General features: G+C 41.0%; 7 protein-coding genes across 18 annotated transcripts in view; 6 read left to right on the top strand and 1 right to left on the bottom strand.

Annotated features, from left to right (window-relative positions):
* KCNIP2 (potassium voltage-gated channel interacting protein 2) overlaps positions 1-11,170 on the top strand; it is a 42,630-nt gene extending 31,460 nt beyond the window's left edge. For 3 of the 6 annotated variants that reach the window (XM_031955733.1, XM_031955732.1, XM_031955736.1), the window contains exons 2-8: positions 6,019-6,143; positions 6,449-6,518; positions 6,812-6,882; positions 6,996-7,103; positions 7,318-7,422; positions 7,644-7,706; positions 8,015-9,533. In XM_031955733.1, the coding sequence (XP_031811593.1) occupies positions 6,019-6,143; positions 6,449-6,518; positions 6,812-6,882; positions 6,996-7,103; positions 7,318-7,422; positions 7,644-7,706; positions 8,015-8,062 (590 nt within the window). In that variant the 3' untranslated portion in view covers positions 8,063-9,533. Of the gene's footprint in view, positions 1-2,873; positions 2,970-5,985; positions 6,144-6,448; positions 6,519-6,811; positions 6,883-6,995; positions 7,104-7,317; positions 7,423-7,643; positions 7,707-8,014; positions 9,534-10,811 lie in introns of those variants that run through there. The other 3 variants (XR_004232466.1, XM_031955735.1, XM_031955734.1) reach the window with 3 other exon arrangements.
* Positions 11,171-23,884: 12,714 nt separating this feature from the next.
* OGA (O-GlcNAcase) lies at positions 23,885-54,334 on the top strand. Its single transcript, XM_003755444.4, has 16 exons — positions 23,885-24,374; positions 28,029-28,080; positions 28,380-28,477; positions 31,221-31,351; positions 36,306-36,477; positions 37,719-37,817; positions 38,531-38,815; positions 41,028-41,186; positions 41,864-42,474; positions 42,854-43,028; positions 46,624-46,709; positions 47,712-47,816; positions 48,577-48,662; positions 49,088-49,280; positions 50,407-50,566; positions 52,091-54,334. Exons 1-16 carry the CDS (start codon positions 24,161-24,163, stop codon positions 52,225-52,227), a joined length of 2,763 nt encoding a protein of 920 aa, XP_003755492.2. The 5' UTR covers positions 23,885-24,160; the 3' UTR covers positions 52,228-54,334.
* Positions 54,335-57,999: 3,665 nt separating this feature from the next.
* NPM3 (nucleophosmin/nucleoplasmin 3) lies at positions 58,000-60,272 on the top strand. The gene is made up of 6 exons (XM_012541805.3): positions 58,000-58,227; positions 58,553-58,638; positions 58,789-58,908; positions 59,107-59,200; positions 59,573-59,678; positions 59,812-60,272. The coding sequence occupies exons 1-5, from the start codon at positions 58,104-58,106 to the stop codon at positions 59,668-59,670; spliced, it is 522 nt and encodes a 173-aa protein (XP_012397259.1). The 5' UTR covers positions 58,000-58,103; the 3' UTR covers positions 59,671-59,678; positions 59,812-60,272.
* Positions 60,273-67,100: 6,828 nt separating this feature from the next.
* Positions 67,101-73,729, top strand: FGF8 (fibroblast growth factor 8). Of its 3 annotated transcripts, XM_023496578.2 has the most exons (6): positions 67,122-67,153; positions 67,325-67,506; positions 67,880-67,887; positions 69,382-69,562; positions 72,112-72,218; positions 73,409-73,729. In XM_023496578.2, exons 1-6 carry the CDS (start codon positions 67,122-67,124, stop codon positions 73,694-73,696), a joined length of 798 nt encoding a protein of 265 aa, XP_023352346.1. In that variant the 3' UTR covers positions 73,697-73,729. The 3 variants fall into 3 exon arrangements, with proteins under 3 accessions (XP_012397244.2, XP_023352346.1, XP_003755495.1); XM_012541790.3 differs by lacking the exon at positions 67,880-67,887 and having other exon boundaries at positions 67,101-67,153; positions 67,325-67,361; XM_003755447.2 differs by lacking the exon at positions 67,880-67,887 and having other exon boundaries at positions 67,325-67,361; positions 69,415-69,562.
* A 58,364-nt stretch (positions 73,730-132,093) lies between these two features.
* FBXW4 (F-box and WD repeat domain containing 4) lies at positions 132,094-253,237 on the top strand. 4 transcript variants are annotated; one of them, XM_031955724.1, is made up of 9 exons: positions 132,094-132,633; positions 144,693-144,788; positions 151,045-151,230; positions 151,720-151,852; positions 162,040-162,110; positions 235,677-235,742; positions 250,626-250,766; positions 252,075-252,216; positions 252,434-253,237. In XM_031955724.1, exons 1-9 carry the CDS (start codon positions 132,293-132,295, stop codon positions 252,548-252,550), a joined length of 1,293 nt encoding a protein of 430 aa, XP_031811584.1. In that variant the 5' UTR covers positions 132,094-132,292; the 3' UTR covers positions 252,551-253,237. The 4 variants fall into 4 exon arrangements, with proteins under 4 accessions (XP_031811584.1, XP_031811585.1, XP_031811583.1 ...); XM_031955723.1 differs by having other exon boundaries at positions 132,096-132,633; positions 162,016-162,110; XM_012541917.3 differs by lacking the exon at positions 132,094-132,633 and adding an exon at positions 132,647-133,127 and having other exon boundaries at positions 162,016-162,110.
* A 736-nt stretch (positions 253,238-253,973) lies between these two features.
* On the bottom strand, positions 253,974-277,119 carry DPCD (deleted in primary ciliary dyskinesia homolog (mouse)). Of its 2 annotated transcripts, none has more exons than XM_031955726.1 (6): positions 276,986-277,118; positions 271,852-271,932; positions 265,928-266,052; positions 265,551-265,684; positions 254,742-254,844; positions 253,974-254,506 (listed from the first exon to the last, which is right to left on the bottom strand). In XM_031955726.1, exons 1-6 carry the CDS (start codon positions 277,047-277,049, stop codon positions 254,402-254,404), a joined length of 612 nt encoding a protein of 203 aa, XP_031811586.1. In that variant the 5' UTR covers positions 277,050-277,118; the 3' UTR covers positions 253,974-254,401. The 2 variants fall into 2 exon arrangements, 1 of the variants encoding a protein (XP_031811586.1); XR_004232465.1 differs by lacking the exon at positions 253,974-254,506 and adding an exon at positions 255,381-255,550 and having other exon boundaries at positions 254,759-254,844; positions 276,986-277,119.
* A 140-nt stretch (positions 277,120-277,259) lies between these two features.
* On the top strand, positions 277,260-287,299 carry POLL (DNA polymerase lambda). Its single transcript, XM_031955722.1, has 9 exons — positions 277,260-277,443; positions 278,582-278,720; positions 279,339-279,633; positions 280,062-280,200; positions 280,675-280,989; positions 281,789-281,962; positions 282,389-282,517; positions 285,710-285,878; positions 286,209-287,299. The coding sequence occupies exons 1-9, from the start codon at positions 277,396-277,398 to the stop codon at positions 286,571-286,573; spliced, it is 1,773 nt and encodes a 590-aa protein (XP_031811582.1). The 5' UTR covers positions 277,260-277,395; the 3' UTR covers positions 286,574-287,299.
* Positions 287,300-287,584: the final 285 nt, after the last annotated feature.

Raw genomic sequence — 287,584 nt, 5'->3', positions numbered from 1 at the left:
GGTATAAGAAGAGAAGCAGAAGCTCTGAGCTCTAGTTCGATTGGGGAGGAGAGGGAAAATGTTATCTTGGAGGATCTGGATTCAAATTCCACCTGTGACTCTTATTACCTGTATGATTTTATTCTTGGGCAAATCATTTAATTTCATTGGGTCTCGGTTTCCTTATCTGTAAAATGAAAGGAGGGGGTTGGATTGGATGACTCCTTTTATTCCTCCCAGCTCTAGATATATGCCTGTGATCTTTCCTAGTTTCCATGGGGGCAATTTATGGTGGAGTTACCCAGTTCCATCTTTCCCAACCCCGGGATGCTCATCCCCCTGAAAGACAGTGACCTTCAAGACTAAGACATGGGATGGCTGGGAAATCAATTCTCCAAAGACATCTATGGCTCTGGGGAGGAAAGGAGAAGTGATTGAGAGAGCCACAAATCCTCCCTCCCTTTTCATGAAAATCCTTGACCCTGTTCCATAATCAGAATCAGGTTCAACCCTATCCTACCTGCCTTTTTCCTGCAAATGGAATGGAAGCAGAAGGGTAAAAACTAGACACAAAGGAGAACTCACAGACTCAAGTTGAGGTTACTGGGGCAAAACACTGAAAGAAGGAAACTGGCCAATCTTCACCCCTAGAAATCGACATAAACCCCAGTCATTTAAGTTTGAATCAAGGACCTTACTATCTGGAAGCAGTGAATAAAGAAGGTTGGCTTCAGATATAATTCCTACCTCTTTTTTTATATTTCTATCAAATTTTATACCTCTCTAAGAACCCAAAGCACATTGATAAAGATAAAGAAAAAGGAAGAGGAAGGGAGAGGAATTGTTCAAATGAAATAGGCAGGGCTGGCTAAAGAGATAGACAATTCCAAGATGGGAAAACCTGTGTGTGGAATTAAGAATGAAAGCATTCTAAAGGCTAGAGATGGTCCCTCGCTCTTCCAAAATCTGTTAGTTCTGTCCCACCTAAACACCCACTCTCAGAGAGAAAGTAAGAAGAAACTGAGTCCATAAGTTAATGTGAAAGGATAAGAAAACAGAGTTTAGGGCTTGCTTCCTTCCTCCCCCATCCCCCACTTTACTCACCCCACTCCCGGAAGGCAGCAGGGAGACCACAGGCTCAATCTGGCCTTGGGGAAACCAGAGCCCCAGCTAATGGAGCCCTGGGCAGAAGGCCAGACCAGTCTATTGATCCTCTGCCCTTGGGAGGGGCAGAGGGGACAGTGACAGGAGCAGCCGAGGCAGTGATAGTATCAATATAGTATCAAACCTTGGTCTGATCCCTGAAGGATAAGAAAATATAGTAGGAGTCAGTGACTATTTTGTGATTTGCTATATGATTGTGTGTGGCTATGTTTATTAGTCTGTATTTCTGGTTTTGTGTGTGACTGACCTGGCACTTAAGTGTCTATGTATAACTGTGTATCTTCTACACTTGTGTGTTTGGGAGATGGTATGAAGAGGGCTTTATACTCATGTGGATGGGTATGGCTATTTGGGGCATGTTCAACCATATCTGTGACCTGGCCTATGGGACTGTGTGGTTGTAGGTGTATCGCCACATATTTCAGGCAATGAAGTTGTGCATCCTTGTGCAGCTGAATGATCAAGAAACATTCACTGAGTATCTCTTCCTTCCTCCTGTTCCTCCCTCTATGTCCCTCCCCCCTAGTCCTTGGGGAACCACAAGGAGAAGGAGAAGAAGAAGCTAAAGGCTCTACTCTGAAGGAATCCTGGTCTGGGTAGGGAGCCAGTGCTCATACAGGAAAGAAACAACAGATTTTGTAAAGCAGTGTATGAAGACCACCAAATGGGGGCTCATATGATCAGTGCCACAGGAGTGTGTCATTTTGGGTGTTTGGGTGTCCATGTGTATCTCTGTGTATCTTTCACTCTATGTGTGGGGTACTATATCACTGTAATTGTCTTTGTCGTTACATGTCATCGAGTTTCAGTGTTTGTGTGTGATTATGTGTGTCTATAACATTATGTGTCTATCACTGTGTATCAACCTACACTCACCTCCTTGAGAGCAGAGACCAGGTTTTAGCTATCTTTGTATATTCTTGGGCTTAGCGTGGTGCTTTGCTCATAGTTGCACATCTAATAAATGTTGTTGAATGAATGCATGACTTTCTGTGTTGGTGTGTCTGTGTATACCACATGTTCATAGCAAACAGCTCAGCTGTGTACTTCCACATGAGAAAAGTTGCCCCTGTGCCTACTGTGATCCCATCCTTTTTGGGAGGGCTGGGGAAATAATTAAAAGGGAGAAAGAATTTGGGAGGGGTATTTGCACTCCCTTCCACTGGGTATCCAGTGGGAGGGGTATTTGCACTCCCTTCCACTGGGTATCCAGGAAACTTTAGGGGCAGAGGCTATCTAAATTCTTCTCCACCACAGTGCATCCTCCATTATGTTCCCCTTTCCCCTTTCTCCTCACCCTCTTCCAAAATAGGTTGAATTAAGATGATCTCCAAGGTCCCTCCCAGTTTTGTGAAGTTTTGTCTTTGGACCCTTTATTTTTTTAAAATGCTTGAGCTGTTGACTTCAAATAACATATGCCAGTTTGCATGAGATTTGCATATAATTTGCATGCAATTCATTTAATGTTAGACTACAGTGAAATCTTCTGAATCCAGCCCTTCTTTCCTGAATGTCCCTCAAGTATCCCGCAGCCTCTTCATCTTCATCACAGTTCCTCTTTAGCCCTGAGTTCCCCCCAGACTGCTCCTTTCTATCCCAATGTTTTCCTCAATCCCTCCCTCTGCTTGTGAGTCTCTGAGTCTCTGTGTGAGGCAGGGAGGGGGGCTGGAGTATCTTGGTGTGTGCTGGGGGAGTTAACCTTCTTTCCTTGGGGTCTTTTTTTTTCCCAGGGAACCCACCCAGGCCCACTAAAAAAGCGCTGAAGCAGCGATTCCTCAAACTGCTGCCTTGCTGTGGCCCCCAGGCCCTGCCCTCAGTCAGCGAAAGCAAGTGCCCCACTCCTCTCCTTCTGTCCTGGGGAGTGAGGGAGGGATGGGGTGGGCAACTGGAGTATAATGGGATCAGTGATGGGAGTCTGGAGAAGAGGTGGGCAGTCCTTACCCTGACTTTCTCATTGCCTTCGTTACTGCCCTATACCACTTCTATTCACCCAGATCCCAGTATTGGGAGCAGTTGGTGGGGCTGAGGATGGGCAAAAAGAGAGAAGAAACAAAACAAAATGTGGGGGCAGGGTCTAGAGCTGCATGTCTCAGGCCTATGTCAGTGGTATTGAATGCAACCTTGTGATCCACCCCTTTGGCTGTATGCCCCGGTTTGTATGCCTGGGAAACTCTTAAGTCCCTTTTTCTGAATTTCAATTCCTTGTATTTCTGTGAGTATCAGTGTGGTGTGTGTGTGTGTGTGTGTGTGTGTGTTCATTCCTGTTTAGCTGAATCCTTGTATACATATATCTTTCTGGATATGTTGTATCAGTGTCTGACTGACTCCTTAAGGGAAGGGACAATGTTTCATTTATTTTTGTATTCCCCAATGCCAATCAGAATCACATGTGTGTGTATGTGTCCTCTATGTGTATCTGTTCCTCTCCATATATCCTCTTGTATATATATCTGTTCAATTCAACAAATATTAAGCATCTGCTGCTATCAAGAGCACTGAGCTCAACCCTGGAGGCCATTAGACAATATATATTATACCTTTCCTCCTTTACCTTATAACTTAGTGGGAAACTGTAACACAATTTGGCAACAACTTAACCCTTGCTCACTGATTTCACAGCAGAAAGAGGGTTAGACTGGAGTATACAACCCTATGGAGTGCTGAACACAATACTCCTCCCTTTCAGTCACTCTATGGCCACTCACATTGTACCATTTCATTTTCCCTTCTAGGACCGTCTTCTGCCATTTTTGTACATATACAGCGGCCTCTCCATCCCTGAAATAGACTTATTTGCCTCTCTCCTCCATTTATTGAAATCATTTTCCTTCTTGAAGGCCTGGCTCAGATGTCATCCACTATCTAATCTCCCCAACAAGAATCAATTCTTTTTTTTTTTTTTTTTTTTTTACTGACTCCCTCATACTACAACACTTATTCCAGATTCAACTCAAATCCAAATCCAACAAAAATTAATTGAGCAACTACTATGCATAAAGTATTGGATTAGGTGCCGAAACAAAACTTATTCTCTATTATCAAGGTGCTATAATCTAGTAGAAAGATATAGCATATACACAAATACAGTATAAAATAGTATGTGACATACATTGGAGAGGTTCTATGTAAGGTAATGGATAGAGGTAGGAGAAGGGCTTTAATTTCTGGGGAGTGAAGAAAGCTTCTTGAAGGAAAATTTGAATTCAACTTAAAAGACCTGTAGCTCCAAAAGGGTCCAGAATTAGAGATATAGATTTAGGGATCACCTGCATATTAGAGGTAGTCAGAGTTTTAGAAGTAAATGAGATTTCAGAATGGAGAATGTAGAGTAAAAAAGAGAATAGAGCCTATAACAAATCTTCAAGGAACAAGGGTCAGGAAAAAGAGCCAATGATGGAGACAAGGAATAGTTCCAAAAAGAGAAATAATGGGAAAATATCTTGTCTTTGGGGTTGAGGGAGAAAAAAACCCAGAAAGAAGGGATAATTAATAGTGTCAAATGCTACAGAAGGATGAAGACTAAGAAAAGACCATTGGTTGGGGAGGTAGTGAGGTAGAGTTGATAATCAATCAAACAAACCAACAAGCATTTTTTTTTTAAGCCAGGCACTGTGCTGGTTAACTGTGTGTTTTTATGGTTCCTGGTGTATTAATTAACAAGCTTTTGTAGGATGATGTGCCAAGCACTGTACCAGCACAGAAACATGAAGAGTTCAATGTGTTTTCCTGTCTCTCATGCAAAGGTGTGCATCCTATGATATGTTGAGTTTCTCAGTTTGGTGTTTATATTTAATGGAATGTCTATCAGGCTTGTTTGTGTGACATGTCTGTGTGCTGTGCTGTCAGAACATGTGTCCAGTCTTATGTGTAATGTGTATTTTTAACTATCATATGTTAGGTGTGTTTGATGCATTTTTCTTGTCTTCTTTCCTGAGAGTTTTCGGGACATACTTGATTTACTATCCTTGCTAGGGTTGGGGGTGGGCAGTTGAAAGGAAGGCTGAAAAAAAAAAAGGGACTTAGAGAAAAGTCCTAGAGGTAGAGATACATTCTTTGAGGCTCAGGACCCATATACAAGGGAATAGAAGCTTGAATCTGAAGTTGGAATATGTTATGGAGGGCCTGGAAGGGAGAGTGAGCTCTGGTTTTTAAAGTTGTTGGTTCAAGTTAGGGTGAAGAGCCTAACTGGTGGAAATGGATCCAGGGATAGAGGTGGTGGAGATAGAATGGAGAATAGAGAATTCCTACAGGACAAGACTTGACAAACTATTGGACATAGGAGGAGAGGGAGAGTGAAGAATCTGGAATTCCTCTGGGTTTGGACACTAGAAGGATGGTGGTGCCCTTAAAAGAAATTGGAAAAAAGTAGGGAAAGGCTTAAAGAGGTGGGAGGTGAGAACAATTATTTTTGTACATGTTAAACTTGAGGTGAATATAGTGGGAAGGGAAGAGGTGAATAGAGACAATGAGGATGAGGAAAGCCAGGGATGATGTATTAGAGGGAGATGCTGATGATACAGAAGATGAATATGGAATTGGGATATAAGGAAGAGGGAGAAGGAAAAAAAGGGGAAGCAGGGAGGGGGATGAAGATGCGATAGGAGATGAGAAGTTGATATAGGTGGGGGAAGCGAGGTGGGGGAACTGTAGCTCCTCCTCTCTAAGCCTTTGTTTCCTATGGGGGAGGGTGTTTTTGTGGAGCGTGGAGAAAGCCCTTTCCCTGGGCCTTGGGCACTTCCCAGAGAGAGAAGGGAAGATTCGTCGTGGTAAGGAAGGGGGAAGATTTAGGGAGAGGGGAGCTTCGCAGGGTACTGGGCGGATGCGTTGGAACCCGGATCTGAGGTGGCGCTGTCCCCCTCCCCCCAACCTCTGCAGATAGCGTAGAGGATGAGTTTGAATTGTCCACTGTGTGTCACCGGCCCGAGGGGCTGGACCAGCTGCAGGAACAGACCAAGTTCACCAGAAAGGAGTTGCAGGTCCTGTACAGGGGCTTCAAGAACGTGAGTGGGGGGGAGAGGGGGTCCGGGGGCGGGGTCTGGTGGGCTGAAGGCGGGGCTCCAAGAAATGGCATGTTTACTGCTGGGGCCGAGGGGGTCGGGCTTGAGAGCGAGGGTGGGCGGAGCTGAGCCTCGAGAATTTGAGCTCTTAAAGGGATGACAAAGGCCAGAAGGTTCTGGGAGGAGGCTGCGGGTCCTTCTCTCCTGCCTGGAGTGGGAAGGGCCTTTGGACGTCCTTGGTGAGGGACTGAAGGTGGAGTCCTAATCGCCCCCTCCCAGACTGCTCTCAATCTTTGCTCTTGTCCCAGGAGTGCCCCAGCGGCATCGTTAATGAGGAGAACTTCAAGCAGATTTACTCCCAGTTCTTCCCTCAGGGAGGTGAGAACAAGAATACCAAGAAACCTCCCTTCCTTCCCTCTGGGTATCGCTGGGGGGTAGGTGGGTGGCTTTCTCTCCATTTTTCCATTCTCTTCATCTTCAAAGACCCTCACAGGTGGCACTCTGGACAGGTGGGTATCTGGAGGGAGCTGGGGAGTCTGGAGAGGTCTGATGCTGTCATGGAAGCACATGGAGGGGATTGGAGCTCTTAAGGGAGAGAACTTGAAGGAGAATGTGGAGGAAGCCACTGTCAGAGATGTGTGCTCACGATTCTTTATTTACCACTCCCCCAGATTCCAGCACTTATGCCACCTTTCTCTTCAATGCCTTTGACACCAATCACGATGGTTCTGTCAGCTTCGAGGTAAGGTGGGGCGAGGGTAATATTCTGGGGTTCCAAATTCAAGAGCTCACCGCAGAATCAGGGTTGGGGAGATAAAGGATCTCTTGGACTTTTTCTGCCCACTCCCATCCCAGGATTTTGTGGCTGGTCTGTCAGTGATTCTTCGAGGAACCATAGATGATAGGCTCAATTGGGCCTTTAACCTGTATGACCTCAACAAGGATGGCTTTATCACCAAAGAGGTAAGAAGACCAGGAGAGAGATCACTAGGAAGTTAGGGATTAATATGAAAGACAAAAGAGAAATGTGGAAGCATCAAAAAGTTGAGGAGAGCAGAAGGGGAACTTATAATGGAGAAAGGAACAAAGGGCTAGAAAAGAGGACACTGTCCCACATTATCAAAGGGGGTGAGAGGAAAGACCAGAGAATGAACCTTCCATTTCTCATTTCCTCCAGGAAATGCTGGACATCATGAAGTCCATCTATGACATGATGGGCAAGTATACATATCCTGCCCTTCGGGAGGAGGCACCAAGGGAACATGTGGAGAGCTTCTTCCAGGTGAAAGGGTTAGGTGACAGGCATGGGAGGGGATTGAATGCATTGAGTTGAATGTGGTATCATGGGTCAGTGTAAAAGAACCCAGATGTAGAGGGATGAGGGAGGACCAAGTCTAGATTGTAGAGAGTTGACATGACATTCTATACCCATATCATTGTCTATCCCCCCCACCATCCTCATGTCTCTACCTTGTCACTGACCCTGCTTACGTATCCTTACAGAAGATGGACAGAAACAAGGATGGTGTGGTGACCATTGAAGAGTTCATTGAGTCCTGCCAGAAGGTACAGTCCTAATCCCCCTCTCCTAACTCTTGTCTCCCTGGGATGGTGTAATTCCACTATCTCCAGATGAGATCCTGAAGGGGAGGTACAGGGTTGGTCTAGATAGAAGCAAAAGAGGGAAGAGTGTGAGACAAGGACACAAGCTTCTTCACCCTCCCAACTCCTCACCAGTTTCTGTCTCTCCCTATCTGGATCTGATTGCTGGCTCCATTTCTCCTATCTGGTTCTCTTTCTATGTCTTTGTCCCATCATGTATCCATGGTAATCTTGTTTTCTCAATATATTTCTGTTTCCTTCTCTCCCACTAGGATGAAAACATCATGCGTTCCATGCAGCTCTTTGACAACGTCATCTAACTCGATGTAGAGAAGGCTTGTCGTATGCTAGGGGAAGCTCCTGAGCCTCCCTGCTCAGATGGATCTCTCTCTTTTCCCAGGTCTATCTCCACACTTCCCCCCTCTCCCATCCTGTGTTTGCAGGAGCCCAGGCAATCCACAGTGATTGCTAGGACACTATGACCTCTTTGAGGTATCTGGGTTCTGAGGTTAAAAAAAAAGGGGGTGGGGGTGGGGGTGGAGCTGGGAAACAAGGCAGAATCTTCAAGTAGTGTTGGAGAGTGTCCAACACTCCCATGTAGTCAGCCTAGAACTCCTATCTGCTCCATATGATAAGAACCCACTGCCCCTACCCTGGAGTTTGATATAGAAATAAAGCTGCTCCCATTCCCATTCCACCTATACAGTAGAAACCAAGAATGCCCCTGCTATGGTGCTTCCCCAAACCAACCAATCTCACAGAGACCTCCCCACTGAGCACTCTCAGAGGAATTTCTAAGAAATCCTACTAGCAAGGAGGACCTTAGACCATAGGCCAGAATCAAAACTAGTCCGAGGTCCTCTGTAGTAGATGTTAAAAATGAGTCCAGAGAAACCTCTTAGCTTCCAGCTTCTGAATCTGAACATGAGTAGGAATACTCTGGCTCTTAAAGGAGCTCTGCATGAGAAGATGAGCCTCCTTAGACAGGAGATTCCATATATCTGTGTTGTCTGCCTTGATTTTGTCCTGGGAACCCTCATATATTTTCTCTTCTCTCTGTTTCCTTGTATATGATGGTGGTGGGTGTAAGGGTGAGGAAGCTAGAGATGGCAAAAGGCCTAGGAATGAATAGCCCCCAAGCCAGAGTTCATTGAGGTCCTTTCACCTCTTACATATCCTCTCCTATCAGCTTTGCACATTTTAGCAGGACCAACTAGTGGGACCATTCCCTAAGTTCTAGGGGGAATTGCCAGAGACTGGGGAAGAGAGTGAAGGCCCTTCAGAATCTGAGATCCCAGAATGAACACCATCAGTCACAGGATTAAGGATGCCCAAATGCTGTGTGTGTGGGGGATATTTCTGGAGCACTATCAGATGGGGCCCTCACTACTACTGCCTGTTTAAGCCCTCTTCAGCACAGCTCAGCTCTTCTTCCCCCAGCTCTGCACCTCTCCTTTTCTCTTTGAGAAGCTAGGGAAGCCCTGATGTTCTCAGCAGAGAACTCTTATTGCCCCATCCCACAACTCCTCCCCCTTATGATGGGGGGTGGGAAGGGCTCTGCAAGCCCAATCCCAGTAAGGTTTCTACCCTCTGGGCCTCTGCTCCACTCCTAGTGTCTCAACTAGTCCTGGGTAGCTCTGCCTTCTCAGAGATCTGAAGGGATGGGGGTTAATAGCCTCCTACCTCCTCTGTCTAGGGCTTGGTTGTGACTGCTTTGCATTTTCAACTCTTGTGTATATTTTGTAAAATAAGGAACCCAGAGAATCCAATAAAACACAATGGCTATGCATAGCCCATTGTCTCCTTTTCTCTGTGTCCCTCCCTATAACACTACTGCCCTCTTTGGTGTATCCTCCTGGAGATACTTGGGTGGGCACACATATACACCAATACTAGCTCGCTGGATTATTATTTTTTTAAGATAACTGTGCCTTTCTTTATGTACAACCATCTGAATGGGGGAGTAGAGCAGGTACAGAAAGGGAGAAGCAGAGGACTCTGCTGGGAGGGAGTTGGGCAAAGAAAGGTGGTACACAGAGAAGTGAATATATGTAGTAGCCAGGGTGAGCTCCTGGAGAAGGCTACAATAAGGTCTTGTTTATACCATCTCCCCAGGCCTTCTTTTGTCATTCCATTCCTCAGCTTCCCTTTTGTAAAGACAGGAAAACTTTGTCTTCACATGAAGAGTCTTGTAGGGAAGCCCAGGAATCCTGGTAGACAGGACACATTCCGGGGTTCAATAGCTGAAGGTTCAAGTTTATTCCATCTTCACTAGAAGAAAGTGGGGTGGGGATGTAGAATAACAATGGAAAATTGAAAAGAAGCTGACTACAGGTTAAGGAAAAGTGTGTGTATGTGTGTGTGTGTGATGTGTATTATATACATGAATGGGTGTTCTCTCACATGTATCTATGTCTCCATTGTAAGGGTAACGTGGTATGTATCTGAATTCACTTCAACCATTAATTAAATAGAACTATGTTCAAAGCTCTGCTATGCTCTGAAGGAAATGAAAACACAAATAGTACATGCTTCCTACTTTCATGGGGTTTATAGTCCAATGAGGTAGATACATTATACATAGCTATGATCCAATACAGAGCTCATGATAAGTGTTTATGAACTGTACAAAGTATTTCCTCTTCCATTTTCTTGAGGGATGAGGTTGGGGCAGAGATGAAGAGCAGTAATAGATAAACTAAGGAGGTAATATTTGACCTGGGCTTTATGAGATAGGTTAGAATGTAAAAGGGGAGATTGGAGAGGAGAACCTGGGGAAGCATAGGGAGACAATATACTTCTATCTCCCATACAGCAGCAGAATAATTAAGGCATGTACAGATAATTAGGCCAATTTTCATTTAATGGTACTGATTAGTGAACAAGGAAATGATCACCAAGAGCCATGCATGCCTCCATCAAGGAGAGACTTAACTTCATCATGCCTGACTCACTTTGTTTTTATTAAGTTTACTAAACTGGTAGATGGGGGAATGTTTGTTAGAGATAAGAGATTACTTTGATTTTAAAACAGCATTTGATGATAGAGATTTTCTGCTATTGATTTAGATATGATGAGATGGATGCAGTCCAATGAGATGGATGCAGAACTGACTGAACCAATCAACAAACATTTATCCAGCATCTCTTCTGAGTCTGACATTTGTATGTACAGGCATTGGGACAATAGATAAAAAGTAAATAGTCCTCTACCTCAAGGAGCTCATATTGTATGATATATACATATGTACATAGATACAAAATATATTGACTAAAATTTACCTTCACACAAAAAACAAATTTAGTTGGGAGGTGGGGTTCCAATAGTTAGGGGGATTAGGAAAGGCTGAAAATAAAAGGTTGTACTTGAGAAAATGAATTCTGAAGGAAGGTTAGAGATTCTGAGAGGCAGGGATGGGGAGGGAGTACATTCCAAGTATTGGGGCACAGCCTGGGCAAAAGCATGGAGACTATATTTCTTAAAATGAAATATTATATGAGGGGAACTGAAAAACCAGAACTGATTTACAAATGGAGAATTTGTGAAGGGGAGTAAAGTTTAATAAGCTCAGGAAGGTAAGTCAAATCTAAACCGAAAATCTTTAAATGCTCAAACCAAAGAATTTTTATTTGATCTTAGAGATAATAGAGAACCTTCTAGATCTTCTTGAAAAGGGGAATGACATCATTCTATGTTTTAGAAATCCTGGTTGGGCAACCATATGGAGAAGAATGATGAGGTTGAAAGGTAAGATTATAAGGGACTGAGAAGTAAGAGGAAGCAGAGACAGAATAATCCAATCATCTAATGTTGCCTGGGAAGCGGTCTCCAGTGGAGAACCCCAGGGATCCGTACTTAGCCCTATTTTGTTTTATTTTTACCATTGTTATTTATAACTTAAAGATAAAAATGGTATATTTGTCACATTGGCAGATGACCCAAAGCCAAGAGGAATAACTAACACTTTGGATGACTGATAGAGTCAGAATTCAAAAAGATCTTGACAAGTCTAGAACAATGAACTAGATATTAATACAATTAAATTGACACTTGCATTCAAATCAATTTCACCAGTACAAGATGGGTAAGGAACAGCTAGACAGCAGTTTGTCTGAAAAATATCTGGGGATTTGAGTGGACTATAAACCCTGCTGACTCATGTCAGCAATCTGGCATGACAATCAAGAATACTGATACAATTTTTGGATGCTATGAGAGACAGAGCATCCAGGACTGGGTAGATTAGAATACCATTGTACTTCAACCTTTTCAGACCATATCTGCAGTGTTGGTTCTCGATACCAATCAAACATAAACTGGATATGATAAACTGGAGCCCATTCAGAGGAGGGCAACTAGAATGAAGAAAGACCTCAATGTCAAATGAGAACCATATGCTGGGATTTAGCCTGGAAAAGAAAAGACTTAGGGCAGAATATAATAGCCATTTTCAAATATTTTAGGAAATATGTAGAATCATAATAATTAGTATTTATGTAGTTTTAAGTTTGCAAAGGGCTTTTATATTTAAATCCCAAGACCATCCTGCATAGTTACAATAGTCTGCAAAATTTCTTACGTTGAAAAGAAAATTTAGACCTGCACCTCTTAGTCCCAAAGGACAGAACCAGGTGCAAGACAAGAACATTAAAAAGAGACAAATATAGGCTTAATGTAAGGAAAACCTTTGATCAATAAGAGCTGGGAAGTGATGGGTTTCTCCCCAACTCCACTGGGACTTTTTGTAGCACTCATCAGGGATGTTTAAAAGGGTATTTACATTTAGGTGTTATTAGGATTCAATGACCACTAAAGTTACTTCTGACTCTGAGTTTCCGTGACTGCATCTGGATAGAATGTAGAGTATGTAAAAGACTCTTAAGAGATTAAGTTGTAAAACTAAGAGACAGATGTGGAAGGATCTGTGAAAGAATGCCCACATTAATATATATATATATATATATATATATATATACATGCATATTCATACATTCATATATGCACAAATATATATGCAAAGTAAATACAAAGTAATTGGGGGGAGGAAAACTACCAACTGGAAAGATTAGAAAAGGCCTTAGCCCTTTTTGTAGTGGCTAGAAACTGGAAACTGAATGGATGTCCATCAGTTGGAGAATGGCTGAATAAATTGTGGTATATGAAAATTATGGAATATTACTGTTCTGTAAGAAATGACCAACAGGATGATTTCAGAAAGGCCTGGAGAGACTTACACGAACTGATGCTGAGTGAAATGAGCAGGACCAGGAGATCATTATATACTTCAACAACAATACTAGATGATGACCAGTTCTGATGGATCAGGCCATCCTCAGCAACGAGATCAACCAAATCATTTCTAATGGAGCAGTAATGAACTGAACTAGCTATGCCCAGAAAAAGAACTCTGGGAGATGACTAAAAACCATTACATTGAATTCCCAATCCCTATATTTATGCACACATGCATTTTTGATTTCCTTCACAAGCTAATTGTACAATAATTCAGAGTCTGATTCTTTTTGTACAGCAAAATAATGTTTTGGTCATGTATACTTATTGTGTATCTAAGTTATATTTTAATATATTTAACATCTACTGGTCATCCTGCCATCTAGGGGAGGGGGTGGGGGGGGGTAAGAGGTGAAAAATTGGAACAAGAGGTTTGGCAATTGTTAATGCTGTAAAGTTACCCATGTATAAATCCTGTAAATAAAAGGCTATTAAAAAAAAAAAAAAAAGATTAGAAAAGGCCTTGTTTGAGCAAAACTTTAAAGAAAACTAAAGATAGAGGTAAGGGAGTACTCTATTACATCAGTTTGAGGGCACCTGAGATGGACATAATAGAACTCAAAGGAACATACGAGTTATCAGCAGAACTGAAAGGAACAGACTTCCTTTCCTAGAGGAAGAGGAAAGTTTAAAACTTTCAAAAATGAGAATTGAGAAGCTAACTGAGTGGACTAAGTGAGGTCTTTAGCAGCTCAACTGAGGAAAAAAAGGATGCTCCTCCAGGGAATAAAGTATTAGGGAAAGACTGCTGTTGCTGAACTATGACTAGATCTCATGAATCATAGTTCAGAATGTTGACCCCCACTGGTTGAGAACACAGATAATCATACTTTTACTTCTTAGATGCTTGCTTACATTGGCTCTAGGTTAAACTCATATTCCTAATCTTCCTTTTCTTAAGCATGTTTACTTTCTATATTAGGCATTCTTTTTTTTTTTTTTAATAATTTTTTATTGCCAGAACCCATGCCAGGGTAATTTTTTTATAACATTATCCCTTGCACTCACTTCTGTTCCGATTTTTCCCCTCCCTCCCTCCCTCCCCTCACCCAGATGGCAAGCAGTCCTATACATGTTAAATATGTTACAGTATATCCTAGATACAATATGTGTGAGCAGAACCCTTGTTGCACAGGGAGAATTGGATTAGAAGGTAGAAATAACCCGGGAAGAAAAACAAAAATGCAAACAGTTTATATTCATTTCCCAGTGTTCTTTGGGTGTAGCTGCTTCTGTCCATCATTGATCAATTGAAAATGAGTTAGATCTCTTTGTCGAAGAAATCCACTTCCATCAGAATACATCCTCATACAGTATCGTTGTTGAAGTATATAATGATGTCTTGGTTCTGCTTATTTCACTTAGCATCAGTTCATGTAAGTCTCTCCAAGCCTCTCTGTATTCATCCTGCTGGTCATTTCTTACAGAACAATAATATTCCATAACATTCATATACCACAATTTACCCAACCATTCTCCAATTGATGGGCATTCATTCATTTTCCAGTTTCTAGCCACTACAAACAGGGCTGCCACAAACATTTTGGAACATACTGGTCCCTTTCCCTTCTTTAGTATCTCTTTGGGGTATAAGCCCAGTAGTATAGGCTTTCATTTTTTAAAAAGAAATTTGTTTCTCTAAAATGTCATTCATTGTCCATATGTATTTCACTGAGGGATTAAATTGGCCAGAGGGAGAGAGAGGAATAGGTTCTTTAATTTATGGAAATTGGTGCTGGGGACTCCTGTGGAACAAGAGATATTTTATTGATATGTATTATTATAAAGGAAAGTAAATTAAGCTGAACTGTCCTGGACATAAGGTGAACCAAGAGCTTTTTCATATGAGATTTAGTAAGAGAGCAGAAGACAGCCCCTCAGAAGCCATGGCTTCAAGCAACTTTTCTGCCCCCAGTCTTTCCCTTAGGGAGGTTTAAAGAACCCTCTCTTCCTCAAAAGGTATAGAACTGTGGGTGGTGACAAAGAGAAAGTTAAGCCTGAAAGGAGGAGTTACCCCTACACACACAGAGATAAGAAAGTGATTAGTTCTCTTATAAGCCTACAACCTCCCACCCCCAACCAGGCTAGACTTGTACAAGGGTAATTTAGAGGAGGAGGCACTGGCGGTTGGAAGGATTGTGAAATGATTCAAGTAGGAGGTGAGACTTAAACTGAGCTTTGAAAGATTTTTAAAACTCTTGAGAGGTAGATGGGAGAGTGTATATCCAGACATGAGGGATAATCTGTACCAAGGTATGAAGAGAAGAGATGATCACAAAATCTACTTGACTGGACTGAAGAGTAAGGGAAGCAATGGAAAAGTCAAGTTAGAGCCAGATTGTGAAAGACTTCCAATGGAGTTTGTATTTTATCCTAAATGTAATAGGGAAGCTTGTAATTTACTAAGCAAGCGAATAACATGGTCAGACCTACATGTTACCCACAGCTCAAGACACCCCAATTAAGGGGAAAAAATGACAATGGAAGTGACTGAGCAGAGAGGGGAGCATAAGGAAGAGATATTATGAAAATAATATCAACAAGACTCTATAACAGATAGGGGATCAGGCAAAAGAGAAAGAGACAGGCAGAAAAACAGAGAGAAAGAGACACACACAGAGTGATGACACTTGGGTGCTTAGCCTGCATAACTCAGAGGATAGAGAGATACTCTGAACAATAATAGGGAAATTAGGAAGAGGTGATGCCTTGAGGGGAAAGATAATGATTTCAGTTTTGGACATGTTGAGTTTAAGATGCCTATGGGAGAAAGTAAGTGGGAGTTGGGAGACAGTCTTAGCACATGCATGTTTGCACAGGTATGAACCAAATTGAATTCATGATGGGTGATGTTGAAAAGGGCAAAGAGATTTTTGTTCAGAAATATGTAGAGTGCCACAGAGTGAAAAGGGAGTGGATTTTTTGGCCAAAAGACTGGTTGGTATGATTCCAGGATTCATTCTGTTTTATAGATGGCAACAAAATCAAAGACATCATGAAGAGGATATACTGATGGTATACTTGCAAAACCCCAAGAAGTATATATCTCTCAAACAAAAATTATGTTCCTCAGCATTAAGAAGCCAAGAAGGGCAGGAAAGACAGCATAATTTTTAAAATCACTGATGAATAATAGTTGTCCACTGCCTTATTATAAAATAATGTCTCTTTATGAATTTTTTTTATTTTACAAACACAAGAACTCCATGGAACTAAATTGGTTTCACCAACCAGACAACTTTGATCATGATTGACTGTTTAAAAATTGTGTTTATCAATCCTATTAAAGGAACTATGTAGATTAGGTAGGCTCGTGTATTATTATATTTTCTGTATTTAGTCACAATCCTATCCACAATCAAGTTACCATATTTTTCTATTTCTTTAAAAAGATTTGATTAGGCTTAACATTCAATTGAATTGGTTAAGTCCAACAAAGGCAATCCTCTACACTCCTATCACCTGGAAGATTGTTGTTTTTTTTTTTTTTTTAATTTATTCTAGCATCATTTATTAAATAATGGGGAAAGCTTATTTAATCGTTTCATGTAACTTTTACCTATGGAATACTGAGGAGAGAAAATATTGCCCTCACTGTCACATTCCATTAACAAACGTGCTGCAACATGTTCAAAAGCAAAGGATTAAGCAAATGCAGGCATTTCCCACTTAAATTTACTAGTTTTCTGTGAAGTAAACTGCTTTGGTTTCATTAACAGCTACCTTTCAAATTCTTCTTGTTCAGTCCTGTTAAACTCTTCAGAATCCCATTTGGGGTTTTCTTGGCAAAAATACTGAAGTAATTTGCCATTTCCTTCTCCAGCTCATTTTACAGATGAGGAAACTAAGGCAAACAGTGTTAAGTGACTTGCTCAGGGTCATAGGGCTATTAAGTCAGAGGCTGGACTTGAACTCTGGAAAATGAGACTTCCTCCCACCAGATCTGGCACTCTATCCACTGCACCATCTAGCTGCCAGAGACATTTCATTGTGTTGTGTAATAATTCTGAGTAAAAAATGTTGCGTCACTAGAAAATTTTCTAGTGTGGGTGATCTTTGAATGTCAAGTGCACAGATATTCTTGGCTGAGGCTCACAAAGGAGTTCAGCTAGAGAAAGGACTTTTTTGTTGAATTGATAAATATGTTTTAAGCTAAATTGTACCTATGGATTGACTTTTAAAATCTACTGAATTTAAAATTTGCAGACACATCATTCAGTATTGAATGATATTACTATTGTTAACTCTTTTGAAGGGTTCAGCTATAATGATGTACAAGCTGAAAATGATATAATCATAAAGCAATATCATTCTTTTGAATATTTAAAAACTGTTGGTGCAGCTAGGTGGTGGAATGGATTGAGCACCAGCCCTGAATTCAGGAGAACCTGAGTTCAAATTTGATCTCAGACACTTAACACTTCTTAGCTGTGTGATCCTGGGCAAGTCACTTAATTCTAATTGCCTCAGAAAGAAAAAAAAATGTCTATGGGAAATCCAGTTTGAGGCAATAGGCAGGTGGAGATGCAAGACTGGAGGTCATCAGAGAAGTTAGGCCTGTATATTTTGGGGAATAATCAGCATAGTGATATTTTAATTCATAAGAGCTGATGAGGTCATCAAGTGAAATAATATAGAGAAATAAGAGAAGAGGGACCAGGACAGATCTTTGTGGGACATCTAGTTACCAAATGTGACATGAAGATCCAGCAAAGGAGACTGAAAAAGAGCAGTCAAATAGGTTGGAAGATAATTAAAATTTACCTCTGACCTGAACTGTCTAAAAAACCCACAAGAAACAGATCTCCTGTCCATCCAGGTATGGTTTTTTTTAGTCTTTCAGCCCCAGGATTCTCCTGGCAACGATGCTGTTCTCTGAATAGTGTGTTCTTCTAGAAATTATTTCCCATAAGATCACAGGAGCTCAGTAATTCTTTAATTCACAATCTCTTAAGACCATTGGTCACTGACTCATATTAAAAGAAGGAAACAGAAAGCAGAAGCAACATCTAGGGTGGCATATATTCCTACTAACACAGGTTACTAGTTGTTATTGGTGGAAAAAAAGTGGACAAATCCCCTCTCTTCCCCACCAGAAACCTAAGACAGACAAAGTACAAGAAAAGAATCCCTAAAGAACAAGAAGCCTCAGAAGAAGAAATCTTTCTTTTTGTCATCTGAAAACCCCACAAGGATCTATGTTCCTGACTCCCAAAAGTTTATTACAATTATGGCTGATCTAACCAATATGAGCTTGGAATTCTCTGCCATAGTCGGATACAAATAGTCCCTGTGAACATTTGGGGTGGATGCTCTAATTTGGTGCATCTCATATTTCTTCTGAGCTAATTCAATTCTGCTTTGCTTGCAGAGCAGAGCATCTTCTCTGTTGAGGGCATACCATGATGAATGGTCTTGTGCCAGTGTCTTCCATGTCATAAAACTACTTCTAAAGTTCTTGAGAGATCTCAAGTGTCCTTAAATTGATTTTTCTGACCACTTTGTGAGCACTTGCCCTGTGTGAGTTTTTAGCAGCATACATCTGGCATTCCAATATTGTGCCCAGCCCAATGGAGATACTTTCTCTGTGGTAGAGTTTTTTTTTTTTTTAATTTAATAGCCTTTTATTTACAGGTTATATGCATGGGTAACTTTACAGCGTTAACAATTGCCAAACCTCTTGTTCCAATTTTTCACCTCTTACCCCCCCCCCTCCCCTAGATGGCAGGATGACCAGTAGATGTTAAATACATTAAAATATAAATTAGATACACAATAAGTATACATGTGTGGTAGAGTTTGAATGCTTGGCAGTTTAGTTTGAGAAAGGATCTCAATGTCTGGTATTTTATCCTACCATGTGATCTTCAGAATCTTCCTAAGACAATTCAAATGGAAGTGATTCAGTTTCTTGGCATGGTATACTGTCTAGATTTTACAGGCATCAAGAAGTCAGCACAATGGCTCTGTAGACCTTCAGTCTGATAGTTTAATATCTCTCCTCTCCCACACTTTCCCTTGGAATCTCTCAAACCAGACTAGCTCTGGCAATGCAGTGTCAATCTTATTATCAATGTGTACAAACCTGGAAAGTATGCTGCCAGGAACAAAACAGAGGTCTGTATACATTTGCAGATCTGACCAAGTTCTTTGATACTATCAGTCATGAGGGCTTATGGAAAATTATGTCAAAATGCCCAGAGAATATCTATTCTTTTTTTAAATAGCTTTTTATTTTTAAAATACATGCAAAGATAGTTTTCAACATCACCCTTGCAAAACCTTATGCTTCAAATTTTTCTCCCTCTTTTCCCTCATCTTCCTTCCATAGACAGCAAGTAATTCAATGTATGTTAAACATATGCAATTCTTCCATATATATTTCCAATTTATTACGCTGCACAAGAAAAATGATTAAAAAAAAGGAAAAAAGAAAAGAAAAAAAAAAGGTGAAAATACTATGTTGTGAACCATATTCAGTCCCCATAATCCTCTTTCTGAATGCAAATAGCTTTTTCCATCACAAGTCTATTGAATCACCTTATTGTAAAATAGCCACTTCCATCAGAATTGATCATTGTATAATCTTCTTGTTGCTGTGCTCTCTTGGTTCTACTCACCTCACTTAGCATCAGTTCATGTCAGTCTCTTCAGGCCTTTCTGAAATCATCCTGCTGATTGTTTCTTATAGAACAATAATATTACATAACATCCACATACCATAACTTATTCAGCCATTCCCAACTGATGGGCAGCCACTCAGTTTCCAGTTCCTTGCCACTACAGAATGGGATGCCACAATTTTTTCACATGTGGGTCCTTTCCCCTCCTTTAATGAGATACAGACCCAATAGAGACATTGCTGAATCAAAGGGTATGCATGTTTGATAGTCCTTTGAGCATAGTTCCAAATTGTTTTCTGGAATGGTTGGATCATTTCATAACTTCACCAACCATGTATTAGTGTCCCAATTTTTTCCACATCCCCTCCAATATTTATCATTATCTTTTCCTGTCATCTTAGCTGATTTGAGAAACGTATAGTGGCATAATAAGTCCATTTCACAATGGCATGCTTGTGCAGGTTCTGAACAAAGAACATTGCTCTCAAGCTTTCCCAGTCACAAAGGGGGTAAACTAAGGCTGTGTGTTTGTTCCTGTGCTTTTTTAAGCATCGTGATTTCAGCCATGTGGTTAAATACCTTCAATGAGAATAGATGTGACAAATATTGTGAAGATAAAGACAAGCCTTGATAATGGACTAGCTATAAGTAGTAATGGAAACTGAAGGGTTGAGGATGACTACAGAATTAGAATCCTAATTAGAATTAGGATTAGGAAACTAGAAAGAGTGTTGTCTACAAAAAAAAAAAAAAAATTGGAAAATTAGGAAGAGAGGTTTGTTTGACACAAAAGTTTTGGAGTTGCTGAGCTTGAAATGCTATGAACAATTGAAAAATTCCAATAGCTCATTAACAATGTGGGATTTGAACTCCGAAAAAGAGATTAAAGTTATATACTTGGACCTTGGAATCATCTGAATAGAAATAATCATTTAAACTATGGAAATTGAAAAGGTCACAGAGAAAAAGAAAGCGTTCATAATTTGGGTTATATTCACAGCTAACGAGTGCCATATGGAAAAATGATCTAGTCAGAATAAAGAGGACTGACTGGGCAGACAGGTGGGAGGAGAATTAAGAGAGTCTCCTAAAAACCCAGAGAAGAGAGAAAATCCAGGAGGAGAGGGTAATCAACTGTGCCAAATACTGCAAAGAGATCAAAAGGATGAGGATTAAGAAAATTTTTAAAATACTAAAACTTTTGAGAAAGAATTTGCATTTAAGTGGAGGCAGTTTGAAATCAGACTGCAAGAAACTGAGAAGTAAGAAGAAAGGAAGTAGAGGCAATAATAGGAGACAGGTTGTACTAATGATTTGAAAAAAAAAGATATAGAATGATAGCTTGAGGGGATGGTAACATAAGAGGAGAGAGGTCACCTTTTCATCATCATCTAGGATAAAAGAGAGATGATACTGAGCTTTTAAAACTATAGAATAGGGGAGAAAAGGGAGCTCACAGGAAATGGTTCTTTTCTCAGTAAAAATGAGGTGATGTCCTCTGCTTGAGAGTATAGGGAGGACAGTACAGGGAATTTGAGAGGTATGAAACACTTGATTTAAAAGTATACTTATCTAGTGTAGGGAGAAAAAGGAATTACCTTGTTGCAGTGAAGGCTCAGCCAAGATTTACAATTTTATTTTTTAAAGATTTCTCTCTCCTTTTCTCTCTAAGGCATCCATATAAAGTCCAATATCAACATGGTAAACTGGAGACCATCAGGTTGACTAAGGAGGGTCAACATAATGTAGTTTAGGTATAAACTAAACTCCCATGCAGACTAAAGCTCCCATGTTGATAGTGGTAGAATTGGGCCTTTGAATAACTTGAAGTTGGGAAAAGGGCCCCTAAAATAACCACTGTACTGATCATGGAAATGAAACATGTGAATGATAGTGAGATCAAGGGGTCCTTGTACCGGTCATGAGACTTGAGGGGACTAAGAATCTAGGAAGTTAAGCAGTTTGAGGGAATATCAACATGTATATTGAAGTTCTATTGTCTCTGGGTAGAAGTTGGAGTAGAGGGGAATGCCCTGAGATAGGTAGGTATTGAACTTTTTGAGGAGGGAGGACTGATAGATTAGTAGATAATGGATTCTGGATTTGATTGGATTTATCCCTCTGGATAGAATCAGTCTCAAGAGGAGAGGTTGCTGAGTGATGGTGGCAGAAGGTGGTTCCATAAGTGATAATGGGAGCAGAAAAATATGCAGACCCTCTATCCAGGCTTAACTTTTCTGGCCATACTAATTTAATTGAAGGCTCAATTCAATCCAACAACAATTTTAAATGCCCTGAGTTAGGCTTTGTCTTAAGATTCAAAGACTAAAAATGATGACAAATTGACAAGTCAGGAAACATATAGTACAGACAGGGTAATCTGGTGGCTACAAGGCTCTGCCCCTAATTTATACTAGGATGGAGACAGTGGCCAAGTAAATTAATTAATCCACTCCCAGTGTTTCCTAACAACTCTAAACCTATAATGGGGAAAGGAATTGCATCAGCGCAAGGAATTTATCCTGGGAAGTTCCATGTACTCATCGTATATACGGACTGTGGCCACCACCACCACCAAAAATGCAAGAGATTGTTGAGGTATGGAACCAAATGTTGAGGTCAGGAACCCAATGTTGAGGTGTAGACCACATGTTGAGGTCTACATTTGGGGTACCTAAATGAAATTAGGGTTTAGTTAAGGTCTAGTGGCAGGTTTGGGGTACAGGGAGTCAAACACAGTTCCCCTGCAACCCCCTTAGATTCGGCGTAAGGATACGGCGGTATATGAGGTCTAGTAGGGGTGCGGATTCCCAATAAAAGCATTTATTGGCCCAGAGAGCTAGATTAATAAAAGAGGTTTATTACTGAGTTTAGAAGTAGGAGATAGGTGAAGGTAGAGATAAGGAGGGCACTGGACAGAGGGTCCAGTGGACAGAGGGTCCTCACATGGCGACCATGTTTGGAATCTCTGCAAAGAGGGGTTCCCAGTGTGGTCCTTTTAAGTCGGAGACTTAGCTCGAGGGGCTTTGGGGCGTAGCCCCAGAGTTGGCTCAGATCCGGGTGGGGCTGGGACAGGTCCGGACCTTCTATTGGAATTCAAAGGGACCAGGATTTGTGAATCAAAGGGTAATTTACATTAGCTAGAAGGGTTGGGAATCAAAGATTGGAATCTTTCCCGCATCAAGATCACTTTCAGATGAAGGGAGAGGAGGAAGATGTGACACCCACCCAACTAACCGAGGGTGGCTTGACACGTTAAAAGAGCCCTGTAGTTCTAGGCCTAGCTCTTGATTATTCCCAAAGTGACTGCGAGTTGTTTTCTTACCTGTAAAAGGTGAAAGGACGGGAGCGTGAGAAAAGCGCCTAATTACCTTTAAAGAGCTATATACCCGATACCCGGAAGACTAAGGGCAGCAGTAAGTTTTACTAGCCTCAGGACTTTGGGGACGCCACAGTAAACAGCCCGCGGTTAATAACAATGATCTGCATACACGGAAATAGGCAAGTAAAAGGCCAAGCCCAGACAAGCCCCGCCATCCGTACTCTAGGCGGAAGGAGAGCGTGTGAAATGGAGTAGCGTGGAATAAGGCTGGAAAGTTAAATTACGGAGGCCAAGTTAACTAGAGGCCTAAACCCGGAGGGATTTAGTCAGAGAACTGCGGCAGCAAAAAAGTAGGTCAGAGCCGGAGAGAAGGTCCACCTGTTTCTTTAAGAAACAGATGCTGAGTTTTCGCGCCTGCGCGCTGGAGAAATAAACACCTCTCCCCCTCCCATTCTCCCCTTCTTCTAGTGATGTAATGGTCCGTCCCAGAGTGCTCGCTTGGTTCTATGGGGGAAACTCAAATGGTATGATCTGTTATTGCTCTATTTAGTTTCCATCCTCACAGCTTCTTAAATGCTTCCCTCCCCCGCTAACTGGGCTCAGTGGCTTGGCCCAGAGGCGGGGAGGGAGAGAAGGGTAGAAAGGACCGGTCTGAGCCGGTCTGGGGCGCAAGCGCAGTGCGGATAAACAGGAAGCGGGCGGTAGCGGCTGAGGCTAAGTAGGGGCTCCGGGGAGAAGCGGCGGAAGGAGGAAGGGTAGTAGAAGGGCGGCGGCGGCGGCGGCAGCGGCGGCAGCGGCAGCAACAGCAGCGGCAGCAACAGCAGCGGGTGACTGGGAGAGAAGAGAAGGGAAAGAAGTTGGCTCTCTATTTTCAGGGAACAAAAAGTTAGCTTGCCCCCCTATTCCGGCTCTGGTTGCCCGGATCCGGCTCAGGTGGCGGCTGACAAAGGGCTCGCGCCGGGCACCGCCGCCTTCTCATCCGGGCATTCGGGCCCCTGTGGAGAGGTGGCGAGGGAGGAAGAGGGGGAGGGGAAAGGAAGGCGTAGCGGGTGCGGCGCTCGCGCTCTCTGCTCCGTGGTCCAATCCGAACCTCTGGGCCGTCAGACCGACCAGGAGGACGGACGAAGGCCGGGAAGGGCCCGCAGTGACTGCGGCGGTGGCGGCGGCCGGGGCTAGGAGGATGGTGCAGAAGGAGAGCCAAGCGGCACTGGAGGAGCGGGAGAGCGAGCTCACCCCCAACCCCGCTACCGCCGCTGCCACCGCCGGGGGCCCGCTGGAGCCGGCTGCAGCCCCATCCCCCGGGGAGGGCAGCCAGGCTGGGGCAGGAGGCGGGACTGCAGCCTCCTCGGCGGCATCGGGCGGAGCGCGAAGGTTCCTCTGTGGTGTGGTGGAAGGTGAGGGCCCCTGCTAGAACTGGGTTAAAGGGGGAAACCCTGACCTTTATCTAAAGGATGGGAATTGGGAGAGGAGAAATAGCCCACGGCCCCGCCCTGTGGAGAAACTGGGTTTTGGAAAGGGGGAGGGAAGTAGCTGGGGAGCCTTGTCCCTCTTTTTCCTCTGCGGAATTGATGTTTTCTGCGCTGGCGGCCTGACCGCACCCGTTTTAGGCACCTTTCCAAGTACCTTAGCTGGCCCTTTGGCGAGGGCTGGGAGAGGGAAAGGGCGGGTTCTGATTCTGGAACCCTTGCTGCGCAATCTTGCAATTTCTTTGGTTTTTTTTTTTTTTTTCCTGCTGCCCCTTTCTCCCCCCTCCTCCAAATTCCGACTCCGACCCTCCAACACTTTTGTAATCTAGGCCGAAGGGGAAGCAGCTGCTATACCGCCTGTATTTAAAATCTGCTTTGTTGTTTTGCTCTGCTGCCTTCATTCCCAAATTCCTTTGAGGGCCATACTGCCGGTTTAGAAAACGTCTTGAAATTCTTCCCTAGTTCCTTTGCCCATGTGCCATATGAAAGGCCTAGTCTTATTCTTAAGGAATTGAAGGTCTTGCATCTACCTCGAAGAGTTGGGAAGATCAAGTGAGCTATCATAGTCTTTTAAATCCTTTATAAATGTTACCCACAGTTATTAGAAACTAGTTTTAATGAATTAAGGAGATTGAAAAACATGAACGAGTTAGTTAGAAATGCACCTATGGCTCCTTGACAGTAAGGGTTGTATGCTTTGCACTTTGTAAGGTTTAATAAATATTTGTTGATTACTGTAGTTTTAAAAAGCAACAACTTTACTAGTTAGGAGAGCAGACCAAAAAATGTTACTTCTGTGGATAATCTAAATCGATTTGAGAATCTTGCCCTTCCCTTCCAAGTCTAAGTGTTTGCTGCTATTCTCAGCTCCCCCCCTCCCACTCTATATGTCTTTGAAACATTTTAGCTACCTAGAGTTTAACAGATCTTTTGTCTTGTTAGCATTTGTCATTCCTTAAGTTATGTAACAACTATGTTTTTGTATGTCAGAAAAAAACACCCTGATAGTGACCTGCCAAATAAATAAAGGTGGAAAATGTTTTCCAACTTGGAAAAGGAATCCCTTGCCAGTATGGGACTTTGGAAATAGTTTTATTCCTAAGTGAAGATGAACATTTGTGAATTTGAAAGATGGGTAAAGGCCGTTTATTGTTTCTCTGAAATAGTCCATTAGTTAAAGCTTTATATTTTTGTGATACTAATGGTGTGAGGAGCAAATGCTTTTCTGAAGCAGTGGAGGAAAAGGAGGTCTTTTTATCAGTCACTGCAATACTTTTTGCTTGGCAATTACTAGGTGGCAACTGCATTTGGCAAATGCTTATGAAAATATAACTTATATGATTTAATAGCTGATGTATTTTATTAGCACATGTCTAGTTAAATGCAACTCGAAAGATTCCAGTAGGAGAATATGCATATCTTTATCTTAGAGGAGACATGTGTATAGATATAAATTGTGTGTATGTGTATGAAGGGAAGATCTCTGGGGTCCATCATTTTGTTTTTCAAAGCAGAATTGTGCAGTTCTCCTTTCTACCCCTAGAGGCCAGTTCTCTTATGTTCCCTTGTGACTGCACCTGAGTCAGCACTGATTCTTTGTTCTTCAGGATTGGCTCCATTCCTAAAATAAATTAGGATGGTCAGTTAGTGGAACTTTTAGTACTTAATTTCCTTTCCTCTACCTCTCATTTCCCCTTTCTCCCACCCCTCCTAAAAAAAAAAAGCCTTGCACAAAACACCACCTTGTGAGACATTACTGGTACATAACAACACGTGTCCTAAGTGTGAAATAGAATACTCTTGTGTGTCTGGTTCTAGTTAACCATAATAATTATTCTAATTGGTGTTACAGACTCTATTTTAGGATTCTTTAGGAAGTTAGCCTAAACCTAAAGAAATCTATTTATTTATTTTGGAATGACCTATCAAGGATGTTCAATGATAACATTTTTTCTACTTAATGCCAAGACTAATATATTAGGGAGCTGTTCTACAAAGGCTCCTTACAGTAATTTGGATATGTTGGGGGTTGAGGGGGAGAGATGGAGAAGGAGGGAAAGACAAGATTAGAGGTTATCTTGATTAGGATGTCACCAGCCCTTTTAAGTCTGTTTCATTATTAATAAAAATTGGAACGTAAAAAGTTTATATCTTTTTAACTTTAGAAATATACAGGATTTGCCTGGGGCTGTATTAGCAAGTACATAATTGAATACAAAGATTTAAAAACTTGTGTTATGAATACATTTTCTATTGAAACATGTTACCTTAGTAGAATGGAAAAAATAGCATTTAGAGAGCCTTTTTCATCTTAAGATCATAGGACCAGAGCTGAAAGAATTTATAGGTTAAAAGATGCTCTTTTATCAATTATAATATCCTTGAGTAATAGCTACTCTCTTTTAGAGATGAGCTTATAACTATGAAGGGAAAAATTGATGTAATAGCATTAGGATTGGAGAATACCCAATTGTAGTCCTATGTTCATACAGCTGTTTAGGTCATCTATTTGTCTAATGTTTAACTTTCTTCTTGTTGGTTGGGTGTGGCTTTTTTGTAGTACATGTTGCTAGTTCATTTGTCTTTTATTATTTTGGGGGCAGATCAGGTTCTTGGAGAATTTTGTATCTTTATTTACTCTAGCAATTGCTAGAGAATTTCCTATTCAGACCTGCTTTCTACTATTTAATTTGTTGTGAATGTGGCTTTGGCAATCTCCTCTTTGATTACAGACAGTTTGGGGCACTGAGTAGTTAAAGAAATTTAAAATTAAAAATAGAAATGATAATAATATTATCACAGGTTAGGCTAAGTTCCTGTCATTTTTACTATTCCATTAGATTTTTAGTTGTTCTTTGCCCCCACCCATCCACCTCACTATACTTTACTCCCTCAAAAAAAAAAAAAAAAAAAACAGTAAAAATTGGGGCAGCTAAGAGTTGCAGTGAATAGAGCATCAAAAATCAGGATGACCTGAGTTCAGATCTAGTCTCAGACATTTAAAACTTTTCCTGGCTGTGTGATCCTGGGCAAAACACTTAACCTCAATTGCCTCAGCAAAAAAAAAAAAAAAAAAAGTAAAAATTACTAGATCCAAACAAAGGATTAATATAAATAATTTAATGTGTGTATGTGACCAAGAGTAGTTGAACAGGTTATTTTAAAATATTTTTTGTAACTATTAGCATAAGTTTTTTGTTGGGTTTTCTTCATTGGATAATTCAGTAAATTTAAATGAAATTTATCTTGTCTACTATGGATATGAAAAACATGCTATTTCCCTTGGATGAAGTAGAATACTATTTAAAACTTCAAAGGGCCAGAAAGAATGGGGTAAATTGTAAATTTCCAGTTCCACACCAAATTGTCACAAGTATTTAAACATCCTTAGCATACCAATCTGGAATCTGACTTATTTATAGATGATTATAATATATAGAGATTTTTTGATACCTTAGGGCATGAATTTCCATTTATTTTCTCCCAACCCTAATTTAGAATGGAAGCTTTCTATACAAGTTGAAAGGAAGGTGAGTTAGTCCTGCATGGAAAAAAATAATTTGCATATTGCTTTCAATCTAGGATTTTATGGAAGACCTTGGGTTATGGAACAGAGAAAGGAACTCTTCAGAAGGTAAATCATTATTTTTCAAAGGAGAGAAATAAAGGTGCTACTCCTTGTAAATATAATATTTTCCTTTCATGTGGGATTGTTAACATCATTATATAGAACTACTTGTAGTGGATAATTTACTGTTCTAACATACTTTTATGTTTTGATTGTCCTGTTTGAATATTGGTACTTTTTGAAGGAGTATAGGGGGCTCCATGGCATGAAGAGTATATGAATGTTCAAACATGTTTAATTATAATGTTAATCTATACATATGCAAACAACTCTTTAAATATTTTATTCCCCCTTTTCCCTTAAAGGCTACAGAAGTGGGAATTAAATACATATTTGTATGCACCAAAAGATGACTACAAGCACAGGATGTTTTGGAGAGAGATGTATTCAGTGGAAGAAGCTGGTAATCTTTTTCCTTTTAAACATTGTTTTCTGAATATTTGTGTGTATGTGTTTGTGTGTGTATATACATACACCACTCTATATACACACACACATACACATACTCACACATTCTCATATATATGCATTTATATGGAAGAGGGAAATATGTATTTATCCAATCTTTTATCCATTTAGTCATGTGAGGATTTCAATAATAGATTTATTAGTATTTCCCAATTTTTTCTACTATTTCTTTGAACAGTTTAGTTTCATTGGGTAGAACTAACTACTAGAACTAACTAGTCAAACTTAATGGGTTTAATTCTAAGTGTCTGAAACATGATCCTCATGCAAAGGATATCAATAATTTTTTTTGTGTGTGTGTGTGTTTAGCATTTTAAGGTTTACATAGTGCTCCTTCACAAAAAACATCCCTCTGAGATAGGTAGAACAAATGTTTTTATTCAAAAACAGAGAACAAAACAAATCTAAGGGGTTTTGACTTCGTAAAGTTAAAGCTTAAGCTTGTAGAGTTTGGAGAGATTTAGGGTTAGAAGTTCAATTGAGAAAATTATAGCCCACCCAAGAGAATCTAATTTAGAATCACACATAAAATTGGAGACCAAGTCATCATTTTACAGTCAGAAGAACTGAGGTCCAGAGAGGTTACATTAGTTACCCAAAGTTGTCAGGGCAAAATTGTAATTCAAAACCAGGGCCACCTTCTGATTCCAAAATAGTGTTCTTTCTACTCTTCTGTTCTAAGAATGTGAATAACTCAATTCAAAATCTATCTCTGCTATATTGCCTTTCTGGTTTTGGCTCAACATCAAAACAAAATATAAGTTTTTTTAATCTTCATAAATTAGAACAATGAAATTCCTTTGCATAGGCTGTTGAGTCATTGAATAGAGGTAAAAGTCCTTTCACTTTGACTTAAATTATTTTCATAATTAAATATCTGGAATTTGAACACAATATAATCCAGAGGACAAAAAGTAGCCAAGGAGAAGAACTTGAGATCACTTTTATTTTTCAGATTGTCTAGTTAAAAATTGTTCATTCTTTACAGCTTCCATTGTGTACTGATGTAGTTAAACAATTTGTTATCAAAATTATTTTAAAAAACTAAACCTTGGTGGAATTATTTGGGGAAATATAGAAAAGTTATGGAGAATATTAAAAATTCCATTTAAATTTTTTAACTTTTATGTTGCTTGTAATGCTGTTTTCCTTAATGAAAGAACTTTCATTCATTCAAGGCTTTGAACACTTTAAAGCACTAAAAAAAACTACTTGTTTCCATTCATTTCTATTTCCCAAGTCATTTTTAATTATAGATTTTTTTTGTTTAGGATTTTGTGTTAAAACCGTTTATCTTCTAGCTGCTTAAAGGGGCACATTTAAAAAATCTGTATTTACATTATATATATATATATATATATATAAACTTGATGTTTTTGAAAAATAAGGGAATAGGAAGTTTGAAGTTTGCTTAGAGGTATGAAAGGGTAATTTTTTCTTAATAAAGTTCTTTTGGTTCTGCTCACTTCACTTAGCATCAGTTTGTGTTTTTTCAGGCTTATCTGAAATCATTTTCCTGATCACTTATAGAAAAATAATATTCCATTACATTCATATGCCCTAACTTGTACAGCCATTCCCCAATTGATAGATATCCACTCATTCTTCTGTTTCTTGCCACTACAAAAAGGGCTGCTACAAGCATTTTTTTACATTTTAGTCCTTTTTCCTTTTTTATGATCTCCTTGGAATATAATGAAACACTGCAGAGTCAAAGGGTATGCACCTTTGAGCATAATATTTTTTTTATAGCCTTTTATTTACAGGTTATATGTATGGGTAACTTTACAGCATTAACAATTGCCAAACCTCTTGTTCCAATTTTTCACTTCTTACCTCCCACCCCCTCCCCCAGATGGCAGGATGACCAGTAGATGTTAAATATATTAAAATATAAATTAGATACACAATAAGTATACATGACCAAACCGTTATTTTGCTGTACAAAAAGAATCAGACTCTGAAATATTGTAAATTAGTTTGTGAAGGAAATCAAAAATGCAAGTGGTCATAAATACAGGGATTTTAGTCATCTCCCAGAGTTCTTTCTCTGGGTGTAGCTGGTTCAGTTCATTACTGCTCCATTGGAGATGATTTGGTTGATCTCATTGCTGAGGATGGCCAGGTCTATCAGAACTGGTCATCATATAGTATTGTTGTTGAAGTATATAATATTCTCCTGGTCCTCTTTGAGCAGAATTTCAACAGAATGATTGGATCATTTCATAACTCCGCCAATAATGTATTAATGTCCCAGTTTTTTTACATCCCCTCCAACATATATCATTATCTTTTCTTGTCATCTTAGCCAATCTGAGAGGTATTGTCTTAATTTGCATTTTTTTTTAATAAATAGTGATTTAAAGCATTTTTTCATGGCTAGAAATGACTTTAATTTCTTCATCTCAAAATTGTTCATAAGGAATAATTTTTCAAGTAAAAGAGAGGACTCTTTCTATGCTATTTGTAAGTACTGTTGTCATCATTTTATATCATAACTTGTTTTTATTGTTTCCTTCTACTCCTAAATAAAATGTTACTTTGTATGGCTTGATATTTGATATGTTGCTCACTTTTAGCACAGTTGAAAAAGATTCTCTTCTTAAATTTATGGAAAATTTGAAAGCTTCATTTGCAAGATATGAAATTATCTGTAAATTTGTGTTTGTTTTTTTAAGAGCAACTTATGACACTTATTTCTGCTGCACAAGAATATGAGATAGAATTCATCTATGCCATCTCTCCTGGACTGGACATCACCTTTTCTAATCCTAAAGAAGTGTCCACATTAAAAAGGAAATTGGATCAGGTAGTTCTTTGTTCCATAAAGATTGGGTTAAAGATAACTGGGTATATCTATATCAAGTTTAATGAATTGCAATGTCACATCTGAAAGGAAATGAAATTCCTATGACTTCTAGGGCAATCACATTTTATGCTTTAGCTAACTGGTAGATAATTTTGTAAAATGAAGTTAAGAAAATTTCACCCCAAGAAACCATTTAGTTCAATTCAGACAGCATTTTAAAGTGCCTACAATGTGCCAATGTACTATAAAAATGAACTAGTCCTTGTCCTCAAGTAGTTTATATTTCACTGTTGGAGATGGCATGAGAGTGAGGCAGGGATTTACATGAAGTAAGTACAATATATGCATAGTAATTTCAGGAACAAGTTGGGGAGTTGGAATGCTAATAACTATTATAAACCAAAAAGATATAGTAAATGGCAGTTGAGCCAGGTGTTGAAGGGAATGGTAGTACTGAGTTTTCCAAAAGGGAAAACATGCTAGGCATGGTGAATAAGCCTATGTAAAGATGAGTACTCAGAGATGGAATGATATTAGCAAATATTGAGTTGATCAATTTGCTTGAAAAGTAGTATTTGAAAAGAAATGACTTGTAAGTAAGTTGGGAAAGGTGGACTAGAACCATATTGTAAGGAGCTTTAAATGTCAAATACAGGAGTTGTTTGATCCTAGAAATAAAAAGGGTGCCATTGAGCTTCTTGAGCAAGAGAGTGATAAAGGCTTGTCCTTTACTAATACAAATGTTATTTTTATTTTACTTTTAGTAATAGCTTTTTATTTTCAAAATACATGCAAAGATAGTTTTCAAAATTCACCCTTGCAAAACCTTGTGTTCCAAATTTTTCTCCCTCTCCCCCAGCCCTTTCTCCTAGACAACAAATAATCCAAAATAGGTTAAACATGTGTAATTCTAAACATTTTCACATTATTAATATAAATTTTAAGGCTGTGTTGAGGATGAATTAGAAAAGAAGGAAAAACAATTAGGCTCTTGCAGTCCAGGTAATAGGTGATATGAGTAGAGAAAAAAGATAGATGGGAGATACATTGCAGAGGTAGAGTAAGGAATATTTGTCAATCAATTAGCCATAGGGAGAGGTAAATGGGTTGAAATTAGGATTGTTTTCATAGTGATTGATCTGGCTTCGGAAGGTAGTGACCTTCACTGAATTAGAAAAGATAGGAGATCCTGATGGGTTGGGGCAGAGATGAAAGTTGGGGAAAACAAATTTTAAGTTTGAGAATCATGGAACATTAAGATTGAGAATACCTAACATCTCCATCATGTCTAGCATTTGGTGATACAGGACTAAAGTTTAAAGTAGAGACAAGAAGTGAAGATTAATTGATCAGTCAGAATTTATTATTATGTTCTAGGCATTGGGGAGACAAAGACAAACATGAAAATATCTGACCTTAGGTAACTTAGTGTGGAGGACATGCGTCTATAATTAATGAAAAGTAATTCTGGGAGTACTTCATCTAGACAGCGGGAGGAGGGGGGGGTCCTCCATTTAGAAACAGAAAAGATGGCAAGATGTCTGGGGTGCATGGATGTAAAGGATCGTCTAAAATTGTTAGATAAGTGTTTTTTTTTGTTTTGTTTTGTTTTGTTTTGTTTTTTGTTTTTTACCAGTTAGGAGAGTGGCTCAACCTCAGGCATTCTTAAAAAAAACCAGAGGAGACAATGTCTAAGAGGAGATGATTAAATGCATATGCACCTTGACATAGAGGCCAAGAAGGATGAAGACAAAAGAAGCTTTGAATCTGGTGTTTTAAGAAATAAGTGTATTTAACAAATAAGCTTTGGAAAGAGCAGTTTTAGTTGAATGAGATTGGAAGCCATATTGCAAAGGATTGAGAAGTGAATGAGAAGAACAAGTGAAGGCAGTGTGAGGCTATTTTTTTATGTTTGGCTAATAAATAGATTGAGTGACTGTGTGTGGGGAGGCATCTAGTGAAATTTTTTGTTTTTTAAGGGTAGAGGGGATTTGGGCATATTTGGCGAATAGGACTGAGTCAGTAGATAGGGAGAGTTTGAAGATGGGTCAAAAAATCCTCATTTTCCAATGTACCTTTTTTAAAATTATAGCTTTTTATTTACAAAACATGCATGGATAATTTGTCAACATTGACCCTTGCAAAATTTTCTGTTCCAAATTTTCCCCTCACCCCCTCCCCTAGATGGCAGGTAGTCTAATACATGTTAAAATATATGTTAAATCCAATATATGTATACATATTTATACAGTTACCTTACTGCACAAGAAAAATCAGATCTAGGGGGAAAAAAAACTGAGAAAGAAAACAAAAATGCAAGCAAACGATAACAGAGTGAAAATGTTATGTTGTGGTCCACACTCAGGTTCCATAATCCTCTCTCTGGATGTAGATGGCTCTCTTCTTTACTGAACAGTTGAAACTGGTTTGAATCATCTCAATGTACCTTTTCTTAAAGTTAGGTCAACACAAGTCTGTGGGTCCAGCATGAAACCCTTCATGGGCTCCACAAGATAAAAACTGTTTTCATGAGAATATTAAGATGTTATTTGCATATTAAAATGCTCCTCCTTTTTCCAGTTTCATATCTGTGTAAGGATTTTCTTCATCTGCATTTATTAAGCACCTACTATGTGCCAGGTACAATGCTAATTATAGATATTATCTTATTTGAGGATTACAACAACCCTGAGAAATAAATGCTATTATCATCCCCATTTTATGATTGAGGAATATTGACCATACCATCTAGATACGTTTGAACAATAATAAGCATTATATGTCACTTTTTAAATTTTACAAAGTAGTTTACAAGTGCTTTATTTTTTCTTCATAATCACCGTAAGAGATAGGTGTTAATATTACATTCATTTTACAGATAAAGAAATGTAGCAGAAGAATATTAAATGATTTGCCCAGGATCACATAGCTAATAAGTGGCTGAGATCAAGAAGGATTTCTATTTTTCTCAGTTAATTATAAGGCAAAATCCTAAAGTTGAGAGAAGGGAATGTATTATACTTTAAGGCTTAAAGGAGAGGCTAAAAGGTTTCAAACAGCATCTGTGAAATGTGATTTTTAATTAGTGTATAAGGATTGCTTTTGCAGCCTGAGCCCAAGTGAAATTAGATAACTTGTGGAATTAAAAATTTACATTATAATGGATTTATTACTATTAAATGAATAAACAAATGTTTAAAAGTTTTATCAGTTTTAATTTCTAATATAAATATCAGTAGATATAATATACATAAATTTAAAAATATTTTAAAAATGTAAAGGGATCTTGAGATCACCTATCTGGCCTACAGATTAAAATAAAATAAGGTCCCCTACAGTTGTTTCCTGATCAAGCTTTCTAGTTTTATTTTATATTATTTCCCATTTTCCAATTTGATATTCTAGCCAAATTAAATTATTAATTGTTTCTAGAACTCAATATTCTATCTAATGTGTCCATGCATTCTTACAAATCCCATACCTAGTGTATTTTTCTTCCACCTTTGTCTCAATTTTCTTGGAAGACAACTCATTTCTCATTGACATTTCTCAGTGAAACCTTCCTCTCCCTCTCCTCCAACTTAATAGTGTTCTTTTAGTTATTTATTTGGTTTGAAGTAAGTCCTGACCACAATTACCTCTCAGAAAGGAATTGCTCTTAAAATGAGGCACGATGGGCAAAGGGAAATACCTCAGCATTAAGAGACTAGTTGCTTTCCTGATGAAGGTAGTTATCCTGTATCCAGGGACTTTTACCTAGATGTTTGCCCTTTCTGATTTAAAGAGGTTGAACAGGAGGATCAGGATTGAAAGTATTATGGGCTACCACCCCAATGAAGAAAGTAGGGCACTTCAAGGTCTCTGGACCAGGCTTCTCTAAAAGGCTGGGGATGATTTCTCAGGCCGTAAAAGTTTTTGGTTCACACTGCTTCCCAGCACAATCTGCCATGGAAAGAAGACCAGTTGGACAGCATGTTTTGGATGAAGCAAGGCAGGGGAAGAAAATAATCCTAAGCTTTCTTGAGAATGCTTCTAGTTTTGGAATCTCTCCTCTAAGCAGCTTTGCCATCTCAAACTGGCCAGTATTTCTTGTGGAGTTGAAGCAGGTAAAGCGAATAAGTTTGTGTAAAGATGCACCTGGAAAGATAAATTCCCTCTATCTCTTCTGAGTTTTGTCCTGAGTCATAAAACAAGCAAAGGTTTCATTATGTTCTGTAGTGATTTTATTTACCCCCTTCCTGTCTCCCCAGTTACTCTTGAATTGAATATCTTTTGGAAATATTATGTACTTTAGTAAATTCAGGGGTCTTTTTCTGCTGATTTTATATGTGGAAGGCACATTTGTTAAATTGTGAGGTTAAGAAGAATGAGAATTGGGAAAAGCAATCAGATATGACAGTAAAGAGATCATTGGTGAGCAGAGAGCTGGAGATGGCAGATTTGAGTTCAGTAATGAATTTAGAAGTCAGATAGCAAAGGGTTGAAAAGTGGAAGCAGTGAGTAAAAGGAGTTTTTTCAAGGATTTTGGCCAAGAAGGGGAAGGAGGACAGCTGCGGAACAGGAGATTTGGGCATATTTAAAGGCATTAGAGACAGGAGAGAGATTGAAGATTGTCTGCTGCAGAAGAGGGTGTGTGATCAAATGCAAATGTAGAAAGGTTGACTTTGACAACTTTGTCAGAAAAAGAAGAAAGAGAGGATGGTGTCAAAGGGTATTGTAATGAACATAGAGGGACCTCACATTCAGTGACCTCAGTTTTGTACCTAGGTACTTAAAAATTGGTGAATTAGAATATTTTTATTGATATGAGAAATCAGTAAAATGAATTTAGCTAGAATTTAAAGGGCTACATTTTTCTTCAGGTTCTAAGAAGTAATGTCTTAATAGGAGTGCTATCATAGCCTAAGTATATGTTAGACTTTTTAGTCTTAAGAATCTTAATATTTTCTTCCAGGTTTCCCAGTTTGGTTGCAGATCTTTTGCCTTGCTTTTTGATGATATTGATCACAACATGTGTGCAGCAGACAAAGAAGTGTTCAGCTCCTTTGCTCATGCCCAGGTTTCTATAACAAATGAGATTTATCAATATTTAGGAGAGCCAGAAACCTTTCTTTTCTGCCCCACAGGTAAAAGCATCATTACCCCCTTTTAGTTTGTTACCTTCAGGGGGATGGGTATGTATGTACAACTGGCTGAAAAGGAAGAGTCATTTCCAAAGATAGTATCTAAAGGTTTTGATAAAAATGTTTTAAGTTGAGAAAATTACATTAAACGACAGCTAGGGATTTTAACTTTAAAAACACTAATATAATATTTGAAGAGATGGTTGAGGAAAATCACTGTTTCATATACAATTCTTTGTTATTTGTATATGGAAATGTTATGTTTGGATTATTATGCTTAGAATTTTAAAGGTATGTGTAATATGGTGATGGAAAAATCAAACAAGGAAATTTTTTGATTCCACTTTTCATTTCCATGTTTTCCCTTCTTTGCCCCCATTTATGTTTGTACTTTTTTTTCCCCTTGTACTTCTCCAAAATCAAATCCTGTGGCTTGAGGAAAACAAAATTTTTTTAAATTTTATTTTAATAGTATATTATTTCCCCCAATACATGATGGTTTTCAATATTCATTTTTGTTAGATTGAGTTCCAATTTTTTTTTCTCTACCTCCCTTAACTTCCCTCTACTCCCCCAACCCAAAACAAATAAACACTTTTTCCATTTTTTTTCAGTAAGTAAAAGGTTAATTCAATTGTCCCCCCCAAACTCAACAATAAGTCTCGTCTTTCCTTAGGAAGTAATTAAATTATAAAAACTGTTTGAACTGGAATAATTTCATTCAATTACCTTTCTTTCCTACAGCATACCACCAGATTTAATCTACATTGATGGTCAAAGGCAGCATGAATGTTCAATACTTTAATAAGATTGTATTAAGAATTACTTAAAACACATAAACTTAAATAACATTTAGAAGCATTAAACTTTGTTGGATAAAACCTGCATTGTCTGAGATAAAATTTAATTTTCATTGTCACCGAGACGGAAATTAAGCAATGTGGGCAATTCAAATCCAAGATTGATTGTTGTCGATTGTCTTACAATACTGACTGCTCTTAGAATACTAGGAGGACTTCTGGAATAGTATGAGGACAATTGTCAGAATTTGTTAGTTGATCTTTAAATCAGTGTCTTAGGAGATTTCAGTATTTTTAAGGACCAATCCATTGTATTCTGTAAATGATAGTCCTCAGACTTCTTTTAAAAAATGGTATATAGGGTTTTTTTCAGAACATGATTTTTTTAATTTAAAAATAAAAATTTTCCCCACTAATCAATGTGTTTGAACTTTCCTTACTCAGAATACTGTGGAACGTTTTGCTATCCAAATGTTTCTCAATCTCCTTATTTAAGGACTGTGGGTGAAAAGCTGTTACCTGGTATTGATGTGTTATGGACAGGTAAGTCTTTATCTTTTTAAAGTATATAAAATAAAGATTTTGATGAGATAAATTAGCAAAGGCACTTATCTGTTTAATTGAATTTTCTTGTTATCTTTAATCAAGAACTTTTTTACTTTTACTCCTGAAAAACTTTACGAAATGTGTTATTTTTTTTCTAATAGTACAATAAATTGAAGGTCATTTTATTGAAAATTAAATTCAGTACTACTTTTACTATTGTGAAAAGGTATGACAACTAGTGGCTCCAACAAGAATCCCTGTGATTCTAAGTTGGTCACATTGGCCAGCTACCTAACTACCTCTGAAGATTTCTCCCTGTTCCTTAATACCCATCCGTGGCAACCCTTTCCCACATTTCCTCCTCCTCCTGTTGCAAGCTGTTTATTATTTTTCCAGCATTGTATATATAGGTAATTAACTAAAATTGGAATAAATGTTTATTGACTTAAGTGCATGACATCAAGTCTTAAATAAAATAAATCTTTTGAGTTGTCTAATAATTTGCCTCTTTCTCCTTGGTCATATTCTTTGTACTTCTCTCTTTTCCCTCTAAAAATTGAGGTTTAGGTTAGTTTGTACTAATTTGTGGTAAACTAAATCAGTTTTATGAGCCATCTAGAAAGTTACTGTAATAGATTAAACTTATGTTATTATGTATACTTACATAGGTACAGATAAAATATTCTAATAGGCCTTACTTATGCTTCTAGGTCCAAAAGTTGTTTCTAAAGACATTCCAGTGGAATCCATTGAAGAGGTTTCCAAGATTATTAAAAGAGCTCCAGTTATTTGGGATAACATTCATGCTAATGATTATGACCAGAAGAGACTATTTCTTGGACCATACAAAGGGCGATCAACAGAGCTCATCCCACGATTAAAAGGAGTCCTGACTAATCCAAACTGTGAATTTGAAGCTAATTATGTTGCCATTCATACTCTGGCCACCTGGTACAAATCAAATATGAATGGAGTGAGGAAAGATGTAGTAATGAGTAAGTAAAATTTGTGGGAGAAAAGCTGGGAGCTATTCTCAAGTAGAATAAATATAACATCTGCTTGCTTTTTTTTGAGGTGATAAAGCTTAGGTACCTTGTTCATTTGAGCCAAGCAAGCACATCTTTTAGACGTGGGGGTTTGTCTTATTTTGTACAGTTAGACATTTGTCTTTGAACCTCATTTGGGGCCAGCACTGCTTTACCACACATCTTTTAGCCTAGATATCTCAATTCACTTGACTGAAAATAGTAAGTTTTATATGAAACCAAAATAAGACTGTTTGTAAAATAAGTTGTGTAATCTGTATTTAAACCAAAGTATTCCTATTTCTGCTCTACTACTACTTCCTTATTTCTCTTTATTATTGGAACAATCACCAATCTAATCAAGGTAGGTTAGAAATCTAAATCATCCATAACTCTTTTTTTCTTACATATCTAATTTGTTTCCCAAGGCTTACCTATTGTACCTCTGAAATCACTGTCATCTGCTCATCCCCCCCCCCCCTTTTTTTTTTCTTTCTTTATTTTTATTTGGTAGCACAACCTGTGTTTATTCAGGGGCATCATACCAAAAAAAAAAAAAATTATTGTTATACCAAAAAGGAAAACACAACAGAAATATTCTTTTAGTAAGAAAGTAGGAATGGTTTTTTCCATGTGCTTAAGTTGGAGTACTAACTGGGCTTATCAGTCCTTTGGAGTTTTTGTTGTTTTTTTTAAAGACTATTGGTACTCATCATTTCTTAAAGGCAGTGTCATTTGCAATTTTCTGTGGAAGGAAAAAAGAAGGGATAAGTATTAAGTTCCTTCTTTGTTTTAGGTACTATGCACTTTACAAACATTATCTCATTTGGACCATAAGCTTTTCCACTATTATGCCAGCAATTTCAAACCCAAATTTCTCTTCCATGGCTAATATAGCTTCTGTTGGGTCCAAATTATCCAAGTCCAGGTCTTTCATAAAGTAGTAATATATTCAGTTTTCTTAAAAGAGGTCTTATATAATCATATGATAGAGGAACACAGTCCTTAAAGTTCTTCAGAGTCTAAAAGGACAAGATTTTTTTACTCCCACTGTCTTGCTCAAAGAACTATTTTGCCTTCTTTACATAATTTCTATAGCTTTCTAATTGATGTCCTTTTCTCTATCAATCCGTTTTTACTATTTTCCTAAAGTAATGGTGACAGTCCCTGCTTAAAGTTCCCCATTGTCTACAGACTATAATCCAAACTGCTCAAGCTAGCATTACATGATTTGACCCTGCATTTCTAGTCTTACCTATATTACTTATATATACGTACCTATGCATGCTCCAATTTAGACTAGTCTACTGTTAGCCAAACATATTCTTTTTTTTTTTTTTTTTTTTCTTTCTTCATTAGTTTTACTCATGCTATTAGGTGCACCCAAAGTGGTGTCATACTATCCTACTAGGGGAATGTAATAAGCATTTAAATATAGCATCCATGTACCACGCCCTGTACTAAGTGCTTTACAAATACTACCTCATTTGATCCTCACAACAACTCTTAGATGCAGGTGCTATTATTATATTATTATGGTTGAGGAAAATTAGGCAAACAGGTTAGTGAAGTGACTTGCCCAGGGTCACACAAGGTCTATTTGAAGTCAAATTTAACTGCCTCCAGGCCCAGTGCACTAGACCCAGTGTCTCCTAGCTACCTCCAACTCTCTGCTCAAATGTCATCTTTTCCACATTGTTCTTTTCCTGATTTTTATCAGCTAGAAATGGGATCTGTGCTCATGTTCCTTTTGTTCGCACAACTCTAATGCCACTTGAAGTTTTTTCAACCTTTTGTTACTTCTATCCATGTTTTATGTCTAAATTGTCTAGATAGTGAGTTCCTTATGGATAGGGCTTTTGTGTCTTTTTTTTTTTTCCTACCTACCTTTCCTTCCCCTATAGCATCTAACATAGAACTTGGTATAAATGGAGGCTTTTTTAGTACATGTTCTACTGATAACAAAACATGCAGTAGTCTGCATGGGAGATATTGGATAAGTCTTTGGTGGGTTTGCTTGTTTTTTGTTATGCCCACAAATTGTGTTTAAAATATGTGTAAGAAAAATATCCTGTATTATGTCTATAGATAGTTCTAATTTCCTAGTTTGCTTTTGATCTTTTAATGCAGAGGCTAATATTTTGATAATCAAGATATTTCTATCATTTTGTTTTTGTTGCAGCTGATAGTGAAGACAGTACAGTATCTATTCAAATAAAATTGGAAAATGAAGGCAGTGATGAAGATATTGAAACAGATGTACTGTATAGTCCCCAGATGGCCTTAAAGTTGGCTTTAACAGAATGGCTGCAGGAATTTGGTGTACCTCATCAATATAGCAGTAAGTAAGGTGGTCAAGGTCAGGGAAGGGAGAGAAAAGTGATGGACAAGATACTTGAATCAAAAATACAGTCAAATAATTTTTAATGACAGTAGTTAGCATTTTACTTGGAGTGCAAGAGCTATATCAGTTATTAGAGAAGTGTAATTAGCTGAAAATTTGGAAGTAGAAAATATAAATCTGGGTGTAAGATTATGATGATGATTTTCCCCTTTATAACCAATTGCAGACTTTCCCTGGAGTGCTTATAAGTGCTTAAGAACCTGAAAATAAAACTATTCCATGAAACAAGCCAAAAAAAAAAAATCTAAACTAAAAACTAACTGAATCAGCAATCCATTTTGGTTTTAAAGTCTCATATGAGTGAAAATTAATCTTTTAAAGAGCTATCACATACATTCATGTAAGGGAAGGGACTTAAGATTCATTTGGGGAGAATTCTAAAGATTTTAAAATTTTATTCAATGAAATATCAAACTAATGAGTAGTCTTTTAGAGATCTTGGAAATGTTCAGTCTTTGGGGAAAGAACAAGGTAGATGAGAAATGGAGGTGTTTTGGTTTTAGATTTATTATTGTTTTACTTGTGTATTGCTGATATAAAGATGTATTTGGTGGGTTAAAATGAAATTCTCAATTTCCTGATGGCCTTTACAAGTTATATGTCTGACTTTTCAGGTAGACAAGTGGCACACAGTGGAGCAAAAGCAAGTGTAGTTGATGGGGCCCCCCTGGTGGCAACACCTTCTCTGAGTGCTGCCACAGTAGTGACAACTGTTTACCAGGAGCCCATCATGAGCCAGGGGACAACTCTGAACAATGAGCCTCCACCCCTCATCAAGGAAGAAGAAAAGAAACAACTTGATGAGGAACCCATGGATATGGTGGTAGAGAAACAAGAGGAAACAGACAAGAATGATAATCAGATACTAACTGAAATTGTTGAAGCTAAAATGTCAGAAGAGTTGAAACCAATGGATACTGATAAAGAAAGCATAGCTGAATCAAAGTCCCCAGAGATGTCAATGCAGGAAGATTGCATTAATGATGTTGCCCCAATGCAAACTGATGAGCAGACAAACAAGGAGCAGTTTGTACCAGGTCCAAATGAGAAACCTTTGTATACAGCAGAACCAGTAACTTTGGAAGATTTACAGTTACTTGCTGATCTTTTTTATCTTCCATATGAGCATGGTCCCAAAGGGGCACAGATGTTAAGAGAATTCCAATGGCTTCGAGCAAACAGCAGTGTTGTCAGTGTTAATTGCAAAGGAAAAGACTCAGAAAAGGTGAATATACCTTGTTTTCTTTTAACTCTTGCTAGCACCAAAACTGCCTGTGATGCCTCTAATATGGAAAAGGCCCCTAAAACTTCTTTTTAAGAAATACACTCTCCTAAAACTGACCTTCTGCTATACTTATCCACCTTGCTACTTGGGAATGAAAAGAACTTGGAAGTTGTTGTGTGATGAAGTTTGTCACTGGGTTGTTTTTATTGCTTATTAACTATGATCCCCTGTTGCTTAGACTCAGTTTTGGTTTCTGCTAATATTTAACTTTTTAAATATTAACATTTTAAATTTAATATTTAACTGTTTAATTTCTGATTTTAAAAAGTTACATTCAGAATAGTCTGAATTTTTCTCTTATATGATTGATGCTCAATAGATTGAAGAATGGAGATCTCGAGCAGCCAAGTTTGAAGAGATGTGCGCACTGGTGATGGGGATGTTCACACGGCTCTCCAATTGTGCCAACAGGACAATCCTTTATGACATGTACTCCTATGTTTGGGATATCAAGAGTATAATGTCTATGGTGAAGTCTTTTGTGCAATGGTTAGGTAGGTGTACCAGGAATAATCTTCTCCCATAGTATAATATATGTTTGAAAAAATGTGATTAGTCCACAGGGGAAAACTTCTAAAGAATTGAATGTCTTATTTTCTTTAAATTCTTTGCCTATGTTTATTCTAAATGTAGGCATAATTACAGACTTCAGTTGCAAGTCATGATTAATCACAATAAGCCGATTTTATTTTTCCCCTTGAGCTAATTCAGCATAAATATCTTTTTAATGAATTAGAAAGTACTACTTGTTCTGACTGAATGCATCCTGGACGGAATTCTGTGAACCTCTCAACAGCCTTCTGCTGATTGGGAATTGAGACACTATGAAATGTGACTCTCCATCAGCTCTCTGCTGCTTGCTGTGTCTTGATAACATAATTGCTGTGTTTTGATAGAATCATTGCTGAAATGACTGAAGGGCCTGGCTAAGAGGAAGCTGATCCTCCCAGCCCTGTGCGCATGCGAGCTTGAGGACAAGGCTATTCTGGTGCATCGTATCAGATTTTCTTCCTCCCTCCACTAAGTAGTTGGTTTTAGCAAGGGGTGGAAATAATTGTTCCCTGAGATGTTAATGAATGCTACATTAAAATGACGCTCAAAATTGTGCGTCTTTTTTTTTTCATTTTTTTTTTTTTTAATTAAATTTTCGAAAGCCTCAACTTGGTAGAAAGCACCAGCATGGCCCAGATTACTCTAGGGACATGACTTTATTTTTCCAGGTTTTAATCCAGTTCTAAGGAATATGTTGTATACTTGCTTATGACACACAGCAGGCAGCAAGGCTGGTGACTTATGTCATAGTTTTCATAGCTGTCACCAATATCTCAGTTGGGTCATAATTGTAAATAATAGAAATCATTAGTAAAAGTATTTTTGATTTTCTACCTAAATATGATTAGCCCTTAAGTAATTCTTTTTTTTTTAATTTTAAGAAAACTTCTTGTTAGTGCTAAAAAATTAGTATTTCTTAATCCTTAATCATTTCTTAAGATCCTTTTTGGATTACTGTGTGAAGTGTAGTTTAGGAAGACATTCAGGCCTTGTTCTTAAGAACAGTGCCAGGTTATCCTAGGGCAGGGGTGGGGAATGCCAACCCTCAGCCACATAAAACCCATGAAATCATTTGCTAAGAAAACTGCAAGTGATGATGAGCTGAAAGCCTAGGTATGACAACCTTTCACAGCTTGAGTTGTGTAAGTTGACAATTTTGTATGGCCTTCAAATGATGTCATAAATATCCAAATGGTCCTTCAAAGAAAAAAGGTTTCTTACCTCTCTTGTAGGGGAAAGGGCCTCATAACTTTACTTCTTGCTTTAGTGGCAAATATATCATTTTTCTTCCAAATTACTACCAAGGGAAGATAAATCCTTGTTGAAATGTACACTAGTTTCTCAGAACATCACAAGGATTATTAAATTTAAAGGTGGTGGTTTTTTACTTTTGGTTGTTTTTTGTTTTGGGTTTTTTTTTTATCAAGCATGTTTTCCATACCTCTCCCAAATGGGGGGAAAACTTTATAAGCAGTATGCACTTAGGACTTAATAAATCTCATGTTTGGATAGTGACCTTGAAAGTATTCATTTCACATATGATAAAATTTTAATGCAAGTGTAACTTTAAATTTTTGCTTCTTGACTCCTTGAAATATACAATATTGTGCCTCGGTGCTTCTACTTAAGCAGTGGGGTTTAATAGTATTTAGCTCTAGGTATAATAATTTGGCCAAGAAATGAGATAATTATTGTCTATTCCCCAATGACAAAGATGCTTTAGTTATTGGGGGGAGAGGAGGTGGTTACTGTTCCTGACCCAGAGCTCATGTTATGAGTCATTTTCAAAGCTAATTTGCTGAGTTTTCATAACAAAGTAAGATTTCAATTACATGTAGTATATATAGAATAGATACCTAGAGCAGTATTTATTCATGGGGATAGAGATTGGAGCCCTTTTTTCCTTTGCTTTTCTTTCCAGTCCAGCTGGCATTCAGTCCCTTAAAAGAATGTGGTTATCTAGTACTTTTGATTACTAATGACTTCTATTATCTTCTTCCCCATTGTGTACAGATGGGAGAATCCTCAGCACAAGTTTCTACTGCTCTTGGATGGACAGCGGCAGATGTTCATCACGCGTCATGATTAATTAGTTTAAATTGAAAGGTTTTGACTGTGAGGTAGTTCAGGTAGATTGCTATTCAGTAGACATGAACTGAAGTCACATTTGCGCAGCGACTAAGGCATTAACAATGGTTTTTATTTACACAGCTCTTCATTCATGCAGCTTTTTATTGTCATAGTTAAAGTGCTAGTTATGTTGTGGTCTCAAAGTGGGGGGTAGTGAAGAAAAATCATCCAAGTTATTGGCTAATCTGTACAAAGTGAGAGGGATAGCTTTTTGATAAGTGTAAATTATGTTGTTATGGACTGGGGCAGGTTCTAGTCAAAGCCTGAATTTCAAACCTTTTCCATTTTTCCAGATTTATTTTATGAACTATGTCCTGTGCTTAGGGGGAAAATACCCCAATCCCAAACCCCCAAAATGCTTCACACCAAAAAAACCCAACAACTTAGAAACCTGAACTTTTGATGGGCTTTTATCGTCAAAACTTGGTTTGCTTTGGGACTGTCTGACTAGCACACTGTATTTTATACTTATGAGATTGTTAACTTAAACAGGAGGTAGAATGCTGTCTTCAAAAGGAAAAGAACTTTTGCGCTGCTGATCTTGTCAGAAGACTAGGCAAATTGTTCCTAGTTTGTTCCTTAAACTTAACTGTCTTTTCCCTTTTAAATTGTCACGTTGTTAATCTCACAGCCTCTAAAATGGGTTAAATAATAACCAAGAAATGAGCTACTGTTGCACTTTTTTTGAAGAAAGAAGCATTTTGGGGCATTAAAAGCCCCATTGAATTAAATCTCAGGATGTGGCAAATGATCCATGTCTGAATTTTGGTCTGTCTTCCCTGAGAATTGAGGGAACCTTATGTTTTTACTGTTCTTGGCTGTGTTAACTTATTGAGTTATTCTTTTTATTTTTCTGTTGACCTTAGTTTTCTGACAAGAGTAACCCCTTTTTTCTTTCCCCTACCTTTCCCTTTCCCTCTCTCTAAAAATATAAAATGTGACTTCAGACAGGTACAATTCCTTCTTGGGGCTGTGATAATAGAATTTCTCTCTCCATCCATCTGGTAAAATTTGTGGTAGCAGGTCACTCCTTTTTGTAGTTCTATGATTTCAAGACAGGATGGATGGCATGATTTGTTAACAGCTGTTCTTAGAGAATATAAACTTTAACCTGACAAACTGAGACAGTTTGTTTTTCTTCCTATATATGTGGAAGAATTAGAATCTGACCACTTCAGAATTTATTCCTCATGCAGTTATTGTACATTTGAGGGGAATGGGCATCAATAATGGTACCTTGATAGGTTTAAAAAAAAAAAAAAAAAGTATTATCACAGCCCTGACCTTGATATCCTGGATTATTATTGTTAGAGAGGTTTTCCACAGAGAATGTATTTGTTGGACGTTTGAGACGCTCAGGAAATCCCCTTTCTCGTAACGTTCTCCGCTTGGATCTGATTTCAACAGGGTGTCGTAGTCAATCTTCAGCACAGTTCTTAATTGGAGACCAAGAACCCTGGGCCTTTAGAGGTGGTCTAGCAGGAGAGTTCCAGGTATCAATATGAATTCACAACTGAATTGACATTTTCTTTGTTTTATGAGAAACCTTTTGTTGCGCATCAGATGGCTGGAAGGATTGGTCTGCCGAAGGCTTTCTAGTCCAAAATTCAATTTAGTTCTAGAGCTGGTTTTAAATCAAATTTTCCTCCCCTTTTCACAGTAATTTCTCAAGGAGATGCTGCAAATTCCCCCCGCGCCTGCGAAGCGCAGCGGCTTTAGGTGTACATTTCACATTGTTTCTTTGCAGGTCGCACAGCATTTTAATCTGCGCCCGCAATGTACAATGCGCGCATGCTTGTCTGCCAGTGGAAATTCCATGAGCAAAAATATAAACAAAAACGAGCAAATAAATTCAATTTGGATCTACAGCAATTCTAGAAAAACAAAACGGAACAAAAAAAACAAAGGAAAGAAATAACTTGGGTTTGTAATAAAGCTTTCCATTGATGAAAGTATTAAGTACAGATGGAGCTTCTTATTTGGTGGTTGGATTTGTTCATGGATTTTTCAGGTGCTCTACTTTTTCCCCCCAACAGGTGCTCTGCTGCGCACAGCAAACTGAAGCGCATTGCTTTGGGGATAAAGCGTCTCCTCTGGACAGTTAACCCTCTTCAGACCAAACCTCTCCTCCTGACATTATCTGTTCTGCCATCTTTTAGTACAGAGATGGTATAGATAAGATTGGTAAAATATATATACATATATATATATATGTATGTAAAATTGGAATAGACTTTACCATCCTTTTAAGTCCATTAATGAGCCACTAAAGTTGTATATAATATTCAGATTGAATAATTTCTATTCAGATATATCTCACCCTTGCCCCAACCCCCTGCAAAGTGGTGTTTGCATTAGTAAAGCATATCAAACCCCTCTTCTTTAGGCCTGCCTGCAGTAGCCAGTTAATGTTAATTTGGTAATCTGCAGTGCACACCCATGAACTATTTTACTAATTCTCAGTAGTGATGATTCTCTTCCCTTTCTTTCCACAGCGATTGTTGCCAATTGATGGGGCAAATGACCTCTTTTTTCAACCACCTCCACTGACTCCTACCTCCAAAGTTTATACTATCAGGCCATACTTTCCTAAAGATGAGGTAATGGTTGTCTTCTGTATTGACCTCTGGTGCACATGTATATCTCTATTTTCTGCCCATATTTATATATTTTGGTTACCGTGTAAAGATTAAGAACTTTTGCAGAATCTTGCTTATGGGGCTTAGATAGGAGAAATATAAGACAATTGACTACTAGAGATTTAGATAGAATGTTCTAAAAAGTAGGAACTAGGAATTTTGGTATTTTGTAGGACCTAGGAGTTCTGATAGCTTTTATCTCTTGAAAAAGTCAAGAATGCAGAGCTGGGATTCCTAAACAACGATGAGTAATTCCTGAAGAGTTGATTTTCCTCCTCTGTATTAGTTATGAATATTCACTAAATTGTGAGATACCTGCTGTTAAAATACTACTTTCCATTTAGTATTGTTGTATTTGATAATTGAAAGTAGATAATTCTTGGGACAACTGATGAAATTAGTATTCAGACATAAAATAACTTTATTATAAGCAAATGGGTAATTGAGACTAAATTATTTTTAAAACTTCTTGAATTTTGCTAGAACTATTTAACTTATCCCACAAGTGAACGCTATCAATGTTCATAGAAACTTTGAAGTTTTTCATTAATTTCATACACCTCTGCCTCAGTTTTTGACCAACTCTAATGAGAGCTTATATTAGATGAAGCTAGTCTGGTTACTCCTTTCCCATTAGCAGCTCCAGTTTGACATTTTTCTAACTGATATTACTCTTTTGCCACCTTTCTTAACCCATCAGCATGCTGCATTGTGTTTTTAGGCATCTGTGTACAAGATTTGCAGAGAAATGTATGACGATGGAGTTGGTTTACCTTTTCAAAGTCAGCCAGACCTTATTGGAGACAAGTATGTACCCTCTAAAAACCTGGATATAGTCATTAAGAAACTGTTCTTGTTAGCAGTTGAGGAGAGGTGCTCAACAGAGCAGAGATACGGAAGGAAAGTTGAATTTGTGAAGTTAGCATTAATCATTGAAATTGATATTTTCTTCATTGCCAAGATACTACTCTTGAGGGTTGGGCTTTTGAATGATGCTCAAATTTCTCAATAGGTAAATTAAACTATTCTCTCTGCTGACATTTTGGTTCATATCAAATATATACACTAAAGAGTTTTTAAAATGTTGCTTTGTAAAAGTTTATTTCACTTAGTGTACTCTTAGCTGTTTTCATAAATTTTTCTATTCTAGTGAGGTTAGTGTAGGTGAGGAATAAAGTTTTAAACAATACTATGCCAGCAAACCTTGTATTGATATTCTTTCCTTAAAACAGGTTAGTGGGAGGCCTGCTTTCACTCAGTTTAGATTACTGTTTTGTGCTAGAAGATGAAGATGGCATTTGTGGCTATGCTCTGGGCACTGTGGATGTAACCCCATTCATTAAAAAATGTAAAATTTCCTGGATTCCTTTCATGCAAGAAAAGTACACTAAGCCAAATGGTGACAAAGAGCTTTCTGAGGCTGAGGTCAGTATTGCATATATTCAGAATGAAGTATAAATTGAGGAAGCTAGACACAATCACATTGCTAAATGGTCTTTACTTAGGGAAACTAATTCTTAGCACTTGTTTCTAACATTTCTCTCCTTCCTCACCTCTCCTCTTCCCTATTCTCCCCTCTTTCCTATCACCTTAAGACCATTTGATACTTTGGAAGGACTGATACTGACCTGTACTTAAGCTGAAATTTTCTACAGCCTAGCTTAAGATATTCTTCATTGAGAAGCACTAGAGTATAAAGTATACCAACGTAGAGATGTCACTGGACTTTCCCTAGTACTTGGCAGAGCGTTTTATATATATAAATAGATAGTTGTTAAAATCGGTTTCCTTTTTGAGACTATCTTAATACTTTTTTTTTTTGATAGGTGGTTAACTAGTGCTTGCTTAAATGAGTTAAAATTTGTCATATATCATTTTCCCTCTTTTTTTTTTTTTTTTTTTTTTTTTGCTAGAATCTTAACCTCCTTGAAAGTGGAGCTAATACTGCCAATAAACTTGGATCTCTCTATATTATAGGACTCAAAATTCTGCATAAAGGTGGAAACTTATTATTATTCGATTTAACTTTGGTTTTTGATCCCTATCTAATAGCAAAATCACTTCCACAATGCCTCATAGTCCTTTTATAGCTTTTTTTTTTTTTTTTTTTTTTTTGGTCACTGTTCGTTGCTCACTCAAAATGACATAGATCTGTAATAAAGAATTTTGGTTTTGAATATCTCTTATCTTCAAAGTCACAATGGCAGACAGTTTGTGCTTGAGCCAACTGCATTATGCTGGTCTACTATAGGCAACCAACCCTTCATATACAATTTTGACAATGAGATTGTTGCTTAATGTATTTTTTTTACAAAAATAACCAATTTTTCTGTTACTTTTTATGAAAATTATGGTTAAGTTAGAATTATAAGTAAAGACGTACTTTAGTGACTATATAAGGTGACTTAGAGTGGTGACTACAAAATCTACAAGGGCAAGAACTGGAAAACAGTTTTTTTCTTTTCTTTTCTTTTTTCTTAATCCTGTTCCTGCACTTTGGCTGCCAGCCATATAACAGGAAGCAATTCATTCCATATTCTCTCATTTCTAGAAAATAATGTTGAGTTTCCATGAAGAACAGGAAGTATTGCCAGAAACTTTCCTTGCCAACTTTCCATCTTTGATAAAGATGGACATTCATAAAAAAGTAACTGATCCAAGTGTGGCCAAAAGCATGATGGCATGCTTGCTGTCTTCTCTCAAAGCTAATGGTGAGTATTAGAAGTATAGAGAGAGATGTGAAATAAATATTGAACTAAAATAAGAGTATTGGAAACTAAATTGACCAAAAAAAAAAAAAAAAAACTAATTGTAAACTGTTATATTTATCATTAAGGCTACTTTTTTCTTTAAACTAATGTAACTCATTTTTATTTTTTCCAACTGCCTTTGGGAGGTAGTTAGACTTCAAATAAAGAAAAATCATAGCTCAAATCATTGTGACCCTGGGTAGATTAGTTGGACTTTAGTTTCTTTACCTTTAAAAGGGGGAGGGGGAGAGTTGACAATTTTAAAGATATCTTTTTCAATTAAGAGTCCTAGAATCTTAAAAATAATCTACCTCCACTTAAAAAGTTTCTGTAGATTGGAAAGCCAAAATGGATTTCAGGATTGGGAAAATAATGCTGAGTATCTAGTTTGTTAGTATCTGGTTTACTTATATATTCACAATGCAATGGAAAAACTACTTGATTTGGAATCAGAACATCTGGATCTACCAGAGGCAGATGGTGATGCAGTGGTAGATAGTGTGTTGGGCCTGGAGTAAGGAATTCCTACATTCATATACAACTTCAGACACTTAACTGTGTGATTCTGGACAAGTCACTTCATTCCCATTTGCCTCTGTTTCCTCGTCTGTGAAATGGGGGTAAATAAATAATGGCATACATCTAGCAAGGTTGTTGTGAAGTTAAATGAAATAATTTCTGTATAAGTACTTAGCACAGTACCTGGCATATGGTTAGATGCTTATATAAATGTTTATATCTTTTCCTTCCCCTCCCCTTTAAATTATACCTCTGCTGTACAACTTCTGTGTCTTTTGTGTCAAGTCTATTTATAGAGTCTATTTTTTATCTATAGAATGAATTATTAGATTAGATCATTTCTAAGGTTTCTTTTAATTCCAGATGAAAACTAACTGAATAGGTCCAAGGCTCTGTATTTAATGGATACCCTCAGGGAACTTGTTCCTTTTTGGAATGAGGCCCTTGTGTGAGTATTTCTCACTATTAGCTCCTTTCTGCTTTTGTCTCTAAAAGATTTTTGGAATAAGGGAGAAACTTACTATAGATAAATCAGACCCTTGATCCATCTGAATGATGGCATTTATTGTGCTTTAAAGTTTTACAAAGCTTGGGGCTGGGGGGGAGAAGGGGGTGGTATCAATCATTTAAATGAGAATACACATAACTTAACCCCATGAAGTAATTGGTATTACATATGGTTGTGTACATCTAACAAATGAGTATATTAACCAGTCTCTGGTGTTAAATGATTTGCTCATGGTCACAGAGCTAATAAATTCAGAGATGAGGATTGACCAAATCTCACATGACTAAATACAGCAATTCCTGTCAAACTATGTTTTGTTGCCAGATATTTTTTTTTAATGGGATTTGTATCAAGGATAAATAAATTTAATATTAACATTGTATCAGAGCTTGTGCATCTGTATTATAAGAGCTCTCCTCCTTTCCATTTTGAGTATTGTGTTTTTGTTTTATTTTCAGGCTCCCGTGGGGCTTTCTGTGAAGTAAGACCAGATGATAAGAGGATCCTGGAATTCTACAGCAAGTTAGGTTGTTTTGAAATAGCAAAAATGGAGGGATTTCCAAAGGATGTGGTTATCCTTGGCAGGAGCCTGTGACATTCATTGACATTGTGACCTGTCCTAATGTCTTGACAACTCCCAAGTGGGTGGGTGGTGGATGGGGTCTTCATATGGTCCAGCCTCAGGAGAGGAAGAAGTCAGTCAAAGGGATTGGAGGCAAGGAGGACTATGTGAAGCCTCACTCATCACGCATTCAGACTACTTGCTGTTCAGAAGAGAGTACTGCTGGAAATTCTGTTTAAATAAGAGTTGTGGTCCTCCCATTCAAGTCTTGTGTCAAGTGCCAAGACATCTTTGTTGCACCTTTAGGGAAGGAAATCCTGTCATTAATGAAGCCGGCAGTAGTCCCTATATCCATATGGTTGCATTTTTCACCCAGAATATCCAGCTGAAATCATCTCTTTCATCCTCATTAATTTGTTGAATGATGGGTCCCTTTCCTCTTTGGGTGACATGACAAAAGACAAACTGGTTTCCTTGGAATTCTGATGCTGCCGAATGGAGATAGTTGTCAATTAGCAACAGAAAATAAGTAGTGACACATCTGATTTGGGCAATCTTTTTTGCTTGTTCACAAACCATGGCCAATGTCAGTGGGATGACCATTGGTTCAGGTATATTGTGCTTTGTAGGGACAAATGTGCAGTTGTCTGTGACAAAAGTCACAAAATACAAACTTGTATATTTCTTTGTATATAAACTAGCTGTATGCTGATTAACCTCTTGTGTTTACTGTTTTTGTAATTTTTCTTTGAAATGGAACGGTATTGATCTAAGATGGTACTTTTTGAATAATGTAAAACCATATCAGAGGGATGGAGCTAACTTTTCTTTGTCCTTGACTTTCTTTTTTAAAATTATTTTTAAAGTGCCTCCCACCCAGGGCTAGAACATAACCATTTTGGGTACAAAGTCTTGACTTTTGTAAGTGAGGCTGATCTGTTGCAAGGTTAATGCTATCACTACTGTCCTAGAAATTAACCCCATAGGTTTAGCATGTTGATATAAGTGAGCCTTGACACCTGGTCAGGGAACAGGTAGGGCATAGGGAGATGATCAGGATTTGCCCTTAGTTCAGTTGTCCTTTTAATTTCAAAACCTGTTCATAACTGGTTTGATTAAATCAGAGTCTTTAATTCTTGCATGTTCTTGTTTTTTAAAAACACCAGGATGAGCACATGTTAACCAATGATTTCAATGGTTACCTACTTTTTGCTGTAACCACAGATTCTGAAAGTTTCCTATTTAATGTATTGCCTCTTTTTTTTAGGGGTCTGAGATTGATGCTAGCAAGTAAATTCTTTGCAAGATTATAGCTTTTCCATCACTGCAGGGAGAGTTCCAGACATAGAACTCACCTATAATCATTTTTGTACCTTATTCCAGCTTTGTGAAGGAGGAAAGAGGGAAAAGAATAAAATCTGAAGCCTGTTTTCTTTAAATGACTCCAGTCGCTGGAGTTTCGAGGAAGCCTCAAGTGTTAAAGCCCTACTGGGCTTTAAGTTAACTGGCACATTATGGAGTAAGGGCCCTTTATCCCTATTCAGGGATAACCCCTACTCAGTGGGAACGAGAGCCCTTTTCATTTTAAAAGTGGAAATCTTTCCTTGAACAGAAGAATCTACCTTGTTGAATATCTAGAAGCAAATTTGTGTTTTTCTTTTTTAAATGGGTCAGAGAAGGTCAACTACAGCTTCATGGAAAGCAGAGTTCAGGTTAGGGATGCTGGGTTTTGAGTGCATCTCATAGAATAACATATAGCCATTTTGTTTTCTCTGAAGGAATGATTATTTATGAGCGCCAGACCCAACTTTGAATTTAGTCAGGATTCCTAGTTTGCTTATAGCCTTATAGCCTGGCTTTATAAGTTGCTGTTATCTCTTTTCTCTATCCTTATTAATTAATGTATAGATGCTAACTGTTATAGAACAGATGTCCAGGCCAATACCATCACTCTAGGATTGTAAAATCATATGTTAACACATCTTTCATGGTAATGGACTTTCATTAAGGTTGGAATGCCACTTTCATTAATCTGTTTAGATCCATCTGAATTACCTGTAGAAAATGAATTATAAACTGTATTTGAAGAACATGCAAGAAGCAAAATAAAACTTGAAGTGATTGTTTGTTGTTTGCTTCACCTTGGGCAAAGCTGTTACTTTGGCCCCTAAGTCTTTGAGCCAGGTCTTTCACGAAACTTCCATACTTTTCTTTTATTAACATTGATTCTCCAATTTCTCTGTCTAGAATAGTAAATTAGGGAGGCATTTCTTCTTTTGACCCCAAGGCTTTCTTACTTACATGCCCTTCAGAACAAGATCTGGAAATTGGAGGGAAAGCTCCTTTGTACTCACAGCAAGCTTTTCCTTTTAGAGAACAAAGAACCACACTGAGTTTCTGAGGCCTTCTGAGGAGCATGCAACAGGGAACAAGATGTTAATCCAGAAGGCAAGACCTTGACAAACGGGCTTGGTAGCCACATTTTTCTATTACTGAATTTGGGAGTAGGAAGTTCCTTGAAGGGTAATCTACTTTTTCTTAAATCTATAAACACCGAATTAATAACTTGTAAATAAATAAGTAATTTGAGGAAAAAAGGAGCATGGCTAAAATAACTTAAGGGAGGAAGTGACGTGAGCCAAGCCTTAAAAGGAAAAAGATACTGGGTATTAAGGGAGGAGTAAATAACAGGGAATTGCTTCTGCAAATAAATGGATTGAAGTAGGAGAAGGTATATGTCCTTTTGTGGCATAGAATAATAGTCTGCTGCTCTCCAACTCTGTTCCTGGTAACTAGGATTCTTTTAACTGATGTTGGCTTAGAATCTGTTGACATTGTAACATTTTCATTTAATAGATGTTACCTCTTAGAATAGGTCTTCCTAAAGTCAATAAATGAGTGGCAGAATCACTACTTGGTATTTTGACTAAACCTAAAAGCCGCAGAAAGAACTCATTCAATAAGCATTTAGTACTTGCAGTCACTCTATTGTGAAAGTTCTCTGCATTTAAGGAGTTTACCTTTTCTGGGGGAAACAAATAATTTCTGCAGGAGAGCAACAGTAAAAGGGAAGCCTTGGGCAGAGCTGGACCTTCAAGGAAGATGGGGATTTCTAGGGGCTAAGGTGAGGAAAGAAATGTATTCCAAGCATTTTCATCAGCCCATGCAAAAGGTAGGAGACAAGGTAGAATGTCTTCTAAGGGAACCAACAGGTAGCCCATGTTAGCTAGAGAAAGGTAATAACCTGAAAAGGGAAGTTAGAGCTGTATTATAAAGAGATTTAGATGCTGAATAAGCTGTTCTGGAGCCTTTTGGGAGCCACTAGAACTTAAGCAGGGAGATGAGATGACTGTGTTTTAGAAATAACAATTTGGCAGTTGTGGAGAACTGATTGGATAGAAAACAGGTTATTGCAGTAGACCAGGTGAGAAGTTGGCAATAAGGGACAAGAGCCTAAACTAAATGGTACTTTCCAGTGTTAGATAACTTCCCTGTACTACTTACTATATGACCTTGAATGAATCACTGTCTTTTGGGGCTTTGATTTCTTCCTCTCTAAAATAATTGCAGTAGGTAGTTTCTAAGGTCCCTTAAATCCTATGATATTCTTTTCCCTTCGCTATGCTGAATTCAGGAAAATAAGTAGGATGCCAAGGATTTGACCTATGCCTTGAAGAGGTGTGGACCCAGAAGTTAAGATCTTCCCTATTTCTCATTAGACCTACTCTCTAATTTGTGTTGTGGCTCTTAAAGCCAGAAGACTTGAATATAAGTGTATTCTGAATTGTAATAATCTTAGCTATAGGGAGAGAACCTGCAGATGAAGCCAAGTCAATTTCAGGTGCTTCTGGCTCTCTCACATGTTCCTCAAAAAAAATAAATAAATATTATTAACTATGTGAACCTGAACAAGTCACTTAGTCCCATTTGCCCTCTCTCCCCCCCCCCCAAAAAAAAAAGGCAGTCTCCTCATAAGAACCATGTTGGGAACATCATGAGAAGACTTTTTAATAATACCTACCAAGTCAAAGTATAGGTAAATTGGAAGTTAGCTAAAGCTTTTGAATTCCAACTTCGTAGCCTACTCTCTCGGATAAATGTGAGCTGATTGGAAGCTGCCAGCTAGATCAGGAAGGCATGGGATCGGTAAGTTACACATGAATTAAGTCCAGGAAGAGCCACACAATTTAGAAATTGGGGCTTGGAAGAGATGTACAATTGGTCTTGGGCAAAGCTGAGGGCAGAGGCAGCAATCCGTAAGTCTAGTGTCTAGTATCATCATCTGTCCTGAGCACTACTAAGGAATCAAGCCTACAGTGGAATACATTTCTGGGTCCCATGACACTACAACTTGTACTTGATGGTGTAGTGGGAGAACAGAGCTAGATGTTCCTGCCTGGAAAGGGCCTCAATCTGTCATAAGTGGAGCTGGTAGGCCCAACTCTGCCTGGCCATGAAGCAGTACTGAGGCAGGTCTTAGTGGCACATGGAGTTTAGAGGGTCTTTTCTTTAATAAAAGCAGAAGGGTTATAAGACTTAGAGAAAGAATTGTTAAGGGGTACTGATGAATTTTGTCAAGTGGTTCCTCTGTCAAAAGTGAGGTGTGGACAGAAAGGGAGATTAGAAAGGAAAAAAAGTTTCTGAATCTTATCAAATAATGATGGTGAGGGACAAGAAGAGGCAAAAAGAAAAAGCAGGGAAATGTCACTTTCAGTTCCTCACTTTTCTGGGATCGTCAAGAAGCATTTATTGAGCACTTAGTAATTGTGAAAGCATTAAGTATCAGTCCCTAGGGATGGAGAATTCTGTAATCTCAACTCTCAAGGCACTTCAATCCAAGAGCTAATGCAGTTTTATGTTCTTGAGGTCTATCCTTTTGGTACCTTTCACAATAAGCAGCACTCGGAGGTGCACATGTACAGGTTAGGGAGGGGCCTTGCATTTCTTCCTCCACCACTCCCAATTCTTTTTTCTTTGCTGAGGCAATTGGGGTTAAGTGACTTGCCCAGAGTCACACATCTAGGAAGTGTTAAGTGTCAGAACAGATTAGAACTCAGGTCTTCCTAACTTCGGGGCTGATGCTCTACCCACTGCACCACCTAGCTGTCCCTGAGCCATTCCAATTCTTTGAGTAAGGTGCACTTTATCTCAGTATCACTTTTTCCATCCACGCTTAAGGAAATACTTATTAAACCAGGTAAGGCACTCTGCCCAGAACACAAGGCTCGTTTGGCAGGTAAAAGCCTAGGGTGCCGTCGTCAGCATACTGTCCGGCCAGCAAGGAAGAGGACTGGCATCTCATTGACTCGGGACTCTCAGACCAAGAGGAAAGCCAAGTAGCCGAGCCTAAGGGCATCCCTATGAGAAGGTACTGGCCCTGTTTTTAGGGCTGAAACTCTGGACTTTCTAATACAGAAAGACCGGGGGGGCGGGGGGGGGGGGGGGGGGGGGGGGGGGGGGGGGGGGGGGGGGACGGGACGAGTAGTCATTCTCACTCCTGCAGCCTGTGGGACAAAAACAAGGTCAGCTGACTGAGGGAGAGATGCGGGAGCTAAGGTCTGGGTCTGGGAACCACTCCCCTCCAGGGCGGGTGTGGCTGTGTGCATCTTTCGGTATTGGTAAGCAGTAGGAAGGGGAGAAAACGGAGAAAAAGATAGGGTCCTCTCCCCAGTTTGTGCTCTGGCCCTTGGTCTGAAGCGATAGAAGAGGGTCAGGACTCAGGCCCAAGAGAGGAGAGAGACTGAAGACGGCCCGGCTCCCGAAGCTCTTCTACTCACCTCCTTTGAAAGATGTTCTGAAAGTCCCCAAACTCGGACGAGGGCGGCCCCTTTAAGAAACGTGGCCGGAGCCGGCGACGGTCCCTCGCTTTGTGCGTGTTGGGGGTGGAGTTTGCAGACGGTCCCTGCAGCATGGCCGCCGCCTCGGCCTCCCTGGCGTTCCAGGCACAGGAAAGCCGGGCCCAGCCTGGGGGGCCCGTGGGAGCCTGGAGGCTTCGGGGCCTGGGCGCGGTCACCATGGACAGCTTCTTCTTCGGTACCCGACGGGCCGGGGGCAGGGGCAGAGAGGGCCGCAGCCGGGCGCTGTGAGCGGGATGGACGTGGGAGGGAAGACCGCTGGGGCCGGTGGCCCAGGGGTCCGAAGCGACCCCCACTCGCTGCCTCCCCGAACCGTGCGGGCCGCGGGGGGGAACGGGGATTCTCCCCGGGAGGCGGGAGGGGTTGGCCTGTTATGGGCAGCACGTGGAGAGGGCGGAGCCCGAGGGGGAGGGAGGGGGTGGCCTGAGCAGCCACGTGGGAGGCCGGGAGCTCTCCCGAGAGCGAGAGCGCCCCAACGCCCCCCATCTCCCCCGCCGTCCCAGGCTGCGAGCTGTCCGGGCAAGCCAGGTCCTACACCTTCCGGGTAGAGGAGGAGGACAACACGGAGCATGTGCTGGCACTGAGCATGGTGAGGGGTCCCCGAGTCCTGGTGGGCTGCCCTTCCCACCCCCACCCTGGCGGTCTCTGCCCCGCGCGCGAGGGGGTCCCTGGCCGTGTGGCCCCCGGGCCGGGCCGCTGAGGGCCGCTGGGGCCCCGGCCCCGTCTCCCCTCCCCACAGCTGTGCCTCACGGGAGACGCCAAGGAGGAGAGCAACGTCGTGGAGGTGGTGGCCCGCAACCACGAGGACGAGGAGATCGCCGTGCCCCTGGCCCACCTCAGGCTGTCCTGCCAGCCCACGGTGAGAGCAGCCCCTCGCCCTCGGGGCGGAGCGTCGGGGCTGGGGGGCCTTCGGTGCCAGCCTGAATGGGCCGGGGATTCCCGCTTCCGAAGCTCGGCTCCTTGGCCTGCCAGATGAGAGCGCCGCCGTCAGGGGCGTTTGAGGCCCCTTCTTGGTCGGGCTTATGGCCCTCTGACTAGGACTTCTCTCCTCCCCCAGCTCAGCCTGGGCGACTTCCCCATCCAGCCTCCGGTCACCTTCCACCTGAAGTCGGGCTCCGGTCCTGTGTATGTCACCGGGAGGCACCAGATCGGTGAGCGCGCCTTCCCCGGACCTGGGCTCTAGGGGCCGCCTCCGGGATCGCCCCCGCCGCCAGGCCTGGGCTTTGCCCCGTCCGGAGGCCCCTCCCTCACCCCCCGCACTCCCCCCGCGTGCCCCCCTCCCAGCCAGCTCGGGCCTCTCTCCCGAGAAGCGCCCCCTCAGCGGCCGGGCCGGCCTCCAGGGCCCGGGGTGCTCAGAAAGCAGCTCTCCCTGTCCTGGGCGCCGTTATCCCGGCCCGGGCCCAGCTCCCACTGCCGCTCCCTTCAGGGGCCAATCCTGAGTCTGGGCGGACAAGGGGGCTCAAGGGGCACGGAAGGGTGCCCCCCTCCCCCCCCAGGATGCTGATGGTCCGCCTGTCCCCCAGTGTCTGTGGAGGGCAGCGATCTCTCGGAAGAGGAGGAGAATGAAGACCCGGAGCCTCAGCCCATTCTGCCTGCCAAGAAGCGGCAGGGGAGGCTTTAGCTGCCAGGGTGAGTGCAGGGCTCCCCAGGGACTCCACTCTCCCCAGAGGGCACAGTGGCAAGGGAGGGAGGGAGGAGAGCCCGGGGATCCGATGGGACAGATGAGGGCTGAGCCTCTGACCTGCCCCCTCTGTCTTTTCAGGCCTGCAGTGTCTCGCCCTTCTCCTCACATGGCCCTGTTCTCCTGGATGATTCCGAGGTGGTTTCTCATGGTTTTCTTGACTTCTCTACAAGACAGTAGGGGACGAGCGGCTCTTCAGGACAAAGAGGAGGAACCTTGGTGCCCGTTCCCCAGCAGAACCCCATTCGGAGGCCCCAGTATCTAGAATGGGAAATTCTCTCAGCACAAACTGCTTCCTCCCCCCCTGACCTCTGCTCTAGGCTTTCCTCCTCCTCCTATTGGGAGAGAGGTGTGAGAGCAAGGGCTGGAGAGAGGCAAGGGAATGCAAGAACAAGAGAAAAAGAGACTTTTCCTGAGAGGGGCAGATGGACGGGGAAATAATTTTATTCAGAAGTATAATTAAGTATTTCTAGAAGTTTTGGAATAAATTGAAAATAAAGTGATTTTTTTTTTTTCCCTGCAAATTCATCTGTTTATCCTCCTGTGAAGATCTGGAAGTGTTCCTGGGGAAGTCCTTGGGGAGTAGAGTTCCTAGTGGGACCACCAGGTGGCAGTCAGGCCTCGTGGAGGGGAACTAGGGCAGAATCTGTGAAGGCTGGAGCTGCTGCCTCCAGGGGGAGTCCCCTTTCCCCCTTTCATCTATGACTTAGTGGGACACTATATATGGAGAAAACGTCTCTCACAGGAGACTGGGCTGCTGACTAGCTGACTCTAAAGTAGCCACTGCAAGTGGCAGGCACTCCCTGACACACCGACATCACCAAAGTTGCCCCCCACATCTATGCCCGCGCCCCATCCCCAAGCCAGAGGGTGCGACAGGGGAAGGGCCGGATGCGGGAAGTTGTCACAGCCAATGCCACCTCCTGTGGGAACTGAGTCTCAGGTGGCCCGCAGTGACGCCGGTGGGGGAGCACTGGGCCTGGGGTCTGCTCCATAAGAGGAGGAAAGAAGCCCTTCACAAAGGCTGAGTCAGCCTTTCAGCAATTCTGTCCGGCTCCCACCCCCAACCCCCCTTGTGGACATTGTCGGGCTTCCAAGGACCATCCTAAGAAACCTGATTCAGGGCCAGATGGAGAGGGAGGGGGTAGCATCCCAGATTGGGTGACTGAGTAACCAGAGTCCATCACCCCCCCCCCCACCTGGCATATGGGGGTAGGCTGCTACCAGCAGGGAGATTAGTTTACAGGTGCTCAGAAGGGACTCCCACCATGGCCAGCCTCTCAAGAGTCTTGCAGTGCTGGGGAGACCCAGCACAGAAGGATGCCCTTTTTATCTTTTGTATATATGGCCTAAACATGGTGTGATTCTCTTCTCCGCCCTTCCCTTGGTCTCTCTTTAGTCCAAAGGCCCAGGATGGTCAGCAGGCATATGTGCTACCAACTCCTGGGTGAGCAATTCAGGACAACCAGAAGGACAGAAAGGCTTGGGATTCTGGAAACAGGTTTTCTTTCAGGGAGCTTAGGAGTTTCCTTTAGAGTGATAAGATCTTCAGATTCTCCTTTTTCCAAGATTCCCCCTCCCCCCCCCAAACACACACACACACACACACACATACATCACAAACACCATTTTAGTATTTTCTGTCTGTAGTCCGGGTTGTCGCAGTGAATAGTTAGGCTTGAAGTTAGACCAAATCCAAATCTGGCTTCAAGCATTTGTCTATGAGACGCTGAGCAGATCACTTAATCTGCCTAGGTGTCCTCATCTGTAAAATCAGAACCATAATTGCAGTCATCTTTTAGAGTTACTGGGAAGATAGACTATTTGCGAAGCACTTTGCAAGTGTTAAAGGGCCATGTAAACATTAGCTATTATTATTGTATTAGATTCCCCCAAGAAGCCTGGCGGGTGGGACTGAGCTGAGATAAGAAGGGAGTATCCTAGGACTTTCTTTTGGTCTCTAAGGGAAGAGCCAACCAGAAAAATGATCATGATGCTCCTTGGGACACAATTTTATGGATCTCCAAAAAAAAGGGTAAGGGGTGTTGACTCTAGATTGGCCGTCCTCTCCCAAATAAAATCTTTAAAATAAATAACACATAAAATGCCCTACTGAGGAAAGTTATATCTTCTAAATTGATGAGGGTGAATGCATCCCCAAAGAACTGGGGACTAGGTAGTCTGGGGGATTAGAATCCCCAGTTTAAACCCTGCCCCAACCCAACTGCAAATGTCTCAGTATTCCTGCTGACCCTGTGAATCTGACATACTCCCACCCCCCAAACCTTTGTACAACTATTAAAGCCATCAACAAGTATATAATAATTTCTTATGTGTCGGGCACCTTGTTAGGCACTGGGGTATAAATAATAAAAAGAACAAAAACATAGTGCCTACCCTTAAGGAGTTCATATTCTAATGGGGAAGATAATGTACAAAAAATTTATATACATAAGATATAAAGAAAATCATCTCAAAAGGAAGGCAGTGGGTTGGAGAGGGGGCCAGAGAAAGATGTTCTGTAGAATGTGGTATTTGAGCGGGGAAATGAGGTTAAAAGGAAGAGCATTTCAGACACGGGGACAATTACAGATAATCAAGACTTGGGTTAGTGAACCTGGACGAGATATTTTCCAAAAACAAGTATAGCTACACCACCGCCTCCCCCGTGGCTGAGTTAGGGAAGGGTGAATATGGAGGGAAGTATGGCCAGAAAACATCTCTCACCAGCTTCAGAACTCCTGGGGACCGCTACCACCTGGTGGGCAAAGGCAGAATATTACCCAGCCAGAGGCGCTGACCCCCATTCAGACCTCTCACCACTCCTAGGCCACACCATCCTTCCACCGGCCTTGGTCTCCAGCAAGACTACCCACATTACTGAAGGAGTCAGCCCCAGGGCGGGACTGTAATGAACCCCCCACATTAGGTGTTAGTCACTGTAGCAGTGTCTCGCACACAAGCCTGGCCAGGGGACAAGTAGGGAACAAGACAGGGGATAGGAACAAGTACCAGCCTAGACCTTGCCCATCACTCCACAACACACGCCAGGCACTTAAATATTTATTATGAACGAACAAATGAATTAATCTGGAAGCATGAGGTATGCTTTGTGAACTTAGCACCTGTGGAATATCTTAGAACTTCATGCTTGGGGAAGAGGAGTCCCAAGGGGCCCATTACTGGGGAATATATATGGGGCTTCTGATGAGTCCTCCCATCGATTGTGTGATGGTCATTCCCTCCCTCCCTCACACACACACACACACACACACACACACACACACACATACACACACACACTCTCTCTCTCTCTCTCAACCCATCTGCATCCCCCCACCTGTGGATTATACCAAGTATCTGTGGGATCTCCAGGAGGCTGAGTGTTTATTGCAAGTCTGGTTTGAAATCTGCCTTATATTGGGAGCCTATTGTATTTATGTGACAACTGTGCGTGGAAGTGTCAGCCTGCATGTGTTAATAATGTTATTTAGCTCTTGTATTGTTATTTAACTTTCCGTGTGTGCCTTCTTTCCCAGGCAGACTGAGCTCCTGGAGGGCAGACACTGAGGCTTCACCTCTTCCTGTCTCCCCTACAGCTAGCCCAGGCAAGGGGTGGCCAGGGGGTGGGGGGAGAGAGACTGGAGGGAGACGGCTAGATTTCCGATGTGGGGAGAGGGGTTCCTGGAGTATTCCTATTGCAAAATGGATACCTCTTTGCAATGAATATGTTGATATTTGTAGAGAGGAGAGTGTGTTTTGAAGATTCATGACCTGAGTGTGTTTGTAAATATTTGGTAGCCAGAGACCTGCCTTATCTGTCTTCAGTCTCTCCCTCAGTGGTAAGCACAGTGTTGAGTACATAGAAGACTCAATAAATAGAGGCTGGCTTTTTGTTTTGTTTTGTTTTTGACTGTTTAAGGAGTTTGTAAAGTGTATGTCAAAAGGGTTTTAGTGTGTTTGTAGAATATTTGTCTGAAGGTGCATGTTTATAAAGTATCTAAAGGGGTGTATTTGTAGTATGTTTGCTGTTTGTGCCTAAATGTATGTTTAAAGTTGTGTGTCTCTAGAGGGGTGTGTGTGTGTGTGTGTGTGTGTGTGTGTGTGTGTGTTTTGGTAGAGAATGTGTGTGTTCTTAAAGTGTGTTTGTAAGGGGGAGGGAAGCCTCCAAGGGGCTGAGGCTGTCACTCAGGGATCAGGCTGACAGGAGTTCCTACTATCTGGAGCTGGGAGCTCGGATTGCTGATTCGAGGAAACAAAATAGCAATTGTAATTACGGGGCTTTGATAAGATAAAGGAGCGAGCAGGAGCTGGAGAGAGCCTGGAGGAATCCTTACAGGAAATTAGCATCTGTCAGTCATGGGAAGGGGGGAGGGAGACGGACCACAAGCTCAGGGGCAGGAACAGGTACCTATCTAGCTTCCTTCCCTCTTCCTTGGGTGACCCTACCTTTCTTCCATTGTCTGCACTATGGGTGCGGGGTCATGCTCATCCTCTGATCACCTGACTGGAAGCTACGGTTCTTTCTCAGGACTTGGGGGTGAGAGCAGCAAGGCAAGAAGGCAGAAGACTAGGCTGTCCTCAACCAGCCCTAGTGGGGTCTTCTTGGTCTAAAGTTGTACCTACTTGACTGGGTTGGAAGTAGGAATGGGATAATTAGGAAAATAAAATGATTGGGAAATTGCAAAGACCATAAAGCTGTTGAGGTAATGGGAGGGAAATACCTAAATATATGCAGATCTTGGGGATCAGATGAGGGTCTGAGAATGGCATCCATACTAGAATCTTAACAATCCAGTCAAGGTAATAGAGCCCCATTTGCCATAATAACTCCTCCCCACACTCCCAAGGTTCAGATGGGTTATAGCAAACGGGGACAAAGGAATGTACTGGACTACACTGGGTGCACTTTTAAGTTCTCTGGAGATTCTGTTTGGGGAGTAATTCCCCGCCACCATAAAGATTTGGGACCTGGTGGTGGGGCTGTTCCCCATTCCCTCAGAATGCCTTCCCCAAGCATTCTCATGCAGAAGAAACTAGGTTGGGAGTTAATATGTTAACAACTGGTCCAGTTTGTGGACCTGGCACCCTGTCTCCTTCAGACCTCACTTTTATCATATATAAAGTGGGTAGAGTCCAGAATTTTGTTGTAGGAAGGCAAAGGAGGGAGGAAGGGAGCTGATCTGAGCTGCCTTCTGGGGGGATTTAAATAAAGGAGAGAACACAGAAGCCCTTTGATGAGAGCCAGCTTGGGTGTTTAGGACAGTATCTCAATGTAACTTCTGCCTGAATTTCGGTGGGATGGCACCACTTGTGAAGAATAAATGGCTGACTAATCCATATCCATCCTTACAGCTATTCGTCTCCCAAGGCTCCCAAAGTGGGGTCCCAAAGTCGGTCATCTAGGGCAAGTGAGGATACAACTGGCGTGTTCTAGGCTGCCGGTGGTGGCTCCCCATCAAACCAAAGCCATTCATGGCTTTCCATCAGTCCTCTTTGCAATTCCCTCTGGTCTGGGGGGCCCTTGTCTTCTTTATGCCCAATGGCGTTCTCTTGCAGGACAAAACCCCTCAGACCCATACCTGGTGGAGGTAGAGTTCTAGTACGCCAAGATCCACCTGATGAGAGAGGGGTGCGGGACTAGGTTTCAAAGGAAAAAATGGTTGTGCTTTAGAGGTCTAGGGAAAGATCCCAGTTCTTTTCTGGGACAGAGACTGGGCACCATTTCTAGGGTTGATGGCAGTGGTACAGAGCAACCTTCCCACTTTTGCCTTCAGAGTATAGCTTCTCCTGGGGCGCAAAGGATCTGTCTAGATCTGACCCTGGAAGGGACATTTTTTGAAGGTAAAGCTTATGTAGTATTTGGCCCCCGTGGGGGGGATCTTCTCCAGAAAGAGACTGGGGTTATCCTGACCAGGACTCTGTCCTTTATCTGCTGTAGAGGGGGCGCTCTCTCCTACCCCAGGGACTGGGGCACAGGGAGCCCAACTTCTTAGTTTCTTGATAGCAGCAGAGTGTTGGGAGGAGGGAGTCGGGGAAAAAAAATTTCCCCCATTAACAAACACAGGTAGTACATTCATCCACAATCTTAAATCAGGGTGAGTAGACAAAGCACTGGACCAACTGAACTTGGTAAAGTTGCTTCACAGATGGACCTCAGTTTCCCCTCGAGTGTATGAGACAAGTTCTTTAAAGCTCGATACATATGCGAGGTCGCTTGCCCAAGGTCACATACAGTAGCGGTTAAGTGACAGACTAGGACCCAAGTCTCCTGATACCCAAGGCACCCTTTGCAACAATGTGATCTCTCTCTGATAAACAGAATTACAGACACCCAGGGCCTGTGACAGACACAGACACAGCAGGGCACTTAGTAGGCTTTTAAAATGTTTGTTGAACTCCAAGACGCATGGCTACAGCCTAGCAGGCGGCCTTAAGTTCCGGATAAGTGGGGAAACCGCGTCCAGAGACCATTAAGTTATCGCTGTCTGGATTCTAGAGACCACGGCTCGAGGGAGGGGTGAGAAAGCCCGGAAACCCCCTTCAGCTTTGGGGTCTCGGACACCGAAGGCCAAGCCGAATTTCCCTGGGCTCTTGAGACCCCCCTCCCTCTTCTCCCCCTCTCAAAGCAAGAACAGGGCAAAGGAGGGGGAAAGGGGGCTGGAGTAGCCGAAGCCTACCCCACTGTACCCGAGACCCCTCGCCCCGCCTCCCAAGTCTTCTCCCCCCAGACTCCAGACCCCAATCCCCATCACTCGCCCCGCCCCCTCCCCTCCCAGGGGCTCCTCACCAGCCCCGTTCCCAGCCCAGGCTGCGGGTTCCGACTGCTGTGCGCTGTGCGCTCTCCCCTCTTGGCGGGTGCGAGAGCCTGCGGGGGCCCCCCTCCCCTTTCCCCTCCCCCAGTCTTTCCCTCCTTCCCTCCCCTCCTCACCTACCCCCGTCCCCACCCCCCCACCCCCCGCCCCGGCTTCTCCTCTGGCTGAGGATCCTGTGCAGCCTCCTGCCACCCGCTCCACGCATCGCAGCGGGACCTGGCGGGGGCACCTCACCGAGCCGAGCCGAGCCGCGCCACGCCGCTCCGACCCTCGAGCCTCTCCGAGTTGCCTCTTGTCCTTGGCTGCCTCTCCTTGGCCTCCACTTCTCTCTTCTCTCCTGCTCTATCTCCCCTGTCCTCCACTGTCCTGTCCCTCTTCTCCCAGCTGGTCGGTCCGTCCCGGACGCGCCGCTGGTCCTCTCGGGCTCCTCTGGGCAGCACGCCCCGATCCCGCTACCGCGCCCCCGACGCCGCCCCAGCTCCATCCCAGGGGACTGTGTCTCTGAGCATCTGGGACTTTGCGGGCCCGGCCCGGCCCGGCCCCTCCGCCGCCTTCATGCTGCCGACCCTGCGCGTCATGGGCAGCCCCCGCTCGGTGCTGAGCTGTTTGTAAGTAAAGCCGCCGCCGCCGCTCACTTCCAGCAGTCCCCTGCGCCCGAATGCCCGCCCGCCCACTCGCCCCCGGAAAGCCAAATCACTTCCCTCTTTCCTTCCCCAGGCTGCCGCAGCCTCTGCTCACACCCCTCCCTCCCCCCTTCCTCCCGCTTTTGTCTCCTCCAGGCTGTTGCACTTGTTGGTCCTCTGCCTCCAAGCCCAGGTAAGGAGTCTTTGGCCGCCTGTCGGCTCTGCGCGCGTGGGGCCGGGCGGGGGTGGAAGGGAGGGAGGACGGGAGACTGGCTTGGGAACTGGAGCGGGCTGGAGACGGGACATGCTCCGGGCGGGCAGGCAACCGGCAGGGTTGAGTTGGGTGAAAGCAGAGCACGTCTGGGAACAGTGGATGGGAAAATAATTAGATGGAGCCAGTTGGAAAAGGTCAGGCAGCGAGCGCACTGGCTCAGCCTGAGTCGGAGAGGAAGCACTGAGGTGGGACAAGATGCTGAACGGGGGAGGGTGGGCACACTTAGTCCAGAAAAGGTAGTGCCCCCACTCCGGGGTCTGAGCCAGTGGGGACAAGCCCTCTCATTTTATGAATGGAGAAACTAAAGCTCGGGAAGGATAACTTCCCAAGGTCATAGAAATCCGTTAATGACAAAAACTAAAAGCAGAAACCAGGCCCCTTGCCTCCCAGTCCGGCGCTCTTTCCAGTTCCCCCGGGATGGGCCAGAGAGGGGCCAGCACAGGAGGTTAGCCAGGTGGTGGCAAAGGCAGTACGGAAAGGAGAACAGCGAGCATGGGGCAGATGTCATGAGGGAGCTAAAGGAGACATTCTGGGGAGGAAAGAGGAAAGACCAAAGCAAGCATTAAGGCCCCAGATGTTGTCGTTCTAAGCTGCCCTGGATCGCGCTCTCGTGCGCGCGCGCGCGCACACACACACACACACACACACACACACACACACACACACAAAGTAGGGATAAGATTGGGAAACCGGGAGCTGCCTTTATACATGTTAACAGGTGGGGGAAGTGGGGAGGGCATGCAGCAAACTTCTGGCTCCTGGAACAGTTTAGATCAGAATAAATTCCTGTGGGTGCTAGCAGAGCCCCAGGTTGTAGAGGCAGAGAAATAAGAAGTCGCCAAGCTAAACTGCCTGGAGCAGGAGAAAAACAAAGAATGCCACAGGGAAAAGAGAAGAGAATCTGGAGGGGAAAGAAACTGTAGAAGCTGGGATTCCGTTCAGATACTCGGCAAAGGGAAATAGGCATCTTGACAGTGAGTGGGACTTTTCACAGAACTCCTTACAAATCCCCTTCACTTTGCCTAACAAGAGCAATTCCCCACAACCCCAAAGGTATAAGGAGGGAGCATTCACACTAAGTAGGGGAGGTATCTGGGACTAGGTGATGTGAGAGACAGGACAGATAAAGATTATATGCTATCAAGAGAAGAAAATATATTTGTGAGTGCAGTTTAGGACCCCCCACACCATCTCTTGTGCCCCCTCCAAAACCGCAGGTCTTTTTTCCTTTTAGCTGTTTTTTAGCCTGAAGCGGGGCCAGGTCAGGCTAAGCCCTCTTTCTCCTCCTCAACATTTGTTCCAAATACATCTTTATAAATGTCATTGGGTGAGGTCCATATTTAACTCTGCCTGTCCTAAATGGGAAGAGAGAAAGCTGAGGGCTGAACCAACTCTGCTCTTGAAACCTCACCACCTCCTACTAAGAAGACCTGAGGGGAGTGTATAAAGACAGGGTAGATGAACACCTTCTCGGGGCACTTGTTCCTCTCCTTCCTCTCCTTCTAACCTGTTCTGAACCCCCCCCCCCCTCCCCATTCTTACTGTAAACATCCCTGTGCATAGGACAATGGGCTAGGGTACAGAGAATAGTTGCATAGTAGTTATGGTCCTGCTCTGAAATGTTCTTGATATATCTTAAGATTTGACTAAAGTATACAATGATCCCAAAGAAAGACTCCTCTAAACTCCCAAGGTGTGAGACAATGGGAAAAGTAGTATATCCCAGCAGGATTGGAATCCTGGTGGGGGGTGCCTGGGAGGAGATGGGTGGTGAATTCATATGTAGGAACAAAAACACAGCTCTGGGCAACTGTGGTGCCCCACCCCTCTGATTTAGTGTCTGGGGCAATTTCTCAGGTCCTGGGTGGAGAGGGTCACTCAGACCCTTGGGAGGAGTAGCATTATAATGGTGTGTTGTGTATTTTTCAATTTCCTAAAGGTAACTGTTCAGTCCCCACCTAATTTTACACAGCATGTGAGGGAGCAGAGCCTGGTGACGGATCAGCTCAGCCGGCGCCTCATTCGGACCTACCAGCTGTACAGCCGCACCAGTGGGAAGCACGTGCAAGTCCTGGCCAACAAACGAATCAATGCAATGGCAGAGGACGGAGACCCCTATGGTAAGGCTGGACCAAAGACCACCTACTAGCTGGGCATGGGGGCAATGGGCACAGGAACCGTGGAGACCAGATAGCAGAATCCCCACTGGCTCCAACCCTCAAAGGAGGGAAAGGAGTCAATAGTGATACCTTCTCCCACTGCTACTCTAGGTATAGGCATTAGATGGCCTGGGCTAAATGGTCTCTGGCTGTATACCTGGGGCAGCCACAGTCAAGAATTAAGGGGGTAAGTGGGAAAGTGACTTGTGGTTGCTGGGAAGGAAGTCCTCCTTGGAACATTCAGGTTTCCCGGGACAGAAAAGCTCTGAAGCACTGGGGAGCAAGGTAACTCCAAGGTTATAAGGCATCCTCCTTTCCCAGATGTAAATAAATTTTTATCCTTCCCCACATTTCCCCTATCGCTTGAAAAAAAGGAGTCAGGCATGGGATAGAAAAAACTCCACAATAAGGGAAATTCTTGAAAGGGGATACGTCCGACAGGGCCCACAAGAAATCGCCCTAGATTCTTTTGGAGTAAGGGTGGGAAGAAAATGCTGTGGATGGGGGTGGATGGGGGTGGTTGGAGGGCGGAGGAAATCCTGAGAAGTGTGAAAGTTTAAATACTTTGATCATAAGTGTCAATTACAGAATCACTTGGTCAAAAGGGCCACATTGGGCCTTTAAGGGAGGAGCTGGTAAAAGAAGGTCTCCTCAGAGTGAAGTGGGCAAACCCGAGGATAGAGGCTATAGTCCACCCCAGAGACCCGTGCCTTATTGATCTCTAAAACATTCAGTATTCCTGCCTTGAAGCTGGGGTCATTTGAGAGTTTCCAGCTATGTACCGAGGAGGGGGAGAAGGGGATCCCTTTGGGCCAGTGAGCCAGTGGGCGGGTGAGCATTGTTTCAGAGAACTATTATTCTGACTTTTTAAAAAACCCTTTAAATAATGACCAAGTTAAACCAGCTTGAGAGGAGAGAAGACTCTATTAAAATGTAATAAAAAGGTGGAGGATTTTCTGGGCTAAGAAGAAAAATGAGGACTGATAGAAAACAGAAAAAGGGCAAGCCGTTTTTCAGATGTAAAGTGTGAAAGGAATTGCAAGTCTGTAAATGTTAAAAAAAAAAAAAAAAAAAGACTTGAGATTGTTCTCCAGGAATCTCTGGAGAGAGCCCTCGTCTGGCAGAGCGATTAAAATCCTTCTGACTTTTGCCTTTTTGAATGTTTCCTGAATACTTTCTCCTCTTCTCAGGCTAGTTTGGGGATCGAGTATGTCTCGCTGCATTTTTTCTGCCTCTACGTAGTTGACTTTCCTTCAAAGCTCAAGCGGGAGACATCATTTTCCTGAGATAAATCTGTCACTTAGAGGGAAAAATAGGTTTGAATGCTCGGCTTTCTAAAAGCACAATTGCAAAATACTGCTGCTACTGTACCCGATTGGCCAGTGTTAGAAAAGGGAGCGAGACTCCCTCCAGCTTTGGGACCAGCCACCAGCATTAAAGAACTATACCTTTTGCTCCTCTCCCTTAGTTCTCTGATCAAACCATTTGTCCTGCGCATCGTTGATCTTCCAAGAAAGATGCAACTGGCATCTTCTCCTCAGCCTGCCTGCTTAAGAATGTTTGAGAGTGGGGGCAGGAGTCGGTGAGGGTATATGCAGGAAGAGGTTAGATGGATCAACTGATTGTTTTCAATGTAGGGACCGAGGTACCTCCTGCAGTTTCCCCTTGAAGAGCAGGGCCACAGTAGGGGGCTTTTTCATAAGAAGAAGGCATTGACTCCCCAGTCGGTTCTTCCTCAGTTTCCCCTCCCTGCTTTTCCTTTCCCTCTGAACTGGGATAGGATTCCTCATGGCTTCTGGCCCAGGGGCTCTAGTCAGGTAGTGCAAAAAGAGGGTAGACTGGTGGCATGTGAGCAGTGTTTGAAATGAAGTAACTATATAATGAAATGAGAGGGCTGGAGGAAGGACAGGGGAAAAGCTTCCCTCCTTATAAATGTGCTCCGGAGTTTCAGGAAAAGGCTTATGGAGGGAGCCCAGGACATCTTTAAGAACAGTCCTATTTCCAGCTAGTTTCACCTCCTTTAATCAGCTTCCCTACCCCCGCCCCCCCACAAACCCCAACCATCACTTACCTCTTTCCTCAGCCCTTCAGCCTCTAATCTTAACTTTCTAATGTTTCTCCAACGTTCTTCTCTCTGTGGAGCCCTTTAAAGACAGATCTATATAAGCAAAGATTTGAGGTTATTTAGTGAGGTCAGGCAATAAATGAGGAAGAAACTTATTGGGGAGAAAAGTAAGAACATCTGAATTTTCCTGGAGTGTTGAGTGCTGGGATCCAGGCTTGCAAATTGTCACTGGGGAAGAGGGGCACGACTGCTGCTGGAGTCTGGGCTCCAAGCCTGGAAAGATCCCTGAATTTTTTTTTTTTGGATGCGTATCACCAATTCTCCCTGGGTTTGGGAATGGCAGCTGCAGACACTGTCTTTGGTAAGGGCAGAGAAGGGCTGCCCGGGAGCAAGGAAGGTGAGATTGCTGTGGTGATTCTGATGAGCATTCTGTTCTTTTTGGCAGCCAAGCTCATAGTAGAGACGGACACCTTTGGAAGCCGAGTGCGAGTTCGGGGGGCCGAGACAGGCCTCTACATCTGCATGAACAAGAAGGGAAAGCTGATTGCCAAGGTAAGATCTTGAGAAGCTGAAGAGATTGGATCCTAAATTAGATGCCCCCCACCCACACACCTGGACCAAGGACATCCTGGCCATCTTTAGTTTCAGAGCAGATTGTCACCACTGGGGTCAGTCCCATGTTAATTGTGTTGGAGCGAAGGGGCAAATAGAAGAAAAGAAAAAATAAAGCTCCAAGAGGAAGAAGGAAGGCTAGTTAGTAAAGTTGGGGGTGGGGGGAGCTGCCGAATTCCATATATCTTCTTAACAAATCACCAAATTGCTTTGCTATTATGTCCAATTCCATGGTACAAGCATTTGCAATGTTCAGCAGCTCTGTGGAACCAGCCCCTCTGCAGAGCTCTGAAATACCCCCATTAGTCACGGCTACTCTGCCTCGCCTTGGGCCACCACTGCTTCCTGGACTGGGGGCTCAGTCCAGCTCCTCGCTGGTTATTCCCCACCCCCAACCTCACTTCACTCTTCCAGCCTTTCGGTTTTGAGTGAGTCCTGAGGAACAAAACTTCACTGTAGGCGGGCTTTTGGCTGGGGAATGAACGGGTGATCATTCCCTAACATTCACCACTAAGTCACAAGGAAGCTCCTGATGGGTCCTTCCCAGCCTCGGGATCAGCCAGCTTTCTCATCTTCCTAGAACGCCCCCTCCTCTCTACCCCCACCCCCCACCCCCGGCACTGATGCCTTTGGCAGACAGAGCTGGATAAGGTAGGGGGTGGGGGTGGAACCCCCAAACAGCCTCTACAGGTGAAGTCCCACCCACTCACTGGGAATTCTGGGACCCCGGCACAGCCGGAGCGCGGGGATGCAACGGGCAGGATGCCAGAGCTGGGTGTGTGTGTGGTGGGGAGGAGGGAGGTTTTAGGCAGTTCTCACCCCCTCCAGGCTCTGCCCCCTCTCTCTCCCTGCCTTGTCTGGGGGCACAGCCCCTCTGCTGTGCCATGTGTGGCTGCTGCCCAGGGGGGAGGAAGTTGCCAAGAGTGCTGCAGGCTGTGAAGGATTAGAGTCTGAAAATGGGGTGGGAGGGTGGGGCTGCTGCTCCTGCCCACCTCCCCATCTGCCAGGGTGCCCGCTGGCCAGGGCTGCCCGCCTGCCCTCTGCCTTCTGCGTTCGCTCCCTCCCCTTCCCCGGCTCCCCGAGCCTGACGCCACTTTGTCCCCACCACGGCGTCTCTCCCGTCCCCACAGGGCAACGGCAAAGGGAAGGACTGCGTCTTCACGGAGATCGTGCTGGAGAACAACTACACGGCTCTGCAGAACGCCAAGTATGAAGGCTGGTACATGGCCTTCACACGCAAGGGCCGGCCCCGGAAGGGCTCCAAGACCCGGCAACACCAGCGAGAGGTCCACTTCATGAAGCGGCTGCCCAAAGGTCATCACACCACAGAGCAGAGCCTTCGGTTTGAGTTTCTCAACTACCCCCCCTTCACCCGAAGCCTCCGGGGCCAAAGGACTTGGGCTTCTGAGCCCCGATAGGGCCCCCACCCCTCCCCAGGACTTTGAGTAGAGACTTTTCTCTTAAGAGGATAACAGAGCAGCTAAACAGAACAAACGACGTGGGGAGGGGGGGGAGGAGATTTCCTGGGTTCTAGATGTGGATAATTGTTTGCTGTTGGGTTGTTGTTTTTTTTTTAACAAAAAGAAAAAAAGAGGCTTTATTTTTGTATTCCACTCGACTGTAGTTGTCTTTTTAACTCTTCACCAAAGGTCTCGTTCCTAGGGCCAAACCCGTCGATGGTAGAGGGCTGTCTTCCTAGGACTCTTCCAGAATGACGGGCAGGACTTTTCCTAGTCCCAGTGGGGCTGACCTTCCCCTTCGACTCTCTCTCCCCCATCCAGGGTCCCAGTTCTGCCCTACTTGACCGGGGTCTGGAAGCTGGTTTCCCAGGAGTAGGCAGGGTGGGGGAGAAGAAAGCTGTAGCTTGAATTGGTGGTTTGGATGTATTTGGGAAGTGGGGGAATCATGTATTGGCTAATATTAAATGATTGAAATATTTATTTAACATGTCTATTAAAAGTTTGTGTTTGGGTGACGAGGCACCCCATTCTCTGAGGGGAACCAGCCTGTATAGAAAGTGAAAACTGAGAAACAGCAAATCCAGCCTTCCAATTGAAGTTTTCAGATATCCTGCCGGTGGCTCCTACTAGCTTGTTATCAGTCTTCTCTCCTGATCCCCAGATCCCTATAATACTTTTTGGTTTTAGCTTCTTTGCTCCCACAGTAGAGGGGATATTGGCCAGAGAAAGCACTTTTTAAGCTGTTCCAAGAAGCTCTCAGACTAGGATCTCCTAGCATTTAACAGCTATTAATTACTGACACCTCAAAATATCACCTCTGGGCCAATGAGGATCGGTAGCCTATTGCCTACTCTAAATCTCTACCAGGCTGGACCAATCCAAATGAAGGACCCTTCTGGCCAAAATCACTTGCATGCCCTGCCTTGGGATGGGCAGAAAAGTATGGAGTCTTAAACTCTCCCAATTTCCAACTCAAGAGGAAATGAAAGAAGAGTGGGGGCACAGGGAAGATGGGTGTAAGGATTAGGGCTACGTAAATGTGGGTGTTGACAGTCGAGAGAGGGACCAGGTGTTCACTTTGGGAGATAGGGTTAGCAAGTAGTGAACAGGAGGAGCTGAGCTGATAGTTATCTAGGAGGAAGGGGAGGATGGTATGATCAGGACTGGATGATGTCCAAGGTATTATTTCATCATGAGGAAACTCAGAGAAATGAAGCAACTTGTCCAAGATGAAATAGTCCATAACAGAATTGGGATTTGAATTCAGAACTTTAAACTCTAAAACCAATGCTCTTTTCAATGTGTTTCATCATATCACAGAGTCTCTAAGAATAAGTCATATAAAATGTCAAAAATATATAAATATCACATAAATGTCAAAAACTAATAAATACATTTTTAAAAAAAGAATCGGGGCAGGGATGGGTGGAACTGCTGTCTGTTAGCCTGGACCAATGTAAGAAACGGTCCTTTTCCTTATCTCATGTCTTGGGGCTCAAGGGTCACACTTATTATACAACCTACTCCCCCCAGTCCATCTTAAAAATCCATTGTAGGAGTGGATCTTAGCTGGATCCACACCAGACACTGGACTCTTCCTATTATGCTTTACTTCCCTGACGTCCTTCTGCCCTGGCCAGGCGTCTCCAGCTCCCAGGTTTTGCTTCCACAATGTTCAAGAGAATTCTTATAAAGGGAGGAAACCTTGGAAACAGGGTAAGAGCCAAACTGGCCAACTAGAGTAAGGGAGAAGTTCTAGCCATATTCCATCACTCTCTGTCCCTCTCTACTGGGGGGAGTGGGGGCTATCTCTAGAGACATGGATATTCCTTCTAGTAGGTTTTCTGGGATGGAGAGCAGGAAAGGATGAGGGAAGGGGGGGGGAACCTAAATAGTTTAAACATTTCTCTTTTAAGCTTCATCCCACCTCCCCATCCCATTCCTAAGCCCCTCCCCCGCTGTTCCCCTTCTCCCTTCTTCTCCCCCTCCCCCTTTAATTAATTCTGGGTGAGCAGCCTGGCTTTATTGTGCATGGAGCTGGGGGTCTCACTGTGGGAAAAGTCACACCTTCTGAGCAGCTTCTGATGCCATGTAAATGAAGGAAAAGTCCAGGAAATGCTTTCATCTGCCCTGCCCGCCGGCCCCGCCACAGGGCCAGCCCCCAGCCCATAATGACCCACATTCATCTGTTGGAGAGAGTAATTCCTGGGGGAGGCCTAAGGGTGGGGGCGGGGTTGAGGTGGGGGCAACAGCTTGTAGGGAAAAAGGAATGTGAGCTCGTAGGTCATGATCCTCTGGCTGGACCGTCCTCAGTACCTAAGGAACGATTAGTAGCAGGAACTAAAAGATCCAAGACCAGGTCAACCTAGCCTGTGGTCCTGGGGAAGAGGGACTCTTTACAGAAACTGCCACTTCCTCCACATTTAACATGTAGTAGTGCCAGGCAGAAGGAAGTCAGACCAAGCCAGAGCACCTCGCCAACTTCTCCCTCAAGCCAAGGGAAGCCGGGAGAGGGTCTCTGCCCATTCTGCTGTGGGTCTGTGGGATCAAGAAGTGTAAGTTAACAGGCTGACCCTCGAGGGCCTCTCCAGGGACCCTGAGCTCCCCTTCAGGCTCCAGCCTGAACTGGGCTGCCTTCTTCATGCAGCTTCTGTCCACAGATAGCACACTAGCTTCTTCCCGATGGGAAGAGTTGAGAAGAGTTCCCATTTACAAGGACCAGGCTTTCCCCAACCCGGCCAACATCTTGGGAATACATTGGGTGAAGGAAGAGGAAGAACAGAAGAGAAGCCTCTGCCTCAGCACCAGAAGGAGGGAGTTTGTCATGAGTTCCTAGGTCCCAATTCCTTCCTCTTTCTTTCCTGGTTCATTCTCTGCCACTGGGTAATCCACCTGAAGAGAGAGGGCCAGGGCCTCAGGTCCCTCCTCCCTTTCCTGGGGTTAATATCAGCTCCCTGTTTGGTTCACCAGAAATAAATGGGCTGAGCATATTGGGCCCAGCAATAACCCCTTGAAATCAGTTGTTATCACAGTTAACAACCAGTTTGGCTTCAGTTCAGGCTGTTAACTATCCAGCTGCTAAGTGCTGGTAATGATTGATTCCTCGACAGTTGCAGCTTGAGTGGCTGTAAAACCCCATTAGCCAAGACTCTGCAGCGGCAACAACTCAAAGATAAATAAGCCAGTTGGGTGCCCTGGTCCAAGCCACCAGGCCCACCCTACACCATCACCCCATCTTCTCTGTCTCCTCTCTGCCGCCTTCTCACAGTCCTCATCCTGGGCGGTATCTGAAACTCCTGGCTGTTCTCTTCTCCTGGATGCTCCTTTCTCTCTTAAGTCTACTCTCTCTGCTCTCCCTCTGTCTCTCTCCCCTTCTCCTCCTCTTACCTGTTGGATGACTCTTTCTCAGTCTCTTCTGCTGACTCATCATCTAGTTCACACCTCCTATTTGAAAGTATATCCCAAGACTCTTAATTTTCTTTATCTTCATTCATTTGATGACCTCAATCAGCTCCCATGATTCAATGATCAGATCTGCAAATGTTTAGCAGATCTATATACCCAGCTCTAGCCTTTCTCCTGAGTTCTGATGGACATTGCAAACTGGATGCTCAGATTCGTTTTGAGAAACAGAATTCATTCTTTCCCCCAAAACCTACATCTCTCCCGAACTCTCCTATTTCTGATTAGAAATGAGAAAGAATCTCTTTCCAGACACCCTTATTCGTGACACCAGCCTTCTCTTGGGCTCCTTACTGTTCTTCATCCAGCATAACCAATCACTGTTGCCGAGTCTTGGAGTCTTGTCATCTCTACATCCATATCCTTTGGATCCAGTCCCTTCTCTCTACTCAGAATCACAAGTTCCCCTATCATCTCTTAAATGGATTCTTAAGACAATCATCTCCTGATGGGTCTCCACCACTCAAATCTCTTCTCTCTCCAAGATATATATACTCCACACAGTTACTAACACAATTTTCCTAAAGTACCTTAAGCAATAATCTAGAATAGCTTCTATTGCCTTTATGGTCAAATTTAAACTCCTCTGAGTCTTCATACTACACCCAACTTATTTTATTTATTATTCTGCTTCATATATTTTAAGCTGGTTATAATTACAGTTAAAATTTACCTTGCTTAGGAATTGGAAACTGAGTGGCTGCCCATCAGTTAGAGAATGGCTGAATAAAGTTATGGTATATGAATATTACGGAATATTATTGTTCTATGAGAAACGATCAGCAGGATAATTTCAGAGAGGCCTGGAGAAATTTGCATGAACTGATGCTGAGTGAAATGAGCAGAACCAAATCACTTTACACGGCAACAAGATTATACAATGATGAAGAGAGCCATCTCTACCCAGACAGAGGATTGTGGGAACTGAGTGTGGGCCACAATATAACATTTTCACTCTTTTTGTTGTTGTTTGCTTGCATTTTATTTTCTCCCTCATTTTTTTCCTTTTTGATCTGATTTTTCTTGTACAGCATGAAAATTGTGGGAGAAAGGGAGGGAGAAAAAAATTTGGAACACAAGATTTTGCAAGGGTGAATGTTGAAAATTATCTAGGCATATATTTTGAAAATAAAAAGCTTTAAAAAAGATTTGCTTTGCTCTTCTTCACAAATGCTACTGCATCTTCCACATCTTTGATTTTTTCAATAGTTGTCTCTCATTCCTAGAACAAATTTCCTCCTCAACCAACTCTTAGAAACCCTCATTTCCTTCAAAACCAGCTCAAATGCTATCTTCTATATAAAGTCTTTCCCCAGATGCTACCCATTCCCCATTACCTTGAATTTATTACTCTTATTTAGTATGTATATGCACCATGAGAAACACTTTCCTGAACCATCAGGATGGATATGACAATATAGACAGGGAAGTAAGACTGACAGTTGCTGGAGATGCTCCTAAAACTGGCAAAGGGAGCCTTGTTTGGGGCTAGAGTGGAACCTGGAAAAGCTTGGCCTGATGCCAGAGTGTTCTTTTTGACCTGAGCATAATAAGTGTGTATGAAGGTTGGGGTAGGAAGAGATAGATACTGTATGAATTCCTTGCCCATCTTAAAATAGTCTTGGTATTCTGCCATGGGGGATAAACCAGATCTTTCCTCAAAGTTCTGGATATTTGCCTGTGAGGACAATAATAATCTCTAGAAGAAATTCTTTTTCTCCTCCAGATCATTGTTCCCTACTTCTTGATTTCTTCAGCTCTTCCAGAGATGGGCTAAAAACACCATGAATCTCTCCCATGTAGAGGGACTGAAACCAGATCCCCACATCCAAGTAGAATAGAAATTCTTTAGGCACAGAGAGTAGTGCCTTTTAAAATCTCCATGCCTAAATTCATTCAATTTCTTTGAACCCTAATGTGACAGCAGTCAGGTGAGCTACTTCTGATTCCCAGGGAGAAGAGCTATAGCTAGACACAACTCTAGCCCCTGTGGTACAGTGGAAAGAATACTCACTTTGGAAGTGAACAGAACCTAGGAAACATTATACACAGCAACAACAAGATTATGTGGTCATCAACTATGATCAACTTGGCTCTTCTCAGCAATGCAGTGATCCAAGACAAATCCGAAAGACTTGGGATGGAAAATGCCCTCTGTATCTAGAGAAAGAACTACGGAGACTAAATGCAGATTGAAGCATATATATATATATATATATATATATATATATATATATATATATATATGAATATACGAATATATATATGTATATGTGTATATATATACACATATACATATATATATTCGTATATTCACCTTTTTGTTTGTTTGTTTGTTTGCTTTTTCCTTCTCATAATTTCTTCCTCTTTTGGTCTGATTTTTCTTGCGCAATATAACAAATATGGAAACATGTTTAAAAGGATTATACATGATATCACATTGCTTAGAAGAGAAGGGAGGTAAGGAAGGGGGAGAGAAAAAATTTGGAACTCAAAATCTTACCAGAATGAATGTTAACAACTATCTTTATATGTATTTGGAAAAATAAAATACTATTGTGGGAATGGGGAAAGAATATTTGCTCTGCAGTCACAAAATCTGGGTTCAAATCCTGTCCCTGACACTACCTACATGACTATCTTGTGCTTCAGTTTCCTCAGCTACAAAATGAAGGGGTGGATTAGAGAACCCTTAAGATCTTTTCCAGATCTGCATCTATGATCCCTCCCTTCCCCAGCTCCTACTTTCTAGTCCCCAGCCCTCCTGTCCTATCCTTGAAGGTCAGGGATCTGTCATTCTCTGGAACAGATGTTTTCTATTCCAGACTCTTGTCTTTGGTCTCCCCTCTGCTGAGCTGCTAAGAGAATCTGTCTTCTCCCTCCTCCAGCTCTGCCAAGGATTCTTCCTGATTTAGTAGATCAGAGTCAGTGAGATAGGATATGTATGCAGGACTAAGACTGACCAAAGACAAGCTCTGGACTTGTCAGGGAGGTTATGGGAATTTAGACTGCAGAGAATTATTCAGGAACAGAGGGCAAAGGCACACCAAGTTGGGATATCCAGGCAGGGGAGTTCAAACCTGATGAAGAGTTGGGGTTGGGGATAGGGGGATCTTGATGAGTTGTTGTGTTTGCTGTGGGGGGGTTTCTTACCACACCCATGGTCCAGGGATAAGAGATATGTCTGCCTATCCCACTCCTTCCTTCCTTTCCCAAGCTGCAGGACAAATTAAATGCCTATTCTGATGATGGCTGAATGACTGGTGTGGACATCCAGAAACCTCCCAACTCTGCCCCCTTCCATGCCCCCAGGGTTTCCATAGCAACTAAAATACTTCAAAGGAGGGCAGCAACACAGGAGATTAAGAGTCCCAGAAAACAGACAAGAGAGAAGGAATGATTGGGTGTCAACCAGATTGGGGGCTCTAAGAGGGGAATGCTAGAGGAAATTTCCAACCTTCCCCCACTCTACTGCCTGTCCCTCTCCCCCCTTGGCTTCTCTCTCTCACCCCATGGAGTGAGCACTGAAATGGGGGCCCTTTCTAAGAGCCTGAAGACTCCCTCCCCCACCTACCTGTGAGTTGGAAACCTACTGAGCAGAAGCTGTGGTAGCTGAGGAGATAGGAGTAGCCCCTGGGCTCTTGGTTCTGCTCCCTTCTTCCTTCCTCCCCCAAGCCTCTATTGGCCCTGGAGCTGATATCAGTTCGATAAATTGGGTGAAAGAGGAGCTCTGCAGTTTCCCATGGGACATCCTCCCCCTCCTGCCCCCAAAGATTCTTACAGCTAAAGGGCAGAGTTATTCTTATTTTATATTGTTTATTATTATAATTATTATATAATAGTTATTTATTATATAGTCATATATTCTTATGGCAAATTCATAGATAGAGATGAGTTTCTGATTCTCCACTCAGCTTTACTAGTCTTGGGTTTGGGGATAGAATTAGAGAGCAATGCAAAAAGTTATCAAACTGTGCATACCCTTTGATCCAGCAGTGTTACTACTGGGATTATATCCCAAAGAGATTATAAAGAAGGGAAAGGGACCTGTATGTGCACGAATGTTTGTGGCAGCCCTTTTTGTAGTGGCTAGAAACTGGAAACTGAATGGATGTCCATCAGTTGGAGAATGGCTGAATAAATTGTGGTATATGAAAATTATGGAATATTACTGTTCTGTAAGAAATGACCAACAGGATGATTTCAGAAAGGCCTGGAGAGACTTACACGAACTGATGCTGAGTGAAATGAGCAGGACCAGGAGATCATTATATACTATCAACAATACTAGATGATGACCAGTTCTGATGGATCAGGCCATCCTCAGCAACGAGATCAACCAAATCATTTCTAATGGAGCAGTAATGAACTGAACTAGCTATGCCCAGAAAAAGAACTCTGGGAGATGACTAAAAACCATTACATTGAATTCCCAATCCCTATATTTATGCACACCTGCATTTTTGATTTCCTTCACAAGCTAATTGTACAATAATTCAGAGTCTGATTCTTTTTGTACAGCAAAATAATGTTTTGGTCATGTATACTTATTGTGTATCTAAGTTATATTTTAATATATTTAACATCTACTGGTCATCCTGCCATCTAGGGGAGGGGGTGGGGGGGTAAGAGGTGAAAAATTGGAACAAGAGGTTTGGCAATTGTTAATGCTGTAAAGTTACCCATGTATATATCCTGTAAATAAAAGGCTATTAAATAAAAAAAAAAATAAAAAAAATAAAAGAATTAGAGAGCAATGACTCTGTCCCAAATTAAGGATCCAAGCTGAGGATCTGAGGTGGGGAAATAAGTATTCTTTCTTTTTAAAAAGGTAGCTCTAAGCTCAGCACTCTATGAAACCAAAGATGATGCTCCCTTTTCCCTCCTTCTTTTTTCAGCCTGCCTGAAGCCATTATCTAAGGGAAGCAACCCCTATGGAGAAGGTGACTACTATCCTGACCATCACCAGTATCAACTAGCTGCTGCTGTGGGTGTAAGTCAACCTAAGAGCCCCAGGGACAGCAGAGCAACACACCCCGCCCCACTCTACCTTAGACTTTCAGCCCTACTTCCAGCCCAGGCCTGAAGTTACCATTCAAGGAAACAATTCTGGAGAAGGGAAGTGGGTATTGTCTCTGTAGCTCCTGTCTCCTGAGCATCCATAGCTAAAGTAAACCAGAAAAGAAAGTTCTCAATACCAATGTCCTTTGCACCATCAAATGGTTCATCATCAGAAATTAATATGATTTTGTTAATAAAACCAATATAAAAGAATATGCATCACCCCTGCCTTACTTCTGTACCCTAAGAACCACTGGACCTTTCCAATTGGCTTACAGCTGACTCACTTGTCTTGCCTCCTCCTATTAGAATTAAAATTAGAAGTCCTAGATTTGCTTTTCTATTTGTATACCCAGTGTTTAGCACTGGGAAAGAGGTAGTTTGGGGAAGTGCCTGGATGCCCATACTAGTCATCATCAGAATAGGCATTTAATTTGTCCTTCAGTTTGAGAAAGGAAGAAAAGAATAGGAGAGCCACATAGTAAACTCTTATTAAACACTCATTCATTCTTTATTCCTGAAAATATAGAAGAAATTACTGAGGTTGGGTATGATTGGCTAGGAAGCTATCAATTTTGTCAGTGTGTCTGGGATTGTTAAAGAGCTAATATTCCCTGATGGCAACTACTATGCTTTTTTTCATCTATATATCCCTAGGGCCTAGTTCAGTGCCTTTTTCCAGACTAAAAGTGATTAATAAAAGATTTTTGAATTGAGTTAATTCATATAATTGCACAGGCTTAGGATCCTTCTTTATTGTTGGTTTCAACTTTCATAGACATCAGTTCTGGGGCTTGGAGCCTATGCCATAAGAGGATCAGTTGAAGGAATTGTGCGTGTTTAGCATGAAAAAGAAAAGATTTCAGTTTCCTTTGCTGAATCTTCATCCAACTTGTGCCCTCTAACTGTGCATTTCCCCAAAACTCTGTTCTGGGAAGAACCTTCTCTTTTTCCTCTGTAAAAGAGGAATATATATATATTTCATATATATATGTGTATATATATATGAAATATAGAGGTGATCTCATCAATTCCCATGGATTCAAACAATGACTCTATGCAGATGATTCTCACATTATCATTTCCTAATATCTTTGCTGACCTTTAGTCTTGTATCTCCAACTGCCTTTTGACCATATTGAACTGAGCATCCCATCTTAAACTCAGTATATTCCATACTACACTCATTGCCTTATTTCTACTTCTAACCACTCCCCTCTTCTTAACTTCTTTATTACTCTAAAGGACATTCTCCCCATTGACATCCCAGGTATCATCCTTAATTTCTCACTCTCACAATTTATTACCAAGTTCTATTGTTTTTACCTTCATAAAATCTCTCACTTAAGCCTCCTTCTTTCCTCTGACACACTGCTACCACCCTTGAACACCTCCTTCATCACCTCATTCCTAAACTACAGGCTGATTTGCCTTATCTTTTTGTACTCCAGTCCATTCTCTATTCATCTGTCAAACTGATCTTTCCAAAGCAAAGATCTGACCTTCCCCATCCCATTCAGTAAATTCCAATGGTTCCCTGTTACTCCCTCCTATCTTTCTGGGCTTTTTATACTTTATTCCTTTCCACCTATTCTGAAATCCAGTGATACTGGTGTCCTTGATATTCCTTGCAAAAACACTGGATCTCTTGATGAATTTGCACTGATTATTCTCCAAGCTTGGAATTCTTTCCCTCCTCATCTCTGTCCCCTGGCTTCTTTCAGGTCCCCAGACAAAAATCCCACTTTCTAAAAGAAGCTTTTCCTAATCCCCCTTAATGGAAGTTTTTTTCCCCTCTTAAGATTATCTCCAATTTGTCTTGTCAATATTTTGTTCATACCTATTCTTTTGCATGTTGCCTCCCTATTAGACTGTGAGCTCCTAAGGGCAGAAATTTTTTTCTGGTGAATTGTTGTTGGGTTTTTTTGTTTGTTTGTTTACTTATTTTTCCTTTCTTTGTAGATCTAGCAATTAGCACAGTGCCTAGCACATAGTAGGCGCTTAATAAATACTTGGCACCTTGACATAAGAAAAGCTCTGTTAGTTGTCTTCAAGTATTTCAACAGCGATCATGTTAAAGAAGGATTTGCTTTGTTTTGTTTAGTCTCAAAGGGTAGAAATAGCAGTAAAAAAGCAGAAAGTTCAGAGAAATCACTTTAAGGCTGATGTTAAGAAAAACTTCCTACAATTAGCAGTATTTAAAAATGGAATGAGTTGTGTGGAGAGGTGGTGAGTTCTTCCTCACTGTTACATCTCCCAGCAAAAGTTGTACAGGGATTCTAATTCCTGGGTCAACTAGATGACCTGGGAGGTCCCTTTCAACTCAGAAATTCTGAGATTCTATGAGATGTTCCATCTTCTCAGATGTACTTCTGGTTCAAGCCACCATCACTTTTTGTCAAGGTTATTACAGTAGTTTCCTACTTGGTCTTTTAGCTCTACAATCTTTCTCCATTCCAGTGGAGACATCAGTCTTGGGGTTGTTTTTGTTTGTTTTGTTTTTTAGTTGTGAATGGTCACTTCTTTCCTAGGAACCTACTATGGTGATCCCTCTTCCTATAGAATAAAGACCAATTTTTTTAGCTAAGGCCCTGACATTCTGGATCTAGCCTACTTTTCAAAATCATCTCCTTTTCCTAGCACAAACTCTCTCCTACAGGTAGGTTAGTCTCCTCATTGTTCTTTCAAATAGATCTAAAACATTTCTGCTTCTATCTTTGATTGTAATTCCTTCCCCTGCTCTAAATGTCAACTCCTCTTCTGACTCTCCAAATCCTGCCCATTTATTAAGGCCCAGCTCAAGTCCCTAGAGATTTTCTTTCACCATCTCAGCCCACACTAATCTTTTCCTTTTATGGCTATTTAACTCCTCCTGTGTGAGCCCACTCTCCCCAAACAGACTCTGCCATTCCTAAGAGACTAACCCATTTTTTCTCATTTCCCTCCACAGCATAATTGATCATTCATTTGACATGTATATCTTTTTTTTAAATAAGGTTTTGTATTTTTTTTTGTATTTTGTATCATTTAAAATTTTTGACATGTACCACTTTAATTTTCTTTTTTAAATAACAAAAATATCCTTACCTATACCACACTGAAAAAAAAGAAGAAAAACTAACTCCTTGTAACAAATATATCGAGTCAAATAAGATAAATTTCCGAACTGATCATGCTTAAAAATGTCTATCTCCTTCTGCAGCTTGAGTCTGTTACCTCTTAGGAGCAAAGAAATATGCAGTCCTCAGGAATCAGGGTTAGTTGTTACAATAGTAATGCAATTTAACAAATCTTTATTAAAGGCTTACTATGTGACACTATGTTAAGAGTATCTGACACAGTAGGTATTCAGCAAATGTTCATGAGTGAACGATGCTTCAGCACGTCCAGTTTTAAGGGCCCTGCTGCCCTTTGTAATGAAGAACAAACAAATAAATCATTTATCAAGTGTAATATGGTCATGCAGGATCTGCTTGATCTCATTTCTGATAGGAGAGGATGAGAAATTAATCTGTTGGGGTTTAGGAGCTACAAATAGAACTGGTCTTTCTTCCTTAGGGGCCAAATCCTCTGTGCCTCTGTTAACCTAGGACTAATCCTAACTGTCTGGGGATGGATTTTGAGACAAACCTTGTTTTCCTTGGTAGAGGATCTCTCTTAGGAGGCAGGAAAGGGAGAAGGAAAGAGATGGAGTCACAGGGAGGACTCTCAAATGGTTGTCAGAGCTGGGAATTGGAGAAATGATGGAGAGGAAGGGAGAACTTTGATGAAAAGATGCCTTGAATCTTGATATGAGAAAAAATTGTAATGGCTGAGTTAGAGCCAGAAGTAGAACTGAATTTCATCAAGAGAGAGTAGACTAATTTAAAAGATATTTTAAAGTGGCAAATTCTTTGGCAGTTAAAGTGTTTTAAGGGTAAAAAGAAGACAGTTGGCAAAGTGGTCTGAGGAAGACAAGGTGATATTCCAAAATAAAGCCAGAATATAGTGTTGGCAGCAGGGAAGAAAGTCACTGTGTTGCCCTTGACATAGGGTACTCATGGGATGGGGGTAGGGGGGAGAGAATGGAGAAGACAAAGAGTAAGAGAGGAAAGAGGGGGGTGGGAGATAGATATATTAGAATTCTTCCTCCTTCTATATCCTAAATCCATATCTCAATATCTTTTGATATTACCTCTCCATTCTCTCTTCTTCCTTTGTGCTACTCTCTGAGGAAGACACAACCCTTGTCCTTCCACCCCTCTTCTTGGGCCCAAGTTGATCTCATCTACTTGAATTACTGAAGGAAACTCTGAAGCCCTCTCATCTTTAACCTCTGCTTTACTACTGGCTCCTTTTCCACTGCCTGCAATATGCCCAGGGACAGATCTTCACTTAAATCACAGCATCCAGCAGTGTTCAACACCACCTCCTCTAGAATACTCTTTCCTTAGATTCTACAGCACCATTCATTCTCTCCTGATTCTCATCTTTCCCCGTCTTCTCTTTCCCAATCTTCTTTGCTATTCTCTCATATGTCTATGCTTTCTTCTGTTCTCATTAGCTCAAGAGTCTTCTTGCTCCCAGTCTTTCTCCTTTTCAATCTATTTCTCGACTCAAAATGTAGCTCCTCATTTTGCTTTAGGATAAAGGTATTTGCAGCAACAAGAAGATTATGTGATGATCAGTTCTGATGGACTTGGTTCTTTTCAACAATGAGATGATTCAACAATGATAGTGATCCAGTAGATTTGTGATAGAGTCAGAAAGAGGATTGTGGAGACTGAATGTGGATCATAAAATAGTATTTTCACCTTTTTTGTTGTTGTTTGTGTGTTTTTTGTTTTGTTAATTAATTTTTCTCTTTTTGATATGATTTTTCTTGTGCAGCTGATAAATATGGAAATATGTATAGAACAATTGCATATGTTTAATATATATTGGATTGTATGCTGTCTAGGGGAGGAAGTGGGGAGAAAGGAGGAAGAAATATTTGGAACACAAAGTCTTGCAAGGGTGAATGTTGCAACTAACTTTGCATATATTTTGAACAAACAAAATATTATTAAATATTAATATATATTTATATTAAACAAACAATGTTTGTTCAATTAACAATATTAAACAAACAATATTAAAACAAACAAACAAACAAAAGGATAGTAGTGTTTAGCCTGGAGTCTGTGAACTTCTTTTCAAAACATTTTAGTATTTCTAGTATGATTGGTTTCCTGTGTAATCCTATGTATATTATTTTATGCATGGAAAAACATCTTTCTGAAAAGGGGTCCCAGACTGCCCAAAGGGTTTATGACACACGAAAAGGGTAAGGACTACTCTAGGACATTAGAAGAACTCTTCATCCTAGAATTAAAACCTGCCACGGCTCCAGCTTTTCTTTCCAGATTAATTTCCCAGTTAAAGTGGTCTATTTGCAGTTCCCCAAACGTGGCATTTAATCTCCTGCCTCAGTACTTTGTCTAGTTCTTCCTCAAGCCTGGATTGTGCTAGTTCTTGGCCTGCTGCCTCTAAGTTTCTCTCATAACTCAACTCCAGTGCCACCTCCTATGTTACCCCTTTCCAGGTCTCTCAGTTTGTGAGGGAGTGCTCTCTCTATCAGATAATCTTGTATTTTTTTTTTAACTTTCTTTGTTCCTCGGGTGCTTAGCTTAAGGCCCCAGCAGTGAGTAAACACACAAAAAAAGAGTATTTGTTTACTGACCATTCGAATTACTCCATAGAATGTAATCTTGTTGCCTGGGACTTGTTTCCATTTTAGTCTTTAATAGCCCTGGGATCTTGAAAAGGCACAAGCAGGTACTTAATAAGTGTTTGTAAACTTACTGAACCCCCCTACACCTGTTGTTAGTTGTTGTTGTTGTTTGTGCCTGTTCTCAAAGAGGATCAAATAAGTTGGGATGGCGTTATCTTGACTATCAAGTGAATTAAATTTAAGTAAGGTAATGCAAAATCTTCAGCCTCACTCTCTCCTCCAGAATGATTTTGGTCTAGTGGCAAAGATTGATCAAGATGACTGGAGATGGCCTCCATGCAGTGCGACACCTTGGCCTTTTAGAGCTAAGGCTTTTCCCCTCTACACACACAGAAGAGGGATGGAGTGCTTGAGTTCCTAGGGAAACAAAGTGTCTAGTATTCAAAAGGCACTGAATAAATGCTGGATTGAATTTGTTGGATGCAGGATGAAGAGAATTCCTACACACACACGCACACACACACACACACACACACACTATTATAGTTTCTTTTTCTTAGCTAGATGTAAAAGAAAAAATGCAGTCTTCGGTTTTCCTATTTTCTACTCATTATTTCATTTTTCCAATGAATCTTTTTTTTTTTTTTTTTTTGAAAATTAGAAAAAGCTATTTTTTTTTCTCCTTTCCACCCCTTCCCCTTGGAAAAAGAAAAGAAAAACAAAACCTTTGTACTAAATATGCATAAATAAGCAAAAAAAGTTCGTGCATAGGCCATGTTAAGTGACAAAATTCCCAGGCTACTTAAACCTGTTTGGTTACCATCCTCTTCCTCCCTTTCGTACTTGACTCCTGGCAGTCTCTTGGCTGGGTAGAGAAAATAGCAAGGGGACTCTCTGAGTCTAGACCACCACTCCTGAGACAGCAGGAAGACTCGGGCTGTCTGGAAGGATAGGCTAATGTCTGCTTTCATAGCGACAGAGCTGGCTCACAGCATCTGCCTCTCTCCTGAAGGCCCCCTGTGTCATCAGCTGCTTGACATGATTTCTGACCTCAGTTCCTTAATGTCCTGAGGTCGTATAACAAACCTTGCCCACTGTCCCAGAGGACTTTGGGTGGAGTAATTGTGAACTCCAGCCCTCCTGGACTGAGCCTCCAACTTCATCTTAGGTGGTTTTGCCTGGGACAGAGGGATATCCCAGGCAGGCAGGATATAGGATGGGAGAATCATGAAAGAATAGCTCAGAGCCAGGACTCAGAGCATCCAGGGGCACCTTTTTATGCTGGCCCCTCCTTCCCAGCGCCTGGGCAATGGGGCTTTGGCTGAGATGGCTGCTCCCCAGCTGGAAAGGTCACTCTGGGAAAGTCGGCCTTACTTCTCTGCACACCTGGAGAAATGAGGCTGTTCCAGCCTCTCTCAAGGGGAAGCTCTTTGCTCTTCCTGCACTGACCACTCACACCCAGGGATTATCCAAACCAGGAACTTCATTCCAAACAACCCTCAGGAGTGAAACCCGAGCTACCACTAAGAGGCAGCTCTTCCAGTAACTGGTAAGTGACCAAGAAAAGGGGGGGAAATGCAAGCACTTGGAGGCTCTGGGAAGCTGTGAAATTTGAAGACTAACAACCAGAAAGTGGGATTGGGGGCCTGGAGGCCGCCACTGCCTTCTGCAGAACCAAAGGTCAGGGCTGCAAAGAGTGGGAAAAGCAAGAGAGGCTCTGGGAGGCAGGAAAGCACCCTCCCTCCCCCTTCCTTCAAGGGGAGAGTAATTGGTGCACCTGCAGCTGGGGACAATATCCCCTCCCAAGCCCCTGGTGGACACTCATACTGCCCTGCCCTACCCCCAGCCCACAAAGCTCCACTCTCCAACCAAAGCTGTTTTCATGAACACTTCCCTTCCCTGCAACGACTTCTTGGACCAGGAAGGAGGCTGCAAAGAGCTATCAATAAGGGATACTGATTTGGACTTTTCTGGTAGCATACAGGAAACATTTGGAGGGAGTGCTTGGGGGAAGTGGGGACAAGGGAGAAAAAATGGAACTGTTAGCATAAGTAGGCATCTTGGATGCTGGAAGAGAATCTGAAACTAAGAGTGTCTCTCCTAGAAGAAATTCTTGAGCCAAATCTACCTCTTATTCTCTCCATTCTCTCCACCAATCAGGAGTCCCAGAAGCTCAAAAGCCTGCATTAGTAGCAGTACATGACCATACTCTAAGGACCCTCAGAATGTTTATCCTTCAGGACTTCAGAAAAAAATCCCTTTTCTTGACTTAAATAGGAACCTAAACCAGCTTCTAGCCTCTGCATACATGGGTCACTTGGACAGGATTGATGCTTGTGGAGAGTAACAATGATCCAGCAGGTCAGGGTCTTGAACATTTGGCTTGGTCTCCCTTCTCCAGGCAAACCAGCACGCAAAGTAATTAGAGTTCTAGCTTCTTAGCAAGATGGGATTAGTATGTTAGATGACGCCTCAAAATTTACCTTGAGTAAATTCTCTTTGCTCTATTAGAAGAGCTAGGAAGTATACAAGGGCATGCATCAGCCCCTTCCTCATCTATGTAGATTTTTTTTCTTTTTTTTTTTTTTAAGAAGGCTTTTTATTTTCAAAATACATGCAAAGATAGCTTTCAGCACTCACCCCTGCAAAATCTTGTGTTCCAAATTTTTCTTCCTCCCTTGCCCCACTTCCACTAGACAGCAAACAATTCAATATATGTTAAACTTGCAATTATTCTATACATATTTCCACAATTATCACGTTGCATGAGAAATATCCGATCAAAGAGGGGGAAAAAGAGAAAGGAAACAAAAAGCAAGCAAATAACCATATAAAAAGGTGAAAATACTATGTTGTGATCCACATTTAGTCCCCATAGTCCATTCTCCATCACCAGTCTATTGGAATTGGCCTGAATCAACTCATTGTTGAAAGGTGCTATGTCCATCAGAATTGATCATTGTATAATCTTGTTGCTGTGGTTCTACTCACTTCACTCAGCATCAGTTTATGTAAGTCTCTTCAAGCTTCTCTGAAATCATCCTGCTGGTTGTTTCTTACAGAACAATAGTATTCCATAGCATTCATATACCATAACGGATTCATCTATTGTCCAACTGATGGGCTTCCACTCAGTTTCCAATTCCTTGACACTTATGTAGATATTTCTGAGGCAGCTTTCTATCTTGCTTAGCCACTACAGCTCCAAGATTGGTGGGGATTGTTTGGGCAAGTCTTAAATTAGATATTACCAGAAATTGGCCAAGTCCATGCCTCAGGCATTTTATGTAGAAAGAGCTTTGACCCCCTTCCCTTCCACCTCCTCCTTTCTTTGGTGTACTTCAAGTGGCAAAAACAATGGGGGCAGACAAGATCCCCTAGTTTTTCCGACCCTGGGAAGGAAAGCTGTCATTGCTTAATTTAATGAGAGGCTGTACCTAGTCATCTCCTTGCAGAGCTGAAACTCTCAGGCTGGTAGGTTGGTGACTGAGGTAAGTAATCCTGGAACAAGCTTAGAATCAGTTTTGATGAAAAATGAGGAGAAAGCATAGTTGAAAGAAGGTTCAGGCTGAAGGTGGGAGAGACATATGAGTAAAGTCTTCCTGTATGGGAAGTTGTTGCAAAAACTAACTTTTGTCTTTGAATTATTGCCCTGTAAGAACAAAGTGACATGGATGAAGATTTCAAGGCCATAGTTCTTTCTCTCAACTACTATACAGATTGAATCAAGTCAATAAGCACTTATCTTCCCATCTACTATGTGCCAGGTCTTGTGCAAAACTTTGGGGATACAAAGAAAAGCAAAAATCAAAAACAAAAAAAACACTCCCCTCCCCACCAAATCCAATTAATCCTAGCTCTTGAAAAGCTCACAGCCTGATAGGGGAGGCAACAATGCAAACAACTATTTAAAACACGATATTTGCAGAAGAAATTGTAGATAATCTTAGAGGGAAGGCCTTAGCTTTGAGGGAGATTGGGAAAGGTTTCTTGCAAGTAACATGGTTTTGAATTCCCTCAGTACTGTGGCCTTTTCCTATGGCTATGCTCCAGTTGGTCAATGTCTATCCTCAAACATGGTACATGATACTCTCAATGATTTCTGACCAGGATAGAGAATGGTGGGACAGACTATCACCTCTCTGTTCCTGGACACTAAAATCTGTTCCTGAAGCCTCAGCCTATCTTAGATTTTTAAGTATCCATGTCACTTTATTGATTGGGACTTATAGGGAGTTTGTAGTCAAGTCAATGAAAATTCTCAGGTCTTTTTTTGAAAGCCATGGTTTTTAAGCCCTGTCTTATCTTGTACTTATGCAATCAACTTTCAAACCTAAGATCAAACTTTATATTTATTACTGCTAAATTTTATCTTGTTATATTTGGCTCATCATTTCTGCTCATTGAAATTGTTTGGGTCCTGATTCTGTCATATGACAATGATTATTTCTCCTAAATAAATCTGAACTACATATTTGAAAATGTGCTATATATTTTCCTCCTAGTCACTGGTAAAAAAAAAAAAATGAATAGGAATATCTCTTTGTCCTAAAATCTTATAACCTCATCCAAAAATAAGTCCAAGATGTGACTTCAAGGGGAAAACAGCATCTTTCAAAAGTGTATACAACCCAAGTAACAGAACAGAGAACTCCACAAAGTATGGCTAGTCAAGGGTAAATTAAAAATTAAGCAGCCAAAAGATTAACACCATACCTGAAAAGTGAACCTAAGCTACCAAAAAGAGATTTTTCTTTGAGGACCCGCACAGAGAAGGCCAGTAAGAAAATTTCTGGGACCTCTGGATGTTTATGCTCAGGCATTAAAAGTAGTTGCCTGTCAGATTATATAAAGTCTTTGTCTTTGTTTTTTTATCTAGAAGGATTCCCACTCCCAAAATGGGCTCCAAGAGTGATAAGATTGGAGGTGCAAGATCAAATAGTGGTAGATAGATACCCTGGGTGTTAAAGAGCAAACTGAAAGAATAAATGTAAATAAAATATCGAGAGCATATTAAAATAAATTAATTTCCAGAAACATTTATTAAATACCTAGCGTCGAAGGTTCAAATCTACAGCCATTCTACTTCAGAAATAATGCACATATACATGACTAAATATAAGGTCATTTGAGGAGGGAATAAAATATCAAAGGATTTTGAAGCAACTTCAGGATAAAACTGAGAAACTTTCAGTTGTAATGAACTGTATAGCTTTCTGTTTGTACATTTCCAATTCCAGAAGACTGGTAGACTTTGAATATTACTCTTCTCCATAAGAAGGGTTTCCAGAGTAGAGCTATAAATAGGAATTCTGAGGCTCAGGGCAAAGTCATTTGACCAGGTGGGAGTACTTCCTGGACCATTTGCCCTGATTGGATACAATAATGCTAAATAACCCTAGAAAGGAGGTGAGAGAAGTTGGCAGTAGGAATTGGGGGGGTATAGGTAGGTGCCAAGTAGAGAGGAATTGGTAGAGAATGAAAAGGGTGGATCAGAGAGTTGTAAGTCTGATATAAGAAAGAAGCACACCTCATTGCATATTGGATGCAAATGCAAACACCTTCCCCCTCCTCTATTGTCTTACCTAGTTGCCATGCTCCAGAGAGAACCTAGGGAATCACAAATTGATGAGTTGTTCACCTAGATGTGGGACAGACTGATGGAGTCTATAATCAAGTATAGAATAATTGAATAGTTTAACAACAACAACAACAAAAACCTTTTGAAAGAAAGGCATCATGGTTTTGCAAGGAGAAATCATGCCTGACTAATTTATTGGAGTTCTTTGAAGGATAAATAGGCATGTAGATAAAGGGAATCAGTGAATGTAAAAAAAGAAAAAAAAAAAAAAGACTTAGAGTTCAAAGATTTTCATAGCAACATTAATTGTAACTGCCAAAACCCCCCTGGAAGCAACTTAAGTATCCAATAATAGAGGAATGGTTAAATAAATTGTGCTACATTAATAGAATAGAATGCCATAAAGCAATTAAGACCAACAAGTGTGAGGAATGTAAAGAAATTTGGAAAGGCCTTATGGAAAAATACAAAGTGAAAGCAGAAACGTAATAGAGTACATGCTAAGATCACATAATAGGGGAAAAAAAGAATTAAAAGGAACGCACAAAATCTAAAAGAGGCATGAATGACTAAAAGTTATTATGCTATTTCATGCATTAAATTAGCTTAAATGTAAATAACTATAAAAGCAAATTTCATCTTTTTATTGCTATTAAATACCTTTAACAAGGTTCTATGCCAAAAGATATTTTAAGAATGTAATGCCCATGGAATTTTAGAGACTTATCAGAGAGAACTGAATTAGAGAGAGGAAACAAAGAGTGGAGATAAATAAACACTTTTATAAGAAGGAATCCTCAGAGATTGATATTAGGAGCCAAATTCAGGCAAATTTGATGTGCCCTACTGGGTGGTTAGAAATCAAAAGATCTGATTCTAATTTTGTTTCTGTCTTTGGATGAGGCATTTTCTTCTTTGAACCTCAGTTTCCTCATCTGTAAAATTAACAAACCTGATTTACCCAATTTATAAGATTGTTGTGAGGATTAAATAATATATTTGAATATGAGTATATGAATATTCCAAGGGTTCACATTACACCCTTTCACAAATATAAATCTTAACTTATTTATGCCTTAGTAAATGGTCTTAGAAAATTTCTCTGGGCTTCAAAACTCATCATCCTTTGGTCATCCCAGTCGTGAGCCTATTCAAATTTAGTTTAGATTACTCATTTATTAACTGTAGTTTAGGTCCTTCCTAGAAGCCTGTCACCTTAGTAGATTTTAGCACAGCTTTTATTTATGCTGGTACAGCCTTCAACAAGCCAGCGTCACCTCCATGAAAAATGATAAAGTGTCAGAAGATGACTCCAGTGGAAGAATAGATGTGACAGTACTTTAAAAACTGTAAAACTACAGGCTCTCACAAAATATTACTAAGAAAAGAAGGGAAAAAATAAAGATAGAAGGGAAGAAAGAAAGATGGGGGGAAAGGAGGGAAGGAAGGAAAGAAAAAAGGAAGGAAGGAAGAGAAGGAGGGAGGGAGAGGAAGGAGGAAGGAAAGAAGGAAGGGAAGAAGGGAGGAAAGGAGGAAGGGAGGGAGGGAAAGAGAAAGGGAGGGGGGAAATTTTAAAAAATCAAGTAAAGATACCAGTCACTCACTAGGAGCTAAGGAACTTGGCTATTTCCTATATGCAATAGAGAAGCATCAGAAAGAGTCTGGTTAGTTATCCTATATGAAAAATCTTCAAATCTCTGAGCCCCTCAGAGTACAGAGTCAGGAAGTGAGGTAGGAGAAAGGTCCCCACTTCTCCTGGGCTATTGGGAATGGACATAAGGAGCCAGCAAAATCTTTGTAGGGCCTGCCGGTGATGGCAAACTGAATTGGTGATGAAGCTGAGGGGAAAACTGAGGAGGGCAGGGCATGTGAACCAGGTCTGCTGGGCTGTAAGCAGCAGACGGGTAATTTCCAAATGACCATTTCAAAGGAAGGTTAAATTTCTCCGAGATAAGAGGGAGAGCGGAGAGCAGCCTTGTATCTGTAACCCCCTGAGCTTACAGCAGTGATAACAGCTGGGGCGCTGGAAACCTAATGCTGATGAAAGAGTTAAAGGGTGACTAGGGGCTGGCTGCTATCGGTGACACTCACCAACCCTCAGCATTGAGCATGCTCCTGGAGTGCGGCTGGGGACTGAGGCTGCTCCATGAATAGAGGCCACTCTCAGGGAGTTTTCCCTGGAACAGAATGGGGTCAGGATGCCGTGGGGGAACAATGGTTGCCACCGACTAGCTGAATTTCTTACAATCACACACCATACCCCCTGATCAAATAGCCCTTTGTCAGGCTGATATAAAAACATGCCATACAATGATGATCTGGAAGAATGACACGGGTTTGCCTTTCACAGAGATCAGAAGGGCTTGTTGTGCAGCAGGGGGACATCAGAGCTAAGGAAAACCTAGAGACTAAAAGGAGCAAATGGAAACAAACAGCAACAATTATTTAAAAAAGAAGAAGGAGAAGGAGAAGGAGAAGAAGGCTGACATGGGCTCGGTTTCTTATAGGGAGGCAGCATTTGAGGAAAGGAGCCAGCTACTCTCCTTTGCCAGTTCTCAGCTTCATAGTGCACACACACACACACACACACACACACACACACACACCCCACCCACCCACCCAATAAGAAAATTAAGGGACTTGAAGAAATGCCTTGGATAGGGATGGGATAAGGAGGCCATGGGGGAACATCCTTTCCCACCAGAGGCCAAGGTCTCAGACCAGCTCTCTGGAATGAAGGTGTGACTCCAGACCTTTCCTTCTTAGTCCTCTTTTAACCTAAAAGTGAAGGAATTTCTTAAGCATGCTCTAGACAAGGACTTCTTAAACTTTTTCCACTCATGACTCTTTTTTACCCAAGTCATTTTTACATGATCCAGGATATATGGGTATATAAAACAGGTTTACAAGTTAAATAACTGTGATAATAAATCATAATTTCTTGATCCTTACATTTAGTTGTGAGATGCCATATTTTATCATAATTTAAGAAGCTTTGCTCTAGACCTGGGTTTCTTAACTTTTTTTTTTAAATCATGGACCAATTACTAGTCTGGTGTAATCTATGAATTCCCTCTCAGGATAATGTTTTAGAATGTATAAAATAAAATATATATGTAAAATAATTATAAAGAAATAGCTATAAAATATATTTTTGGCAAAAATATTTTTAAAAAATAAAATTATGAACCCCAGATTAAAAATCCCTTTTCTAGAAAGAAGATGTTGAGCTCTAGGTGATGGAAGAGGATTCTAGAAGCTGGAACTAGAACTTCTGGTACTGGCTCATTCACTAAACCCCCTGATAAAAGTTACTTCACATTCTTGGCCTTCTTTCCCCCCCTAGATATAAAGCAGGGCTATCCATTCATTTGTTCACTAATTTCTTAATTGAACAAACTTTTGTTGAACATCCATATAAACTCTGTGGAAGATACAAAGAAAAATAAGTTTGGATCCCTGCCCTTGAGAACTTTATAATCTAATAAATTCTTCCGAAACTGGCTCTGTTCTTATTAGCTGTATGACCATAGGAGATCACTTTTCTAGATGTGCTGGTTTAATTACAAATTTAGAGGTTTGGATTAGCTAACCCTGAGTCCTGTGAGTTATGTTTGTTATGTGAGTTATCCATGGAGTGATGTTTCCAATGAAGAGTGCTACCCTGGTTATTATGTCTAACCAGTTTTAGACTCAGGCTCAAAGACAATACATTGTAGCTTCTATTGTGCAATTTTGTAGTCTTGTTATCTGTATAATATTCTATTGTATAATATAACATTGTATTGTGGCTTGCCTGCTCTGCCTCACTTATCTCACCTATTTGTCTGAGTATGTATGGTCTCTGGTTCTTAAAGCTCACTTGAATACTATAATTGGGTCAATTGACTCTGGTCCAGAGATCCTGGTTCCTGTGATTCAGAGTAAGTCATCCCACCACTTGGGGTCTCAATTTTCTGATCTGTAGAATGATGGCAGTTGGCCTAGATGACCTCCGAGTTTCTTTAGCTCTCAATATAAGAGCTTGTGAGCCTATTGCTATGTCGCTTGGTTTTTAGCTAAGGTGCACAGTTGGTCAGGCCAGGGTTCCTGTCTGTGTCTGGCTGGTAGAACGGGATTTTGCTGTTCAAAGAAAGGAGGCTCATGTAGCAAGGTTCCTCAAGCTCCTGGTCACCAAATAGGTTTACAAAGAAAATGACAATTGTCAATGTCACTAATTAACATTTATCATCAATGCAGAGAGTGTAAGTGGATCTGAAGCCATCAGATTAGGTTTCCCTGGAACTCTGTGGGGTTAAAAAGCAGGAGTATTTTGTGTTAATATATTCTCTTTCATTCCCAGATCCTAAGATAGCCATTCCCTAATTCTCCCCAGGGGTCTGTGGGGAGGAGGGATATGCCCAGTGCCATCCTCTCCATTTTCCAGCTAGGGGGCCCAGGTCACACAAAGGTTGTAAGTACCATAGCAGAAAGCAGAGGAAAGGACTGCCAGCCTCCTGTTCCCTGTTAGGTCCCTGGGGCTAGTTAAAGTTCTTAGGGCCAAGAACAAGCTCTCAGAAAATTAAATTTGGTGGGGGGGAGTTAAACCTGACAGTGGACTCTTACACTCCTGTCACAGGCAATGGACTTAGGAACTGGCCCACAGGAAAATGAGTACAAAGTCCTTCTCCAGGTGTCTTCAGAATTTCCCAGAAGATTTCCAGTGATTAACACTTTCTCTTCCTAACTGGGGCCCACTCCTTTCAGACTGAGGGCCTACCATCCTTCTGTTCTATCTTACTTTTTGAACTTGGTAGTATTGTCCAAAGAAAACAAATAGAAAGAAAAAAAGAATAAACAAACAAATAAATAAATGAAAATTAAAACCCTCTTCCTAGAGTTTGGGTGTATGACTCGGACACTGAAATTGGGACTTGGAATACAACACTTTATGCTATTTGAATTGAAGGTGGTATAGGGTTCTTAATATCTTTATTATACATTAAAAAATAAAACTTTTTGTTTGAATCATAACCAAGAAGCCAGGGAATAGCACAAATTCTCTAACCTGTAAATTAACCTACTGAACATGAACCCTGACATTATGGTACCATTCTTATTCATAAACCACTATGTAGTTCTCTCCTTTTAACTTGCTCCTATTGTTTTCATGGAAAAACACTCCAAACCCAAGTCTTTTATTCTTGGGAGCCACCACTGTCTCAGTCAGAGCACTGCAGCATCCTTCTGAAGTAAATGTTTGAAGAACTAGATAGATAAAAACCAAATATTTCAGAAAATTGCCATTGAGGGGAGCACACTTAGCAATAGCCTAGAAGCGAAGGTCTCCCCAATATTCTTGTCAATGTTCCTAGATTTCTTGTTGCTTTCCTTTTTCTCTCAGTGAAATGTATCTGCCTCAATTTCCCTTTTGGAGACTTGTGAGGGAGAGGGACATAATGAAAGGGGAAAAAACCCACCACACATTTTAATCATTCTTACATTTTCTCCATCGTCCAGTCATCCTCAACAGCATCATCACCCTATCCTCATCCATAGAGCAGAAGATTGTAAATTCTAGAAATGATTTTAGAGATAAGTTTAACTCTTTAATTTTACAGATAAAGAAACTGAGGTACTAAGAGGAAACCTCACCTAAAGGCTTGTGAATGGTGATAGCCTGAATTTGAACTCAGTGACATAATTGATTACAGAATTCCTCAACAATATCATTTAGGATTAGGGAAGAAATCTTGTCCAGATCAGAGATGGGTGGTCTGAGATAAAAGTTTATATAAAATTTCAAAAGTTCTTTTACACATACACACACATATAATCTGTATTTCTTTTGTAAGAATTAACAGTATGGAACTTTGTAAAGTTTTGCCATTTTGCAGTTATCATTATGACTACAGATCCCGCTGAAAAATCTTGAAAGTGAAAAAATACTCCCTCATCCTTGCTAACTCCAAGTCTCCATATTTTACTCACATTTGAAACAAAAACACCTATGTGTTGGGGGTTGGAAAGTCCCGTTTGATGTTGGAAAGATAGCCCCTGGGTTTGGACAGAAAAGCAAAAGAAGGACGTTTCTAAGGGAAGATGAACCGAGGAGCCCAGCCCCATGGCATTCCCAAGCTCCAAGGGACCTGGACACCCATCACAGGCACATTGTGTTTGTGGCCAGCAACAGAAGCTTCTTGTCACTCCATTGCTGTCGGGAGGTAACAGGCATTTTCCTAAGGCTGAAGACACAATCTGAGAAAAAACAAAGGGGACATGAGAGAGGAAGAAAGGAGGGAGGGAGGGAGGGAGAGGGTTGAATTGATTGCAGTCTGTTCAGGTCTAGCTGGAAAACACAATGAAGTGAAATGCTTCTTGCTTGGTGTACTTTTCTTTATTTTTTTTCCCAGGGTTTCAAGTGGGGAGGGAGGGTTGGGGAATGAGAAAGGCAGAAGCCGAAAGGATGATGGCCCAGCAGAAGAAGGAGCCAGAAGGCAAGAGACCCGAGGAGTCAAAATAGCCCACAGCTTCTTTGGGGTGTCTTTGGGTCCATTCCCCTACCTCACTGCTCTTCCCTTTTCCGAAGCCAAGGTTGGTCCCTTATCTGGAAAGCCAAAAATGAATATGCCTCTCTTCAGGACTGGAGTCTAGAAGGATTGGTGTTTGTGGCCACTTTGGGAGAGTGAGACCTCCCTGTTGGCTGTTGGTTAACATCTTTACATCCTTTCAACAGGGAAGGTGGTTGGGGACAGGGTTGGATAAGTACATAACTGTATTCAAAGGCCTTTTCACATCCATCACTTATCCCATGAATGAAAATAATGATAAAGCTCTATGTTTTGTCCAAGACTTCAAAACAGCATCCATCTTCAGGTGAGAAAGCCTAACTTTTTGAAGCTGTAAAACTATTGTCATGAGTTGGATTCCATGGTAACACTGTCCTTCACTCCCAGCAGTTTGGAACACCCCAAAAGCCAGAAGAAAAGTTTTACAGTTAGCTGTACAAATGTAAGAGGATATTATTGTCATTCTAGAATTAAAGTGGATTCAAATGATAATAATTTTGGGACACTTTCCAGCCATTTCCTTCCTCCTTCAACCCCTCATCCTACCGCCCTTCAAGTACCCAGGTAATTGGAGAAAGAAAGGCACCCTGGGGCAGCACGAAACCAGACCTGAAAATCATTGGCCTGCCCAGTACAGAAGTCTGCAATCCACTGAGCAAAGACCTGGGAGTACAGGGAAGAAACGAGGACCTTCGTTTCTGCCCTAAAGGGTTTTACTATCTATTGCAGCATCTAGGATAGCAATTCCTCTTAGTCTGGGGAAGGCAGAGCTATGCGGGCACTTTCTGTTTGCGGGTCAGAGCCACTAGCCTAGGGCCGGACCTGCTGCTTATAATGAGTCAGTATGGAAGGGCATTAGCACCTGTTTTACATTCCTATTTCTCCTTTGAAGTGGAGGGGGTGGAAGTGTGTGCAACTGCAAGCAGCACTCGAACTCAGCACTGCTTCTCTTCCAAGTGGACCTGAGAGAGCAATTGAGTAGGGTTGCTAGGACAAGTGTTTCTGATTCTGTTCTGGTTATCTCAACTGAAGGCAGTGAGTTTTTGAGAGCTAAATTGTTCTAGTTGAGTGACTGTTCAGCTCCTTCTAAAAGTGAAATGACCACAATTAGGTCTTAACGACCCATTTTCCCATCATCTTAATTATCTTTCTTTTTGTTTGTATTTATATTCTTAGCTCAGCACATTCTCTGGCTTGATGAATGTTTGTTGATTGACTGACTGACCTAGATGCATCTGATCTTAATGAGAATGCCTAAATGTCCTTGGAACCAAGAAATTCAGACTGGTCCCTAGCTCAAAAACTCATTTCCATTTTGTCAGAGGTAGCAAGTCCTTTAAATTTTGTTTAATAGTTCTGGTATTACCACTTAAAAAATCTAACGGAACAGCTAGGTGGCACAGTGGATAGAGCAGCAGCCCTGAAGTCAGGAGGATCTGAGTTCAACTCTGGTCTCAGATACTTAACACTTCCTAGCTGTGATGACCCTGGGCAAGTCACTTAACCCCAATTACCTCAGCCAAAAAAAAAAAAATGAACAAACATCTGTGCCTCCTGGGATAGATGAAATGTTTAGATAAAATTTGTTCTCTGTGCTAAAGAAGTTTATAGCCTAGTAGAGGGATAAGATACAAAGACAGTATAATAAATAAAATTATTTTATAAATGGATTATGGAGGTCCAGAATAAACTGCTTTGTGAGGTCCAAGATGAGAAGGTCATTATTGATGAAAAGAAATCAAGGAAGACTTCATGGAGTAAGTGTCAATTGGATTGCATTTTAAGGACTGTGTACTGAAAGTACTTTCTTTTTGAAGGAACATATGGAGGGAAGTAATCTGAGGAATATAAAGCCTTAACAAAGTTATTCAGATAGCCTAGTCACTGAAAAGCAAATGGAGAAGGAAAGAAGCCCTATCTTTACAGTAAGAGAACCTGGATTCAAATTCAACCTTTGATTCTTTGCTACTTACCTGTGTGACAACTGGTTGAGTGTCATTTAATTTTTCTGGGCACCAGCAAAATTAAGGGATTGCACTACAATCTCTCAGAGGTCCCTTTTAAATCCACGATGTTCTATTTGTTTCTCCTCCTAACGCTGTTTCAGTATTTATAGAAAGGTTTTCAGATGTATCCCCTCCTTTGGTTCTTAGAATAGCCTTAGTAGGAAAGGTAAGTATTGTTTCTCCTATTTTACAGATGAGGAAACTGGGACTCAGAGCATGTTCTCCACTCCCATTGAATTTCAATTCCAATTTGCTACTGACAGAAACTTTTAGTCTACAGTCCCAAAGCAAGACTTCAATTCCTTTCGTGAAATTCTGGGAGTAGTGAAGACTTTCCCTCCAGAAAATCAGACTGGAATTCTTTATATACAAATACCAAAACAGATGGACAAAGGAAGAGAGCAGTTTATTAAGTTAATTATTGAGGGTTAAAAGTCAAGCCAATAACAGGCCCAAAAATTATCTCAAGGATAACAATGAAGATAATTCAGAATTATATTTGAGTCACAAAATGGTTCCCTAAAAACAACTCTAGGAGGCAGGGAGTACAAATCCACTCATTTTACATATGAGGGAGAAATCAAATGACTTGCCCCATGTCTCCCACTAAGTAAGTGTTATAGCTGGGATTTGAACTCAAATCTCTAGATTCCAAATTGAGCCTTCTAGGACTCAAAAGACAGGAAGTGGAAGTTGGGCTAAACTGGGCTTTATAACAGATCTAGGAGGGAGATGGGGGGGAAGGGGAGGAGAGAGACACAGAGAGAGAGACAGAGACAGAGACAGAGAAAGAGATTTGTATTCATTGTTCTACAATCCAATTATTGTAATCCAGAGATTACCAATACCTCCCCTTTTGCCTAACTGTCCCACTTGAACTTCTGGGTGGTGAATAGACTTTTTTTTTTCTGAAACATATTTCTTTGCCTCAAAAATTCACTTGGTTGGTGCCGGAGACCAGAGGTAGGAGAAAAAACTACACAGAGAAGACATTTTCTTGTTTTTATATTCATGGATTTATCATCTGACCCCATGCACTGTACATCTGTACATGTGTTGGTCACAAAAGTGTGTGAGCTGCCTGCTCCTCTGTCCATGTTGGTAGACAGATGTTAAAGCCATCAAGGATGTTTGCTCTCAGCTACAAAGAAAAACATTCTTTATTTTGAGATGTGTTTTTCCCTCCTCTTCTTTTCTGATTTAAAGAGGAAATATTTCTTCCAGCAGAGATGTGGGACTGCACTGTCCTGTCCCAGATTGTTAGAAATGGGCAAGATTGTGCTAAGCAAATCTAACTGTGTTGTCTGCCTAATGTTTTCAGACTTTTTGTCTCCTGGTGAACATCTCCTATGCTCTGTCCAGTTTGCCTTGAAATGATCTGAGTGATGGGGCTTCTCTCCCTTGGGAAACCATTCCTCAGTCCGGCATCTCCTAGAGCTCTGATGTGTTTGTTAGCTAACTGAGTAGGGGGCTGTCAGGTGGAGGCTTTCCCATCAGCAGGCCCATCAACCAAAGTAGCTGCTGATGGACCAGGGAAACATGAGTACCCCTAACCTCTGCACAGACCCTTGGATGGAATGCACATACTTCAACCTTACTTCGGTGCATCAGAGTTGGACACCATCTGTAGTCAAAATTTCTCTTACTAATACTTAGTGCCTCAGTTTGGGAAAGGAAGAACAATCTTACTATAAATGTGGTTTTTAAGCAGGTTCGTGTTTCTATTGAGGGAGAACTATTTTTCCTCTTTATCTTGGCATCTGTTACTGGCTTATCTGGATTGATTATAAAATCACAAGTCTTTGAAATGTAAGAGAGCTTAGAGATCATCTGTTTGTTCGGGGACCCCCTGAATGCTAAGCAGAAATCTAAGTGCTCACTATATGTATGACCTTGGGTAAATCATTAATTCTACCTTGAAAAACTGGTCAAGAAAAAAAAAACTACCCAGTTTGATTTGGTGCTGGTTAGAACATGCACAGAAGAAGCCAAACATGAGTATTAATTGATCAGAAATTAGAAAAGGCTTCAAAATGGGAGGATCTTTATTTAAAAAAAAAAAAAAAAAGGAAAGAAAATGGAAATGGGAGGAGGAAGAGAGAGAGAAAAAAGAAAGAGACAGGGACAGAGAGATAGAAAGAGAGTGAAAGAGAAGAGAAAGAAAGAGGGGAGAGAGACAGAGAGAAAGAAGAGACAGAGAAAAGAGAGAGTTAGACAGAAAGAGAAAGGAGAGACAGACAGAGAGAGGAAAGAGACAGAAAGAAAAGAGAAAGAGAAGACAGAGACAGAGAGAGAATGAGAGAATCTGTTCAGACAAGCAAAAAAGATCCGGAGAAGAGAGTGCCTGACAAGAATCCAGTGAAGGGTAGGACTATTTAATCAAAGTGTAATATGTGATGAAGGTAGGGAGATTCTCAGGACTTTAGAACTGAGAGGAAGCTTGGAGATCATCTACCTAGACAAAAAGCAAAGCACACAACAACCTCTAGCCTGGGGTACTAAAGAAGGGATTTGGTTAGTCCTGGGGAGATTTGGGTTAGAACTGTTATGAATCTACCTAATTTGCTCATCTGAGTCAAAGGATAAGCCACCAGACTGTATAGAAATAACTGACTTATCTGCATTTCATTCCTAACTGGGATATGCTATCACTGCAAATATTTATTTGTATTGTATTGCATTGTAGACCCATTACCTCAGGGGAAGGGATACTAATTAGAAATTTAGGGAAAAAAACGACTATAAACCCAAGGGCACAGTCTTCAGGGAAGGAACCTGAAGTTTTGAATGGAGAGGTCTCCAGAAGTAGAGAGATGAAGGCTAAGGTCAACCCCCCTGACCCCAGACTCTGCCCCTCCACTGAAAGCATATGTGGATTTAAAGTAAAGGAGGGGAGGGGGTCCTGACTGAGAGCACTGTGTAATTGGGTTGTAGATATGTTAATGTTTTATGCTAATGTTTATCTGAGAAAACAATGAAGCCTTGAAATGTAAGTTAGTTAATTCTGTAACCTAGGTATGCTAATAACTGTCGGGTCTTTTAAAATGGAGCTAATAATAGAACCTACCTCTCCGAGTAGTTCTGAGGAATCATACGAAATAATGTTTGTAAAGTGCTTTGCAAATTTTAAAGGGCTATATAAAAGCTGGCTATTACTGTTATTGCTGTTGTTATTAGCTGACATTTATATGCCAGTTTAGGTTCAAAGCATTTTTTCATCCATTATCTCAATTCATCCTCACTACAGCCAGGGAGATAAGCAGGGCAATTATTGGGGTGGTTTGGGGGTGTGTGGGGGGAGAGAAGGGACAAACATTTATTAAATGTCAATTGTGTTCCAGAAACTATGATGACTACTTTATAATATTATCTCATTTGATCCTTGCAACAACCTGAGGAGCCTGGTGCTATAATTAACTTCCATTTTGTTTCTGTTGTTCACTCATTTCAGTCAAAGTGTGTTCTGATTTTTGTGATCCCATTTGGGATTTTCTTGACAAAAGTAGTGGAATGTTTGGCCCTTTCCCCAGCTCGTTTGCCAGATGGAAAAACTGAGGCAAACAGGACTAGGTGACTTGCCCAGGTTCGCACAGTTAGCAAGTATCTGAGATTGCATTGTTAACTCGGATCTTCTTGACTTTAGGCACGTCCAGCTAATAATTAGCCTCTTCCTCCAGATGAAAAAACTGAGGTTGAAAGTAATTTGTCCTAGATTATAGGGCTAGTCAGTGGCAAAGTCTGGAACCAGGTCTTTTAAAGGTCTTTCAGGATATCAGCAGAGAAATTGTGGGTTTGGAAATTATATGAATCATCAAGAAGGTTTCCAAAAAAGACTATAAAAATGTAAATGGAAAGGATCAATGACACATTAAAAAATAGAAAAAAACACTCTAATTATTATTTTATTACAAATGCCCAGAAGAAAAAAAAATGCACTTCCCTCTCCCATCCTTTCTTCTCAATAGAAGTGGTAAACTATTGGTATGGAATAATATCTATCTATCTATCTATCTATCTATATATATATATCCATATCTAACTACCTTTCTATTTATCTAGTCATACTCAGGAAATCAGTGGATATTCTGAGTTCAAATCCAACTTCAGACAGTTATTAATTGTGTCATTCTGGGAAAGTATCTTAATCATTGCTTCAGTTTTCTCATCTGTAAAATATGGATAATAACAGCCCCTATCTTGTAGGGTTCATTGTGGTGGTGGTTCTTTCCATGTACATTTCTGTGCACTTTTCTTGAAACATTCTTGATATTTGGCATCATGTCTAAACCTAAAATTTCTTGACTAATATAATCAAAATCAATTCAATCCAATAAATCAGTAATCTCATAAACATTTACTAAATGTCCACAATTGACCTTCAGCAAGCTAATAAGCTTACAATCTTCAGGAAGAGATAAGACTCAACACAAAAGGAGGCAGAAAGAGCTGGGAGCAAAACAAGGGACAGCTTAGAAAATAGGCAGGGCCACGGATGCAAAATGGAGTGATCTTGATGTGGGTGAGGTAGGCCTGGGATGATGGCAGGCACCAAAAGTTGGGGTTCAGTCTTATGAAGAATTCACAATGGCCGTTTTCTTTGCCAAAGGTAGATTTATTTAGGGATATAGGTTATAGACAAAGTGAAGGCATACAATAGATATCAGGAATGGTAAGATGAAATAAAGTGGGAGAACCCATGAAAGTCAAGTTCCTCAATGGAACTCACAATTACTTGGTAGAAAGGGAGCACCCCATGAGGCTGGGGCATGTCCTTAGCTGGCAGGCTAAATCCTGAAAGGACTCAGTCTCCTAGTTAGCTGTAAGGAGCAGAAGTGAGGTTGGGAAGCAGAGTGGAGTTAGGGAAGACACTACTTCGCATGGAGGAAGGGGAAGGGGAAAGACTCCCCAAGGCAGAGTACTGTCACACTGACCCAACGGAGGGTAGAAGCCATGAGATGGCCCTTAAGTAGATTTTATGAGGAAAATTTCACCTTAGGGACTTCACTAGGATTTCCGTCAGAGTATAGGAAGGTAAGGCTGCTCTGAGTCTCCAAGGGGACGGGTCTCAGGGGTTTGACATAACTTGGATTTCTGACTAGGTGACCTCCCCAGAGGGTGGGACCATGGACCTAAATTGATCTCTATTAGTGCCTTCTCCTTGCTAGCCTCAGGGACCAATTCTTTAGTTTCTTTTTGTCCAACATCCCAGTCAAGACCTCATCATTCTGAAGTATAATTTATTCCCTCTATAAAGAAAGGCATTGGGAGGAATTTGGCACTCTAACCACTACTCCTTCCAAGTGTCTGAGGGAGGTGGAGTCAATCAAGATGGGAGTTGGCAAGTGGTGAATTTAGAAGTGATGAAGTTCTTCCGTGAGGGGCAGCTGATCCCAGGCATCCCCCCGGGGAAGGGAACAAAGAAATGCTAATTATAAAACATATGCACCTGGCACATAGTGATCACTATATAAGTAAATATTTAGTTATTCTTTTTATCAGTATTACAAGGGATAGCTCATGTGAGGGGAGGAGAAAATGTATTTTATAAATAAATAGGATATAAAAATAAAACATATCAAATTTTTTAAATGATGAGTAAGATAATAATTTCCTTTGTACTTTGCCCTCAACCAGAGTACTGTGTTAGGTCTTGGGTGCCTCAGTTGAGGCAAAGCATTGGTGAGGTGAAGATTTGGAGGTCAGAGGAAGGTGATCAGTTCAAGCATATGAAGAACAGTTAAAAGCCTGGGAAGACCTGGGGTGGGGGAAAGGGAAGGAATGGAAAGCAATGGGTAAAAGAGGAATAAGGCTTGTTCAGTTTTTGCTATAGATGGAAACTGCCTCAGTTCTTCCACTATAAAATGGGGACAATAACAGCACCCACTTTGCAGGGCTGGTGTGAGGACTGAATGAGATATTTGTAAAGTACTTAACATAGTTCCCAGTATTAAGCACTTAATAAATGCTTCTTGCTTTTCCTTCGCTTTACTGAAGGTCCTCAAGCAGAAACTAAGTGACCAGTATTTGGAGATATCATAGAGAACCTCTTAACAGTCTTGGACTAGAACCTCTAAGGTCCCTTCCAGCTCTGAGCTTCTGAAATCACTGAACATTATCTGTGTCTTTAGGAAAAGGAAAAATGAATTCAGGGAACTTCTGTGGTCATAATGCAAGGAAGCAACTATATCTGAGGGAAATCATTTTCTCTTAGGTCTAATGAGACCTAGGCCATAGAGAGAAAGAATGGACTTTGCTTTTTCAATGAGGAAGGGAACTGAGAGAAATAGCTCTGGCTATTGTCATTAGAAAAGAAGGCAAAATAAGAAGGAAAGCTAGAAAGAATTATAAAAGTTCTTCAACTGTCTCTGTAGCCACAATTAACCTAATGCATTTAGGATCTATACCCCAAGGATTTCTTTTATTGAAATTAATTCATAATTAAACATCAACTGCTTGAACCGGAACTCATTTGCTTGAACATCATTTGTGTTGGAGAAGACAAATAGGTAAGCTGAAGAGTAACAGTAGTAGCATGGTGATAGTAGTGGGAAGAGAAGGAAGAAAGGAGAAAAAGGAGAAAGAAGAGGAGCAGAAGAAGTAAAATGCAAGAAGATCAAGAGAAATTTCTAAAGTATCTTATGAGATAAGTATAATAACTTTTATTATTTCCATCATTGAGCAGCTTGATGGCAAAATGGATAGAGCTCAGGGTTTGTAGACAGGAAGATGAGTCTTCCTGAATTCAAATCCAGCCTCAGACAGCAGAGTAACCCTGGGCAAGTCACTAAACTCTATTGACTGTAGTTTCCTCATCTGTAAAATGAGCTGGAGAAGAAAATGGCAAATCACTCTGAAATGACTCAGCAACATCTCCATTAGACAGATTAGAAATCCAACGTCTGAAAGTGTCATATTGGTTATATAACTATATATATTATGCTAATTATGTACTAATATGTATGTATATGCAAATAAATATAACTAATGACTGTCAGCAATGGCACTCCAACACAGATCCTTCATGAATCCAAGTCTAATACTTAATAGATATTGAATTGAATTTCTTAGTTCAAAGCAAGGCTTCTGGAACAGAAGCAGGTAGCCTGGTTCTGATATTAGAAAACCTTTTCTGGGTACTGGTCTGGGCTGTCATTAATCACCATATCACCAGGGGGTCACAGTGAAGAAAGCCATCCCACCAGGGGCTGGGTTTTGATGTTGATTCTCAGCCAAAGCTACTGTCAATTGATTGAACTGTTTTGGAAAACAAATTGGAATTATACTCCAGAGTTCCCAGAAACACTCTATGTATACACACACACACACACACACACATTCTTTCTCTCTCTCTCTCTTTCACTTATGTTTTTCATTCTCTCTCCTTCTCTTATCCTTGCAGTCACTTAGGGGCTTCTGGGGTATTAGAAACTCATCACTGGTAGAGGATCCCAAATTTAGTAATGATATTGAGGCACCTTGGCTGTGGCAAACTGAGTTTTGCAGAATAGTGTGAAGAGATATTCTATGGGAAATTTTTGATAAAAGTTTACAGACCAGCTAACATTTAATTGACCACTTTCAGATTTAAAAAGCAGTTTACAAATATTATCTCATTTTATTTTCATGACAACCCTGAATTATATATTTCCCCCATTTTAAAGAGGAGAAAACTGAGGATAGAAGCATTTGAACTCAATCAATCAATGATTCAGTTATTTTTCACCTGTTTTCTTGGAGAAGTTTGCCATTTTCTTCTCCAGCTCATTTTATAGATTAGGAAACTAAGAAAGATAGGGTGAAGTGACTTGGCTAAAGTCAAACAGCTAGGAAGTATCTGAAATCTTATTTGAACCCAGGAAGATGAGGCCACATTCCATCTCCCAAGCAAAATATGGAGGCAAGAACCTTCTCCTAACTCTCCTTTGGAGCCAAGCTTGGCCATTATAGTCAGTGTTCAGTTTCAGATTTTGTTATCCTTCACATTTATACTGTTGTAGTTATTATATATATATATATATATATATATATATGTATATGTATATATATATATATATATATATATATATATTGTTTTCTACTCTTTCCATGTTGTTGCTCAGTCATTTAAATCATGTCTGACTCCCTTTTTCTCCATTTGGGATTTTCTTGACAAAGATCCTGGAGAGGTTTGTCAATTCCTTCTCCAGCTCATTTTACAGGTGAGAAAATTCAGGCAACAAGGGTAAAGTGCCTTGCCCAGGGTCACACCGCTAGTATCTGAATCCAGATTTGAATTCAGTATGTTGAGTCTTCCTGACTCCAGACCTGGCGTTCTATGCACTGTGCCACCTGAACATTTAGTGAGCACCTGCTCTGTTTCAGGCACCCTGTAAAGTGCAGGGGGCACAAATAAAAACAAAGACATTCTCTGCTCTCAAGGAGCTTAAAATCTAATGGACAGGTTGGGGGGTGGGAGGGAAGAATAACTCCTGGTGTAGGGGCATGATGGTGAGCTCCAAGGAAGTTCAAAACCAGCATAATTGGTGGAAATGGGGGAAAGTGTGCTGAGTCCCTTCTTTAAACATAAGCCCTTGAGTTCATAATCCTGCACAGAAGTTAAAGGATCCAAAAGGAGGGGCTAAGGGTACTGATGAGACTTGAGTAGCAGGCAGATTCAATGGTCTTGCTAAGGAGTTTGCAATTATGATAAAGGCAACTAAGAACCACAAAAGATTTCTGAGCAGAGTAATGACAGTCAGGTCTATGCATTGGGAAGATTAAATCAGCAGCTCTGTAAAGGATGGAAGGAAAAAGAGACTGAACTTAAGGAAGGCCAATTGGGAGATTAAATGGTCCAGGTAAGAGGCAAAGAAAGCATAAACAAGGGCTGTAGCTGTTCAAAAGGGGGAGGATATAGATTTTCAGATAGAATTGATGAGTCTCAAAAAGTGACAGAATATGAGAGCAAAAGAAGAATCAAAGATGATATAATGAAAGGGATTTAACAAGGTCAAGGGAAGATTATTAAATCTTCCTGACTTCAGGTTTATTCTCTCTATCTATTATACCATCTAGCTACCTAGAAATAATTAGAAAGAGATATTCATTGTTTATTCCTGGGTCAATAATAACAAATAATGATTACAAAAATGACTATACTTTAAAAATGTCCACTAATTGGGGAGTGGCTAAATAAATAATGTAATAGAAATATTCTATAAGAGAAACAAAAAATATTTAAATGAATTTAAGCAAAGTGAAGTAAGCAGAACTAGGAAAACAATCTAGAAAACAGAATGACCTATACTGAATGCTGTAAAGTTATAATGACCAAGTTTGACTCCAAGAAGAGATATAAGACATTTCTCTGTACTTTTTTTTTGTGTGGTGTAGAACACTGAGTAGCATGAATGTAGAAGATTGCATAACATGAATTATAACTTTTTTTTGTTCATAAAAAACCTTTATACTAAGTTAGGGCAAATTGGAGGAAGAAATAAAGTGGTAAATACAGATGATATTAAAACAAAAAGATAACAATAAACTTTTAGTTTTTTAAAAAAAGGAAAAATGCTATATTACCTTCATTAAATTTACTGATTTATTAATTGCAGAATGGCTGAATAAATTATGATACATGAATGTTATGTAGTATTATTGTTCTGTAAGAAACGACCAGCGGGATGATTTCAGAGAGGCCTGGAGAGACTTACATGAACTGATGCTAAGTGAAATGAGCAGAACCAGAAGATCATTCTACAACGGCAACAACAAAATTATACAATGATCAATTCTGATGGATGTGGCTTTCTGTAACAATGAGATGATTCAAACTAGTTCCAATTGTTAGTAATGAAGAGAGTCAACTACATCCAGAGAGAGAATTATGGGAAATGAGTGTGGACCACAACATAGCATTGCCACTCTTTCTGTTATTGTTTGCTTGCATTTTTTTTTCCTTCTTGGTTTTTTCTTTCTTTCTAGAATTGATTTGTCTTGTGCAGCAAGATAACTGTATAAAGATGTATACATATATTGGATTTAACATATACTTTAACATATTTAACATGTTTTGGACTACCTGCCATCTAAGGGAGGGGATGGGGGGAAGGAGGGGAAAAGTTGGAACAGAAGATTTTGCAAGAATCAATATTGAAAAATTACCCATGCATATATTTTGTAAATAAAAAGCTATAATTTAAAAAAAAAGAAGATGAAGACAGCAAAAAGGATGATGGAATTTCCTTTAACAATCAGACTGGCCATGCATGGGCAGACTGAGAAAGAAACTATATATATGATAAAAAATCCAGATATGGTTGGTGGAGGAAAAAGGAAATTTGCCTTGAAATCTTCACAGGTTGTTAAGGTAGGAACCAAGAAAATATTTTTTTCATCAACTTCACAGATATCTGTAAACTATTAAATCACCAATCTAAACATTTCCTGGCATTTTTATTGGTTGAAATTGGTATAAGTGGTTCCATAAAAGGTACCAACCAACTTATAATCAAAGGAAGTTTCCAACAGATACAGAGAATGTCTAGAAAACATATATCAAAGAAAATGACATTTGCCATATATGGTGGTTAGTCCTCTAGAAGAACACATGACTATGTTCTACAGTGTGAGATCTATTATTTTTGCTTCTCTGTTACCATCATCAAAATTGGGTTCTAGACCATCTAGACCATCATTACACCATAACACCCTTACAGTCATGTAAAAATTGCTTGAATGAAAAGTGGTCCAGGGTAGAAAAAGTTTAAGAAGACTGGCTTTAACAAATATAACAAAAAATATTGATAGTCAATCGATATGCCTGTGATGTGCTGAGGATACAAAGAATAAAAAGGACAGCCTTTTTTCCTCAAAAGGGGTTTAAGTAGAAGCATACTATACACATGTAGATGTGGTAGACCACAGATGCAGACTAGGCATATGTTTTTAGACATGACTACTATGTTGATTATTTTTACTTAATTATACTTGTTTGTCACAAAATGATGTATGTATGATGGTGCATTGGTTGAAGGAAGGAGGTCTTTGGGAAGTGTTGATGATGTGGACTTTGGAGTCAGAAGACTTTTAGTCTTTAGTTTGGACTAAAGACAAAGAACAGAGACGTGTATCTCTGGGCAAGCCTTTTTTAACTTTTCTGGACCCACTGTCTTATATAAAAAGAAGGGGCTGAATCAGATAACTTTGGTGGTTCTTCCAGCTCTAAATATAAGATGTTATGAATATTTCTCCCTCTAGAAATATCCAATTCATGGAATTCAAAGGGATACACACTAATTGGGAGAACAGCTAAATCTGTTATGGTATACAAATGTGATGGAATATTATTGTGCTATAGAATGACTGTATGTGCTAAGAAATGACAAGCAGGATGATTTCAGAAAAGCCTGTAAAGATTTACATGAACTGATGATGCATGGTGAAGTGAACAGAACCAGGAGAACCGTTGTACACAGTAACAACAATATTGTTTGATGAAGATTTGTGAATGACTGTTATTCTCAGCAATACAATGATTCAAGACAATCCCAAAGGATTAATGATGAGACATATCTGCTTCTAGAGAAAGAACTGTATTGTTTGAATACAGACTGAAGCGTGTCATTTTTTATTTTATTATTTTTTTGTTTGAGTCTTCTTGTACAAGATGACTAATATGGAAATTTTAACATAATTGCACAGGTATAATCTATATCTGATTATTTACTGTCTCAGGGAGGGGGGAAGGTAAGGAAAGAGGGCCAGAATTGTAGAGGGACTTGTAAGTCACAGAATTAGAGACAGACTCAAGGACAAAAAAGGTGCTTCCAAATGGCCCACCCATAGCTAGTAAAATTGTGAGATGGAATTCAAACTCAGGTATGACTCCAAACCAAGCATGCTTTTCACTATGCTCTATTGCCTCTCAGAGAGGTAGAATGTGATGAGGGTAAAGAGGAGATCCAGCTAAAGAATTCTAGGAAAATTTGAGGAGGAAGTGAGGAAAGGGGAGGGGACACATGGATCAGAGAAGGAAGGTTTCATGGAAGAAAGAGCATCTAAGCTTAGCTTGTTCTCAAAGGAAGAAGATATCAGCAGGCAGTGATGAGGAGGTCATACAATTCAGGAATCAAAAATAATTATGAAATGTGGTCATCTTTATTTCTCAGATATGCTTAATTTGGTTGATATATTTATTTAACCTTCTTTTTTATCCTGGAAGTATCTCAGATCCCTTAGGCTGGTATTTATTGGTTTTTATCAATATAATACAAACCTGAAAGTATTTTGTAGCAAAGTTAGTTTAGGATATGAGGCTTCAGAAAATGCACACACATTCATCATAAAGAAAATACACAAGGGGCAGCTAGGTGGTACAATGGTTAAAGTACCAGCCCTGAATTCAGGAGGACCTGAGTTAAAATTTGATCTCAGATACTTAACCCTTCCTAGCTGTGTGACCCTGGGCAAGTCACTTAACTTCAATTACCTTTTCAGGAAAAAAAAAAAAAGAAAAGAAAAAGAAAAAAGAAAGAAAGAAAATACACAAGTTGGATACATCTCTACCAAATATCTAGGAAATTAATCTCTGTGACAGATCTACAGATTCAGGTTGGATTTTGGGTGGGAGCAGAATTGGTGGATGATTGTGAGGGCACACAGGGAGTAGAAAAAGGCAATCTCTCAATCAGTTATTAAATATTTATCCATGGGCAAGACCTTGCACTCTGAGCTGGGAGTACAAGATGAAGTTCCTGGCCTCAGAGAGCTCACTGTATACCTGAGGAGCTAAGAAAGAAGTACAGAATAAAGAGATGATATAAGCTTCAAGACAGAATGAAACTGGTAAAGTGGTAAAGAAAATAGTTATAGATCACTATGACCTAGGAACAGACTTCATGGCTTTGAAAAATGGGTAGGATTCTGATAGAAAGAAAGAGAAAGGGCATTCAGGAGAGTGTGTGTGTGTGTGTGTGTGTGTGTGTGTGAAAGAGAGAGAGAAACAGAGAGAGAGAGAGAGAGAGAGAGAGAGAGAGCGCGCGAGCGAGCTAGCTGGTATTCACATAAAATAGCACAATAATAATAACAGCATTTATATAACACTTTGAACAAAGACAAATTACTTAATTTCTCAGTGCCCCAGGCAACTCTTAAGATTTTTAGCTTCTGAACAGTTTTTAATCTGCTTTACTGGAAGTTTTCATCACACAATTCACTATATGAAATCACAACTCATGACTAGGAAAAAAAAATCAGGACATAACACTGAACAGGTCATTTGAGACTAGATTGTCTGGGCCTTGGATGCCAAGGTTAAAGAATTTTATTCTTTACAAGTGAGACAAATTCCAGGAAGTTTTTTGAGCGAAGGAAATGACATGCTCAGATGCTACAAGTGAGGTTATCTAACCCTGGGGTAGGGTGGAGTGGGGTGGGGTGAGGGAGAAAGGGATCTAGATTAGGTAACGATGCACAGAAAGAATTGAACGCGTTACCAGTTACCCTTAGATTAATCCACTAGTAGAGTATATTCCTATTATATATTTCCATCCTAGACTATTCTTGCAATCTGCCAATTTGTTTCAGTTCTTCCTGAATGGTTATGCATTTGAGTAACAGGTAAAGGAATCCATATGTAAATTGGTTTTAGGACCCAAAAGTGAGAGAAAGGAGTAAGTCATTCATTGGACTAATCCTTTCGCCATCTTTGCATAGTAGAGCAAAGCTTCTTAAACTGAGGTCATGATCTCATATGGGGTTGCAATTTGGGATTGTGAAATTATGATTTATTCATTGAGAACACACCTCAAGCCTTCCCTTTGACCAAAGCTTTTCTTGTCTGTCCTTTGGTAAGAGATGAGTGGAGGAATATCAATCAATACACACTCAAGTTATGTGAGGGAATAGCCTTTCAATCACTAGCAATTTGCTTAGGAAGCAGCTCTTCCCTCCTCCCTCCCTCTCCTAAACTCCCAGCTTTTTCTTCAGAAATTTTAGGTTAATTAATATCCTTAACAAAGTTTCAGCTTATAAAAAAAAATCCACATAAATCATTGGCATTTCTATATTTTGCCAACAAAGTCCAGCAGCAACAGATAGAGAAATTCCATTTAAAACAAGTGTAGGTAATATAAAATATTTGGAAGTCTACTTGCCAAGACAAAGACAAGAACTATATGAATACAATTTTAAAACACACAGAAAATTTAGGTGGTTTGGCATTTTATGGATTTCAAAAATAATTTTAATAGTGCTATCGCCTCTTAGACACTCAATAGGTATTTGGTCCTACTCTTTGTGCTTTTTCTAGGCTTCAGAGATGTTCATATATAGTTCAGCAAAAGAGGCCATTAGGTGGTACAGTACATGAATTTCTAGATCTCAAGGCAAGAAGCTTTGAATTCAAATTCCACCTCAGATACTTAACTGACTGTGTGACCCTGAGCAAATCTTAATCTGTGTCTGCCTCAGTTTCCTCATTAGTAAAATGGGGATAATAATAGCACCTACTTGGTGCTAAATCAAACGAAATAATATTTGTAAATTGCTTTGCAAACCTTAAAACTCGATAACTATATTGTTTAAATATTCAATTCATCTGCTAAGGGCTTATTATATACAAGGCCTTGTGCTAGGCATAAGATCATTAGAGATATAAAAGCAAAATCAAAACTGTTCTTGCCCTTGGGAAGTGACCATTCTACTGAATCTACACAACTTTAAATAGATAATTAACAAAGTGAGGAATGACAGAGGTAAAGAGAGATCCAAATGAAGTGCTCTAGGAATATTTGGAGAGAATGAGAGGGGAGGGAGAAAGAGGGACAAGAAGTTCATCAAGGGGCCTAGGGAAAGACTAAATGGAGAAGGAGACTCCTGGACTGAGGGTTAAAGGAAGATAAGGATTCTCATAAGTAGATATTGGGAGGGAGTGCATTCCAGGCCTGAAGCATAGCTTATAGGAATTCTGGAAAGTGGAAGATGCATAGTTGTGGAATAGCTAGAGGTACAGTTTGACTGAAATACAGATTGCTTAAATTTAAAATAGGCTGGGATAAGGCAGAGACTGCTTCTGTGGTTCTGAAAAAAGACATATTAATTACAGAAGGAAAACAGCCTTTACCTAGCATCTTTCTCCTAACTAACTTAAGGTAGTATAAACATATTAATCTGCCAACTTTCAGGAGCCACAGGCTAACAGCCAAAGACCAACAAATGCAATAGATAAGGATAGATTCTTATTCCCCCTGAGTCCTCAAAAGGAGCTATTCCCTGGGAAGAAATCTTTGGTCCCCAGAGGGGGGAGAAAAAGTGATAAGATATATCACAGCCAGGGTAGCCCATCAGAATTCTTTGCTGAGCTAGGCGGGGCCATCACTACAATATATACCACCTGGGTTTCAACTACCAATATTAAACTTGCAGTGCTGGAGATTTGTGTATTTGTGACTGAGGATAACAATTGTTATAGCATTTCCCCCTCCCCCCACTTGAATCTAATTGCATGGAGTCCTTAGACAAAAGTATAAGCTAATTGTAGAAATTCAGAAGCCCTTACATTTGCTAAAAATTATTTATAACACAAAGATTCCCCTGTGAAAAACCTCCTCTCCTCTCCTTTTAGGCAAATCTCACCCCCCCACCCCCAGCTCTAATCTTGTCTATAAAAAAAAAGAATTGTACTTTACTGTCCCACAAACCTGTCTGTTTTCAAAGTAAAGCAAGAATTGTCCTATTAGGGAGGCCATCAGTAACTGCGGTTTGTGAATGCTGCTTGTTTATAGAAAGCAGTAGCTGAGGACAGACACTTTGAAACCACCTGTGAAAGAATTAAAGACCAAGGGGGGCAAAACCCCGTCACAAACAGAATCTCACTGATCAAGTGTGAAAGAAAGAAAGAAAGGAAGAAAGAAAGAAAAAGCAAAGGAGATCTTTGCAGGCCACCACTAGATGGACATAGAATTCAAAAACATTCTTTAGTGAGATCAAGGATGGCCAGCTTTGAAGCCTGGAGGGTTGGAGAATTTCAGAAACTGGCTGGCCATGGCAATCATTACAGTGAAGAAAACTAAATCTTGCACTTGCTGGACTAAAGCATTTAAATTGGAATGATGTCAGATTTCGCAGCTATCTTATGTCTAGTGACTTTAGGGAACTCTTTAAAGGGAAAGGGGAGAAAAAAGATTATTTTAAATAGCTACCAGAAAGACAAGAAATTAAATAAGTACTTTCTAGGAAAGAACACTGCCAAATTCACACATTCTCACTCTTTTTCACTCCCTCTGTCTGTCCCCCTCTCTCTCTCTGTCTCTATCTTTGTCTCTCTCTGTTTGTCTTTCTGTTTGTCTCCTCTATCTTTGTCTCTCTGTCTCTGTCTGTATCTCTGTCTCTTTCACTCATGTACAGGGCAGAATATCAAGAAAGTAGCTTTCTAATTGAGTGTCCACAGCATGCTAGGTACCAAATGAAATATACAAAAAGATGTGGCCTTATTACAATACCCAGTCACATAAGAAAAGAATGCAGAATAACTATTAAAAGTCAGTCCAGCAAAAAAGAGGGAGATGTGGACAATTTGGCTCACTGAACTGCAAAGTATTGTTGGTATCTTTCATATTTTCTTCAGCATTTAAGGAACATTTAAAAAAATGTTTATGTACAAAACCTTGGTCTGGACATTTGGGAAGAAACATGTGACAGTATAAAATATAACAAGTCTACAGTTTCTGACAAAAATCAATGTGCAATAATAATGAAGCAATTATATTTATGGTGATGAAATCTTAGACTTTTATAGTGCTTTCAGCAAAACATTTCAAAGCTATCTCCCAACTTGTAATCTCCTTGTGCTCACTGATACAACTCAATATAACAGTTTCCTGAGAAACAAAGGTAATTCAATTGAATAAACATTTATTACTTGCCTACTATGTATAAAGCTACTGTTAGATGCTGGACATACAAAGATAAAAAAGAAGCAGTCTAAGTTTAGTCCTTTACCTCTTGGGTCTTTTGGTAGTGGGAGAAGGAGATAAAATATGAGAAAAAGTACACAACACTTTCTAGTTGGGTATTGGATTGAGTATTTCATGTGCATATCTGTGTCCTGAGCTGCCCAACTCAATTATGGGAAATGAAAAGTTGATAAGAAGGTGGGTTTAAAGCTCAGTTTGTGAAGGAGGTAGACTGAGATAGAGCTGTGATTGACTATTTTAGAGAGTATAACTAGAAATACATACCTCAATTCTGGATTGGGAAAAGGCAGATAATTTAACTCCAATACCTTTTTTTTTCACTATTCAAAGTAGGCATTATGGTGCTGCTTATATGCTGGGCAAATTGGCAGTAGAAAAGAAATTTTTAAAAGGAGTACTAAACTGTTATTCACTACAAAATTCAAAACTGCTTCAGCAAAAAACCTTTAAAACTTGAAGTCTTTTCACCCTGTTGGTTGACAAAGTAAGGACTGTGAAAATGAATAGTAATCTTTTTAGTAACAAAATATATTTTATATATTTGCATGTGTAACAAACTACATTTAAAATGCATTTGTTTGTTAAAGGTCACTGCACAGCTCATGCTAGTTATTTTCTTACTTTTTTTTTTCTAGTTAGCAATACTGAGCACAAAAACTAGGGAAAGTGGGTTTTAAACTTTGATTTGTTCGGTTTTCCTTCAGGAGGGGTCTTACAAACAGAATCCTTGAAGCATGATTTGAAAAAGATGGATAAGATATTCACCCAAAATTCAACATCACCTTTAATCTTGCCCTCCTCCTCCTCTAATCCCTAGGTAATGTTTTGTGCTTCTTTTGCAGGAAAGCAATTTTGCTAATCACTTTAGCACCAATTCTTGCATCCCTGGCAATACCCAGAACAGCTTCCATCCAAGTCTTTGATGTGGGAAAGAAACACACACACTCTCCTATGTAATCTGAAAACAATTCACCTCTTGCCAATGAATGAACAGCACTCCACTTTAATGGAGAGCAAGTTCTGTGGAGGTTTCTAATCCTTTCTGCCAAAGAAGAGAAGAGAGAGAATCACTCAGGTAGCCAGCCCAACCTCATTCAGGAGTTAAAATCACATGGAATGTTTTGTGGTGTGTTTGGGGCTTTTTAAAAATATCACTTGCTGAAGATTACTGCTCTCAGGAAAATCAAAACAACTCAAGATAAAAAAAAAAATAAAAAGATTCCCCATCACCAACTCAAACAGGATATTCTTCTCAACTCAGATAACTCTTGATCTAAGTGTATTACAAGAAACCTGCTTTAATCCCTCAAAGCAATGGTGTTACAGATAAGTAGCCTGTAACTGAGGTGGCTTAAATTCCAGAAATGTACAAAAGAATGGGTTGGTAACCAAACTAAAAAAGAAAGGCTCAGTCTGCATGACTGTGACTTGAAGAGAAGGGGTAAATTTAGGGCAGAGAAAATGCAAAGAATGACCCCTAAAGGGGAACTTGTCATGAAAGTCCAGTTATCTGAATGGTCTTTCAGGCTTTTGCTGCTGTTATGTGTGTGTGTGTGTGTGTGTGTGTTTGGGAGCTGCCAAGGTTTTAACAAACCAATTTGCTTTAACAAACCAATTTCAAATTGTTGCCCTCCTTTAGGCTATGTGGGGGAGGGGATTTGAAGGTACACTTACAGACTTCAGAGTGGCTTTATAACATTAGCCTTTAATTCCTCAGAGATGTTCTTTTACTTTTTGTATTCTCGAGTTGCTGGTTAGAGTGGGAATCAAATAATAAGGCCTCTCTCAGCATTGGCCTGGCCCTGGATGACACCTTGTTACCCCACTGAGTGCCTGGTCAGCATGTTTCTTTAGGGCTGTAGTCTGGGGGCCCCCTCAAAAAGCTTTCCGTAGAGGCCCAGAAAGGAAAACTGATGGCCACTGCGTGTGTGCTTGAAATCCCCACAGTGCGGCTAATTACTCAGAGATCTTCAGAAAGGTAAGTCTGCCTTAGTTTAGGAGTTAAAGCTCAGTAGGTTCTCAGTGATGAAGCTTTCCATTGTCTTGCCTTATTAAAGAAAAGACTATAGAAATGAAGTTTATCCTTCTTACTTGTAGAACTTTGGAGAGCCCTTTCTCTCTCCCCCCCTACCTCATCATTAGATTCCTACCTATTTTTAAAAGTTCAATTCAAATGTCTCCTCCTCCAGGAAGCTTTCCCAGATTCTTCTCCCTTTTGGTAATGACCTTTCCCTTTCCTTGGACCTCACCCAACACTTTGTTGGCACTTTTTATACACTTATTTGTCATACTTATTTGCTTCTGTTGTGCCTCCACTAAAGTTGTGCTCGGATCCTTCCTCCCAGGGTTAAAGGAGACCCAGGGATCTTGAAGGCTTTGCTGATGGGATACAAGTTCTGGTAAGGTCCTAACTTATTGAAACAACTTTGAATATGGACTCCAAAGGCCAGCCTAGGTAATTCTGAAAGGCCCATCATACACATCAAGTTCCCGGCACTTATGTACATATGATTTTAAGGAATGGAAGGGATCATCTCAGTCCAGGTCCTTCTTCTCTGTTTTGTTTTTTGTTTTGTTTGGTTTATGAGGCAATTGGAGTTAAGTGACTTGCAAGGTCACACAGCTAGTGGTCTAGTGACAAATTTGAATTCAGGTCCTCCTGGCTCCAGGGCTACTGCTCTACTGTGCCACCTAGCTGCCTTACAAATCTTTCATTTTACTGCTTATAGATAAGATCAATCAATCAACAAACATTTATCAATCATAGCCTTGAAAGGAAGTTTGGAGCTCATGAAACTATTAAAATCCAGAGAATTTAAATGAGATATTTGCTACATTCAGGTAGTAAATAGCAGGGCTGGGATTCAGGCCTGGGTCTTTTGAATAAAAACCCAGCCCTCTTCACATTGTGCCAGTGTGTCTCTGGCATAGAGGAATTGTGACCTGAGTACATGGAAAAAACACTTATGAAATCTCAGATTTTTTTTTGTTGAAGGATTAGACTAATTGACTAATGGGGCTGGTCCCCCACTGAACTATAAATTCCTTGAGAACACAGGAACTTATCTAAATTTTGTATTTCACAGAGGATGGTATTCTGCACGCAGGAGTCAGTTAATGTTAAGTGAATCATAAGAAGAGATTTCAGAGGTCATTTAGTCCAATACATCCAAAGCATATTACCTACAGTATTCAGTAGAAGGGGTCTTCCAGCCTTGGTCTGAAGAACTGCAGTAAACTTACCACCTTCAAAGGTAGCCCATTCCATTTTTAGATAGCTTTATTTGTTAGGAAATTTTTCCATGTGCTAAGCCAAATCTTCTATATAACTTCTACCAGGTGGTCCTAGTTTCATCTGTAAGCACCAAGCAGAACATGCCTAATCCTTCTATCTCACAGCCCATTAAGTATTTGAATATAGCAATCACATCTCCCCTAAATCTTTCAGGTTAAGCATCCCAGCCTTTCAACCAACCCTTGTTGAAATAAACAGAGGCATAGGAGAACCTTAAGATCTCACACTATGACTTAATATGTCTGAAAAATATTGAAAAGGACAATTTGTTAAGTGATTTGAGATGTGATAGGGGAACTTTGAGGGTAATTTTTAAACTTTAAAGAAGTATTAAGTGCATGAAAACTGTATATGATTTCCAAATTCCTTTCTCTTATCCATATCCCAGTGCTAGCACAATAATAATAGATTTGGGGGGAGGTAGGAGGAATTGATGAAGATAGGAGATCTGGAATCATGTATTCATTTAAACAAACATTTATCAAGTTCTTAATGTGTTCAAAGTCTCGTGCTAAGAGCTCATGAATGAGGAATATAAAGTTATCATCAAGTTTAGCTATAGCACAGCTTTACTGTATGGGACAGACTCTTCTCTTCCCCTTTTCCTCCCCTCCCCTTCCAATCTTAAACTTTGGCGGTTAACTCAAGTTCAGGGAAGTGAATTTCTTCTCTTTCTTTGCCTCTAATTGTATTAACAACTCCTCTCAAACTCACAATCTGAGACTGGGAACTCTTATCTTCTGTAGCCTCAGCATGGGTGTAGCCACTTTTGTCAATGTGTTCTTGAAGTGATCTCTCAAATCTCCCTTTTCCTCTTTATTCATTACTATAGCTCCAATTTCTTTTTAAGCACTGGTTAGCTCATATCATTTCCTCTATTCTTCTTCTGCTTAAGATACTGTTTGTAAAATCACCCTCCATTTGATGATTTTCAGAACTCTCCTTTCCAAAGTCTTAGTTTCCCTGTTGCTTTTTTTCATTAAACTAAAGAAGTGTTAACACTTTCAGAATCCGCCTGTTTCCAGCCTCATTTATTTATTTGCTCTACTACTGAGAATTGGGGATGTCAGTGGGAGTGGACTACTGATTAATTCAATGATTGTCATTCACAGTGACTTTTCAGAATTCTTTGAAATCGCTTCCTCCTAGAGCTTTCATATATATATCTTTCTTAAATTTTTAAAATTCATTTGTCCATCCAATTTGTGCATGGCACATTATTTTTAAAATGAATAGAGAGTTTCTTATCCCAGCAGTGACAGAATCTTAACCCATGGTTAAACTTTCCTCTGAACAGCTAGTGGCATAGTGGACAGCTAGATCCAACAGATTCAGAGTCAGGGAGACTCATCATCCTGAATGCAAATCTGACCTCAGACTTACTAGCTGTGTGCCACTGAGCATAACTTAACCTTGTTTCCCTCAGCTCATTTGTAAAATGAACTGGAAAAGGAAATTACAAAACCAATCTTTGCCAAGAATCAGATACGACTCAAAACAACATCTTTTATTTTATTGATATCTTTTTCCTTCTGATCCTGTTAGAAATGAATGTATTCACAAGCTAATTCTACAATAATTCAGAGTCTGATTATTTTTGTACAGCAAAATAATGTTTTGGTCATGTATACTTATTGTGTATCTAAGTTATATTTTAATATATTTAACATCTACTGGTCATCCTGCCATTTAGGGGAGGGGGTGGGGGGGGTAAGCGGTGAAAAATTGGAACAAGAGGTTTGGCAATTGTTAATGCTGTAAAGTTACCCATGTATATATCCTGTAAATAAAAGGCTATTAAAAAAAAAAAAGAAAAGAAATGAATGTATTTTCCCAGTCATGTCTTGCTCATATATTCTTTATAAGAATAAAATATTCTTATAATATTGGATTTAAAGAGAGAGGGAAATTAAAAAAAATCCATTCTGAATGAAACTTTTACTAGTCACTTGTGGTTTCTTTGAAAAAAATTTATTATATATAAAAGTTATTCAAGGTAAAAATGGCAAATGGAGTTTTAGAACATCCTTGATCTATTTAGCCTCAAAAATCAATTATTAGTTTATTTGGGAGTTCGTATATAGTGACTCCTTGAGCATTCAAACCACTAAAGTAGGGAATTTTGTAAATCATTACATAACCTCCACAAAGTAAAATCTGATCTCAGCAATTCTTCAGGAAAGCTATGGGACATTCCTATTATGGAGCCTCTCCAGTTATCAAGTGGTCCAGCAGATGGAGATGCTGAGAGATTATGAGGTTGACTCTAGAATTCTGCATTCCTATAATATCCTTACCCGGCCTACCTCCTATTTTTAAAAAGGTAGTCCGCTTATTCACTTGGCTACAAACCTTCTGAAGAACAGATTTGACCCAAGGGTTATTCTTGGGGACTCTATACTTAACCAAATAAAATGGAAGCTCACACAGAAGTTAAAGGAGGGTTGGAATCTTTATTTCTCTTAAGAACTAAGAGGGATATGAGTTTATTTGACTATTTAATAGCAGCCTGACTTCTGTTTTATGTATCCAGACTTCTCTTCTTCCTCCCAAGTAACTGTTTCTGTTGCAAGTTCTCACTATAGAATTGAGAAATGAACCCTTGGTCAATGCCCAGGCTTTTGTGGGGAAGAAGTTATATTGACCTTGAGGCAACCAAGTTGGTGGTCCAGTCACCATTGTCAGGGAAGCAGGTGGTCTGGCCAAGTTCCACATGCTCTGGAATTTTTCTGTTCTGAAGTTCTAATTTCCAAAGAGAAAAAAGGAACTCAGGCTGCACTTCTCATTTCCAGGTCAAACTGCTGAACCTGGGCGAGATTCCAGGCCATTGGAGCAATACTCCCTCCCCCAGAACCCATCTATACTTCTCTTTGCTCCCTATGGTAGATTTCAAATCTGCATACCTTTTTCCTTTTTAGTGGAGAGGGCCCTTGTCTTTTCTGAGAGTGATTGGTACAGAAAAAGTGTGTCTGTATGATGAGAGCGCATTAATATTGACATGTGTGTGTCTGGTTACACAGGGTCTGCAAACCAGTAGTAGTGAGTAAAATTTGGGTTCAACTTATTTCAATACCATGTTTTACTTTGTACAAAAATATTTTACTTGTCATATATACTTATACTTTAGTACCAGCTCCCTAAAATGAAAAGGCTTTCCTTTTGTTCCTTTGTCGTGAATTTTAGGAAGTACAATTTGCAATCTATTCAGAATGATGTAATGACTTTTACTTTAGAGAAGTTGGCTGTCATTCGCAAAGCCTGTTCATCCCCAAGGCTGTGGTAAGGACAAAGTGAGTTCAAAGTGCCTTTTGTTGTTTCAGCATTACTATCACCAAGTCTCAAACTTCTGTTAGTTATGTGACTTCAGTGGCCAAGAAGATATTAATAATTATTAGTGATATTCATGTAATTGAAAATATTTTTGTTTTTTTTTCCCCTTTCAGTCAATAAGCATTGATTAATGATTGCCCTATTAACTTTACAGGGTTGTTTGCTTTGTAAAATGAAATTATTCTTTCCTTTTGAGGAAAAAAAACCTTAAATGAAAATTTAAACTCTGAAATTTAATACACATTCAAAATAACAATTTTACACCATCATTTTTTAGATGGTGCTTATTTATTTTTTAAATGTCCTTTCCCAAAATTAATCAGTATTTTTAAGCCGTAAGTAAAAAAAAAAAAAAAAATCCTGTCATGATCTGGGAAATTTCTTTAGGACTTGCGGTTCCTTCGGTCTTTGTATTTTTGGTTTTTTGCCAGCTTCATCTACCAAGATTTAAAGAACCTTCTTTTTATTCCCGAAGGTATTTTATAGACTTTTCTCTCTTGTGCTACATAGCAATGTAGGATTTTATTCCTAGAGCCCAGGGCTAATGGTGAAATTCATGTTTTGCTCAAGATCACTTTAAATACTGCCTATTGACACAAAGATGCATTATTCCCCTGGTATGCATCAGCCTGACTAATGATGGCATTATTCAACTAGCAAATATTTTTTAGGTATCTGCTTTGTAGACATAGTTAAGAGTTAATATTTCTAAAATGATCAACCTCTAACTGTTCCTACCTCCCTGTTTAAAAAAAAAAAAAACATAACCACCAGATTATTAGTAGTATTTGCACTTAAACAACAAAATAAAGGACTTTGATGCTTGGGGTTGTCTGTTTTCTTCACAGTTGTGAAGTCAGTACTATGTCCTGGGGTGATGTTATCCGTCCTTTGGAAAATGGATTCCTCTAGCACAGCTGTTACTTTGGATGACTGGAGACTTTAAATACAGGTTTATTCTTTTACTGGAGTATTTCACAGGAAGGTCATTGGGCACCACTTTGAACACATTTTTTCCTCTGCATTTGCAAGGACAGGATAGGGATTCATTATATCATGAATTGATACAGCTTGAGAAATACTATTCTTTTATGTGTACACAGTTTTTATAATAAAATCTCAAAAGAAGATTCTTAAAATTATTGGAAAAATGACTTTCAGAATATATGTACTGCCTATCAGATGATGAATTATTTTAGTTAACTTCTGAACTGCCTACTAAGGCATCAAGAGAGTTTACTCTGTTTCCAAAGTAGAGTGCCCAATTAAATCAGCAGTCTTCTGAAATATTGACCATGTTTCCTTTTGGCCTGATTTTTCTTGTACATGACAAATATGGAAATATGTTTAAAAGAACTGCACATATCTAACCTATATCAGATTACTTGCTGGGAGATAAGGAAGGGAGGGATAAAAATCTGGAACAGTCTTACAAAAATGAATTTTGAAAACTATCTTTACATGTATTTGGAAAAATACTATTGAAAGTTTTAAAAAAAGAAATATTGAATTTGCATAGTTTTGGGTTTTAGTTCTTTCCTTCAGTATCATCAAGTTTTTTAAAGTGTGTGAAAGAAAGTAATATAAATTAATAACTGAGAAAATCCATTAATGTATTCAACAAACTATTTTTTAAAACTTTCTATTATGTGAAGAACCTTGTGCTAAGTATAATATAGAATTTAGAATCTAAGAGATGACAGATCAGACAGCAGTACTTCAATAAGATTTTAGAAGATAGAAGATACTGTATCGGTATACTTAGTCTTTTTCAGAAAAATAAACATTTTAGCCTGACTCTCCTCTTCATACTAGATTCTCTGATGTTTTTAATATAGCATTCATTTACTGCTATGTCTCCTAACCTTCTGTCTTCAAAACATAAAATCATAGGATTTCAGAATTATATGGAACCTTAGAGATCATTCAATACAATCCTCTCATTTACAGATGAAGAAACCGGCAGAAAGAAATTAACTTGAGTCACATAGAAAGTCAGGGGCAGAGCCAGGATGATCACCTTCCAACTCTTGTTCTCTCTTTTCTTCATATATTACCTAAAAAGCTAGTTCTTTATTTTGTTTTTATGGACATATTTTATAGAGGAATAAACAAGGATTAAAGGAGCCCAAGGGACTTTCCAAAAACCTTTGATAAGGACTTGGGTTTTAAATCTCAAATTTATCCTTTAATATTAACAATTGATAGTTATATGGTACTTTAGAATTTGCAAAACTGTGTTATTTTATTTGAGCCCCCAACAAACTTGTAATACAGTGATTATTATCCTGATTTTACAAAAGAATAAACTGAGGCTTAGAGAGTTCAAGATCATGATCATATACTGTATGAGGTGACACTTGAACTCAGGTCTTCCTGATGACAGATTTGTCATTTCCCCTCTTTTCTTTTGGATGATTTGGCACAGCTAATATTTTTGGACTCGGTGCAAGGAGGAGGATTGTGTCTTTAAACCATTCTCTTTGTTAGGCCAGGTGCAGAGTCATTTTAAGATCAAGGGCCTTTGAGGGGAGGAGTAGTCACTGGCTTGGGAAGGTGGGGAGAGAGAAAGCTGGTCTCCTAGTTCCCTGATTAGAAGAGAGGTTGAGATAGTGTTGGCAGACTATCTGTACTTCAATTCTTTGATTATTTTCCTATTGTGTCTGGAAGTATTAAGGGTGAGTAAAGGCCAGTATCTGATAGGGACAAAAGATGATGGCACACAATATTACTTATTCCTTTTCCATCTTTTCAGATTATTTCTCCTAATTTCAAATGCAAAATTTAAACTCTAAGACGAGAGGCAATGTGTAATTGTGGATAGAACCTTAAGTGTGGAGTCTAAAAGATTTGGATCATTTAATAGCTCTGTGACCTTCCTCAAATAACTCAACTTCTTTGGGTTTTAGTTTTCTCCTGTCCAAAATGAGAAGGTAAGATTTGATGACCTCTCACTTTCCTTCTAATTCAGTACCTTAAATGTGGTTGAAATGAAATAAAATAAAAGAAATACACAAACATACACAATACATACACAAACATATAAGTTGAAAATATCCTGGGGGTTTGTCTAATGGTCACACTACCTTCAATCAAAAAGCATTTATTAAAGATCCACTATGTGACTGTAATGGAAAACACCAGTAGTATTGATACTTGTCTTGAGACTTTGGACTGTTTCATTGTTCATGTGAATCATAATGGCAATAACCTAACATTTCTTACTTGGCATATAATTAATAGGATTAATTAATATCTGTTGACTTTTAGATTATCATGTGAAAAGTTTTACATAAAGCACATAATTATTACTTATAACAACAGCATTAATACTCTTTAAATGTGTATCCACAAAGAAACTTTGTATCTGTATGGAAAAAAAGCATAAAAGGACTTTGTGTAGACCAGAAAAAATATTTTTAAGGATTAAAGACAACAACATATCATGACATGTATATTAGTTTTCTTTTTTATGGTCTTCCACATTTATGGTATTCTAAAATTAAAAGATAAACTCAATGTTTAGAGTTAACTCAGTTAAAAAAAAATTTCCAAATGATTGTTATATGACACATGCAAGACCACCAAGAATTTAACATTTTTGCAGCACTTTACAATTCTCTATAAAGTACTTTATATATATTGTCTCATTTCATTTTTACAGTGTATGGTGAGTATTATTCCCACTTTACAGATGAAGAAACTGAAGCTCTGAGAGATTAAGTTCAAGGATTTGTTGCTAGTTTGTTGGAGGAACCAAAATGTGAACCAAGGTTTTCTGAGCTCAGAGCTAAATCTCTTTTTCCTTCCTACTGTTTCATTATATTTATTGAAGTCAAGTATTTAGAGGGTGAAGGGATGGGAAGAAAGGTAAGGAAAGGAGGAAAAAGAAAGAGACAGTAAGGGACAGAAGAGTGGGAAAAAGAAGAAAAACGAAGAGAGAGAAAGATAGCAAAAGAGAATTGATCACTTCTCTCTTTGGTTCTCTTTTAGAGATTTTTTTGAAGGCTAAAGTATTCTCTTTTTTCAAGATATTAATAGTTATACTTTTAAAGAGAGTAAATATATTTTAAGGAAATTCCTTGAGTAGAAGTTCCAGATTTACTTTTGTGACAAGCTCTTTAACTGCATGACTCTCTCCAAACTTCTACTCCCTAAAAAGAACAAAAGAAAATCCTTTTTTTTTTTTGGAGGGAACAAACCTTTCCCAGCTTGATTTAAACCTCAGAGGGATGTTTGAAAAGAAAAATAATCATGGAGAAATTACTTAGCTTTTTTTTTTTTGAGGTGAGACAAATTTTTCAGGGCTTTGAGTACATTCTTACTGCATACTACAATGTTTCCTCAATTTACTTGGCCACAGAATACTTCTCTATTTGAAATATATTGATGGAACTCATAAAAGTCCATGTGGGGTGAAGAAATGGGTTGGAAAGGGAAAGAGGAGAATTCTGAAGTAAAAAAAAGCCATTAGATCTATTTTCATGATGAAAAACTGCTTTCTCTATATAAGTATTTTCGATATCTACATAAAATTTGTATTTACTATGTTAAAGGGAAAATATTGCTAGTATTGACATTAATGTCTTCAGAACACTATTGCCCTTCCTTGGAGAAATCATAAAAATTCAAATTCTAATCTAAATGTTTTATTTGTTCTATTGTTTTTTGTTGTTGTTATTGTTGTTTTTTGCTTATAAGACAGGAAAGTTCTGATTTTAAAAAAACTATGGTCATTTTTCATAAAGATAGGTGTCCTGAATGACTGGAATTTAGGAACTCGTAATCTAATCATGATTTATTCATTTCAGCTGGATTGGATACAGTTCCTGTGCCACTAATTCTTGCACAATGAGAATGTGCTGCTCTGTACTATGCTATGAAAAACTATTATAATAATGATAGTGAAACTCTTTGGAAACTTCAACATGTTTAATGTGTATCTCAATATAGTCAGACTGATTGTTCTGCATCAGTTTGAAGATATTCCATCCCCATAGCTTTGTAACACGTCAAATTTCTTGACAACAATCTTCAAGGGCATGTCTAAATTCTTTGGTTGTATTGAAATGTTGTTGTATTGAATATTATCTTAAATAAGGAAACAATCTTTTGGGCTGGGTTTTGTAAAACCATTTCTAATGCAAAGGGATTTGTTGTAAAGGTATTTGTTATAATGGAATTTGACCTATGATGATTATTTGGAATTTTCCTGGAGTAGTTCAAAGCATTTTACAGGGATCATCTAGTTTATCCCCCCAAAGTAAGGAAGAGGCAGGTATTATTTTCACTACAGATTTAGGACACTGAAAGGCTAAAGTTTTTGTTTAGGTTTTTTTTCTCCTTCAAGATCAAAAACTGAGCTTGTGACACTGCCAGATTCCAGGTCTGCACTCTGACTAGCTGACTAATCACACATGCTATGGGAGGGAGAATGACAGAAATGTGGCGGCATTTTTTCAGGTTAACCTTTCTGAGACCAGTGGCATTTCTATAGGTACAGTAACTATGATACAGTTGACTCCAGATCTACAAGGAAAACAAAAAGCAGATGACATAAAATCTTTCCAATTTATGGCATTAAATCTATTTTAGATAAAGTGCTTAATCACAGATATGATCTTCAGTCCTAGATCACTTACCTCCTTGACCTGATCTAGGTGAATTTCTCGGTTTGTTGCCCAGAAACTGGGTGAAGGCAAAGGGGGGGGGGGGGAAGAGGAGTAGGGGTTGAGCCAGGTAACTGATTGGATTGTGTTTGAAGAATTCTGATCTCTATCTTCCTTTTTTTCTGCAGTATCCCAAATAAACGGGATGATTTAGGAAGATCCTGATATTATCCTTCACAGCTGAAAAGTCTTGTACCAGGTCAGAGAATTCTACCCACAAGACTTACTTCAGTTCATGAAATTCTTACTAGATCTTCTTGTGAGGGCGGAGGGTTGGAGGGGATAGCAAAGCGAAGGAACATGCCCGTCTCTGCCCTCAGGGAGCTTACAGCTGGGGGGAGTAGGACTGGGACTAAGAAAAAGGAAGAAATGGGCAGGGCAGCGGGAGAACTGGGGTCAGCACCCGGCAGACGACCCTCTGGGGCTTTAAGTGTAAGGCAGGGGTGGAACGGATGCTTTCTCCCTCTTCCAAGCGCTCTCCAACACGCAGACAGAGAGGAGATACAGACACACAGAGACATATCCACAGACATGGACACAGACACACTCCCATACACCCCCGGGACATTAGAAGGTCATCTCCAAGGGCGACGGAGAGGACGCGGGGTCACATTTGGGGGGGGTGCTTCTTACGAATCTGCTCAGGGCTGGGGGGCGGGGTTTGCACCTGGGCAGGGCCTTGCCTATCGGGGCCCAGACCCCGCCCTCTGGCTAAGGGCCCGGAGTCCCCGTACCGGGGAGTGGAGGGGGGGGGGGGGAGAGGCGGTGATTGACAGGCGGCAGCGACGGCGGCGGCCCGGGCTCCTGCCGCCCCATGTGACTCGGGCCAGGATGGCTTCGCCTTCCCCTTCCCCCCGCGGCGGCCGCGGCTCGGGCTCGGGCTCGGGCTCCGGCTCCGGGTCCTTGTGAGCGGCGGCGGCGGCGGCGGGTCGGCCGGGCCCTGGGCTTTGGCCTCATGGGGAGGAGGGGCACCCCGGGCCCCCACGGCGAGGCGGCGGACGCCGACACGGACGGCGAGGCCGAGGCGGGGCAGGCGGCGGCCGGGGCCGGGGCCGGGCCCGGGGCGGAGGCGGCGGAGGCAGAGGCCTGGCCTCCCGGGGCCGGTCCGGGGCCGCCGCTGTGGCGCCTGCCCGAGGAGCTGCTGCTGCTCATCTGCTCCTACCTGGACTCGCAGGCCCTGGGCCGCCTGGGCCAGGTGTCCCGCCGCCTGCAGCGCTTCACCAGCCGCGACCTGCTGTGGCGCCCCATCGCCCGGGCCTGCCTCAACTCCGGCTTCACTCGGCACGGCACCGACCTGTAAGCGCGCCCTCCCGGTCCCGCCCGGCCTCGGGCCCGGCCCCGGGGAAAGAGCGGGGACGCGGGGCCTAGTCCGGCGGCTCCCCCTCCCCCCAGCTGGGCTCGGCGGGGGGTGTGGTCGCTAGGGAGCCGCCGGGCCCGGCCCCGCTGTCCCCCTGGTGTCTTTGCCTTTCCCCGAAGTTCAGAGCCTCCCGCTGTGAGCTCCCCTTAAATCCCCTAGTTTATCCTTCTCCCCACTGGCCACATCGGTGAGCCCCTCCTCAAAATGAGCCGCCCTGGGATCCCTTCGAATGAGTGGCCCAGACCTTCCAGAATACCCCCCTTAGAATACCCCCATTTACCCCCCCTCGGGGAACCATTGAAATTACTTTCTCCTGAGTCTCTCCTAATATCCTGCTCTTTGAGACCCTTTCAAAATATGCCTCCCCATGAGGACCTAGCCACAATAACATTCACATGGTACTTGCATTACAAACACCCCGATTTCCGGCGAGGTAGGTATTATTATTATTATTATTACCCCCATTTTACAGATGAGGAAACAAGGTGTGTTAAATGACTTGTCCAGAGTCACACGGCTGCAACTCGTCTGAAGTCGGATTTCAATTTGGGGCTTTCCCCCCACGTACAGCACTCCAACAAGGCACCAGCCTTTTAAATGTAGCAAACTTCTGAGATCCTCCTAAAATAACTGCTTTTTTTTTAGACGCCCCCCTCTCAGAACAACCCTTTCTGAGATGATTTTTAATTTAGTCTTCTCAGAGGTTGCCTAAAAATAATCTTTCATTTCTTAGCCTATCCTTCAAATAATATCCAACTGAAAAGATCTCGTCAGACCCAATCTCTTAGTTAGATTCTCACCCAGCGCTCAGGGCTGAAAGCTTCCTTCATTATTTCCGATCTTAAAAGGGGCGTGTGTTTGTGAGGAGGGGGTGAGGACTAGCTGGACAGACCAGCTCTGTGTGGGGCTCTGGTTTCTCCCAGCCCCTTTGCCTTTGACTCTTACAAATTATGCTAGGGGCCCAGGCATAGTATCTGGGTTATCTTTTACTAGTATTACAGCTTGAGTTGTGGATAAACAAAGGACCCTTAAATATTTTCATAGCCAGGGAGCATTTGGTTAGATATGAAGAAATGGCTATAGGGGGAGTGGGGCCTGGGAATCTGGATCTTGGGAAGCTCTCCATAACTCTTACTTTGGTTCAGGCATAGGCACAACTTTTAGAATTCTGGAGGAGAAAATTTATTCTTGGGCCACACTTCTGTACCCATTAGGACACAAGAAGGTGGATGGAATGCTGCTTGTGTTCTAGGACTGGTTACATAGACACATATGCTACAAAGGAGATATATATGCTACATAAGATATATATACATATTTACGTATATATATATATATATATATATATATATGTTGCAATTTTGTCTGTGAGAAGAGGGCAGGAAGGATGGAACTCTGGGACCTATAATGGAAAAAGTGTTTCCTGGACATGGCATGGTTTAATTGACACTGAAAATGGAAATTGATGACCTTTTCAGTTGGGCTGGCTATAGTGGAGAGTGATGTCCAACTTTTTTTTTTTGGGGGGGGGGGCACTTTCCCATATAACTAACTATCCCTTATCCCATATAACTAAAATACTTTTTCTGAAGATTACCCATAAAGAAAGCTGATTAAAATGACTGGAGCCCAGGCCAAGAAAAGGGTTGATTTTCTTCCTTTCTGGTAATTAAACTGATAGCTTGAAAATGTTAGCTTCATTTTTTTCCTCTAATATACTTCTGAAAGGGAGGGGACTAAGATAGGCTAAGTACTGTGAAAGCCAAATTAACATCGCCAGCATGAAAGTGCTATGGTTTATTTTGTTCAACAGATATTTATTAAAGTGCCTGTCTTGTGCAAGTTACTATACTAGATGCTGAGCGCTGATTATGGCTTTATTATTTATTAGTTGGGTCCTGTGTCCTCTGGTGAGGTATTTCTGGCCTCCCAGAGAAGTTGTTTTAATATAGCATTTGATCAAGAGCAAGGTCAGTGCTCCTTTCTGGGTTCAGGGGAAAAGTCATATATGCTACAACAGGTGGGGAGAATGTTTATCAGTGTGGTCTGTTTCTGGACAGCTGCAGTAGGGGAGATAAGCTGCCAGAGGTGGTTGTCTTCTTTGGAGAAAAAAGGCTTGTGGTCTTCCCCAGGTTTCAGTATGTAGTGAGAATCATACCTCTGTGAAGATAGAGTGAGACAGCTGGTTTATGCATTGTGTCATTCCCTCAAATCCTTTCTCCCTTTCCATTCTCCAGACTGAACAAGTGAATGCCTTGATGGCAGGAAAACAAAACTTTCATTTTGTTCAATTTGATAACTTTTGAGTATTTTACTTCAAGGCAGCCTATCAAATGAAGTTGAGGATTGGGAGTGTTTTTAGAAGATGGGAAGGGGGAAGCCAGGAGATTAATTTCTCACCTGCCCTGATTCTTTAGCTAGAATACATGGAGTTACTTCCAATACTACAAGGGTAACTGTGGGCTTGGACTCCAACTTTAAGGTACCCTGTTTCTTAGCCCCAAGGAAACACAAAGAGATCTGGTTTACTGACCTTCCGGCCCAGGGCAAAGTAGTTGTTTGGTTGTTCTAACTGATCATGCCTGTGTTGATTAAGATGAACTGCTCTGACTCCTTTTGATTTGTTAATGGCCTTACTATTGTGCTTAGAGGCATTTTGGGCACTTAAAAAACAAAACCTAAAAAACCTGAAACAAATAATTTGCCTGCTTTTGAGTTCTTGCCCAAACAGTGGACATTATTGATCATATGCACCTCACAATATGTGGATATGTATTTTTTCTGGTGGACTCTAAAGGTTTACATTTAGATTTTCCTTGAAAACGGTTTTGTTTGGTCCTTTTGGAAGGTATTATGAAGCTTTGGGGGATATAAGTATTTTTTTTATTATAGCTTTTTATTTACAAGGTATCTACATGGGTAATTTTTCAGCATTGACAATTGCAAAACCTTTTGTTACAATTTTTCGCCTCCTTCCCTCCACCCCCTTCCCCAGATGGCAGGTTGAGCAATACATGTTATATATGTTAAAGTAATTATAAGTATTTTGAATATAATAATCAACACTAAGAAAATATTTCTTCTAGGAGCTTTTTAAGTTTTCCTTAAGGAAATTGGGAAATCAAACTGCTTTAGTGCACTAGGACCAGAAACTAAAATTTAACTAAAGTTCATAATTGTGGGGGAGGGAGGAGAGCCAAGATAACAGGTGGAAGAACAAAGTTTATACCTGGAAACTCCAAATAGTTAACAATCTAGATTGGTATTTTAAAGAAGTTGATAAATTTGTGGGATTTATAACCTTCTAATCCTCCATAAAAATTTCTCAGAAAAAATAAACACCACAAGCAAAAAGCTACAGTGTTTCAAAACTAAATTTTAATTTTAGTATACTTTAGAATCTTTTAGGGTAGTCTTCCAAGACAAGTATGATAGAATTGAGGAAAAATGTTAAATGGAGAATATTTGTTACCTGGCAATTAATGTGGTGTAAAAAAAACTGAAAACATCAGTGAAACATTTTTTTAAAAATGCAGCTGTTAGGTAGCAAAGTTATTAAATTGTATTTAACTGGCATGTTCATTCATTAATTCATTCCTCCTTGCACTAAGACTGAACGTGTGGAACTTTTTGTGACTGGGGTATCCATTTCAGTGATGATTAACATCCAGAGTGAAGAGATAGAAACAGATAAGCTTTGTGTGTTTGTTTGTTTTTAAAATAATTGAACCTAAGAGCAATTAAAAAAAAAAACCAGCGTAAAGTTTCTTTTCCTATCTCAAAATACAGAAGACTTTGCTGGCTGGTTATCTTTTGAATTTAGCCAGTGTTTCTCAGAAGTCACCAAACTTCAGTGACTTGGGCCTTCTTCAGCTTTATCTGCTGAAGAGGGCCAGCCAGTTCAACCAAGGAGTTGTTTTTTGGATGTATTTATTGTCTTTTTTTTTTTTTTTCTTTTCCTCAAAGGCCTTGTTTAATGGTTTCTGTGATTTAATAAAAGCAGAGTTCAATTTACATGTTTCAATTTACAATAAATAAAACAATACACTTGTGAAAGCAGTAAGCAATTTATTGAGGCACATATCTCCAACAGCAAATGAGATTTGAGAGATGGTCTCTTCTAAAATTTTGGGAAAAAGCAAAACAAAACAATTCAATCTTTCTTTTCAGCCTGAAAGTTAGAAAATATTTTCATACTTTTGGGATCATAGTAGTATATTGAGATCCTTAAACCCCACAAAAATGAGTTAGCTATGTATGTTGGCAGATTTTTAGCCAAAAGAAAAAAGAAGACTTAAGGTAGGGAGTGTGATAACTGTCTTCAAGTATTTGAAAAGCTGTCATGTGGAAGAAGAATCGTTCTGCTTGGCCCCAGAGGGCAGGACGAGATGCTTTGGGCTCCAGAAAGGTAAATTTCAGCTCAATGTAAGGAAAAACTTCCTAACAATTAGAGCTGTCCAAAAGTGGAATGGACTGCCTCAGGAGATAGTAGTTTCCTCTTTACTAGAGGTTTAAGCTTGATGACCACTTATCAAGGGATTTTTGGTCAATCAAAGGTTGGTTGGCTTCTGAGATCCTTTCAAACTCTGATTTTATGAACAGATGAACAGAGTGGGGACAGTTATCCTTGTTTTTTCAACTTTTGTTCCCTCTATCTGAATCTTAATTTCTTTGAAAATTCTCCTAGATCTTCATTTTATTTTTTGAATACAATTAATCTTATTTCAAGACTAGGGTTTTGTTTTTTTTTAATTGAGACAATATACAAAATGAATAGGATTCATAGGGAAATGTCTGAAATAAGGAAAAATTCAGTGTAGACAATATGGAAGTATTTACCTTATATTTCTTCTTCCTTCCTACCTCCCAATTAAATTAAAACAAAAAACTCAGAGTAACTCTGGAACCGATTTGGTTTTTGGTTCAGAATAATTTAGCCCTTGATCTGGGCTAAAACTAAAAGAGATGTGTGCATGTATAGATTATTCTTTTTGAAATTGGACTTTTGATAAAAATTTGGGAAGTTTAGGAAAAATGAAGTTAAAACATTTTTTAGAACTAGGGAGAGGATGAGAAGTTGAATTTTGAATGAAAAATATGTATATAACTTCAACAACAATACTAGATGATGACCAGTCCTGATGGATCAGGCCATCCTCAGCAACGAGATCAACCAAATCATTTCTAATGGAGCAGTAATGAACTGAACCAGCTATACCCAGAAAAAGAACTCTGGAGATGACTAAAACCATTACATTGAATTCTAGTCCCTATATTTATGCACACCTATCTTTGATTTCCTTCACAAGCTAATTGTACAATAATTCAGAGTCTGATTCTTTTGTACAGCAAAATAATGTTTTGGTCATGTATACTTATTGTGTATCTAAGTTATATTTTAATATATTTAACATCTACTGGTCATCCTGCCATTTAGAGGAGGGTGGGGGTAAGAGGTGAAAATTGGAACAAGAGGTTTGTGCAATTGTTAATGCTGTAAAGTTACCATGTATATATCCTGTAAATTAAAGGCTATTAAATAAATAAAAAAATAAAAATAAAAAAAAAAAAAACAAAAAAAAAACAAAAAAAAAAAAAAAAATAAAAGAAAAATATGTATATAATAAGTATGTGTATATATAAGCTCCTCTAATACATACTTAAAACCCTTAACAACCTTGTATGTTTTAATAATCAACTACAGAATAAGCTTGCTTAATGGATAGTAGATTTTTGCTTTTATTTCTTAATTTGCCTTCTAATACATACTTTAAAAAACAGCAACTCTGTATGTTTTAGCAACCAACAAAAGAGTAAGCTTGCTTAATGGATAGTAGATTTTTGCCTGTGTTTCATAATTTGCCTATGATTTTTAGAATATTGAATTCTTAATGAATCCAAAGTTTTGGTTCAATTCCAAATTAAAGTGTGTCTCATGACCAGACCTGCCTAATTGTAAGCATTAGTTCTTATTCAATTCTTACTTCAATCCAATAGAAATAGTATTAGTTAGACACACTGAATAACAACAGGTTCCTTCCTCTTCAAGATAGGTCAGCTTCTTTCTAGATGACCAGGAACCATCTCCAGACAGAAGACGACTACCTTTTGAAAAAAGTTTGACCAATCTTTTCTTAGCTTATAAGTCAGTACTATATTTCATTTTGACCTGCTTCTCTCTGTTCAACTTGCCCTCCCTGGAAGTCCAGGCCACCCAATTGGTCCCAGCGCTTGCCCCTTTTTAGTCTACAATTAATTGCCAGCACATTCCTTCTCTTTTGCTTTCTTTTTCTTCTTCTTTTTCTCCTTTTTTTTGGTTGGTATTTGACACGAGCTCAGACTACTGAGAAAGGTGACAACTGTGAAATGAAGACAAGGTTTGGAGACACCTTAAAAAATACAAGAGGCAGTAACTAAATGACAAGAGCAGACTGCCAGGCACTTTCAAAACACTACTTCGTCTGTTGACTTTCCATTCTTTGTCCGCAGCACAAAATTGGAGGTCAAAGAATCATAGGAGTTAGAGATGGAAAAGACATTTGGGGTCACCTAGTTCATCCCTCCTCCTTCCTCTGCTCCTGATTCAGAATCATTCCTTACATTATATTTTCTCCTCCAGCTCTTGTACAGTTTTCACGGTCTTCACTCAACTCCGGCTGTTGCCTTTGGGAAATGACGCAGGAGGCTCTGTTCAGTTTCTGTCTAGCATAGAGAGAAACTGCCTCTGCCCACAATTGACACTCATGAACTTCTTTGTTGGTGGTCTTTGCTAAGGGATTGAGGGCTAACTGGATGTCTTGTTCTTCTTTATTGCCTAGGTTTAGATTCTGAAGAGTATTCTTTGTGTTGTATTAGGTATCTGCATATGTTTGGGGGGATAGAGGGATGAAGAGATATGATATAGAAGTGACTGTGTACATTGAGGCTTTTGATTTCTTGCCATCTGAAAAGCAAGAGATTGGAAGTGATGGGAATGACATTGAATCTCAGTTTGCTAGATGGTAACCAACTTGGAAATAGTTGATTAAAAAACCTAGCAAACGGCATTTTGACCACTAGTTATTACACTTGCCTTGTCAGGTTATGGAAATAGAGTAAGAAGGATGCTTTTTGACTGAAAGTATAATCTGGGAAAGAAAAAGAAAAGCTAAGACTTTTTGGGACTGAGGGATGGTGTTATTTCTGGGACTGCATTGCCAATAGCTCCTTGACATCAGGGAGCTAATAGTCACTGATTGTAATATTCTTGGAAGGAATTTGGGGATGGTCTTTTCTAGAGGTAGCATAGGATACCTTCCCCTCTCTTCTTAAGCAGCTGGTGGGAACTACCCAAAGGGGGTATTATATTTCTTCTGTTAACTGCCAAGAATGAGAGGAAATCTACAAGCTGTGGGATTTTGGGGTGGAATTAAGGGGGGGGTAAGGCAGGTGATGGTAATAGGAGGGAGGGGGAAATGAAATTGTTTTATAGTAAATATATTGAGATGTGTTTTTTTTTTTTTTTTCCTGGAAAGCTGTTTCATTGTAATAAATGATGGACTCTTTGCTTTTTAGCTCTGTTTCAAATTCTTTTCTTCTTTCAGTTCTCCTTATTCCACTCACTTTTCCTAATACCAAAACCCTAACTTCTCAGGCTTCTTTGAATTTTCATTTTGGAAGGGCATGTTGATGAGATAAAAGAGTACTCTAATAATATACACAGTGAGTTGGAAGGGAATTTCTCTGCAGAACAAATGTATTAAAGGAGAACTTCTCATTCTTCTGTCTTGCCTGCTGTTTTTATCTTAATGTCCTAAAGATGTTAAAAGTTTTTTAGACAGCAGCTGGCATATGTTTTCTCCATTTCCACAACCAGCTTTGTAGAGCCAAAAATGAATTTGAAGCCTAGTCATTTAGACTGAGAAGAACCTGCTTGAAGTATTAATATACGTCGTAGTAACAGAATTTTAAAATAGTAGAATTAGTGATGCCAGTTCCAATCCTACCTCCTCTCAGGAAGTCCTAGATCAGTGCCAATTTGTGGAGTTAAGAAGTATGTATTCCTATTCAGTTCTTCCTTTTTGGAACTGTAGCTTTCATGTTTATTCCTATTCCCATTTGGGGTCCTAAAGATCAAAAGTAATTTTCAGAAGAGGATGATTCTATTGTCCAGAAAAGGTACTGCTGGACTTTCATTACTGTCATTCAGTTTTGGGGACAGTTGATGGCCCAGTTGAAAGGGAAAATATGAGAAGGGAGGTCTGGGTAGTGTAGTGGCCCTATATAATGGAAGCCTTCATAGTGATGCCTATTTTGACAGAGGCATTCCTTATGTAGCCCAATTTTCTTGATTGCTGTGCTTTTTCTAAACTAAATATAAGGGTAAACTAATTTATAATTCTTTTATAACTTTGTAGTTGTCTTTGAGAGTTCTTAGTAGATAACCTTTCAAGAATTGCTGGGACTGAAAAATTCATGGTTCTGTTGTCTTCCTCATGATGAGTCTCCTCAAACTTAGCTAGGCTATTCCTCAGATGAGAGATATACAATTTGTTACTGGACCTGTACCAGAAATCTTTCCAGTTTTGTAGGACCTGCCCAGAATTGTGGTCTATTGGCATAGCCTTTGAGGAGTTAGGGTTACCTCCTTATCTTGATGAGGCATTGGAGTAGATTTTATTTTTTTATGGCCATGAATAAATTATTTAAAAAATTTTAATAATAGATTTTTAATTTCAAAATACATGCAAGGATGATTTTCATCACTCATCTTTGCAAAACCTTGTGTTCCAAATATTTTTTCTTCCTTTCCTCCTCTCTCATCCTCTAGACAGCCAGCAATCCAATATAGGTTAAACATGTGTAATTCTTCTAAACATATTGCCACATTTATCATGCTGCATAAGAAAAATCAGATCAGAAAGGGAAAAAATGAGAAGGAAAAAAAGCAAGCAAACAACAAAAAGACGTGAAAATACTATATTGTGATCTACATTCAGTCCCCATAGTCCTCACTTTGGTTTGCAGATGGCTCTTTCCATCCCAAGTGTATTGAAATTGGCCTGAATCACCTCATTGTTGAAAAGAGTTATGTCCATCACAGCTGATCAACAGAATCTTGTTGCTTTGTACAATGTTCTCTTGGTTCTACTCACTTCACTTAGCATCAGTTCATGCAAGTTGGAGTAGATTTTAGTGGAAGGTACTTGTGAGGGTGTAAATGAAGCAGTGATAGAATGCCAGGATTGGAGTCAGGGAGACTCATCTTCCTAAATTTAAATCTGGGTTCAGACACTTACTAGTTGTGTGACCCTGAACAAGTCACTTAATCCTGTTGGTTTCAGTTTCCTCATTGTAAAATGAGCTGGAGAAGAATGGCAAAGCACTGAAGTATCTTTGCCAAGAAAATCCAACATAAGGTCACAAGGAGTCAGACATGACTGAAAAACAACCAAACAAAATGGCTCACTCTGTTAGCGTGCAGCTGATGGTGAAACTAGTCTAGCTAAGTTTGAAGTTCCTTAAGTGATGAATATTTTGCCATATTAACACTATTGACTAAAATGGAGTTGTAATTTATACCAATGATGATAGTGACTTACAATTCTGAAAAGAGACTATTGAAGTATTGCTGTACATATATATTTGTATCTATATATGTATATGGATATATCTATATTGTGGCTATATATCTCTCTTGTCTCACTTTCTCTCTGTCTTTCTGTCTGTTTCTGTCTCCATACTTAAAGTAGATTTATAATTTCATGAGAGTGAGTCTTACCTTCAGCATACAGTTTGCAACTCATTCATGCTTGTCCATTTAGTGGAACTCATCCATGTTCTCCCATAAGTTCTTCAAATGTTCTACCAAATGTGCTAGAGACTTTCCTCAGTTCTCTTGACCAATCCATCATTTTTCTCAATCATACATTTCTTTGGTAGCACCCTTTAAGCTACTTCTCGTCAATGCCCTTTGCTTGTTTTTCAGTTTTAATATCATATATAGCAGGCTAGGTTTATTTGCTTTTGTTTTTTTTTGTTTTTGTTTTTTTTTGAGGGGGGGAAGGGCATAAGGTCATGAAAAGAAAGGAGAAACTTTAGATTACTTCCTAAATTAATTTCTACCCCACTGCAGACTCACTGTATGTGTTGTGTTGTTTTTGTTTAAAATAGGTTATGTGCCCAGGAATGCAGTCAAATTATAATGGTGACTAAGTGCCGGAAAGTGTGGTAGAGGGAGAAGAAGTGGGTGGGTGGGGGGAGAACCAGTAGTGGAAAAATGAGCCCCAGGCTAAAGAAAGAGGGCTGGGAAAATGGAAATCCAGGCAGGCCGGAGGCCAAGTTAGAGATTCCGACGTGCATTAACAGCTATGTGAGATGTTTATTTACAGGGGACTAATCATTTTTGGTTGCCTCTCCCTACTTTTACACCTATAACTGTTCTGGAGAAGTAAGCTGGAGGGCATCTCAGGGATCTGAACAAAGTCATTTTTGAATTCCAATGAGCACCTGCTCTTATCTTCTGAGATTCTTTTCCTACTGTTTTCTTCCCCATCTTTCTTTTGCTGATTTTCAGAGAAATTTTGATCAGTATTTCTGATTTTGAAGGAATTGAAATCAGTAAAATTCTTTATAGACATAAGGAGAATACTTAGTAATAATTAGAGAAATGATATGTGCAACCTTTGTGTAATTTGGGACTAAAGGAGAAAGAAGTTTACAGAGTTGCCATTTTCCAGGAGTTATTTTTTAATATGTAAAAACCAAACTCAGTAATACAAAGCTTAAAGGACCATGGTTAGGAATGGGTAAGTTTAAGGTTTGGGAAGAGAGGATAAGAAAATTTCTCCTAATCAAAAAAGCACTTTTCCTTTGCTTTAGCTCTGAAAGTTTCCTGCTGTCAGACCTGAGCTCCTGGGGGACAAGGTTGTCTTGGTAGAGGAAAGTACCTTATCTTAACCTTTGGGGAAGTGTCACCAAGTTGGCAGAGAGCAGAGGATAGAGATAAGAAAGGCTATATAGCTTGTGCTGATTTTTTAGAGTATGCTCTATATCTCAATTTAGTATGCCATATAAAATGAACTAATAATCGCTTATTGTAACATTAATAAACGAGCATTTATATAACACTTTAAACTTTGCAGATCATTTTATGTCATCTCAGTTGATGACCACAACAACCCTATTATTAGGCATTATTGCCTTCATTTGCAGATGAGAAAATTGAAGCTGAGAGAGAGGAATTGACTGTCCCAGGCATGGTCACTAAGTGTCTGAAGTGGATCTAAATTCAGATCTTCTTGACTAAGAAGCTTGCTGCTCTCTTTACTAATGCCCCACCCAGGTGTTTGCTTATCTAGAATTTCCTACCATTTAAAAAAATCTTCTTTTAAATGTGAAAGGGATTTGTTAGTCAAAAATCTTACTTAAGCAGCAGTATTCACAATAAAAAGAATATTAGACTTGGAATTATAAAAGTTATATTCTTTTTTTTGTTGTTTTTTCCCTAGCTGTATGACCACGAGACAGCCTTGCTAAGCTTTATTCTTCTCATCCAAAAAACAGAACTAGATTTAATACCTGTCTTACCTACCCCAAAGAATTACTGTAAAGATCAAATCTTTGGAATTGTTGCTGCCTTCTATTTTCTAACTTTTCCCTATTTCATTATTAGCTTCTGCATTTATTTATTGTTTTTAAGTGAATGTCTTATTAACACATTAAAAAAAATTGCTCCAACTTCCTAATGAGTCTTCTCCTTCCCCAACAGAAATATAGTTAAGCACAACAAACCAACACACTGACCATGCTCAATATGTGTCTTGAGGTCACTGAATTCATCAGCGTTCTAATGTTTTCCCTGATTGTTATTCTTTATGTTACTATTGCACCCAAATCCAGATCTCTCTGGGAGGTCTTGTATCCTCCTTGTGGCCTGGAGGTGATCCTTGGGAATTTTTTCTGAGTATAGAGAGAGGCCTTGGTGACTTATATTGTTTATTCTCTCCTCTACATACAGGGTGACCAACATTCCAGTGAAGGAGAGAGTGAAGGTCTCACAGAACTGGAGACGGGGGCGCTGCCGACAAGGAACATTGCTCAAGTGGAGACGCAAGCAAGTAGCCTGTTATCTCTTTCAGAGCTTCCAGGGGCACAGGCTAATGGGGTCATGTTGGAAGACAAAAAACCGACCCAGTTGTAGTTTGGCTGGCCTTTCTTGTCAAGAAGGCCAAGAACCCCACAGAAGGGGTCCAAAAGGGCAAGGTATTCCTTGCCAGTTTGCCAGAAGGAAGACTGAACAGTGAATGATGAAGCTAGAAACCAGATCCATCTTGTTTTACTGTCGTTTAAGTCTTTCACTAACGGGTTTTCTGCCTATCTCCTTCCCACCTCCCTTTGTAAAAAGGCAAAATAGAATGTAAATGAGTTGGACATGTTGCTCCCCACACTATCGAAATTGTACTTTGTGGTGCAGACTAGAAAGGGGCTGACAATGCCATCTTTTTTTCCCTTGGCAGTAATTGTTCTCTAATTGTTTCATGTATGCTAATTTTGTTTTTCTAGTTAAATTGTAAACTTCAGAAGACCAGAATCATGTCTTACTCTTAAAAGGACCTACAATGCTGGGGTTACAGCAGTCATTCAACAAATACTTGTTGGTTGATCAAAAGTGATGGGGAACTGAAACCTTAAGCTCATTTATTCTTGGCAGGTGTCATTTCGAAGTATATCTTTTTTTTTTTTTTTTCCAAGAGGAGAGTTACTCTATAATTGACAACTATTGTTACTTATTAATGTACCTGCAGCAAAAGGAGACCAGGTGATTATCCTAAGGTAGTGGTTATAGGAAGAAACTTTGTTTCATAATTCATTCTTTTGCTTTTGCTTCTAAATCACATTGGTTACCTTGTCATGATCTATTGCTGTGGTTAATGGTAATGGTGATGATATACATTCCCATGATGGTGATAGGTGATTTATGAGGAGATCCACATCTCCTATCCTTGCCTTTTTAAAAAAAAAAAAGATACTTTTTTTTTCCATATTCATTTTCCCTTTTATTGTCCATCTTCCAGTCACTTGGACTCACTACCTAGGTATCATCCTAAATTTCTCTCTTTCTCTCTTACCCCTCATATCTAATCACTTGCCAAATCTTGTCATTTCTAGCTTCACTGCTCCTTATGTACACTCCCTTTTCTCCACTGACACTGATACTACCCTGATATAAGCCATTATCACCTAACACCTGGTTATTGCAGGAACCTGCTGGTGAGTCTCTACCTTAACCCTTTTCCCATTCCAGGCCATCCTCCACTCAATTCTCAAAGTAATCTTCCTAAAATGAAAGTTTGACCATGTCACCCTCCTATTCAGTCAACTTCAGTACCTCACTTGCTTTCAGAATCAAATATAAAATTCTTTCCTTGTCTTTTAAAGCTCCTATAATCTGGCCCCAATTACAATTCCAGTCTTTTTATTCCTTAACACTTCTTTGCCTATGCCATGTATTCTGTAGTCCAGTGACACTTTTTGCTGTTCCTCAGTATGATGCTTCATCTCTGACTAGGCATTCTCACTGCTTGTCCTTAATGCCTGGAACTCTCTCCCTCTCCTTCCTCTTTTCTGCCTCCTAACTTTCTTGACTTCTTTCAAATCTCTGCTGTCTTCTGCAAGAGGCTTTTCCCACTCCTTAGCTGGTACCTTTCTGCAATTTATTTTGTGTATGTTGTTCATATGCAGTTGTTTATGCATTGTCTCCTTCATTAGACTGAGCTCCTTGAGATCTGGAACCATCTTTATCAGTTTTTGTATCCCTAGTATTTAGCATTATGCCCATTTGTTGTTGTTGTGGAATTGGTCAGTTGTATCCTGCTCTTTATGACCCCATTTGGCATTTTCTTATCCATTTGGCTGATGCAATTGGGATTAAGTGACTTGCCCAGGATCACACAGCTAGAAAGTGTTAAGTATCTGAGACCAGATTTGAACTCAGGTCCTCCTGACTTCAGGGCTGGTGCTCTATGCACTGTGCCACCTAGCTGCTCCCCCCCCCCATTTGGGGTTTTCTTGACAAAGCTATTGGAGTGGTTTACCTTTGCTTCCTCCAGTGAATTAAGGCCAAAATAGTTCTAATGACTTTCCCACGATCACATAGTTAGCAAGTGTCTGAGACTGGATTTGAGCTCAGGTATTCTAGAGTCTTTGCTCAAATCTATATCCCTGGCGTTGTCTAGCTGCCTCAGCCTGGCACATAGTAATTGCTTAATAAGTGCTTGCTGCCTGACTGAATATATATCCCTCTGGCCTTTCCTGTCCAATAAGTCTTTTTTTATTTTTAAGTCAGATCCTACTCTTGGTGACCCCATTTGGGATTTTCTTGGCAGAGACACTAGAGTGGTTTGCTATTCCTTCTCCAGCTTATTTTACAGATGAGGAAACTAGGGGTAGCAGGTGAAGTAATTTGTCCAAAGTCACACAGCTAGCAAATGTCTGAGGCCAGATTTGAACTCAGGAAGATGAGTCTTCTGCCTTCAGGTAAATATTAAAAAAAAGAAAAAAAAACTAGAATAGCAAAGCTAATCAACACATCAATTACATCTGACAGTATATATGATATTTCATACCCACAGTCCCCATCTCTGCATAACATTACATTTTCTCAATTCTTATCTGGGGCTAAATTTTATCATTACATCATTATGTACTATTCAATTTCATTTTATTCTTTTGATTTCCTTTGTTGCAGTAGTTTCTTTGTTCTGCTGGGTTAGTTCATGTAAGGCTTCGCATATTTCTCTGAATTCTTCATATCATTGTCAGTAGCTTCATATGTTCAGTAGTATTTTTATCAAGCAATCAATGAATAAGCATATATTAAGCATCTATTACATGTCAGTAATGGTCATAGACACTAGGGATACAAAGTCAGAAGTTTAAAAAAAGTTATCCTTTAGCTCTGGGAGGCAGGGCACAAGATAGGCATAAGATGTACAAATATACAAAATAGGCATACAGTGATTTTTGAGAGGAAGGCACTAACAGCTGAGGGAGTGTATAGATGAGAAAAGGTTTTATGTAGGTAGTATAGACTATCTGTGTACATAGATAGGCATAAGATATGCAAATGTTCAAAATAGGCATAAGATGATTTTTGAGAAGAGGGCACTAACAGCTGAGTGTGTAGATGAGGTTTCATGTAGATAGTGTAGCACTTTTTGCTTCATTGTCCTTCAATCAACAGGTTGCTATGTATTTTCTAGATATTTACTATCACAAAAAAGTGCTGCAATAAATATTTTAGTATATGTGAGACCTTTCTGTCTTTGACTTTTTGGGGAACATAAATCTAAATCAAAGAGTATGGATATTAAAAAAATTCCATATTATTTTCCACATGATTGGACCAATTTAAACTCCACACCTGCGTTTTAGTGTGCCCATCTTTTCAAAGCCTTTTCAAATGACTTTTTGGGGAACATAAATCTAAATCAAAGAGTATGGATATTAAAAAATTCCATATTATTTTCCACATGATTGGACCAATTTAAACTCCACACCTGCGTTTTAGTGTGCCCATCTTTTCAAAGCCTTTTCAATATTGACTATTCCTAATTTTCATCATCCTTGCTAGTATACTCGGTGTGAGGTGAAATCTTAGAATCTTTTGAATTGCATTTCTCTTATTAGTGATTTGAAGCTGTCTTTGGTATATTTTTGATATGTTAATAGTTTCTAATTCTTTTGAAAATCATTTCTTCATCTCCTTTGATACCTTATCTATTGCCAACCTTGCTTCTTAATAACCAGAAAGTAAGTTACTTTATCAATCAAGATTCTGTCCCTGGAATGTTTTTTCCTGCTCACATTAGACTGGTCTTAATCAGTTTGGCAAATAAATCACAAGCAATTACTTGGTTTTCCCTGAGAGTCTTCCCTATTCACATGACATGAACCCTGTTTTTTATTCTGTATATCTTGTAAATATAGTTATTTACAAGGCTGCTCTAAACTTCTGGTTATTGGGTCCCTCATTTATCTTCTTATCAGCTACATGGATAAACCACATTTATACATGATATGTTGAGCATAAAATATACATCATGATATATATAAATATGGATGTTTCTAGATACTTAACACATATTAGGTGTAATATATGCAAACACTTGTAAAAACCTCGTGAGTAGACGTCCAAGCTGCATTAATGCAAGTCAGTTTGCAGAACTTTTTCTTGTTCCCATGGCAATTGTATTAACGAGTAGGGGTAGAAAGCTCACTGTCTCTCTTCTTTACTTAGGACTTGTAAAAGACTAGGGCTTTTAAAGAAAATAGACTCTTACACATTTATCTTAGTCAGAAAACTTTTATTAAACACTTCCTATATGCTAGATCCTGTTTAGATATCTTGTTGAAGTGATCCTGGTAAGATGTAAGCAGTGGTGGATTCATGGGGAAGAGGCTTAGTTAATACCAGTGACTATTCTTGGTGTCCGGCCATATTCTTTTCCTGAATATCATGGGACTATCCTTAAGCTCCTAACCCTTCTTCCTCCTGTAGGACCTCTAAGAAGATTTAACTATATGTAGATTTGTCTTATCAGCCATTCTGTGAGAGCTGACTATTTTTCTATAGTCTCTGCACTGTTGAAGACTGCTCTGTAACTGTCCTTATCCATTGTCACACTTGTCCACTAATACAGAAATGCAGATCTGTCTCCTTACTGAGAATCTAGTTATCTTATCAGTACATTAGCATCCTTTCTTAAATAGTTTTATGCTTTACACAGACAAATGGAGCTTTTACTCCAATAGGAAGAGGAAAGGGAGGGCCTATTGGCACCTTTTTTTTTGTCTTTCTTCCTGACTGCCCCCATTTTTCTTTATAGGAAAAGATATGGGACTAGAAATTTCAGAACTGAGCACCTAAACTTTGAATTAGAAGATAGAAAATAATGGGGAAATGATTTATTCACCTGACTGGAAATTTTCATTTACCCAGTATTTGCTAATCTCAACTTTCTATTCCCTTTTTTTCCAAAAACCTCAGGGTACTAAGTACTGATTCACAACTGGAATGATGATTAAGAGAAAAATGATTTATAGTTTGCTTTTGAAGCTTAATTATCTCTTTTTAAAAATAATTTGTATTGATATTTTTGTTTTTATATTGCCCATATTCCCATTGCATTGCTTCCCCTCCCCCATCCCTCACAATAAAGGTTTTTAAAAAGAAGAAAAAGTTCAGGAAAACTACCCAACATAGAAGAAAATGTTTGATATATTCAGTGTTCCATACTCATGACCTTCTGCCTCATAAAAGGAGCACTGGGGTGGGGGTGGGAAGGGGAAGGAGGATGCATAGATGTGTTTAAGGGAGGACTAGCTCCTCTGGTATGAGGGCTTGCTGAGCTCTTTTCAGTGCTGCCCTTCCATTGTTGGAGTCTACCTTTACCAAGCTCTAACTTGTGGCTCCAAGAGGCTTTAAGATGGGCAGTGGCTGTACCCTGGTAAGCCATCTTTGGCTAAACTGGGTTGAGGATTCCAGGCCTCCAACTGGTCAGTGAGTTAGGTGATGTTTATCACGGGATGCCTTTCCCATCTTAGAATGGGTGGATAAGAACAGTTTGTTCCAGTGGCCATGAAGGTAACTGAAAGAGGCATATAGACCTTAGTCAGACATCAAAGATGTCAAGGTCATCCACTACATCCCAGGTCATCTGTGATTGTCTTGACTTTTGCCTTGCAATGACTCTGGAAAAGAGAGAGGCAAATGACTTTGTGCAACTGTGCCTCACTTAAATCCAATTCACCAGCTAGTCAAGATATTTCCCCATGATATCTTTGGTTTTCTTCTTTGAAAATGAAAAACAAATAGCAATATTTGTTATTTGGGTAACAAATAACAGTGTAGGTAGGAAGAGAGTAGTTATATATCTCTAAGATAACCTTCACCACTACCACTTTTAGGAGATGTAGGGGAGAGATATAGAACACTGAAACTTTTTGCCATCCCTTTTTGAAAGACAGAGAAAAAAATTATAGGACTCTTTTGTTAGAGATAGATGGAATAGGATAGTGAAGTGCAAGAAAATGGTACTCCAAACTCGACCATTGTAATATCCTGGATGATATTTCAGCAGGTGTGATTAGGAGACACTGTCAATCACAGATGATAACCAATTTGCCTTCCTCTGGGATTTTTTACTATTTGCCTAGATAGGTATTTATTTTCAAGAAAGAAGGGGAGGGGCTCTGATCCTCATAAGTCATTGCTAGATGGAGATTATCTGGTCTCTCCCAAAGGGTAGAGTTGAAGAATTTGTTGATATTCTTGTTGATCCATATCTTTTTGCTTCCCATGTCTGCAGTCTGATGCCCTGGATGCAGCTGGAGGGTGGTTGTCTGTACCTCTCCCAAGCTGAAGATATCCATGCCTACCAGCTCTGCCCAGATGGTTCCAGTTTACACCGCCGGCCTCTGGCCATCTTTTCCGGTCATGAAGAGGATGTGTGCCGTTTTGTGCTGGCTAGTTCACATGTTGTCAGTGGAGGAGGGTACGGTTTCCCCTGTCTTCTAACCTTGGCTCTCATACCATTGAGATCTGTCTTTGGTTAACTTAAAGACCTTTTTGCCTGCATTTGGAATTTCTCTTTCTACCACAAAAGGCTGAGGGAAAAGACCACAGAGAAAGGAATAATGTCTTCTTCTAAGAGTAAATCTCTTTAGAGAGACTTGAACCAAGATAGCTAATGGCGAAAAGTTAGAAGAAGGAACTTGAAGGCAAAGTGGAGCAACTTTAAGTAATTTTTTGTGCTGAATAGTGGATAATTTGATTTGATCCTTGGCTTACTAAACTCTGAATATACTGTTAGGTAAAGGTATCCAGGGATAAAGGGCTTTACTATGAACAGTCCTTCTGAAGCTCAATAGGGTCAGGGCACTGGAGAACTGGGGTGGTTGTCCAAGCATTTTGTCCTTATTTAGTGGGCATATCCAGTTGGCTATTGTGTATGTGTGAAGATGTTGCCCAATTTGTCTTTTAGAGATGGGAAGATTGGCCTTCATAAGATTAATGGCACCTTCAGCATCAAATTCTCAGCTCATGAACAGGAGGTGAACTGTGTGGACTGTCAAGGTGGAGTCATTGTGAGTGGCTCCAGGGATAGAACAGCAAAGGTGAGTTGGGTCTTTATTACCTACATGTTAACTTCTATGGTTGCTGATGAGTGTGTGTGTTTGTGTGTGTGTGTGTGTGTGTGTGTAACAAGGTATGAAATGGATAGGAAGGAGCCTTGAATCTCAGGATTGGCTAAGAGGGTGGAGAGCACAATAAAGAGCTTACTTGTGTGTGCCGGCATGCTACTTGTCATGCCAGGTTGTGTCCCAGCCAGCTGGCCCAGCAGAGGAGCCAATGGTGGTTGGGAAGGTAGCCACTCACTTGAAATGTGCTGTGAATTTAAAAAGGACAGCCTGCCTAGATTTTCTTATTGGATTTCCTCAAGATTGTGGGTTTAGTTCTGACCTCAGAAGGTTATTTTAAAATTTTCCTTCTCCCAGTCACTTTCTTTTGGGTGGGCTAATTTTTATTTTCTTGTTTACAAGTTGTCAGGTTAGCAATATTATTACTACTACTACTACTACTACTACTACTACTACTACTACTTTTCAGTATGAAATGGTTAATGGATGGTACAAATACCTTTGGAGAAGGTCCTTATGTCTTCCTACATCATCAAGCTTCTTTATACACCTTTGGATGGGATTAGTAAGGAGAATACCCAGTTCCTAATCAAATAGATTTCCATCTACTAGGGATGGAAAATAGTTCTCTTTTTTTGTCTTCAACAGCCCTACCTTGTAGTTAAACTTTGTTCATCTATACTTATTGTTTGTCTTCTGAGATCTGCCAGTGGAATTTTGCTGACAATTTGGTTCACTGTAGGATCTTATTTGCCCCTTCAGAACTCTGTAGGCTCCATAGTGCTAACAAGGATAAGGTACTTGTTTGTGTCAGCAAGTGGGGCTCTGAGCCACACAATGGTTAGGAAATGGATAAGGAAGATTCCTTATGCTTCTTGGTGTTCATTTCAATCCATCCAGCATTAAAGCATCTCCTATGAACTAAGCATTGTTTTAGGCATTGGGGATTCAAAGACAAACATAGGTATTTTCAGAATTTAGGAATATCAGTGAGTTTATATTAAAAAGAGGAGGCAGATACAGTAATCTTTAGCTATGTAAACTTCTCTTAAAATTCGTATGTTGTAGGATAGTCACATAAACATACGCTTGAAATATGTGAGAAATTATTAAAATTTAAACTAAAATGTATATCATAGATTCTGTCTACTTGTCCCTGGAATTATACCCCATAACGTTATCCAAACCCATATTTACTCATCACTTCTATGGGAACACTGACCTCAATATAATAGGCTGGTCACAATAAAACCAAATTAAAATGAAATGAAGATACGGCTTCTTACTGCCTTTGCTACTCCTTCATATCTTGGGTTCCCTTAACATAGCTACTACTACCAGGGTGTTCTGTTAAAGATCAAACCCTGGAAGTCCTATGTTCAGATTTTCCTCTTTTTCAGTGTTTTTCCTTTCTCCTACTCTGTATGCTGTAATCTAGAACAATGATGTCAAACTGTAATGGAGATGAGAGCCACTAAACTGTATGTAAGCATCCCTACAGACTACATATTAATTTGGAAATTTCAAATATTTTTTCCTATTTTTTTTTACCTCTCTTCTCCCCAAGACAGTAAGCAATTTGATATAGGTTAAATATGTGCAATTTTAAAAACATGTTCCATATTTGTTGTCTTATGTAAGAAAAATCAAATTAAAGGAGAAAAAAAATCACAGGAAGAAAAAAAATCAAGCAAATAGACAACAACAACAACAATCAACAAAAAGCTGAAAATATGATGTTTTTATCTACATCCAGTCTCCATAAATCTCTCTTGGATGTTAATGCCACTTTCCATAACAAGTCTGTTGAAACTGCCTTGAATCACCTCAATGTTGAAAAGAACCAAGTCTATCACAGTTGATCCTCACATAATCTTATTGTTCTCTAGGTTCTGCTTGCTTCACCATTAGTTCATGTAAGTCTTTCTAGGCTTTTCTGAAATTAGCTGCTCATCACTTCTTCTTCTTCTTTTTTAAAAAAATAATAGCTTTTTTCCTCCTTTATTAAAGTTTTTTTTTTATTTTTCAAAGCATAAAAAATTCTTCAACATTAGCCCTTGCAAAATCTTGTGTTCCAATCCCCCACCCCTCCCCTAGATGGCAAGTCGTTCAATATGTTAAACTTGGTAGGAATATATGTTAAATCCAATATATGCATATATAAATAATAGCTTTTTATTTTCAAAATATATGCAGTTTTCAACATTTACTCTTGCAAAACCCTGTTCGAAATTTTTTCTCCCTCCCTTCCCCCCTCCCCTAGACAGCAAGCAATCTACTAGGTGTTAAACATGTATAATTCTATACATGTTTCCACAATATCATCCTATACAAGAAAAATCAAATCAAAGAGGAAAAAAAATGAGAAAGAACAAAAAGCAAGCAAGCAAACAACAACAAAAAAGGTGAAAATACTATGTTGTGATCCACATTCAGTCTCCATAGTTCTCTTTCTGGATGCAAATGGTTCTCTCCATGACAAGTCTATTAGAATTTACCTGAATCACCTCAATATTGAAAAGAGTCAAGTCCATCACAGTTGATCATCACATAATCTTGTCACTGTGTATAATGTTCTCTAGCTTCTGTTTGCTTCATTCGGCATCACTTCATTATGCATCAGTTCAGCATCATCTCTCCAGGCCTCTCTGAAATCATCCTGATGATCATTTCTTACAGAACAATAATATTCCATAACATTCATATACCACACTTTATTCAGCCATTCCCTACCTGATGGGCATCCACTCAATTTCAAGTTCCTCCCCACTATAAAAAGAGTTGCTACAAACATTTTTGCACATCAATGTGCACATTTTGCATATCCTTTTCCCTTTTTTAATGCTCTCTTTGGGATATAAGCCCAGTAGAGACACTGCTGGATCAAAGGGTATGCACAGTTTGATAACTTTTTGAGCATAGTTCCAAATTGCTCTGCAGAATGACTGGATCCATTCACAGTTCCACCAACAATGTATTAGTGTCCCAGTTTTCCCACATCTTCTCTAACATTCGGCATTATCATTTCCTGTCATCTTAAATAACTCAGTTTTTTTTTTTTTTTTTTTCTGAGGCAATTGGGATTAAGTGACTTAAGTGACATGCCCAGGATCACACAGCTAGAAAGTGCTAAGTGTCTAAGACCAGATTTTAACTCAGGTCCTTCTAACTTCTGGGCTGGTGTTCTATCCACTGTGCCATCTAGCTGCCCCATAACTTAGTTTTTTAAAAGTTTATTATGCAGTCTCATCCACTCACCATGTATATATCTTTACTCTTTTTAGTTGCTTAGATTTCATGCAAGTGTGGGACAAGTGACTCTAATTTGTTGTTTGTTTTTTTGTCAGTCCCTGGATTCTAGATTTGACTCTCTTACTTCTCACTTAATCTTTCTTGAAAATTCAGGCAGAACTTGTCCAACTAATCTCATGTTTTTGGACATTTTTCATAAGAGCTGGAAGGGGCCAGCTTTAGAACTGGATAGGGCCTTTGAAAAGGCCATCTAGTCCTATCCCTTGGTTTTATAGATGAAGAAACTAAAGCCCAGATACAAAGTAAATAGCAGAGCTGGAACTCAACCCCAGATCTTCTGACTGAGTCTAATGGTGTTTCTGTTGCATTACGTTGCTAGACCTGGAGAATGCCATAAGCATACCATGCCTGGGCTTCATTGAGTCATTTAATCAAGTCTTCAATGCTAGCTTTGTAGACAAGATGGTAAGATATATCCTAGATCATAATACATTTATGTGGATTTGGAACTTGTTGAAAGTCTGGTCCCATAGAGTAGTCTTTAATCTTTTAAACACTTAAGTTTAGAACGGAGGAGATGTTTCTAAATAACAATTTGTGTGAAAAAGATAGTTGGGAACTTAATAGAATCTAAACTCAACGTGAATCAACAAATGTGAGATGGCACTCAAAAAAGCTAATGCTATCTTAGCCTGTTTTAATAGAGATATAGTATCTAGCATAAGGGAAATCCTATTCCCTTATCTTCTGCTTTAGTCAGAACTGTTTAGTGTTTTGTTTAGTTCTGTTTGCTATATTTTGGGAATCATTTTGACAAATGGAAGCACTTCTATAGAAAGGTGACTAAAATAATGAGAGTCATGTGCCAGTGGCTCTTCTAGTGCTGAGAGGATGTCAAGAAAAAAATGAAGTCTCTCTCTAAGCAGCTTCAATCTATTATGGAAGATAATCTTTATCCATAAAACATAAAAAATGAATACAGTGTATTTATATGGGAAGGATATTAGCACTTTGGGGAAGGGAGAAGGGAAAAGGATCAGAAAAGGCTTTATGAAATTTTTTGAACTAAGTTCTCAAGTAAAGTGGACATCCAAGAAGTAGAAGTAAGGCGGAAGTGCATCCCAGGTGTGAGGGCTGGCCTATGTAAAGACACAGAGCTAGAAAATGGAAGCAAAGTATGCAGAATAGCAAAAAGACAGTTTGACTAGAGTTTCTCAAGTTGTACTTTAAGAAACCTTGAATCATCTCCTTAAAAAAAAAAACCTATGTTGTTTAATAGACATGAAAAAATTTAATTTTAGAGCATTTTATTATAAGAGTTCTGCCTAAGTTTTGTTTAAATCAATTGTGTTGAAATGTTTTATTTTTTTTCAGCCATGTGAAAAAGTTAGAGAAGCACTACACAATATCATAGAATATATGAAAGGGTATAATGTATAATAAGCCTAGAAAGATGGATTGGAACCAGGTTGTGAAGCACTTTAAAAGCCCAAAAGAGGAGTTTATATTTTATAGGTAACAGAGGGCCACTGGAGTTTATTGAGCTGGGGAGTGACCTGATCTGATTTATGTTTTAGGAAAATTACCTGGCCAACTAAGAGGTAGAAATGATAAAATTTGGCAGTTGGTTAACTATGTGAGTTGAGGGAGAATGAGTAATTAAAAGTAATTATGAGGTTCTGAATCTAGAAAAGTTGTGGTATCCTCAACAGAAATAGGAAATTTGGAATAATCAGCATGTTTGCATGATTTTCCTCAGTGCTCTTCTCAGTGGATGGGTAGGAGCTTAGGAGATGGGTGATGAGAGTAATCCAGTTTGGTTTGGCAGAGCATTAGGGTGATGGGACCAACAGACAAGAGAAATGAGAGCAGAGAATGGGGTAATGTTGAAGTGATCAACTATAGCTTCAAGTTTGGGAGGAGAGGAAAATGAAACCAGAGTAGGATTGATAATTTGAAAGTATACCAAGAGGTAGGGGGGCTTGAGAACAAAGAGTAGGTTTAGAAAAAATAAGGTATATGCAGAAATGTAAAGAGGTTATACTTAGATAAAGGAATTTCAAGTTTTATTATGGAAGTGGAGTGCTTGTGGCTGATGGTGAGGTTAAAGAGGTGACTTTCCCTGTGCATAGTAGAGTGAAAAATAAGTCATGGGAGTTTGGGAGAGTAAGGAATTGAGAGGCCAAGATGTTTGATGGAGTGTCAATTGTGATTATGGATGTCCCCTAGCACAAGAGGAAGAGTTGAGGTAGAGTGGAAGAGTATAAGGCATGTGCTGAACTCCTGGAGAAAAGAGAATGACCTGGTGGCTGTTAGATAACTGTTCTTAGGAACTGAATAGAAGACATTCTGGATAGAGTAAACTTCAAAGGAAGGGAATTTGCTGAGTAATGGTGGCAAAGTGAAGATCTGGAAGTGTTAATAGAAAACAAGGTGTACATCTCCTTAGGAGGTGTGAGAGAAGGTGCAATTAGTATTGGAAAGGAATAGTCAGAGAGTCAGTGGAACAGGGATTATATCTATTATGTTGAGACCTATGTATGGAAGAACTAGTAGTAGTGAATGAAAACGGCAGTAAGTATATTTTAGCTTGATAAAAGAAAAAACTTGCCAATAATGAGAGCTTCCCTAAATGGATTGTTACCTTGGTGTAGGTCTGTTGTATTACCACTACCACTGGAGGTCTGTAAACTGAAGTTATATGACTTCTGGTCATATAAGTGGTCAGTGATGTTAAAGATGAAAGTCTTGTTCTGATATGGGTTGTATTCATTGACTTCAAAGACCCTTTCCAACTCTGACATTTTGTAATTACTCTCAACAGTTTCTGAGTAATCAGAATTTCTTGGATTCCATCTCTCTTCACGCCTTCTTGTTCCTTTTTATCTGTTCTTCCATTTTAGCACTTAACACACTGTTTGACACATTGTGGGTATTTAATTAATATTTATTGAATGGAATTTTCTTCTCTTTTCTTCCCTATCTGTTCTCCCACTTTTCAGTTCTTCTTCATGTTATGTCTCCTGTTATTAGAATTAAATTTCTTGAGTATGTATTCCCAGTGCTTATTTAGCACAGTGCCTGGCATTTATTAAGCACTTAACAAATGTTCACTCTGTATCTGTCTGTATATATTATTATCCAGCTTCCTCCATTTAATTGACCTAAATTCAGCATCTGTGTGTTCCCGCTCCAGCTACTACTGACCCTTTGATTACAGAAACGTCATTGTTGCATGATAATATCTCTACTTTTATAAGTACCCAATAGACTTCTAATATATATTTTAAAAGTCTTTAATAATCCAAAGGTATTATATAGCTACTCTTTTACTTCTTGAGATACTCCTACAAAAATGTAGCTATCCCCTTTTCTCCATTTTTTTTCTTTTTTATATAAAAGTTTTTATTTTCAAAACACATGCATAGATAGTTTTTAATGTTCACCTTTGCAAAACTTTGTGTCCAAATTTTTTTCTCCTTCCCTTCCCCCACTCCCTCTTCTCAACAGCAAGTAATCCAACATATGTCAAACATGTGAAATTCTTCTATACATTTTTCAACAATTATCATGCTACACAAGAAAAAGCAGATCAAAAAGGAAAAAAAAAAGAAACAAAACAAAATGCAAGCAGACAACAACCAAAAAAAAAAGTAAAAATACTATATTGTGATCTACACTCAATCCCCATAGTCCTTTCTCTGAGTGCAGATGGCTCTCTTCATCACAAGATCATTGGAACTGGCATCAATCATCTCATTGTTGAAGAGAGCCATGTTCATCAGAATTGTTCATCGTATAATCTTACTGTTGATGTGTACAATGTTCTCTTAGTTCTACTTAGTTCACTTAGCATCAGTTCATGTAAGTCTCTCCAGGCCTTTCTGAAATCATTCTGCTGATGGTTTTTTTATAACACAATAATATTCCATAACATTCATAAACCATAACTTATTCAGCCATTCTCCAATTGATGGGCATCCACTCAGTTTCCAGTTTCTTGCCACTACAAAAAGGGCTGCCACAAATATTTTGCATGTGTGGATCCTTTTCCCTTATTTAAGGTCTCTTTGGGATACAGACCCAGTACAAACACTGCAGGATCAAAGGATAAACACAATTTGATACCTCTTTGGGCATAGTTCCAAATTGCTCTCCAGAATGGTTGGATCAGTTTACAACTCCACCAACAATGCGTCAGTGTCCCAGTTTTGCCACATCCCTTCCAACATTCATTATTATCTTTTCCTGCCATTTTAGCCAATCTGAGAGGTGTTTATTGATACCTAAGAGTTGTCTTAATTTGTATTTCTCTGATCAATAGTGACTTAGAGCATTTTTTCATATTTCTAGAAATGGTTTTAATTTCTTCATCTGAAAATTATCTGTTTATATTCTTTGATCATTTATCATTTGGAGAATGGCATAGTTATTCTTTTTTAGGGAAAAAGAATGTTTTTCACAGGAGAAAAGAGAAGGAAAAAAAACCCTGTTGGGTTGCTTTAATGTCTTTGTTTGCAATTGAAATCTAGGGGAGGAAAGGGGGGACATTAATATGTAATTGTTGTTTAATTTGGCCTGATTCTTTTTGAGGTGCACTGACATGGGAAGGCTCTATTCTGAGAATATATGAAGTTGAGGTCCCTGATATTTATGTGTTGCAAAGAACAAAATCAGACCACTTGTGCTGCTAAGTCAGTGGTTACTTCTTCAAACTTAAGAAAGGATGAAAGTGTTAGAGATGTAATAGTCTTATCTTCCAACCTCCTACGATTATTATGCTTATATTCTTAGGTGATGGAGCAATTCCAAATACCTTGGAAGGGGCATTTTTTAATGGGCATTTTCACAAGTAGTACTAGGATTTCTGAGTTACTTTTACAATCCAGGTTTCTCTTCCTAGGATTAAAGAACTTTCTATATAGTATAGTGGCTAATCCTACCCCTCTAATCTTAGGAATTTATTACTTAATAATAATTTATCCTTATTATCTTGTTTATTTCATTGAAAAAGATGAGAACTAGATAAAGATCACTGAAGCACTTGTAAAACAGATGACATTTTTCATCTGTTATTTGAAAAAGAGCAGTAATATTAGAGATTTAGAGCTGAAAGAGATTTTAAAAGTCATTCAGTGGAACTTCCTGATTTTATAGCTCAGAGAACTGAGTTACAAAGAGGTTAAATGATTTGCCCAAAGTCACATGGGTAGTAAGTGGCAGATCTGGGAGTCTGAATTTGGTCTGTTCTCTAAATCTCTCATTTTTCACCTACACCATGCTGCCTCTTTGAGGATCTCCATATAAGGTTGGACTTTTTCTCTTTGGGAAATGTTTCTCTTTGCTAGTAATTAATGTCCAGCACCACTGAAGCAATGACTTTCAAAGCTGAATGCACAGCCTTCACACCCATGGAGAAAATAATAGGCATAGATATGGCTACATTTTGAATATCAGATCTACTTTGAAATGGAGAACAGAGTTATTAGTTACTACAGAAATGAAAAGGATAATACATGAGGAAGGACGCAAAGTGGAGAAGGAATGATTAAATAGAGTGTGTAGTATTGATTGTTTCTTCTTTCCTAGATTCCCTCAAAAAAAAAAAATCCATCTAAAAAGTATTTTCCTTTTCTAGCATGGAAGAGATCTTATGACCTTAAAAAGGCAAGGATCATCTCTGTCACCACTTCTGCTCACAAACCTCAAAGAATGTTTTCTTTATATTCTTCCAAGATCTTGATTGAGTTTAGCTTATTCTCTTTTGGGGATGCTGAGAGGTCACTCGGTTCATGCTCTTACTTTGGGATTTCTTTTTTCCTTATGCCTGGGGATAGCTCTGTCCATTTGTGGTTTTCCTTTCTGTTTGGGTAGAAGCTTATGTTCCTGTGTATCTTTTCTAAGATTGGGGAGTGGGGGTAGGGGTGGGGGGTGGAACGAGTTGCGTTGTGCTTAATGGGAAGCCTTTAAATGCATTGAATCCTGAGAGGGCTCTGTGAGTGTTGATTAGTGTTAAGCTCAGAGTAGCTGCTAATGTACATTCCTTGCTGATAGGGACCAGATAGTGTGCTCCAAGCAATATTTTTAACCTGTGGGAGATATGGAATCTTAAAAGAGTTAAGCTTCTCTGTTGCTTTTGGTGACTCTAGGTGCTAAATTCCCTGCTGACATGAATGGCATTGGATCTTAGTCATTATCAACAAATAAACAACAATCACACTACCTTTCCAGCTTTAAATTCAGTCTGCTTTTATTTTTGTCTTTCTATTTATCTGTCTTTATTTTTTTTTCTGTGTGTAAATAAGTTAAAATTATAGTGAGGGGCAGGAGAGGGGAAATTCACAAACTTTGGGTAGAGTGAGAATGATAAATACCCTCAAGCCTACCTGTGTGGAATCATAGTTCAGTTTAAATCATTGAGGCACTTAGACCCTGGCAATAAACAAACTATTTAGAAAGTATGGCTTATTTGGTGTATATATAGGGGCAAAAGTGTGACTTGTGCTTGGGAGTTGGGGCTTTTTTGGTAGGAAGCTGGGAGGGATGTGGTTGTTAATGACATTGGCAATTTTCATCCTGTGTTCCTAATTGTTGTTGTTATTTCTCTAAGAGGACCATGACATCAGGAAAGTGATGTCATGATTTGCAAGTGAATTGGATTTAAGTGACAAAGGGCTGTGCAAAGCCACCAGCCTCACTCTCTCCTCCTGAGCCATCTGGATCCTGTTGCAAGATATAGATAAGATGCCTGGAGGTGGGCCTTATGCCTTTGTTCTAAATTTTTTGGAGGACTGAGAGAATCCCCGGAAGTAGTTTTCCTATTCCCTGATATCTTCCCCTGATTCTAGGCAGTGGCAATGAGAGCAGTCACTCTCTTATGTTTTTAGGTATGGTCTATATCCTCGAGCCAGCTGGGGCAGTGCTTACACACCATACAGACTGAAGACCGAGTCTGGTCCATCGCCATCAGTCCTTTACTCAGGTAAACATTGCACATTTTTGGAAAGTCTTGTCCTTTGAGGCTTATGTCTTATTTTCTAAAAAAAAAATTTTTCTGTAAGAAAGGCAGCTTGAGATAAATTATGTCTGTATCTCTGAGTCTGCATTGAGCATCTCTCCTTGGAGAGTTTCAAAGGTTCCCTGGTTGATGGGAGGTGGCTTACGCCTTAATCAATATCCCAAACTTTGATGTAGGGTTAAGATGGCCTTCAGAGAACTTTCTTCCCCAAGTACCTCTTGATTGTATATAATCAAGGATCAAAGATGTTAAGGTGTGATGTAATTAGAAGGCCAAATTTTCCTTTGGGGACCTTATTGAGTCTGAGATTTTAGTAGGAAGACAGTATCTCTGAAATGTGGAATTTACTAGCTATCCTTGTGTTAGTCTCAGCAGTCTGAGTTGATACAGAAGAGGAAAGATATGAGCTGAGGCTGTAGTGGATATCTTGTTTTTTTCTTCTGTGGGAAGAGGACCACTGAAGAGAAGTTTATAGGCTGAGGCCAGATAAGATTCCTAAACCTCTGGAGTTCTAATCCTGGAATCTGTCGGTAGGGGTTAAGATCATCAGTAGTTGTAGCATTAAATGACCTAAGCTTCTGAAGCTAAGATCTTTTCAGGATTTGTCCCTTCCCTTAGGCTAAATTGAGTCTCTTCAGCATAGCCTTTGAACAGGTGGGCTTTGTTGTTACCTTAGCACCTTTTTTCCAGGGCCCCCTGGGCTCAATGAGTTGGCCCCTAGTATTCCTTCTCCCCAGCAGGGACCACAAGCTCTTCCACACTTGTTCTGTCACAATATTTACCTAGCATCTTTTTCTCCCCAATCCTCCCCCCCCCACCCCCAACGTGATAGATGATAAGACTACAGAAACTGCTACTCTCTAACCCTGGGTTAGAGTTACTCTTTTTATAAGAATAAATCTGTCCTTTCCCATCCCCCTCCAGCCTTTTCCTCTTCATTCTATAGAGTCTTTACCTTGCCTCCTGATACCTTCCACAGCTTCCTTTCAGATTTTTTTTTCCAAAGAATTAGAGCCGATTAGCCACGTCATTAATTCTTCAATTTGACGGCTGATATAACAGGGCCTGAAACACACTGCTGATTCCAGAGAATGGAGACCCCATTCTTTAACATACTGACATGGGAGAAGTTAATTAAAATTCCACAGAGCAAAGGTGTCGGCTAACCTATAAACCTGTCGCTTTTTAGAACAAATTATTCAGGCAATCTTAAGAAAGAGAGAAGGAATGACCAGCAAAGAGGGAAAAGACTGGTGTAGCAGCAGAGGATTAAAATGGGCAACTGATATCTGTTCTCTTTCAGTTCTCCTTAATGGTGTCTTCTTCCCAGGCTAATTAGTTCATGTCAGTATTCTATTGGCTAACTCCTTATGAGGAATTGGGGAGGAGAGATGGTTTCTAGGAGGTAAAGGGAGTGCTGACTCTTCTTTGATATGTCAAAATTCATGCTAGATCAGGGAGATCAGATGAGGCTCTATAGGGCTGGAGATATAGGACCATACCTATTTGATGCTGAGGAGTTAGTTTATGTGGAGAAGAGTGTAGAAAAGCACACTCATATCTCAGTATTCCACTTGGTAAGATTGCACTTGCTACTGGAATGTAATATAGCAGCTGCTAAACAATTGTTTTACATTGGATCTCACCATTAAAGAACTAATACAAGCTGAACGTCAGTTTGGGCCAGCAAATTCAAGTCTGACCTTGGCAAAAGACCTAGTTAGGAGCAATTTGATAAAGACCTCAGCTCATACTTACTCTAACAGTCAATGCTTTATCATCTCTCCTGGTCTTATTGCTTCTCATCTTGCTCTGATCTAGATAGGTTAGAATCTACTTAGTTTAATTTAGTTCTTTTTTCCTGGTTTTGACCATCTTTAGGATAATAATTTTTTCTCTTATAAATAAATTTTTCTTTCAAAAAGTCTCTATCTTTGTAAAAAAAAAAAAAAGGAGAGGACTTTTCAATAGCTGGCTCATAGTTTCTTGAAACTGCTTTTTACAGTTCCCTAAATGGCCTTCTTTGGGGAGATTTTGAGATTAGAGCTTGGTTATCATATAAGAATGTCCTAGTTGCAGACTATGTGAAATTCTTTTGCAGTTAGCCCTCTCAGATATTTGCTTGCTATTTTCCCCACCTCCATTATAGTTATATACCAGTGCTTTATCTCAATTAGGAGTGACTATGGATTCTTTAAGAACTTACTAGGTAGGTATAGGCCCAGGATTATGTGTCTGTCATCTAACAGCCTACCTTTTTAGGTTTGAAGAGGTTTATCATTAGAGAACTGGTCACCAGATGATATTTTTTTGACCACTGAACTAAATCATTTATGGAGGAATTGTTATTGGTCTTAATGAATGGAGTGCCCATATCAATGAAATTGGGACTTCTTGAAGAATTGAAGTAGGGGTCTCTGCTTTTTTTCCTGCTGTCTCAGTCAGAAGATCCATTGGGATTCATGTTTTATTTATCCTTATGTAGAAGCACCTTCTTCGTAGTCTATCTCCTAAGAGCTTTCCCCTAAATTTTTCTTTTTTGCCCTGAGTAATACCATTTTCATTCCTAGAAGTTTACTTCTTATCTGTAAAAGAGACTGTCTTTAGGTGCTGTGAAATTTGTCATTCTGAATTTTCTTAGTAAAGGAGTCAGGAGACTTGGCTTTGGTTCCAGTTTTACCAGTTTATATACCAGTTGTATATAAGTCATTTAAAATATTTAAGCTGAATCCATCAAATGTTGTATAATATAATGACAAAGCTTGATCATGGAGAATAGGTGAGAGAATATATTGTCTCTTTCCCTTCATTGCAGAGGTGAGTGATTATGGCTGTAGAGTGGTACCTATTTTGTCAGCCATTGGTTTTGCTAAACTGCTTTTTTTTCTTTCTTTTTTAATCTTTGTTGTAATAAATTATATCTTACAGAACAGGAGCCAGTGAGGTGGGTAGGATATATTTGGAAATGAATGAGATGTAAAAGCAAAAGTCATCCCATTAAAAAATCAATTAAAGTTAAGAACACTGCTAAAATATACCTAAGACAATTTCTTTCTTTCTTAGGGGGAAGAGGGGTCTGGCAGTTGGAGTTAAGTGACTTGCCCAGGATCACATACCTGGGATGTGTTAAGTGTCTGAGGCTGGGTTTGAACTTGGGTCCTCTTGACTCCAGGGCTAGTGCTCTATCCACTGAGTCATTTAGCTGCCTCCCTGAAACAATTTCTTGTCTTACTATCACTATTGTATAACTTGCCTCATAAGGTCACTAGTAGGATGAAATTAAAAAGTTAAGAGTACTAAAAAAAAATCAGTAGATATTTTTATTATTGAGAGCATCATGGGCATGTAGCAGTTCTTAACTATAATGTGGCTTTTTTCAATAATAAGATGATTCAGGCCAGTTCCAATATTCTTGTGATGGAGAGAGCTGTCTGACTCAGAGAGAGGACTGTAGGGACTGAGTGTGGATCACAACATAGTATTTTCACTCTTTTTGATATTGTTTGCTTGCATTTTGTTTTCTTTCTCATTTTTCCCCTTTTTGATCTGATTTTTCTTGTGCAGCATGATAGTTGTGGGGGGGAAATATATATACGAATTGCATACGTTTAACTTATATCAGATAACTTGCCATCTAGGGAAGTAATCTGATATAGGAAATAAGGGGGGGAGTGAGGGAGAAGAGAAGGAAAAATTTGGAACACAAGGTTTTGCAAGGGTGAATGTTGAAAATTATCACGCATATGTTTTGAAAATAAAAAACTTTAATTTAAAAAATTCTTAACCATAGTAAGCACTGATTTGAAGACATGGTTTCAGGTTCTACCTCTGCCTCTTATGTGTCCCTGTGTGACCCTGTGTGTCCCCGTTAACGTGTCAATGCTTTAATCAACTCTCCAAGACTGTATGTTTTAGAAAAGATGTTGAACTACTTGGAAGAGGTTGTTTCTTCGCTGAAGCTTATTATACTACTGAAATCACAGATGTATATGTGTGTATACATAATGTACATAATGACCACAAAAGTGATCAACTGATCTGATTACTCAGAGAGGAGGAGATAGGTTTCAGCAGATGCATCAAGCGTCTTAGGTGAAAGCCATCTATCCTTAACTCTCTTAGATGACTTTTCTCTAATTTTCTTTGGATTTTTCAGATTGGGGTCTACATGGCTATTTATGGCTAGCATTCCTGATTTCTTTCCTTTTTGTGGTTCCTGTCCTTGTTGGCTATCTCCTCTTCTTCCTCCCCTTCCCTCTCCTTGTAGATTGTTGTCTGTCAGTGTTAGTATGATGGTTCCTTTTCTTTCCCCTTGATGAATGATAAGGGAAAGGGAGTTCAGCAGCAGACCTATAGGAAGATGACAGTTCCTCAATCTCTTGGTACTTGCTATGCACAAAAATCTTTGCCTTCAGAAAAACTAACCTTCCTTTCTCCCTTCTTTCTCCTTCCTCTCCACCCCACCTTTCATGTAAGTCCCACCACTGGTAGCTGCTTCTGTAGAATTGTTAAGAATTAATTTAATTTCATCAAATCACTTACTGAATTCAGCATGTGTTTTTAAGTTTCTCTTTGTGTCCACAATTGTGTTACTTTGATTGTCATGCTAGTGGAGTGCTTAGAGGCCTTCATAGGATATTTGGGTGACTCAAGTTGTACCTCTCCTTATGCTTTTTACATTCTTATTTAAATCATTTAAATTAAATTAAATATTTAAAATCATTTAAAAAATCATTTATATTGAAAACTGAAACTATTTAAAAAATATTTTATCTTAGAGTTCTTTTACTTTCTTATCTTACACATTTACTTGCCCAGAGTATGAAATCTAGAATCTTCCAAGCTTGAGTCCCATTTGGGGTACCAGTGACTAGGAACAGACAGACAGTGAATCTCCTGTGGTCCTACATTGCTCTGTCTTTTTTTCATGACCCCTTGTACTCATTCTTGTTAAACAGTATTGGAAGAAGTTTATTTGTATATTTAGTATATACAATGTATACCTTGTAAAAGGTATGTGATTAATATTTGTTGATTTGTGTTCATATAGTCAATAGTTAGTATAGTCAGTAAATAATGAATAAATCAGTCACAAGGGTTTATTAAGTTCCTATTATGTGCCAGGAATTATGTTAGACAATGGTAATTCAAAGACAAAGATGAAACGGCTCCTGCCTTGGCCTTAATAATGATTGCAGTGTCTTTAGGGGTTCAGTGGCTCAGGCAGAGACGACCACCTTTGATTTCTGAAGCCTTGCTCCACAAAAGCTGCTTGCTTGGTTCATTCCTGGATCTAACCCTTCTTTATTGTATTCTTCTATCATTCAGGAGCCAGCTTAAGTTCAGTCTCCTACATATGGAGCCTTTTCTGATAGTTCCAGCTTATAGTTATTTCTTTTGAACTATATGTTACCAATACTTGATATTTAACAAGGGCTTATTGAGTTGAATTAAATAGTTGAAAACTTGTACTTTTTTAATCTACTAAATTTGAATTAAATAGTTGAAAACTTGTACTTTTTTAATCTACTAAATTTGAGGCCCCATAAGAGCTTAAGACCTAGGAAAGATAAACCACCTTGGACCAACTTCTGATTGACCCAGCTTTTTCTGATTTGCTTTTTCTAACATGCTGTGAATGAAGAAACCAGATAATTTTACTCATTATAGTTGTATGTTAGATTCATTGATAAATATTTATTGAGTAGACTCTCTAATGTGCTCATATATGTGAAGCATTTTGAAGTGCTTTAGAAATTCATTTATTATTAATATTAGCATGTGTAATGTTTATTGATTGATGTGTAAGATACTAAATTAAGTAAGAGTGAATAAGCTCTAGGGAAGGGCCCAAGGCACTCTGATATAAGTAAAATACATTAAGTTTTGATAATAGAGTTCGTGACATCCATCTCAGCTGCTCAGTGACATTTTAAAATTCCTTCCTGGTTCTGTTGTGTTTCAATTGGATAATATTGTTATTGTAGTTAACTTTTCATAGAGTCAACAGCCAATAAATATTTATTAAGTACCTACTTTGTTCCAGGCACCATGCCAAACACTGAGGATAGAAAAGGAGATAAAAGACAGTTCCTTGCTTTTAAAAAAACTCACAGTCTAATAGGGGAGACAACAAAGAAATAAATATGTACAGACAAACTAAATGCAGAATAAATAGTAAATACATTAAAAAAGGAAAGGTGCTAGGGGAATAAGGAATGGTTTCCTGTAGAAGATTGAGGATTTTATTTGGAACTTAAAGGAAGCCAGTAACCAGAGAAAAAGACGGAGAGCATTCCAGGAATCAATGATAGCCTGAGAAAATTCTTCTAGCTGAGATGAAGTACCTTGTCATTGGAAGGAAGAACATATAGTAGTTGTTCAGTCATTTCAGTCATGACCTTATTGAGGGTTTTCTTGGTAAAAATACTGAAGTAGTTTGCCATTTCCTTCTCCAGATCATTTTACAAATGAGGAAACAGAGGCAGATAGGGTCACACAGTTAGTGTGTAAGACCCTATTTCTCAGGAAGATGCGTCTCCTTGACTCTAGTCCTGAAATTCTATCTGCTGTACTACTTAGCTGCCTCACATAAGGTATTAGACTGAGAAAGGTAAGAATATGCTAAGACATGAAGGGTTTTGGACACCAAACTAGAAGATCTTTGTATTTGATCCTGGAGCTAATAGGGAGCCCCTGGAGTTTGAGTGGAGACATTTGTATAACACGGTCATACCTACATTTTATTTTATTTTTACTTTTTTATTATAGCTTTTTATTGACAGAACATATGCATGAATAATTTTTCAAAATTGATCCTTGCAAACACTTCTGTTCCAGCTTTTCCTTTCCTTCCCTCCACCCCCTCCCCTAATTGGCAGGCAGTCTCATCTCATATATTTAAACCATGTTAAAGTATATCTTAAATACAATATATGTCATACCTACATTTTAGGAAATCACTTTAGTAACTGAATAGTAGCTAGATTGTAGTAGGGAGAAGACCTGAGGCAGGCACATTCCCCAGTAGCTTATTGTAATAATCCAGATGTGAGGGGATGAGGATCTGTACCAGAATAGTGATGGAGTTTGAGAAGTGAAGTCGGCTTATTCAGAAAGGTTGCAAAGGTGAAATTAAGTAGGCCTTGGCAGCAGATTGCATATGGGGGCAGTGTGAAAGATAGTGAGGAGTCAAGGATGATTCCTAGATTATGAGCCTGACAGACTCGGAGGATGGTGTTGATCTCAAGAGAATTTGAGAAGTTAGTAAATAAGGGAAGATTAAGGGGAAAAGCTACTGAGTTCAGTTGGGGGCAGTTTCCATTTAAAATGTCAACTGGACATCCAGTTTGAGGATGTTTTTAAATCTCAGTTGGAGATATGAATTTGGAGGTCAACAGAAAAGTTAGAGAATAATTAATAGCATAGAGATGGCAATTAAATCGATGGTAGCAGATAAGTTGAGAGAGAGAGAGAGGTGGGAGAGGAGTGAAGGAGAGAGGGAGAGGAACGGGGAAGGGGAGAGAGTGGAGGGAGAGAGGGAGAAAAGAAGATGGCCCATGAACTGGAAGAGGATCCAGCGAAGGACACCAAAAAGATCAGTAGAAGAACCAGGAGAGAGTGTCCCAAGACTAGAGAGAAGAGATCAAAATTGTGTCAAAGGCCACAGAGATGTTAAAGACTGTGAGAATTGATAAAAGGTTACCAGATTTGGCAATTAAGAGATCACCAGTAACTTTGGAGAGATCAGTTTTGGTGAAATGATGAAGTCAGAAGCAAAGTGTGAGGAGTCAAGAAGAGAGAAAGTGAAGGCACGTCTTATAATCAGCCTTTTCATAGAATTTAGCCACAAAGGACAGGAGAGATAAGGACTATAAGTTAGTGGAGATGGAAAGATCAAGTGAGGATTTTTTTTTTTTTTTTGAAAATGGAGGAGACATGGGCATGTTTGTAGGCAGCAGAGGAGTTAGACAAGAAGAAATTGAATATAAGCGATAGAGTAGGGATATCAGTCAGCTGGACATAATTTACTTTTAGAAAATGTTATTTGCAAGGATGGTATGCTTGGTAACAAAATGTCCCCCATCAAAAATCTGTGACATAGTCTCTCATCAGTACCTAAAAAGATCAGAAGAAAGTAGACTTAAGTTTAGAGAATCCTCCTGTAAGTGCTTTTGCTGCAGTCCTCAAGGTATTCATTTTAAATATGATATTTTGCTAGGCTCCTTACCATAGAGCCCCAAATCTCTCTAAATCTCCCTCCCCCCTCTTCTGCTCTCCCCCTCTCCCCCCTTTTCCCATCTCCCCTCTCCTTCCTGTTTTCCCCTTCTCTCCTTCTTCCTCCTCTCTCTCCCCCCATCTCTGTCTTCCTCTTCCTCCCTTCCTCTTTCCCTCTCTCCTTTCCCCTTGCATTCTCTTGCAGTCTCTCTCTTTAAATTTTATTTTTCCAATTACATGTAAAAATAGTTTTCAATATTCATTTTTGTAAGATTTTGAGTTCCTATGCTCAAAAAGTTATCAAACTATGCATACCCTTTGATCCAGCAGTGTTTCTACTGGGCTTATATCCCAAATAGATCTTAAAGAAGGGAAAGGGACCCTTATGTGTAAAAATGTTTGTGGCAGCCCTCTTTGTAGTGGTAAGGAACTGGAAACTGAGTGGATGCCCATCAATTGAGAAATGGCTGAATAAATTATGGTATCTGAATGTTATGGAATATTATTGTTTTATAAGAAATGATCAGCAGAATGATTTTAGAGAGGCCTAGAGAGATGCTAAGTGAAATGAGCAGAACCAGTTGATCATTGTACATGGCAACAACAAGATTATACGATGGTCAATTCTGATGGATGTGGCACTTTCCAACAAAGAGATGATTTAGATCAGTTCCAATAATTTTGTGATGAAGGGAGTCATCTACACCCAGAGAGAAGACTGTGGGAACTGAGTATGGACCATAACATAGTATGTTCACTCTTTCTGTTGTTATTTGCTTGCATTTTGTTTTCTTTCTCAGTTTTTTCCCTTCTTGATTTGTTTTTTCTGGTGCAGCAAAATAACTATATAAATATGTATACATATATTGTGTTTAACATATATTTTAACATATCTAAATGTATTGGATTACCTGCTACCTAGGAGAGGGTATAGGGGGAAGGAGGGAAAAATTTGGAACACAAGATTTTTCAAGGGATCAATGTTGAAAAATTACCTATGCATATGTTTTATAAATAAAAAGCTTTTAAAAAAAAGATTTTGAGTTTCAAATTTTTTCTCCCCTCACTAAGACAGCAAGTAATCTGATACGTACAATAATTTTAAATGTTTTTCCACTTTTGTCATGTTGCAAAAGAAAAATCAGAACAAAAGGAAAAAATCATTAGAGAAAGCAAATGAACAAAAAAGTTGAAAATGATATGATTTGATCTGGATTCAGTCTTCATGGTTCTGTCTCTAGATGGAATTCCAACCTAATTCTGCGGAATCTCTCTTTAGTTATTGCATTCAGTTTGTTCTTAGTTTTTTATGGACTGCCGTAAGCCCTTTTAGTCCTATAGACACTGTGAAGATGTAGATTAAAAAGGTCCCTATCCTCTAGTTCTCAGAAATTTACAAGGTACTCCTCTTGCTAAGGGGGAGGGGAAAGGAGGCTGAAGTGGAGGGGTGCCTTTTCTCCTGAAAAGCTTCTCAGGAGCTCAACTGGGACTGCTTTTTCCTGCCTTTCCATGCCTCTGCACTTGCTCAAAATCTTTAAAATACCACTAGCTCAAAAGCTATCAAAATAGTTCTCAACTATTCCTAATTCTGTACAAGTCCCCTAGGGCTTGTCCAAGTCCTCCACCCAATTGGAGTAGACTTTCTGTCAACATTAGTTCAGTTCATCTGAACTTTTTCATCCTTAGTTAGTCTGAAGTTGTGATTTCTAATTCCATAGAAGAGTGTTAACACTTGGCTAGGGTATCATGACTTAGTATCTTGCTTGACACTTTGCAGAGGGATGAGATGATAAGACTGATCTACTCAGTTGACCTCGCCACCCTTACTCAAACAGACATAAATAAGAAGGTGCCCTCTGTCATCTGCACCTTCTGCACTCAGCTGAGTTCGGACTTATGTTCATATTGGATTCCCAAGGCAGCTGAAATCTGTTCTACTCTTGTCTTCCTCGCTTAATGTGACTTGTCAGTGTCACACAAAGGCCTGAAAATTTTAAAGATTCATCACCTTGGACTGAATAATCTCTGTGGGAATGAGCATCATCCCTCCCTTCGAGGCCTAAGGAGAAGCTAAGGCACAGAGAAGGAAGACTAGCTCCGTGCTTCATTCGGTCGGCTCTGCAAGCTGCCCAATTCTCTCTTCTGCCCTGCCTGGGTGCGCTTTCTGTCGGGCTGAGTCCTGGTCACGCTGAAGGAAGGACGGTGTCTAGGACACAGATGCTTAGTGCAGGTCTCTGTCTAGTAGCAGCCCAGACTAAGAGATTTAATAATTGGGGATTGTCCTCTTTTTGGGCAGCCAAAATGGAGAGCATGGTTGGGAGAAGAGTGGAGGGAGGGGGCTTCGAAAGCACAGGGGCAGATATAATGTCCTCTGCAAGCCCTTCTGGTATACTTGTGTAAATCAGTGCTACTTTTCAGCTTGCAGAGATAACGACCCAAACAACTTTTTACCCTGACCCAAAGGGCCAGGAGAGGGCTGGTCTATATTTCTTACTTGTTTTTTTTTCCTGGTAGGGCAGAGAAACCCACAGCTTCTCTTTCCTTTGCTATCAAATTCTTTGTTTTCCTCTAAGAGCAAATATAGATCCACTTAGCTCAGTCACTTTTCCTGTTTCTGGATAGTGCTTTTTGTCACATGAGCAAGTGTGGTCAGGAAAGTTTTCCAAGACACTTGTGCTTTTAATCCCTTTTCTCAGTTCCTTGGGACCATATCCCGCTTGTGTCATGAGGGAAATATATGTGTGGTGTAGGTGTAGAGATTTAGTCATGTTATAAAATATATAATATAATTTTGGGTGGCTTTGCTTATTGCAGTGGCTTGTTTGTTTAGTTTCTTTGAGGGGTGAGTTCAAGCCTTCATAAAATGCACCAATTCAGATTTGCAAAGTGAGTTGAGGCCTCTGGGGGTTTCTCTAGAGTTGCCGTTCAGTCTTACTTCATTCCTTCCAGAAGAAAGGGGGGAGCCTGGAAAGAAAAGCAGTCACTGTGTACTCTTTGGCTTGGGTGGGGGTTTCTGGGGAAAGCAGGGTATCTATGTCCAGTAGCTGTGGCTTCAGAAACACAAAGTTTATAGAGTATGTGCATGTATGCTTGTGGCCATACACCGTCTTGTTGAAATAAGGCTTTTTTAAAAACTGGGAGCTAACTATTGTTATAGTTTTTGCTTTTTTTGGATGATGATAATGTTTTAAAGGATGGGAAAGAATTAGCAAATTTTCAGGTTGGATTTGGGGGGCTCCCAGTGGAGTCATTTGCTTTTGTTTTGTTTAACTTTTTTCTTTTTTCCTTTAAGAAGGTTTGAGTCATTGATTTTTGCTTCTGTTTGCTGAGGGAGACACAGGTTTTAGATCAGTATCTAAGTGCAATATTATAGGGGTGAAGGAATAGTCTGACGGCTTCTCAGTGGAGAGCTATGACAGCTGAGAAAAAGAGCAGTAGATCCTGGTGTGCTGCTGGTGTGGCCTTTCTGTTACTTATAGTGTGGTGTATTTAGATTGTTGGATATTTCTGTGACTAACTCTCCATAGAATTTCTCTGCTCTTCCTTCCCATCAACTGTGATAGAGGGATCCATCCTGTGGTTTATGGAGAAGAGATGACTTAGACCCTGAGGATGAGTGATAGTTATGTTTCTCTCTGACTCTGAGCTAAATAAAGATTAACCGAGGAATCTTGCCTGCAGATTACCATTGCTGGGATAGGAGAAACATCCAAAGGTATTATGAGAGTTTAGATGGACAAAAATGTATGAGAGCTTGGAGAAGGAAGCCTTGTATCTTGCTGAGCTAGCATCAAATTAGGATTATAGCTAAAGGAGAATAAGAATCAATTAAATTGGAATCCATTACACCCCAGGAAAAGACCGGGTAGGTCACATTCCTCTGGGGTTCTACCCGCCACACCAGGTTATATGCTCTACTGTAGCACAGATAACGCCCATTTTCATATTTGAGACTGAAGTTTTTCAAGTCCCAGGGCAAAGAAGGGAGATGGGGTGGACTTTAGTCCCGGGAACCAAACCTCTTGGTTCTTGGCCCACCCTTCTTGTTGGCCCATCACTGAGAAGTGCTTGGTTCTGAGGAGGTGTGTGCCCAAGACCAACAACCACAGCAGCTCTTCCTGGCCTGTGACTGATTTTGGGGGCCGATTCCTTCTCTGGTACAGCTGGCAGAGTAGCAAAGAGGTGATTAAAACACAAACAAACCACAAAATGAAAACAGTGGCAGCTGCACAGTGTTGCTCTGTGTACAAATTCAACACATGCGTGCTTTCCCTCTCCCCATAGGCAGGTGCACACTCCCCAGCTCCTATTCTGACCTTTGAAATTCATGTTCTCCTTCTCTCTGTCTGTCTGTCTGTTTCTGTTGCTCTTTCTCTGTGTCTGTGTCTCTGTCTCTCCCTCTGTTTCTCTCTATTCTCTGTGTCCATCTTCCTCCCTCTCTACTTCCCTCTCTCTCTTTTTTTGTCTCACATACTCTCTCTCTTTTTCTTTCCCTTCCTTTTTTCTTCCCTCCGTCGCTTCCTTCTTCCCTCATCCCTTTCTTCTGCCCCCCCCCATTTCTATTGGTTTCTAAATTTTTATCATTATAGATTTAGATCTTAAGAAACCTCAGAGATAATCAAGTCTAATCTCTTTATTTTACAAATTAGGAAACTGAGCCCCAGAGAGGTTTGCATGCATGGCCCAAAATCACACAGAGTCAGAGTCAGAATTTGAGACCATTTTCTGTGGCTCTAAATCAAACACTTTCCCCCTGTAAAGGGCTATTTCTCTCCCAGATTGTTTTCTCTCTTTTTTGCAATGTCTCTCTAGTTTTCTCCTTTTTTCCTTCCCATTTTCCTCACATCAGGGGGAGGAAGGTAATTTTCCCGGCCTTAGCTGCTGTTGACTTTTGCTGGGGTTTTGCAACGCGCCTGTGTTTTTCCACCTTTGATCACTGTCCTGCCGACAGATAATTTAGCAATTGCATCCCAGGGTGGAAGTGTGGAGTTAATGTTAAAATTAGTTTTTTTTTCCCTTTAAACTTCAGTGGGTGATGAAGCAGAGAGGGAGGTGGGAGGGTGAAGGGGAACCATAAATTCTGAGGCTGGTGTATCTGTTCTTCACTAGGTAGTAGAAGCCTCTGATGTCTCCTCAGCACTTTCATTAACATTTAAATTAAGGGTTTGTTTTCCAGTGAGCTTTATAGGCAGGGTCCTTTCATGGCCTGTCACACGCTATTCCCCCCTTCCAAGTTAGTGTGTAATTGTAATCCCTGCCCTGTCCCTAACTCAGGCCTGCAGCCTGGGGTTCAAAGAGAATTCCTGAAGGTACAGAAGGAAAAGCAGGGAGCTCTCATTGTGAAATGATGGAGCTGAGCTGGGGCTATTTCTCTAGTCTTCCATTTGTTTGCAGTTTTCTGTTCTTATGGACAGTACACAGCCTCTATCTCCACCTCCAAGTCTTTTTTGCCTTTTCCTTGGGGCATGATAGCCAGTGTTTAGATGCTGGCTATCTCAGTATGGACGGAATTGTTAATGGTGACCACAGCACAGTTTTTTATAATGATAGTTTAGGACTTGGATTGAATTGCTTCAAGGGTGCAGACTTGGATGGTTGACCACCTTCCTCTTCCAATTAGATTTGTCTAAACTTTACTTGAAAATGGTCTCTGCCAGAGCCTTGTTAGCTTCATCTCTGATAGGATCCCCTAGAACTACGTTAACATGTGTATGACATGTATACTTATTGTGTATCTAATTTATATTTTAATATATTTAACATCTACTGGTCATCCTGCCATCTAGGGGAGGGGGTGGGGGGGTAAGAGGTGAAAAATTGGAACAAGAGGTTTGGCAATTGTTAATGCTGTAAAGTTACCCATGTATATATCCTGTAAATAAAAGGCTATTAAATAAATATATATATATATACAATGTATAAAAAACAAACAAACAAAAAAAAACATGTGTATGACAGTGTTTAAAGACAGAATTTAAAAACTTGGCTTTGAGTCCTAGATTTGCAACTTACTATTGGACTTTGTGCACATTTCTGTGTCTCTCCCCACCTATAAAATATGATTACAGAATCAGAGTTAGAAGGGACCTCAAAGCCCATCTGGTCCACATGGGGCCCGAATAAGAAGTCACCCTGCAAGGCACTGAATAAGTGGCCATCAAGGTTTTGTTTGGAGGTTTCTGCTGAGGGCAAAGCCACTCCCCTAAGGCAAGGTCTTCTGATTTGGGACCATTTATATATGAAATTTCTATTTATTGCTCTTGAGTTCTGCCTTTTAATGCCAAACAGAACAGATGATAATCTTTCAGATGCTGGAAGACAGGGTCATGTTCTCTGAAAGTCTTTTCTTCTCCAGATTAAATCCATTCAGCCAATCCTTATGGCATATGTTGAGGCTCATCATTTTTTTGTTCACTTTCCTTTGATTGCTTTGTCATATATCAGTGTATAGATTCATGATATTCATATTACCTACTATATGGATTATAAAGAAGAAAGAGCTATAAAGTTTGAGCTGTTGTTGTGTGAGTTAAAAGTTAACCATGTAAACATATATATACCATACATGTATGTTCACGTGTCTTTGCATGCTCACAAGCTATTTCCTCATTCCTTTACTAGAAAAGAGTACAAGAGTTGTATTATCAGGATATCATGACTTATTTTAAATGTCAATAAAGTACCTTGTTTCCCCAGATATTTGGAATCTGAGATATTTAGGTCCCCTATGGACTTTTGGGGAATAAGGTTACCTCTGCACTTCCTTTCACATAGAACTTTAGACAGTACTAAGAAGTTTTATGATCAGGTACACTTTCATTCAGGTTTAAGTGTGATCCATGAGCTACCACTGAATATATATGAGGCTATTTTATTAGTGCTTAGTTGCCTCATCCCTTGGCGACTTATAGCCTCATTACTTGGAATTTCACCCTAGATAGTGGGGAAAGGAGGAGGCAGGTAGAGTATAGAGAATTCCAGAGTTGACAAAATTTCAGCTTTCAGAGTCTTGGCCATATGAATTCTAAGGTTCCTTCCATCTTGTAATCCTTGGCTCTTCAGATCAGATTGTACAGGGAAGGTGCTCAGTAGCCACCATTCCAAACATTTTCTAATTCCTTCTGGCTATATAGGGCCACCCATAGCATAGATGCTTTTGGCTTTGTTTATGAAGCTAAACCCCTTACTCTTCATGTAAATTTTAGTCTGTTCCAGGTAACTTAATCAGCAGGTGGACATCCTCTTGTTACGGGGACCTGACCATGGGGAGGGTGAAGAGGTGGCTGTATGACCCCTTTGCAGGTGCTTGTGAGGCTCAGGTTGCAGGTCTGACATTCAGACTGTACTGGTAGGTGATTAATATGGAGCAAAGGCACTGCAGAGGCACAGGCAGGGAGGCTTTGGTTCTTCACTGTGAAGACCTTTGGCTTAGAAACTAAACTGATCTCTGCAGCCTGATTCGGCTTGGGGTTTGATCTGTCAAGGCTAAAGAGAGACCTGATGGCAGGGCGGAAACTTCCAGTTTGATCTGACTTATAGCACAGATCCATTCCAGTGGCCGTGTCAAAAGAATAGTCGTATATTTTAAAAGGTTTTCCCACCTGCTGTTCATGACACTCAGATGAGTCAAAAGAGGAATGCTAATGAAATAGTGCATTTTAGACTAGCTTGGCTGTGTGTGTGTGTGTGTGTGTGTGTGTGCATGTGTGTGTGTGTGTATGTATGTGAGGGACTAAAGGGTCCTACAGCCAAGGATAGGGTGTGACAAACTAAGAAAGCTGATGTATAGTTGCAGAAAGATAACTTTGCTCAGAATGTTTGTGGCACCCCTCTTTGTAGTGTCCAGCAACTGGAAACTTGGTCTCCATCAATTGGAGAATGGCTGAATAAATTGTGGTATATGAATGTTATGGAATATTATTGTTTGATAAGAAATGACCAGGAGGATGATCTCAGAGAGGCTTGGAGAGACTTACATGAATTGATGCTGAGTGAAATAAGCAGGACCAGGAGATCATTGTATACTTCGACAACAATACTATATGATGATCAATTCTGACGGACATGGCCATGTAATGAGATGAACCAAATCAGTTCCAATAGAGCAGTAATGAATTGAACCAGCTTACACTTAGGGAAAGAACTCTGTGAGAGGACTAAGAATCACTACATAGAATTCCCAATCCCTCTATTTTTGTCCGCCTGCACTTTTGATTTCCTTCACAGGTTAATTGTACACTTATTTCAAAGTCTGACTTTTTTTGGACAGCAAAATAACTGTATGGACATATATACATATATTGTATTTAACTTATGTTTTAATATGTTTAACATGTATTGATCAACCTGCCATCCGGGGAAAGGGGTGGGGGGAAGGAAGAGAGAAATTGGAATAAAGGGTTTTGCAATTGTCAATGCTGAAAAATTACCCATGCATATAACTTGTAAATAAAAAGCTATAATAATTAAAAAAAGATAATTTTGCTCTTTTGTAGTTGAGTGGCCATGTTAGGTGAATTTCTATTTGTGGTTAAGTTTCCACTGTTAACTTTTTTTTCTGGTTAAAATAGTGTTCTGTGACTGTTGTGCCCACATTCTGTGCTCACTGGAATCCTGGTATTCTTTATCTTAGGTTGGCAGTGTATAATGATGACTGAATTTCTTCCAGTGGCTATCCTGTAGAGCAGGAGCATCTGATTTTGTATGGTGAAGGACTTAGGGGCCAAGTAATAAAAATTATACTGCTCTTGTCATTTCATGTGTGATATCCTCTCTGGAACCACCTATCTCTCTAATTGGGCACTTGGGTAGCTGACTACTTCTCATTTTGGGATTGTAGGGGTAATCCCAAGGATATGGATTTTCTAATACTTTTGTTCCCTAGATGCCCCACTATACCCTTATATTTCCCATTGATTATCAATCAGTAGCTTCAGTTAACTTTTTGGCCAAGTGATTTCCTGAGAAGGTATAGAAACAGAAGCTGATAAAACATTTTCCCTAATAATGAGAGGAAAGGGAGTGTACACTCACTTCTTGCACATACAGAGTCCCCGGTTAGTGGATTCTAACTTATAGTAAAATCGTAATAAGCCATCAGTGTGGCAAAGGTACTTCTCAGCCTCCTGTTGACTGGAAGTGCCTTTCTCTGGTCCATAGCCATCACTCTCTCTTTGAAGAGAAGGGTTGGGGGCATGGAGAGAAGGATGAAAAGAAGGAGGAAGAGAAAAAAGGAGAAAAAGAGAGAAGAGAAAAAAAGAGGAAATTATTTTTTTGGAATTGGAATTCTTAGTTCCTGAACTTAAAGGCAACCATAATTAGACCGCTTCTATTGTTGAAATCCTCCTAGACTGGCTAGCTGTTTTATAATAACCCTATAAGACTTGACAAATTTTTTTCAATCAATCTCAAGATATTTCCTACAAGGTATTTCTTTGTCATCTGCTTTTATCCTGAGCTATTCCTCTCAACTTGATTAAGGACTTATTTAAACCTAGTTTATACTTTTGATTGATTGATTCATATTGCTTTGGTCTTCCCTGATTTATATTAGTTGAGGGCAGGGAGAAATGGAAGCTCCTTTCTTTAAACATTATACTCTGGTGATATGATAGTCTGATTTTTACAAGGGATTTTTACAAGAGACTCAAAGTATCTTTGAATGTTCTTTCATTCTACTTAGCTAATCAGTTACCAAGTCCCTAAAATAAACAAATGAAAATGCATTATTGAGCGCTTAACTTTGCACAGAGCATTATTCTGTATATTGGGAATACAAATATAGTAACAAAGATCCTCCTGCCTTCAAAGAGTTTACATTTTCTAATGGGGAAACACAAGCAAAGTCACAAGTAGTGGCTACAAAGGACTCTGGTCATTCAAATTACTAGGATGGTAAAGGGGATATCAGGGAATAAGTTGACATGCCCTGTCTGGGAACTGGTAGAGTTGATTTAATCTTGTTTCTAGTTCTAGAAATAGAGGATGGAGGGACTGTAGAGAGGCAAAAAGGTATTGACATAGTAGCAAGATGAATTGAAAGGCTGAAATTAAGTTACTAGTCTACCTCTCAACATGTTTTTTTTTTTTAATTACAGCTTTTTATTTTCAAAATATACATATGGATAATTTTCGACATTCACCCCTACAAAACCCTATATTCTAACTTTTCCCCCTGCCTTTCTCTCATCCCCTCCCCCACTCTCATCCTCTTCCCCAGTCAGCAAGTCATCCAATAAGTTAAATACGTGCAGTTCCTCTACACATATTTCCACAAATATCATGCTGCACAAGAAAAATCTATGTTGTGGTCCATTCAGTTCTCTCTCTGGGTGTAGATGGCTCTCCTCATCACAAGGTCTTTGGAACTGGTCTGAATCATCTCATTGTTGAAGAGAGCCACGCCCATCAGAACTGATCATTGTATAATCTTCTTGTTGCCGTGTATAATGATCTCATTTCACTCAGCATTAGTTCATGTAGGTCTCTCCGGGCCTTTCTGAAATCATGTAGCTTGTCATTTCTTATGGAACAATAGTGTTCCATAACATTCATGTATCATAACTTGTTTAGCCATTCTCCACTCAGTTTCCACTTTCTGGCCACTACAAACAGGGCTGCCACAAACATTCTGGCACATACAGGTCCCTTTCTCTTCTTTAAGATCTCTGGGATGTAAGCCCAGAAGAAACACTACAGGATCAAAGGGTGTGCACAGTTTGATAATTTTTGGGGCATAGTTACATATTGCTCTCCAGAATGGCTGGATCCGTTCACAGTTCCACCAACAATTCATCAGTGTCCCTGTTTTCACACATCCCCTTCAATATTTGTCATTATCTTTTCCTGTCATTTTAGCCAATTGGAAAAGTTCAACTCGATTTCTTGAATCTGTCTACACCTATTCAGTTCCACTACTCACTATCTAAACTTAGTCCTTTATTGTCTCTTACTAGGACTATTATAATAGTCTTTTAACTGATTGTCCTTCCTCTGGACTCTACTTTCTTCTACTCTGTGTCTTCTATCTAACCTTTAGATTGTTGTCAAAGTAATCTTTCTAGTGTGCAGGTGATGACATTGTTTTTGATCACTTACTGAATAAAATATGTATATGTATATCTACATTTTTATTGACATCTTTTGTTTTATGTCATCTTTATTTCCCAACATAACCCCTCCCCCTTCTCTTTCCAGAAATCTATTCCCTAATAATAAAGGGAAAAAAAGAGGATAAGCAGCTCAGTAAAACTAACTCAACTTTCTATATGCTACATTCTATCTCCAAAGCAAATAAAGGGGAAGGTACATTCTCTTAGTTCTGCTTTGGAGCCAACCTTGGCCATTATAAGCATGGTATTCAGTTTCAGTTTTTGTTATTGTTCTTTATGTTTATACTATTTGGCTTACTGTATGCAATTTTCCACTCTTTCTATGTTGTTGTTCAGTCTTTATATTTGTGCTGACTCTTTCCAACCTCATTTGGGTTTTCTTAGTAAAGATACTGGAGTCATTTTCTTCTCCAGATCTTTTTATAGGTGGGGAAACTGAAGCAAACAGGGTTAAGTGACTTGTCCAAGATCACACAGCTAGTATGTGTCTGAGGCCAGATTTGAACACAGGAAGAGTAATCTTCCTAATTAAAGGTCCAATTCTATATTATTGTGCCACTATTCTTTCTATATTTCTATTGACTTGAAGAATCAAAGAAATTTTATGTATTTTTTTTCTAATATAGTAGTGTTCCTTTACACTCATGTGTAACATTTTGTTTAGCCATTCTCCTCTTGATAGGCTTCTTTTTGCTCCCAGAGTTGTAGTTGCTACTATAAAATGTGCTGCTATATGTATATTTTTCTGTATGAGAAACCTTTTCTTTTTATCTTTGACTCTACTAGCAGTGTTATCTCTGGGTCAAAGGCTGTGGACATTTTAGTCATTTTCCTATCATAATTTCAATTTGTTTTCCAGAATTGTTGGACTGCTTAATTTAGCTTTTAAATATTTTCATATGATCTGATACGCAGCTTATCTTTCCAGCCTTACTCCATGGAATGATAGAAAGACATTAGAGATATCTATTCTTATCCTCTTATTTTTCAGGTAAAGAAACTGAAGCCCAGAGAAGTTAAATCAAAGTCCCACAGGTAGCAAGTAACTTGTAGTTGACAAGGACAGGAACGGAATATATTGGTAGAGGAATGTGTGTAAATAGGCTTATGCAGATTAATTTGGGTTTATTCCATTTTTTTAATACTGGTTTTTGTTTTTACACTTGATGATTGTGTAGGACACATTTATACTCCAACAAGCTATCTAGTGCTTTTTGCTTGTTCTTCAGGCCACTTCTCAGAGATCACCTGCGCTTGTGAATTGGACATCTGCTAATCTCAATGGCACTGCACCTCCTCTTCCTCCTCCCCAACCCCCCCCCCCCAGCTACTTCTCTGTGCTATGTTCATTTGGGAATTTGTGATTGTGAGTTCTTTGGGGCTAGGATTTCATTTCCTGTCTTGGGGGGTTGTGTATGTGTTTGAGTGCATGCTGCAGTGAAGTTCTCTGTGTATCAGGGGTACTATATTAGATTGAGAGTCATAAGTCTTACTGCTTTTGCCTAGTCTGTCTTTGTCCCCATCTTTTGTAGTGATGTTATTATAGGTGATCTGTGGTGTCCCTCCCTGTAGGTTATAAAGGAGTAAAAAGAGGACAATTACTTAGAGATTCCATTGCAGAAGGTGTTCGGAAAGAGAAATGAAGGGAAGAGTGAGAGGGGAGTATATGTATGCAGATAGTTGCAATAATCACAAAGGGAATACTGTATAGAGAGTGACTGGCCCAGGAAATTGCTTTTTTGTAGACACTTTTCTCTTTTCAAAGTTTACTGTGCAAATTGAAAACATATATGGGGCACAAGAAAAGGTGTAATAGGGCAGGTGGGTTACTAGTGGGAAGGTGAGACTGTCAGAGATTCTCAGAGGGGACTTTTCACAAAGAGGAAATTTTTCAGAAATGAAGAAAACACTGTGGGAAATTAAAAAGTTCCAGCTGGTATTTTTCTGTGACCTCTCTTCAGTACGTTTGTTCTGAAATTCAGATCCTTCCCCTGCCCAGCCCACCCTGCTGTCTTCTCTGCGCCTTTCCTGCAGCAAAGTCATAATCTACTGCTGATGACATCAGATCTCTATCCTGGGAACAATTACTATGGTATCTTAAGTGCAACATCTTGATTTTCACTGCGGGATCAGGAGGAGGTAGAGGAAGAGATGGGCTGGAAAACAGCAGTCCTGTCTAAACTCAAATAATTTCAGTAAATCTCAATGTGCATTTTGTTGAAGGAGGAGAACAAAATCTTCCACGTGCATCTGAGAGAGCTCACCTTAAAGGCAGTAACTTCCTTGCTTTAAAGAAGCTCTAAAACATGCAATCCAGGCAGAACTGCTTAACCTTATCTTAGTCTTAAAATCCTAGTATCACAGCCTAGGTTTCATAGAGTAGAATTGCTTGGCCCTTTGGGGTTTTTATTTCCTGTGATTTTCCTTGCCTCATTTGCTTCATCCAAAGTAGAATTAAGTGTAATTTTGAAACTCATCTAAATACATATTTCTTTGCTTGTGTTTTATTTCTTCAACCAGTCTTCAAATGTTGTGGAGACTTTTCCTTTGCCTATTGGACAGCAAGTGAGTATTATAAGCATGGGACTTTGTCTTCTTTGTGAGAATAGATTTGGGTGGAAAATCATGAGGAAAGGCAAGAAGACAGCAGGAAAGATACTAAGGGCAGTATAGATATAAAACTGCACAAATATGAATGTGCCCCAGTGGTGACATTTTCTCTGCATGTCTATACCCATGTTGTAACAAAAACTGTTGTTGGATTTACTGCTCTGTTCTTTTTTGGCTCCCTTTGTCTGAGAATCCCCAAACACTTTGCACACATTGTTTAAATGTGTATGGCAGGAAGAACTGGCAAAGCAAGAAAAAAAAAGCATTCCTTTCTACTTTTAAACACTGTGAGTGTCTTGACTTTAGTGCAAAGTTTATAAAAGAATTTTCAGCTCTAGCCCTCTCTACTTCCCAACTCCTGCCCCTATTGGTCTTTTGTCAAATTAGGACTATCTCTAATTTAAAAGTATAGTTTTCCAACAAAGAGCTAATGGTGGGTATCCTTCCTCAAGGTTTAGTCCTCTTTGGGTTTTTTTTTTTTTCCCACTCCATTCCATCCCATTAGGTAATCATATCAGCTTTCATAGTTCAGTTATGTATATGTAGATGATTCCTATATCTATATATCTAACTCAATTCTATCTCATGAGCTACAGTCATTCATTTTGAACTGTATGTTTACAAATATCTCATACCCATCATGTCCAAAACAGAAGTCATTATGTTTTCCTTTCTCTCCCTATTCTGCCATCATCTTTTTAAAAAATCTTCTTTATTTAGTATTTTCCTAGTTATATTTAAAACAATTCTTTCATGTTTTTTTTAAACTTTTGAGTTCCAGACGCCCTCTCCCATCTCTATCCTCAGCCCTCTCAAGAAACCATGTATGAAGTCATGCAAACACATTTCCATGAGAGCCGTGGAATTGATTGATTTATTGATTATTTTCTAATTTTAAAAAGTCAAGAAAAATAAAGTTTTAAAAAAAAGAATGAGAGAATAATTCAATCTGTATTCAGACATAATCAATTTCTTTTGGGGATATAGATAGGATTTTTCATCATAAGCCTTTCAAAGACCAGTTGTGTATCATTATACTGCTGAGAATAGCAGTCATTTATAGCTCGTCATCTCAGAACATTACTATTAATGTTGAATGCAGTACATTTTACTTTGCTTGAGTTCATGGAGGACTTTCCAGGGTTTTTTTTGCCAAGAGTATTTGCTCATCACTTCCCATAGAACAACAATATTCCCTGATAGTCATATACTGCAATTTATTCAGCAATTCCCTAAATGATAGGCATCCCCTCAATTTCCAGTTCTTTGCCCTGAGAAGAAAGGTGCTGCATATATTTTTGTGCCTGTAGGTCCTTCCCCCCCTTTAAAATATCTTTTGGTATTCATGCCTAATAGTGGTGATTTCAGGTCGAAGGATATGCATAAAATTATAGCCCTTTGGGCACAAGTCATATTTTTAGATCATTTATCAGTTGGGTTGTGCCTGCCATCTTTTTAACTTCCCTCTTGCTATCTAGAGCACTACTGTTTACCCAGACTTACAATTCCAGTGTTGTCTTTGATTTATCCTTCTTTATTTATCACACATAGCTAATGAGACTTTACGAAATCTCTCTTCATGCCCCTTTCTCTCTTCTCCCACAGCTACCAATAAAGTTTGGGCGCTCATCACTTCTTACTCGGACTATTGCAGTAGCCTAATTGGTTTCATTATCTCAAGCCCCTTTTAGTGCAATCTAGTCTGCACTCAGCTATCTAAATGATTTTTCTAAAATATATGTTTAACTATATTATATCACACAGCCTCTGATTCCATGAACTCCATTTTTTTTTTTAAAGCACAGGTTTGAATACAGAGCTCTGTTTGATATTTAAAGCTCTTTATAACAGAGCTTCTTTATATCTTTCCAGTCTCCTAATGTTACACAATAGATGCTTATTGATTGACTGACTGACTGAAAGGCTACCTTAACTAATTAAGTAAAATATCTCAGCACATATTCTGCATAGTCTTATTCATTGAATCTTGGTGTTTAGAGACTACGGATAGGATCACTGGGGAGCTACCCAAGCCATTTTTCTAGCATGTGTTCATCTCTCTCCTTTTCTCTTGACTTCTGTGTTTGCATTTCAAAGCTTTTATTCTGCTCTGATCTTTTCATCATACTTGAAAATCCTCTTTCTTTCCAGATCCATTTTTCCCCCTGTAGTATCATACTAGTTTTCATAGGTAAATTATTTTTGCAAGTAAACCTAGATCTCTTGCCTTCTGGAATAGTATAATCTCTGCTTATTTATAGTGGCAATTGCTAAACTTTGTGTTATCTTGACTGTGGCTCCTTGTTACTTGAATTTTCTCCTTATTTCTGGTGGTATTTTTTTTTTTTTTTTTTTTACTTAGGAGCTCTAAATTTTGGTATAATGTTTTAGGGAGGTCCCATTTGGGGCTTTTTTTTTTTTAAGTAGTTACCAGCAAATCTTTCCTCCCTCAGTGTACCTTAAATGAAAAATACAATTCTGAAGGAATGAAATTGAAAAGAACTGCCAGGATAATTCAAACTTTATGGATTTATAAAAAAATAAAATAAGCATTCAAAAAACATTTACAGGTACCCTTCTGAGAATTTAACCTAACATCAATGATGCAAAAAAAAAATTTCCAAAGCAATTTTGATATTCTATAGAAGGCATTCATTTTAATATCAGAAAAAGGACATTTTAAATGGTTACCAAACCTATTTTCTAAGACTAAGGGTTTACACTATGTGACAAAGAATGGGAAGTCAAAGCAAATCTAAAATTCTATCATACATTATTGATACATTTTAGAACTAGACTAAGTAGTTTGCACTAGTTGAACATTTCTGTTTTTCAGGGTAAAAAATCTATTAAGAGAAGCAAGAAGCCGAAAAAGAGTCTTTGGCAGAACACAAGGGTAGGGGTAAAATAAATAAAACACTGAAATTCAAATAATGAAATTAAATCCCTATAGAAGGTGGCCAAAGGAAGTGTGTGTGATGAGTAAGCAGCTTATAAAGTAACAATAATCATATTTTATCTGTTATATTACTGTTACACAAATGAAAATGCCCAAATCATTAAAAATGTACATATGATGGAGACATTTCCCTACTTAGTTTCATAAGTAAAATATCTCAATATTCATCATTTATTTTTTAGGGAAAAATTAACATGGACTTGTTCTTCCCCTGCCATGTCCTTTATCTGGTCTACCTCTTCCTTGTCTTGTTCCTTGATCTTCTCCTACAACTGTTTCCCTCTTCTTAGATTTAACTTTAGATTCATTTTCAAAAAGTAGTATATATAGAAGTAAACAATCTGGGAAAAAAACAAGAATGAAAAGTTATTCCTTTGAATACTCAGTATTAACAACTATATTGGCTCTCTATTTTTCACTGTACCTTTAACAATTTTAAGATGTGTGATCAGACTGACATCACTCTTATAATTGTTCTATGCACCTGGCTGCAGTTCTTGAATTCAACATTTACAGTTTCATTAGTCTGTTTTCTAAAAAAAAAAAAAAAAAAAAAAAAAAAAAATCTCACTAGCTTTAGCTTCATCTTAGTGGCAATATGGCAGTATGGTTGTTGTTAAACCATCTGCTATATAGAACCTATTCCCCTTCAGGGCCATTTTGGGAATTGGCCAGCAGATTCAATTTCTACTTTGCCTCTGGTTCTAAAAGATCTAGACAGTTTTCTTCTTGAAACATAATGTCTAGATTAATTTTTTTAGTTATGATTTTCAAGCAATCTGATCATTCTTGAATTATCTTTGTTCTATTTTCCAGATATATATATAACTTTTTAAGCTATGAGATAACCTTACTACTAACCCCCTCCTCCATTCTTTAGAGTTTGTTTGACTACTTCTTGCTGCCTCTGGCATCATTACCTACTATTTGGTCAATTCTAATTTTCAGGAAGTTTTTTCTTAGATTAAGTTTTATATCTCTTGTTCTAAACTGATTTTTCTTTTTTTTTTTTTTTATTAGTATTCTCATTTGATTTTAAAAAATCCTTTATTTTAGCTCTTAAACAACAACAACAACAAAACAAAAACCTCTTATTTATAGCTTCCAAGAATTCTAGGATTTGTGCCTAATTTGCATTTTTCTTTGAAGCTTTGCTTGGGGATATTTTGGAATCATACTCTTCTTCTAAGCTGGGTCTTGAGCTTCTCTGTCACCATAATAACTCTTTTTGATGGGATTATTTTTGTTTTTTGTTGCTTAGTCTTTCAACCTATTTCCTAACTTTGGACTTGGTGTTAAGTACAAAGGCTATGTGTACTTAGTGGAATATCTGAGTTGCATTTCTATTCTCTTGGGCTGCTTTCTTGGCATATTGAATTTTTTATGTTATTCCAGGAACTCAGGGCCAGCTCTGGTTAAGGACATGCAAGCTTACCATACTTCCAAAGTGGTGCAATCCAGGATAAAGTCTGCTTACTGCTCTTTGTATATTTCTGGCCTGAGTTTGGGTCTGAGCAATATGCCCATAGGCTTGTTCCTGATTACAAATTCCAGTAGACTCCACCAGCTGGAAAACGCTACAGATTCAAAATGCCAAAATTGCAGGTTCCTCTTTGGTCTGGGATTTCTTCCCTAATTTTTCTGTTGTAAGCTTCAGGGTTGGCTGGTGGCTAGAACTGAATTCTTAGTCTGCTTCCAGGTTTAGAGCCAGACAGTTGCTATTTGCTTCAAAACTTCTGCCTTTCTCAGTAAACAGTTTAGCTGCAGCCCTAACTGTCACCTCTAGTTTCAGGTCCCCTCTTCACTCTGTCTTGAAATCTGTGACAGGGTAGGGATTGCCAGAGCTGCCAGATAGCACCTCTTCTTATATTCTGTACTAATTTATGGAGTTCCTGGGACTTCTTTCTATATGGTACATAGTCTCTGTCTTCTATCAGTTCTTGGGCACTGTAGGGGTCTCCTTGTAAACCTTCTCTCTTTTTGTCTCCCTTATGTGGATCTAGGCTGCAAATACGATTTTTTTTCTTATTTCCTTATCAGTACTAGGCTGTACATTTTTTCAGATCTGAAGTAAAATTAGTAGCACCCATGCACATGTCAATGTGTTTAGAAGCCACCTTTGTACTGTGGATGGTTCTCCTCTTGGATATTGACTGTTCTTTTAAATCTTACAAGTACTTAGTACTCAAAGAGAAGTAGAAAATGAACCACAGTTGAGAGTGGAAAATTAACCTTAAAATAATTTGTCAAAATTCTGTAGATGTAATCTCTGTGTAGCAGTATGCTATGGTCTAGGAAATCTCTCTATTTTTTTAATTATTAAAGCTTTTTATTTTCAAAACATACACATAGATAATTTTCAACATTCACCCTTGCAAAACCATGTGTTCCAAGTTTTTTTCTCCCTCTTTTCCCCTAGATGGCAAGTAATCCAATATATGTTAAAAACGTGCAGTTCTTTTGTACATATTTCCACAATTATGCTACACAAGAAAAATCAGATCAAAAAGGAAAAAATGAGAAACAAAACAGAAAACAAGAAAACAACAAAAGTAGTGAAAATACTATGTTGTGAATCACACTCAATCTCCACAATCCTCTCTCTGGGTGCAGATGACTCTGTTCATTACTAGGCCATGGGAACTGGTCTGAATCATCTTGCTGAAAAGAACCATAATTCTTTCAGAATTGATCATCACATAATCTTCTTGTTGCCATGTATAATGATCCCCTGGTCCTGCTCATTTCACTCAGCATCAGTTCATGTAAATCTCTCCAGGCCTTTCTGAAATCATCCTGCTGGTCATTTCTTACAGAACAATAATATTCCATAATATTCATATACCACAATTTATTCAGCCATTCTCCAACTAATGGGCATCCACTCAGTTTCCAGTTTCTAGCCACTACAAAGAGAGCTGCCACAAACATTCGTGCACATACAGGTTCCTTTCCCTTCTTTAAGATCTCTTTGGGATATAAGCCCAGTAGTAACACTGCTGGATCAAAGGGTATGCACAGTTTAATAGCTCTTGGATCATAGTTCCAAATTGCTCTCCAGAATGGCTGGATCAGTTAACTCCTCCACCAACAATGCATCAGTGTCCCCATTTTCCCACATCCTCTCCTACATTTGTCATTATCTTTTCCTGTCATCTTAGCCAATCTGACAGGTGTGTAGTAGTACTTCAGAATTGTCTGGATTTGCATTTCTCTGATCAATAGTGATTTAGAGCACCTTCTCATATGACTAGAAAGTCACTTTTTGAGGAGTATCTGGGTTGGTGCCAGAACATGCTAGATGAAAAACTGGTGCTATTAAGTTGGATTAAAATGTCTGTGTTCATTTCAGATAATTATAGGGACATCTGTGGTTCCTCTTAGTTATTGATACTCATTATTAAGCTAAATATTAATTCTGGTGGAATTAGAGATGAGGCTGGCTCAGAAAGTGGTGGCTCTGGAGTCTGTTACTTATATAACCTTTAGTAAGTCACATGACCTTGTTGGGTCTAATTTTCCTTATATATAAAATGAAAATAAAGGCTTCTGGCTTTCTTTCCAATACTATGTATAAGCCTATGAAATATGATTCTAAATCTTGCCATGTTAGTAGCTGTATAAATAAAAAGAAAGGAACTTAAAAATGCTACAATGGACTTTTAAAAAGTACATATGATTACCTGTATCTAATTGTTGAAACAAGTCAGATATACAAAGAACCTTTAGAAGCAGTCTAGCATAATGGATATCATGTTGAACTTGGAGTCAGAGAGATTCAAGTCTTATCTCTGACACTTGTTGTGTGCATTTGAACTTCTCTGAGCCTGATGGTTGCGATCTGTGGTGTGGAGGGGCTTCATACACTAAGGAAATCAGAGGTCCTTGATATAGTAGTTCAAATAGTTCTTTAAAATTTAGTATGCTGTCCTGACAACACTTCTAGACAAGCACTGTAGATACTCCCTTTTTTTCTTAAAGAGGTAGAGAGACTTGCCCATAACCATCTAGCAAGTGTGCTGCAGGTGAAGACTTTTTTCAGAAGGGTATCCCTGAAAACCTTTCCAGGGGGTCTGTGGGTTTAAAACTTTTCAGGGTAATATTAGCTTGTTATTTACTTATTAAAATATTCCTATTTTTACCTACACATCTATATAAAGCTGGATTTTATATATTTTCTTTAATCAAAATAACATATTGCAATATGGACGCAGAATGTAGAAGCAGATATGAGAATCAATCTGTCTTCTATTAAGCCAGACATTAAAGAGATTTTCACAAATATGTAAAACAGTATTAGGTCTCACTATGGTTTTTATTTTGGAAAATATAGTTTTTTCATAAAAATATTTATATTATCATGAAATGGGTTTATTATTGTTATTTTTAAATGAATGAATAGATATCCTAAATTTTTTATTCATTTTAATATCTAAATGGTAAATAGTGATAGCTATAATTCATATAAAGAAAAACTCTTTGGTTCTTCAGGAAGTTTTAAGCATAATGGGCTCTTGAAATCAAAAAGTTTGAGTACCATTGTACTATACCATATTGATTCTCCATGTAATATATTATAAATGCATTTGTAGAGGAAGCATAGTGGGGGAATAAGACTGGAAACGTAGATCGGGAGCAAATTATGAAAACCTTTGTATGACTGTCTGAGATATCTGGGATTCATTTTATAGGCGTTGGAGATTCACTAAAGGTATTTGAGTAGGGGAGAGACATAAACAAGTCAGTGTTTTAAAAAGCTTCATGTCATAGGATTTGATGGAAGGGAGGGAGACTGGAGATAGGGAGAACATTTAGGAGGCTCTGAGAGTGTTTTAGGCCTGATATAATGTGGCCTGAGCTAATATTAATGAGGTAAAATTAATAAGAGTGGGAAAGAATGCATGAATATAAAAGAGGTTATAAAGCAAGATCAATAGGACATGCTGATCAAATATAGAGAAAGAGGAAAAGTGGAAGCCATGATTCCTAGATTAGAATACAGCAAGAATGCTGGCATAAAATAAGAAGAAACTGAGACTGGCGAAGATGGCTGGTTTTGGGGGAAAGATGAAGAGTTTGACTTTAGACACTTTGAATTTGAAGCATCAACAGCTATTTGTGTGGAGGTATTTAGAAATGTGGATTTAGAACTGTGGAGAGAAGTCAGAGCTGGAAACCATTAATATATAAATGATCATTGAAGTTTTTGAAATGGAGTAAGTCAAGAAAATAAGAGAGTATAAGTGAAGAAAGGCAGCTGGCCCATGGTCAGTCAGTCCTGATATATGTCCCCATATGGGAGAGAGCTGAGGTGCACTGGAAGGTCTGGTAAAGGATATAGAAGAAACAGCTGGAGGAGAATCAAGATAGTCTAGTGTGATCTAGAATCTAAGGGAGAGTAAATGAACACTTTTCTGGAAATCTAAACTCTTTAACTGATTCATATATTGCTTTCACCCTTTTTTATTTTGAAGTCAGTTTAAACATCCATAGCCTTAATATTGATTTCCTTTTTTACTTTTTTTATACATATTATTTTTCTGTTTTCAAAGGAAAGGGGAACCATAATGTGCCTTTCTCCTTTTCTCTGATTTTTCTCAATTTCTCCGTCTTAATTTCTTGTTAAATGCTGTTCTTATCCTTTCTTCCTCCCCACCAGGAGTTGATTTAGTGAATTATCTTCCTTTTGCTTTCATAATTCTTCCTGTATGGGAGATTTAGAAGGTTACTCACTGAAACCATAAGTGGCAGAATCATTCATTCTTCCACCAGTTTTTCCCATTTCATCTATGTAGAGGCACAGTTAGGAGAGACAAAACAAACATTTTTTTCATTTGGAAGAGAAATGACACCAAAAATTTGTTAATTGTCTGAAGGGCAGGTGATGACTAGTCAATGTGCCTTTGGTCAGATCCTAGGCCCATTGGGAGTAGCTATGCCCATTTGTATACCACTCCCTTTCTTTCTGAAGGGAAAGAATAAAAATCTGCAGGACCTACTTAGATGTGGTTTTGCTAGTATTTTTGTGGGACTGGGAGGATAATTCTGTGGAGCTTGTTCCCATCTGAAGCTGGTGGTGAGAAGGGGCAGACAGTGGAGAAGTGAGGGGGTGGGGATGGGAATCAAGGAAGGAATCAGAAAAATTTTATTGAGGGTGGGTCTACTGGGTTTATGGGAGGGAATCTCTCCCCTCCTCCCTATTCCTATTTGAAAGGGCCGGTGAATCTTTGATTAGGTGCAGGTCAAAAGAATTTACACATTGTGACCTTAATAACTGGAGGTGATTGGCAGGCGGGCGGTGGGGAGGGGTGGCGGGCCTCTTTCATCTCACTTAGCACTGCAGAGAGACAATGGGCCAGCCTATTTTCCTTGTTGTCCCTTGTTTGAAAAGGTCTGGTGTCTCTACTAGGTACCTGTGACATGGGGGTCTTGATTGGGGTCTCATAAAGGCCCCTGTCAGTATGTCCAAAGGCCAAGAGTACAAAAGCAAGCAGTGGGTGGGGGTCTCAGCTGACCACTGAAGAAGGGAGGGGAGGACCCGGGAGGCAGTGGAGGGAGAAGCAACCCCCGATGGGAGCTCTTAAAGAGGGGAGGGGAGGAGGGGGATAGAGAAGGGCCATTTTTGTCCCTAACTCATCAAGCACATCTGCAGAATTGTCCAAGCCGCTGCCTCCTGGTTTCAAAAGAAAAAATGATCGTTTGATAAACCGTCCCGATTCACCACTTTCTCACAAGGGTGGGAGACCCAGCCCTGACCTCTGTATGATTTCACATCAAGCTTAGCCTTTCTTTCCCCACCCCCAAATTGCTGGAGAAACTTTGAAATGAATCTCCTGGCTTTCTCTCTCCCTTCCTTCACCTCCCTAATTCCCACTCTGTCTCCCCCACTGGCCTCTGTTCTTTCCCTTGTTGCTCTAGCGTTTAGGCCAGTAATTAGTCCACTCTTTCTGGGGCACAATGAAGCCATAGCATTCACCAGGCCCCTTCCCAGCGTCCACATCTCTCAGGCCTGGGGGAAGAGTCAGGTGGCATGGAGGGAGTGTGTCACTGCCCGAGCTGGAGGGAGAAGGGGGGCTCTGTGCTGGGAGCCCCTGCCCTTACCCCAGGAATGTGCAGAGCCGCATACATTAACATTTCTCTACACAATGCTCATATTTTCCAAATGGGCTGAGGCATCTTCCCTTTGAAAAGGCAGACCCAGCCCCGATCCCAGGCCAGTCCTCTTGCTGCTATGGCGTTATTTCCCACCCTGCGTTTAGTCACTTGGAGCTAACATGGGAGACAAACAGGCCGCGTCCCCAGAGAGCCCGATCTTTGTATACAGTGTGTGTTCCCCCCTCTCCCCTGTCAGCTTTGTGTGCTCACGGAGTGTTGATTTTAATGCAGGCTTGTGTTGGTTGGGAAGAGCAGACTGGGGGGCCCTTGGATTTCCTTTAGAAATAAGAATGCTTTGTCTTGTGATGGCTTCTCTTTACTGAGGGTAGTTTGCTCAGGGAGCCAGGGGAAGATGGAATAAAATCTTGGTTCTGGATGCCAAAGTGCCGCCTGTTCCTATGTTGGGCTCAGGCTGCTGGGGGAAGCCCCCAAAATGAAGCGTGTTGGGACACATGGACACACGCCCGGCATCCCCACTGACCGGGCACTTTCCTCAGCTGTGTGCTGAAGCTTGCTTAGAGCAAGTGAAACAATTCCTGCCCATCAAGGAGAAGAAGCCAGAGGCAGCGCGGTATAGCATAAAAGCATTAGGCTTAGAGTCAGAGGACCTGGATTCAGATCCTGCTCAAATAGCTGACTACCACTGTGACTTTGGGCAAGTAAGTCACTTAACCTATTCAGTTTGACACACATTAAGCTCCTACTTTTTGTAGTCAACTTTTGCCAACTCAAATGTAGAAATCTATTGATAAGGTCTCACATTTGGCAACACTTGCCCGAGATAGGGATATATTGCGATACATCTATTGGCCTGACAAACACACCAGGACCCCCACTCCTGGTCTGCTTCTGACTCGTTCCATTATTCTTTCCTTCTCTAGATTCAAAAGCAAGTAAGGAGTATAATCTGAAATTACTTAAAATTGAAAACCTCTTTAATTAATGAATTAATAAATTGGTTGGTAACCTTGTTCCAGAGAACTGGGGATATCACTCCTCTATTAGGCTACTTCTTTCACTTTCAAACCCCAAACTTAAAAGCTTAAACAAACATCACTTTCTTAGCCATGTAATTTATTAAAAGTAATCAGTAATACAGAAAAATTAAAGAATATTTAAATAATATATTAGTTGAGCTGGAAATTGCAGCCAAAGTCATCTCTGTGTCCTGGGAAAGTTGGGGTAAGAAGTCCTTTAGAATTCCTTTTACCTATTATCAATTGTTGCTTCCTCCAGAATATTAGAACCATAAACCAGATCTCTTCAGAACTATAGTTAACTCAGGTTCTGTCAGAATAACATTTTATTTGGATCTTTTCACATGCCACATTAACTGCTTTTCTCCACAGAATAGGATTTAACTTGATTTAGTTCTTATCAGACATGAAAGTTAAGCTCACTCATTTCCCTCTTAGGAATTCGTATTCAGTTTGTGGCAGCCCTTTTTGTAGTGGCTAGAAACTGGAAACTGAATGGATGTCCATCAGTTGGAGAATGGCTGAATAAATTGTGGTATATGAAAATTATGGAATATTACTGTTCTGTAAGAAATGACCAACAGGATGATTTCAGAAAGGCCTGGAGAGACTTACACGAACTGATGCTGAGTGAAATGAGCAGGACCAGGAGATCATTATATACTTCAACAACAATACTAGATGATGACCAGTTCTGATGGATCAGGCCATCCTCAGCAACGAGATCAACCAAATCATTTCTAATGGAGCAGTAATGAACTGAACTAGCTATGCCCAGAAAAAGAACTCTGGGAGATGACTAAAAACCATTACATTAAATTCCCAATCCCTATATTTATGCACACATGCATTTTTGATTTCCTTCACAAGCTAATTGTACAATAATTCAGAGTCTGATTCTTTTTGTACAGCAAAATAATGTTTTGGTCATGTATACTTATTGTGTATCTAAGTTATATTTTAATATATTTAACATCTACTGGTCATCTTGCCATCTAGGGGAGGGGGTGGGGGGGGTAAGAGGTGAAAAATTGGAACAAGAGGTTTGGCAATTGTTAATGCTGTAAAGTTACCCATGTATATATCCTGTAAATAAAAGGCTATTAAAAAAAAAAAAAAGAATTCTTTGGAAAAAAAATTAAAAAAAAAAAAAAGGAATTCGTATTCATCTCCAAATATTTTCTCCACAGAATATCTTTTCTATGGAATCTTTTTCCAAAGGTAGTTAATTCAGAATTTACTCAGAAATGACTATTCTTTTGGTCCTATGCTTTATGCAGACTCTGTCACTCTCCAAGAATTTCATTCCTTAAAAAAAAAAAAAATTGGCAGGCATTTATTTTCTTTTTCTTCCATCTCTTCCTTCTTCCCACCACAAAGGGAAAAAACCAAGCAAACAAAGCCTTTATAACAAATTCTTATAGTTATGTAGAACATTCTTCTCTCTTTGAGACCTGTAGTAGTATTCTAAGTCTTTGTGGGAGGGGCTGTTGAAACTTAAGTTAGGTAAGTATTTATTCCTGGTTTGGACCAGTCATTAAGCTAGCACTGGAGAGACAAAACTAAAAAAATCTGTTTCTGCCTTCAAGGAGTTTATATTCACCCAAAATGAATAATAATAAGAACTTAGAAGAATAATTTGAAGAGACTGCAATAACAGAAAGATCATGAAAGTCTAATAATAGTCTTGAAGGAAGCTAAGGATCCCAAGAGGCTAAGATGAGGGCAATTACATTTCAGGTATTGGGAACAGACTGTAAAAAGGTATAGAGAGGAAAGACAATATGAATTATACTTGGGGCATATACCAAATATTCCAATTTGAAGTGAACAGTGTATGAGAAGGGGAATAATGTAAAATATGTCTGGAAAGGTAGGCTAAAACCAAATGAAAAAAAGCAAGCTGAGAACTGTACATTTTTAACCTAGAGAAAAAGATAGGCACTGAAGATTTTTGAGCATTTAGTGATATGGTTAGACATGGACTTTAAGTGAAGAGCATTTTTTGTAGCTATTTGAAAGATAAATCGAAAAAGGGAGTAGATTAGAAGCAAGAAGACCAATTAGGAGGTTATCGCAATATTCCAGAAAAGAGGTCATGAAATATATTAGTGCTGGGTGAGTGAAAAGAAGGAACCTGATGCAAGAGATGCTGTGAAACTGGCAAGACTTGGCGGTTAATTGGACACTGGTGATATGATCTAGGAGCTCAATTTTGGCACCAAATGATGTATGTGGGAGAGCGATTGTTAGTTCCAAATGATGTTTTGGGATTTAGTACCAAATGATGAAGTTGAGATAGGCACCAAATATTGGAGTTCAGTCATGTGAAAAATTCATAGTGGCCATTCTCTTTGGCAGTATGCCTTTAACTGACAGGCTAAAATCCACGGAGGAGTTTAGCACTCTAAAGGAGTAAGCTATAAGAAAGAGAAACACCATGAAACATGGTGGGGAATGAGAAGAAAGACACCATGAGGCATGGGGATGTGAAGAAAGACGCCACATGGCGTGAGGGAGGGGTGAGGAGAAAGACACCACAAGGCAGAATGCCGCGGTGGACTGACCCAAAAGAGGTTTAGTAAAAATGGTGTTGGCCATGGACAGATTTATAGGAGAAATTTAACGTCAGGGGTTTGATATAACTTGGATTTCTGGCTGGAAACAGCAAGATGGGGCTACCCATGATCTCCACAGGGGGTGGGATTGTCCTGTTAAACTGATCCCCATCAGTACCTTTCCCTGCTTGCCTTAGAGAGTAATTTTATCCGTACTTCAGGCTTTCTCTGCCAACCCACCTATAGATACAAGACCTCCTCATGGGGACCGAGAGAGAGGGGAAAATAAAGGATGTGTGAAAATTGAAAAAATGGTAGTATACCCTCAAAAGGAGGAGAGAAGTTAGGAGAGAGAGGTTGGGAACAGGACAGGTGGGACATTGAGGTAGAGACATGAAGTAGGCAGCTGGTAATGCAGAATTAGAGTTCTGGAAAGAGACTATCTAAGATAGATATATTTGAGAATAATGTGCATAGAGATGTTCATCGAATCTATGAAAGTTGAGAAGATCACCAAGGGAGAAGATATATATATATATATATGGAAAGATTTTCTAGGACATAGTTGCAGAGTTTTAAGGAATGCTTATATAAGATTGTAGAATATGGAGGGTGATATAGCAAAAGAAGGTGAAGACTGGGGTCTTAAATCTGTCCCTGTTACTTATTATCAGCATGACCTTGGTCATTTATCTCACCTCTTCGAGTCTCAAGCTCTTGATTTCTTGATTTGTCAAATAGGGATAATTATACTTTACTTAATTCATAGAGTTGTGATGAAAGTACTTTGTAATACTATCAATGTGTTGTGTGGTATATTATCTGTTAAATGGTATTTTAGATCTGATAGTTTTTAGAACTCTTGATTTGATGTTTGTAGATTGTAGCGCTTGGCTCTGAGATGCAGATTTTAAGCTTCAGGGTTTCTGAGTGAAAAAATTATAGAGTAATGGAAGAGAGGGCAATATGACAAAGGTGCATGTGCCTAAGAATCTATTTTGTCTTTCTAGAGAACAGTGTGTGGGTGGAGGTTCTAGAAGGCAGTGGAAGGAGCATTGCAGAGTGAGGCAGCTGACAACTCTGCATCATAGAAATTAAGAGTGCAGAAAGTGAAATTTTGCCATCCATAGGATAAAGAAATGCCATTTGAACGGGACTGTCACTAACAAGTGGCCTATGATAATGAAGATAGCATTGGTTTTCCCTTCCCCTCCACTTTGGAGAAAGAAAATAATTGCTAATATGATTCATTCAGGACTTGGTGATCCAGTGCTCAGGGAGCCATCTGCACTCACATTCACAGAGTTCACTTTTAGTTCTTTTGTTTTCTCCTAAGATGGTAGGACTGATGCACCGTCAGGATCTGTACCATGTAGGGAGTGTGTCCTTAGTTCCAGGTCAGGTTTGATGTTTGAGATTCTACTCCTAGAGAACTACTTGGTGTAAGATGCCTAGTATCTAAGGTTCTGATTCTAAGGTGTCGTTTGTGCCTGTGTAATCATCAAAGGTTTTATAGGTTTAAGGCAGTATTTCTTTTTCCACGTGGTTTGATGAGGCAGACCGCAATAGATAGTGCCTCCATACATGGCAATAGATTCAGACATCTGTTTCCTGGGTATTCAGTAGAAGAATTGCAATATTACCATGGTGATCCAGGGAGGATAAATCCAGCTTTTACACAGTCTTGCAGTGAGGAAACTTCTCAATCCTATTCTTCAGATGAGCCTTTCTCTCTCATCTCTCTGTCTCTCTCTGTTTCTCTCTCTCTCTCTCTCTCTCTCTCTCTCTCTCTCTCTCTCTCTCTCTCTCTCTCTCTTTCTGTGTGTGTATCTGTGGCTTGGAGGGGGTATGGGAGAGAAGAGGGGTAGGTGCTACAGCTCAACCTAATTCCTATGTGTTCAGTGTTAAATGGAGGGCTGTCTTTCTATTACAGTGATATAAGGCAGGGTGACCTCCAAACAATGAAGTGAGTGGGGGCAAGATATTCCAAGGCAAGGAAGCCCCTGATTCTTAGTCCTTCAGGTGAGCCATGTCAGGATTCCCACCCTCCTGCATCCCGTAATATAGAACCTAGGGGAGGGTAGTTACTGACATCAGAGCCTTGTTCTTAACGGAGTTATTGTCAGTGGAGGCTCATACCTAGCTGGGCACTTAGTAGTAATGAAAGCATAAAAGGCTACAATATTGTTATGTTGACTTAGGACAGAGTAACAGTAGTATCCAGGACAGTAGATTTCCCTGGTGTGAGATTGAGGATCTCTGAACAGGTTAAGGCTGTGGCTTTTACCTTTACAGTCAAGTAGTTCTGCCCCAGCTTCAAGCTAGAAGAGTGGAAACTCTGGCAGGTGGTTACACTCTCTTGCTGACTCATATGTTTTTCAGCCACTGGATAGTTACCAGAGTAGTCTTCCCTTAAGGAGAGATCTGACCATGTTGCTGTCCAGTTCAAAAGTTTTCATTTGCTTTCTATCATCTGTGGAATAACCCTGGTATGTAGTGTCTTCCATAGTTTGATTCCCACTTGACTTTTCAGCCTTGTTTCATATTATTTCCCTTCAGTGTTCTGTGTTCTTGCCAAACTGAATTACTACTTGTTACTCTGACTCGGTGTTCCATCTCTTGCCTCACAACATTTGCTCAAGCCGTACCAGTTGCCTAGAATGTAATCCTTCTAATTTCTGCCCTTCTTTCTTTTTTATTTATTTTTATTGAACTTTATTTTCAAAACATAATGCAAAGATAATTTTTCAACACTGACCCTTGAAAAACCTTGCGTTTCCATTTTTCCCTCCTTCCCCTAGATGGCATGTTATGTGTTAAACATGGTAAAAAAATCTATGTTAAATCTAATATAATCTTTATCTTCTTTCAAGCTTTAGTTCAGGTGCTATCTCCTCTATCCTTCCTTGGTTCTTGCCCAGTTACTAGTATATTCTTCTTTCTCAGACTGCCTTATATTTATGTGTGTGTTCTTCAAATGTAATTAAGATAAATACTTGAGGGCAGAATTTTTTTTTGTTTTTTACCTATTACTAGCATCTAACACAAAGGGGTTTTAATAAGTATTTGTTAAGTTGAATGAGCTGATAATAAAGTGGAAAAATAGTCTGCTTTGATCTGCATTCAGACTTCATCAGTTCTTTCTCTGGAGGTGGATAGCATTTTTCATCATGAATCCTTTGGAATTGTGTTAGATCATTATATTGCTGAGAATAGCTAAGTCATTTACAGTTGATCATTAGCACTTTTCATTTTTTACAAAGTCTTTCCTTCACAATTTTTAGGGTCTCTGTATCTTTTTCCTGATCCATATTATGAACAAGAAAGGCTGCTTATAGGTTTTTTCATAATAACACACACAAACTTGCCAGTTGTGTTTACTGGGGTAACTGTGCAGGAAAAGGAATATCATAAAAATGAGACGGGATATATTGGAGCAAGTTACTTAAAGAACTCCAGGCCTGACCAGCATAGAGACAAATAAAGACAGAGAATCTTGGTTGCAATCCAGACAGACATCCATAGATATATATGTTTATGTAAAATACATACATTCATAAGTTCGCCTGGTGTGGAAAAGAGATGAGGGGCCAGTCTCTGCAAATAAAAGTAGCAATACTGGTTATTACTCTGTTAATTTTTATGATTTTTTTCATTGCTTGTCTTTGATCACCATATTTCTTCTCTTTTATTTGAGAGAGTAGATAGATTTTTTTCTTCCTTCATTTTGCGAGGAGGGAAAATGGGTAGAAGAAGGAGATGGAAGTAGGCTGTTGGAGTTTCTTAAGGCATGCACTCCAATTAAATTTCTAGACTCATTTATAAGCTTGCTATGTTTTCTTCTCTCCAGAAAAAATGCCTTTCTCCTTCCACTGGTGGTTTGGGTCTACTAACTGACAAAATAACTCCAGGACATTTTGAATCCCTACCAATCACAGGAAAACTTTCTTCTGAGAATAGATTTGTTGGATGGGGAGAGAAGAGTACGCTCCTTAAAGATCTGGGCATTTGGTAGAGAAACCATGAAAGTTTATACTTTAGCACTCTCTTTGCTGATGTTAGTGACTCAGGATTCAGCCCCCATATTCACTGAGATCCCAGTGGTAGGAGAAACTGCTAACGAAATTGGTTCTATAACTGAATCTGAACCTTCTAATGTCATTTCCTCTCAGTTCATCTATGAACCATGACTGTCAGGAAAACTATTTATTGGAGAAATTTTGCTTAAAGAGCTTCTTTTTAGAACCACTTCAGTAAGAGTTTTCTCAAATGGTTTCCACATATTCAAGGGACAGCAATTTTCCAGTGAGAGAAGGAACATAGTTTTATAAGTTTAATTCCCATAATTCTAGAATGCCCAGAACTTCATCCCTCTGTCTTTGGTTCTGCCATGTGCCAATTGGAACTTTTCCAGATTTGTTACAGATATGTTGCATAGCCTCCCCATCCTTTCTATTGTCTTCACCTGAAATAAAAATGAACTCCTTGATGCTTTCAGTCTCTACTATCTTTCACTGCAATTTCCTTTCAACCCTTTCTCACATTGTAGACTCTCTGAATCTTATAGGAATAGTTCTTTCCTCCTTCCTCTTCCCCTCCCCACAACTTCAGGTATTTCTTTTCTTTTTCTTTTTTTCTTTTCTCTTAACAACTTTACTTTTAGAAGGAAAAAAAAACAGCTGATGAATTCCCCAGAGGTTTTTTGCACTCTTCTTCTTGTAATGAAACTTTGTAATGAAATGCCCTGCACTCCAATTAGTAAGAAATGCTAATTTTCTCCAGTTCAGCACCCCCTATAGATGTATCTAATTTGTTTCAATGCTTTCATCTCTCTCCTCCATCAAGTTTGCATTTAAAGGTTATGATCTGTCTGTGCCCTTCATGCTGGGTTCTAGTGAGACACCCATGGGGGAGAGCCAGGGCTTCCTGTAACCTTTCTAAAGCTGGCTCTGGAACCTGCCCTCAGCCAGCCCACAGGCGGGCTTGTCTTTCTATCTTTTGTAGTGCCAATGGGAGGAGGGAGGGGAAAGGTGGGGGGAACAGAAGGGGAAAGGGGGGGGCAAACGGGAGGGGAAAGATGGGGCTTTTGTGGGAGGTAGGGAACGCAGTGGCGTTTCCAAGGAAAAGTTCCCCATTGCAGAACAGTGAGTGATGGGGACAGGTCTTGTGCTGTGATAGTGCAGAAGCCCTCGTGTGTCACTTAATCTTTCTCTTTGACCTTGTGACACACCAGTATGGGATGGGGGAGTTGAGGAGAGGCAGCTAAGGCATTCTCCTCAGGCCTGGGGAGCGCTTTCCGGGCCCCTCTGTGAGGTCACCCATCCTCACAGTGGTTGGCCCATGGAAATAACCACTTTCTGAAATGGGACAGCCACACGCAGGGAGTGCGCGGCTCTCGGCCTCTGCCGGCCTGAAGCCGACCTTTCCAAGAGCCCCGGACTCCGAGTGTGCCCTGCAAGTGGTGCTGAGGGGCAGGAAGCCCTGGGTAAGGGGGAGGGGGCTCTCTGGGCCGGACCTCTGTACTTGAGTCAAGGAGGGGAAAGCAGGATCACCCAAGCCACCCCCGGTGGGGGAGCTTTATTCCCTCCTGATGGCCCATGGAGTGCCCAGCACGGATCTGGGCTTGGCTCAGGGTTATTGTCGAGGAAAAGAGTGTTTGTCATGCAGTCTCTTTCTCCCACCTGGGGGCCGAAGCACTGGGCACGGGGACCACAGCCTGGTGAGATGTCCCAGAAGGCTTAGTCAAGTTTGCAGCTTTAAAAGTATGCTGCCTGGGGCAGCTCCGTGGCGCAGTGGGTAGAGCACCGGCCCTGGAGTCAGGAGGAGCTGAGTTCAAATCTGCCCTCAGTCACTTAACATTTCCTAGCTGTGTTAGCTAGGACCCCCGTTGCCTGGGGAGGGGGGGGGGAGTATGTATATCTGAGAACCTCATACACAGTAACAGCAGTTTTGTACATTGATCCAACAGTAAGTGACTTGACTATTCTGATCAACACAATGCTCTAAGACAGTTCCAAAAGACTTAATAATGAGGGAGAATTGATAGAATCTGAGTACAGACTGAAGGATACACTTATCACTTTTTTTTTGGCAGCATAGTTAATATGGAAAATTAACCATTATGCCATTAATCATTATATCTAATAATTGGTATCACATTTATTGCCTTTTCAATAAATTGGAAGAGAAAGGGAGAAAATTTGGGAATCAAAATTTTTTTAAAATGCTAAGAATAAAAATTAAAGAAAGTTTGTATATCACATAAATTTGAATTAGAAGTAGCCTTCTAGGGAAAAAAAAGAAATTGCCTTTGAGGACAAAGGAGAAAGAATTCTAGCCTAGCGATGACAGTCCTTGTAAATTATGAATCTCTCTCCCCTTACCTGTCCAGATTCCTGGTCTCTACATTATATTCCTTAATCTTTTCCTACTTGAACTATCCTAAGAAGAGAGAGGACCCCACTAGTTCTTGTGCCCCCTTTATCTGTTGACAGAGAACTCTCAATGCCAAAATTTTGGTGCAAAGTGTGATGACACCATATCTCACATTATGCTCAAATATACCATGTACCATAAATCCAGGGCATTGGCTCATTCCCTTCCAGGAGTACAGTTCTTGTTGTCAGAAAAGGTCTGTAAGGAAAGAGGTAAAGGGATGTCTGACAGAGAGACCTCCAACATTCCATTCAGTGGATGTAAGTAAGAGGTACTAGCATTTTTTTTTAATTCCCTGGTCTTTTAAAAACATTTTCATTCTAAACTTAAATATCAAATAAGATTATTCCATATACAGAGCAGAACAAAAACTGCTTCCTTCCTCCATGTTTGTATGTTCTTTTGAGATACCTGTGGGCATTTAGGTAGAAATATTCTGCTCGTAATGCAGGCCTGAAGTTTAGAGGAGAGATTAAAGCTGGGCCTATAGAATTGAGTCATTAACATAGAGACCACTAGTCATCTGTGTAGAGACTGTGGAAGCTAATGAGGTAACCAAGGGAAGATCCGGTGTAGTACGGTGTGATTGAGGTCAGACATGGTCATAGTTAGCACCAGTTAACAAGCCAGAGCTTCATGGAGAAGCAGGCTGAACTTGAAATTATTTAACTTTGTGCTAAGAAATAAAGAGATGGTCCAAGAAATCTGGAGACTCAACTAGTAGTTCAGGGGCAGTTGTAGGAGAACATGCTTTGGAGGCCAGAAATGATATTTCTTTCCATTTGTGGGAAAAAGTGGGCTCTTGCATTCATAATCTCCATTCTAGAGAGAGCAGTGTCAGAGCTGGCAGGGACCTTAGGGATCTGTGGGTCTAACCCTTTCATTTTATAGGTAATGTAACATATTCTAAAAAGTGAAAAGTGATTTGCCCAGAGATACTTTGCTAACAAAGGGTAAAATGGAAATTTGAGCCTAGTTTCAAAGTTCCAAATCCAATGTTCTTTCTGCTGCACTTGAACAAACAAGATAGTTTGGAAACCAGTAGAAATGGGGATGACTGTGATAGAAATGAAGGTGATTTATAGCTGAAATCCTTTCCCATACTCTATCATTTTAGTAAATCTGAGACAAGATAGGATGAATCATAGATGCTTTTCTGCCCCATCTTTTGGTTGAGATATCTGGGGTTTTCCTAAACCTTGTTCTGTCATACACAAAATCTTGTACTACCTTAGACTTTAGGTCCCAAATGGTATGCACTGTGGTAGATTTAGTGATATCATTGTCCACTGATTAAAGTGCCGATCATTTAGTGAAATTAGTTGGATTGCAAAAATAACTTCCTTTTATAATTATTTTAAAACCATCCAAACATCCCCAAATCAAATTTGTTTTTATCCTTTTAGATTTCATCCTTCTTTTCCCTGTGGTTTTATTTGCTAGGTGCTCTTTTTTTTTTTTTTTTTTTTTGGAAAAGGTACTTTCTCCAGCTGACTTTAGACTGCTGATCCAAATGGTGAGAAACTCAGCAAAAGAGTTGGCCACTGTCAGAAGTGTAAGATTTCCATCATTCCCCTGACTGTCCCTCTCTCTGGGCCTGAGCAAATAAATGAGCCCTGACCAGCAACAAGCCCTGGCTTTGTTGGGCTTGCAGGGGGAAATGCTTTCAGGAGTCCAGGGATCTCCTCTGAGAACCACCTGTGCCGCCTGCTTTCCCCCACCCGCTTGCTAGCCCACCTTCAGACTTCTGGCAAAGGTGTTTTATGCAGTTCCAATAAGCAAAATGGCTGGGAGGCAATGGCTGGTGAGTGGAGAGAGAGAATTGAGGAGTCTGGGCTACATGGGGCTTGATGCAGCTCAAGCTAAACCCAATACTCTATGAGCCCCTAGCAGCAGCCAGCTGACTTGGAATCTTTTGGACAAATGAAATTTGTTCTGTGATGCAACTCCCCATCATGCCCATAATTGGCCATTAGCTCTGTTTTTAGAGTGTTACCAAGGATGGGATAAGTTCTCTTCATTTCATGCTCTTGATTCTTGATACTAAGGGAGGAGAGCTCTTGTTAGAACCTCAAATTACTCTTGATAATGCCATATTTCTATTCAAGGACCTAGAATATCATTCTATTGCCAAATGAATTTCAAACTTCTCTAGCATACAAAGCTACAAAGCAGCTTTGTCCTCACAGGACCTCTCCAACTGTATTTCTCCTTTTTTCCCAAAATGGGCCTTCAAACTCCATTTAGGCTAATTTCCTCACTATCCCCTGTAAAGGCCATGCTTATTGCTGTTTTGGAAATTTTGCTCATGCAGTTTGGCATTAGCACCCAACTCAAGTGCTCTCATTTCTCTGAACCATAGCCAGTGATTTCTCTGTTCTTAAAATTCTAATTTTTTTTTATTTCCTTGAATTGGTTTTTAGTTTTCCAGTGCTTATAGGTACAGAGCCAAAAAGAAACACTGTCTGTTCTCAGGCTTGCTCTGTGATGAAAGAATACAAAATTTGTACAAATGAGCATAGTGTCAAAAAGTTGGGAAAGGAGAAAGCACCAACAGGGAACAGAGGGGACATCAAAGGAAGCTTGCTTTACAGAGAATGTGGCTCTGGAGCCAATCCTTCAAGGAAGATAAGGATGATTAGGGGCAACAGTGAAGGCTCATAGGGGATGACTTGGAGGATGGAGCTGGAGCAGCATTTGGTTCAGGGAAGACTAGTGGATAGTCTCACTTTGCTAGGTTTTTGAAGGAGAGTGGTATGAAATAAGGTTGGAAAGATAATTGGGAGCCAGATTGTGAACAATTTTTGTGCTAGGCCATAGGAATCTTCTGAATTTTTTTTGAGCAGGAGTATCATGATCAGACTTGGGAATACTTCCAAATACTCAAGACTTAGGAAGATTATTTTGGCAAACTTAACTATAAACTTATTAATATTTATATAATTAGTATTTGAAAGGAAATATAGTGATCTTCTAATCTAGTAATTTTGTAAATAAAGAAACTAAATTCTTAGAACTTTTTAGTGTTTCTCTTCCCCCCCCCCTTCCATTTTCCTTAATATAGCTGAGCCCTAAACTAGGTGTATTCTAAGTGTTCATTTGCCTATTGAATGGATGAATGACATTAATAGAGAGCTTTGATGTTACAGAACACTTTCCTTGAAACATCTGTATGATGTATTGAATATTATGAATATTATTAACCTTGTTTTATAGATGATGATAAAACCAAGACACAAAGGGCAAGTAACTTGCTGAGAGTTGCACAGCTAGTGTTTTATCTGGGACTTTAGATCTCTTGACTCTAGCCATTTTCCCATTCTACCAAACTGCTGCCTTGAATGAATGAAAAAAAATTAGTATCCTTGCTAACTTTCTGTTCTGGCTATGGAGTGGAAGGGGGAAATTTAAAAGACTTTGTTGTGGTGAAATAATGGGCCTAAGATCTTGACTATAAGATCTGTAGACTAGAAACATCTTGGTGTATTTGGCGAAATGGTTAGAATGAAATTTGGGGGGATTAGTGAAGACTGGTGGTTAGTAAAGAGAGGAAAACAACTTAAATTGTGTTATAAAAAGAAGCAGTCCCTGAATAAGAAAACACAAGACAGGCCAAAGTGGGGTTGGAAAGCTCAGCCAGTTGTTCTAAGCAGATGATTGCAAACATTCTGCCTTCCTTCTTATAGGCTTATGTAGGTGCCAGATGCAAAGTGTGTAGAGGAGAAGGAGAGGGGACAAAGAAAGGGGGGGAGGAGGAAGGAAGAAGAAAAGGGAGAAAAGGAAAGAAAGAAAAGGGGAGGGAGAGGGGGATGTGGAAGAGGAGAAGGCGAAGGGGGAAAGAGAAGAAAGGGAAAGGGGGGAAGAAAAGGAAAGAGAGAGCGGGAAGAAGGGAAGGAGAGAAAGGGATAGAGAGAGTGAAAGAGAAAGAGAGAGAAAGAAGGGGGAAGAAGAGAGGGAGAAAAGAGAGAGGGAGAAAAGAGATAGGGAGATGGTTGTTACATTTGCAGAAGGATGATGTGGAGGAATTATCCTTTGTCATCTCTTTTCCCCTATGCCAGCTCTGACTGCCTTTTGGTTCTGAGGGATTTGGGCATTTTTCCTGAAATATAATGTCTTGGCTTTTTCCTCCCAGGTATTCCAGTGATTCCTAATTTTTCTTGATTTGTTTTCTAGGTCAGTTATGAGATACTAAATTATATAAGTTTTCTTTTGATTCTTCAGTCTTTGATTTTGTTTTAATATTTCTTGTCTCATGAACTTATTAATTTCTGTTTGGTCTATTGTAATTTTCAAAGAGTTTGTTGCTTGGGCAAGGTTTTATAACTGTTATAACTCCAAGCTGTTAATTCCCTTTCTAATTTGTTCTTCCACAGCTATCATTTCTTTTCCAAATTTTTTCTTCTAGTACTCTCATTTATTTTATAAAAACATTTAAAACTATTTTTAAAACACTTGCTTTATCCTTCCTAGGAATTCTAGTTGGATTTATGTCCAAGCTGGGTTTTTTTGTTTGTTTTTGTTTTTGTTTTGAGGCTTTGCTTGTAGTTATTTATTTTCTTCTTTTGGGTTTATGTCTTGAGTGTACCTGTCACCATGACAAGTTTTTATGGTGTGATTCTTTTTTCATTTGCTCATTCTTCCAGCCTATTTACTGCTTTTGGACTTTATATTAGAGCTAGGTTTTATGTACTTCTAGAGGAAATATCTGGGTTGATTCTAATGTTGCCATTGTCTTCTTGGTCTAGGCTTTGCAAGTTCCATACCCACTTTTGGATCTGAAAAACGACTTGTGGGCTTATCTCATTTGGAGTTTAAGTAGACTCCTGTTAGACTTAGTTACCATCAGCCAGCTGGAAAGTTCTGCTGGTTCAGCAGGAAAGACTTTTTGACCCTTTGGGCTCAGAATCATTTCCTACCAGATATGATTCCTCTGCATCCTTCAGACTGGATCAGAAGTTGGAACTGAGATCCTGCTCCAGTCCTGGAGTCTGAACCACACAGCTTTTGCTGGCTTCTCAACTTAATCTTTATTCCATAGCCTGGGGTTCTCAATGTCCATTTTAAGGAAGAAGCACAGCCAACTGTGTCTTCATTTGTCTCCAGGATATAAGCTGACTTCTCTCCATAACACTTTTTCTCCCATGCTATAGAGTTCACCCTGAAAGCTCCCTGTACCTCATGACTCTTTCTTACATCAGAGGGAGGCCCATATTAACCACACCATTGTTCTTCTCTGGAGAGCACTGCTGATTCATTGAGCTTTCTCTACTATGCTCCTAGGCTTGGACCTTCCTCCTTTTTTTAGTTCCCCTTTAGATGTTGTTTACCCCCAATAGAATATAAACTTCTTAAGGGCAGGGATTGCTTTTTTTCCTGCTCAGACATGAATTCTTTTTTAAAAAAATTTTTATTAGAGCTTTTTATTTTTCAAAACATATGTGTGGATAATTCTTCAATATTAGTTCTTGGAAAATCCTGTATTCCAATCCCCCCCTTCTCCCATACCCTCCCCTAGATGGCAAGTAGTCCAATATATGTTAAATATGATAGAAATATATGTTAAATCCTTATTTATACAATACAACACAAGAAAAAAATAGAAGCAAAATAAAATGAAAGCAAAAAACAACAAAAAGAGTGAAAATGTTATGTTGTGGTCCAAACTCAGTTCCCACAGTCCTCTCTCTGAGTGAAGATGGCTCTCTTCATTACTGAACAATTGGAACTTGTACCTGAATTGTTTTTTTTTTTCTTTAATAGCCTTTTATTTACAGGTTATATGCATGGGTAACTTTACAGCATTAACAATTGCCAAACCTCTTGTTCCAATTTTTCACCTCTTACCCCACTACCCCCTCCCCTAGATGGCAGGATGACCAGTAGATGTTAAATATATTAAAATATAAATTAGATACACAATAAGTAGACATGACCAAACCGTTATTTTGCTGTACAAAAAGAATCAGGCTCTGAAATATTGTACAATTAGCTTGTGAAGGAAATAAAAAATGCAGGTGAGCATAAATATAGGGATTGGGAATTCAATGTAATGGTTTTTAGTCATCTCCCAGAGTTCTTTCTCTGGGCGTAGCTGGTTCAGTTCATTACTGCTCCATTGGAACTGATTTGATTGATCTCATTGCTGAGGATGGCCAGGTCCATCAGAATTGATCATTATACAGTATTGTTGTTGAAGTATATAATGATCTCTTGGCCCTGCTCGTTTCATTCAGCATCAGTTCGTGTCAGTCTCTGAGTGTTATTTCTTCTTAGATTTCCTGTTAGGGACTCTGGAACCCCATTTTCTAGATTTGTTTGGCACTTAGGGGAGCTCATTGTACTTCTTTCTGTTGCTCTGCCAGCTTCTCTCTCCATCATTGTATGGAGTTCTAGGTTACCTCAGCTCAAAGACATCTTAGAAGTCATTTCATCATTTTATATGTGACAAAACCTGGGCTCCTAAAAATCCAGTTATGTACCCAGAGTTGGCACTGAGATAGTCGCAGAGGCAGGATAAGGGTTCCTGTCCTTTGATTCGGTCTCTTGCTTCCCCTGCCATGCCCGTAACTTGGGAATGTGGTCCAAGTTTTCATCTGGAACATTCTTACGTTGTCAGTCTTTCTTGACCTAATGCCTAACTGGTCCCAGTCATCATTCAGCAAGTCCTTTTCTCTCCTCCTGTATTCCTGTGGAACGAAGTCTAGTATAAATCTACTATGTCTGTGTGAAATGATCAGAAAAGAGCCGTCCCCAGCTCAGGGTGCCCTCTCCTGTACCAAAGACCGTGCCGTCTCTGTTACATCCCGCCGCTGGCCGCAAAGTGCCACTTCTAGCTGTTCTTTCCTTAGGGCTTTTTATTATCTCCTTATGGGATAGTCTGGCTATCAGCAGGAGAGGGGGCTGTTAACAGAGGGAGGGTTGTCTTTTCTGAGACCCTAGCCTGACGCTTCACTTCCCAAGAGAATCTCCTTTCCTGAAGCTGTAGGCTCTAAGCTAAATACAAAAGTACCATATGGGAGGTGAGCCCCAGGCTTGGCTTTGAGGGCAAGAGTCAGAGGCAGTTCTGTGCTTGGACTCCTCCTCAGTCCTTGCTCAGATCACCTCCTTGAGCTTCCCTTTCCCCCATGACACCGGTCTTTGGGTCATACTGGAAGACGGGCCTGGGAAGAGTGGAGATTTTTGTGCCAGACAGTTTGTAAGCAGCACCTTCCTTTGCTAGGACAGATCCTAACTGCCTCCACCCCCACCACTCCTGGCCTGACTCACCACGAGGCCCAATTCAGAGGCCCCTTTTGTTTGCCCTGCACCAAGCCGACCCTAGCCCACCGTTCCCACATGCCAAAGCCTCCCCACCATTCACGGAAAAGGCTGAAAGGCCTTTGGCTAATTGCGTTGGGCTGAAAATTACCACTTCCCTGTGTTCCCCCTGCTGCTGGGGACATTTGTGTCAGTGCTGTATTTAGGGGAACAAAGGCCCCCTGTAGGGAGAGCCCAGGTATGAGTGTGGGATGGGGGGGAGTAATTGCCAGTTTCTCCAGGTGAAAGCCCCTGTTAAACTTCAATAAGTCAATTAGACTTTTAGGGGGGAAGAGACCCCCACAATAAACTGTTCCCACCGAGCAATTAAAGAAAATCATTTTAGCTTTGAGGACAGAAACTGCTTATTAGAAATTGTTTGTGGGTCTCCCTCCTTCTTCTCCTCCCACTGCCCCCCCACCCAGGGATGAAACAACAAAACGCCTTCGTCTATAGAAGTGTTTCTCCTCCTCCTTCTCATTGTGTGGCCTGAAAGCGCTTATGGTGGGAGGGCAGAGGGAGGGAAAGAGACAGGCAAGAGAGAGAGAATAATCACTTGTGCTTAACACCTGGACTAACTAAAAAAAAATCAGCAGTGTAAAAGCCTATGAGGCTGTGTGGACATACATGTTCACTAGAAAACCGTTCTCTTAACTGATCACGTTCTGTGTCTATACGCAGTGGACAGTGAGTGCCATTCATTTGGGTCAGTATATGGCGTACTGAATGTGGATTCTATATTAACTCTCACAGGCAAGAAAATGTCCTATATTCTATACTGATTCCCACAGGCAAGGGAGAGCCCCAGTCTATATCTATATATTCCATCCCGGAGAAAGCTTGGGCCCCCAGGAAGGAGGGTGGTGGTAGGAAGTCCAATGGACCAGTTGGACAGAGTATCTTCTCTGTGAGGTAGAAGGTAGAGCCTGAAGTCTGTCTTCTCTGTGGGTCAGACTTGACCCAACTGCCATTTTTGCATAGAAGCCAATACAAGCAGATCTGTAACTTCATCTGTAGCATTGTTGTTGTCTTTATTCAAGCCAATTGGCAATACAAAATTTCTCTAGCTACTTGTGTTAGTTTTGTGGACAGCAAGTGCTAATTTCACTTAGTCTTTCTCCTCTTGTTACTCTTGTAGGTTTGTTGAAGGGGATTTATTGGGGGAGGGAAGAAAGTAAACTGAAGGTGCAAGGAACCAAAAAAATCCCAATTTGGACTGTCAAGGACATTCTTAGTATCTGATGACAATGTTATCACAATTAAAAGTTTCCTCTTGGGGTATCAATTTGCTACTGGAATTCAAGAGTAGTTCAGGGGAGGTGTTTTGTTAGCAATTTTGGAGAATTGAGAAGGTATCTTTGAATATTAAAAGACTACTGTGATACTGTGCTTGTGTTTGTGGCATGAGTGGCTATATGAATTTCCTGTTCCTATCTCTTTGTCCAGTGTTTGCTTGGTAGAATTTATGATGGGCATGACACTGTTCTGGCACTAACATTCTCCTGCAGCTCTTGATGTATTTGGCCTTTATTCCAATGTTCCAAAAAGATGAAATCAGACAGTGAGGGATGGATATTTCTCGAAAAACAAATCTGTCTGGTTAGTTATTTACCTAACATGGTGCCTTAAACAGTGGAATTTGGTGCCTACAGGCTAGCAATGGGTGATGGGGACTATTGGGAAAAATCCCTGATTTGGTGCCCAAAGGAGAGTTTTGGTAGTGAGCAAAGACAGGAAGGGGATTGGGTGTGTTGGACATGGAAGGGAGTTAAGAGGAACAGGGGGAAAAAATGGAAGGTAATTCTGGCCCAGATTGCTAGCTTATTGGTAGCCTTTTCGTGTAGCTGAATTTTGGTGGTTTCCTAGGTTCAGGGGACCCAAATTAAAAAGGCACACATGAAGAGGAGTTAGGTTTGTTCTTAGAGAAGTTTCTGTTGGGAATAGGGTTCATTGGGAAGTTATAATGATATAAAAAAGAAAATATTAATAAAACAATGAGTAAAATATTTTTCAAACAATAAAAAGGAAGCTATAACTTGATATGTATAACATGTAAATAGAAAACTTTGTGATTGCATTAATTTTTTTTTTTGATCTTGAATGTGCTTTTCCATTTAAGAGTTTTTATTTCTTTATATTTCATTTCCAACCTGTTACTTCAGCAGTTGTCTAGACTAAAGGCCAACTCAATTTAGAGAGGAGAGAGGTTATTTATTTATTTATGTTTTAATTTCAGTGCACTATTTGTGTGAAGTTCTGTGTACTGCACCTTTTTCTCTATGTGTCATTCAAAATAACCAAAAGTGGAATATTTGAGTGTTTCATATATTAACGTTTGTTTTTCCTTTGGCTCTGATTACATGGTTGGTGAGAAGGGATTAAATAAACTAGGATTAAGAGGAAAGATTATTCTATTTTTCTTCCCACTTAGGTCTACCAAATATCTCTAGTGCATCTATCTTTAAAGTATCCCTTTCTCAATTTAGTAACTGTGATCAATTCAGTTATTCTCTATAACTTTAAAGGACTCATGATATAAAATACTATCTACCTCCAAATAGAGAACGGATTGACTCAGAGCACAGATTGAAAAACATATCTTTTTTTCCTGGAACATAGCTAATGTAGAAATATGTTTTGCTTGTTTGTATGTGTTTGTATGGTATGTATATGTATGTGTGTGTGTGAGAGACAGAGTGTGTGTGTGTGTGGGGGGGGTATTGTCTATGTTTCTTGATGGTTGGAGAGGAGTGAAGGGAAAAATGTGAAACTGAAAATAAAATGAAAAATAATTAAATATCACTTTCTCAAACAACCAATATATGTTACTTTAGAAAGTTAAGATTAAAAATACTGAGAATAGCTAGCTCTTTTTAGATTTGTACTTTTTCTTCCTATGGAGGAAAAACTGTCACCTGGTTTCAGATAGTCTTGTTATTCCAATTAGTCCCCACAAACCCAGTTAGTGGGAGGTCTGAGTCTCCAGCTTCCATTGCTTTACCTCTGAAACTCTGATCCCATCCCATCTACTGGCTCCTCTGTGTCTGCTCTTGTTTCTGCCCACCTCTCAGTGGGGATGGAGAGAAGGATTTAATGAGGCTATATTTTGGAATATATGTTCCTAGGCTATGCCTGGAGGTGACACCAAGGGCTAGGGCCGAGGGTATCACATCTTCTACAGGACATGGCTCTAAGCCTATCAGTGGGCGAAGTCCTGGAGTCTTGGAGAAGTTGCCACTATTTATTCATTTGATCTTTGAGTTTCATGACAAAGTTATTCTTGACTCTTTTCAAGAAGCCCTATAGTAAGGAAGATAGCTAAGTTTGCTGTGTCTGTCTCTGAGATCCCATCTTGATTAAAGAAGAAATAGGACTAATGGAGCAGCCTAGAAGCCATCTCGCAAATAGTTACTAACCCTCTATTAAGGTAGTGCCTCAAAATCCCAAAGAAATTCAACTCAGACGTTTCTGGTAAGTGAGCATAGGGACCTCCACCAGCCGTAATACTTAACAGAAGACATCTTTGGAAAAAGTTATTCTTGCCTGTGTCCTCTGTAAGTACAACTTGAATGTCTCATCTCTTCTTCAATTCACTTGATGCTCTTTTGTACAAGACCTCATCTGTCAGTTACTGGTTGTGCCTTAAAAGAAAAAGTGCCCATCCTCTCATACACCTTGCATGCTTCTACACCTTGGGCCCAGCCAAAGATTGGGGAACAAGGGAGTGAGAGCAGTGGAATCAGCTTCTGAAAACACTTGGGCCAGAGCCCTGCTTGTCAGATAGTGGGAGTAAAAGAACTAGATCGGAGTTCAAAGGTAGTGAGGGGTCTGTCTGGGCTTTCTGCAGGGAAACTCGCCAACAGGTTCATGGTTGGAGATTGGGCCCCTGAATGTGGGAGTTTATCACCTGACAGTAATTAAATTCAAGGTAGTTGATTCAAGCTAAAATAAACCAGTCTAGAAATAATGGACCTTGAAGGACTTCTCCTTCCTGTGTACTACCCAATAGAGAAACTCTTCACAGGAGACTCCCACACTTCCAGCCCCTCCAGCCTTTTTTCCATCATCCCCCAAAGTTTTCCTCAGTTTGCATAGCCAATACCAGGGTCCCAGAGACCTCATGGCTTCCCAGTACAGGGAAGGGCTCAGCATAAGAATTATTAGCTGGATTTTCATGACAGCTTTGCTACTGGCATTCTTTAGAGAATGAAACATTTCTTCCTCTGGAGAGGAGGTGGCTGTAAATTTTTTTGGTAGAGGGGTAAGTAGAGGGGCCAGCAAAGTTTCATGTTTACCTGGCCTCCGTGCACACACATTCAGACAGACATGTTTCCCTCTTCTTTTTTCCTCTCTTCTGTCAAGGGTCTCTGACAGCTGTCTGCAGGGACATAGCAGGCAGCCTCTGTAGCCCCTCTGTGTACAATTTACGATGCGTAGCAGGCACTGCTTTCCTATCCCATGCCAGCTGATGACGGGAAATACTGTGGCAGACAGGCTGGATTGAAAGGAGCTGTATCCCCTGTCTTGATTCTTCCCTTTTCACTCCCTTCCTCTCACATCCATCTAGGGGATGGTCCTAAATAACTGTTCTCTTGCTTGGGATATGTCGTGACCAGTGAAGGGATAGTGATTGGTCCCTAGACCTAACCTATCTTCTTTCAAAAAAGCACACCTGCCTCCTTCTTTTCCATTTTTATCTCCCTGGGACATCTGGTACAAGCTTTCCATCAGCCTTTTGCCAGAGCTTCTTTGACTCTTAGAATTCCCAGTCATGAGACTCTTGGCTCATAGACTACCCTACAGACTCTGCCAATCAAAAGAACCTAGCTGTAACACTATTCACCTCTACCCCTCCTACAGCCATATTGTAGGAGAAGCAAGCCGGGCTAACACAGACCCAGAGAAATAGGACAAAGTGACTATCCCTGACAACGGTACTCCTTCCAGGCTCTGAGCATTATTATTATTTGTCTGACATCCACTATTTCTCCTGTGACTAACAATTTCCTACTACTTGTTTCTTTCCCCATCTCTATATTATTCAGACATTGCCACTTAGGCACAGATTATTTCTGATCCCTTCTGATCCTTTTCTTCTAAATCATATTCAACCTTAATTACTCCTTCCACTGTGCTTTCTGGAATTCCTTTTCCATGGTGAACAGAATTCCCTTTGCTCTAGATGTCCTTCCATTTACTACCTTTACCGAGATCTGGCTTCCCGCAGATGCAGTCCTGGCTATCTTTTCTAACATATCTTTACTCAAAACTCATCTATACTAGATTGGTCCTAGAGGGGTAATCATGATACTATTTGTTTCCTATTTCCATTTCCAGAGTCTTCCTTTACTTTCATTACTAAGCAAACTCTCTTTCTATGAAGTTCAGAGGATTCAAATTTTCCATGCAGTCTAGATTATGGTGGCAGTTGTGTACAGGTTTCAGGTCATTCTCTGTCTTTTGTCAAGTTCAGCACCCAGCTAACCACCTCCTTCTCTTCAATCCCCTTTATGCTGAGGCATCCCATATGGAGTCTCTTCAATTTCTATAACTCCCCAATTCTTCATTTTCTTTAAACCTCATGACTTATTCCACACATGTCCCACTCTGGGTCTCCCCAGTACCTACTATTATTCTTCTTTCTTAATTTAACACCCCCCCCCCCAAACTCTTGACATTTCTCTCATTCCATCTCTCTCTGTCCTTACCCTCTTAAATCTATTCTTTGCCCTCATCATGACCTCTAAACCCTTTATCCTTAAATATTTTCTTGGGCCATTTCCCCTGCTCAGACTTAATTTTCTTCTCTTTGAAATATTGACCTTATAGTTAGACAGTTCAACTATGCATTTTCTCTACTCTCTAATATAGGAGTATTTAGGTAGTGGCCTGGTGAGCTTTTTTTTTTTTAAAAAAAAAACTATTTTGATAACCACATTTTAATATAGATTTCCTTTGTAATCCTGTGTGCATTATTTTCTACATTTAAAGGAGGAAGGGAATAAGCATTTATATATAGTACCTACTATGTGCCAAGCACTGTGCTAAGTGATTTAGAAATATTTCTCCTTCTGAGATAGGATCCAAAAATTTTACCAGATGGCCAAAGATATCTGTGACACAGAGATGAAAGAACCCCTTTCCTAATCCTTTACTCAATTATTGCTTTGATATTCATCCTTTGTTAAACCTCAGGCCTGGATTATATTTATCATCTACCTCCTCTGATGCTACATGTGCCATAGAACTTACCTGGAAGAATTCACACAGCTATGCTTACTGGATATATTATAAATTCAGGGCATCAGTCTTTACCTGGACCTTCACTGCAGGAAAGCAACTCTAATTTTCCTCCTTGATTGATTCCCTTTCTCATTTTTACAGAAACCATTCTGAAAGTTCTCTTGTACCTTCAAGCTTCCTATGAAGCTTCTTCCCCTCCTCAAACTCTTCCTTTCCTAACAAAATAAAAATTATTCTATGTTAGCTCCCTCTTCTCTTTATTTCAATCCTCCCACATTATCCCTCACTCTTTCCCTTCCTTTCTCCCAGTCTTTGACAATGAGATGACTTTTTTTCTTGCTACAACCAATCCCTCTACATATACTTATTTTCTAGAGCAAATTACAACCTGAATCATCCTTTCTCATTTTCTATTTTCTTGCCAACTGTTTCTTTTCCTCCTTCCTTAAATCACGTCCACCCCACCAAAACAATAACACTTCAGTAAACCCTTGTATCCTTTTAAGGACTGTCCTAAAATTCTCTTCTATTTCCTAGCCACCTTTTTAGGAAAAAGCCAAATACAGTTGTGTCATCATTTCATCTCCTCTCACTCCACAACCCTGTGTAATATGGCTTTGGACCTCATCAGTCAATTGAAACCAGTCTACAGAGTTATTAACAGTCTTTTGATGGCCAGAGCCGATGTTCTTTTTTTAGTTCCTATACTTCTCGACTTTTGACTTTGCCTCTGTTGATCATCCTCTGCTCCAGGACAGTCTCATGTTCTCCATGCCTAGGGTCCATTCACCACTGCTTCATAGAATTTCTTTGTACATGAAGCTTTTCCTAATCCCTCCCAAAGGAGAGGGCATTGAACTATTTTGCACTTAGTTGAGTTGGTGTACGTGCATACATACATAAATCTGTATATGTGTATATACAGGTTGTATTCCCCCAATCAAATATACATTTGAAATTAGATATTGTCTCTTTTCTTTTACTTTTGTATTTATAGCAGCTAGTGTAATGCCTAGCATAGAATAGATATATGCTGTTTTATTGAAAGTTACAAGGTAGAGAGTTACAAGGTCCTTTAAAGATTATCTAAGCTACCTCCATTTTAAAGTTGGAAAAATTACTCATGAGACCAAGATAAGTTGAGTGACTTGCTTAAAGTCACTCAGAAACCACAAAGCTGGGATGGAGAAAGTCCTTGTTGCTATGGCAGCACTACTAGTGTCTTATGCCCTTTCATCTTGGTTTTGACCATGCTTTGGAGACAAGATCTCAATGATGACTCTCTCCTTGTTCCTGGTAACTTAAAAATTCCCCAGTAGTGTGAGATAGAGGTCAGTTTTATAAATACTTTTTAAAAAATGCTCTCCATTTGACCAGGCTGTTGTCTCAAGCTCAGGATCCTTTCTAAGTCTTGTTAATGTGTGTTTAAAAGGAGTCAGGTTTTAAAGTAAACTAGTTGTTGAGTTTGTGTTGGGCTTATCTGTGTGGCTCTCAGACTCAGCTCTGCTGTCCACTGTTTGTTTGTGGAGCCTGAGTCAATCCTAATGTTTTTCTCTTCAATCCTACCGCCCCCACCCTGTTTAGATGCCATCTGTTTAGGATTTATCTGCAACTCTGTAATAACATGAATACTTGCCCAGTCCTATTTCCCCAGTAATAGCCAGTTAGTGTGTGGTTCCTTGAATGATACTTTCAGTAGCTTGTTACTGATGATGTGCAGTATTTACAGTGAAAGTTTGGGGCATGATACCCTTCCCCTTCATTTCCAAACAACCAGTGACAGTATTTGTGGACTTCAGTATTAAACATTCAATGCCTAGTTTTTGTTACTGGGATCCATCCTTGCCATAACAGGCTAGATGGCCTGCCTAACACAATACTAGTTTGTATTTTTGAAAATGAGAAACTAATTTAGCTTTCAGATTTGTCATTATCATTATAATTTTCATATTTGTTATATAGCTTCTCTTTTTGTTATATACCTTTTTTATGTTTTCTGGGGATAGAAATGGATTCTTACTGTCTAAGTTTTGGAAACAAAATGCATAGCTAGAAACTTCTGAAGGAGTGGTTTTGGTGAAGAGCAGAGTGAGATTGTGGATGTCTTACAGGTATACAATTGATTCTTAGTTCTTAAGGCATCTCCTAGAAACTACCCTATAGCTAGGGAACTTCAGGAGGGCCCAAAATAAGTTTGTGATATGGGAGGAGAATATGCATGTTATTTAGTCATTTTGTATATTATTTGGATCGAATAATTTGATATGTTGATATTGACTATGAAATAAATCTCCTTTGTCAGTTTTCAGATGAATATAACTGTTGTTGTCAATCCTTGGTTTCTCTCCTTACTGCTTCTTAAGTACATTGAGCCAAGTCTTTGAACTTGGAAAGAGACAGAATAAACTGGTATTTGGGAATAAAAGCATTTAATACAGATCTTTCCCAATTTTTATTACCCACAACACTCTCATTTCTATATCATTGGCTAAATTTCCTTCATAGTTGTTCAAAACAAAAGCCCTGACAAATCCAGAATAGCTTTCTCCTCCTCTAGGATAATGAGTGCATGCCTAGATTGTCTTGCAAAGAAAGGTTCATATACCTTAACCATCTCCCCCCACCCCCCACCCCCTTCAAGAGATTAGGATCTCACTTTTGTCACTATATGTTCCATGTTGGACAAGTTACTTAACCTCTCTAGACTTCAATTTCCTTATCTATAAAATTTGGGGATTGGACTAGATAGCCTTTTTGGTTCTTTCTGTCTCTAAATTGATGGACCTAAGTGGGATAATAGGAGACTTAGCTCCATTGACACTCTATATAATGCAGGCCCTAGGGTGTGCTTATCTTGATTGGAGAGGGAGAGGACTTCTTACCTTGTTTAATAATTCTGAAAAAAAAAAAACCTGATTGGAGAGGCAAGCTTTTGTGAGCTGGAAAATGATTGGGACCTGTGTGATCTCATCAGTTGGGGAATAATTTACATTTTTATAAGTTTGTCTTAGTTCTCTATATGTTTGAGAAGTGAGATCTTTATCAGAAACTTGCTGTAAATTTTTTTCCAGTTATGATTACTGTGTATTTTCAAATCTGTCCTATTTCCCCCACATTTATCTTACTTTCTGCTTCCCTTTCCCATCCTCAAAAAAAGTGTTTTGCTTCTGATTACTGCCTTTCTCAATCCTATTTTCCTTCTTTCAACCACCCTTCCTTTCTTTTATGCCCTTTTCTGTAAGGTAAGATAGATTTCTATATCCAACTGAATGTGTAAGTTATTTCTTCTTTGAGTGAATTCTGATGACAGTAAGGTTTCACCATTTTTTCCTCTCCCTACTTCTTTACCTTTCTTTTTCATTCCCCTTTTATATGAGATAAATTACCTCATTTTACCTTTCCCTTTGTTCTTCTTCCAGTGCATTTTTCTTTTATTTAAAAATTTTACTTTTTTAGATATCATTCTATCATAATCAATTCCCACCCATGCCCTCTTACAGCTCCTTTTAACTGCCTTAATGATAACGTTCTTAGGAGTTACTACAAGTAGCCATCTTCCCATGTAAAAATGTAAACAGTTGAACCTTATTGAATCCCTTATGACTTCTCTTTTCTGTTTACCTTTTCATGCTTCTCTTGAATCTCCTATTTGAAAATTAAATTTTCTATTCATCTCTAATCTTTTCATCAGGAATTCTTGAAAGTCCTCAATCTCATTAAATGTCCATTTTTTTCTGATTAATTATACTCAGTTTTGCTGGTGATTTTTAGTTGTAATCCTAACTCTTTTATCATTCAAAATATTCCTAGAAATTTTCATTTGTGGATTTCTTTTAGGAAGTGATTGGTGGATTCTTTCAGTTTCTATTTTATTTTTTGCTTCTAGATATCAAAGCATTCTTCCTTGATAATTTCTTGAAAAATAATTTCTAGGTTCTTTCTGGGGTCATGGCTTTCAGGTAGTCTAATAATTCTTAAAAATTTTTCCCTCGATTTATTTTCCAGATTAGCTGTTTTTCAAAACGAGAACATTAGCATATTCTTGTATTTTTTCATTCTTTTGATTATTTTATTTATTTTTTGATGTCTCATGGAGTTATTAAATTCCACTTGTACAATTCCAGTTTTTAAATAATTATTTTTTTCATTGAGTTCTTTTCTTCAGCAAACTTTTGTGCCTCTTTTATCATTAAATCAATTGTATTTTTAAGGTTTTTTTATTTGTTTGTTTGTTTGTTTCATTTACAAAGCTGTTAGTTTTCTTTTTATGATGTTCTTGCATCACTCATTTCTTTCCCCAATTTTTCCCCTACTACTCATCTCTTTCTTTAACCACCCAGGAGTTGTTGTTGGGTTTGGATTTAATTAACATTTTTTTGGAGACTTTTTTGATAGTTCTTTTCTCAGTGTTGTCTTCTTTTGAGTTTGTGTTTTCATCTTCCCTGTCACTAAGTAACTTTCTTTGGGCAGAGTTTGTTGTTGTTATTGTTTGATTATTTTTCCAGCTTAATTTTAAACTTTATTTTAACTTTATGTTAAAGTTGGGCTGTGCTCCTCAAACACTGTTCTAGGCCTGTCCTAAGCCTGTGGTGTTTTCAGAACTAGTTCTGGAGGTTTTTAAGTTTTCATTTCTTCCAAGATGGTATGACCTAAGCAGAAGTGTGCTTATTTCTCACTGGGCCTGTGATTGACTGTGAGCACTCTTTTCTGCTCTCCTGTAGCCATGTATAAATAGTGCAGATGCATCCCGCACTCAGTGTCACCTTCAGCTGGTGGTCTGACCCACTCACCATTGTGGGCCGAGAGCTCTGGAAGCCCTTGCTGACAGTTTAGCCTCCCCAGGCCTGCTGTCGACTTGTGCTGCTACTGCCTCCCTCCTGGGGCCTGGTGCGGAGCCCCAGCAGCCCTACGCTTCCTTCTGCCTGGTTGCTGCTAGCTCGGTGCTGGCTTGCTGGAGGCAGCCTGTGCTGCACTCTCATCCCAGTGAGACCTTTCCTGCTGCTCTTCTAAATGGTCTCGGCCTGGAAAACGTTTCCATCCTTCGTTTTGGTGAGTTCTGTCACTCCAGGATTTGTTTTGAGGAGTTATTTTAAAGTCATTTGCAGGAGATTTGGAGAGAGCTTAGGCAAGTCCCTGCCTTTTCTCTGACATCTTGGCACCACACTTCACAATGAAATTCTGACAGGTTAGGAATCTCCTATTAGCCCTTGACAGTTTTTTTTTTTTTTTTTTTTGCCAGATCCATGTTTCTATTATTTTTAAATTTATCTAAATTAACTGACTCTCTGTTATTATTCTGTACCATTTCCTCAAGGCTTTGGGGGGGAAAAAAACAACAGAATTTTCTTGCCTGTCCTAAGCATGCTCTGTTCAGATTCTTTTTTTTTTTAAATTCAATTTTTATTTTATTTTCTGGTTTAAATTCTCTCCCTACCAACTTTTTCCCTCTTTCCTCTGCCCTTTGAAAAATTGAGAAAGACTCTACACACATCTAAAGTCAAGCAGAGTAAATCCCCACATTAGTGATTTTTTAAAAAAGCCTCAGTTTGTGCTTTCTGTCTGGAGCTGTGTAGCATGTTTCAACATAAGTCTTCTAGAATTGTAGTTAGTCATGGAATTGATCAGAGTTCATGAGTTGTTCAAAGTTTGTCTTTACAACATTGTTATTGTTTATCTTGTTCTCCTGGCTCTGCTTATCTTACTTTGTGTCAGTTCCTAAAAACACTCCTACATTTCTCTGAAACTGTCCGTTGCCATTTTTTAGAATACAGTTGTATTTCTTCCCATTCACATATCATAACTTATTCAGTCATTCCACAATTGATGGGCATTCCCTCTGTTTTGTGCTCAAAAAGAACTTCTCTTCAAACTTCAAAGGAGCCTTCTAGTCTTAATACTTGAAGATTTGATTCTCTTTAACAAATTCACATTTATCCATCCATTCCCTTCCCAGTCTTTGCCTTTTGTGACTGAAGCAGCCTTATCATTGCATTCTGTTATCCCATGGCTCTTGAAGTCTCCTTTGTTTGGTCTTTGGCAAAGAAGATCCCAGGTTTAGGCTTCTCAACTTTGCGTTAAGGGGACTTTGGATTAAAATTCATAGTATTTAGACCTGGAAGGGATCTTAGAGGTCATGTAATACTTTCTTATTTTATAATTGAGAAGTGACTTGCTCAAGGTCACACACATAATAAAGAACAGAAAAAATATAAAAAACAAACAAGCCCAGGCCTCCTGACTACCAGTCCCAGGCACTTAAGACTCCTCTTGTTTTTGTTTTTTCCTTTTTGCCTCCCAAACTTTTGTTTTCCTTCCCTTTAGGAAGGTGGCTAGCCTGTGGCAACTAGCCAAGAACTGTTTTTCTCCCTGGTATTTTCTGTCATCATCTCTTTCCCACTCTGCTGATACCTCCCTCACAATGTTGTTACTGTTGGAGCTGCTTCACCACCATCCCCCTCCGCTTGCACTGAGTTTATGTGACCTTCGCACTACATTCATGCTTTGGGAATTACCTTCCATAATGATGTCAACTGTTGGGGTTAGCGGACACCAGCGGCAGCGATAAGACCTGACATGTTCTAATGATTCCCTCCTCCCCTTCCTCACTGGCCGTGCTGAGGAGGGCAGGGGTTTCATCGAGGTATTTGAGGAGGGGAGAGAGGGAAAGGGGGGGGGTGCCCACAGGTGCCTATGAGGACTTTGACCTTTGCTGCTATAATATCAGTGTTTCACAGGCAAGGCGGTTCGGGAGCCCACTTGCAGCCCATCAAAAATTGATTTAATTGCAATTTTTCCCCCAATTAGGAGCATTGGAGCTTGACTAATTGGAGTAATAGAGAGTAATAAGGCTCAGATAAAAAGCCTTCCTCGGCTGCCTTTGTATCTTGTGTCAGTGCCTGTCAGAGGTCAGAGAGCTTGCATATTCTATTAGGCAGAGTTACCTTCATTTGTACAAATTAGTTTACCCAACAGTAATTAAAATGCCAGTGTGGGTTGGAGAGAGCTGAATACACTTGATGGGCATGTTGGTGAATGATTTGACAGCTCTGGTGGCCTCCCTTGCCAGAGTTTGTCAGCAGAGGCTTGAAGGCTCCACAAGCCTGGGGCACTGCTTGCTGCGGCTGGGGCACGGTGGCAACTGCTGCCCTCCCTCTGTCCCAGCCGCCCAGTCCCCTTCCTCCCAGGAACATCCACCGCTCCTTACCTCTCGCAGCGCTTTGTCCCTCCTGCTCTCGTGTGCCTCTCTCTGCTCTCACTTCACTCTCCGCTTCCTACTTTTCATTTTAACAAAAACTTCTAAGTGCCCACCACAAGCAAAAGCACATGGCCTTAGGTGTCAAGGATGCAGAAATTAGTTAAGGCAGTTCCTGTCTTCCATGAGCTTACCACTTAATGGGGAACTTAGTCATAGATACACATATAAATATAAACACACACATTTTATACAGCCACGTGTATGCATACATATGCACACATACATGTGTGAATGCACATGCACATATAACCAGAATTCAGATTGCTGTGAAAAACTTGGAGCTTGAAAAAAGACAAACAGCTGGAGGCAGGTAAGTGGTGCAGTGGATAGAGTGCCAGCCCTCAAGTCGGGAAGACCTGAGTTCAAATCTGGCCTCAGATACTTAATACTTTCTGGCTGTTGACCCTGGGTAAGTCACTTAACCCCAATTGTCTCAGAAAAAAAAAAAAAGACAAATAGCTGACATTTATATGGCACTTTAAGGTTTGTAAAGGACTTTATACACAGGATCTCTTTGCTCCTCACAATATCCCTTTTAGACATTTTTTTTAAAGAAATTGAGTGGGGGGTGGGAGAAGTAAAATGATTTGCCCAGGGTTAAATAGCTAGTAAATCTTAGAGATTAAAAAATTCAGGTCTTTCCTACCTTCTTATTCAGTTTTTTTCCCCACTGTGCTGTGTTGCCTCTCACTTTTAGTTGGGGAAACATACCTCTTTCCCCATCTTACCTATCTCTTTCGCATCATCCCTCCCCCATTAAATTCTCTTCTTTCACTCCCCATCATCTATTCATTCTTTGCTCTAACAAATTCTGATCTTTGATTCCTTCTTTTCTCTTTTCTCTACCTTCCTTTTTTTTTTTTTTTTTACTTTTACATGACCTTTTTTTCCTCTTCCCATTATCCTCCACTAGCCTCTCTAGAAATTTACCATTCTTTCCCTATCTCTATCATCCTCCTTTTTTTCTTTCCTTCCATCTTACCAAAATCTAACAAATATAGTATATACTTTTGTCAATTGTAGTCACAATATTGGATTTTTAAAAAACTTTTAACGGAATACTTTTATGGGAGAAGAGTAATCATTTATTGGGAAGTGACTATTACTTTTTTGTGATTATTTTTAAAAGCAAAATATACCAGTTTTCAAACCCAGCATGTGAAAAGAGTACTAGATTTGGAGTCAAAAGATGTATTTAAGTTCAAATTCCATCATTTGCTAGCTGTATAATTTATTTTCTCTGAGCCTTAGTCTTCTGATCTGTAAAATGTGAATGATAGTACTTGCTGTCTATTTCACAGAATGGTAGTGAGGACCAAATGAAATAATGCATATAAAGTGCTTTATAAAGTGTAAAAGCATTATAGAAATGTGAACTGTTGTTGTTATCTGTTTCTTCCCCATTATTCTCATTTTTTTGTGCTTCTCTTTTTCTCAAACCTTGTTTGAGTTTGAGATAGCTATAGTATATATTCCCTTCATCTCATGTTTCCCTTTAGCCCATCCCTATTTGAGTAATTTCAGCATCATTCAGATCTGAGTTTTTAAAACTTCTAATACTTTTCTTTAGATAGAGATACTATTCCTTTAGCTCTTGATACTTGACTTTCTGGTCAGGTAGCCGCTTTAAACTCTTGCAGACACTTAAGCTAGAATTGCCTAGCTCTTGGCCAACCTGCAGTTTAGTAGACAATGTATACTTTCCCCATCTTTAGATAGATTGATTGCATGGGGGCTCATGAGTTGTATGAGACTTGTACTACTTTCTTTTCACCAAAGAAGTACTTTTGTTCTGCAGCTTTAGACCCTAAATTGGATACATTCGGAAAGAAAATCTCTATAGGGAGCTTTTAAAAGAACAGTGGAAATGTCAATATATGTTTGCTCTTTTAATCAATCAACAAGTATTTATTGAGTAGCTTGGATAAGCTTAAGACTCTGCTCTACACTGAGAGAATAGAGTGGGCAAGTAAAAGATGTGACCTATGGCTTTGATTAAATGAGACAGCTATATGAAGGCTTCTTGTAAATTATAAAGCATTCCTCCAATTATTTTTAAGTATCTTTCTGTGTTTTTATCCATAGCACCTAGCACAGTGTCAGGTACATAGTAAGTGATTAGTAAATGTGTATTGGTTGATGGTTGAGAAGATAAAACTGACACATGAAACAAAATGATCCAGGAGAATAAATATTAAGTGCTAAAATGTATGGTATAGGCAGTACAGAAGGAATTCAGAGAAATGAAGATTTGAGTGGTCAGAAAGGGTTTCACTGACTGATTCTTGATTCATTCCATGTCCTTTCCTGATGAATAAAACTCAACTTTTAACAATTGCAATAAGGGACTATTAGAAATTTTCCAAAACACTTTCTGAATGAGTAGACTGATCTGCTTTCTAAAGGGCTAAGTTTTTAAATACACATGCAGGTTAATGGCTTTTCCTCTTGAACGTGAATATTTCTCTTTTGCAACTTCTTATATCTGCGGTGTAGACTCCTGCCATAATGGACCCACATGTGGATGTTTGTTTTCATTTCTGGCTACCATGTTTTAGTAGAGACACTGATAAACTGGTATTTGTCTATAGAACAGTGGGAGAGGTAACTCAAAACTATTTCACATGAATAAGTTGATAGAACTCCAATCACTTAAGGAAGAAGACTTTGTATAGAATTGTAGAGTAGGCTTAGAAAAGAGGTGATTGCAGTCTTTAAATATTTGAAGAGTTGCTATGTGGGATAGAGAGCTTGACTACAGAGGAAAGAACTAGGCCAGTGAATGGAAATAATAAGCAAATCTGTTCAGTATGCATGAGTGAGGACCTTCTAATAATTAGAACTTTTCCAAAATGCAATTGACTGATCCATAGAGGCAGAGTATAGATGACAGTTTATTAGGGATGTTGTGAAAAATTGTCTTGCTTCAGGTATTAATTAATGTCTATAAGATTCCTTCCATTTCTGAGATCTGTGATATATCAGATTCTCAGTCAGTTTTTCTAGTTTCAATGAGGTGATTCATGCCAATTTCAATAGACTTGTGATGGAGAGAGCCATTTGTATCCAGACAGAGAACTGTGTGGATCACAACATAGTGTTTTCACCTTTGTTGTTGTTTGTTTGCTTGATTTTTCTTTTTCTTTTTTCCCTTTTTGATCTTATTTTTCTATTACAGCATGATAAATGTAGAAATATGCTTAGAAGAATTGGGCATGTTTAATCTATACTGGATTATTTGCTGTCTATGGGAGGGGAGAGGTAAGGAGGGAGGGGGAAAATTTGGAACACAAGGTTTTTCAGGGGTGAATGCTGAAAACGATTTTTGCAAGTATTTTGGAAAATGAAAAGCTATTATTTCAAAAAAAAATTTCTAGTCACAAAACTTTTCTAGTTTCTCTTAAAAAAAGTTATTTTCTGACTATTAAAAGTTATTATGGCATGCCTCTCCACCGAGATCTATTTAAACAAGCTTTAAATGCCCTGCCCTCCAAATGCAAAATGGACAAAGGAACAGACATAAGAGACTATTAATATTTCTGATTCTTTGGAGAGTGTTGTATTCCACAGTTTGCAGCTATATAGCATTATCAGAAGAATATTGATGTTAAAAAGATGGGTTTTGTTCCAGAGAAAAGCTTAGGATCATTAAAAGTGCCCATATAAATCAGTCACTACATAAAGGTGACCAAGAGAGCGTATAAAGTACCTTGGTCAGGGAAGACTCAACTTCTTGCTGAATGGACAGCTGTGACAGTCAAGGGCAACACTGGTTTAGAGTATTAACTTGTATGTGAAAGTCTCATGAGGGATGATGGCAGAATTTTATGAATAGTGTTGTGTCATAAAACAACAGGAAGAGGTAGAGAGAGACAAAGTGACAGAAACCTTTGCATGAAATCCAGTTATATATGCCACATCGTCCTGAGAACACATAAGGATGAAACTGGGAGTACAAGTAACAGACAAACAATAATAGAAAAGATCTGCCAAGATTTTTATAATAAACTCTTTTCTCTATCAGTGACATTTTAAAAAATTCTAACATCATTTTCCTCCTATGCAATATGAGAAAGTTTAAAAATGGCCCCCCAAAAAACAAAGAGCAGCTGGACTAGACCTATTGCACCCAGAGGAAGAGGTTCATACCAGACAAAACAGTTTTGAGAGCTCTAAGGGATTGGTTTTCAAAATAATTGAAAGATGCAAGAATGTCAATTTTGGAGGGGAAAATCATGAATGAAATTACTACTCCTTTCCCCAAAAGGCCAATCAAGAAAATAAGTACTGGTAACTACAGATTTTTATTTCTTTAGAATCTATATGAGAATAATGTGCACACATACTTAGGCTTTCACAAATTATATTCTACAGCAGATCACATCTTTTTAGAAGATGTGAGGTTAGAAGAAGCTGCTAGGTAGGCTGTTGATTAGAGGTAGGAGTAGGAGCTTTTTTGTTTTCATTGTTACAGAGAATTCCTAGAAGAGGAAACTTCCTTGACAAATGCAAGTTGACTGGCATCTTTCTGCAGTTTATGTTTTTAGAGAGTTGCTTTTAATTCTAAGAAAATTAAATGACTTGTCCAAAATCACACAGTCATTATGTATCAGTTCTCTACCCATTATATCATGCTGCTTTGCCTGTTGATTTAAAAAAAAAAAGCATTTGGAATGAATGTGGAATATGACATGATATCAGATTTTTAAAAAATTATTTATTTTACTCATTTTTTATTATTCTTTATTAAAAAGTTTTTTTTAATAAGAAGTGCTCTGGAAGGGAGAAGAAAGGAATACAAGGGGAAAATATTGGTAATATGAAACAAAAAGCATCCATAAAAGTCTTAATAAAAAAATTGGTAGATATTGTATACGTTAAGCATTTTCTCTATGCCATGAACTGTTTTGGAGTGCTAGTATATAAAAAAGGAGCAGAAAGGAGACAGTCCTTGCCCCCAAGGAATTGAGCGGGTTAAAAACAACACAAAAAAGACAAATGAAAAGTAAGAGGTGATAAAAATAGAACATATTTGCCCAAATAGGGACAAAATGGTCTGGGGTGTCATGGTCTGGTCTGAGTTTGAAAAGAGAACATGATGGCAATAATAGAAAGTATTTTCTCAAGTGGAGCTCAGGAAAGAGCTCATCAGTGGAGGAAAAGCTATAGGATTAAAGATGTTGCTGCCAACCATTGAAAGTGATTCTGTGGACTGCATTAAAATTTTTCCTTCAAGAAGGGTATCTTCCATGCTTTTGTTAAAATTATATGATTTCTTGGAAGATTAATAGCAAACATAATTTTTTCTTCAATAGTATTTTATTTTTTAAATACATGTAAAGATAATTTTAACATTCATTTTTGTAAGATTTTGTGCTTCAAATTTTCTTTCTCCCTCACCAAGACAGCAAGCAATCTGATATAGTGTTATACATGTACAATTTTTTAAAACATATTTCCATATTTGTCAGGTTGTACAAGAAATATTAGACCAAATGGGGAAAAAAATTATAAGAAAGAAAAAGTAGATAAAAAGGTGAAAATACTGTGCTTCAATATATATTCAGTCTTCATAGTTTTCTCTGGATATGGATGATATTTTCTATCCCAAATCTATTGGAATTGTCTTGGATCCCACATTGCTGAGAGGAGCTAAGTCTGCCATAGTTGATCATTGCATAATTTTGCTATTATCTGTGCAAACATAATTTTGAAGACAGAAAGTGTTTGCTACTGTAGAAAACAGAAGGAGTATGGTACAATAGAAAGAGGATTGAATGTAGAGTGCTAACATGGATCCTCTAGTCCTGAATTCAAATGTAGATTCTGCCACTTACACGGGCAAGACACTTACCACTCTAGGACTTAATTGCCTCATTTAAAAAATGAGGGGATTGTACTAAGGGCCCTTCCAGGTCTAGATTTTTTATTCTGCCATCCTCTATCACACACACACACACAGGCAAAATGGAAAAGGAATTCCTTATAGATGAACTCTTTTTGATATTGAAGATATGCTTATTTCATTATGCCCTAAAACACGAAAGCTTCCTAAATGAGCTCCATGATTACTCTAAAGAGTTTGGCCAGATCATTGTCCTGGTATTCTATGACAATACTTACTATTGAATAGATAGTTCATAGAGCTGATTCATTGTATCAATACAGATGGTCAAAGAATTGGGCCCAGCAGCCTTCTTTGTAGTGGCTAGAAACTGGAAAATGAGTGGATGCCCATCAGTTGGAGAATGGCTGAATAAATTGTGGTATATGAATATTATGGGAATATTATTGTTCTGTAAGAAATGACCAACAGGAAGATTTCAGAAAGGCGTGGAGAGACTTAAATGAACTGATGCTGAGTGAAACAAGCTGGGCCAAGAGATCATTATATATTTCAACAACAATACTATATGATGACCAATTCTGATGGACTTGGCCATCCTCAGCAATGAGATCAACCAAATCATTTCCAATGGAGCAGTAATGATCTGAACCAGCTACGCCCAGCGAGAGAACTCTGAGAGATGACTAAGAACCATTACATTGAATTCCCAATCCCCATATAAACGTTTGCCCACCCGCATTTTGGATTTCCTTCACAGGCTAATTGTACAATATTTCAGAGTCCGATTCTTTTTGTACAGCAAAATAGCGGTTTGGTCATGTATATTTATTGTGTATCTAATTTATATTTTAATATATTTAACATCTACTGGTCATCTTGCCATCTGCGGGAGGGTGTGTGGGAAAGACAGGAAAAATTGGAACAAGAGGTTTGGCAATTGTCAATGCTGTAAAGTTACCCATACATATAACCTGTAAATAAAAAGGCTATTAAATTAAAAAAAAAAAAAAAAAAAAAAGAATTGGGCCCAGAATGTACTTGGAGGAAGAAAGGGTGCTTTTAATGAGCCCAGTCTTCCCAAAATGAAGTCTTTTTTTTTTTTTTTTTTTTTTTTTTTAAATACTAGTATGCTTTTGGCAGTGGAATCATGGAATACTATACTCTCCAAAGAATGAACTTTATGGATCACCCAAAGAGTAGTATAGAGAAAATTTGTGGACATCGATAGGTTTATATCATATCCCCAATCAAAAACTGTACAGAAGTGTAAAAGATATCAATTGAAAATGCAAGTGAGGTGAAGAGAAGGGTCGGGGCACATGCTGCATCGAGATTAAGAGGAAGGCCTCTATTTCACTGGGTACACTCCCATGGAGGTTTTATGGGAAAACATTGACAAGAATGTTACAGAATGGGAAGACTTGAATCTGTACCACTGGAAATAATAACCACAATTGTAACTATTACTAGAATGGGGCCAATCAAGACTTTATTCCAGGGCACTGAAATTTAGAAGTGTTTTTGTTTGTTTGTTTGTTTGTTTGTTTTATAGCAATTGTATACTTTCCATTAGAAACAAGGGGAAGGGTGAATGGGAAGAGAATAAACATGTATATAGGCATTTATGTGCCTACAAGGTACGTGCCAGGTACTGTGATAATTGCTTTTTACAAATATAATTTCATTTGAAAACTCAAAAACTTGCTGTCTAGTTGGCAAGATTAATGAATTTAAAAAAGGAAACTACAAGAAGATAGTGCTTTCTTCCCTTACACTATGGCTGGCTTCTATACTCCAGAGAGACTCTTGCCTCTATATTTTCTCCACCCTTCATTCTGTGCTCTATTGTCTTATGGTATACTGGAATCTCTGTCTATAGAAAGTAGTGTCTAACAAATGACCAGCAGGATGAATACAGAGAGGCTTGGAGAGATTTACATGAACTAATGCTAAGTGAAATGAGCAGAACCAGGAGATCATTATATACCTCAACAACGATAATGTTTGAGGATGTATTCTGATGGACGTGGATTTCTTTGACAAAGAGAAGCTCTAACTCAGTTTCAATTGATCAAGGATGGACAGAAACAGCTACACTCAAAGAAAGAACACTGGGAAATGAATGTAAACTGTTTGCATTTTTGTTTTTCTTCCTGGGTTACTTATACCTTCTGAATACAATTGTTCCTGTGCAACAAGAGAACTGTTCGATTCTGCACACATATATTGTATCTAGGATATACTGCGACATATTCAACATATATAGGACTGCTTGCCATCTGGGGGAGGGGGTGGAGGGAGAGAGGAGAAAAATTGGAACAGAAGTGAGTACCAGGGATAAGGTTGTAAAAAATTACCCAGGCATGGGTTCTGTCAATAAAAAGTTATTATAATAAAAAATAAATTAAAAAAAATTTCTGCTATAAAAAAAGAAGAAAGTAGTGTCTTGGGACCTCTGTCTCCTCCTAGCCATCCCTTTCTCTCCAAGACTCTTGTGTAGTCAGGACTAAGTTCCTTCTGTAAAATTCACTTCCTTCATTCCCTCCTATCCTAACTGAATTTACCTTTGGAGTTCATTTAAAGGCACCATATGCATTGTTTGTCTTGGGACTTTAGAATTGTTAGTTATGGCTCTTCCCATATTGATGAGATCACAGACTCAGTAAGTATTGAAATAACTAAGTCACTTATAAGCACCACTGCAATTATTTAAGAAACACGGAGGGCAAAGGGGCTACTGAGGATAGGAATTGGATTTGAAAAATCAATCACCCATTTTACAGAATGCCTCATAATAGAAGAAACTGCCAGGCACCTTGAGTCTTGGAGCTGTTGCCCTTCTCAGAGCCGGGACAGGGCAGACAAAATAAGGAAAGGAAAAGGAGGCTGGAGAGATGGGCTCCAAACCTTCTACAAGCCCGCTGGGAGGTCAGCATTGCTGGAGTGGCAGGGATTAAAGTTTCAGGTTCCTCCCATCTCCCTCCCTATTGACTTACCTTGTCACTAATTTAGACCTATAACCAGTTAGAGGTCTGTTACAGACCTTCTTAAGAAATGCCTGTGTCTCTGATGGCTTTCTCCCCACCCCTTCAAAGTTCTGAAGAGCCCAATTGCTTGCTTGAATGATTTCCAAGCAGCTATTATGTTTCCGACTCCAGGTAATTGGCTTTACCAGTTATTAATGGATTACACTAAAGTGAAAAATGTCAGGGCAGGGGGTGGGTGGGGGCATGACACCTCCTTGGCTTTGTAGTTCGGGGCTTCATCTTTCAGAGTGCTCCCCAGAAGGAAGGTGCTTCCCAGGTTGGGGCTCACAATGGCATGACAGGAGCTGGCTGTATGGCAGCCCCGGCGAGCTCTCCCTGACCTGCACTTTTGTCTCCTGGCTTAAGAGGACGGTGGGAGGAATGGGAGCATACACATAGCTTGAGGAATTAGCTCCAGGTAGCTAAACAGATGGGGTAAGAACGGCTCAAGAAAAACTTTTATTGGTTCTAGAAAATTGAACCTATAGCTCTGCCATTTTGATTATAAATCAGTGACTTGCCCACGCTCCACCCCAGTATTTCCTTCCCTGCCCCGGTGCTTTTGCTTTCTACAGGATGGTTCTCCTTAGAATTTTATCTCTCCCATCAAACCAGTGGGATCAGAGAGCAGCAGGTGCTGGGCTGGGTGCTGTTGAACTGCTGTTTCCCCCACATTGTTAGCAGGGTATCATTATCATTGTTTGTTCTCTGCCAAGCACCAGCTTGGAGAGCTGGTGTCCAGCCCCCCCCACCCCCCCACCCCCCATGCTGGACATGTAGGGACATGGCCCTCAGGAACTCGGGACTCTGCTGTTCTCAGCTTTTGTGCTTTGCTGTTTAATTTTGCAGGTCTGGTACTCTGGCCACCCCCATTTCCCTGCCCTGTGGTCATGTAACAAAGCACCAGCCAGGCCCAGGGATACTGCACAAAGAACATCGCTGCAGCTGTGATTTCTAATTCTGGGGCTGCCACCAGCCAGGCTCACTACTCTGGGCTTCTTCCTCACGGATGCCGCTGGCCCGTGAACTGGCACTTGGCTTACACGGGAGCAAAAACATAGACCAGGAAACTTAAAAGAGAGCCATGTTTCTTGCCTTCCACATAAAATGCCCTTTTCATTGTCACAGTTTCTAGCTTTTCCAATTTATTATATTTCTCCCATATTTTTATTACATTCCCAAGCCCTTCTAGCATTCCTTCACCCTGAAAATGAGTGTCCCCCCAAAATGAAGCTGTATAGAAGAAAGTTTTCACTTAGTATAATAAGGATGGGAAAGAATGCAATTTGCATAGGAAACTGAAATAATACAGAATAATTTCATACTCTCCCAAATGACCAGATTGGATTTTAGTTATGAGTGTCCCCCCAAAATGAAGTTGTATAGAAGAAAGTTTTCACTTAGTATAATAAGGATGGGAAAGAATGCAATTTGCATAGGAAACTGAAATAATACAGAATAATTTCATACTCTCCCAAATGACCAGATTGGATTTTAGTTAGAAAGTTGTAGTTATCTATTTTGTTACACGTATGCTGCGATGTTGTTTGATTGGGAATCTAGTCTGGGGCAAAGTATCATGCTTACAAGTAACATTAATGAGCACGTTTTATGGTGATGTAGATAACTTCCATTTTTGGTCTCTGTGCTTTCCACAAGCCAGGGTACTTCCCCCAACCTCTTTCTTTATTCCTTCACTGGTCTTCCAATTCTAGCTTGACCTTGAGATCCATTGGAGAATAAGGAAGACATTTCAGATTGTGTTGCCATTTTTTTTTTTTTTTTTTTGCCACAAGTTCCAACAAGCTAAGCCTGACTGTATTTTCACTTTGTTTGGCAGCTCCTTTGTGACAGGGACGGCTTGTTGTGGACATGTCTCACCCCTAAGAATCTGGGACCTCACTAGGTAAGAGAATTTTCTGAGTTGCATGCCTTCCTCTGCAGCAGGGATTTGGGGGATGGGAAACAAAGAAGGTGTAAAAAAACTAGGCTCTTTCTGATTCTACCTTTACTCCAGGTGGATGGTCCAAGTTCAACCCTATATGTGGAAGACATAATATCCTTAGTCTTTGTCACGTGGTTAGGAGGGTGTTGAAATAATTTATAATATGTAAATAATTGGGCTTATAATTTATTATTATAATAGCTTGGATTTATAGACCTTTCTCCTAAGGAACTCCTAGCACTGCGTCCACACAATCCCATTTATCTTTACAGATTTTTTTTTAAGAAGAAACTTGTGCTGCCTTCAAACAAATGAAAAAAAGTTATAAAGAATATTTAAAATAGGTACCTACTATTTTTAACAGTAATATGTTTCCATCTGATTAATTTTTAAAATCTTTTTTAAAAACCACATTTCATTGAACTGGTGGTGAAAGCATTTTTCCAGTTTGCTGTCTTCCTCATTTTCTCTGACCTTTGCTTGTCTCCTTTACTTTTCCTTTGATAGAATTACGGAATGTCAGATTTGGGGACTTTAGAGCTAGTTTGGGCAAAGTCTGTCTTTTTACAGCTGAAATACTGAGACTTGGAGCTGCCAGGAACCAATGCTGATGTCATGGGACTCATAAGTATGTATTTAAAGTTCTTCTACTTGGCCACAAGTTCCTTTTGTTTTAGAGGTTTAATGATTTCCCTTTTCTTTTTTCATATCACTGTTGTCAGTGATGTCCTTACCCTCACCATTGGAATGAGTGCTTTCTCCCTAATAATAAATAAGTCCAGCAAAATCAATCATTTCATTAGCCATGTCTGAAAACATCTCCAGCTGCCTTTCATTTTGAACTAGATGGCCAGTAGATATCATAAATTCATTCCATCCAAAATGGACCTCATTGTCTTTCCCTTTAAACCCTCCCCTCACTGCCCTATTACTGAGAGAGCCACTCCGTTTTTCCTCTCCCTCACTCAGGCTTGAAGCCTAGGAATTGCTCAGGATGCCTCCCTGTCTCACCTCCTCCCTCCTACCCCCAAGCCTGTGGATTTCACCTCTGCAGCATCTCCTTTTGGTCCCTTTTCTCCTCTGAGACTGCTGCCATTTTTGTTCAGGCCCTGCTCACCCCCTTCATGACCGACTGCAGCAGCCAGCTGAGGACCCTGCCTGCCCCAAGTCACTCTCCTTAAAGTTTGAATCTGATCTTGGCCACCCTTAAAACTCTTGAGGCTTACTATTGCCTTCAAAATCAAATACCAAATACTTTGTTTAACATTTCAAGCTACTTTCCTCCTGCCTTTCTGGTCTTTTTATACCCTCTTCCTTATGAAGTACTCTTCCACCCTGTGATACCGGCTTCCTGGCATTTAACTCCTCCATTTCTGGTATTGACTGTCTCCCACTGAATCCGGGGGAGAGGGTGAAGAAAAAAGGGCCAGAAAGGAGCCTCAGGTACACCTGTTATGACTGTAAGCTGGAGGAAAAATCACCTGAAGAGATTGAAGAGGGATCAACCTGAGGGAAGGAGAGCCAGAGTGGGGATCTCGAGCACCATGTCCCTTTGTGTGCTTGTCATATTTATTTTTCTTTTTAGCGGCTTGGAGCAGTCTGTGAGAACTTATATTTCTTTTTTCAGACTGCCCCTTGTGCTCTTTGGCCACTTACCTAATGGGTAGTAGCCTGGCTTCTTTTCTAACCCTGTGGTCCCTGTGACTGTTTGTGTCTCAGGAGGGGTCACTCTTCCATATCCCCTTTTTCCTGAAGATGCCCTTGCAGTGTAGACATTTTGTTTGTTAAACACTGTCTGCTTTGGGTAGCATTTCTGTGCCCATCTTGCGTCCTACCATTAGACTGCCTTGCCTTCCTTTGTCTCTTGACTCTGAAACTTTGTGCTTCTTGTCCAGGAAGAGCTTGGGGGAACTGTGCAATGTATTTGTCTTGTATTTTTGTCACTTTGGAGGGAAGGGACATCTTAATGCTTAGTGCTTAAATGTCATAGTTAACTTGTTTGTGAAGAGGTCCCTGAGATCTTTAGCTACTGGGAATCATATCTCAGTGATTTGCCCAGAGGGTGATAGCGATGACAGAGCCTCGTAGAGTGCCAACTGCTCTGTGTCAGAGCCAAGTGGAGGAGCTAAAGACCTTAGTGTCGTGCCTGGGATGAGAAAAATGGTAGATGGTAGAACTTCTGAAAAGTTAAAAGTCAGCAGGGATATTGTACTTGGCCAAAACTCTAAGGACACCTCAAAGACTTTAGGTCCCAAGAAGTCAGTTAGTCCAGGACTTTTGGATCTCTGTGCAATTTAGGATAGGTCTCAGCAGGGCTTCAGCTAACTGGAAGGAGCAGGGCTGGTTTCTGAAAGGTCCAATGGAAGCCAGAATTTCTCTCTTTTTGTGGGAACCTGTTTTGATTTTGTATTGTCTCTTAGTACCATGACTGCTTTGCCTCTAGATCCCTATTCTTTCCAGATTCTCTTTTGATATAACTTATTTTGACACTGACTTAACACTGCCTCTATCTTCTGTCTTTGCTGCATCTTGTGCTGCTCTCCACTTTCAGATATCTTTAAAAAATTTCTTTTTCACTCTTTTTTTATTTTGAACTTAACAAACAACAGATAAAATGAGCATATCCATATCAAAACATAAAGAGAAGATAGCATTACATATCTATTACATAGGGCTTACTTTTCTATTTACATCTATAATAAATTTAATATGTAACTTTCAAAGTTCTCTTGCTTGTCATTTTTTTCTGACCTTCCTTAGCCCAAATGCCTTTTGAAGTAGCCATCCAAAACATCCCTTTGCCAAGCTCCTTCTGATTTTCTTTTTTTCTCTCCCAGATTTCTCCATAATAACTTTCTCTACTTCTTACTACGAAGAAATAACCCTACTGCTACTATTCTTCCTTTTTCCTCCTTTGTTTTTCTCTCCAGCTTTTTTATTACTTTCCTCCATTTCATATTGTATCTCTTCTATTAATTCATTATTGTTGTCACTCTCGGTTTCTCATCCATATTTTCTTACATCGTCATTGTGAATCAGAAAGGTGCTTTTACAAGAATAAACCAAGGCTCTGAGAGAATCAATGACCTACCTGATGTTACTTAGTTGAATCTTTTGGAATTATTACTAAATATAGTTCTCCTGTTTCACCCAGCCCTTAATTTTTAATTAAGAAGATGTCATTGTTAATGCATTATCAGTCATTTCACATTCAAAAGGCTTTTGTTCTTTGAGGTGCTTTCTCAGAGACCAGTTAGACATAGACTTTGAGGACAGTCTATTTCAGGCATCACTGTGTTGAAGCCAGTAGTGACTATCCCAATAAATGTGTGTGGGAAAGCTACTCAGTTTGGGGAAGAATCTTTTAAAGAATGCCTCTCTATAACTAAATACAAGGTGTATTTGTCCATTGATCTTTGTGGAGCAGAGGTCCTCTGTTAATGTCTCTCTGTCACCTAATAAATAAGGAAAAAAACAAAGAGCAGAAGGGACTTGAGGATATCTTTCAAAACAAAAATGAGAATATATAGTATGTGCCTAATAGATATGGTCAGAAGAGGAAGTTAGGGTCAGAGGGAAGAACTGGGGTTGGAATGAGGGACAAATGGTTAGGATAGGGATAATTTGTCACCTAGGAGAATGTTATTCATTTGATTGATATAATGAGGGGATGAGCCCTCTAAGTTGCTTAAGAAGGTTGAGAGAAAGTAGTTATCCTGAGGATTGAGTTATGTACCAGTAAAGAGAGGATTGGATCCAACTGTTGTCTTTCATATTTGGAACTGTAATCTTGGGATCCATGAAAACTCGACTGGAGTTGGTCACAGCCATTGTGACCAATGGTTAGTATAGGATGAAGTCAGTACAGACCTTAGGCCTGCTGGCTCATTGTTGAGTGGACATGTGAAACTTCTTCCAGGTGTTTTTCTTCCTTTATTCTTCACTCCAATTTTTGTGTCCTTTTCATTTCAGCCCAGTCTGTCTTACTCCAAGAAAGAGGGTTAGGGCTACAGCCACTCCACAAAAACAGATGCTGTAAAATATTTTTTAATTGTATTGTTAGATTTTATTTTTATTTTCCAATATTTCCTTTTCCTCTCCCTCATCTAAAGAGCCATTCCTCATAACAAAGAATCAAAAATGAACAAGGAAAAAAAGTCATTTGACAAAAGAAACCAACATGTCAACGTCTGACATTTTATGCAAAGTTCCACATCTGTATCCTCCACCATCTCTTTTCTTGGGAGCCAAATTTGGTCATTATAGTTCAAGTGTTTTGATTTTTTCCCCCCTATTTAAATCATTATAGTCATTATGATAAAACATTATTTTTACATTCATATAATTTGCTTAACCGTTCCCTACAAGATGAACACTTTTGTTTTTAGTTCTTTATTACTGCAAAAAGCACTGCTAACAATAGTTTGTTATCAGTAGGAGCTTTCGTTTTATCTTTGATTGCCTTGGAGTATTATATACCCTAATAGGTCCCACCCGGTCAAATGGGATGAACATTTTAGTCACCCTCTTAGCATTATCAACCCAGAATGACTAAATTAATTCATCTGAGTGGTATAGTAAGTGGAGTCAGGAGGACCTGAGCTCAAATCTAGCCTTAGACAGCTGTGTGACCCTGGGCAGGTCACCCAGCTTGTTTGCCTCAGTTTTCTCACTTGTAAAGGTGTTGTGAGAATCAAATGAGACAATAAATAAAGTGTTTAGCACAGTGCTCAGCATATAGTAAGCATTATATAAATGTTAACTGGTGTCTTTAATTCATAGATCCACCAAGTGTGCCAAAAGGGTGATACACCAAGTGTGTCATTCCATAGTCCTTCCAATATACACTATTCCCCCTCTTTTGCCACTTTGCTGGATGTGAAGTAAGAAGTCAAAATTATGTGGATTTGCATTATTATTAATGCATTATTTTATATTCTTAATGGTTGATGATTCTTTTGAGAATTGTTTGTTTTTGATGAGAGACAGTGTGGCGTAGTGGATAGGGAGCCAGCCTTGAAGCCAGGAAGGCCCCAGTGAAAGTTTAACTTCTGACATATCCTGGAGGTATGAATCTGGGCACCTTAAGACTCTCACTGTTAGGGAAGGTGCTAACCTGCATTAGTAGAGGAAATTTCCCTCACCTGGGGAATTTCTTCTATCACTGAAATTAGACCTCCAGTCCCTATCCCTTGTTTGTCCCCTTTAACTACTTGTCCACTGAGGAGGAGTAGCCCTTGATGTCACATGTTTATGGATATTCTCTAGATATCATGACTACCTTAACAGATACTTGATGCAAGTCCCCCCCCCCCCCCCCCCCCGCTTCAGTTGACATAATCTCATTTTCTAGTTGTCCTTTCAAGCTTCAGTTGACATAATCCCTTCTTCTAGTTGCCCTTTCAAGTTATCCATCAGAAAACTTAGTTCCTGCAAGGTGCTAGAAATGGAATGGTGTATTAGCGGCTCTGCTGATGATAGAAATCTTATTCATTCCTTAAGAGGAGTGGGGCGGGGCAGAGCACAGATCTCCATGTGTTCTGTGGATCTTTGGGTTTCTGACCTGAAGCAAGTGCTGTGGAAGAGGCTAGATGCCTTGGCTTTTATTCCTAGTGATGCTGGTGCAAATCCTGATTGAATTGTCACCTGAAAGTGAATTGGACTCTGTCTGCTGCAAAGAAAATCATGGTGTCTGACAGAGAAGTTCATGAAAATGGGACTTCTGGGAACCCCCTTTGGTGACTCTTCCATTTCACAAAGACCAGATATGATTACATTAACATTCTCCCTGTAGTTTGCAGGCACCATAATTACAGTAGGGACTGTTAGTGAGAGGCTTGAAATCCTGAATTGAAGGGAGAACCCCGAATGTCATACCCTTAGTTACATATGAATTTTTAACTGAATCACAAGATAACAGAATTTATAATTAGAAAAGACTTTAGAAATCATCCATTGATCATAGCAACAAGCCCAGGACCTTGCACATAGTAGGTACTCAATAAATATTTATTGGAAGAGAACAAGCTTCTTGCATCATTATTCAAACTGGACCTGAACCTGTATGTTTTGAACTAGATTTGTAGAAAATTGAATTTGAGCTCCTGTGTTAAACAGAGTGAATCTTCTCTTCTGGAACTGGGCTTTTTCCTTGAGTCTTCCTGGAATTAGAAGCACTTCAGTTACCTGGATCAGAGGTGCTACCTTGGAGGTGACATACTGTTTTCCAGACCCAAAGAACGAGAGCCAGAAAGTATGCTTTGGACTTGGGGTCGTAATGGAGGACTTTGCTGTTGAGGGGGTTAGGCACAGGAGTGGGGTGGGGGGCAGGTGGACAGAGACAGGGTGACTTCTGTTGCCGCCTTTCCCAGAGAAGCCCAAACAGATAATAAAGCCATGTAGAAAATAGGATTAAGGTAATGAACAGGCAGGATGGAGTTTGATCTTTCAATAAAGCCAAAGCCTGACTGACAGGCCAATCCGAAAGGTGGAACAATATTGCCGGCAGGACCTGGCCGGCTGCTCTGGCTTCAGTGTGGGATGGATTCTTTGCTTTTAACCTGTCACAGTTGAAATGCGAGGAGCCACTGGATTTTTCCTTTCATGTATGTTGGGAGGGGGGAGGAGTACGGAAAGGAGGAAGGGTCTTCTCTGAGCAGTATTTCTGCCAGCAACCTGCTCCGAGACTAACGTGCTTCTTGCCAATTTCTTCTTAAAACTTCCCTTCATGGACTGAAGAATGAGGGACAGAGCTGGGGGTGGGAGGAGGCTGGGGAGGCTAGTCCTTGCAGACTAGCTCCTGGACCACGCTGTGCTTGGCCCCAGCTCTCAGGCCACCTTCTGAAGGTGGATGCTGCCTCTCCCCGAAACAGAAGTTTCTTGAGAGCAAGGCCAGAGTCTAGCCGAGTGCCTGGCTCATGGCAAGAACTTAACCAGGCTTTTGAACAAATGGACGGTGGCAAGAAGCCACTATGTATAACTCTGTGCCTTGGTATAGCTCTTTAGCAGTAACGTTATTACTGTGGGGAAGCAGGCCCCATGAGGATTGCACCCCTGCCAGTGTCCCAGCCGATGAGTGTTCGCCCTCTAGCTTCCCTGACTGCCCCTTCCGGGCCCCTTCTGCTCGCTCTCCAAGGTCGAGTACTCCCCAGCTTAGGAGACTTCCAGCTGGATGTTCATCTGTCAGGAGCAGGAAGGTCCCACCAACTCCCACACTCATTACTCCTTCAGGCTTCCTTTCTGGGAATTCCCTGTTTCCTTTGCATCCAGAACCCAGCACTTTTGGGGGAGTGATGCAGACTTGGAGAGTGATAGGGAGAAGAGACAAGTGCGTGTTCTGAAAAACAGCTCGTTCTTTTTCTTCTGGCCCCTCAGTGCTAGCACTTCTGGACATCTTGGATTAGGAAGGAGATCCTGCTTTTGTTTTCTCTCCTGACATTACCTGAACTTTTGGAGAATTTATAAATTGACTCACCAATATTCTCTGGGCATGAGGGGAACAGTAGCTCCCAAGTGGGCTTCCCTGACCATAGGAGTGGCAGGTGGTCTGGTGGCTCCACCTCGGGGGCTCAGATAGGTTCCCTAAGGATTTAAAGCTGATGACCTTTGTGCCTTGATCTCCTTCGCTTTGGGCAGTATCAGCCTTTGGTTATAGAGGTAGCTACTACAGAGTGTATGTTTGTTGGGGAGACATCCCTTTGTCCCAGGAAGAGGGGCTTGCCAAAATCATCTTACTCTTGAGATGCTGGGCGGAAAGAATCCCTGGGAATAAACCCATCATCTCCTGTTCCTCTACCCATATGTGAACAAAATCTTGGGTTAATTATGTGTCCTGAGCTATGTGAAGGGCTGCAGAGCTCAGCTACCACCTATTGATCTTGTCAGCTGCTGTCTGAATACTCAACATGCCCTAAAGGCTGTGCGAAATCCAGATAGTGGGCTTTATGGAAGGCATAATATTAAAATGTTGATGTGGCCTACACCTCATGTACTCTCTAGGGGGCTTTCCTAACTTGTACATTTGGTTTCTTTTCTTTAAAAAAAAAAAAAAAAAAATGACACTGCTGATCTGTTTGCTTTTAATAAGATATTGGTTAACATAGCCCAAGGCCCAAATTTGCATATCCCAGCTCAGCCTTACATATTGGCATTGGCCCTCAAGTACTTCAGTGTCCATTAATTGATAATTAATTTGCCATTTACTGCCTTAAGACATATGTACTCCCTCTTAATCTTGTTGAAATCTTTTTCTTCTAGGGCCAAAGGTCATAAGCTATGAGGCCCACCATGATTCTCTCTCTCATCCCTTCACTCTAATTTAGAACAATCTTTTCCTTTTCAGACTTTATTAGTTTTAGACCTTTTTACTAGGTTTTAGACCTCCTTATCACATTTATTTGTCCTACCTTATATTGTATTTATTGTGTTCATATTTATCCTCCTTGTAAAGGATAAGCTCCTTGAGCATATAAGACTGTCCATTTCCTCTTGGAGTGTGCTTTGCCCATAGTAGGCCCTTAGTCTGACTCAGAATTGAGCTGTGACCATTCATGAATTCTAATCTAAATATCTGTCTCTTTTAAGTTTCTTAAACAGCCTCTGCTGGCTTTTGCTTTTGGGGTCTGCTCCAAGTCCTAAGAACAACCAGCTGGCCAATGGGCTCCCTTTATTTCTCACATTCCGCCCTGGGGACCTTGGTTCTTTGAGGACCAAGTGTGCCTCCCAGTTACTCTGAGCTTTTTAGGTATTTTCCTTCTCTCTCCTCCCCTTAAGCTCCCCTGTGTCTCATAAAAGTAGAAAGAGACAAGCTGGGCACCCCCTCATTCTTGCCTTTCCCTTTGAGTCTTTGTGCCCCCTCAGCCACTCAAGTACACTTTCCTTTTTCTCCTTGAAAGTCGCCCTAAGTTTAAGGTTTGTTTCAGTAAGTGAGGAAAGCCCTCTCCCAGGTCAGCATAGTCAAAGCCTCCAACAGCTGCTGGGCTCTGGAGGCTGGGGAGGTGGGGAGGGAGCCCGTGAGCCCTCTGCAGCGGAGGGGAGGGCTGCCTCTCTCCTTGGGGGCACAGGCAGGCGGTGGATGTGGCCCCTGCCTGCTCTGGGATGGCTTGTGACCCTCGGGCAGGATGTTTCCATCCCCTCCCCTCCCCTTCCCTCCCCTCCCCCAGCATCCCTGTGCACCGGAGGCCTCAGCTTCTGCTTAGAGCGATTAGGGGAACAGCCCCTCTTTAAAGTACCTGCCCTCTCCTTTGAAAGTATTAGTGACAACAGCTTTTTTCATTTTCTTTTTACCTCTTTAAGGAACCCTGTAATTTCTTTCTTTTTTTCCTCTCTCCTTTTTCTTGCCCCCCCCCCCCCCCCCCCCCCCCCCCCAGTCCCCTCTTCCCTCAACTCTTTGAAATCGGCTTTTTGCCGGCTCTGACACCAAACTGATACTTTGCCGTTTCACTTCTCCTTATCCCTTTATGGCAACAGATGTTGAAATTTTGTATCCTTTTATCTGCCCGGCTGCCCCCTTCCTGTAATTACGTTCCCCTTGTTAGCAGTACAAAGTGGGCTGCTTCACGACTGGGCCTTTGAGCCATTGTGTCTAAACATGTGTGTGTGCCCGTGCGCTGGCCTGTGCGCCTCTGGGTGCGCCGGTGCTTTTAGGAGAGGCCCTGCAGGCCTGCGGGCCAGGACTGCAGGGCCTCCGTCCCGCTACTGCCCAGGGGCCCCGCCTGGCTACCCTCCCCCATCCCTCTCCTCAGGGGTGCGAAGCCTGGAGAGAGAAAGCTCTGGGCAGGGTCAAGGGGAAGTGAGGGAAACAAAGAGAGCCAGAATGGAGACGGGAAGGAGGCTCACAGATGGCCGAGGAGCCAGGGAATCCCGGGGACTGGCAGGACCAGCTTCACGGGTGCGACTCTGGGGCGACTTAGAAAAGGCCAGCGGCTCCATTTGCTTTATAGTGAAACATCCCAACTCTGTGAGCAGCCAAGTACCACAGTGGATAGAACACTGGACTTAGGTTCATGAGGACCTGAGTTCAAATTAGCCTCAGATCCTTATTAATCATGTGACCCTAGGAAAAAATCACTTAACCACTGTCTGCCTCAGTTTCCTCATCTGAAAAATGGGGATGATAATAATAATTGCAACTACTTTCCAGGGTTGCTGTAAAAGTCAAATAAGTAAGTGCATTGCAAATCTTAAAAAGCTCTATACAAGGTAGTTATAATCATCATTATTAAAGAATTATAAAGCATTTTTTCTAACATCCCCGTGAAAAGGCAAGGCAAATTTTAATCCCATTTTACAAATGAACAAAATAAGCCTCAGAGAAGTTAAGGGACTTGCTCTTAGTCAGTATAAATAATACATGGCAGAGTTGAGAGTTGGACCCAGGACTCCTAATGCCAAATCCCTGACGCTATTCTATTGTACCTTCCGGTCAGTCACCCACCTCTAGCAATCTCTTCCCCACCTACCTGAGATCTCTTATGCCTGCAGGACATACACTCACTGATGTGGGACCCTCTTCCACTCTCTCCCCAGGGAGGATAAGGGTTTCATTTGTTCATACTCTTCCATTCTGATCTCTGGAAGTCTTTATCGTACTTAAATGTGCACAAGTTGGATGGAGATGCTGATGATTTAGAATTTTACAATCATGGGCAGACATAAAATGTGAAAATGACAGCAAAAACATGGTGATGTAGGGGGAAAGCAGCAAAATTAGAAAGAGGACAAGGATTAAGTACATGGGACGTGGAGTGAGGAGTGAAGTGAGAATTTTGGGAGTTTGCTTATCAGATAAGTCTTGGTCAGGGAAAGCTTCCTGTTGGAATAGATGTTTAGAGAGGAACTGCCCCAGGAGCAGAAACTTCCTGAGGCTTATACAACTTTGGGATGGACTAGACAAAAGGAGCTAGTGAATTTTAGAAAAGAGCATGACAATTTGCGTCTAGGGAAGCCTTGGATTTGGGACTTTGAGGAGCATCTCTTCTTCCTCTTGGCATGGATGGCTACTTTGTCGTTGCTGCATTAGTGGGGGTGGTAGGAGTTTCTCCATAGGACCATGTTCTCTTTAGATCTCTCCAAATAGCTCTGGTTTTGAGGCAGTGGATGTTAAAAACTTACTCTTCAAGGAAGCTTTCTTTATGCCTTCAGGTCAGCCCTTAGTTTACCTCTCCATAGCTACAGCCCCATTTGTCCTAAAGTGAAGATTTTTCACCATAAATATTTTTTAATCATTTCCCTCTGGGATGGATTGTCAAGATATTCCCTTTTGGATCCAGCCCAACTCTGTCTTGCTAACGTGTGCCTGAGGCAGCTAGGAGAAGGCTACCATCCTTTTTTCTGATTCCCACTAGCATGAGGGCAAAATAGAGCTAGCTTCTAGCTTTACTTATTAGGTCTCTTGGAAAACAATGCCTAAAAGGAGGGAATGAAGAGAAGGTTCCATCCCAGGCAGTGCCTCATTCATCAGGCTCACACACATGGTCCAATATGTCTTTATCTTTCCCTGGGTCGAAAGAGAATTGGTGGTCGAGAGAGAAAAGGAGGTGAATGGGGAGTCCCCCCTACACACTAGCCAGATACCTAACGAAAACAGATGGCTTTGTTTGCCTTGGGATCCAGATTTTATTTTAGGTTTTTGTCTGTTCCACTAAAGGAGACCCCCAGTGCTTTCCCTCACTCCCCGCCCAACCCAGAGGGGCTCCGGCATGGCTGCCCAGTTCCCACACAAGTGGTGTTAGAAGCCAGGGACTCAGCCCTCCTCCCCTCCTCCTCCTCTGGATGGTGAGAGGCTGAGGAGCATTCTTGACATTCTTTGCAGAGAAAAGGGGTGAAATGTCTGAATTTGGGGGTCACTGTGTTATACAAATTGCAATCTAATCGTTTTTTCGAAGAACATACTTGGGCTAAGAAAAGAGGCCTGGGAGGAGGGAAGACAAGGAGACAGACAGCTTGTTTTGTCCCCTTTTCCCCAAAGTTTGGGGCCATTGTCAGGGCAGTCCCCCTCCCCCTTCCCTTAGCCTTCTTCTGCCCCAGCAGCAACAGTGGTTTTATAGTTAAATTGGTGGTAGGGATGATCATGGGGGGAGCTTGTGCAGTGGGGGGGAGGGGTGTCTACGGTGCCATTTTTGTTTGTTTTCCCAAATCAAAGCCCCAGCAGGAATCCTGTGGCACTGCTGGGGCTCTATTTGAAGAGAAGGGCCATTTCCCAGAGCCCAATGTGTCCGTTTATACTCTGAACTTAACCTCACGGGCACCCACACAACAGAACTTTGAGAGTCCTGATGCAAGAAAGTAAAAGAAATTGTATCTTTTTTATTGGACCATTTGAAGTGTGTGTGGTCAATTCAGAGAACCCCCAGTGCAAAGGGGGGGGAACCAAACTTCCAGCCTGACCACCTCTGTTCCCAGTCCTGACCCCCTTCACTCCCAGCCTTTGGGGCTCTGCAGCTGGCCGCCGCTTGGTCCACAGTGTTTTGTCGGGGTCTCTGCACTTGTCCCTGACTCCTAGGGCCCCTGGTGCTGACATTCCAGCTTGGGGCTGGGGGGCATTTCATCAGCTGCCCAGAACCTGACACTCCCAGTTGTTTGTTGTGCCCATGGAGATCTGCGGGTCTCTAGAGCCGTGGTCCTAGCTTCTGCTAGATAAGAAAACAGCACTTGTGCTCTCCCTTCCTCTCCGACTTTGGCGGGGTACCTAATGCCTCGGAATGGGTGAGTCAGTCCTCGCTGGGCCCTGCTCTCCCCCTTCTCCCCCAATTACCCTCCAAGCCGGCTTCCCACCCCTGTAGCCTTTCATCTTCTCTTTCAAACAAACAAACATGAAATTACTTCTCCAGATTAAAGGAGAGAGCCCCTCAGTCACTCATCACCACCTCACTAATGGGAGGTGGGGAGGGGGAGGAGTACACCAAACGGGACCCAAACCCAGGGGTGGGGGGAGAATTGTCCCCCCCTCCAGGTTCAGTAGCACAGTCCCCAGAGTCTCTGTGTAAGTGCTCAAGGGCCGGGTGCCAGTGGGATTACACCCACTAGAGTCAGGACAGCCCGACTGTCAACTGAGGCAGCCCTAAGCTAGGCTCCGGCCTAGCCAGAGAACCGCCACTTGGTCAGATTAGGAAGTGATTTTATGAGACAAGGTTCTTGCCCAACCTTGCTCTGGACTCCCTGGGGCCATGAGAAGTCTCTTTACTGAGCAGACCTGCGTCTTCTGCTCATGTTGTCTGTTGTCTGAGTTGGGCAGCGACATTGTTTGCAGGAGATGCTTCTCTCTTGGTCCTGGGTTACACCAAAAACACAAGAATGAGGGAAAGGAAAATCCTCTCTTTAGTGGTCCTCCCCCTTAGGGTGGGTGCTAAACAGGGGTGGGGGTGGCTTTCTTATCAAAAGGTCTTCCTCCTGATTCTCTGGTGAGTTGCTAAATTGTCCCCAAGTTCTTCAGTCTTAAAGGCAGCATGGCTGAGGGCTATAATTCTATGTTTGGAAGTTCTGGAAAGAATGATAATCAGGGCATGTTACAGGTGGCCATCCCATCTCCTCTGGGCTATTTTGCTGTTCTCCAACAGGGTCTCCATTCAGCTTTTCTTCCTCTCCCATAGGATTTCTTTTTCCTCTCAGGGTTTCTGTACCTTCTCCCATTTCCCCAAAGGTAAGGTCTGGAGACCCTTATGATTTGTTTACAGGTATGAACACTCTACTCTCCGTCTCCCTGAAGGAGTTAATGGGTCAGGCCAAGGGACTTTCTGGTGTTGAGAGCCTTCAGTACTCAACATCTCCTTTTTTCCTTTCCTATCCTGCAAAAAAACACAAAATCCAATGTCCTGGCGGCCCAACCTAACCCAGTGTGGGAGGGATTAACAGGTGCACTTGATGTTGGGGGGCGTTGTTAGGACCAGCAGGCCTCCCTAAATGGTTGCTAAGGGTCTGGCATCAGGGACTAGGTGGCTGCCCACTGCCGCGGTCACGGAGGGAATTACACAGCCACAAAGAAATTGTTATTCCCTGTAATCTGCTCTCTGGAGAGCAGGGGTGGGGGAGCGGGCTGGGCCCAGCAGGCCAGGAGCTGTGATCACAGAGGCGTGCTGTTGCAGAGAGAAGGATGGGGGCCAGGCCAGGGCTGGGGCTGGGGCTGGGGGGCTTTTGCCTTCTGAGCTGGGAACGACAGGGCCCTGCTGCTAAGCTGTTTTCTCAGCAATTTCTCTTCCCAGATACAAAGGTGTTTACTTGTTTTACCATCTCCCGAAACTCCCCTTTTCCCTTTGTGTGGTCTTTATCCCCGACGAGGTTTGAGCCCCAGATTACAGGGAGGAATTAAGGCATTGGGCTTGGGCAGCTCAGAGCTGTTGTGACCCATGGGATCAAGGACTATAAAATAACCACATGTGTGTGTGGAGATCCTGACCTCTCTGGCACAGCCCCATTCATTGTCCTGAGCGGGAGTCAGCCTGGGCAGCAGGCGGCCGGGCAAGCAGGTGTGACTGGCTGGGCTGAACCTCCCTGCTGCATTTGAGTACTTTCTGAGGGGGTTGTGAGAGAGCCTGAGCAGGGAAAGAGGCAGGCCAATTCCTCTGGCCCCTGGTACACAGGTGTAGAAATAGCAGGGAGTCTTTACGGCAGGGAGATAGATCTGGGGTGAGGTCGTTAATTCACCATCTTCCCCAGACCAGCTCGGTTTGTTTTTATTCTAGGAGGCCCACCAGGAAAGGTGGAGCACCTCAGCCCACATAGAGGCTCCAGGGGAGTTTGTGTGTTTGCAATCACTTGAAGGTGGGGGGGGGGAGGCATCCCTAGAGCTAGACAAGATGATGATGCCCCAGACTCGTCCCCTTCTCACCTCTCTCTCTGTCTTTCCAGCGGGCAGCTGATGACACACTTGGGCCGGGACTTTCATCGAGGGGCCGGAGTGCTGGATGTCCTGTATGAGACACCCTCGACCCTGCTGTCCTGCGGCTATGACACCTATATCCGATACTGGGACATCCGAACCAGCTCCCAGTGAGTGCAGCCCCCAGAGTGTGGGGTTAGCTGGTCTGTGCATCTTTTGCCAGTCTGTTCCCGACTGTCTCCCCTCTCAGCTCTGGGAATTATAGCTGGGGCCAAGGAACACAAAGCTCCAGGTTGTTTTAGGCATTGTGGAGGAAGGCTTAAGAGATTGTGTCTAACTAGGAGTTGTGTCACTACTCACGGGCATGGGTCAGGCTGTGTCCGGTCCAAGATTCTGCTGCCCATGGGACACAATGGCAACTGTCTTGTCTGCCTCAAAGGCCAGGCACATTCCCTGCTCCTTCTAGCAAATATGACTGGCTCTGTAACTGGCCATTTTTTTCTGAACTCACTTGGATCCATGTGTATTTCCTGCCTGTAATATATCTTCTAGAGGTAAGGAGCCCTCTGGGTGAATTAGGTCTTCCTTTAATTTGCCTTAAACTTCACATGCTCCGGCTTCAAAGCAGGTAACTCATTCCGGAGTTTCTGGATTTGTGGATACAGACACGCTTTCTCTGTGTTAACCATTTTACAGATGATTTTGACCCTTCTCAGCCACCTTCTTTCATGATGGAAGTCACTGGCCTTTCAGTTTGTCCTCAGCACTGTCCCTTGTTGCTCCTACTCTGGGAGTTACTTTAGGAGCCCGGCTTTGGGCCTTACCTCCTTGAGGAGCAGCAGACCCATGACTGTACATAGAAGCAGGTGAAGACCTAGGCCAGGAGAATGTGTGGGGCATCTGTCCATACCTTTGTGTGTCCTGTGTGGCCATAGCCTCCTGGGAGCCAGTCTGTCCAGTGGTATCAAGTCCCTTTCTAGGGTCCTAGCTTGAGAGTTCTCCAGCCCCTACATGGATGACATTGGGCTTTTCTACAGGACTCAACCAACTGCCACTGCCCCTATCTGACCATTCACATAGCCCTAAATGGCTTTGCCATCATCTTGACTTTCTCTTATTACCTCAAAGAATTATTATATCTGCAGGCTTGGAGATTTCACACAGAAGACTCCTTGTATCAGGACCCCCCTGCCCAACTCTTTTTTTTTTCATCTACATTTATTTTTCACCCTCAAAAAACTCTGGAGTCAGACACAATTACTCTTGGGAGAAATTATGTTTTGGGTATTTTTTTCCTGCAGTAGGTTGTTTTGGTTAAATATTTGAAAGCTCGTTCTTCCTCTTCCTCCTAGACCAGGCTCTATAGTGCTGTCATTCTCTGATACAAAAGCACTAGGACTTTTTGGTGCCGAGTCCATTAGCTGGTGGGTTTGGGTGATGAGGTGTGCTTGACCATCCTATGTTCCTTTTTTGGAAAGGAAATGCGTGATGGAGTGGGAGGAGCCCCATGACAGTGCCCTTTACTGTGTCCGGAGCGATGGGAATCACATGTTGGCCAGTGGCTCCTCCTACTATGGCGTGGTGCGGCTGTGGGACCGACGCCAGAAAGGCTGCCTGCATGTGAGTCTCTTGCCCCCTCCCTGTTTCTGCCAGGTCTCTTGGCACCTACCTCAACTTCCCCCTTGGGCCCTGCTCCCGCTCGGCCCCAGCTCCTTGCAAATAGGGAAGCTCCGGGAGGGAGGGATGGATCCTGGGATATGGAGACCCAATGGGAACCCACCCATGCTCTCCCCTCCTTTACCTGGGTGAGCCATCTTTCCTTCTTATGTCCCCACAGGCCTTCTCGCTATCATCTCCGACCAGCAGCCCCGTTTACTGCCTGCGTTTCAGCACTACCCATCTCTACGCAGCAGTAGCCTCTGCCCTCCATGTTCTTGACTTCAAGACTCCATGACTGGCTCCCCTTCACAGTAAACTGACCCCTCCCCACACAAGACCAGGCAGAAGGCCTACTCAGGATCAGCCTCCCTAGTCCTGGCCCTGAAGAGAGCAACCAAATGACCCTGTGATCGCCGGGCTCTGTGCTTTTAAACCAAAGACCATTGGCATTTGGTAGTCTTGATGTTTCCATTTGGGAGAAGGGCTGTTCCCTGTGTCCATACCCAGCCAGCCAACCACTTTGGAACCTGCTAATCTAAAAGAGTGGGGTCTGGACTGGGGACTCTGTCTTTGCAGGGCCCTGAGGCAGTTTGATCAGTACTCCAACATGCGCTGAGCCTCCATGATCGGCCTGCAAAGACATAAGAAACCTTCATAGCCTTCCCCGTTGGCCCGTCATCCCATGTATCCTGTCTACCTTCTCTAACTATCCTTCCTGCTGGACGGGATCAGTCTTCAACTCTTCAATCAGGACCATGTGTAGATGAAATAAGCCTGGCCCCTGGGGAGGGAAGAAGAGTAGGGACTCCTTTTTGGAAAGCATTCAGATGCTGAGCTCCTTAGGCAGACCAGAGGACATTGGAGATTCAGCTGGTTTGATTTCTGAGCCAGTCTCTCTGGCCTGGCCCTGTTTGTGGGGTTCTATGGGAAATTATATTTTTAATTTATTTATTTTTTTAAATAAACCTTAGCTGTTAATGTGGATTCTGGCAACTCTATTAGCAGATTGAGATTTGGCTTGCTTTTAGGGGTAGAAAATTAGGTCCTAATTCTTAGTTTCCATTTCCCACCTTGACCACCAGAGCTTCCTCAGTAACTTTGGGCAGGAAAAGTTCTATTTTTATAGAACAGGGTCACTACTCTGTATTCTCCCATCTTTTCCACTTTTTTATATATCCTTTCTGGGAGCTGTAGCTTCTGCCTTTTTTGTAATTCTACTGATAAGTCTTGTGAATACTCATTCTCACCCCCTTCCCACCTTGGAATGAGGGTAGGTAGCATGCACTACAACTCTTGCCCATCAGCCTATCTTTCCAACTAACTGATCAGGGTATGCAACTTCCTCCTTGGGCTTGAAGGATATTTAGTCCTTGCTCTGTGTGTTTTCATTCCTGAGAGTGTGATGTGCTCCTTGTTAAACTAACTTTACTAGGCTTCTTTCTAGCATCAACCTTGACTTTATATCACATTCAGAAAGTCACAAATCCATAAGAATTTTCCCTCATCACATTACCATATTCTTGTCCACTGGGCTTCCTGCTCAATTATGCCAATGCTACTGGAGGCCAGGTTGTGCTGAAATAGTAGATGACTAGATGGGGTGTGGAGGAGGAGGAAGAGTATGAATCACAAGCTTCCTCTACATTCTACAGTTATACCATCCCACTTTGCCTCTTAGCTCCTCCTGAGCCCCAGAAAGAAATGACAGGAGGGGGGCATTTATTGCCCAGTAATGTATATTTGAGGACTTTGAATTAAGGCAGGGGTTGAGGCTTGTGCCAAAGTTCTCATGATGGTAAAGGGATAAAGTGATTCATCTTTGTGATCCCCAAAGATTCTTGGTTAGGTACAGATTGGACCAGATGGCTTCTGAAGTCTCTCTGAGATTTTGTGAAAAGAAGCTCCACTGAGAATAAGGGTAGCAAATCAGCTTTACTCAGGAAATTAGCAAACCTATATGACCTGGGAGGAACCATTTTTTAAGTCAGGGCCTGTCTCCAGGGCTCATTTTATCTGCAAGTGTAATAAATCCTGAAACCCAAGTCTTCATTCAGGTTAAGGGCAAAGGCAAGGCCTGGTCATCAGAAACCTTTGTTGAAATGGCCCATATCCACGAGCTAGAAAGTCTGTAGACAAGGTGGTCTGGTTACTGGGTCTTACAGTCCCCATTCTGGCCGTTGGCTGTCTTTACCTTCTTCAGCTCTCTCTGCAACTCTTCCTCTGCATCTAGGACCTCTTTTGGCTTTTGGTACTGGGGATGAGAAGGATAAATCAGGACAAAGAGTGAAAGCCCTTTTACCCTTCCTAAATGGTACCACAGTTGCATCCCATCCCCACAAGGATGCACACTTGCTTCCCCCTCCCCAAGTATTCTCTATTCCCCATGTATTACTCCTATTCATCATGCCCTCAGATCAGAAAAGAAGCAGGGATTTTTGTGTGAGGGAAGGAAGGAGAGAATCAAGGATATTGGAGGCGGGTCTTACAGTAATGATTAGAGTACAGTTGGCATAGGCAAAGTTCAATGCAGAGCTGTTCAGAGGAAGCTGGTATCGGTCCATGTCAGGAATGGAGAATTTCTTGTAGTACCTGTGTTTAATGTTGACATAGAGCAAGTTTTGTGAGAAAGAGGATGTGGCCCTCTTCGGACCTCAGGGGTCCCGTATCCCTACCCAGGGCTAGATCAGGGAAGCCTGGGGGCTCTTGCCTCAGTGCTCCTTTCTGGGAGCAAAGTGGTAAAAAGGCGCCAAAGGGAGCAGTAGCAAGCCTGGCCAAATGACTGTAATTGTGGATTCTAGACCTAACCACAACAGTGGGCACTCCACAAGTCAATGGGGCCTTTGGGGAGTTCACAGGGACAGGCTACAAATCTGTTCAACATCCCAGTTCTGTGGTACTGCTTCCCCCTTTCGATCAACAAGCAAATTCCTTAATAACTCTGTGTCCTTAGAACCCATTGTACTTGGGAAATAACTCTTCCCTCTCTTCTCCCTCAGGCACCAAGTAAAAAGATCACTTGTACTAGGAGCAGCTTTGGGATGTGGAGCCAGAAGGTCTAGGTTTACATATTTGTGTGACTTTAGGTAAATTAAGTCCCCTCCCTTCTGGGCCTTCAGATTCCTTACCTAGAACCCAGACAGGATACCTAGAATGTTGGGAGGTTTTAATTAGATTATGCAAATAAGTCCTCTGCAAGTGCCATTTTCATCATACTGCTCTTGGGATTCTTGGCAGCCAGCTTTTGATAATGTTAATAATTCCAGGGCCTCTAAGGTCTATATCTGCCCCTACTGTTCTGCAAAAACAAGGATAAGAAAATTTACCCATTTCTAAAAGGATTATCTTCACAGCCAAATGACCCCACATGATCATGTATTATAATGGTCCAGTAACTCATTTTGGGATCCTTGACTTCCCTTGCTGGAGCCCGTTACCTGTTACCCTCAACTCCTCTCAAAATTAATCTTTAGATAATTCTGTCTAGGCCTCGGCAAGAACAAAATTATGTCTACTCAGTCACTAGGTTCTTCATTGCCTTTGGGGACTTTTAACCAAGGGACATCACTCAAAGAATACCGACTTATGATAGCTTCAAGACTATTCCCACTTTTGGGGACACTGAATGAAGAAGCTCTTGGAGGGTTAATGACTCACAAGGTTGTCACACCCTGAATAATGGAGCCAAAACTAAAGTACTAGAATAGTCATCTCTAAATTAGACATTAGAGATCATCTAGTCTGTAGATGTAATTTTGTAGAAAACAAAGTGGGGGGGAGGAAGAAATTTGCCTAAGGCCATAGTTCATGGCAGAGCTAGTATCCAGAACTCATTCTTTGTTATTAACAATATTCCATTAGTAAACATTTATTAAGCACCAGGCACTGTTCAAGGCACTAGGGATATAAAGAAACCCAAAAGACAGTTTGCTCTTATTGGAGGAGATAACCAAAAAACAAAAAACATGCATATAACAAGATATATACAAGATAAACTGGAGAAAAGTCTTCATGAAGGTAGGATTTTCATCTGGGATTTGAAGGAAGCCAGGAGGCAGAATCATGAGTATTCCAGATATGGGGTGAAGGGTGGGCAAGGATACACAGCAAAAATGCTCGGAGTTTCTTGTTCAAGGAACACCAAGGAGGTTGCTCTAGCAATTAAAGCCATGCAAAGTGTTTATTTGTGGTATCTCATTTGGTCCACTAGAGCCCCTGACTCGCCCCCTGGTAATAGGATTACATGGGTATTATTGCCCTAACCTCTACCAGGCTGGGCATCTGAAGGTCCCTTTAGTGGGCCGGTCCTGGCCAGCCTGGAAGCTCAGCCTGGAATGCCAAGGTGGGGAGAGAGGGGTCCTGGGGAGAGGTTCTTTGTTGCTTTCCCAGAGGCCCCCCGGGAGCCCTCGGCAGGTAGAAACCTGTGGAGGGGGTAATAGGGAGGGCTTGTGGATTCAGGCTGGGGGTGGGGAAGCTACCTCTCTAAGGGATCACTTCAAAGGCCTTGATGACCAGGTACATTTGGCTACAATTGCTCTACTTTCCCCCTCCTCCCATCCGGGCTGGGTCAGGGGAGGGTCTGGGCCTTCTCCTCCCCAAGGCTCTCCCTCACCAGACTGGAGGGACAGGAGAGGAAGTGTGTTTACTTAAAGGTTGACAGTTCAAAAGGAGAGGAACATCCCTTGTTCCTTTCCTCAGCAAACCAGCTTTGAGGCACTAATGGCACGAAACCTTTAGTTTATTTTCCAAAGCTCTGCCCCAGAGAAAGCCGATCCATCCGCCTGCCCGCAGGGGTGGAATGCCGGCCTCTTCCACTCTTCCCAGCTCTTCCTAGCCTCTGCCTGGGGCTACAGGGTCACTGGGCTGGGCCGCGGAAAGGTGGCAGACACCGATAATAGGGAAGTGTCAAAGGTTAAACAGCAGAGATTAGATGAACACAAAGACTTGTTAAGGAAGTGTTAACTTCTTACCAACATACACAAAAAAGCTGGGCACAGAAAAGGGAGGCTAAAACCCAGAGAAACACGCGCAGTTCCCGGGTGGGAGACGTGGTGTGGAGGCCAACCCGGGTAGGGAGGGTAGTCGGGCAAGAAGCCCCAGGCAGCGTGGCTGGCACTCTCACCTGTGCCTCATGGGGATGGTGGCATTTGGGAAACGGGAATGAGGAGACCATAGAGGTCAAGGCTCCTCCGAAAGCTCAGACGTCAGCTCCACAAAAACTCAAGTACTGAGTATGGGCAAGGGCCTGGCTTATGCTGGGAATCTGGCACCCGGGAGAGTTTTCCAGATAGCCAGGCCTCAGGAGTCAATGGCACTGGGTCCTGGGCCAGGAGTGGGCTAGTCTGTGGGAGCCTCTGTCGGATTCCTTGCCTTTGGAGCTCACCCAGAGGATCTTAGAAGAACTGCATTGGATTTTGTAATCAGCAGTCCCATGGGGATTCACTTCAAAGGAAGCCTCCTGCCTTGTCCCCTGACAGCCTGACCTAGGCTGCTGCCCCAGTCCCTCCTGCCACCATCAGTTACAGGGCTCCGGATCCCGGAGCACAAAATCTTCTGGGAAATTACCGGGTCAAGGGAAGTGGGCCTGTTTAGGCCTGGGCCATTCTGGGCCCTTGGATGTGGCACCTGTGGGAGAGCCCCTGATGATGACTGCGGCACGGACCTTACACCTAGATCGGTACGCACACACTGCCACTGCTGCCTTCTTCAAGCTCTGGCTCACCCCCCTCCGCTTAAAGCCTAATGGCCTATGGAAGAGAGCTGGAAGGAGGCACTGTAAAGTGCAGGGAGCCCAGAGAAGAGAATGGCAGTTCCCATCCATCCTGTGCTTTAGGATTTTCATAGTGCTGGACATGCCCTTCTCAAATATAGGCCCCTCCAGAGCCCAGAGACCCTCACAGAACCCTAGGCTGATCAAAATGGAAAAGAGTCGGGATACAGCTCCAGTTTCCCTCTTGCGTCCATACACACAAACAGCCCTATGTATACATATTTTCTCTCCACCTTTCCCATATTCACACACCACTGAACTGACGCAGATGCACTCATTCGCACAGACACTCGTTTGTACACGGAGGCCCATAGGGAGGTGCCCCTCCAGTGTGGAGTCACAGGAGCTCTGAAAAAAAGCCTGAAATGTCTTATTGGGGTACACAGAAGTCACAAGGGAAAGGGCTCAACTAGAACTTCCACATCTCCTGCACCTCGGGCCCCAGAGCTTGCTGCTTTTCTGGTCAACTCTTCCTTTTTGACATACACTATAAATAAGAAAATGACTGGGTTGGATACAAACAAGACTACACCAATGCCAATGAAAAAGATTACTAAAAGAAAGCTGAACCCTTGATTAATGGAAAAGCCACTGAAAATCTCAGTGAAGAAATAATAAAATAAATCCCTTTTTCTCTTGGCAAAGAAGTACTAAGTTTGGTGTTTGTATGCAAGCACAGAACTAGCGAGTTTGAGAACAAAAGGACCTGAGCAATAATCTAATTGGACCAACGCTGGAAGATGTCCCCATCAAGACATACTTGATAGGGAGACCTCCAGCTTCAGCATCCAGGCCTTTAGGGAGGGGACACAATGCCAAAGGAGACCCTTCCTCCATTTCTGAGCATTTAAAAGACATCTAAAACTAAATTTGTCTCCTGTTATTGGTTCTTCCACATGGGACCAAACCTTAGCAGTTTAATTCATTTTCCACAGAATAGCCTCTTTACACACTCTGCCCACACCCCACTTTAAAGCTCGCAGGACTTTCACTGTGCCCTCTGGAATGCCTACTCCATAAGTAACAAACTAGCCTTCATTTTAACCCTTTTCCTCTTGCTCCTTTTATCTTCTCACACTCTGATCCCTAGCTCCCCAGGGATGACAAGAAATTCTTCAGCTGCCATCTCTAATACTGGTACTTCCCTCAAACCCCTGGAATTGCTGATCCTGGGGAGGGAATTAAAATACTCCTTGTTCCCTCCACTGCACTTCTAGGTTCTTCCTTGCCAGCTCTCCTCCTCTGAGGTTCATTCAATTATTATTTATCACCCATCAAGCCTCCACCCATCTCCAGGACATTCTCTTTCCTTTTCAATGTGGTACAGGTCCAGCTCCTGTCCTCACTTCCCTGTCTACACTGATACTCCCTCAAGTATTCTAACCCTTCTATAATTTATTCATTTCCCATGATCCACCCTCACTTCTGCAGCTGTACATAGCAATAGCCTCACTCCCCCAAGGCTGGTCTTCTTCCTGCACTGGGACCTCCAGTGCCTGCCCTGGCCCCATCCCTTTCCCCCTCCCTGACCTCTTGGTGAGCCAGTTTGACTCTAAGATTCTCTTTTCTCCTGTGTCTCTTGCTCTCTCATCCTAGTGAAGATCTTTCTCTGCCAAGCATCAGTCTTGGATCACTCCCACCCACTGTCTGCAAAAGCGCATGGCTGGGTCCTCCACATAATCTCAAGGGGAGGGGACCCCTCTCTCTGGCAAGGCAATCATTTATCCTTCCCAATCTAATTTACTTACTGTCCTACTTGCCCCGGTAGCTTTTCAAAGCCTTTTCATCCCTCCTCAAATCACCCATGACTCCTTCTCGCTGTACTCTCTCTTCAGCTGAGAACCTGCCTTATACTTCACTGGGAAAAATGAGGACATTTTCCCAAAGCACCCTCTTTTCCCTCCTCCATCACCATTCTCACATGAAGAGTCCTTTCTCTTCTAAGGCAAATTCCTCTATGGATACAAGTGTACGCGTGTATAAGACAGCCCTGTTCTCCCCACTCTCACTCATCTCGAGTCTCTCCTCATCTCCTAAGCCCAGTCTAGGAACGCACTTCTGTCTCTTCCCTCCTTAACCCACCTTCCTCAAATGCCTCCCTGCCTGCTGGCTCCCCTCCTGCATCCCACCTCCCCTTTGTAGTTACACCTTGCCCTGCTAACCAATGACCCCCCGCCCCCCTCCCCCTTTTCCCTCAACTCTCTGCGGTCTGGCTTCTGGTCTCCTAATTTAGCTGGAAGAACTGAATTCAGAACTGAATCTATCTATACCTTTTTCTTTCCCTTCCCTCTTTCTCATTTCCCTGTTATAGCAAAGGGTTCCATCACCAGCCTGTCACTCAGGCTCTCAAACTAGGCATCATCCTCGATGCCCCACTCTTTCATTCTATATATTCCATCATTTGCTAAGTGTGTCACTGCTACCTTTACAGCATCTCTGGAATATGTCCCTTCTGATGGGTCAGGCCATCATCACCATACACCTAGATCATTGCCATAGTTTGCTCCTTGGTCTCCCCATCCCACGTTTCTGCTGCCTCTAGTCTATCCTCCTCCTGACTATCAAACTGATCTTCCTAAAACATAAATGTGACCATGACATCCTGCAATTCAATCAATTGTAGTATGTCTCGCGCCTCCAGCATCAAATATAAAATCCTCTGGTTTCTAAAGCATTCCATAACCCAGCCCCTTTCTACCTTTCCAGTTTTTCCTACACTTCATATTTCTCCTGCTTGTACTCTATAGTGCCATGGATTTCCTTCTTTTCCTTAAACAGGTTAGCCCATCTCCAAACTCCAGCCATTTTCACCAGCTGACCCAAGGCCTGTGAAGCTCTCCCTCCTCATCTCTACTTCCTAGCTTTTCTGGCTTTCTTCAAGTCTCAGCTTGAAGTCCCAACTTCAACAAGGAGCATTTCTCAAGCCTCTTAAAGCTAGTGCCTTCAAATTGTCCTGTCTGTATCTTGTTTGTACCTTGAGGTTTTCCTGTTGTCTCTCCCATCTGACTGTGAGTTCTTTTGTTTCTCTCTAGCTCTAGCACTTGGCACAGATCATGGCACTTAGTAGGTGCTTTACAAATGCTTGCTGATTTGACAAACTTGAAGTCAGCTTTCCTGTTCTTCCTGAGTCTCTCCTCCAGATTAAACATTGCCTGTTCTTTTAACAGATCCTCATAGGGCTCATAGAGTATCCAAAGGAAGAATACTTCCCATTTAAATAACATCCTCCTTAAACTCTTATAACCCAAAATGAACACAATACTCCAGGTATTATCTGACTGGGGCGGAGCACAGAGGGATGATTTTACCTCCTGCCTGAAATTCATATTCAAGCGTGTAAGAGAAAACAGGAATGTGGTAGGAAGAGGATGTTGGCTCAGACCCTCATCCTCTGGGGCCTCAACGTCCCCATCTGGGGATGAAGGGATCTAGGGGAGGGGGAGGCCCTGATGCTAGCTCTTGATCTAGCTGTATCCACCATGGATTTCCTGTGATCCTGGTAGGTCACGCCACTGTCAGGCCCAAGGGATAGAGTCCAGCACTCACACTTACCAGGCTAAAAGAAGCATTTGCTTAAGGCTGCTTTGAAGAAGCTCACACTCACCAGTTTTACCACAACTTCCCATAAGCAGTGAGCTATAAACACACAACACAAGCCATTCCATGGGCAGGAGGAGAGAAGCTTCTGCCCCTCACGTCTGCCATGTCGGCGGCAGTCCCCGGCCCAAGGCTGGACCAGCCGCCCTTCCCGGGCATCCATCTGAACCGGCTCATCACATCTCCAGGCTTGGCCATGGATAGCCTTTTTTCCCACTCTGTTAGGGCTGGGACAATGAGTGGGGCTCCTGCTGGCCAAGAGCGCCATCTATGGCTGGGCTGGCTCTAGGCGCAGGCCCAACAGTGTGTGTGTGTGTGGGGGGGTTGTGGGGTTTCTTTTTTTTTTTTTTTTGGTAAACAGTTTTCTTTCCTAGTAATCACATTTCTGCTTTATATCTGTATTCAACAGTGACCTCTGGGGGAGAAAAAGGAGGCAGCAGCTGGCTTCAGGAATTGCTCTGCAGCAAATTCAAGTGCTTTCAGAAGCACTTTTGTTTCCACTTTAGAACTAGGGCTTTCCACATCAGGGAATACTCACTGAAGAGCAGAGTTTGTTTTCCTAAAAGCAATTTCTGTGTTATCTGGAATTGCTAAATTCCATTTCAAGCATAGACTCCTGTTAATGATGAGAATAATAACAGGAATAAACTGCCTTTTATCTGAGGACTTCAAAGTGCTTTATAAACACAAACCCCTTATTATTATGACTTTGTATTTATAGATGGGCCTAACCATTGGGGCCACTGGCTGCATGTGCAGCAATAACACTGAAATTAATTCATTAATCTCCTCGTGCCCCAATGAGGCAGGTTGCTGGTCACCCTTAGCCTGCTGCGGTGAAGGCAGGGAGGAGAGAGGGACAGGGTATAGGGAGCAGCCTAGGGCCTCTCCCTGATCACAGGCACATGCCTTTCCCGTGGGATGGAGATGGAGCAAAAAGAGGAAGGTAGCTCCCACTGGCCAATCCACAAAGTTTCCAATAATGAGCTGGCAGGGAAGGGAAGGCCAACCGGAGTCTCACACCCTCACAGAGGCTGAGGAGGAATGTTACAAGCAGTTTCACCGGCCACGGGCAGACAAATATTAAAGACTTAATGTCTCAACACCCTCAACCTTCATTTTATTTTTCACATTAGTGCCTTGGTCGGCACCTGGGAATGGACTTTGTACCTAACTACTCTCAGCACCCTCCCTTCCAAAGGTATCACAGATAATAGCCCCAGGACCAGTTTCCATAGACAACACTGCTCCCCCCCACACCCCCAGGTCAGAAGAGCACCAGGGGGCTTCCTTGAGTCCGCTGTGGCTGGCTCCTCTGTGTTTGCTATGAGGCAGGAGTCCAGGGTCAAGAACACAAGAGGGCGGGCCTTTAACTGTGTGATTGTGTGTTTCTTTCCATGGACCTCTTCTCCTTCATTGGCGGCACATTTGCATTCCCTGCTCATTAGCTGATACTCGACCCCCACTTACTCACCCCCTTCCAGTCTTAGCTATCCTTTCTTCCCTATCTCTCTCACCCCAACTCACCAGCGGGGGGAGCGAATTGGAACACTGCTCATACTTCATGCTACTTTTAGACTCTCCCTTTTCCATTATCACCTCCTTTAATTTTCATTCTGTTCAAATTTATCGACCAGTCCGGATCCTGGTGGCCATTGATTTACCAATCTTCCTCATTCCTCCAGGAGTTTAGGACCCAGCTCATAGTCCCCCTCTCTGCCCGAGCTCCTCCTGCTTCCTGCTGCAGGACTTCCACAAACGTCCTGATGTTGCCTCCAGTGTCCTACCTCTTCAGATCCTCACTCAGCTGCTTTCCTATGACCTTCTGATCCTTTCCACCTCAGCCAGACCGTCAGAACTTCACTTCTACATCTAGGACTCCCAAGATTCCCGAATCTGATCATAGTCTCTTGTTGTACCTTTGTTCTCTCTGCTTTAAAATCTCTTCTCTTGTTCTTGGTCCTCATGGCGACCTCTGATCCCTCCTTCCTCCCTAGTCTCAATCCCTCGGTGAATCAGTCTGATGGTACCTCCCTTGCCTTCCTCAACTACTCCCATGGGCTTCCTCTTTGGTCATCCTCATCTGGTGCCAACAGAGCTGGAAGAAGACACCTTGCCAGGCTCCTGTCCTCCTGTCTCTCCCTTCCCCCACCCCCGCTTCAGCCCTCACCATGCACTCCAAACAGCTCTCTCCAAAGTTACCCAGGACTTACCTGCCGGACCTCCCAGTGCTCCTGTTGGCAGCTAGTGGGGCCACATTCTCTTCCTGACTACTTTTTCTCTTCTAGTTTTTCTTCTCTTCTCTGCTAGGTTCCTTCTATCTATCTGATTATTCATCTGTCTCTTTGGGTAGACCTGCATCCACACTCTGCCCACTAACCTCCAAGGTTCTCTTGCAGGCCCTCTTTGCTTTGCTTTTCTTCTCTTTACTATTTCCCTTGGTGACTTCATCAGTTCCCATAAGTTCAATGATCACCTCCATGCTGATGATTCCCAAGCTTCAAATGTCTATTGGCTATTTTGTGCCAGACTGCTATGGGCATCTCAAACTCAACCTGTCTCCTACGGAGCTCATTCTCTTTCCTCTCAGAGCTATGCCTCTCCCCCAGTTCCTTATCTCTGTCAGGGCTACCATGGGACTCTGACACCCAAGTGCAGAACACTGGTATCATCTTGCCTTCCTCACGCCCCTCATCTCTAATCACTTAGCAAATGCTGTCACTTTGGCCATCACAATCTCTTTTGATACATCTATACCCTTTTCTCTGCTCATGCTGCTACTCTAACTCAGGCCCTTATCCCTTCTTGCCTAGACTTAGGGCAGCAGCTTTAAAAAGTTCTCTGCACTCCAAACTTTCCTAAAGCCAGGGGAACTTTCCTAAAGCACAGGTCTGACCGTGTCTTGATCCCTCCTGCCCACTCAGTAACCTCCAGTGGCTCCCTCCTGCCACCAGGACAAACATACAATCCTGTGTTTGACCCTTCGGGCTTCTCTACTTTTCTAGTTCTCGCACTTTACTCCTCTCTGTGCAGTCTACACACTGGCCACGTGGGTCAGTTTGCCGAGATCCCATTCTCATTTCTGCACCTTTGCCCTGTCCCTGTTTCCACAGTCAGACACTCTCACTCTTCGGCTCTGACTCAGTCTTCTGGTCTTCTTCCAGACTCTGCTTAAATCCCTCCTCTTGCAGGCCTCTCCCAATCTTTCCCTGTCCCTGGCTGCATCTTGTATCAACCAATTTGTAGGCATCTGTCTCCTCCATTAGAACATAAACTCTCTGAAGGAGCTTTGCCTTTCTCTAGCCCCAGCACTAACCTTATCCAGGACAACTGACTGACAGGAGAGATTTGACCAATGAGGCGGCTCCTCAGTTTTGAGGGGAACCAGGTTCCTCACTCTCCAGTCCAGCGCTGATCAGACTTTTCATAAACTGTTGCTACCGATAGGTGGATCGTCCCGGGATCACAGAAGCCCAAACTACGGCTATCCCCAGCACCAAAAGTTTAGGGACAACAAAGCCAACAATCGGGATCAGTTTGCCAAATAGCACTGCCCAGGAAGCCAAAGGTTTTTCTTTCACTTTCAAGTCTCGGATGGGGTTTGGGTTTATCAAGTCAGAGGCCACAGATTTCTAACTGGAGGTGACCTTATTTTACAGGAGGGGAAAAAGACCCAGGACAGCGAAATGGCTTGTTGAAGGTCACAGAGGCAGTCACAGGGCAATCACAGGGTAGTGTTGCAGCTGGGACTCAGCTCCTCCGACTAAATCTGGTGCCCTTTCAATCCTTTATCATGCCGCTTCCTTCCATTCCTCCATCTTCTCTTCTCCCTGGCAGAAACCTCAGCTGAAAGCCAGGACTGCTCCTACAGGCTACATCAGCATTGAGCTCCACCCACGCTCTGCAGCCCCCCACTCATTGTGCAACTTACTTTTTGTTGGTGGTCCGAACAATGAGGCAGCGCTCACTCTGGTCCACAGAAACACTATAGACATCCTTAGGGTAGGGAAGATTACGAATCCGCCACTGAAAACTCGTTTTTGTGTCCTTCCGCATGAAGATAGGCTAGGGAAAGCAATCCAGTCATCCATCATGAGATGGGTGGCAAACACAGGAGACCAAATGAAAGCTCCAAACCTCCCTAATTCTAGCACCCTTGGGGGATGCTCTTCCCCCATCCTCTTATGCCCCTACTAGCACCGTTGACAAAACCGTGGCCCGGAGCCCCTGTCCCAGAAAGACAAACTCCCCCGGTCTGAAAGGAATACCCTTAGCCTGGCCCTCAGTAACCTGGCCAGAGAGACGTACGTTAGAACTGCTTTCTTTGATGAGCTCTGACCCCAGGACTCCACCTGCAGAGGCTGTTGGCTCTCCCACTTCTGTCTGCCATGGGCTCACAGCTCCCAGAGCATTCTTTACCCGCCACTTTCTAACTGGAAAGAAAAGAAAGCAAGTGAGTCATCTGGAAAGGGAACTCTCTTCTGCCTACAAGTGAACATCAAAAATGATAACTCTGGTGCCGGAGAAATCTCAAAGTGGCAGGTTAACCCTTTATAATGAGCCATTACTGACTGACCTTATAGAAAGCCCTCAACTTAAGAAAACTTCACTTTAGAGAATCAAACTTTGCTTTGTAAGAAAGGCAGTCACCCTCAGGCCCTTATTTAGACTAGTTTGTATAAAACAGATTAGGAATAGCAGACATGTTGCTTCTCAAAGACAACATGACAGCCACTCACATGGTAGCTGATAGCAGGTAAGGGAAGAGATACCAGGACTACAAATGGAGCCAGTGACTCTAAGGGCAAGTTTTCCCCAGGCCTTGGGGACATCACTGTCCTAAGGAAAATAATAAAATGTCAAAGCTGCAAATGACCTTAGTGAGCATCTATCTAGTCACCACGATAGCAAGGCAGTGTGGTGTGAAAGAAAGACTTGTTCTGGCATAAGAACCCACTATTTGACAAAAAACTGCAGGGAAATCTGGAAAACAATATGGCAGAAACTAAGTATAGACCAATATCTTACACTGTACACCAAAGTAAGATCAAAATGGGTATAAGATTTAGACATAAAGGGGGACAGATCAAGAGAGCAAGGAATAGTTTACCTATATAAAGCTATATGAAGATGGGAAGAATTTATGACCAAATAAGAGACAGAGAACATTGTAAGATGTAAAATGGATAATTTTATTATATCAAATTAAAAAGGTTCTACATAAATAAAACCAATTCAATCATGATTAGAAGGAAAGCCAAAAGAACTGCCGATTTTCATAGCAAGTATCTTTGATAAAGCCCAAATATATAGAGAACAGAGTCAAATTTATAAGATACAAGTCATTTTCCAATTGATAATGAGCAAAGGATATAAACAGGCAGTTTTCAGATGAGAAATCAAAACTACCTATAATCATCTAAAACATGCTCTAAATTCAATGCTGATTAGGAGAAATGAAAATTAAAACAACTCTGAGGCACCACCTCACACCTATCAGACTGGCTAAAATGACAGAAAAGGAATATGATAAATTTTGGAGAAGATATGGGAAAATTAGGATACTAATGTACTACTGCTGGACTTGTGAGCTGATCCAGCCATTCTAGAGAACAATTTAAGAAATATGCCCATAGGGCATATTTGCATTTATATGCATACCCTATGATCCAGCAATATCACTACTAGGTTTATATTCAAAAGAAATTATTAAAAAAAAAAGGGGGGGGGAATGTACATGTACAAATATATTTATAGCAGCTCTTTTTTGAAGGGAAAGAACTGGAAATTGAGGGAATATCCATCAACTGAAGAATGGCTGAACAAATTATGATACATGAATGGAATGGGAATACTATGTACTATAAAAAATGATGAGCAGATGGATTTCAGAAAAACCTCGCAAGACTAGCAGAACAAAGCAAAGGAAGACGGCAAAACATCATACACAATAACAGTAACATTGACTTAGTTTTCCTCAACAATAGAATGATTCAAGAAAATCCCAAAAGAGTTGTATTGGAAAGTTCTATTTACATCCAGGGAAAGAACTGAATGCAGACTGAAGCATGCTATTTTCACTTTTTTTTTTGTTTGTTTTTTCCTTTTGCTTTGTTTCTTCTTTCACATGACTAATATGAAAAAAATATATTACATGACTGCACATATATAACTTATATCAAGTTACTTAGAATATCAAATCTTAGGGGAAAGAATTTGGAATTCAAAATTTTATCTAAAATGATTTAAAATTGTCTTTATAATTGGAAAAATGAAATATTTTTAAAGAAAGGAGAAAAAAAAAAGACAGACTTGTTATTGGAGGATCTGAGTTCAAATCCAGTTTTGACTCATTTTCTTCCTATGACACCTTAGAGAAGTCACTTAAACCTCATCATATCAGTTTCTTGACCAGTAAAATAAGGACATTCCTTGACTTCTGACATTCCTCTGTGCTCTAAATCTATAGTGCTATAATTAGAACCAATCTAGACCCCTCATTTTGTAAATGAAGAAGCTGAAATTTCATCTTTCAATTCTTTCCTTGTCCCAATCAAATAGCTTCTTAAACTTTTCCCATTTACCACCCCTTCTTAGTCTGAGAAATTTTTATATGACCCTGTCTCCAATCTGAGCCGAGGGGTTTCTGGTGGCATTCATGCATGCTCAGTGCAAAGTACCCATGCATACCCAGAACCAAAGCTGGAGTGAAGATGTACAATGCAATATGGGCAAGTGCTGCCAGAAACCAAAATCACCTCAGGTTTATTACATGTTTGATTCAGAATTAATTTCTGGTCATTGCATTCATAAATCTTCTATGGTTGCCAAATTTTCCATGACCCCCATGTTCAGTTTTGCATTTGGGATCGAGATCCACAGTTCAAGAAACTTTGATATAGACCGTTCCCAACTCAAAATATGGTTATAAAGAATAATGAAAGCTCAAAGCTGGAATAAGAATGCTGATTTATTGACCCTAAGTTTTCAAAAAAAGTTCTATTTATTATATTGCTAAATAAACGAGGGAAGTATACTTGATAAGTATTTACATCAAAAAATTTTTAAGACTTAAAAGAAAATAATTTTGGCAATGAAGTGGCAGTTATCTAGAAAATAATATTATCTCATAGGGAGCATTCCCTGACAATGTTGGAGTCAATGTTACTGTAATTATGAGTTCTCATAATGCATTGTAACCTAAGATTTCCTACCTACTCTTTTTGATTTTGCTTCAGGGAATACCATGTTCCCATAATTCCTGTTAAATAGCACCTGATCTCTTCAACACGGACCCGAAAGCTATTTATGACTGGAACTCAGAGCTCTTAGTGGCTTTTCTTGTCTCTTTCCCAAACAAGCCTTTTTCACCAAAAGAATGAAAGCTATCACTACAAACTAGTAAGTAAGTAAGATATCACTCCATTTCCTCTTTCCACTAACAATAAGGTCCAGAAATGACTTCAGCAAAGTCCTCATCCTCTCTATGAATAACATGTACACACACTTTATCTGCTCCTCCCTTTGCCCCTCTTTATTCCTTTATTCCTGAATTCAAGGACAGTTTCTACAGCAATAAAAGAATGTTTTCCACCTGCTGTCACTCTGATTTGATTATATGTTAAAGCCAAACCAGTGTGTTCAAGGCCACTCCCCAGCAAAGGCAGGGCCAGTCCTTGGAAGGGAGACTTTCAATGAATCTCAAAGAGTCTGAGGAGAAAAATTCAAATGATGTAGAGCCAGAGATGGGGGGTGGGAAGGGAGGGAGGAGGTGGGGTGTCCAGCTCCTTCTCCAGAGTCAGTTTGACCCAATCTAAAGGATCAAACTGACTGCTGATGGCTCCACCATTCAGGTGGGATAGAAAGTGAAAGTCCCCAAAGTCTTTTCCCCCAAAGCTCTCAGGCCTGGCCCATTTCCAATGTGGATAATTACATTCCATGTTCTTAAATACTCCCTGCAGTGTAAACTGAAGACAGGATTCTTCTTTTCTTCCCTAAAACTCTGCTGTGCTGCTGTATGACTATTAAACAGCTGCCACATCCTGTCCCCGAGGAGGCTGAAGTGAACCACATGGGTCATTTATAAAGTTGGTGAAGTGCTTGGGGTTGAAGATGCTCAAAATTCTCCACAGACAGCTTGGGCTGGTTAGGTTGGTGGTCAAATATCAGGGCAGAGTAAGCCAATAAATGAATGTCATCTAGCACAGAAGGCTGTCCCACAGTTATGCCCTCTCTGAATTTCTGATCTTTGTGACCTGGTCATGTACTTTTCCCTCAGTGAATAAAGACCATTTATATTTTGGGGGAGTGGGAGGTAGGAAGAACAGGAGCGAAAAGGGTAAAATGGTAGGAATCTTAAATATAAAAGGTTCTTAATACACATACTTCCTCTTAGGCAAATGCTATCATTTACTTTCTGATATTTCTGCTGGAAAATTATCCTGGCTTATTATCAAATCTGCAAAGGAACTGGAGAAAAGAGGGAAGGTTTCATTTACTGTCATGGCGACTATTCTCCATATCACATTTCACTTTCTGTGTGAACTAGTGTCACTCTAGTTTATTTAAATTTTCAAGCTTAAAGGCAACAAACAGTGGCCTGGGAGAGAGAGAGAGAGAGAGAGAGAGAGAGAGAGAGGCAGTGTTCTGACCTTGAGGGACTAAGTGGCAGCCTCAGCTGCCCTGGGGTTGGCCAGAGACATGAGCGGGGCTCCACAGCCACAAAACCACTCGAGAACTTTGGGGGCTGGAAGGAAAATGTGAAGGATGAAGAATGGGGGTCTGAGAGTGAAGAACACCGGACTCGAATCCACTCCATTTTTCAGTGACCTTCTGGCTAAGCTTTGATCTCCTGTCTCTGGGTCACAGAAGTAGGCGGCTGGGGAGCCATGACTTTCCCTACCCTCCAGGATAAATAATGATACATGATAGGCCGAAATTCTATGGCTTAAAGAACCTGTATTTTAATCTAATCTCCAGGTAAAGCAGAGACCTGGGATTTGTATATTTGCCACAGTTAAGAGTTTCTTGATTTGCTCCACATGGAGGACACAGAAAGCTGGAGCTGGAGCTGGGAGTGTGGCTTGGAGGCCGGCCTGGTAGTGGGCAAGTCACGTGACCTTTTGCTTTCCTATGTTCTCTCCAGTTAGGCATTCCAAGGCTATCCCCCCTAGGGAGTGCTATAAATTACAATGCATTGTGAGGATATTACTACTGTGCTGGTTTCCACTGAACTGGTGTCACATGCTAAACACATCAAGATTTTTAATAGCAGCAGACTAAACCAACTGGGACTAGAGCCCAAGCTGTTCATAATAAGGAGGGAGCTATACTTTGTGTTTGGTCCGAACATGCGCAGAACACATACCTTAAGACTGGAGAATAGAACACAAGTCAGTTTAATCCACTGTGTTGACTCAGGACATTTATGAGCTGTCAGAAAAGGGAAAAGAAATTCCCCATCCAATACTGGCTGTCGATCAGACCCAGGAAGGAAATAAGCCATCCCATGGTTCCATCACTGGTCTTAGCATTTTCAGATGGAACTTAATAAAGGGACTGATATCAGAAACAAACTGCCAACTCCCAAAGCTGACAGGCTCAGTCTGTAGGTCAAACACTGACAGCACAGGAACTCCAGCATTCAAGACAATGGTTAATATGGATATGCATGCCCAGAAGAGAAACTGAGTAAGCCAAATAATTCCCAGAAATCAGGCCTTTAGACTGTATTCACGATCCTGTTCTTAGAGAGGAGGAGGTAGAGGAATTAAATTTAATTGGTGAAAATGAGAAGGCTACATACATAGTCACAGATTTCCCTGGAAACGAATGCTCCACAGCAAATTCAGACCAAAGGAGCCCTTCCTACCCTGGAATGGAGCAGGTGAGCTGGAAGTTGGCCTTTGACAAGATAGCCAAGCTGGTTATCCCAATGCAACTGAGCTTTGGTTTTTAGCCCAAGGTTTAATAGGAAAACGGGAGGCTTTGGCTACAACTTTGCCCTTCCTTCAGTTTTCAAAAAAGCAGAGCTTATACAATTCTCTGACCCTTGGTACCATTTTACTTAAGAGTAGATTACTCTGGAGTTCTGGGGTCATTAGCTTGGCCCAACAGCTTCAATCTCTTCCAGAACTTGATCCTGAGATCCTCCTCAGAACTAGGGAGAAGCTGATTCTGTGATTTCCACAATCTTATCTGCCCACTTTGCCTAGTGAGATCCTTTTCCTTACCTAGTAGTTCACTGGTTTTGACATCATACTCTTCAGCCATCTCCTTTCCATCAGGGAACAGGTAATGCACTTTCCTCCTTCCTAAAGAGAAAGCAAACAAAGAACTATGTGATGTGTAAAAGCTGACCCAGGTCTCCCCTGCTGCGTCACTCCCACTAGAGTGGCTGTTAAAGGCCCCTACAAATGTCCCTCCCTGGGGCTGCCTTTGGCACTACCTCCCTACCAATTCATACACATCATTCCTTCAGAGACTTGCTTTAAGACTCATTCACCTTTGAGACTTTCCTGACTGATTGCTAGTGCCTTCCCTGGAAATTATTTTATATTTGTGATCATAGAGCCAGAGATAGAAGGGACATCAGAAGCCACACAATTCAACCTTCCCCACCTCTTTTTTTTAAACAGATGAAGAAGCTGGGACTCAGAGAGGTAAAGGGGTCACATAGCAAGTAAATGTGAGAGGTAATATTTGAAGCCGTCAAAGGCAGAATAGTATAGCAAAAAAAGAGAGGTGGCCCTGAAACTTTCTATGTTCCAGGCCATGTTCTGACTGTAAGTGACAGAAGCAGCTCAGAAGGCGTCCCCTAACCTAATTCCTACCTTACTCCACCTCTCCTTTGTATTTACCTAGAGTGTCTAGTTAGTATGACTATCAACAGTTAAGTAGAGCAGTTTTGTGATTTTTTTTCCTGTTTGTTTTTTTTAGTTTGCATATATATATATATATATATATATATATTTGGTTTTTCCAGCCAGATTGTAAGTTCCAAAAGGACAGCTATGTCGTCTCTTTAGCATTCTCTCTCCCCCAGGAGCCCCCAGCAGGCACCAAATGAATACTGGCTGAGTAAATATTTCAAGCCTGCCTGACTACTATCACTTAAATCCTGCCTTGGTTGTCCCCACTTGCCAAATAGCACGATAGGAAACAGAGCAGGAAGAAACTATAGAAATCACCTAGCTCAATTACTTCAATTTTATAGATTCAATTCAATTCCACAAATATGCTTTAAACCTCTATAATCCATTAGGTACTGTACAAGGTACAATGGATACAAAGTCAAAAAGCCTGGAGTCTGCCCTCAGTCCTACTGGGGGAATAGGACATGTGCACAAATAAGTATAACACAAGATCATTATCTGCAGGAGTCAAAACACTAACAACTCAGGAACTCAGAAAAGGCTTCACAGAAGAAGTAGCAAAGTGTTAAGTCTTCACATTGTACATACATAATCTATATCAGGTTGCTTGCTGTCTTGAGAAGGGGGGAGGTAAAGGAGAAAGGTAGGAAAAAAACTGGAACTCAAAATCTTACAAAAATGAATGTTGAAAAGTATCTTTACATGTAATCAGAAAAATATTATTGAAAAAGAGTTAAGCTTTTAAAGGATATAAGGATTTTGACATTCAAACAACAGATGTTAAAAATATGAAGAAAAACAGAAACAATCCCTGACCACATGAAGCATACATTCTAAAGGGGGGAGGGGGAGACATATGCATAAATCAATACACAGAAGATAAATACAAAGTACATGGAAGGTAGTCTTAGAGGAAAGACACTGGCAGCTGGGAGTTCAGAGAAAAGCCTCCTGTGGAAAGTGCATTTAAGCTGAGTCTTAAAGGAAGCAAGGGACTGTACAAAGAGGGGGAGCATTCCAGACATGAGCAGCACACTGTGTGTAAGGAGCTTCGAGCATGATAGTATGGCTGACTCATAAAGTGCATTAAGGAAAGAAGTTAAAAAAACAGGAAGATAGGAAAGGATGACGTTATGAAGTGCTTTAAAGCCAAATAGAAGAGCTTCTACTTGATCCCAGAATTAGAAAAGAAATCTGGCAGGGAGAAATGACATGATCAGACCTGGGCAGCTATGGGAAGGATGGATTGCGGTTGGGGTTGGGATGGCATCCCTAAAGTCTAATTATAAAGTTATTGAGACAGTTTAGAAAAGAGGGTAGTAATCTTATGAGTGAAGGGATGTGGACAGATGCAAGAAATGTTGTAGAAATAAGATTTAATAACTGGATATGCAAATGATAAGAGTCAAAGATGACAACAAGGTTACAAACTTGGGTTATTGGAAGGATAGTGGCACCTTGCCAAAAAAGGGGACTTGATAAGAAATATAGGCTTCAGGGAAAAAATAATGAATTCTATTTTGGACATGTTGAGTTTGAGATGTTTATAAGGCATTCAGTTTGGCGCTCAGCTCAAGAGAAAGACCAGCAATGAATAAATAAATCTGGAAATCATCTATATAAAGATGAAACTTGGTCCCTGGGAGATGATGAGATCATCAAGCGAGAATTTAGAGAAAAAAGAGAAAAGGGCCCTGGGGGACAACCAGTCAGTGTGTATAAACAGATGAAGATCCAACAAAGGAGATAAGAATTAATAGTAAGAAAGAAGGTAGGAAAACCAAGTGAGAACAAAGTAAGGGAAAACCAGAGAACAGAAAGTATTCGGGAAAAGATGGTCAATAGTGTCAAATGCTACACAGGAGATCAAGAAAAATTTGGAGACTGAGATTAAAAAGGTTTGGCAGTTAAGAGATCCTTGGTAACTCTGGAGAGTGAGGTTTTAGTTAAATGATCAGGACAGTGGCCATATATGATAAAATATGCATTCCAAATAGATAGGATAATTTGTGTGAATGCACTGAATAGGAGATGGACATCAAGTTCAGAAAAACAATGTTTAGTACAATTTGACTGAAACTTAGTATATGTGTGAAGAAGTCTTAATGGAAGAAAGTAAGAAAGGCAGTTTGGAATTAGAGCATGAAGGGCCTTGAGCTAAACTAAGAAATGTTATTCATTTTTAGAGGCAACAGAAGCCAAGGTGTAACACAGACCTCTTTTGTTACAAGAGGGGTTCTGAATGTGGGACTTATGATAACTATTTCAATAAAACTAGTTTCCTTTGTAATCCTATACATCTTGTTTCATGCATCTAAAAACATCATTCTGAAGAAGAAGACATTACACCAGAAAAGTTTATTAAGTATTAAGTATTACATGAGCTGATGCTGAGTGAAACGAGCAAGACCAGGAGATCATTATATACTTCAACAATACTATACAATTAATGCTGATGGACGTGGCCCTCTTCAACAATGAGAGAATCCAAATCAGTTCCAATAGAACAGTAATAAACTGAACCAGCTATGCCCAGAGAAAGAACTCTGGGAGACGAGTGTGAACCACTACATAGAATTCCCAATCCTTCTATTTTTGTTTGCCGATTTTTATTTCCTTACAGGCTAATAGTACACTATTTAAAGTCCACTTTTTGTACAGCAAAATAACTGTTTGACATGTGTACATATTTGATTTGACTTATACTTTTAAATGTATTGGTCAGCCTGCCATCTTGGGGAGAGGGTTGGGAAGGAGGGAAAAATTGAAGAAATTGAATTATAAGCTAAAATTACCCATGCATCTATCTTGTAAATAAAAAGCTACAATAAAAAAGTATTAAAAAGTATCAAGTATTATTAATGCGGCAGCCATGTAGAGGATAGATGGAACAGGGTTGAGATAAGTGTAAATTGGAAGCTCTATTACAATGGTCCAGGTTGAGTGGAGCCTGTATGAGGACTACGGCTACATGGGGGGGAAAGGGAGAGAGAAAAGAGCTGTTACAGAGGTAAGGTGGAAAGATTTTGGAAATGATTAAATGAGACGCGAGAAAGAGGGAGAAATCAAGAATGAATGTCCTCAGTGACCAATGACTACAGTCACAAGGAGAATGAGCGCCCTCGATGGATGTTCTAGAGGAAAGTAAGTTAAATATTGGACAAGCGGCCTACGCTGACAGGACCTCCCGATAAAGACGGCAAACCTGCAGTCAAAGGTGTGAGAGACCTGAGAAAGCTCCGAGCCGGGAGCCGGACTGGGGAAGCGCTTACAGAGAGATGACCGAGGAGCAGGTGACAGTCCTCAGAAGCTAAGTGACTTCCCCAACATCACGTCTAGTGGAGGTTTTCTGGCTCCAGGCGTATGCTTTCCCCACTGCGCTGAGGTAGCCGCTGCCTCTCTGCCTTTGCCCTCTCCCACGCTGCTCCGGAGGACACAGCCGCGCCTCCGGGCCCCAAGGGGCGCCCCAACGGGGCGCCCAACGGCCCCTAACGGGGCGCCCTAACGGGGCCCAACGGGCGCCTAACGGGCGCCTCAACGGGGCGCCCAACCGGGCGCCTTAACGGGGCCTCAAGGGCGCCCAACGGGGGCGCCCCGGGCGCTTCTAACGCGCCTCAACGGGGCGCCTCACGGGGCCCAACGGGCGCCTCAACGGGGCGCCCTAACGGGGCGCCTTAACGGGGCGCTCCAACGGGGCGCCCAACGGGGCGCCTTAACGGGGCGCCTCAACGGGGCGCCCGGACGGCCCGGCCCAGCCTCGCCCTTCCCAGGGCGCGGCGAGGGGAGCGAACCCTCCCTCCGCCCGGGGCCTCGCCCTACCTCCGCTAAAAGTCTCAACCCCGGGAGGAGCTCGGGCACCCCTCTGACAGGCGGCACAACTGGGAGGAATGAGCTGCCCGGGTTCACAGAGGGAGTCGGCGGCGACGCCACCAAGCGTGTCAACGCTAAGCCTCAGTCTGAGTGACCGCCCCCGCCCCCGGGCTTCCGCACGGGCACACAACGCGGAGCGGGCTCTGGGCGGGCAACCCGCGGACCGGGGCTAGCTTCAGCGGCGACCGGGCAGGAACGGGTCCCCAACCCAGGAGGAGCGCGGAGGCCGCGCTGACGGGCCGCGCTGACAGGTCCGCTGACAGGCCGGCGCGCGGCGGCCCTTGCGCCGCCCCGGCCCTCGGGGAGCCCGCCACGCGGCGGGGGCCAGAACCGTGGGCCCCTGGGTCGGAACCGGGGCCTCGGGGAGAGGAAGGCCTGGACCCCGGACTTGGCCCCGAGTGCCCGCCGGCCCTCGCCGAACGGAGCCACCGACAGCAGCGGGGGTGACAGGGCGGAGAACGGCGCCCGCAGCAGCCTCCGGACGCGGGCTGGGGCTACCCCCCTTCCCCCAGGTGCGCGGCGGCGGGCGGGGAGGCCGGGAGCGCAGACGCCGTCCCGGGGCTTCAGGGGCGGCTCCCGTCCCGACGGCCGCGGGGAATCTGCAGGGCTACTCCCGTGTTACCGTCCTGCAACAGGGCCGTCTTCTCCGCCGCCCGCAATCTCTCCAGCCAGCCCGGCACCGCCATCTTCCCTTTGCAGGGCTGTGCGACCCGGCGGTGCCATGGCAACCGCCGCCGCGGAGCCGCTTCCGGGTGACCCGGAAGGTGTCCTGTCAAGGGCGGGTGGCCTTTCCCGGCCCGGTCTCGCTGATTCCCTAGGGTGGGGTGGGGGGGCCTTTTAAAGAGGCTGGACCCCGGGGCGGTCGCGCGGCTTTCCAGGGGCGGATGAAGGATTCCCGCCTCCAGTGGGCTCCGGGGGGTCCTGGGGGTCAGCGCACCCACGTGGTTCTCGGGCCGCCCGGGAGGCCCTCCCACAGGGCGCCGTCCCCCCCCAAGGAGGGACTGACCACGCGCCTGCCGTGCGCCAGGCGCTATGCCGAGGCCCCGGCCGTGTCATCCGCTCCTCGCAGCCGCCCCGGAGGTAGGTGTGACTCAGGAGGAGTGTCACGCATCCCCATTTCTCAGATGCGGAAACCGAGGCAGGCGAGGGGCGCGCCTTGCCCAGGGTCAGGGGTCACAGGGCCAGCGGGCGTCTGAGGCCGGATTCGAATCCAGAACTTCCTGGCTCCGGCGCCCCCCGCCCCCTGGGCAATGAGCCTAGCCAGGGGCATAGAGTACGACCAAAAGCGGGTCTCCCCAAGTACCCCGGAGAGCCCTCAGGCGGAACGGAGCCCCTGCCTCTGCATCTCTTGGAGTCCCCAGGGTAAGGGGGTGTGGTCAGGGGGAGAGAGCCCGCCCCCGCCCCCAGGAGACCCGGAGTGAGGCGCCTGCGGGCCGCCCCCGGGGGGGGGAGGGGTTCTGCCCCCCGCCCCCCTCCCGCTCCCAAGCCTTCTTCTCCAGGACTAGGTGAAAGCCCCTTCTCGCTGCGGCTCACGCCGTCCTGGGCACTTCGCGTCCGGAGCGATTCTGTCTCACGGTCCTGAACCGCAGCGGGGAAGGGCCTCGCAACCCTTCTTCCCCCGCAACGGCGGCGCGGGGCCCAGCGGGAGAAAGCGGCCCCGCTAAGCGCGGCGGTCTGAGCGCGGGGCTGAGACGCGGCCTGCGGGCCCCGGGCGAGCTCTTGGGTTAACCCTTGCATTCTCTAGGGAGCAGACGGCAGCCGACCCGCACGGGAGCTCCGGCCCCTGTGGCAGCTTTGCGAGAGTTAGAAGCCAGGGAGGAGCCCGGGGTCACGCTGGGCTCCCCGAAGGACGGCCGCCGCGGGGACTGACGGCCGCGGCGGGGACTGACGCCCGCCGCGGGGACTGACGGCCGCCGCGGGGACTGCGCCCGCCCGCGGGACTGACGCCGCCCGCGGGGACTGACGCCCGCCGCGGGGACTGACGCCCGCCCGGGACTGACGCCCGCCGCGGGGACTGACGCCCGCCGCGGGGACTGACGCCCGCCGCGGGGACTGACGCCCGCCGCGGGACCTGGCGCTCCCGCCGCGAGGACTGACGCCCGCCGCGGGGACTGACGCCGCTGGATGAGGTTCGGGCAGCCAGCCTCACTCCGAGCCGGCGGGCGGAGGAGGGCGGCCTTGGCTTCCCTCCCTCGCTTTTGTCTTTCCTCCCTCTTAGAGAGAGGGGCCAGGCTGGGCCTTAGCCATGGAACCTCGCGGGGTCCTGAAGGCCTTTCCCAGACGGAAGAAAAGGAGCTCCGGCTCGGACAGGAGCGCACTCTTGAAGATTCCCAAGAAGGAAGGGCTAGAAGGTGGAGGTGAGCTGGTTTCCCCTCACACACCCTCCCCTCTAACACAAAAGCCCTGCTTTCCAACTTGTCCGTCAGAGCGTCTGAGCCTCGCTACCCCCCAAACCTGGTCCCGGGCTCATTTAGATGACGGGCCCGAGCCCTCGATGTGAACAAGACTCACCGGAGCCCTAGAAAGGGTTTGAGGAGCAGAGCTCTGAACGGGCCCCCTTGGCAAGGACCTGCACCTTTAGGGAGACTCCCGAGGGAAGACGGGTCAGTTGCCCGGCGGCCCTTTCTGGCAGAGTAAGCAGAGCTGGAGCTGAGGGCAATTTGAAAAATGGGTGAGGCCTTCCTGGAGGGGGCGGCCCTGAACTCCCCTTCAGGAAGAGGAAAAAGAAGAGGGAGCTTTTCCATAATAACAGCCCGCCTGTTTCATAGACAAAAAAAGAAATGCAGGGTCAGAGAAATGAGTGATTTCCTACGCAACAAATTTTTGTGAATCAAACTTTGAATCCAGGTCTCACCTGACCCTGTGTCCAACACCTTTTCCCCCATACCTTGCTCCCTCTCTGATTCATGCTTTGAGTTGGAGAGAGAGAAGAGAGGAGACAGATGATGATGAGGATTGGGGTGATTCTTATGCAGAGTGGCTGAGCCCACTGCAAGTCCATGTGTTACCCGCGGGCATCGGTCGAGCCCGGGCAGAGATCTTTGAGAAGCAAATCATCCAGCATGGGGGCCGAATCTGCTCCCCTCAGGCCCCAGGGATCACACATATTGTGGTGGACGAAGCTGTAGATTGTGAGCGAGCCCTCCGCCTCCTGAAATTGTCCCAGCTGCCCCTGGGAGTCCAAATAGTGAAGTCAGCTTGGCTGAGCCAGTGCTTGCAAGAGCAGAAGCTGGTGGACACCACTGGATTCAGCATCTTCATCCCTGACAGGTGAGCCCAGCCGCAGTGCCTCGCCTTTCATTTGTGGTAGCAGATGTCCCACTGACTTGACTTCAACTGAACCACCAAAGGTGCCACTTGTCCAGGGTTTTTGGCTAATTCTTTTCTTTCTCTCTCTCTCTCTCTCTCTCTCTCTCTCTCTCTCTCTCTCTCTCTCTCTCTCTCTCTCTCTTTTTATTGTAATTTTATTTATTTATTTTTGCTGAGGCAACAAGTGTCTGAGATCAGATGACTCCTGACTCCAGGGCTGGTGCTCTATCCACTGAGCCACCTAGCTGCTCCTTGGCTGGTTCTTAGAGAAGTCAAAGTTCTTTATTCGCCCCCAGACAAATGGCTAAACTAAGGCCCTGTGAGGAAAGGCCTCATTGCAGCCTGGGACTGTGGTGGCTCAATGTTCTGCTGCCCCCCTGTCCTTCCAGGTACCTGGACGAGACAGACAATCAGGTCACGTCTTTCCAGCCTGGGTGTTCTGGAACTTCAGCCCAGGCGGGACTTCCTTCCGCTGCTGCCTTTGCCCCACCTCAGGAGCCACACTCAGAATTGAACACTCAGACACAGGTCAGGTGCTCATCCAAATCCCATTGTTTTCCTCCTTAGGCTGTTGGAAACTGTTGGGACCCTTAGGAAACTGGTCATCTCTCAATCAGTGCCCAAAGGTCAGGGACTTGAAGATAGTCTGGAAAGTTCCATCCATGTTGGGGCAGGCGGGCTTGTTGTTCTGGGAGGTCTTTCCCCTGTATTTGGTCAGCAGTCATGGGTCACCTCATTACTGTGGGTGTTGTTGGAGGAAGGAGGAGACTCATTCCCTTCTTTAGGGAATCCCCTCAGATGGAGGGAAGCCTGGACCTTCCCTTCTTGGAGCTCCAATATGTTGGAAGAACCCTTGTGAGAAAGGCCAGGTAATTCCCAAGCCCAGGAAAATCCCAAACTAAGGGAGCAGTGATAGTGTCTGCCATTGGGAGCCACTGGTCGGAGAGAAGGGGAAGAGAGGGGAGGGCCCGGATTAATTATGTGTGCTCTCTCTATTTCAAGCCTAACTCTTATGAAAGCAGCGATGAGGAAGAAGTACAGGTTACCCCGGCTGATCTGGAAGCCCTGATCACAGGCCAGTACCCAAGTACTCCTGAGGGAGACGCTATGCCCTGCCTGGCCCCCACGGTCAGTGATAAGTGGGTGTGCGCCCAGCCCTCTAGCCAGAAGAGGACCAACCACAATTCCCACATTACCGAGAAGCTAGAAGTGCTGGCCAAAGCCTATGCTGTCCAAGGCGACAGGTGGCGGTCACTGAGCTACTCCAAGGCTATTAATGCCCTCAAAAGCTTTCACAAGCCTGTTAGCTCCTACCAGGTAAGAGCCCTGAACACCTCAGGGCAGGAGTAATGGCTCCCACCTTCAGGGAACTCTGATCTGAAGGAGGAGAGCCCTTCCTGCTGTTGGGGAACCCCTATTCTCAGTGGGGCTCCAGAGGGAGGGAATGCAGAAGTCTTCCAACTACTCATTAATTATTAAGTATCTACAGTGCCAGGCACTGGGGATATAAGTACAAAGTAGAAAATAATCCCGATTCATAAGAAACTAACATTTGAAAGAAGACAGAAAATGGGTGTAAAAATATATACAGCAAAACCACAAAGTTAACAAGCAAAAAATATGTGCCAAGTAGTTGAGTCCAAGGTAGTTTGGAAAGGAGGGAGCCAAAAGTAGGAGGATCAGGAAGAGCTTGGCTGCTTTTGGGACTCAACTGAGAAATGAGAGAGGGTGTTCCAGATATAAGGGGTGGAGGGGTACATGGCTAGAGCAAAAGCAAAGAGTTGGGAGTTGGGCTGCCAGGTGTGAAGAGCAGAGGAAAGGTCGGTTTGGCTGGATTGTCCCTGGTATTGCCCTATGTACATATCTTGTATACCTATAGCCAGTTCTGTCCTGGCTTGATCTCTGCCTCCAACTCTGTATAATGTGCAGCTTTCTACCATCCTGAACTCACCCTTACCTAGTTTTGAGCTTCAGGGAACACCCCTCCCCCAAGCTAGCACAGTTGTAGCTTGTTAATCGGGATTCCCCCCACCCCGCCTCTTTTTTTCTTTTCTTTTCTTTTTTTTTTTTTTTTAACCATACTTACTTTTTATGTCACTATTACCTCATTCCACAGGAAGCCTGTGGCATCCCTGGGATTGGAAAGCGCATGGCAGAGAAGATCATGGAGATTGTAGAAAGTGGCCATCTTCGCAAACTGGACCACATCAGTGACAGTGTGCCTGTCTTAGAGCTCTTCTCTAATATCTGGGGGGTTGGAAGCAAGACTGCCCAGATGTGGTATCAGCAGGTCACTCTCTGCCCTGATCCCACCCCCACTCCCTCCCTGCTACTTTGTGGGTGACTTCACTTGATTTACTGGCAGTTCAGATCGGCCTTTTGCTGGGGACATGAAATCCAGTTCGTCTCTTTCCTCAGATGAAAGTCAAAGTTTACTTGCACCTGCTCCTCTTACCTTATTCCTTCCCTCACTTCCTATAACTGTTCTAGTAGCTCAGGATATTTCTGTTATTTTCTTCCTGGGAAAGAAAAGATTCTGCTTTTCCTGATTCTCTCTGGGCACTGACCCTGTTCTTCTAAGGGTGATCTCCCATCCGTCCTTCCTCTGAGATTGGGAAGATGTGCCTGTATAAGTGACTTGTATCTCCCAGTGGTGGCTTAGTGTTACTGGGTCCCAGAACCTCACTACCTCCTACTGTGTGGCCGGTTTTTTCAGGGTTTCCGGACTCTGGAGGACATTGAAAGTCGGGCCACCTTGACTTCTCAGCAGGCCATCGGCTTGAAGCATTATGAGGACTTCCTCAAGCGCATACCCAGGGAAGAGGCCTCAGAGATTGAGCAGACTGTGAGCAGAAACCCCACGTTGGGGAAAGGAGGTTTGGGAGGAAAGGGAAGGGGTTTTCAGATGAAGTCCACAGGGTGGGAAGCATAGGTGTCCTCTGCCTACCTCCCCTACTGAGCCCATAATGGTCTGTCCAAGGAGGCTGGGAAGCAGGAGTCTGGCAGACTGGAGGGGCTGAAAGGTGAAAGTGAAGGAGTGAGAGCTGGCTTTTGTGGCTTCCGCAAAGGCCCCAAATCCATCATGTCATCTTCAGAATCAGAGGGAGGGACAGAGAACAGTAATGGAAATCAGAAGCGTTGGGGAGGGAAGGACTGTGGCCCACGCTACTTCTGGGCAGAGCCCCAGGTCTCCTCCCTGCCTCTGCTTATGGATTTGTCTTAAGGTGAGGATTCGGTTAGAGTCGGGTGAAGATGGGAGTTAGCATGTAACAGAGAAAAGGCCCTTCAGAGTGTCTAACCTCTCGTCCCCTTTAGCAGAAGGCATGAGGCTCGGGAGGACAAACAGGTCTGGGCCAAAGCCTGCATGTCCCAGGCCAGGCTTACCCTTAGCCCTGGAGGATGCAGCCCATCAGGCTAAAGCTAGCATAGGGTTGTATCTGAAGTGGGATTATATTTGGGGTTAGGCTGGAGGTTGATTTGGGCCAGAGTTATCACTGGGGTAACTATTTCAAGGCAGGATGAGGTCAGGATGACAAGGCAGTGCTGCCTCTAGTTGAATTTAAATGGGCACATCCTTCAACATAATAGGCACTTAAAACATTTTAGAAACTGAATTGAATTTGTCTTCCTTTCCCTCATCCACAAGCCTTTTCCCCTTTGACTGCCAGAGCCAGAACATCTGAAAAGCCCATTAAAGCAGGACAGGATGGTCACTACAATCATTGTGGGAGACAAGAGGGACAGACAATGTGGTGTATAGAGTGAGGATGGGGAGACCCCTGGGGACAAGCACCAAGATTAGTTTGTGCTGTCCCGCTGTCCATCCATCACGGGGAAGTCCTGTTCGTGCTGACGCTGTCACTCATTCACGGTGCCCAGCCATGAAGAATACCCTCTCCCACCCCCCACCCAACTTGAATTAGATCAGAAGCGCTTCTCTTCCATGTTTCAACAGACAGAAGCTTTGGGTTGGGTTCAGAGGCCTTATTGATAGGATTCCGCATCCCAGGCCCCTCCTCCCTTCCCTTGAGATAGGCCCAAGAAGGGAATTAAGGGATTAGTGGATGCCACTTGTCAGGAGACCACTGCGAAGGCCTGCTCCTCTCCTTTAGAAGGCCACAAAAATCTTCATTTCCAGGGGAGAAGGTGGGAAAGGCCATCTGCATGAGAAAGACCAGTGTCTTTGGGATAGAGTCTAATGAGTTTATCTCCCCTTAATGAAGGATAATCCTAGGATTGAAAATTACCCCTTGTTTTAAGCCAAAAGGAAGCAGGGTATGGATCTTCTCTCCCCTCCTGTCTTTCATGTCCAAATGTGACCCTCCTCCCACCTTTAGATTCATAAATCTAGAGGTGGGGAGGACCTAGGCTTTACATAGCCCATCCATCTAGTTAGATTTGAGGGCAGTGGGGAAGGAAATCTGCTGTTCAGTATTTCTAGAGGATTGGTTCTACATTCTCCCTCAGGGACATGTTACAGTGCTAAATCAGTCAGTTAATCAGCAAGGATTTATTAAGGGTCTACCGTTTTCCAGACACTATGCCAGATCCTGAGAATACTGATTAAAAAATAAGGCAGTCCATGCTTTCAAGGCCTTGTCATTCTGTTAGAGGAATATGATGTTTTCATAAGATAAGAAAATGCAGTCTTTGTATATACAGATTCTATAGTGAAGGTAGAAGTAGCAGGTGCTAACAGCTGGGGGGATCAGAAGGTGTTTTCTTGAAGGAGTTGGCATAGAAACTGAGCCTTGAAGGGAATGAGGGTCTTCAAGAAGTGGAGGTGAAGAGAAAGAGCATTCTGGTCACAGTCTGGGCAAAAGCAAAGGGGTAGGAAATAAAAATGTGATTTGTGGGGAAGCTAACACAGGTCTGTTTGCCTGGATCCTAGAAATAAACTTTGATCCTGAGAGCAGAGGAACAATAAAAAGCTGAGCAGGAGAATGATCAGAGTGAAGCTCCAAGAATATCTGTCTCCTCTGTGAAGACTGGATTGGAGACAAGAGAGATTTGAAGGAGGAAGTCAGTGTTATAGTCTAGGTAAGAAATGGTGAGGGCCTGCATCAGGTGGTTGTGGTGAGAGTAGAGGGAAAAGGACATGACATGGAGGTGAAGTCAATGATACTTGGCAGCCCTTTGGCTCAGGGGAGTGAAAGAGAGTAAGAGTTGAGGATGGCTCTATTCAATCTGAATTATTGGAAGAATGATGGTTCTTTTGATAAAAATAAGAAAGTCAAAAGGAAGGATGCATTTTAAGGAGAAAGATAATTAATACTGTTTTGGACTTATTGAATTTCAGGTACTTATGGAGAATCTGAGTAGAGATGTCCAGGAAACATTTGGAAATGCAAGACTGGAGTTTGAGATAGAAATGGAGGAAGGATGGATCTGTAGACTAATCATTTATGTAGGATCATTTGTATGGGAGAAGAATTCTCCCATAGAAGAGATACCAATGGGTCAGAAGGGCCCATGGAGAAGAGTCTCCAGCATGAGAGGCAGTCAGCATCGTCAGATGTGTCATGATGAAGATTGGGAGCAATGAGAGCCCTATAGAGAGGGTGGCAATTTTTTATTAAGAAGGGGGGCCAAATGGCAGGGAAGTGTGCCCAAATTCCTAGAAAAATAGGCTGTGAAAGGGAGGAAAGGACAGGACAAGACAAGAGCTAGAATCAAATCAAGTGAAGATTTCAAGGATGAAAATGTGGACAAGTTTGAAGGCTGAGGGGAAAGAGTTGGTGAATAAAAGGAGAACTTAGAAACAGCCCTTTCCTATTAGTCAGTTCCATCTGTCCTCCAGTATCTGTCTCTCCTGTTATTTCAACCTTGTCATCCTTTTGTTATAAAAGGTAAAGTGTGGCCTGTGCCCTCTCCCTGCCCACCCACCTCCCTGCTCAGGAGCACTTAGTTTCTGTTCCCTGTTCTCTCCCCCCTTGTATAAGCCTGTGGATTATGAGTACCCATGCCCAGAGCAGGGTTGGCTTGAGGCCTGCGGCTAGCCCCTGGTCACCAGTCCCTCTGCTTTTCCATCCTGTAGGTCCGAGAAGCAGCTCACGCTCTCAATCCTGGGCTGCTGTCTGTGGCATGTGGCTCATATCGCCGGGGTAAGGCAACATGTGGGGATGTGGATGTGCTGGTCACTCACCCCGATGGACGATCCCACCAGGGGATCTTTGGTCAGCTCCTGGATACCCTTCGGCAGCAAGGTACGGCCCCAGGCCAGCCTTTGGGAGGTTCCCCAAAGGAAGAAAGCGGGGAGGCATCTTGGGCTCTCAGATGGGAGCACCGGTGGGAAGGGAGCACAGTGTGATCCGAGAGACCTGGAGGGAATTAGGAGGCCTTCACTAAAGTCCTGAGTTTTATTAGTGTGATGTTGGACAGGTCACTGCCCTTTGGGCTGTCTCAAAGGGCTTTCTGGTCCTAACAATCTAGATTTCTAGGAATCCAAGAAGAAAAGGGATTGCAATTGAATGGTGGGATTTTAGACTCCCACACCCCCAACCCCCAATTTCCTCTTCTTGGCCTTCCTGGCACAGGATTCCTGACAGATGACCTGGTCAGCCAGGATGATAATGGGCAGCAACAGAAGTATCTGGGTGTGTGCCGGCTGCCAGGGCCCGGTCGGCTCCACCGACGCCTGGACATCATTGTGGTGCCATATAGCGAGTTTGCCTGTGCCTTACTGTATTTCACTGGTTCTGCCTACTTTAACCGCTCCATGAGAGCCCTGGCCAAGACAAAGGGCATGAGCCTGTCGGAGCGCTCACTCTACACTGCTGTCGTGCGTGATGGCCGCGGCCTCAAGGTGGGGCCAGGCCGGGCGTTGCCCACCCCCACTGAGAAGGATGTCTTCAGACTTCTGGGCCTGCCGTACCGCGAGCCCTCTGAGCGGGACTGGTGACCCCACCTCCGTGCCAGCCCTGGGCCATTCTCCCACAGTGGGGCTCTCCCTGCACCCCATACCAGGCCTTTTCTTCAACTCACCTTTGGGTTTCTTTGCTCAGTAAAGAACCAGAGGGTGATCATCATCCTCCCTGGCTCACTAGCTGGGAGATCTGACTGTTCACGAACCGTTGCTTTTTCCTGGAAGTACATCCATCGGCCCTCACTTTTACATTAGATTGTGAGTGTGTGGGGTTTTTATAAGTTTTACTCCTCCCCTTGCCCCAGTTTAATAAGCAGCAGGTGGCTGCTATACAGCCTATCCCACTTCCTGTGCTGAGGACTCGGGCGTACCTAGAAGGGTCTCACAGACTCCTGGCCCACTTCTACTTAAGCACCAGGAGGATAGAGCATCTTTTATCAAGGGGGATGCTTGGCTTGCTTTCCCCTTTTTTACTTGCTTCCTGTGCTTTTAAAGGGTTAGAGGAAGAAGGTGGTCCAATGCTGGAATGTATCCTGTGGGTCAAGACTGGGAGGGGAGACTAGGAGAATAGCAAAATCCATGGGACATGATATCTTCTGGTGTCTGTGATTCCTGCCTCCTACAACTCCTTTCTGGGACAAATTTCCCAGATTGTGGAGAGTGGTCCTCTTCTCTCTCTCTCTCTCTATATATATATTTTTTAATTTATTGAAGCTTTTTATTTTCAAGACATATGCAAGAATAATTTTTCAACATTAAAAAACCTTGTGTTCCAATTCCCCTCCTTCTTCTTACCCCTTCCCCTAGATGGCAAATAAGCCAATATGTGTTAAAAAAAAAAAATGGTTTAAAATATGTACATTGAATATAGGTATATAGGGATATATGCCTATATTCAATGTACATATTTTAAATTTTAATTTTAAAAAAATATTATACAAGTATCTTGCTATACAAGAAAAATCTGATCAAAAAAGAAGAAAAATGAGAAAATAAAATGCAAAAAAAAACCCAACAACAAAAGAAGTGCAGGTGCTATGTTGTCCA

This window comes from Sarcophilus harrisii, chromosome 2, assembly GCF_902635505.1.
Source record: "Sarcophilus harrisii chromosome 2, mSarHar1.11, whole genome shotgun sequence".
NCBI lineage: Eukaryota > Metazoa > Chordata > Mammalia > Dasyuromorphia > Dasyuridae > Sarcophilus > Sarcophilus harrisii.
Note: the sequence above shows the minus strand (reverse complement) of the source record. Positions and strands in the feature narration are given on the sequence as shown.

What these genes read in the sequence shown, in the direction of transcription:
- FBXW4 (XM_031955723.1), top strand. Translation starts at nt 132,293, where the DNA reads ATGGGGAGGAGGGGCACCCCGGGCCCCCACGGCGAGGCGGCGGACGCC. An exon ending in ACTCGGCACGGCACCGACCT is followed by an intron (nt 132,634 to 144,692) that starts GTAAGCGCGCCC and finishes CTCTACATACAG; the next exon opens with GGTGACCAACATTCCAGTGA. An exon ending in GCCAGAAAGGCTGCCTGCAT is followed by an intron (nt 252,217 to 252,433) that starts GTGAGTCTCTTG and finishes ATGTCCCCACAG; the next exon opens with GCCTTCTCGCTATCATCTCC.
- POLL (XM_031955722.1), top strand. Translation starts at nt 277,396, where the DNA reads ATGCCGAGGCCCCGGCCGTGTCATCCGCTCCTCGCAGCCGCCCCGGAG. An exon ending in AATTGAACACTCAGACACAG is followed by an intron (nt 280,201 to 280,674) that starts GTCAGGTGCTCA and finishes CTCTATTTCAAG; the next exon opens with CCTAACTCTTATGAAAGCAG. An exon ending in GGATACCCTTCGGCAGCAAG is followed by an intron (nt 285,879 to 286,208) that starts GTACGGCCCCAG and finishes TTCCTGGCACAG; the next exon opens with GATTCCTGACAGATGACCTG.
- OGA (XM_003755444.4), top strand. Translation starts at nt 24,161, where the DNA reads ATGGTGCAGAAGGAGAGCCAAGCGGCACTGGAGGAGCGGGAGAGCGAG. An exon ending in TAAAAAGGAAATTGGATCAG is followed by an intron (nt 31,352 to 36,305) that starts GTAGTTCTTTGT and finishes ATTTTCTTCCAG; the next exon opens with GTTTCCCAGTTTGGTTGCAG. An exon ending in TGTACCTCATCAATATAGCA is followed by an intron (nt 41,187 to 41,863) that starts GTAAGTAAGGTG and finishes CTGACTTTTCAG; the next exon opens with GTAGACAAGTGGCACACAGT.
- NPM3 (XM_012541805.3), top strand. Translation starts at nt 58,104, where the DNA reads ATGGCCGCCGCCTCGGCCTCCCTGGCGTTCCAGGCACAGGAAAGCCGG. An exon ending in ATGTGCTGGCACTGAGCATG is followed by an intron (nt 58,639 to 58,788) that starts GTGAGGGGTCCC and finishes CCCTCCCCACAG; the next exon opens with CTGTGCCTCACGGGAGACGC. An exon ending in CACCGGGAGGCACCAGATCG is followed by an intron (nt 59,201 to 59,572) that starts GTGAGCGCGCCT and finishes CCTGTCCCCCAG; the next exon opens with TGTCTGTGGAGGGCAGCGAT.
- FGF8 (XM_023496578.2), top strand. Translation starts at nt 67,122, where the DNA reads ATGGGCAGCCCCCGCTCGGTGCTGAGCTGTTT. An exon ending in CGCTCGGTGCTGAGCTGTTT is followed by an intron (nt 67,154 to 67,324) that starts GTAAGTAAAGCC and finishes TGTCTCCTCCAG; the next exon opens with GCTGTTGCACTTGTTGGTCC. An exon ending in AGAGGACGGAGACCCCTATG is followed by an intron (nt 69,563 to 72,111) that starts GTAAGGCTGGAC and finishes TCTTTTTGGCAG; the next exon opens with CCAAGCTCATAGTAGAGACG.
- DPCD (XM_031955726.1), bottom strand. Translation starts at nt 277,049, where the DNA reads ATGGCGGTGCCGGGCTGGCTGGAGAGATTGCGGGCGGCGGAGAAGACG. An exon ending in GTTCGGACCACCAACAAAAA is followed by an intron (nt 254,845 to 265,550) that starts GTAAGTTGCACA and finishes CATTAAACACAG; the next exon opens with GTACTACAAGAAATTCTCCA. An exon ending in ACTGTACTCTAATCATTACT is followed by an intron (nt 254,507 to 254,741) that starts GTAAGACCCGCC and finishes TCTCATCCCCAG; the next exon opens with TACCAAAAGCCAAAAGAGGT.